Source organism: Corvus cornix, chromosome 5 (genome assembly GCF_000738735.6).
Source record: "Corvus cornix cornix isolate S_Up_H32 chromosome 5, ASM73873v5, whole genome shotgun sequence".
Taxonomy (NCBI): Eukaryota; Metazoa; Chordata; class Aves; order Passeriformes; family Corvidae; genus Corvus; species Corvus cornix.
Window position 1 is genome coordinate 14103702 of NC_046335.1, and position 221144 is coordinate 14324845.

At 40.4% G+C, this 221144-nt stretch overlaps 1 protein-coding gene, 2 long non-coding RNA genes and 1 other non-coding gene across 9 annotated transcripts; 2 read left to right on the forward strand and 2 right to left on the reverse strand.

Annotated features, from left to right (window-relative positions):
- Positions 1-33687: 33687 nt before the first annotated feature.
- On the reverse strand, positions 33688-200887 carry LOC104686311. 6 transcript variants are annotated; one of them, XR_005602020.1, is made up of 6 exons: positions 200363-200887; positions 176969-177058; positions 125054-125110; positions 102190-102308; positions 67934-68228; positions 33688-39891 (listed from the first exon to the last, which is right to left on the reverse strand). It is a non-coding gene; the product is annotated as an uncharacterized LOC104686311 (long non-coding RNA). The 6 variants fall into 6 exon arrangements; XR_005602022.1 differs by lacking the exon at positions 176969-177058 and having other exon boundaries at positions 200363-200883; XR_005602019.1 differs by lacking the exon at positions 125054-125110 and having other exon boundaries at positions 200363-200882.
- A 5218-nt stretch (positions 200888-206105) lies between these two features.
- On the reverse strand, positions 206106-212930 carry GLRX5 (glutaredoxin 5). The gene is given in 3 exon segments (XM_039552459.1): positions 206106-207505; positions 212626-212794; positions 212796-212930. Coding segments are annotated over 3 exon segments (483 nt in total). The 3' UTR covers positions 206106-207326.
- A 344-nt stretch (positions 212931-213274) lies between these two features.
- On the forward strand, positions 213275-218350 carry LOC104686292. Its single transcript, XR_751324.4, has 2 exons — positions 213275-214270; positions 215952-218350. It is a non-coding gene; the product is annotated as an uncharacterized LOC104686292 (long non-coding RNA).
- On the forward strand, positions 215376-215649 carry LOC120410175. The gene has a single exon (XR_005602133.1).
- Positions 218351-221144: the final 2794 nt, after the last annotated feature.

Sequence of the window (221144 nt, forward strand, 5' to 3'; positions counted from 1 at the left end):
ACAGAATGCTTGAGAAGAGTGTCCTTAGAATAATTTCTTTGTTTGAGATGCAAAACATTCACAGGTATCACTAAACAGGTTTTCACACTTCACAAGGAAAGGAGCTATAGCTCCTAGCAAGCATTTGAGCCAGCCCCGTCTGTGGTGGCAGCAAAACCTGCAGTGCACCAATTGTCCCAGAAACATATTTTGTGGGGAACAAGAGTTGTACCTGTAGCTGCACTGATGGAGCTGATGAAGCTACTAGAGACACAGAAGACTAAATAGGACCTGAAGAGACCATTCTGTTAATTTTCCCATGTTGGGACAGAATTCAGTGTTCTCCTGTGATGGATTTTAAAGATGAAGATGTGGTGAAGATCTGCAAACTCCCCAGGGACCTATTTCAGTGTTAACTACATTATTTGTTAGAAAGCGTTTCCTAATACCTAATTTAAGGTTTTCTTTTTGCCGTTTAAAGTGATTGCTTTCCTCTCATCCTCAGCTGAAATGAAGTATACTTCATTGCCTTCCTTTTCATAGCAAAAATTCAGAGGTATAAAGACTGCTATCATTTTTCCTTTATTTTTCCTCTTTCCTGTAGCTCAACAACAAATGTGTCAGCCTTTCTACACAGCTCACACTCTCTAGACCTCATGGGCTTTTCCTGACCTCTTTTCATTTTCCTGCATCACTCCTGAAAACAAAGTCTAGAATGGGATATTATGCATCAAGGATGGACTTACAAGTGATACCCCAAAACATTTTTGCTTTAGCTCTACTAATAATGAAAAAAATGTTTGTATTGAAAAAGAGAGTAGACTATCTGTGCCTGTACAGCATCGAGTAAGTGAAAGCTTCTCCTAAAGAGCTCACACACAAACATGGCATAGTGACATGGGCAAGAAACAGTACTAAAAGAAAATTAATAACCAAAAAGAGAAACACAGTACTATAGTTCTTAATAGGTGCTACATACTCTACTTCTTAGTAAAGCTAAACCAAAGATAATGAGGAGGACACTTTGTGTCTCCATAGTTCAGAATCTGAGGAAAAAAGCATGTTTGGTTACATATTGTAAATACACCCTATATTTATTAAAGCATGCAGCCCCTTGGTAAGAGGAATGGTACATGCCTATCCAAAGGGAACATCTCACAGAGCAGCTCACAGAAGTATCAATGTTTTTGGCTGAGCTCCAAGCCATGTCACCTGTCCAAACTGATCCATCTTTTGTAGACCCATACATAATACCCATCAAGTCAAATAAACTATGATCTAATCAAACCAGATAAAATGCCTTTATAATGAAAGAAATCACCTATGAAGTCAGGACCTGAATGAGCATAAAAATACCTACAAGAGGGACAGAAATTATTTTGCTGTGGCAAGTGTCCTACTCCAAGGTTTAGTATTTTGTTCTAACCTTAAGGAAAGTTTCCCTCGCTTTATTGAAAATTTAACAAGGTTAGGCTCAAGTGTGTGAAGAAAAATCCTTTTTTTAATCTCTCGTGCAATGAAAAATGCTTTTCATTCCTTTTGAGAAAGTCTTCCATAAAGCAAGATGGTGAGGTTTATAGTAGAAAGACAATGTTTTTCCATGAGGAGTTGTAGAGAGCAGTAAGATCCCTTCACCTTCTCTTTTCCAGGCTGAGCAACTCCAGGTTGACTCACAGTCTATTTTCATATCTTGTGCTCCATTCCCTCAAGTATCCTACAAACCCTCTGCTGGTCTTGCTCTGCTCCATAATGTTCACATCTGTCTAGCACTGGGGAGGCCCTAACTGGGTGCAGTACTCCACTACAATAAACCCTACAATAAATGTGTATATTTACAAACATGGATCGCTCAGTGTTATTTGACTCTAATCCACGCCGATGGTTCTAGTAACAAGAACCTGGATTAACCTCTCCTTCTAGGGTGGGTTGTAACAGTGAGCCTGACCTAGTTTTCATGAACCATTTTGAAACACTTGTTCAGATCTCACGTTTTTAGGCATGTTCATTTATATCCAAGGCTTTGACACTCAGCCTGTTCATTCACACTACCCATGTAATTTGCTCTAAACATGGGAAACATTTTTGCAGAAGTCAGAGTGTGTTTGCAGATTATTTCTGAAAAATAAATTGTATAGATCAATTCTTCTACTTGCTGTAACTTTGCACACCTCTCCCAGAGTCTGGCAAGTATGTATTTTGACATTTTAGAGGCTGTGGTGGTGAATGGTCAAGTATTTAAATTTAACTATTTACTGATGTAGAAACTGGAGAATGTATCTCTGCCCTCCCTATTTGGTGCTATATCTACCGAGTTTGCTCTGCATCATTTGGTTTTGCAAGGGCAGTGCAGGGACTCCATGAAAATAAAAGGAATAGTCAGGTCCCCAATAAACCAGTCATGGTGATCAGGAGACTCTCCAAGGAGAGGCATAATATGTGCTTACTTGGACACCAGAGGAAGAATGAATATTTTAGGTGGCTTTCAGGGAAAAGAAGGCATTATTGCTGTTTCATACAGTATTTTATCTAGCAGACATGGGCTGAGACGATTATGAGATTGAGCTGTGCCACTGAAAGGGATGGCCACAGAAATATCTGGCTTGTAAGCCTGTGTAGCAACTGGGCAGACATGCACATGCTGTCAAAATGAAGGTGGATCTCCACCTTCCAGAATGAGAGATTCAGGGAATCTGCCAACAGCACGGGCAGACATTGAAGCATTTGTAGAAACTAAGCAGGGTTTTAAAGGTGTAAGTATTACACATAGGATAGCATCAGATAATTCTTTATCCAAGTCTATCCCTTCCTGTCTTTTTTTAGTGTCTCCTAAATACTAAACTAGCTTATTTTGGATAGTTATTCTCTACTCTTCCTCTTGATCATGATATATGAAATAGGGTAGATATTGGTTAGCTATCAAAAATTCTTTACTGTGAGGGCGGTGAGGCACTGGAACAGGTTGCCCAGAGAAACTGGATGCCCTGTCCCTCGGAGTGTTCAAGGCCGCCTTGGATGGGGCTTTGTTATCTTCTGTTTTGTTTTGTTTCTTTTTTCTGTTCTAGTGAAAGGTGTCCCTGCCCATGGAAAGGGGTTGGAACTGGATGAACTGTAAGGTCCCTTCCAACCCAAACCATTCCAAAATTCTATGTAAAAAGAACTCAACACAGAGAGATAGAGATCCCAATAGGGTGCTTGACCATGGTCAGACAGCAGGAACACGGACTTGCCGGCCATGATTTCTGTTGTCATACTAAGGAATGCTGCTACATTTTATGGGATAGTCCCTCAGATCTGCTGAGTTGGTCACATTTGAAGTCCTCAGAGCAAGACACCAGGGCCTCAGGGCGATGGGTCTCAGGCATTCCTTAAACAGCTGGACCAAGTATTACTGAAGATGAACACTCACACCTATTTCAGGTGGAAATTGGGTTGTTATTGTTCTTAGAGTTTTTGAAGGAACAGATTACCATAAATACATTTTTATTAAAGTGACTGGGATGTTGGAATTTTGAAAGGTAGGAGCAGGCAGTCATTCATTCAATGGATATTATATGCACTTCATATTCTCACACAGGTAAAAATTAAAGTTTTGAAATACAGAACCCAAATCAGCTACACTGGAAAATGCAAATTAGATTAAATTCAGAGTTTTCAAAGTGCAAGAACATGAATATATATGCATACATAGCATATTATTTAAAATACAACATTACTATGATATGCTACACATATATATTTTATATTATTTATTTTATGTGCTACTTGGGATGGTGATAAATGATCTTGTGCATTCACCTTCCAAGAATTCAGGTCTGGTTTTGAGTGCCTCAGGCAGATATCTTTAAATCCTTGCTTTCTTTTAGAAAATAGGGCATGATAAACAAGGGGACTTGTTTAATGTGCCAGTGCAATTTTTAAAGTGGTTCTTTTCAAGAAGACCCAAAGCTGAGAGCCTTTTAACAAAAAGTGTCCTGGAGATACAGGCTTGAGATACTGTCAGATTTAACAATCCACCTTTCATCATTTGTCAGATACTGTTGTAGGAAAGCCCATTTAGAAATGTCATGTGGTAGAGCAGCTGTGTAGGTGTACACTGGATGTCAGAACCTGTTTCCATTTGCTGTCTTTCCTCAAAGTGCTCATTAAGGGACCATAGTCACCATCTTCTAGCATTGCAGTTCTGGGTATTAAAGGCATTTATGCATCCAAATAAAATATTTTTATACTGTGTCAGATGGCACAGGTTACAAACTGCAATTTAAAATGGTGGTTACTGTAACTTCATTACTGAATCACTTCATCCCAAAAAAAAGCAGTGGACACAAGAAAACTAGTATGAGTGTATATTTTTGTCAGATATGGCATGACTAAATATTCACCATGTAGTCAGTATGTGATCTGATTAAATTTCTTATTTTTCCATGAGACTTGTAGAGAAAGTGTTGTTTTCTGCACCATCAAAAGCTCAGTCTCACAACACGGTGCACTGTTCTTGCCCTCATTGATGGTGTTTTCTCTGGATGTTTCCAGTGAAGCAACAACAGCCTAGCAACATGTAAAATGAACTCTTCTACTTCCTGCAGTGGTTTTAATGTGACTGGGGAGGCTGCTCAGTATGCCCTAGTAGGTTGTTAGTAGCAGGATTTAAAGCAGCTGCCTCTCTTTCTCAGATGGCTACAAATTCTTGTGTCTTAGACAGCCTTTTCAATACCATTTCTAAAAGTCAGTGTTGGGTACTGTCAATATGCTAAAAAGTTTTGATGCTGCTTTTCTCGTCCTCCTGCACAAACCTATTTTAGCAAGCTTGGGATTGGGACTAGCATGAGTGCCTAAAGACTAGGAATATCTCACTTTTTATATTAAATTTATATTAAATTCCGTTACATTCTGCTTCCCCTTAAACAAAAAGCAAGTGGCACATACCTTTAGCTTTTCAAACACCAAAAGTTTGATCATTATTAAAACTGAGACATGAAAGATTTTCTCAATCTGCCTAAAGCTAGAGAGTCGTGATGGTTTTCCAGAATATCTCCCTCCCTCCCCTCCCAGTAACGTGGTTTCATTCCCTAATACTAACACAAATGGGAAGTGCACTACCTTCTCTTCATGGCTTGAGGGGGTCATTAGTTTATTACAGATGTTCCAAATTAACCTTCTACCCCAATACAGCCAGCTGTGGTTTCACACTGTGCAACTTCAGCATGATAATATTTGCTTTCTAAAACCCAGGATGTTTTCAAAAGTAAATTATCATCTTGTTTGCATCATCGTGTATTGAGAAGCCTTTATGAGTGTTTATGAAAGGGGCAGGAAATGAGAGGTAAAATTGTCTGTGTTTCAGAAAAGTTTATAGTTTATCTAAATTTCCTGGCCTTGAGGAATTTAGTGTCTCTAATTCAGCACTGCAGTAGAATTAATTGCCTTGGATATTCTTTTTAATGTGAATGTAATGCTCAGACAAATACAGCTATTGAGAGACCTTGTATTGTTTGGTTCACTGTACAGGCAGAGAGCCTGGAAATCCTAGGCATGGGCTGGGGCTCCACTTCACTCACCAAGGCTCACACAGGCTATGCACAGGCTGCCAGGTTGGCACTTCCCACATCACGTTCAGCACCCCTGGTTCTCTGCTGCAGATTGGGAACCCTCCCACTTTTTTCCTGTGGACCCAGACATGACAGGGTAAGGTAACAGGTAGTGGCTAGTGGAATCTGGTATGTGCCATCTTAGAGGTTTATGTGGGATGCCACAGAGGCACACCAGAACATGGGCAGCAGTAATGCTCCCCCCTCTGACATCACAACACTGCACAGAGAGCAAAATGCCTTCCCTGCTTTGCAAAGCTGACAGCCTGAGTGTCTTGAGAACAGACTTAAATATTTACTTGCTACTACACCATCCACAGATTACTCTTCTCTGGGGAGTTGTCATCAAGCCTTTAATGCAATATTCAGGCTCATTAACAGCCTGTGTTGACAGCCTAAAAGAAAGAGGTCAGAACCCAATATTCAAATGTATGATGTCTGCACCTGAGGAAAAAAGCAATAACCAGAAAATATCCACTCTCAGAAACAGTCTGTTAACAAGAGCCATGCTGACGGCGCAAACAAAACATAAATGAATATATCCTACATTTTAAAGGGCAAACCCCAAAGCCAAAAAAGCAAAAGAAAGCCAAACACTTCATGAAGTCTGATAGAAGCAGCTATTGCTATCAATTACATGCAGTAAAAACTAAACAAGAATGGTAATAGACATGGACAGCACTATAAAAGTTCCAGAGAGACAAATACATAATAGCTTACAGGTAAGGGACTATACAAGGGCAAAAGCCTAGCTTAAAGTAAGAAAGAAGGGGCCAAAAAAACCCCAGAGACATTATAACAAAATACTAAATAAGTAAATATCAGTCAACTAAAGTCACGGATCCTGGCTTTGCTGCTAAAGCAGAATTACCTTATGTGGCATCAATTAACTAATTCTTTCAACCTGACAAGATTACAGAATTAGAAGGATCTCGACCCTCTCTTCTACCCCTACTCTGCAATTTTGGTAGGAACTTTTTCATTCTGTTTTAAACTTGTCCTGTAATCAAAATTCCATATCCTTCCCATGAGATCCTTCTGTTTCACTGGCCTCACCACATGGATGGCTAATGCTTATCTTCCTTACAACAATTTAATCACATATTCCTTATCCTGTTCAAAACCCACACTGGAGCAGGCTGTTCCTGAAGAACTGCACCCCATGAGAGGGACCCACCCGGGGCTGTACCTGTGGGAAGAACCCTGAAATGGAGCAGGAAAACAAAGTGAGGATTATGGAGCAGCTCAGATGAAAGGTTATGAACTGATCACTTGCCCAATTCCCATCCCCTGTGCAGCTCAGGGGAGAGCAAGCAGAGCCAGTACTGGAGTTGAGCCCAGGCAGAGCAAGTGGGAGGGGGCAGAGGAAGGTGATTTTAGTTTGTCTTTTCTTCTTACTATCTAAATCTATTTTTAATTGGCAATAAATTGATGTAATCCTCCTCAATCAAGACTTTTTGCCCATGACAGTAATTGCTAAGCAATCTCTCTGTCTCAACTCACAAGCCCTTTCATCATATTTTCTCCTCCATCCCATTGCGAAAGGAGAGTGAGAGAATGGCTTGGTAGGCATCTGGCAGCCAGCCAAAGTCAAACCACCACACCTCCTTGCAGCCATCTCTTGAGCATTCAGAGAACATTATTATGTCATTTTATAGAGCAGATGTACAGTATCTATCCTCTTCGATCTCAAATGAAGGAAATTTTAACTAATGGTAGCTTTAGAGTATAGAAAACAATGAGCAGTAAGAATTATTGCTCACCTGAGCCTTTCCTTGGCATTATTTAGCATAAGTAAAGCTTCTCAGAAAGAGAAGAGCAGGATAAAACTCTTCTGAAATAAGAGGTGAACTGGAATTTTCTAGAAGCATAGTTCATAAAATGAGCTTAATTGCAAATAACAACGTTATTAGACCCACTTATCATACATAACTGGTATGGTAAGCAGGAAGAGCTTCCCACTGAAACAGCATTCCTTTGGGGATGAATTCATAATCAGATGACTGGCCACAAAAATTATTAGGTCTTCTCAGAAGCTTTAATGTTTGAACATCAGGGAAGCTAGCAAAATTTTCATCTCTAATGTACTAACTATCATTTAGTGATTTCTAAAATACAGTAACATTCCTTGATTTAAATTACTTTCTATCATCCTAATGGGTACACATTTGTTTATTAATTTATTGTATCATACTGTTTTTCCCTTTTTTGTATTGGAGTTTCTCATCAGAATCTTGAGGTTGATGGGGTCTTTTACATTTCACAGTAATTTTTTTACACTTCACAGTCATAAAAACCCAGTTTTGAGGGTGGGTGTCCTTGAATGCTCCTGCTTCCCTCCTTGTAGCAAGGAGTCAATATTCTTTCTTATCTTCAGTTCTTTAAACTAAGCAGATCCCATTGGTCTATTTCTTGTATGGCCACACTCAAAAGTGTATCATGTAGCTGAGCTGAATCTTTGCCACTGGAAGAAATTATTTCACATATTTTACAAGTTTTACCCTTGCCAATGGAACCTAGGATGGCATTTCCCATTTTTGTAACATGACATGGTTGACCAAAGTCCATACTTGACCAGAGCTTTTTCTTCAAAACTGTTGAAGAAAGTTGCTCCCCATCCTGTATCAACAGGGATGATTCATCCCACTCGTATAGCATGTCTTTGGATAATTTTAATTCGAGCTTCCTTTTAATTTCATCCTATTATTAATTTCATTTTCAAATTTGCCAGGAACATTTTTGAACTCTATTTTTGTCATCAAAAGAATTTCTGTCTTTAGTGACATTTGCAATTTTAATTTAAGAATTAATTACTAGAAACTAGAAACCATCATCTTTAGTGCATTGCAAGATGAATGAGTTTGAAATCCTGAAAAGAATTAAGATTTCATGTCATGCCACCTCTAAATTTTAATGAAGGTCACACAGATGTAACTCAGTCACTTTAGACTGATGAAAGCGTAAGTTATTTACTTATCTCGAGATTTTTGGTGTCTCAGGCTACGCAAGGGTCTAGCCTGTACAAGGGTTTATCTCTTAACATCAGGAGAACATGCAAATGACACCAATAGAGAGGGGTTTATTCCTGATTCTGTTCACCCTTCATGCTATTGTCTGGGGGAGGGGGGGGGGGTTTAACACTATTATATTATTAGTATTGATATTATTCAATTCCCCCTTAAATTAATTTCCCTGTTAAAAGATGGATTTCATTCAGTTAGCATGCATTACATTAAGCAAGGAATTCAGCTAAGTTCTTTAGGGGTTCTGTCTGTCCTTTTCATTAAACAATAAATGAAATTGTTTCAAAAAATGGTCACTACAAGTTTTGCTCATAATACATATTTCATCTTAGTTATTCAGTATTATGGAAAAAGATCATTGTTCAGACATCTAAAGTAAAGGCTTATTTTTTCACTGAGATGTTCTGGAACTATTTGGAGTGGCTCAGATTCTGTCCCCAGTCCAACAGAGTTTCTGCTTGCCGATGTGGGCTCATCCACACTGCTGGAACCCATCTGCCAGCAGAGCAGGGCTCATGAGAACATTTCTGTACACAGGGGGGATGTTGTGTGCCTGTCAGATCCAGAGCTGTTGGCAGGAAGGAACAGATTCAAATTTGGATTTAAGCTTTAAAACCAGAGATTTATGTAATTTGATGGAAAGAGAACAATTTCATCATGCTTCTTTGAAGTAATTAGAAACAATTTTGGAGCTAATTTCTGTGCATAGAGAGATTTCCTGGACTGGTGTTATCTGTGCATTAGGCCATAATCCCAAAATTTCTTGTATTTTTGCTTTACTGTTATGGCCTCAGTGGAATTAACAAAGATACTTACATAACTAAAGTCAAATACATAAAAACAACCTCTTGGTATCAGAACCAAAAGATGAGTAAACAAACAGTGGCAAAGGGAAGATAATGCTTTAAAGACTATTGTACCTGAAGAAATTAGCATATTTTCTTCATTTTCTCTTTTCTCGAGTGACAGAACTTGTCTTGCCACTGGGTATTAAGAGAAATGTGAGAGAGGAAGCAAGAATGCTATAAAGATCCTGAAGCCCCCTGTTCTCAAGAAAACGATCTTTCCATCAGACCATAAACAAAAATCAACCCAGGCTTGTTGGGGTTTTTTGTTTGTTTGTTTAGGACTGAGCTAATAATACATCTTGTCATAATTGCATTAAGTCATGTGCTTACATTTTTGTTCAAAGAGTATTTTATGAATTCGAATGTAAAAGAAATCCAGGGAAGGGAAAGCCACGGAGGAGCTGGAGACCTAATCTTGGGATGCTTCTGCCCTCTCGTGGCCATTGTGACACGCGTTCTGCAGCTCTTTACTGTGTAAATACATCACATTTATTCTTGTTCACACCCTCGACCCTTCTCTAAGCAGGTTCTCAGTGTGCCAGCAGGTGGCTGTGCCTACACAAGCTGAGACCCCCTCCACGCCTGAGCTCTCTGCCCAGAGGAAAGCAGAACTCTTTGGCCCTATAATTTTACTTACAGTGGAAAGAGGGGCAGGACCCAACCAAAAAAAAAAAACCAATCCACCACATAAACCAGGTTTCTGATAAATTTGTATTTCTCCAGCTGCAAAATGGAGATTTTCCATTATAATAATGAAAATCATTGTTAATGTAATATAACCATAAGTCTTGGAGGAAGGCTAAGCAGAAATTATTATGAGAAATTTTGTTATATTTTTGGGTGCATGCTTTATTTTAGGAGAATTGGCAATTGCGTCCAGTTCTTCTTATTATTATGGTTTAGTATTGGCATCTGTTGCTGGGTGTGGGTAGCTGATGAGTGCAGGTACCTCCTTTGTGTCACTGGCGCTGTTTTTAGCATATTTGGGCAGAACATTAGTGGGTTTTGTTTACTCTGTCTCTGGCAGTGGACCCTTTCCAGAAACTTGGGGAGATTTGTTGGTTATGGTGTGTGACAAGCTTTGGTTATGATTCCAGTAGTGCTGAGTTGTGGTTTGGTGTAGACACTGTTGATAGTGGAGGTATATTTTCTGTGTGATTGGATTTTATTGGTGTAGCTGTGTTCTATCCATGGGGACCAGGGTGGGTTTTGGTTGCAGGTTTGGGGTTGTTGCTAATTTTTTTTGTCTTATAACTTTTATGGGGGCTATTTGGGGAGGGATTTGTGCAGTTTAGGGTAGAGAGAAGTCAAAAAGTAGTTTAATTTAAAATAGCAACTTTGGGAGTTGGAGATAAAGGTTTTCTTTCTGAAGGGAAAGGACTCTAAGAAGAGGTATAATCTTCAATCTTCGGTTTACAAGACCAAAGTTCTTATAAACTATTAGAGTAGTTTTAGAGGTTAAGTGATTTGTTTTCTAAAGCTCCAACAACAGGAATAGGATTAAGGGAATTATGAAGTAGGTGAGGGAGGCAAATTGTCTGATGATAATGAATGGATGTTCTACTGCTTGGCTACCTACTCATCTGAGAATAAAGAAATTGTCTACTAGGGTTTAGGACAGGAGTTGTGACAGGGTTGAAAGGTTATTCTATGTTGTTTTGATTTCTGTATGTGGGGGACAAGGAAAGACTCCTACCGAGGTGGTGAGAGCTAGGACACATTGTGTCACATTACACTGCAAGAGCTGCAGAGCCACCATGGCAGAGACATTGGCTGGCTGGCTGGCTGTAAGCCATTGCCACTGCTCCAAACACCATCTCAGGCCTTGAGAGACACATTTTATGGTGACATAGCCCAGAGAGAATCAATTCAGACAAGGGGACTCATTTTAGAAGTAACCTTATAAACTCTTGGGCAACACGGTATTGAGTGGATGTATTATGTGCCTTATCTCCCCCAGCACTCTGGAAAGATGGAGAGGTATAAAGGGCTGCTGAAGACTATGGTAAAAGCATTGGGCATGGAAGCATTGGGATGCAAACTCAGCAGATGCCACTTGGCTGATTAACACTACAGGATCTGCCAACCACTTTAGTCCTGCCCAAAAATACCCCTACACAATGTGAGAGGGGACAACATTCCCATACTACACATAGGGAAGTGCCTGGGGAAGTTGATGTGGATTTTTCCTGCCATGGGAAAAGGCAAACCCATTCATGGGACTGTCTTTACCCAAGGACTCAGGTGTACTTGGTGGGTAATGCAGCAGTTGTATGTTGCAGGAATGACCTGAACTGGTGAAGAATGAATTTTGCGAGGAGCGAGGAGTGTGATGACAACCCAAGCCGGGCTGGTGACCAACAATCAAGTATGCTGTTTCTCCTGTCCTGGCCACTCATCCTGATGGAATGGAGCCCAAGTTATGGATCTGGAGGGAAGGAGAAAGGCCATTAAAGAGAATATAGTATCTCTCTGTGAAAGAACATGGGATAGTAGTTAATGAAAATGAGGATGTATGTGCAGTTTAAGCTGTATGCACGGGAATGCAACACAGTTTCACCTATATGGGGCTCTTAAAAGGTGAGCAGATCCAGCTCCTTTCCTCTCCAGTCGATGAATCTGTTCATGGATGGCACTTCAAGAGTCTCCATTGGTGTGATATTACCTCCTGAGGCAGTTGATGCCAAGGATACGAGGGGCCTCTAGGCCAGTCTCACTGGGGTGCTTTTCCCACTTGTCCCCTGTTAAACTCACCTTGGTGTCTAATACAGACAATTCCTGGCAACTCCCTGTCCCTCCAGAGGTCCAGATGGGTTCTGCACTCCTGTGTCTTGATGGCATCAGTGTGCACCAGTATCCACTAAAGCTTTGTACTTCTGTGGATCTGATGTGCCAGGCCATCAATTCCACACAGTCCAGTATGTCTGGTCCTCCCTTTCCTGCTCCTGGCCAAAGGCAGGGACCCTCTATTCCTGTTTCTGGTGGGGAATCTTTGTGATGCCAGACCTAAAGTCCCCTCACCAGCATTAAACGTGGCAAACAGTCATCCTTTTTCAACTTCTGCAGGTACCTGAACAACCTTGCTCCATGTTTTCTCCTCATGTGTGAAATTATTATAAACAGTATGAAGAATGTTTATTTGACATTGAAATACCAGCATTATTATCCTGGCTGGTCACAGAAGAATTGTGTACTAATTGTGTTTTTCGTATACATCACTCACTGCAGCTGCAGAAGATTAGGGTCTATATTTTGTCCATGACTTAAGTAAGTACAGTTATCAATTTATAATGAGTTTTCTTAATGATTAAAAATTATAGAAATTAAAATTTTAAATTCATTTCCATAACAAATTGTTATCTTGCCTCTTTGCAAACAAAGAGTATCCGAGGAGCTGATGATTGCTTCTGGCCATTCTGGCCCCTTCCCTCCTGCCCTGCATCACGGGCTCCCTCATACCCTCCACTGCATCCAGAGGGCACTCTGGCATCAGCTGGATGCTCTGCAGGATTCCTTTAGCACCACCAGGTGTCCCTGCCATTTAAGAAATCACCATCCGAACCCTGCCTTAGAAGACAAAACGCTTTTTTTTTTTAATCAACTGGAACAGTGTTTCCAGAATGGGCAAAAATGCGAGGAGCATCCATCCTCCCTGCCTCCCTCGCTCTCTCCCTCCGTCCCCGAGCACAGACTGTGACAGAACCGAGATGACTTTTGTCCATGGGGGTCCAGGCTGTGACAGCCTTCCAGCAATACTGTAGTACGCTTACTGCCTCTGCTCTTGTCGCATGTCTTCGAACAGAAATGAACACGAGAAAATACCTGACATGACCGTGAGACATTTCGCAAAGACAAGTAGCCTGGTACCATCTGCCCACCTTCCGTGGCAGCTCTGGGAGTGCGTGTAGCTGCTCCACCGGGAATTTCCACGGTTCCTGCACATCTTCCTTTGGTCCTTGACCCTGGGAACGAACATTCAAGCCCAGACGGACAGGGGCACTGCAGAGGTCCTTCCAGCCTTGTGGGCTGTCTCAGAGTCTCCGGTGGCAAATGTCTGAGGAAGGAATATAATAATAGAGAAATACAAAATGATTTTTTCTCTCTCCTATTGTCCCAGACTCCAATTCTCAGTAAAGTCCTTCCCATGCCTTCAGAGATGCCCTTTCTGTGCCTTATGTTCTTATACTGCAAAAAAACCATTTGAAACTACTGTCTTTAACTGACCTGTACAGTGCCACACCACAAGCACCAATGGATTTTATGAAATAAACTATATTCAGTACCAATTGGATCTATTAAGCTTCCTTTTCTCATCTCTGTGGTTGGACAGAGGTATGCATACAGGTCATGTAAAACTGCCAGAAAATGATGAAAATGAAACGTCAGAATCAGCCAAGAGTTTCCTCACCTGGGTCAGCTGCTGCATCAAACAGCAACCCTCTGGCAGAGGTGGATTTTTCCTCTCAGCCTAGACCCCTCTTGCTCACCTCCCTTTTCCTGCTGGAGCTCTGGGTCTCACAGTTAAAACAGCCACATTCCAATTAATAGGGCAGAAACACCAGCCTTTTCTATCATGAAGAAAAGACTCCTGAATCACTGAGATGTCTCAAGTATGAAATATTGTGCCAGTTTTTTCAACTGTTTACTTCTGTATTCCTGATTTCCATATTAATTTATTTCTATGCCTATCTCAACTCTTCTTTCAAAAGCATTGATAAAACTAATTGCTAACACACATTCTACAAATCAACAGAGATTATTTTCAAAATTTGGATGTAATTTAGCACATCATGTGGCAAATATAAACCTTGCTACTATGAAATTATTATTTTAAGAGCTTTCTGAAATGTATATACCAAAGTATTTACACTTTAAAAACCCTGGTCCAGAGTTGGTATTACCAGACCCTGTTTCAGCATTTTTAGGTGTGAAAGATGCATTAGATCACTCAATCTGGCAGTTAAAAAATAAATTTACTCATGAGAGGGCTTAAAAGGAAAATATTTTCTTAATTTAATACCACACAAGTGAGGCAGAGACATTTATAAATAAATCATAATAAAAGGTTGTCTTCTCTGAAATGATAATTTGAATTTCGTTATAATTTTCTGCCCGAGAATTTCACAGTAAAGGGTAGCTGTAGTTCTGTAGAGACTCACATCAGTGCCAACTGGAGGCATCACTTGGTATTACACAGTTTCTTTTCTTGATAAGTTAATAGCAAATACATATGCACAGGCTATTGATGCATTTACTGAAACATCACCATCTAAATTTCTACCAGCCATCCCCTCCAGTGCTTAAGCAGACAATAATCCCCTGAGTGAATTAGATGCCTCATGGTAAGTGCATCATTTCTTCTATGGACTAAGCCAGAGTTGCTGTGTTTGCAGCCTTTTACACTGCTCCAAGAGAAGAATGAGTCAAGCAGGTTCAAAAATCAGTTGGAACTCATGTCCCAATGTTAAAGGGTTAAAAAACAAGGTAGAGAAAAAAGGAAGATGTGGGATGCTTTCATTAATTCCTACTTCTCTAGGATTTAACATATTCCTTCTGTTGTTGGGTATTTAGAAGCGCTTCCAGACCACAGTATTCCTTTGGGTGCTGCAATGGCATTTATGGAAGCCAGAAGGAAGCGATAATGTATAAAACTTTCGGCAAGAGCGTTTTAAAACACAGACCAATTTTGTGCCATTTGAAAAGAGTATAATAGGAAAAATCAAGGCACTTTTCTAAAGAGGACTACATTTGTAAACCAGAAAATGTCGTCTTTATTTCTTTACATTGATGTATTGCACAGACATTGCCAGAACCAAAGTATCTGCAAACAGGCTAATTCCAAGATACTGTTGTAGTTTAGTATTACTTTTTACATGTAGCAAATCCCCGGACAGAGAAAGGCTTAGCAAGGACACACATGGAAACAAAACCCCTTAAATGTCCTCAATACTCACTCCATAAAGGAATCAGACAGGCAGAAAAATTAAAAATCATAGCAAAAAGAAAATTGGAAAACCAAGGTATTTTTTTAACTGAAGTCATTCTAGAGAAAATTTTCAGTGCGGAATTCCCCTGTCAGACACGCAGATAGCAAAATGCTCACAACTGCAGGTTAATCACAGAAGCACCATGGAGACACATCAGACAGCAGAAAAAGCCCTCTGCTCATGTCAAAGGGAATGTAGGTGTTGGAGAATCCTGCTAAGCAAGCAACAGCCCTGTACATAGCCTTTCAATTTTGGTTAAATTTTGAGTCACAGTGATTTGGATATACAGGAACAAAACTTTTTCTTAATCACAGTTAAGGACCCCAGTGAAACTCAAAGATCTATCAAAGACAAATGCAAAAATAAATTAGGACCTGGGTTTACAATAGATCATTATTATATAATGTTATGTATTATTATATCATATAGGTAAATTTTGCAATGGCTGTCTGCCAAATGAAGGTCCCCACTGTAGTAAGAGCTCAGCAACAACAGAAGCCAAGAGAATACACATGAGAGAGAGGCATTATTAATGGAACAGCTGGAGGAAACATTTCTGACAGAGCTGGCATCTTATTAGCTACTCCTAGTCCTATGAAGAAACAGGAAACTGTAATGTTCATGCAGCTCCTTGTTTTGTGTTGCTGTGGCCAAGGGAAAAGAGAACGCGTGGGTGGATTTTCCGGTGGATGCATAGTGCAAGTGAGATAAAAATTCTGATTAAATATTTAGACTCAGGGAAAACAAAGGTGATTTGGGACATAAACTGAGCTGTGTTCTTGATTAATAAGGGAATGGTAATGCTGCCTTCAGCGAGTAGAGGGCAGCAGTACCATTTGCTGCATAAATATTCTCCTGTAGACTATGCTTTTGTAATAGGTGGACAGAGAAGAATGGGAGTCCCTGTTATGGAACAGGCAGCTGGAGGAAAAGGAAAGAAGGAAAGCAAATAAGTGCAGTTCCTCTAGCAAATTCAGTTCAAGGAACTCATAGTATTGCATTTAGTATATAAACCAACATCCATGAAAAAAAACCCCTATTTTTTTTCCAAATAGGACTTAATTATATTCTGTGCATGAAAAAAATGAATTCTGCCTTGGTCTGTCAAAAATATTCTGGCCATTATGAATCTATATGGAGCCAAGAGGAAGGCACACAGTGCATGATAGAGGGAATTATCAGGCTGCATGCACACGTGTGCGTACCCTGCCTAGACCAGGGGTAAGAACAAGGCTGGCAGTCATGAGTCTGTGCACAGCACAGCAACAGCTCTGTGTGTTTATGTGGCAGAGTGATAATTAGTTATTTGATATTCAACCAGGTTTGAGAGTTTGCCCTGCCTTTTTCTCCCCAAAGTTGTCCCTGGTGTCTATGTGTGAATGCTTTTTCTGTTTTAACAGCCAGGAAATTAGAAGCCTTCAGGGGTTGGAAGCCTGATTTGTGTCTTCCTCTGAATTTGGATAAGTGAAGCTGTGACTCCTGTCCCCAGCTGTCAGCCCTGCTACACACAGCAGAGAGGAACAGATGACAGCCAAGTACTCAGAACAGCCAAATAACAACTGGAAGGATCTGCCTGTGTTAATCTGGCACAAAGCAGCGATGCTTTTGGTTGTTTAACAAGTTTGGATATCATGGTTTATACCATACTTATGTAGGTTGATAGAGTGCCAGAGGTCTATAGGTATAGATCAGATACATCTTCACCTACAAGTACAGCATTAGCCAGTAGGGGTTTATGGAGAGCCAGTGGGTTGGCTGGGTGAGCAACACCAGGACATCCACTGGGAATGGGAAGGACTCTCTACATGAACAGGGGCATGAGGCACAATGCACTCCACACTTGTTTCCTTTTACTTTTTTCTAGCAAAGAATGACTAATGTAGTTAATCAGGATTGCTCTGAGGTCTGGAAGTGGCGTTTTTCTATTTTATCCCCATGAAATTTTTCTATAATTTTTTTTGAGAAATTTCTGCAGAATAAAACTAAATCTACCAAAGGTTTAGCATATGGACAGCCCAGACATGCCAAAGGATAGAAGCAGATAATTTGTTCATAGATATGTAAGAGGATTCCCATAATTTCTTTCATAATACTTTGCTTGATTTTTTCTTCCTATGTTTATAACAGAAATGGGGAAATACCAACCATTGTTTAAATTAAATCTGACAAAAAGATTCTATCACAACTATTCAGCATCCACTGATGCTGGGCTGCTGTTTAAGACTGACCTTAGCTGACCTTAGTAGTGGGATCATCTAAGATATTAATCATTAGAAGGGCTGCACTGTCACACAGAAGGAGGGAAGCTGGTCAGCATTTTGCAGAAATCTGTGTTTTCAACCATTGTTTTACCACAGATCAGCATAATCAATTTTATCAGTTTTATATAAGCTTATCCTGGCTCACACACAAGGTAAGTGGTTGCCTCAGGACTGACATGGGACACCTCATCCAAGCTGGACAGAATTCTTTCCTAATACTAAAAGTTTCTATTGTTGATGAGGCATAGCAGTGACAACTGCAGCCATCTAAGGCTGACCTATGCCTTCTGGTAATTATTGATTAATTCACTGCTGGACTGCACTGTGATTGCTAAGTCATGGAAGTTTCAGCGATCTAGGCAAGATAATGACATTCAAAAAGGAAAAGACTCATAGCTTCCCTTTTGCTCACAAATTCAGACCACTCTGAACTCAGATCAGAAACTACAAAAGACAGAGCTTTTCATTACCTCTTTCCCACAATTTCAGTTTCTTCTTAAAAAACTTTACTTCATCATTTGTTTTATTTCATCTCAATAGAAATTACATCAACAATAAATGACATGCTTACAAACTGTAGCCATGAATTTGGTAGGCATGATGAGTTGATATTTATACTTAAAGGATATCTACCATATTTACAGAACAGCCTGAACATCACAGGCGTCACTGTGACCTAAAGAAAAACAGAGGAATACATAGAAAGTTGAGCCCAGTGAGTTTCAGATGAGGGATGCTGAGAACCAATGGGTGTAGCAAAAAAGGTTTCAGGCAGGGAGGGGTAGAGAGTTTGGTTTCTGGAGGGACTTAATTTGGTGTGCTACTTGATACTCAGAAATGCAAACTTGGAAAATTTGCTACAGTCTTCAAGTTCCTAACAGTGCACTTAACATCCACATAATAAAAACAGACCCTGCATGTCTGCCTGAAACATTACAGCATTTTGGTACCAGCCACCTCTTAATGATCAAATTTAGGTGAGGAAGACACTCATGTTCCTGTTAAGGTCTACCTTTAAAGCCCAGTTGTACTCACTCCTTCCTCCCTTCTTCCACACATTCTTTACACATTTGCATTTACTTCCTTCTGCATAAAACCATACTATTTAAGTACTATTTGCAGTACTCAGAGATTTGAAACACAATGTTGGTAAATTATTTAGCAAACAATTAGAGGAAGGAGTGCAAACAAAACCACTAATTTCCAAAAGTATCTTTAATTGCTTGGTGCAGTCTCAGAACCCCAAGCAAATATTAAGATAATTAATAGCTGTCAACTTGTCAGTCACATGAAAAAGCACCTTCAGTCAATTGTCAAACATGTCCCTCATTCTTCAGAAGGTGTGAGCACAGCTACCTGCTGTTTCTTTCAAGGTCACATTGACTTCACAGCACTATTCCCATGGTGTAGAAGTTCAAATCTATTTTGATAGTTCCTTTAGAATTTCCAAGCCTTTGTTCAGCAATCGCTATCAATGAATGAAACACTTTATATCTCCAATGAGTACTTCAAACATAACCTTTGAATAACCTCCAATAATTGCATGACAGATGACATACATATGAGTTTGGATGTAAAAATTGTTCCAACAGAGTCCAGACAAGCACAGAGATGTAGAATCTGTGATCAAAAAGGCAAAACAAGGCACCTGTCCAGAAGACAGCTGTTCCCATGCTTTGTTTTGCAGGAAAGATTTTGGCTTATCGGATTTAGACCTATCCTGTCACTAGCAATATATTCATGCCTTCAATAACTACTTAAAGGATTAAATATAACTGCAAATTGCTAGTGTTGTGGATCTTTGGGATTCTTAACATCCTGTGAGGTGTGCCTTCCCCCACCCCTTTCAAGCAATAACTACTAGTGGAGGATGTGATAGCTGCATCCACCTTACTCTGGACTTTGGGGGCAGATGGCAACATGGCAGCCAAGGGCTGTCTGGAATGGTGACCCAGACGTCTTGCTGGTATGCAAATATGACCATAAGTCACTCATCTTTCTCTATAAATAGCGGGCAGCCCAGGGCCCATGGAGCTCTCCTCTACAGCAGCGGGCTGCACGCCAGGATCTCTCCTTGAGCAGGGACACCTCTCAAGGTTGCTCCTCCAGGTCGAGAGATCCCTTCCCACAACAGATCCTCACTAAGTGATTAATAGCATGATAAACTTTGACTTCTTATGTAAGTGGTCTAAAGGATTGACCGTGCATGTATAATCCTTTCAACCTAAACTGTTGGTAAATCTGGGACTAGGAATGACCAGCTGTGCCTAGGCTGCTCTCTGAGAAGGGTTTTAGAAGGCAGGACAGTCTATTCTGAACCCCATGATTCAGTGGGAGGGTCTCTCTGATGGTGTTGTCTGACCCTGTTCTCTATGCAGTAACTAATCAAGTGTACCTTGCCACCAAATCTTGTTAAATCACTGTCGCATTTACCATTGAACATTAATGCACGTTATATTGATAGAGTATATGGTGGATTCTGTCTTATGAGTGAAGTGCATCGCACCAAGACACAAAGCTTATCAGTCTACTATCTGAACAAGAAAAAAACAGAAGGAATATTGCTGGAGGTATGCCAACACTTCCACCAAAACAGCACTCTCTGGGAGGAGTGCAACTCCAAAGACCCACCTTCATTTTGGTACATCCCCATTAACCTCCTAGGAGGCAGAAAGTACCCATACTTTTTTTTTTTTTGTTTACTATTGGTTTTGCTAACTTAAAGCTGTAAATCCCCTTCAGCTCTTTTTCTGAGTATTGTTGAGCATTACATATTTGTACTTAACCATTTCTGCTTTTAAATACAATATAAGTGTGATTTAGTGCGTTTCTGTGAGATTTCATTGCTCTGACTTCTTAGTGAAGGGAAGCAGCATTATCAAGATGGGGCTGGACAGTCTGTCTTCTGGCACAAGACTGTACACAAATCCTGGCATGGTTATTTGCATGTGGAGTGTTTCATGTATTAGTGCTAAATATAAAGACTGGCACAGAGTGCCTCACTACCTTTCTGAAGGAGAGCATGCCTGTGTGGATGCTGCATTAATCCTGTGACCTGCAAAGGGAGAGTGCAAGAATTAGGTTTCTGAAGAAATTAGGCACCCAAAAGAAGTGTTACTTCAGCTGCTTTTATCACATGAAATCTTACACCTCCAATGCTCAGGCACTGCCTAGCATGCCAATGACCACCTCTGTAAATTCAGACTCCTTGTCTCTGAGCAACTCATATCTGTCTCTGACAGAAGGAATTAAAGAAAAAAAAAGGGGGGGAGGGGGGAAGGAAAAAATGGAAAAAAGCTTAAAGTGTCTAAGTTTAAGTAGCTCAGAGCTATTTCAAAGGGCTCTGAAATGATCCTGTATTTGCCAGCCCTGTAGGAGGAGGCACTGGGAAGCAGAGTATGGCTTCCTCTCACTGCCAGCCCATTGGCCTGGGAAGAGTCAGCAGCACATCAGTGGGCTCCTGTGGCTCAGTTGCTCGGTCCTCTGAAAATGTGCTGGCTTAAGCTTCTGTTTGCTCAGGACTTCTGTATTGCACTGCATGGAAGCCCAGCCCTGGGAGTGCAACTTTGGAGACTGGCTTGTGGTGCATTTGCGTATTCTTGTGAGTCTCACTAGAATGCTTTGCACTTGCATCCTCAGAGTCTGGAGGCAGCCCAAAAGAAACCAGCATTGAACCTAAACTCATTTTTGTCTCTGGAGCTGATGCTGCATTTTGGGACCTAGCTCATGCCAAATGCAATAAATGGTGATCTTATACCCCAGAGTAGATTTACTGCAGGATCCCTTTCTCAGGGTGAGAAACAGCCTTGGCTTTAAACAAGGGGACACAGCTTTTCAGCATCTGGAAGCTTGTAACATCAAGTATGGTAAGGGCTCCCTAGAGAGAGTTTCCACTGTCCATTAACTTTTGCAGTGTGTCAGCTTTCCAGAATAGTTGGAGAAGTCACTATGGAGCTTGGGGTGTTAGGACAGAACACACCAATAAGACAATAAAATTCTCTGGACTAGCTAATATGAGCCAGAAATCTTGGTTGACTCTTCTCTGGTAAAGTCATCCTGCTTGCTTACAGCTAGCAACAACTTAAAAACAACTCACACAGACAGGAAGAAGTGCATTTTGCCCAGAGACGAGTTGGAGCTCCCTGTTGCTGGACAGCAGCAGAGGCAGCAGCTGGGACAGATGGAAAATCATGCTATGAGTGTAATGCTGATCCATGAGAAATGGTTTTGCACATTCTGCAGCATAGTCAAGTACTTTTGCAACTTTCTAAGAGACCAGGGAAAAAATCAAGAACAAAACTTGAGCTGAGGTTTGAGGCTGCCTACAACTGGTACAGTGAGGTGATCTTTTCATTTCTTAGCCTTTGCAGAAGGAAGAAGGCTGTTATCACTGTAGGACCAGGCTACAGACTTGGGCCCTCATCACAGACCTCTAGCAGATAAAGTGGGGTACTGCCTAAACATTGTCTTTGTTTAGGACAATTTAAGGGAGTGGACATTCCAAAATTAATTACCTCCCCTCTTACTTTAACCCTTCCCTTTGCACCTATAGAGACAAGTGTGGGTAGATATAAGCGGAAAAGTTACTGTTTACTAAAAAAATGAAACAGCAACAGGCAAAATAACAGTAAATAATAACTGGAAACAAAGTTGCTGAATCTCAGGGCAATGCCCCTCAATCTCTCCAGCCTTGGCAGCTTTGTTGACAAGAGCGGCTGAAAGACTCTGGTGGCTGGGAAACTCAGGCGCCGGAGAACTCGGCAAACCTGCAGAGTCAATTCCTCTGCCTCCTCCTCGGCTGGCTGGACCTGGCTGGTGCCAGCACTGCAGTTTCTGAGCCATTCATTGGTGTGTTGTAGGGCACAACTGGTCTCTCCAAGCACCGAAACCAGCACCTCCCAGCCCCGATGGCTCTGGCTCCACACTGTGGCTCTAGACAGGTATTGTGAAATTTTCTTGAAGCAGTTTAGCATTGCAAAATGCTTTCCTTGCAAGCAGACAAGGAGCTCACAGAGAACAAAAGAAGGCTTCTGCCTTGCCCTGTCTCAGCTTCCCCTAAAGAAAGAAAGGAAAAGGGCAAGAGAATTCCGCCTGAGCGACCCTGACCTTAAAAGAACCTGCCACGCTGACCTCTGTGGTTCCGTGTCCAGCTGCCGGGTCTTAGAGAGACAGTAATAATTTTGGGAACAGGTAGATAGGGAATACAATAACACTTTGGGTTGCCCAGGACAACGTTGTATAACCTGGTGCTCTGGTAGAAAGATGATCTCCAGTGAAAAGGAGTTACAGCCAGATTACTGTTCAGTAAGACCTCATTCCTCATATATGCTCATAAATGGTTTTTCTATTCACTAAGAATAGAGGGATAGATGATATGGATGAGCCCTCATAAATTGTCTTTGTCCCTATTTTCACTGTCCAGAGAAGTGGACGATTTTAAAACAAGTGGAACTCAGGAAGTGTTTATTGTAGAACACTACTCTCCAAAACTGCACATGCATCTTTATGCACTATCAAGTGACTACTTCCCACTCTTGTGCGCAGAATTCAACATTCATTTGTGTTTAGGTCTTGTACTTAAATTACATTTACATTGTCGTTTTGAAGAGAAGGGATTTTGTAAGGGCACTGAAATCACTGCACCTGCTCTTTCTTCCTTGAAGAAGCCAGAATGGTATAAGGAACATCAGTGTACACTAAGTTTCATCTGTGTTAAGATGTCCATCTTTCTCAGAGGAGAAGATAGATTGCTCTAATATGCAAGGTTTTGTAATAACAAAATGTCTCGCCTAAAATTGTAGCTTAGTTGGTAGATTAGGGAGAAAGAATTATTCCCATGTAGATTCTAACACTGTATTTTAATAAATGTTTTAAATAAAGGGAAGGCCACTTCCCATGCAGTTTTGCTTTGTTCTAATGAAATATTTACCATGCTGTAATTGCAGTCCATCCCTCAGGCAGAAGAATACTGCCAGCCATGTAATAAATATTCTACCATGCCTAAGCTAGGATTTTTGGAAAAGAAAGTTCTCTTAGTAGGTAAGAGTTGTTTGATAATGGTTTCTGAGATGACCACTAAGGAATTTGTTCATTAAATGGATTTCAGAAAGAGCAGAGGTGTAAGATTCTTCACACATCATCACAATTAGCTAATCATTTATATATTCAAAAAACTTTACTAACTATGCCTCACAGAGGAGAAACAAACTACATGAGTCAAATCACCAAGTTACTTCTCAATTCCAAAAGCACTTCATAAAATCACCTCCAAAAATACAGGAAGCTCTTTTGAAAAAAGAAAGAACAGGAAAGCTAGAGAGGGCAATGTGCAGAACCAGGTACTTCCCCACTGCCATAATTCTGCTGCTTGGCTTAAATCAGCTGAGACCCTAGATCTCCCTTCAGTCAATGCCAGAGTACATTTTTTTTCCTTCCAGAACTATTCTAGAGGCAAAAAATCTAGTTTAATCATAACAAAGGACATCAAAACAAGCCTGGATTTATTTCTGCACTACACAAAGTCTGTGGTCAATGTCCAAGGATAAGGATAGTGCCCTCATTTTTGAGTCACATCCACAGGTCTTTCTCACCTCTCTGGCCACTCCCGCCCTTTTGCACTAGTGCTGATATTGGCCCAGTATCTTCAGGCTCATGCTGATACTCAATTTCAGTTTGTGAAAGCTAACTGTAAGTACTCCTGTAAAACCAAATTACTTGGAATAGTGGAAGTTCATGCAATGCTGTAGAGAAGACAGAAAATGTCACAGGAACTCTCATACTGCTTCCTATCTCTATTACTGTTCACAGCTTCTCTCTTCAGGAAAAAAACAGGATGGGGACAGGCAGGGAGAGAGAATGCAGCAGGAGAAAGAGTGAAGCTGTTCATTTCTCTCAGTTCCCTCTCTCACTCTTTGCCTTTCTTTCCTGGGCTTTGATTTAATACCTTGATCTGAGAAATGGAAAAGAACAGAGGATCGCCAGAAGGTAGCAATAAATATGCAGCAGTACTTTTCTGCCTTTAGTTTTCACCTTCATTCATAGCAGAAAAATTGCCTCAACACATTCTTCCTTACAGAATGGGGAGGAGGACACTTTATGCCAAACAGAGATGTATTTGTTTCCTCTTAAAAGAAAAGATCAGCCTCTTACTTCTGTATTCAGAAGCATGTATTTACAGAGTTGTTATATCGCCTACAACCAGACTTTAAATATTTATTGCTTGTGTGGCTGAAAAATAGTGCAATCAGATTACAAGAAATCCTCCACAGATTCTCCCTCTGACAATATTTCAAGCCATGGGGGAACACACACTACAGCTAGCTGGCAACTTACTCCACAAGCAGCTCTGCAGGGACAGATCCTGCTTAGATGCTGGGTTCCTCCGCAGCTGGGAGGGGAACACAAGCCTAAGGAGCCCAGTGCTTCATATCTCACAGAAAAGATCCACAGACTCTCAAACCAAAACAGAAGGAAAAGATCATCAGATAGTAATGTTCAGTTTTGAATATTCTTGATGCACGACACAGAGGATCGCCCTGGGTAGGGCTTTTGGACTGCAGTCTGTACCAGTCAGTCGACAGCCTCCGTGTCTGCCCATATATCCACAGAGGAGACATCCTGACCAGCAATGAAGACAAAAGACACAACGAATGCGAAACATTCATTTGGACAGACTAATCCTACAATTCAACAAATATTTTCCTGTTCAGGAGCAGCCACCAGTGTCACTGCAATAGGGAACAATATCCCAGGAAACTGCAGCACATCTCAAAGGACCATCCAAGATTTGCACCTTATGTGCCACCAGTGCTCAACGTTCCTCTCCAGGACACCACTGATGAATTCATCTGTATTGGAAGAACCACTTCTAAATCAGGCTGTCTTAAGGATCAATCAAACCTTTCCTCAAACACACACTCACTGTACAGTGTGGGTTTCCTCCACAGTCAAGCATGATCTGGGGACTGTGGAATACTTTCTGCCAATTCTTAGGGAAGATGGAGTCAAATGCAAAATGCTCTTCAAAGGTTTCAATTAAAAATATTAATGAGATTTTAGATCAAGGCTTCTAGATTTTAGTCATCTTCATGGGAAATGGCAAAGCTTTAACTTTTCCCTGTTTATGGTGTTTCACTACACCTCAAACTTAGCTCTATAAAGGTGTCCAGTCTCTACTTAATTGTCCACAGTGCATGCTGCATTGTACAATTTTTTTCTGAAGTGGAAGCTCTGAACCACACTGTTAAACACAGGAAATTTATCTTTTTTTTTTTTCTAGAAAGACAAGAAGTACCTGCAGAAAAGTGCAGATGCATAAGTAACATCTTAATACATATGACAAGTCAGGAAACTTTTCTGCTACTTAATTGATCATTTTTCTTATGAGTATAGACAAGAGAAATTTATTTTAGTTTTGCAGTTTCCAATTTTTCTTGTCTGGTCCCTGCAGTTATGAAACTCCTGATTTACTTTCATGCAGAGTGAGAGGGATCTTTTCATGCCAGCACTTGGCTTGTTCCAGGAGAAGTGAAGTCATTCATTACCCGTGATACTCTGTAAATACAGAGACATGAGAGGAAAGCACACCATTCTTCTCACACATGGGTGGAGATGGACCAGCTGAAGTTACTACGAAGAGTATGAAGAGCTCTGTTAGCACTGATGCAGAACCCACAACTCACATCCCTAGCTGTAAGTATAGGGATTCTGAAGTAAATGACAGAATTACTCCTTGCCTCTCCTGCCCTAATATAGGACAGAAAAAATACATTTTCCAATGCATTTTCACTCTTAGAAAATATGCAAGAATGCAGTGCTATTTATGGCTTTCAAAAGGCTAGAACAAGCAAAATGTTGGCAAGGATTTTGCACAGAAAGGGTCAAACCTGTGTTATGAGGTAGCCATAAAGAAAGGAAATAAAAGCATCATGCCTTTCTTTAAAAGCACAATATCAAAATTTAATTTCCAAATACTGCAAATGAAGAAACTATATAAGAAAATTGTATGCTTCAAAGCACATAGGCTAAACACACACCAAAATTAAAAACACTGAAGAGGATGGCAAAATGTCACATCTCTTATAAATGAAAGGCTAAACTAGCCAGCAAAAAAAGGTTGATAAAAGCAGTGCAAACGTTGAAATAATGCCAGTGAGATGGTAGAGAGAGAGGACAAGGGGAGGTGGCCGGCAGTGAGCATCCTGTGCTCGGAAGACATGCTGGGAAAATGCCAGAAACAAGTGGCAGACAGGATTTTCATTCTGCTTAAACTAGCTTCATTCCTTGAGAGACTCCACTGTGCTGAACAGGGTTATTTAAGTTTTACTCCTGAGGGTAGGGGCATCCTCAAAAACTCTTTGTGCCTCTGACAGAAGGCTGGTACTCCTTAATTTCCCCAGTTTTGTCAGATGTTGTAGTGGTTTTAATGGCACTGGTATATTATCTGGGTGAGATAAGGGGGTTCACAGCCTTGGCAAGAGATACCCTCATGCCTTTGCTTCAGTGGTACCCCAGCCTGGGCAGAGAAGACCCCCTCCTATTTGTTACCCACCACATGCCCAGAGGGCAGCTGTCACAGGGGACTCTAATGGCACGTGGTTATTTAAACAAGGAAAAGCCAAAGATTTTCATGAGTTAAACTCATATGTAACAGCTATAAGTATATTAATAGCTAAAAGCAACACCGATGTTCACTGCAGGAAGGTTTCCTCTCTCCTTCTTGTCCCAGGCTCTATTACACAGGGAAGCCATGGGCTGCTTTCACCTTGCATGAGCAAATCAAATCTTCAGGGAACAGCTTTAACAACTTACTTCTCCAGAAAAATCAGAGCCCTTTTCTCATGGGTAATGGGATAAAAAAAACCCATAAAATCAACAAATGTCCAATGCCCTAAGATACAGCCTTTTTCCTGATGTCAAGGGTGAATCTACTGTCTTTTTCTTCTCTTTGGACAAAACACTTCTCTTTCTTCCTAGCCTAAACCTTTGCCTCAGGTTTATCCCTGTGCAGATGAAGGAACAGGGATAAGCAGGGAAATTGCCCTTGCCCCTTCCTCAGCTGCCTCCACAGACCTCCAGCTACCACATCACACTCGCAGCTCTCCTCCTCTGAGACCACTTCCCTGTGCTTGCACTTGGTAGAAGCTGGCTCTATACATCTTGTTTTCCCAAGCACTCCTTGCTACCTCAGCTTTGGGGTTTCATCAGTGTGTCATCTCTGCCCCAAATGTATCTGCCCTTCTCCAGGATGCCCTGCAGGGCAGGGTGCTCATGTGGCAAGTTTCTGTCTCTCTGAAGCCAGGGGAGGGCCAGGGCCAGCACAGCTGGTCCCAAAGCTGAAGCGGCTCTGCCCTGACCATGACCTTTGGCCTCAGACACAGGTGTAGGACAGAGTTGTGCAACAGAATATATAATTTTCATCACAGAATGCCTTCAGGCTGTTGTCTCAAGCTTGGACTGCTTTTGGGGGCAGCCACAATCACTGCAGTGTTCTTCAAGGGCTTCCCTCTGCCAAAGCAGTCATTGACAGTGTAACAGTATGTTGATATACCCAGCAAGGAGAATGACAAACAAATGTAGTCCCCAGTGAAACACAAAGAAAAATTAATTAAACATGTGTATAAAAATAATTACATGCTACGTAAAGACATGCAAACTGACATTCCACAGATGACTCATACTTCCCTGCTCTTTTTCCAGTGTTTCCTTGAAGCCTGCTCTTAGCCATCCTGAGCAGTGTGTGTTTGCTCACAGAATCATGCTGCCTCCATTGAGGACACTCGCCTGATCCCAAATCCTCCTCACCACCAGCATGGCCACATCTGCTGTAACAGAGCACATAAGATCTCAAGACCAACCATAGATCTGCCTTTGTCTTCTAGGGCTTTTCCAATCCCCTGAAACAAAATAAAGCTCAAAATCCATACAGAAGCACAAACAGGCAGATTTTTAGGACATCAGCTTCTTTAAAGACTGCTGCAAAGGTTCAGTTGGATTAGCTGTGACCTCGTGACCATGAAATCAGCTTGATCACCATCACTAGTTCTGTAAGACTAGCGCACCAGGAAGAATGGGACAGTACCAGACAATGAACAAAAGTGATTTCTTTTTTCTAAGCAGCTTTATCAAAAACCTCAGAGGCCTCATTATAAGAGACTCTGACATCTCCACCCCTCAGGTCTTTCTCTATTAACCAAAGTGTGTAAGGAAGGAATTTTAGACAGTCCTTGCAATGCAGCACTGTTTGCAACATTCAGTCAGTTTCCTGTATACTGATCTTCCTTTAGGGCTCAAAGTGTTCCACCACAGGCTCTGATGTTTGTACTTCAGTCCAAGAAGTTCTGGTAGATTATACCACCCTGCAGAGTCCTCTCTGTATCTGCCCTGATACTGGGTCTCACTCACCAGCCTTTTTTGCTCCCAGCCAGAAAAACTCTGTTGAGGGGTAGCTGTATTATCACTATGTGGTGGGGATGTATTTTTGGCAAGGTTTAAATGAGCAAAGGAGCAGAGCTGGTAGAAAGGGCAAAGCATGCCAGGTATACAATAGGAACACCCCACAGCTGTTCTGGCTGTGGGAAATGATGATGCTCAGCACAGCTGGTGACACTGGTGGATGAAATGGGATCAGAAAATAAAATAGAGCCTTGGGCGAAGAAGAGGTTTTCAATTTAAATCTGAGGCACATAAAGCAGAGAAAGTAGCCATTTAAGCAAGACTGTTTAGCTGTGATGTTTTGTAAGGGATGGACAAGGCCGATGTTATGAGCCAGCAAAAAAGAAGGGAGTTGCAGAAAGGAGAAAAGGGACTGAGAGGGAAGTTAATGAATGCTCTGGGACATTTGTTCCCTTCTATTTCAGAGAAATACTTCTTTTAACCAGTAATAACCTCCCTAAAAAGCGAAATGGACTGAGTGTTTCAACACAGCTGCAGGACACTGCCCTGCTCCAGTGAAGCACTTCAGCACATACTTAGTTTCAAGCTTATGGGCAGCCCAGAAAGCCAACAGGACCATGCACTTTCTTGGAGAGAATTATGAATATAAATGGTCTGCTGGATTCAGACCTGGGAGCTAGAGTCTGCCTTCAGCTCCACTCATGTAACTTCAATAAAGGCTGGACTGACAGCTGGGAAACACCACCCTGCATGTACGTGAATGTAATGAAAAAGATCTTACCAAAGGAAAAACACTGAATTGAACTAATATATTTAACTTTTACATAATAAAGTTATAATTTTCAAGGTAGTTTTCAAAGAGCCCTTGGATATATGCTGTATATCCTTCTCCTTCTACCACTCCTCAGGAAATCATGGCTTCTAAAAAGTACTTATTTCTTACAGGATTCTATATGTTTTGGTCAGTGGAGCTTGAATTGATTGATACAAACAGATATGTTTTATTTTTACAGCTGGATTATTTAATTTCTTGTCTTAAATCTACTTCTCAGCAATGGCATATCAACAATGTTATCACTCAGGACTTGATGAGTAAAAACACATACAGAAGGAGGAAACCATCTGGCTGAAAGGAAGACTATCCATCCTCTGTACAGGGGACAAGACTATAAATAAAAACTTACTGATCTGAAAGGATATTGGAAAGTACCAGCCACCTCCTGTTTTACTGTTAAGCCACACTTCAGTACTTCCTTCTGGAAACTGAGCATGGGCTGGTGGAGGAACACTCTTCATGCCTATTGATTTTTTTTTAGTTTCCAGGCAGTGGAATTGCAGCACAAAGATCACTGTTTTCAGACCTTTTACCTTATTCTGCAAAATGACAAAAAGGTATACAAAATTTCTGAGCTCATTTGACAATTGCAGAGATGTCTCAGAACTAAAAGTGGGTTTCAGCTGGTATTAATTATGATATTTTAATAACATGCAACTTTTGTCCTCTTCAGGTTTCATGGCATGAAAAGAATCCTACTTTTGCCACTAATTTTGTAAGGACCCTTTATTTTCAGACAAGCAACAATGTTTGAATAAATTCAAATTATTAACCTCTACTAATGAAGGTCAAAGACAATGTCATCCCTCTGATAAGCAATGCTGGAAAACTGGTAATGGATGAGGACAAGGCTGAGGTACTCAAAAAATTTTTCCCTCAGTTTTCAATGGCAACCTCTCTTCCCACACCTCTCGAGTGAATGGACAGCAGGATGGGGACTGGGGAGCTAAGTGCCTCCACTGAAAACTGAAAAGGGGCAAGTTTTAGATCAGATAGGAAGGAATTCAGTACTGTGAGAGTGGTGAATTTCTGGAACAGGTTGCACAGAGAAGCTATGGATGTTCCATCCCTGGATGTGCTCAAGGCCAGGTTGGATGGGGCTCTGAGCAACCTGATCTAGTGAAAGGTGTCCCTGCCCATGGCAGGGGGAGTTGGAATGAAATGACCTTACAACCCAAACCATTCTGTGATTCTATTCTGATTGTTAGTTTTGTATCTCATTTAGTGTCTGAGATGATGGGAATATCCCAGCAATTCCATGAAGGATTTGTGAACACTCCAGGCACTGTGGGTGAAACATGCCACTACTGCAATTCTTACACCACCATGTCATGGAAGTGCTCACAAGTCAAATAAGACTCATATAAGTGACTCTTAAAATCTGAGCTGCACTTAAAAATTGTCTTTAAACAATCTGAGAATTTTAAACCAAACAGAGTCAAATTTCAGGGAAGAAGAGGATCAGCCGTATACCCAGGCCTTCCTCTGTGGTCCTCCCACCCACCCTGTCGCATGGAGGTGGCAGGAGTCTGAGAAACACAGATGCAGAAAACTGCTTCCTTTTCAAACTCTATCAAGAAGTGAGGCAGCTCCTATGAGGACTGGATAAGGACTTTAGGATTGTCTAGTTTGCAGAAAAGGAAGCTGAGGGAGGATCTCTACACCTTCCTGAGGAGAGAAAGTAGGGAGGAAGGTACTGAACATTTCTCCCTGGGATCCTGTGATATATGGCCTGGGAATGGTGTCCAGCACTTCATCAGGGGAGGTCCAGAGATGGCATTGGGAAACATTTCTTTGCCAAGAAGGTGGCCTAGAATAGATCTGCAACAGGCTTCCTAGAGAGGTGGTTGATGTCCCAAATCTGTCAGTACTTAAGAGGCATTAGGACAGTGCCCTTAGTAATGTGCTCTAGCTTTTGGACAGTCCAGATGGTTGTTGTAGATGCCTTTCAACTAAAGTATTCTATTCTATTCTATTCTATTCTATTCTATTCTATTCTATTCTTTTCTATCCTATAGGAAAGTACCCATACAGGAGAATATGGAGAGTAGGGATTGCAGCATCACACAAACTTCTCTGGGCAGTTGGCATGGTCCCATTTAGGAAGATGCCTTTTCAGGTAACTTGAGTCAAAGCAGTGGTGACTTCTGGGAATGAGGACGGCACCAGGTGCTCCCAAGGGCCCTTCAAAGCTCCTGAGAGCTTTCTAAAAAGATGTATTTTGAGGAGAGACATTCAGGACCACCTTAAGAAATCACTGGCTGCTTTTCTGTTTTATGTTAGGCTACTACTCGGTGATGGTTTTTTTTCTCTGGACCAGTGAAACCAGACAGAAAATGGTGACATTTCAAATTTTGGGATGTTAATTACTTGACTATTATTTCCTTTCATCAGGTGTAGAGGGCACTGAACGCTTGGTCTGTCAGGGTACACCAAGGGCTGCTGCCCCATGGGAGAAGGTCAGCCAGGAGCTGAGCACTGGCTGTGGTCATCAGATTTTTTGCCTTGCTCTGTAAATTGCAACTATAGTGCAATGCACTGCTTCAAGGAGTTTCACAGCTGGACTCTTTTTTTTCTAAAAACAAAAGAATGTAATATTGTATGCAGCACCATATCAGGGTCACTTGGGCCATATGAAGAGTCTCAAGAAATAACACCCGTGTTTTGTGTAAATGGTCATATACTTTCAATCTAAGCTTGTAGTGAGGTTTGCATAATTGTATAGTACTTTAGGATGTGGTCTATTTCTCCTCTTGATCTTTAAAACAGGAGATGGGTATGTACTAGAAAGAGGCTTATAAAACTTAAAAAGCAACAAAGGATGCAAAATCCATTTGCTGGTGTTTGCACAGCTCAGTGAAAGTGGACATAAATATTATTATACAATCAAATAGAAATAGTGTGTTGGCTGATGATGAAATATAAAGGAAAATGTAAAACATTCAGCACTGAGATTTTTTTAAAACCCTTTTAGGGAAATGCTTAGTTTCTGATAGACAATGTAGATGTAATATTCCTCCGTGGTGTTTATTCTTTCATCGGTTAGGCAAGCTTTAGCATCATTCTCATCCATCACTCAATCTGAAACAAATCAGCTGACTTAAGGTAAGGTCAATGAGACAAAGAGAAAAAGCTCATTGTACAGGAAATTTCTTATTTTTCCCTGTTTGATTAGCTGCATTTTTGCGGCAGCTGAATTGTCAGCTAACTGTCAACTAATGCCCCAAACCTGCAAATACATATTCATATGCATATTAACTGTGAAGGAACTGAGCCCCTTAGTCTGAGTTATGTACATGAATAGTCTTAGCAGAGTGAGCTTCTAAATTATGTCCTGGTGTGCATTATACAATGTCAGTAGGGGTGTAAGAATGATAGTTGTGAGGTCTCACTTTTGAGTTTGAATCTGCTCAAAATATATGTGTCTGACATTGTTTTCTTTCAGCTAATGCAAACATTTCATATACTTCTCAGTTTGCTGACATTTGTTTGAATATACACAGCTCTAAATGATGGAACTTTGTCCCACAGAATTCCAGAAATAATGGTATCAAATTATAAAAATACTGCTAACTATGTGCACTGGATGCAAAGAAAACCACTATCTTTTCCTGCTCACAAGAACAGAATAATACAACACTGACAATATAATAATTCCTTCCTTTTTCATCCAGTACTAATGCTTTTGTATTAGCCATCATTATTACAGAAACAAGAATAGCATCTGCAAAACTAAAATTGAATTTGTCGGTAAGTGGGAAAAAAAAGCAGCACATTAAAATTTGAAAACATATATAGTAAATTTTAATCCATATTTTAAATTGACAAAGCCAGAATTCTTTATAAAGCCTTTCCCATTAATTTTGCAGGAAGGTGAGAAATCACACCCTGCTACACAAACATTTTATTACATTTACCCACCACCAATATCAATCCACCATAACACCACTGCTCCTCAGGAGGGTAAGTGCTGGGGAAAGCAGCCCCTGTGCATTACCTCTGGCTGCCCATGGCTCCCATATGGTGTCCCTTGCTAATGCTTTTCCCTTAACACCTTGTTGGCAGAGATGGACAATGCCCAAGACTTGTTACAATGACACCTTCACGATACCGAGGCCAGATTAAGGTAACACGATATTTGATATGTTCCTGCAGACCTGGCTCCAGGAGCCATTTGAGTTCAACAAAGTCTCAGCATCATGAAAGAAATCTGCCTGAGTCTAAATGGTGACTGAGCCTGTGGAGAAGAACCTGGAGTCCAGGTAATTAACTTGCATTTCCCAGACTATGAAGAATGATGGGTGGGAAAAGGGTTCCCATCAGCACTCTAGACAGGTGGCTTTGTCATTGTCAGCCAGAAATGGATGGTCCTGCTGCTATTTCTGCCGTGCAAAAGTCACTTTGTTCCCTGTTCTAGGAGATCAGGAAAGTCCAGAGCTGTTTACTTCCCTCAGGGGAAGGAAGTTCTGCAGCTGCCACCAGAGAGTCAGTGTGGTGCACGGGTCACCTTCAGCTGAACTGGGACAGGTTGCAGAAGGGTCCCGGTGGACATAGCTATGTGCCTTTCTGTGAACAAGGCAGAATGTCCTTTCACTCCACAGAGCTTGACCTGGGATCCAGGCTTTTGCACAGAACACTCTCTCTTGCACACCTTTTTGGCTATATGGGCCAGTTACAGCCCAGCCCCACGCCCTGGGTGTCACAGAGGCTGGGTCAGTGTGAGACCACACAAGGAGGATGGTGTGTGGTGTGCTATGCACGTGAACAGCCACCCTCCAGGTGACAGCTCCATTATGTACAGCTAGATCATTGGAAACAGTTGGGTGCTTTCAGCTCTACAAATTGCCTTTCACTCTCTGAGTCCCCAGGTGAAATGCAGATAAGCAAACCTAATGCCTAAGACAAGGAAAGTCTTATTGGATACCAGATGGCTCATATGTAGATAAATGCAGATGGAAGCATGTGGCATTTCAGTCTGGTGTGGAGGTTTTCACATTGAATAGGTTTTGTTTCTCTTGGATCAGTGGTGGGGAAAGAAACACTGAGTTTATAAGACCTTTTGGGATGAGCCTCCAAAACACACAGCCAGGCATAGAAGCAGTGCAGGTTCTGCAGAGTGCCTGCAGTGTATCTGCTGGAAATAAAGGTAAACAGATTTCTTCATTATTGATGTTGCATAATGTGCTATTTCATACACTTGTAAATCTCTGTAAATCTGTGCATTCTGTTCCAAAGACAAAGCCTCTAAGTAAACAAGAGGTGCTTGCATGTATGTGCACTGTGTTCCTGGGCTGCCAAACAGTACTCTTGGGAAGCAAGCCACTCACAGTTCTGGTCAGTGTTTTCTTCAGAAGATTGCTGCTGAAATGTTTTCAATGTGGTTCTTTCAATTAGACATATTTCTTCCAGAAACTTTCTAGGGAACAATAACATCTTTTCTCCAGAATACTGGCTATCCAGAAACAAAGTACTCCAGCTAAACCTCAAACTAATTAGTAAATTGTGCAGTGCTGCCTCCCTGGAGTTTTAACCCAGTTAATTTTTATCCTTTCCTTCTATGGACCAAGTTCTCTGCATATGCCGTAATTCACACAGAAATGGTAGTTCTGACTCAGAAGAGATGAGACCTCTTGACACATATTAGATCTTGGGGCATTTGGGGTGAGCTCCAGTGTACAGATTAAGTGGAAATATAAGACACATGGATTTAAGCAACGCTTCATACTGAAGTTCGGTTGTGATGTAACTGAAGCTTTCTTTCGTATTTTGATGCCTACTGAACAAATTTTTACCTGTGGGCCAGAGGTGGGATTTTTCTGGGAATTCAACAAGTGATGTATTCCCAAGATTGTCAGACAGTAACATGATGATGATTACTGACTGTCCTTAAAATAATAAATCTCAGGCCCGTAGTAGACTGTTACATCACAGTAAAGCAAAACTACTGCTTCCAGAGGCTGCCAGGCTGGGTTTGTGTTCAAACTCTCCTCAGGCACAACGAGCCACACGCTGCTGCAGAGGTGCAGGTGGAAGGAGCAGAAGGTACATAACTGAAAGGACTGCCCTGACAGCCAACACACAGGACGATATATTCCAGTATAAAGATGTGGTTCCTGAGAGTCAAGTTTTCAATATCAGTTGTAGGAACCAGAGAGGAGGGCAGTAGCTTGTTTGTCTTCTTTCTCCCCATGTTGTTGTGTGTAAAATGAATAATTTTATCTTCTCCCTTCTTGAAAGTCTTCTGTACCCACCAGCCAACACACCAGATACCAGTGGGGACAATGTCACCTTTCTGTCACCTCATGAAAATATTTTTCATTCCCATGACACAAACCATCAAACTACATATCATATGTAATCATATTCTTAGTTGACTGAAGCAAAAGGTGATGCTTTAATATCTTTTTATGATATTGGATATTAATTTCCTTCTACTCAAATGCAAAGATGGAAGTTCCTGTCACTAATGGACTAACATTCCATTTTTTAAAATTTACTTTAGAAACTATTTGCATTATGTACAAGTCAAGCCAAAAATGAGACAGTTGGATTTTTCCTTGCCAAAGTAGATTTGCAATTCAACTCTTGAAGTTTTATTCAACTGTTAATAGAGCAGCTATTGACTATAAGATATTCATGACATATATGTTACCTAGTTGAATAGTTCTTACAGGTGCATTCAAAAAAAAGCATGAGGGTAATTTGGCTCCAGCTGTCACTGAGCGAAGAGCAGGCCTGCCCACAACTTCCTGGGTAGGCACACCTTCAGGTCCCTGTATAAAATATTCCTCTTCCACTGTCATTCTCGAAAAAATACTTTTCCCCTATCAGTGTTCATGAATACCAAATAAAAGGTAAAGAAATTGCCCTCGAAGGAAACTCTTCATTTTTATTTAAATGAATACTTAATGAATCTACTTAAGAATAACTTGCCCCAGGATATTTCTAGAACTATCTGTGAACAGAAACCTGTAAAGCTAAAATATTAAGTGTTAAACTTTTTATGGAATGGGATAAACCTTTCTTCCTCTTTCAGAGGAATAAAAGTCCTGTGGCAAAGCACACTGCACAGGGCTGCTGCTGGGGTAGGATGATAGTATACCTGGACACACTGCCTACATCAAGACTAACAGGCAAAGTACAGCAGAGGAAACATGGAATCCTTAGGCTCTTGATCCACCATTTCAGCTTATTTGGGCTATTTGCAGTGCCTGTCTTGTTGAAGGTGCTGGCCCGTGTCTGAATAAGTGCAACTGCGATGAGCAGCAAAAGTTCCTACTTTAGTGGGTGAGGTATCCTATGCTGTTTTACAATGCAGAGCTTTAATTTGTAATATTAGTATAAGCCCTTAATGAGATTTGATTCATTAAGCATCTTCATGCCCACAAGAGGATGACAGGTACTACCATTTGATGCAGAGGGAGACAAAGAAGTATCTGGCATGAGAGCCCATCTTTTGACTCAGAGGCTGACCCTCTAGAAGATGAGCACGAGCCTCAGGCAGATTGCTGTGGTGTTTGCTGGAAATGGAGGGGGAGAAATTCAAGAGAAATATCTGCAGAGAAGGTCCTGGCAGGCAGGAGGTGGCCTGAAGTTAGGCTGGTGCCTGGAGCATGTGCAGGTGCTCAGAGCCACAGGCTGTGAGCAGCAATAGTTTAAACAGAAGAAAAAATGCCTAGTGGAGCAAAATATATTTTAGCCATCAGGATGATCAAAAAGTAGAGTTTTCTGATTCCTTAAAATTATCAATAAGTAACTATAAATTAAAAAACAAGATCACCTTCACTGAGCTACACTATCATGTGCCACTACTGTTTCTTGTCTTCTCTGAGACCAGCAGCTCTACCAGCACCATGCAAACACAAATGTTTCCTCAGCCATGCTGGAGTGCATGGCACTGGCTTTCTGTGCTGTTTTCTGCTTCAAATCTCTGCTCATTTTCTCACCTCTCTCATCTGTCATGTTTTCATTAACATAAGATTATTTTTGCTCTACTTTCCTTCAGTCTTCATATTGGATTTCATTGTAATTTATTTACTGACCTTTTTTCTATTCTTAATGGTTTTGTTATTGACTGTACGATACCACAAGAGACTGAACACTTCTGTTATAAGAGGTGCCCCTCAGAATTTTCCAGGCTTGGTTTTATATCCTGCAGTGAAAGTCTGTATTTTTGAGACCATTCCTAGAGCCTGGAAAATGGTGAAAAACTCATTCTTGATTCCGGAGGGACAGGTCTGATCGCTAAAATTAATGAGACTCTAGGGTCAATATTTTCACAGCTCTAGCTGACTTCAGTACCAGCTCTCCTTGTGCATCTGAGGACGCAATCCAAATCACAAGTCAGTAAACAATTAATTGACCTATTTTTAAGAGGATATATCAGAGTTAGTGGGCAATGTACTTAGGCAGCTTGAGGCAGAATTGAGGTCTCATATTTTTAATGCTTCGTATAGTTATAGGTACTGAACTCTGAAGAAAAATGATGATCATCATCATTGTACATTCCTGTCAAAAAACACAAGTCAGAGAATTTCACTGCACCAACTCAGTTAAAGCACATGTCAGAGAAGCATAAAGAGTTAACGATCCTCACATTTAAAATACACTCTGTATTTACAATCTGGATTTCACTTAAGCCCCTCACTATAGGCTCTATAAATTTCTCTTTTCAGCTGTATAGACCTCTGCTCACTTCTCTCAGCAAAAGTACTTAGAGAGCGTGACCAGATTTTGAAAGCCACAAATTCTATGAATTTTACAATATTTTGTGAGATGCCTCAATATTCCTTACATTTGCTTTTTCTTTTTTATCTATAAATAGAGCCTTCTTTCTGCAACCAGTCTCCAAAGGTCACCTTACAATGTTTTGCTATTTCCCGTATTAAGCAGCAATGCTTTTCAGCTGACATTCCAACTTCAAGTCATGCATATGAGCATGATGTGAGCTTGCTTCAGACCACAGTGAGAGGGCTGCAAACAAGACTGCTGTATAATTGCCGAGAAAAATAACATCCATTGTCAAAAGGGGCACTTCATCAAACAAAATTTAGCTGCATGAATACAAGTGTCTCCAAATATTTGGTTCATGCTAAAAATATAGCACATTTATTAAAAATATATATTTATAAACATTGGTATGAACAGACACAGATGTTAAGCAAATGAGAAAGGAAAAATAACCATGTAGTGTATTTCTCCCAACATTTTATCAGGTTTAGGCAGACCTTGCTCAATGGGATTGTTTTTTTCATGATTGCACCATATGTTCATTCTAAATAAAAAGCTTGTCAGATTCAATGTAAGTAAAAGCAAAAACCAAGAGAAAAATCCATTTGACCTAACAGACACATGATCTGTGCTATGAAGCTATCTTTGAGTTCAATCTTTGTGGGTATACAGCATACATTTCTAATTATATATAGTGTACAGTTTCTTTCTTTTCCTTTTTTTTTCCTTTCTTTTTTTTTTCTTTTTTTTTAAATTGTGTTAAAACAACATATCCCTGGTGGATTTCTTCAAAGCTACAACTTATATAACTGCAGTCATTCTCCCCCAAACTGAAAACCAAACCGAAAGGGAGAGGGCAGGAGAGAAGAATTAAGCTTATTACTGTGTGAAAAAGTCTTGTTAAATTAATTGTGCTTCAGTCTTCGTTGCCTGCAGGCAGTGCTTTTATGATGTGTTAATATAATACAGAGTCAATTCTGATTAAAGAACTTGTCAATAGTCAGCAATGTTTGTTGTCACTCTTAATGGCCATTTTATCTGGTCTATTTGCATGCCTTCTAGTTTACAACGTTGTGTAAATATACACAAAAATGATCACAATGAGGTTCAGAATTGTCCCAATAATTCCAAGCATTGCCAAGATGGTTTCTTCTTTGCTTTCCTTTTCTTGACTGCCTTTATCTTCTTCATTTCCACTAGTGATTACCATCTTGGTGGCCAGTTTCTTTATCCTTCCCTTCAGGATAACCTAGATTTAGGAACAAAAACATCAAAATCGATTATTAGTTGGAGTATCCAAACTCATATTAATAGTGGAGCCAACTGCAGAATTTATGCCCCACACCACATTATATTAAGAATTCACTTGAAAAGGATTAGTATTTTTATTAGCTTTTTTAGTAAATACTTAATTAAAATGATAGTTCAGCTAGTCTGTGGTTTACTTATAACCCTCTGTTTACGTGCCAGCAATCACTCCTAGCACACATAACTCCTCCACAACGTCATTATAAAACTGCTCAGAAAAGTACCATGAAGTGTGATTCCTCCAGCATCAGTGGGGACTTTTCCTGCACTGGGACTGCAGGAGGTCATCTTGCCATGCTGAAAACCCCAGATTTACACTCCAGTACCAGGAAATGAGTGCAGGAAATAAAACTGGGAAGACCTTGCTTCTTTTTAATAGAAAAAAATCATTAAAGACAAAGGCATTTTGTCTCCCAACAAGAAGGAAGACAGCAGTGACTTCTTAATAAATAATTCAAAATAAAAGCAAAACCAAAATAACATCCATCTTGGCTTTTATTTGCCTCGTTCTTAATGTACGATGAGAAGTTACTTGCAGTGCAGTGAGCTGAAATGTATCGATCTGCCTGCAGGGAGAATACAGCCATTTCCCAAGCAACAGCCTGAGTCTGAAAAAAAGAAGATTCTTCAAATGTGGGACAAGCCCTGACTCCCAGCACAGCTGAAGCCACAAGGAAGCTCCTTGGGTCTTCCTGCCATGGGTAAACATCTTATTGTTCAAATTAGAAATGGATAAATTCTTATCTGTGTTTATCTAACACTGCAAATTTTAATCACATGGGCAAACCAGAGTGTCCCAGAAAACTGAAAACGGTTGGCTGGTTTCCCAATGCCAACTGATCTGCCAAAATCTGGGTTCAGGCAATGCCCTGCTGCTGTATCCCAAGCTGCAGACCACATCCCATTGTGTTTCTGCAGCAGAAAGGAGTAGGAGGGTGTAGAAAAAAAATTCCTCGCCAACAGCTCCCACCTAAAAGAGGGATTTGATTTGGTCCTTTAGTGGACCCTAATTCCTTCCTCCTCTAACTCACCGAGCAAAACCAGTAGCTCCCAGGCAGTGTACATGTTCAGGGTGATGAGGGCTCCCCAGGAATGCACCACCACCTCTTTGGGCATGTCCCCTCCAGCAGGTATCATCAGAGGAGAGTCCTGACCTGCAGCTCCTCTGAGCTGCTCCTGCACTGCACAGCCACAGAGCAGCAGCCAGAGTACTGAAAGGAAGGAGGGGACTGGGAGAGGTAAGGAAACTGTGCAATAGAGAAACTGAAAGGAAAAACTGAGGATCCAGACAAAACAGCCTGTATTTTTGTCACATCTGCATGTTGTTCATATATAAGACAGCGAGTTACTGCTGGCAGCTTCCTAGGAAGTGTTTGATTCCCAGCAGGTATAAGTGATTAGTGGCAAGCAAGGCAGAAGTCAGGCTCTGCAGAAGCCTTTGTACTTATACTTGTGTTAGCAGTTATGCGTTTTGTCTTACTATAACCAGTGGATCAGAGGAAAAAATAACAAGGGAGCCAGTAACCCGAGGGTACCCACAGCAAACAGCAGCCAGCAGGGGCAGGGGGCACCAAGGAGAAGGGCATCAAGCCCCAGGGCATCAAACATCAGAGCATGATCATCCAGAAGGTTTTTGGATAACCTGTCCTGGGAAAGCAAATCTTCACAGGCATCAGGTACCTCACAGGGATATGGCTCCTGCCGTCCCTCTCCAGATTCCCTTCCAGCCCTCAGAAACTCTGTCTCCAGAGTTCCTTCAGCCACAGCCATCTCCAACTCTTCCTGCAGGACCTAACACCTTCTAGTATCGGAAAGGTTTTGTCATATTTGCCCCAGCTGGTGTCCAGAGGAGGGTTTGGCTGCACCTGGTGGCTGTCCTCCCTATCTTGTTAATTGCCACCGTGCAGTCAATGGTATCCTAACAAGCAACTTGTCTCTGGGAAGTCACAGGAGAATTTCTACCAAAGCCATTTCATTAAAGTCACAACCTAAGTTCATCCACTCCATGTGGCATCAGACCACAAACCCACATCCCAGGCTATGACATGCAGCCATTACTTCACCCAAAGAACCATGAGTCATTTGGATACTGTGTTCTTTTCCCCTTCAGTAACTGGAAGTTTTTCCCTCTGGTCAACTGTTTGCGTTTCACTGTTTATTTGAGAAATCAAGTAGGATTACAAATATAGTCTGATAAAATCCCAGGCCTGGAATGCAAGGATTTGAGGGGAGAGTGAAGTTCTTCTGGCTGGTTCCCACGAGAGCTGAACACTCTTGATTCAGCACTCTGGTTCCCACAGAAATATGATCATACTCAAGCATTTTGTGGGTCAAGCCTTTCTGGCTTGAAAAAAGCCAGAGAAGGTGTAATTTGACTCTGCATCCCGTGGTTTGGGCAGAGTTTCCCATTCACATCAAAAAACCCACAGAGAGTGGTGCAGAGCCCCAGCTGGGGTGGCTTTGCACTGCAGCCACTGGCACTCTTAACTTTGGTACAGTGACCCTGCACCACATACGCTAGGAAATCCTGATTCCAGCATCTGACCTCCTGTTATTAGCATCCCTATTCTTTTCTTAATAACCTTTGCAGCATGAAGTCAATATCAAATTCTCTCCTGCAGAACGCTAGATCCTAAAATTAACATCAATCTAAAAGGTAGCTAAATAATTCACAAACGAAGGAGACATATCAAAGGCCATTAGCTATAAAGACAAAGCCTCTGGCTTAGCAAATCCTTGAGTAGTGAATTTTTTGTAAGCTAAGAAATTATTCTGGGGAAGTACCACCACATCTTTGCCTTATTATTAAGGTCTCTCCCAGGCACCCATTACTGGCTAATGAGAAAGGCAGAGGTCCTTGGACTGCACAGTCTCTGATCTGACATTATACAATCACATTTTTCCTCTTTGCAAGTTGTATTTATTAGCAAGGAGAGAGTGAGTGGTTTCAAATCAGGTAACATGAATCAGAGTGCCAGGTTATTTCTGTCCCACTAAGGGGCCTTAACTGAGGGAGAAGTCCTCAGTGTGATGCAATGAAATATGCACAGAGAAACTGGTGTCTGGAATGTGATGAACATGAAGGAACAACAAAGGGGCATCAGCAGTTAAGAGTTTACACATGGGGTGATGCACAGTATGATTTGTTGGAGGTCATCTCTATGTCCCTATGTGCTGTATTTGGCTCATGCTATGGTGTAGCCTGGGACTGCATAAACTGCATCTTTTTTGGATGAAACTACACCCAAAAAAGTGCTGCAGGAGTTCTTCATGTGCTGTAAAAACAATGAAAGAAATTTTCAGCCCATGGCAGTAGAGTTCCAGACAAAAGCTAGTGTGAAGTAAAAACCCCAAAACACACGTGGTATGGGCACTGGCAGCACTGGTTTCCCTGGAGGGATTGCTCCAGCGGGTCGGCACTGCTCGCTATTTTATACACCACCTAAGCTACAAGAGAGAGCACACAATGGCTTGGTATTAAGAGGAATTTCACATTCAACCAGGACATGACTGGGACCAAATACAATTATATTAGTACTTTGCCAAATATAGCACTGTTGAAATCAAGGTAAGCATTGACTTTGTACAGTGGGAGACTAGAATCAAAATTACTTCTCCATATGTAAGGACTGACCTTGGGAGAAGAGTAGCACTCTCCTAATGGCAGACTCAAGCCTTCAACCTTCACAGATCTTATGCCCAGAGCGGTATTTTTGCTGGCTGGGGTTTGTGGGTGTTTTTTGCTGCTGGGGAAAGACTTGCTGTCAGTTTTAGTATAATTACCCCAATTAAGAAAATAGAAAAGTCATCTAGCTTTCTGAGTACCTTTTCTCAGTCTTTATTATTCTCTTCTAGATATTGATTTTATTTATTTGCCATTATTTAATATTTTTATGATTCTTATGACACATTTTTCCTTTTATATTTTTCTGGTGGTACTTCGTGCTTGACAGAAACATTCCTTTTCCTTACCCAGAACCGCTGCTAGAACTGCTGAGATACGAGGGATAGAGAACACTAAATTTACCATTTTTTTAAATAACTATCCTTCTTATTTAATTACTACCTCATTAGGAAAGAACTTTCTTGCCCAATCAAAATTAATTTTTCTACATAAGATTCGTCATTAACCTAACATCAGCCTTTTGAAAGTATATGTATTCTAAAAAGCTATCCATTAAAAGATAAATATTCTGTGTATTCTGCACTGCACATGGGAGACAAGGACAGTTCAGTAGTTAGGACACTCTTTGCACTATTTATCTCCTTGCACTTCTGCTGGCTTCTATATATCTACAGGAAATCCACGTAGTCTCTCTCTGCCTTAGTTTTTCATCCGTGGGATTCTTTGAAGAATAGGTTATTCAGCCTACAGCAGAAAATTGTCCATAACAAAAGTGAGGCCTCACAAATATTTCCAAAAGAGGGATATGCTAACACGAAAAGTTTCAAATCCAGCTGTGCTATGAAATAGACCCACTACCATCTCCCCAAATCTGTGGGACATGCTGCACATCACTGCCACTGCAAACAGTCTGATGAACCAAGAACAGCATTTCTGGCAAAAGATCCTTTTTGCATCTCTTCACGCAACAAGACTGATCTAAAGGTGATGGCTTGAAGGCAGGGCTTTGGAAAAGGCAGCAGCAAGTGCACGTTTGTGAATTTACTGCAGTATGTTTTTGTCACATCAAAGATACAAAGCACATCCCTCACAAAGCACCTGCCCTGACATATCTGACAGCTTTTGAATATGCTGGCACCTTGACTTGATCTTGAAAAAGTTTCATAATCTTAAATCATTTCTCCTCTAAGTCATTATTTATGAGCTCCCCAAAGAGGCTGTGAGTGGAGGGCTCAGCCAGCAGAATCTGAACTCCTGGGAACCCAGAGAAGAGGGAGATCGTCCAGGCTCTCCCAGGGCCCTCAGTGCTCCTCCTGATCAGCCCTGTGCTGTCATGTATTATCTTGAAAACCTTGAAAAACAAGAACGGAAATCTCTGCAAACCTCCCAGGGTCAGATGCTCAGCTGGTACAAAGCAGCCTTCCTTGCCCCGTTCAGCTCAGCCACCTCTGTTTACACCAGTTGAGGATCTGGCTCCTTGTTTTCGAACTACCTTGAATATCAGTGAGCACAAATTTTGTATTCTTAATCCATAATCACAGACAATCACCAGCCAAATTGTTTTGATATTTAAACTTGTTTACAGTCCCCAGGCTATTAGTTGTGATGACACATTAAGAGCTAAGAGAGCTTTAATTTTCTGAGGATAGTTCCACCCTCTGGGGATAAGAAACATGCAGCGGAAACTTGTTTTGATTAGCAAACTGAAGAGGGCACAGAAATCATACTAAGAGGAGTGTGAGTTTCCTTATCTCACAAACAAGTGCTCTAATTACCAAACAGGAAGGAGAAGCTCCTCGAGGATTTAACCCCACCTGAACATCACAGCCAAGTGCATTTTTTTTCCTTTCCTCCTTATAAGAACTTCTAATCTCCTTTTCCTCCAAGGGCAAACTTGGGAAGTTGGGTGATTGGCTCAAGTCCTGGACAGTCCCCAAGCAAGATGCTGAGCAGGGCATTAATTGCTGCTGCTTGTGATGTGCAGGAGGAAGGCACGCTTGGCACACACATTCGTGCTTGTTTGCTGTTCTTTTTCTAGGGGTTACATTGTCACATCCTCACTTCTGTGATGACTTTGTATCTGCTCTTGATCCTTGTGCTGTTTTTACTGGACAGTCCTCTCCTAAACTCCAGTAACACAGGATGCTGTCAGCTATCAAGATCCTGCTCAGAGAAGCACTGGTAGGTGCAGGGAAACACATTTGCATTTATTCTTGGAGTTGGATTTCAGGGAACTGAAAGGCATCATGTAAATGCAAGATAAGGCCAAGAAAAGCTCTGGGGTCATCAGAAGCTTGACTAAAAGCTCATTCAGACACAGCAGTGTGCACAGAATATATGAATAGCAGAGGAATTGAAATGGAATGAGCAGAAATTAATAAACAGTAGAAATCAGTATACCCAAGAGAAGCAAAGACCTGCTATAAGAGAAGGGAGAGGGGAAACTAGGAAAGGTGCCCATGGGGAGGTCTTCCATTAGAGGAAAAAAGATCAGAAAGAGCAGGAATGTGAGCCGGGTTCAATAACACTCCCCAGCAGTGAGCAGAGAGACCAGTGCCTAAAGTGAAGGGATGTCTCAGCGGAGAGAGGACACAAGCACTTGTGTAGTCCTCAAGCAGGAAAATAAACCCACATCAGACTGCTGCTATGCTGCAGGTTTTAGTCAGTGGGAAATACTTGCTATTTATAGCACTACAGTCAGGATATTTCCAAAGGTCTCAGCAATGTGAGACCCCCTCTAGAATAAAGGGAAGCACTCGGCAGCAAAGAGGTTATTCTGAGAGGGCAGAATTTAAATAAGTAATGTATTACAGGGCTCATCCTGCTCTCCACCTTGGGTCTGATCCAGTTTGTTTTGGCAGCAGTTTTTGTCCCCCAGGCAGCTTAGAACTCAGGAGTGGGAAAGGACTTGCAGCAATTTTTGCAGTTTTACCTTCCTTCTCCGCATTTATGTTTCTGGGACTACTCACAGCCCTGATATGCTCAGGATACCTAAGCTCTGTTGTAAAGAAACCAAGTATTTTCAATACAGATATCCTTATCTTAGAAACAAAGCTATGCTCCATAGCAGAAAAATAATTCTCAAGCACCAAGCTGTTACTACTGTGCAGGCAGTGCCATCCCCAGACTCGCTGACAGCCTTTGGTTCCTCCACCTACAGCAAGGCTTCCCACGTCAGGATTCATAAGGCTTCATGAGTCCTGGTTTCCTAGATTCTGAAAGGAACAAACCTGACCAAAGGGAGAGCAAGTTACCCTTTAACCCACAGCCCTTTCCCCTTTGGTATGAGATGCACTATGAAGAATGAATTGTCATAGATCAAAATTAACAGTCTATATAAAACACAACCAGAAGAAGCATTTATGATTAAACGTCCAAATTTAACAAGTCCAGAGGTTATTAATTTTCTGTTTCAACCTAAACAGTGGTGAAAATTCAATGTGTTTCTGTTTGGTTTAGACTGGCCTATTTTGTGTTCACAACCCATTTTCCTGATAGCACTTTGCTTGGTTGCTCAGTGCCACTGCTCAGAAGCAGAATTGTTTGACTCTCAGTGGTACTGCAGCACACACTTGCCATTTTCCTCCTTTTACATACTCATTATTTCTTTTCAGACCTTTAGATTTCCTCAGTAATACTTGGGTAAGCATTGCTCAGTTTTGTAAGAAAAACTCTAGTGGTCCAACTTCTACTTCTATTTGTTGCTCAGTAAAGTGAAAATTAAATCCTGGCTTGTTGGAAGTTAGTGACAATATTCTCTCACATTCACTGAAATCAGAGTTCATGGGTTGCGTTTCACTTTAGGAGGCAACAAGAAAGTCTTTAAGCTAAATAAATATAAGCATTGATTGAATAAATGAAAAGCAATCACTTTATGCCAGGAGTAGTCAGTAGTTAAATTAGTGTATGAATGCAGCTATTTTTAGTAACGTCTTATTCTTTGACTTTGGTACCTGATATTGTTGTCTTTCTGGTTTGGTATTCTGCAATCCAGACTCTTCAGTGAACCTGCCATTACAGTGTCCTCTAGCAATGAGGTCAAAAGATAACTAAGGGACTTCTGAAGAAGTATCCATTTGTTGTTTGAACTTGTTTTTCGTTCCTCATTAGGCAATTCCGGACAAAATGAGTAATTGGCTTTCTTTCTTCAGGCCACCTAGAATGCTGTAAGTCTCTTACCATATCCCTGTAGCCATCTTTTTTCAAGACTGACAAATCCCAGTCTGTCTAGTGGTATCCTCATACAGAAGCTATTCCACACTTTTGATTATTTTTCTTGCCTTTCTCGCTGGCTTTTCTATTAATATGAAGGAGTTTTAAGCAGCAGATGGCAAAACCTTTCTGTGCTTCAGGTATTCATGTCCAGCCTGTCAGCTGAAGATGTACTGTCCTTACTCCAAATATTTTTTCCTTTACACATATCAAGGTTGGCAGAAAGGACACTTTTCATTCAAAGATTAAAAAAAGAAAAGAAAAGAAAAAAAGAAAAGAAAAAAAAAAAAGAAAAGAAAAGAAAAGAAAAGAAAAGAAAAGAAAAGAAAAAAAAAAGAAAAGAAAAAAAAGAAAAGAAAGAAAAGAAAAAAAAGAAAAAAAAAGAAAAGAAAGAAAAAAAAAAAAAAAAAAAAAAAAAAAAAAAAAAAAAAAAAAAAAAAAAAAAAAAAAAAAAAAAAAGAAAAAAAAAAAAAAGAAAAGAAAAGAAAAGAAAAGAAAAGAAAAGAAAAGAAAAGAAAAGAAAAGAAAAGAAAAGAGAAAAAAGGCTAACATTTCTCCCTCCCACACAATGGAAGTTATGATAAAGAGTAGAAGTTTGAAGCCAGAGCTCTCTCTTCTAATCTTTTGCCCATCTTTCCTGAGATTAACAAAGCAGAACAATAAAAATCTATCACGAGCACATTTGGATGCTGAAAAATTCAGATATAAAAAGTAAATAAATGAATAAATAAGCAAATAAATAAATAAAAAGTGTAGAAGTCCTAAAATTTGCAACTTTTTTCTGGATTAAAGTAGTATTAGCTGAAAAATCTTTGTGAAAGAATGAGATGCTGAAGTATCACTATAATTTCAGACCTATTTTTCTGTTTCAAGGGCATCTCCAGGCTTCTCTTTTAGGAGCAAAAATGCATTGAAGCCCTGTACAAGAAAAAATGCAATATCCAAGTCTCAGAGAAAGATAGGTCTCTGTTATCTGCCAGAAGGCACATAACCTCTGTCATAAGCTATTTGAAGATCTGCCCTCACAACTGCATGTTGGAATGGAAACTGAGCTGCTTCAAAGACATTTAAGAAATATTAAGATAAGGGAAAGTGATATAAATTTATATTAATTTTTTGCTATATAATATCTCCAAGTTTAGCCAAGGCCAGGAGATAATTTGGCCTGTAACGGATCAAACTACCTTTAGCTCAGATGTGACCCCTCCTTACAAAACATATGTGCACCAGAAGAGCGTTCAGAAGCTTGAGGGATCTAGAAGAAGAGTTTCTCTAGGAAAGAGCTGTTAGTGTGTGGGTAAAACAACAATCTGTAAAGACTAAAATCTCTGCTTTTACTTCCATCTGTATTTTTATTCCAAAATTGATTAGTAATTATGGCTACGTTAAGGGACACTACAAATAAATCCAACTGACGCTTTCTGATTTAGGAAAGTTGTGTTCAGGGTTTTTTTATAATTTTAAAATTATAACTGTTTGGTTTGAAATTATACTCACCAGCCATTTATCTCAGGAAAAATATTTTTTTGGAAAAAAATTCACCCAGTTTTGCTGTTTATAAGAATGATACTTGTAAACCATTTGTTTTATCCTATAAAAACCTGACAAACATTTCTGTGAAATACTCAAGTATCTTTACTTTGAAGCAAGGACTGCATTCTCAATTTTATTGTGGCTGAGATGGTTTGATATAAGTGCTGAAGAAGGTTTTGTGAGCCTGAAAATATGTTTAAGTGATAAATTTTGTAAAAGAAATTACCTCTCTTGTAATTTCTTTTCCTATGTAATTACTCTGCTAGCTTGGTGCATCCTTGCAGCACTCCAATAGGTTGAAATGACATTGATAGTTTTCAGTAAGAAAATTTGAACAGCAGAAGGTTATCATTTTGCTTTTAAAAATAAATTCTTTGCAGGTTTTTGTAATTAACTTACAAAGACCACCCAAAAATGCCACAATTAAAGGTGATCCAGAATGAATTCAGCCTCCATCTCCATGCGTTATCAGGTAGGCTTTAGCAAAGCAGCAAATTTCAGCTTCAGTCAGAGCATCACACATTTGCCATAGAACAAGAGAAAAAAAAAGCTTTCTCTTGTAGAATGGTTCAATTTTATTTTTTTTTGGTCAGAATTAAAGGTGTCAAGAGAATCTGAGAAGAGGAACAGCAGTCTTTTGTCTGCAAATGTTAGACACTGCTCTGAGGAACAGGACAAGTTGCTCACACCATGCTTTTCAAACCTGTTCCCTGGTCTGTGTTTCTGGGAGCCTGCCTTGGGCCTGGGGGGTTGGAATACATGAAAGTGGAAACTACTGGCCAGTAGTGCAGGGGAAGGTAATAGGAGCTGCAAGATGTGCTGCCAGGTCCTCTGAAAAATTTACATTAGACACCCACAATTATGGATACTTTTAATCTTGCTCTTTTTTTTGCCTTAGGTTACCAGCTGTACTAGGGAGCCATGATACTCAGAATTGCTATTAAGATGCTATAAATGGAAATTAGTCAGTGTTTGCACGTGGCAAGGACCCGCACGGTGGAACACCCTGGAATGCCCCAGCGGGAAATAATTTTGCCTTCACAGCAGAGTCTGAACTATGCCTTGAAAAGAAAATCAAGTATTGAACTCACAAACTGAGTCATTTATTATGCACACCAAGTGAGACTCGGACCCTGTGCAAAAATAGTCTGTGACTGATGCACCTGTGCAAGGTGGCAAATTAATGGAGTAGAGACAATTTTGCTTACAGCATTTCTTAGCTTCAAGTGCTGAGCTGTGCAACCTTGATAATGTTCTTTTCACATACTGTTTAGTGTGTAATTATTACCTGTATCAGCCCAAATTTAAAAATAGAGCACTTCTCTATTGAATGCCTCTTTTAGGACACAGTTGCAGCTGACTTTTAAAGGTTCCAATACCCTGCAACTCATGCTGAAGGCTACTGGCACTGTCACAGCAACACCATCCAAACTTTGAAAATTTCAAAGCCTCTTTCAAAGCCCTTGGACGAGCACTCTAAAATGGAGGCAGCTGAGAATCCCTTGCCACTTGTAAAATATTAGATGTAATAAGATAAAATAGCAGATAATTTGAGGAAGAAGCTAGTTTCTAAAACAAAGTTATCAAAGTAGGGTAACACTCCAGGCAACCAACTCCCACACCTTTTATCATCATCATTAGTCATTTATATTGCAGCAGCATGCAGCAACCCCTGCTGACGTCTGGGCTAGAAACCAGACACAGATAGTGAGAATGATACCTAGCCCAAGCAGCTTGCAAAATTACAACAGTAAGAAGTATAAGAAAGGGAGGGAGGAAGAACAGAAGGTTGAAGTGGGTTGCTGAAGGTCGATTTGCACAAACTGGCACAGCCGGGAGAGTCAGGGCTTCAATCCATGGGAACAGCTGCCCCTCTGGCTCATCCTCTGAGTGAGCATGGCATGGGAGAGAGATGGTAGCTCAACTTGTGCAGGTCCCCTGCTCCTGGGGAAATGAGCTGGCTGTGCTGGGAGTAACACATTGGGGAAAGCACAAGGGCAAGGTGACACATGTCCTCTTCAGGTCTTGGGGTAGAACTCTGTGGTACAGTAGAGAACTGGGATTTGGGAGTGAAAAGGTCACAATTAACTCACAAAATGGTTTGGCAAGGCCATTGGGATGAGCAGTGAAGAAAATATCATGGGAAGAGCTGGTTTTCCTAACCCCTGTGCGCTGGCACATTGCTTTTGCACTGGCAGTAGGTGTTTGCTGCAGGGAGTTGTGGGTATCACAGGGTCACAGGCTGAGGTTGGGAGGAACCTCTGCAGGTCACCTGGTCCAACCCCCTGGTCAGGCAGGATCACCTACAGCCAGTTGCCCAGGACCATGTCCAGGGAGTTTTTCAATATCTCAAAGATGGAGACTCCACAACCTCTCTGTGCAACCTGTTCCCCTGCTTGGTCACCCTCAGGGTTACATGCTTCCTGAGGTGCAGAAGTTTCCATGGTTTAGCAAAAATTTCACCTCACCTATGAAGCAGAGCCACTTGGATCCATTTCTTTTTTCTTATAGCTTATTCTTACTCTCTTTAAAAAGATACTACTGACGTGGCCATGGATCTGGAGAGATTATTTGCATATGTCTTCCAACTCTGTACAGTATGCCTAACAACCCAAATCTCTGTCTGCAGTGGGTACTGTACTATATAAGGAACATATTTTGATAGCTAATGTAATGCAATGTACACATCATGTGGCCTCAAGGTCATGGTAAATTGTATCTGTTTATATGATGCATCTTAACACACTCTAATGTAGTGCTAGTAATTTAAAACAGTGACCATATAAAATGTGAATAAGACCAAGAACACAGCCACAAATTTCACTGACTTTCTGTATTAGGAGTATTCACTAGCGTATTGGTAATTCTTCATTAGGATTTAGAGTAAAGAATGTATATTTTGCCACATTTTTCTTCAATGGACACCAACTCAAATTCCATTCACAAAACCTTGAGTAAAATTACTGTTAAAAAGAAAGCTAATCCAGATTTATGACCCCAGAACAGAGAGCCAAGTTTAATCCTGATTTTTTTTAACATATAATGGATTCATTAAAAATATTGCTTGCAATAAAGAGGCTGCTAACATAAATAAAATATTCATAGTATCTGAATTATGCAAAACTGGTCATTGGAAATGATTAAGTCTCAGAATCCTTATAACACATAGGGAAAGCACTGAGTCCCACTGAACTGGTGTGATAAGTAAATAAATAGCAACTTGCCTGGAAACAGTAGATTGGATAATGTTTATTTTCAAAATAAAGTGTTTATGTGTTATGAATTGTTGCCCAAGGTGTTCTGCGTATTCGCACAGACCTGGATTTTATTCTAGCAGCTGTCATATCATCTCTGTAGGATTGATGCTTTCTCCATTAAGATACTTTGCTCACATTTGTAAAGTATCCATTTGGCTTTACTTGTATTTTTAAAGCCAGATGATCCTCTAGGGAGATTTTGATCCATTTCTTTCCCTTTCATGCTCTAAGGCAGCATCAAGGAGTGCGGGGATGAGCTGCCTTGGAGAACTGACCATACCAGTGGAAAAAAAAGCTTATGGTCATGAGCCATCTAAAACCCATGGAAAATGATAGCTCTGTTCTTCAGGCTCTGGTGAGAAAAAGGACTTTCCTCAGGAAACAAATCTGGGAAGTGAACACTTATCATAGCAGAGACATTCAGGTGTTTTCAGTTCATGACATTTGAAGAAATTCTAACAAATAGAAAAAAATCAAAGATTAAAAAAACCCCCAACCACTTAGGCCAAATTTCTCCAAAGGATATTTGAAGGCTGAACTAAATATTAATTCAGGTTAACCTGAAAATGCTGATCAGAATCATTCATACTCTAAGTGAAGGTTTGGATTCTCTTCACTATGTAGGAAAGAAATGGAAGGCTGCTTGATGGATAAAAGTCAGTGCTGCTCTGCTGCTGCTTCTGGACTGAGAAATGGCCCCTCCTAGTGAATACTCACACTGGTAAAGATGATTAACCTATTTGAGGACACCATAGTATTTCTAGACATTATGATTTTATAATCTATCTGTAACATAGATTAAGCAGGCAATCATACTGATAAATGTTAGAAAGGAAAAAGATTGCGTGACTGAAAAATTGAATGCGCAAAGTGCTTTAAAATACAGTGTCGCTCTACCACCCATCCAGAAAACCTGAGGCAGACGAAGGTGAAAAATTTTGAGAAGCAAACCCTTTTTCTTGGTTTCCAGATCAGCACCCTGTTCTTTGGACCACATTTTGTCTCTGCACCATCTGGTTTAAACTGATGCAGCTCAGCTTCGGTTTATACTGGTTGAAGACTTGCAGCATAAGCTTTTTAAGAAGTCACTTTGCAGCACCAACAATTTAATTCAGCTTAACAGAAACATAGAAATAGAAACAGTAACATGGCTTTTGACCTTTGCTGTTGGCTACAATCAAACCCATGCAACAAAGAGAGCAGAGAGAAAATGTTGGACATACACTCAAGAGGAAAATAAATGTTTGGGCATGTAACAAAGTACACTGGAGAAAACATTCAAGAACAATTCATCGTGCTGAGAATATTATTCCTATAAGGCTGAAAGGGTCAGTGTCATCTTAGACATTATGTGCTGTACAAGTGCCAGCCAGAGAAGAAGACCTACCCACAGGCCCTACACCCTTGGGCAGGTCACTAAACACTAACAATTGATCTGTGGCTCTAGAGACTCCAAGGAGGGGCACAAAAAACCACCAAATAAAATGTGCAAAATGTCTTTTTGCTATTACACAGACTACCTTGCTGAAGATGATGAATAAAGCCTTAATAATGACACTATCCTGTCAATCCAGTGTTAATCAATACCAATGATGAATGAAAATAAATTAACTCAGAAAAACATCCTTAAGTTTCCTCTCTATTTCCTCCTGATACAAGCTTCCAAAGATTTGTCTTTGTTTGAAGTAATTTTTCTCCAAAGAATTCCCAGCTGGTTAATTGCTTTCACACAAGCCTGTCTAACTTAAGAACTCAAGCTAAGTCCTACTTTGCTTGTCCTATCAGTCCTTAGTTCCAAACTTCACTGACACATATGGCACATATGGCACCGACCCTTGTGCTCCTCGCAGGGATTTTGTGTCACCCTCTAAACCACTCTTTTTTAGCCTGACACCAAAAGCCGTGTTGTGCATGCTGCGGGTCCAATGGGTGATCACTTTTGTCGCCCAGCCGCCTTTTCTGTTGAGTTTGGCATGGGCATTGCCTCAGCCAGACCACAGACCTAGCTCTGCATCTCCGTAAGCCTTTCAAGCTGCTGTCTGAGATTTGAACCATACTTCTCATTTCTTAAGAACTCCAGATGTCAAGCACACTCTAATAATTCACATGGAAACACTGCACAGTGACTGGTGACTGAAGTACAACCAGTTTTGGAGTGCAGTACAGGCAGTGACAAACCAGAGAGCCATGCCAAATGGTCCAGAGGAGAGGAAGGGATGTAGATTTTTTGTGAAGAGAGACTATGGCAAATTTGTACTGAGAAATATCTTATTTCATGAATCCAAAGACGCAACCCTTCTTTGCCAAAAACTGGGGAGCCTAAAAGCTCGTAACTCTACATTAGTGCAGCAATTATACTAGCTTTCCTGTACTTTAAAAACCAGAGACAAAAGTTCAATGTTTCTGGCTTTGCTTCTTAAACAGAAAGTGAGAGTTACACTAGACAAACTCCAATTTAAAATCTCAGCGGGGCTGACAGCTGTGTTGAAGAAGAAAGCTTTTCACAGTACTAGCTTGTGGATTGATTTTAATAATGGACATTTTCTTTCCATAGATCCAGTATTTATACTCTTGTTGTTATTTTAAAACCTGCCTGGGGACACATAAATCTGCCTGTATCATAATTACATTTACCTATATTTCATGCCTATAATCAGACTAGGACCTATGGCAGAAGCCATAGGAATATTGGGCAATCTATTCTGTATGGATAAGAAAGACTCCAGGTATTTTTCCAAAAAGATAACCTATTTTATGGATATTAAATTAACTTTGTCAGTTTTTCAGGAATGTAAGGTTTTGTCAGGAGAAGTTTTTGGCTTATTTCTGAAAGTAAACATTATGGGGACTCCTGAGTCTTTTTTCTTGAGTTCATGTGTCTTTCTTCCAGTTGCTCCCAAATTCTTGTTCCTTTCTCCAGTCCTTGCTTCCCTGGAGCTTGCAGCACTGCTGCAGTTCACTCTGTTTGGTAGCGGTGGAAAAGAAGACAGATGCAGACTGGTCAAGTGCTTCCAAGAGAAAGCTTAGGGTTGTACAGCTCATAGCTACACTGAAACCCCCAGAAATAATCCAAGAATCAGGCTTTTTATGGAAACCCACTGGCAGTGTTTTACTTTTCATACTGCTGCTTCTTGAACTACAAATGTCAGAAGCATATCTGTGGTGCTGCACTGCTGCAGGCTGGCTTTGGGAAACCCTTCATAAAAATCTGTCAGTGAGGCTGGGTAAGTTCCCTCCTCTCATGAAGTCATCCATTCTGGTCACAGCTACACTCTGCACTGTCCCTGGGGCTAAAGTAAACATTACTGAAGAGAAAATGTGCATGACTTACAAATCCACAGCACTTTGCCACATGCAGATATTTGCAAATATTTAAGAACAGAACAGCTTTCTCATAGGTACCTGCATGTACACCATGCTTAACCAACAGGTGCCACCTTCTGTACACTGCACAACCAGTTAAGAACAAGTTCTTCTACACTGCACTTGCTATTGCAATTTTGGTGGACACTGTTGCCTATCACAGGAAGGATGTTTGTGTGGCCAGAGCACCAGGTGGGAACTGAGGAATCAGGGTCTCTGGGGTCCTAAGGACACCTTTATGAGCATAGGGACACCCTTTGCTGTTGGGAAGTTGGTCAGCATGAAAAATTCTGGCTCTGAGAAATGGTGTCTTTCTCCTCCCTGCACAGCAGCACTCTCTCTCCAGTTTTATGTTGCTTGGACAATGCTGTGCAGAGCTACTAAACATTTTATTAAAGCACGTGATTGCCATCTTGTCAAAGCAGTGTATGGGCTGCTTCTTCCTCACTGTTGCCAGGAAAACAGGGATTTGCAGAAATTACTGTGCTTTATAGATGGCATATTGCCCTTTATCAAAAGCCATAATCCCTCTGTTAGCACAAATCTCTGTTGCCTTCCTTCTGTTTTCTCATTCCTGACTTCTTGTAAATGCTAATTTTGATTTTTTTCCTGTGTCATTTTACTGTCAAAATTGTAAACACTAGAATATTACTGGGCATCACATCAAAGCAAGATTTACAGATGATTGGTCTTCATTGTTCTTTAAAATTTTAGCTTTTTTTTAATAGCACAGTAAACAAGATATTTAAAGCTTCCCAAACAATGCTTATAAATTCATCCTGTTGCAACTTTTCCAACTTGCAGTCACTTATAATTGACATCAGCTATTTCTCTGCTACAGTTACAGGACTGCTGTGCACAGGACTGTGCCTGAGGTAACTCCCACCTAACCAGGTGGGAGCAGAAGTCTCCTAGAAAATAAAAGGCCTGCAACCCCATGAGGAACAGCTATCTCAAACCACAGCCACAGTCCTGCTACACCCTTTAGGTGCACTCTGAAACTCATGCCCTACCCTCTTTCCCCTGCCTGTTGCTTAATCCAACTAGATCAATGCCAGCTGGGTACATTTATACATATTGTTTAGTGCAAGTGTAAACAAAGACCTAAAATGGAGTTGTGCTGTCATTTTACAAGGAGAAAGAAGAAATCAGTTCCTTTCATTATCGATCATTTTCATGGAGTTTTGTGGCTGACAAACAGGCTGCTTGAGAGAAACAAAACAAGAGGTACGTTAAATCTTGGAGATACCTAGCTGCGGAGCAGTAATTCTCATACCAGTGGAGACATGTGTGCAAAGGCACTGTGCAGAGACACATTTGCTGAAGCCCCAGATATGTGGCAGATAAATATCTGAAACAGGAAAGGAATGGAAAGTAACTTTCAGGTGAAGACATAAAGTGCAAAGCCAAGGTATATTCGTATTTTCTACCACAGCAACTTGTATGAGTGGTGAAGATGAAACCAGCCAATGATGTGATCCAGCTGTGGAAGAAATCAATGGCACAATTCTCACTGATGACCACCAGGTATTGGACTAGGCTTTGAAATCAAAAATTGTCCAGATGAGCAACTGTGAGAGAAAAAAATGTAGTTTGTTGTAACCTAGTCACCCAAATTGCTAGTGTATGTACCCTACAGCCCTGTGTTAGTCTCTGCAAATGACCCACCTAGTAAGTTGTCAGCTCCAGTAACCTCAAAGAAGAAGACCATGCAACAATGAAGATTCACAGGAAATCCCATTCTCTTGTCAGTCCTACTCTTGTTTAGTAACAGCTTATACAGAGAACAGCCCCTGCACCATGCTGCAGCATGGCTTTCTAGCTGAAGTAGTTAAGGAAAAGCACAGATACACCCAGAGAAACATCAGTAAAGATCAGTGGCAAGCGATCCTCTCTGCAAAAGGCTTTAAAGATAATGAAAGTATGAATCATTAATTCCAAAAATCAACATAAAAATCCACATGTAATTCTGCTAACTGGGACCAAGTATGTAGTAAAGCAGACAGTGAAATCAGTTAGTATCTTTTTGGCATTCTGTGCTTGCAGAATTAGTTATGGGAGTTGCATTCACTCAGCATTTAATTCTCTAGAAGAGGCTGTTTCTCTTATCATTTCTTCAATATCTACCCCTGTCAGACCCTGATCTCAGTAACTGATATTAGCTGCAATCTATGTGATAAGCACAGGACAAAAAGGTTCCCAAATTTCAAGTGCATCCTACTCTTGGTAGGATTCACTTTCTCGGATGAGCTTGTGCCAAGCCTCGCAGCCATTCAGAGCTTCTGCAGCTCCTGCAGGTACAGCAGGGCCAAATCCTGCCAGTGGCTCACAAAAGCAGCTGCTGCTGCTGCCTTCTGCCCACAGCCGAGGACAGCACAGAGCTCTGCTCGCCTTCACTGCTTTCCATGTGTCCTTCAGGACATGAACTGCACATGTACTGTAATAGATCCAAGAAGTTTTCTTCGAGTTCATGGTCTGTACAAGCATAAATCAACATCTGTGTTGGATTCTAGGTTATGTGAAAAGCACCAGCTTTGCATATTTGTGCTTTATCACCCAATCAGTAGGCTAGAAGTAGTAAGTCCAAATCCTGAGAGGGTTAAGCCAGTCAAACTACATCAGTGAACACGGTCTGACAGGGTAGGCATTGTTTGGCATGTATCTTAAGCTGTCAGGAAGAGCAGCCAGTGAGCAATGCAGTACTTGACCTGTCAGCATGGTACAGATCATTTACATAGCTTTTCACAAACATTAACAGATTAATCCTCACCTTGGGATGCACAAGCAAGGTTCAGTAGCCCTGACAAACAGATCTGGAAGCTGTCTCCCACTGTGATTGTAACCTGATTTCCAGGAGGATCAGCATCTTTACATCTTGTAAAAGCAAAGAGGATGGGACGTCATACCTCCAGACCAGGAGAAAAAGAGGTGTGAAGCAGATAGCAGCTTTGGCCCAACCTCTTGTGTTTGTGGGGGACTGGGGCTGTGGGGACTTTCTTAAGTGCTCTATCCTGGCTCCTGTTCAGTTCACACCAGCTGTGACAATCACAAGCAGGATGGTATCTCTCACCCTGGCACTGAGGACATGGGCGCGTTCATGTGCAAAGTGCTGTGTTTCATGCCCAAATCGTAAAGCAAACCAAGCAGCTGAAGTGGAAATGTCCTACCTGGTTGCAATTTCCCTACCCAAACAGCTACCCAAATCATCTCAGCTCATCTCAGTGGGATTGTTTCATAAAAGTAGTAGTCATCATATGAGTGAAAACTGAATTCTGAGCACAGAGCTTGGGCTTTGCATTGAGGAGCAGGGAGGATCTGTGATGGATACGGCCCACAAGATCTTACTGACATGCCTCATAGACCTAGAGACAAAGTGGCCCATAAGGCCATGCTGGCTGGGTTCTTTTAATTTCCTGAGAGACCTGTGCACACATCACTTATGCAGCTGAGAGGTCTGGTCTTAGCAGTGTTACTGAGGGCTGAGGAGCTGTCTGTAAGCCACAGGGGACTGGGAGATCAGGTCCCTGGTGAGGCAGGAGAGGGTGTGATCCCACAGGTGTGTCCCCTCACAGGAGGGACATGTGCATGTATGCACTGAGGGGGTGAGAATTTTGGTTTATATCCACATGCAATGCATGGATGTACCCAGATGCACTGTCGTGGGGTTTAGACGTGTGTCCACATGGACTGGGATAGACACAAAAAGGATCAAGGGAAGATGAATCCATCCAGGCATCTGATAGAGATGTGGGCAAGGAGGACAGGACACCAAATTCTTTAGACATACAGTAATTCATGTGCTGTAACTTGGTAAAAATTTTTAGCTGATTTTAACTGAAGGTCTCTGTTTTATGAAGGAAATTGCTTATTGATCCTGTCTGTCTACATCATATTCACACTGTGCTATTCATATGCTTAACCTGGAGGGACTCGGAAAGGTTGTTTCTCTCTTCACACACAACTTGACTTCTGCAGGGAGACAATGCACCTCCACGTGAGGCTGCAGCAAAAGGTAGGAAAAGTTTGTGAGATAGGGAACATTAGTGTTCCTGATATTGAAATCCCTGTGGTGCCAATTTGGTGTGCCTTCTTCATATACTCAGAATATCTACTGAAAGCCAGATGAGCGGTCACAAATTAATTTGGAGATAGATTCAGCAAAAGCATTGTAGGATTCTCTCTGTACCATTACACATGGTCTGCTTATGGTTTTTTGGGTTTTTTTAGTGATGCTTTTGATCTCTCTCCTCTTTTGAGACATTGCAGATGTGATTTGTGGTCTTTTACTAGCTGACTGAAATTCAGTGAGGAATGGAGCAGATACTCTGGACCCTTTGGCATTAAACGTCCATTGTGTGGTTTTCAGGGTGGAGACAACAACTAGACTGAAAGAGAACAGTGATCCCTTAAAATTCCTTTTGAAAGCACATGAAGAGATGCAGAATTTGTGGGGTAACAGTTAGGAACAGAAATAATCGACAAGCCCTTCTTCAACCCCCTCTAAAGCACTTGTGATATTAAAACCATGCAGTGAGGTACATCACATTACACAGTCAGGGTGTTCCCAGTGATACGACATATTAAAACATGCTGAGCTTTACATGAAGTAATGTCAAAGATGTCATTACCCTTATGCTGACCCAGTAATACTTCAAAATTTCTCCAGAGGAGCAGGTAGAATGTAGATTGTCATACATTTCCACAGCAGTGTTTTCAGAACACATCCAGCTGTGCCAGGCTTCAAAGCATTTTGGTGCAACATAAAGCATTTGCTATGGAATGAGGCCACAGGAACCCAAACCAAATGGATATGACATCACTGAAACTCTTCCTTATAGGAAAGGTTTGTTTTCTAGCTTTTCTTAATACATATAGAGGACAAGTACTGTGTTCAGCAGCACAGAAACAATACTATCCTAAGGCCCAGTGTGTTCATCCATTAAGAGCCACTTTCAAGAATGCTTTAAAAGCCCTTCTGAAATCCTACCTTCTCCTGCTAAGTATTTTGTAGTGCTTCTGTATTCAGTGAAGAGTTACATTTACTGTGAAAACCTCGACAAACTCTCTTTTACCCAGTGTTTTGTTTAGATGCAAGCTACGGAAAGGAATTCCAACACACAGCTCTTAGACAGGCTTGTCATCAGCTTTCCCATTCAAAAAGTTACATGGTTTTGTTTTCAAACATTAGGCTTGTCTTCCTTAAAGGAAAGTTTCTTGCATTCTTAGTAGTTCAGTAATATCTCACTTTGCAGACAGTATTGCTAGGTTTTGGGATGTGTCAAAATAAAGTCCTAATTTTTTTCATCAAATGTATCACTGTTTCACATGGGGGAGAAAGTGTTGCTTTTCAGTATCTAAAGACATATGCATAAAATGATTAATCTCAAATTTTCAGAAGTTAAGAATATGGACCGCATTAATATTCTCTGGAGCTCTTACAATGAATGAAATTCATTATTTATTTTTCATTATTTATGTTGATGGGCTTAAGTTGTTCTCCAATATTTCTTAGCTGAATAAAAACCACTTTACCTGTCAAAGTTAGGTAATTACTCAACTCCAATAATTAGATTTACTTTCCTGACTCTTAATGTTGTAGAAAATAGGCATATATTATAAATCTCATGGTCAGATCCTCAAAGGTATTTGGATCCCTTACTCCCTCTGATTTTAAAAATAAGTAGAGGCCATGTGATACATTAAGTTCTTAAGCACCAGTATGTGTTTGAACTTAAACATCTTAATGTACTCTAATACCCAAGGTTCCAGGGAAAAAATTGCCAGCTTAGCTAGAAAAGACTTTCAGAACTTCTTTTATGATATTTACAGATAACATTAGGTCTAGTTTAGTATGGAAGGTTGAGGTAGGCTGGGGATGACCCTCTGCACCATCACTGTGGATGAAATTAGATTGCAGGTGATCCTTCTGGCTGCCCTGAGCTCTGTGCACTGGAGAACATTATTTTGAAGCAATTTGTGTAAATCCTTACTATAATGGAGTACGTATTGACAAAAGCATTCCTTTCTAACATTTTTCCATTATAAGCCAGTAAAAATAAAAAAATGTCAGAAAAAATAAAAGAGCATACTTGGTGCAGTAGGGTCCATTCTAAGTTCTCTTCTTAACACTTCTCAGAAATAAAACCAAAGTGAGATGAGATTTCCAGTAAAGTATTGTTTTTAATCAGACTTTCATATTCTTCTCTATTAATAGGTTGTTGAATAATTGGGTAAGTATTGTACTTGTCAGCATCCAGAGTCATGGAACACCTGGAGCTGCACAAGGTAAGGCAGATACCACTTAAGCTTCTGGGATATTCTGCTGGAATTAGGTACTGATTCCAAAACTCTGGCACATTTGCAAAAGCTATTTTTCCTTCCTGACGTACAAAATTTTTCTGACTTTGTATTAAGATGAAAAAGTCATATTTTTTTCCCCCAACTTGAAAAGTAATTTTAGCAGCTAAGTACTTTCCATACAAACCATCTTTTCCTTTTTCATAAAGAGGATACAAAACTGAAAGATTACCTTGGACAGAGGAGGCATACCAGGGTTAATAAGAATCCCTGTTAGGTCTTATATTCTCTCGTTCACCTCTTTTCCCCACAAGTGCTGGATTCATAATGACATGTGTGAATCCTAGATAGCAAATCATAGGTCTTTTTATGTTTTAACTGGATTTCTTTTCTGGGCTAAAATTTGATTAATTTACCAAGAGCCTTCAAAACCATTACATAGCCCCACAGCTGTCCCTAAACACTGACAGCATAACCAGGTACATATGTATGTCCCCCAGAACCTGTATGGCATGTTTAGGATGTTTCTATTTAGTTATTTTGTGTTTAATATAGGATCTACTTCCCCTGTGAAGAAAAGCAATTACATAATTAATGGTTACATTCAAACAGAATGGCTCAGGAGAGAAAAAAGAATTTTTAGGACAACTGTGTCAGATTGGAAAGGAAGTACGCATCAGTAATTCCCTTTCACATTTGATACTTCAGCTAGTATTAACTTAAAAGTCCAAATGCAAGTCATTAAGCAAAAAAATGAACAAAATGAAGAGCAACCTTGCAGGGACAGTGATGAACTGAGAATAAGGACATTTGGGTTCAATTCCGAACTCTTCCCTTGCCAGTATAGCTTTGGGCAGTTTCTTTGTTCCTCAGTTCCTTATCTATTTAATAAGGATATTAATACTCGATTAATTCTACTCCTTGCCTGCATGCCTTTTGAAGGCCTCTTGAAGGTTTTTGTAGTAAAAAGTACTACTTCTGGTATCTGTAAAACTCAGAAAAATAGAGGCCTGCTTTTTGTTGAAGACACAAGAAGAATTAAAGGAGGGAATCACCATCAGAGATTCTGTTCTACCATAGACCTGGTGAGAACTGCGGCTGAGTTTCAGTAACATGCGGCTATGCAATATGTAGTGCTAAAGATGACCCTTCAGAAAGCTTCTGGTTAAAGAACTGACTTGTGAGAGCCAGCAAATATTGGGACAGCTATAAAAGACCTAGTGAAAAAAATCACAACAAAACACTTCTCTGTTAAAAAAAAAAAAGTTGTAAAATTTCACTGAGAAAAACAGATAAACAGATAACTGTAGAATTTATTGTAACAAATGGAGGTCTGATTAAAATTAAAGTATTTTCAAACATATTGATTTTTAGAACTTTTCATTTTTTAAAAACATTTCAATATTTTATCCTGGTTTATGAATCTATATCATTCATATATGATCTATAGAAATTACTTCACCAAGAAATATTCTTTCTATGGACATTTACACTTAAAAACCAAAACTTTAAGATTCGTTTGAGCTTTGTTTTGGATTTTTTGCAGGCCTCTCAAAAATCAGGTTTTTGCTGGATCGTGAATCAAGAGAGCTCAAGGCATTCTGAGTACAGGAACTGCATATGTGCCACATTTTTCTTGACTAGAAATAGTTGCTGTAGGTGTGGAAAACATTTCCACTGCTCAGTATAACTTCCCTGACAATGCAGATGGTTCAAGCTTTAATTCACGTTGTTTATCTAAAGAAACCATTCAAAGGACTGAAATGAAATGCAGGTGTTCCCAGCATTAAACCTTTATTGACTAGAATCTTAAAAGAAAATGAAATTACTAATTTTCCTTGCTTTAGAATTGATGGGGAAGGCCAAATGCAGCTGTTGTGCAAGTTTTTAAATTATTTAAAATGTCACTAAAGAGTCTTAAGTCGCCGCAAATCTTTGACAGAAACGTATGCTGAAGACAATGAACACCCTGTATGATGCAAACCCTTCTCTCTCAAAATAACACACTCTTTAGAAAAGAATCCACTATTTTCACTATGTATATTGTAGGGATAAAATAAACAAATGAACCTATTACTGCATTAGTGTACTGGATACACATTAAGGTGTTATGCTTGCTTTTTTTAAAATATTCTTCTTTCTACCACAATGCATAACCTCATGGAAAAAAAATCCTATGCAAAAAGGAACTGTTCTTTACAAATGACAGTTAATTAAATATTGCTTGTTATGTAATATATATCTTAATAATACAGACATTTATAAGCATGCAAAATTGCACAGAGAAATAAAATCCAGATGATTTTATCTTTCCTATTTCAATATATATCTATATTCTTTAGGAAGTTTACTAAAATTATGATTTCATATTTTGTTTCTACCATAAAGACAAATGTTCCTGGATCAACTAAAGAGCTCAACATCACGTATTAACTAAAAAATGAACATATTTAATGCAGTAAAATGCTGGGTAAGTATCCTTAAACCTAATAATAGTGAGTATTTTGTAAGATCAGTGATGTTTCAAATGAATCAAGGATGGGTTCCTGGAAAAATTGAAAATACCTAGTAGCAATGTTAATACTGTCAGAAAAATAATAAGGCAATGAATAATTCCAATAAGAATACACTTGTTCAATTCGGAGGCCACTAATAAAGGTAAATTTTTGCATACTCTGATAATTTTTCACTAACAATGTATCTGTACAGGTCCGTGATCTTTAAGAATGCAATTAACCTATTTTTCTTTCTCTAATTACAAAGTAAAAGATTCGCATAGGTAAAAAGAAAAAATATTTTCTTTAGAAGGGAAATCCAAGTTATGCATGAAGCCTAATAAATTTGTTGCCATGACAATCAAAGAGCCTGATCTTATAAAATCTTTCAGAATTTATTCACATGAGTAGTTCTTACTCACTGTGCTAGTTTTGACCTCTCCCGTTCTGAGTGACCACTGTAAGAGGTGGAGCCCAAAGTCATGGAATAAATGAACACAATGGACATTTTGTGAACATTTCTAGACATTTTACAAGGGTGGTCCATAGACTAAGGGAATGTTATCTGCATGTTATGTGTAAATATGGGAAGGGGGGTTGATTAATGAGGATGTATTGGATAGTGTGGGACCTGAGTATGATGCAATTGGTATAGAATAAGGGATAGAGAATGTGCTGGGTTTAGCTGGGATAGAGTTCATTTTCTTTCTAGTAATTAGTTTGAGGCTATGTTTGGTGCTAGAAACAGTATTTACAATACAGAGATGTTTTAGCTCTTGCTGAGCAGAGCTTCCACAGTGCAAAGGCATTTGGTGCCTCTCATCCCACCCCACCAGAGAGTGGGCTGGGGGTGCACAAGGAATTGGGGGGGGTCACAATTGGGACAGCTGACCCCAACAGAAGGGGTCATTCTGTACTATATGGGATATTCTGTACTATATGGTGTCATATAAAACATGTAAAACAGCATATAAAACAGGGGAAAGACAAAGGAAGAGGGGAGAAGGACTATTCAGAATTATGGCATTTTCTTCCCAAGTAACCATTACACAGAATGGAGCCTGGCTTCCCCAGAGATGGGTGAACACCTGCCTGCCCATGGCAAGTGGTGAATGAATTCCTTGCTTTGCTTTGCTTGAGTGCATGTGGCTTTTGCATTACCCATTAAACAGTCTTTGTCTCACCCATGAGTTTTCCCACTTTTACTTCTCTGGTTCTCTCTCCCATCCCACCAGGGGAGGGTGAGCAATCAGCCCTGCAGTGTAAACACTGGGGTTAAACTGGGGTTAACTGGGGTTAAACAATAACATTCATGCAAGTTGTCCCACTGATTGACATAGAGCTGCTGATGTGAGGTTTGCAATGGGCAACTTGAATTCAGGATGCAGTCCTTGTTCACATAGAGAGTTGAGGGGATGGCTTCCACAAGTAAGAGGTTCTTTCTGGCAGTGAAGATGACATTCATGGGTTGTGTTGTCCTTCCTCAGTTTTGCTTATTGGTTCTTACACTAGTCACACATTTTCCATAGTAAAATACACAAAAATTCTGCTTCAATGCTCAGATATGTGTGTTTTGAACCTTTATTCCTAAAATCAACGCTGATTCCTCTGTACCCTACTGAAATATTTTCACACTACAATGTGTTTTTTCATCTGTGCTTCCACCTGCTGCAGTGATTTGAAGAAGTTGCATTACTATTTTCTCTTTAAAAACAGCCTTATGGAATCCTTCATCATACAAGAAGGAAATTTATTGGGAACTACCACAAAATTACATCTTTTGAATAGTATTTAAGCTCTGATTCTTGTTCATGAGTCCTGCTGTGGCCTGGCTTTTGTGCTTTGACTTTATTCATCCTTCCCACCCTGAAAACCTGCTGCCAGGAGCCTGTCATCTCCATACCCGGCTGCACAGCCCATGAGAGCTGCCACACAAACCTGCTCCTGATCTTTTTCCAGCTCCATCAAAAGCAGTCAGATTTCCAAGGGGTTCCCCTCAGAGTGGAGGGAGGTCCTTACCACAGTTTACTCAAGAACCACTCAACTTTTCCTCTTCCAAACTCAGTGATCCACCAGGATGTGTAAGAAAATACATATGTTTCACATTGCCAAAAACCTTTTAGTTCTACCCTAATTTCTGAAGCAGAGACCCAAATAATCCAGCCTTCCTGGAAAAGAAACCTGTTCTTCCAACTCAGTACATTCATTGTACAATTCCTGATCTGCTTGACAATTTCTTGACAATGACCCATGCATTTGTAATTCAGGTAGTTAATAACATCTCCTTGCACTCCCCTAGCACCTTTCACCCAGGAAGATGAAACCACATTACAGCTGTTAACAAAAAGTATCTTGCAATGCCCACTGAAGATATTTCTAATAATTCTCAATACTCCTCTAATACATAGCAAAAATTACTTCATATAAGAACATCCCATACTGGATTTGTTTATTTTATGACCTGGATAATAATTCACTGTGGTCATTTTCGGCTTTCTGATGTGTAAGAGAATCTGTCTCCCACTGTTTCTAAAACACAGCATCCAAGTCTGCACTTGATAGGTGTTTCCCATGGAAACAAAATAAAATAGATCTTTTGTACCTGCCAGTATTGCAGACATTCAAAACCTTTCTGCAGCTTTCATTTACTAAAATAATATAATTCAGGACCATTCTTGCATTGACATAGGATTTCTTTTACCTCCCATTTTTGCCTTCTAGTGGTCAGTGCACAACTGAGGTGCAGGGAAGGTATAGAACTATGACCCCAGAGAAACAGACAGAGCAAGAGAAAGAGGAGGCAGGAGGAGGGGAATGGAGGGAGGGAGGGAAAAAGAGAGAGAAATGTCAAAGCGAGTTCCTAAACATCCTCTTTAGCATGGAAATATGTACAATACATATTTCTGCAGATGTTCCAGCTGCAGATGTTCCAGTCCAAATGCAAAAGACAGCACAGGTGTGCACAACACACACACACACACACACACACACGGAGTCACAAAGCGAGGGAGAAAGGCAGAAATTATCTTACAAAGCTGCTGCAGTAATCAGGACACTTGCTCCTGAAAACAACCATGCAAACAAACATTCTTTGTTACCTTTCTACATTTTTTCAATATTCATTTCACTATTGATATTATTTTATACCTCTCACCATATCAGAAAGATGGTTATTATTAAAAGGAAGGAAAAAGGCCTTACCATGCAGTGCATCAGGAAGAGATGAGAAGCACAGAGCATGCTGCAGAGATTAAGCTCAGCATGGCATTCAGATATCCTTTGGAATTGAAGAAAATTGTCCAACCCATTCTTCCTAACAAAGCGGACAAGTTTTCTCTAGGCTTGAATTTTTCACCAGAAGACAGATCCTTACAGTGCATTATATTTTCTTCTTCAGGAGATATATTTCCTCCAGTTAAGTTTCAGCTCCGCAATGCCATTTCCAATCAGCTCTAAGAAGTTCTTCATTCCCAGATTCACGGTGTCATCAGAGGGACTCCAAAGAAAATCAAAGAAAGAAAGAAAAAAAGAAAATAATACCTTACCAAAGCCCTGAAATTACTATACTGAAAAGGAGAAGATATAAAAATCCCACAACACCCCCTCATTTACTCTATTATCTAGGTGTTTCACAACAATCAGTACTACCTCTTTGGTCTCATATATGCAGTGCTGATCATTTGTAACATAGGAAGAGGCAAAAACTTTCCCAATTTACACATGATGCATTTTCATTACTGCTGCTCAACTGTGTACTACCAAGCAACCCTTTTCATCCTAAGGCATCTTTAAAACCATGTGACAAAAACACCAGCTCTCCCTTTCCTTTCCCAAAGAACAAGAATATTAGAATTTCCAGAAAAATGTTGGAGAAGGTCTGACAAATAACCCAAAAATACAAATCAGATCTAAAAGCAAAACCCTTGAAGCAGGAGGCTTCTTGAGCAACGAGGTACTTTGCCTGAAGAATTTGGGGACACACGCATTAAGTACCATAGGGAAGGAGAAAGGGGGAATGAACGGTGGCTAACGGGGTGTTTGGAGAAGATGGGGTGGGACCAAATGGGTGTCAGGCAGGAGTGGGATCCTGAGTCACCCTCAGCCTCCTGCCTGCTTGCTGACAGCAGCTCGGGCTTCCCCTGCACTTTCTGCAAAGCATATTAATTGATTCTGGTTGCTGAGCAACTAACTCTGGGGAGCCACATCGAAGGCTCCGGTTCCAGCGCAGCTTCAGCAGCAGCAGCAGAGAGAGGGGATGGTCTCCCTGCCTCTCTCCTCCTCCCGGGATCAGTCACCCTACCCGGATGTCCTTAGCTGCCCTGCAGAGAAGCTTTGCAAAAAAAAGGAAGAAGCCCCCAGTAGTGCAGCAGGGAGAAGGGGTGGGATGCTCCTCCAGCCTGCACTGCACTGGCAGGACTTGGGAGAGCAGCCCCACTTCACACTGACAGCAACACCCCTCTGCCACCCTGCTTGGGGTGCCTGGGCCAGTGGGGCTGGTAGCCACGGGAAACCCAACCCGCTATGTCGACAGGTAGGTGAATCAGGGTGGTGCAGCCGCCTTCTGGAAAGCAAATATCATCTTCAAGATGTTAAAATGACAAGTCACACAGTTATCACAGAAATATAGAATATCCTGAATAGGAAGGGACCCACAGGGATCATGCAACTCCAGCTCCTGGCCATGCACAGGACATGCCCAAGAATCCCACCATGTGCCGGAGAACCTTGTTCAAATGTTTCTTGAATTCTGTCAGGCTGTGACCACTTTTCTGGGAAGCCTGTTCCAGTGCCCAACCACCCTCTGGGTTAAGGACTCCTTCCAAATATTCAATCTAAACCTCACCTGACACAGTTTCATGTCATTTGTGAGTTTCTAGTTGAACATGTGGCCACTTAAGCTCAGTCCCTGCCATAACAGTAACTATTGCTCATTCCTGAGCTCTTTATCATGTTGAACTTCAGACAGAGCAGACACTTTTCTGGCTGAAAGGGTGCATTCTAAACCAGAACCACCATGCAGAGGAATTTCCTAGGTATCTTTGACACTTTTTTTTGAGACTGAAAAATGGATCTCTCTGACAAAACCTTATAATTGCTTTAACTGATACATTTAAGTTCCATGGAAGAGTGAAGCAGCAAAGAGGCCATTTAGTTTTGGTCCACAAAAGAGATGGGGTAACTGAGTAACTGGAGCTGGCTCAAATGGGTTTCTCCTACAGTACCTCAACTGATGGCCCAGTAGGATCAACGCAGAGGATTGATGCCAAGGGGATGGACCCTGAACAGGGCCTGACCCCTGCAATTTGTGGAGGGCTTTCACTGACTTCTGTGGCTCTAGCGTCTGAAAGAACACCCCAAAACACCACGGTGTCTGAAACAGGACATTTCTCTTGTAGTGTATAAATCCTTAGTCAGATCATGGCATTTGTTCAGCACTGACTAAGCTGAACAGGTTCCACAGGTAAGATTTAAGAAATGAAAAGACCTCAAGATTTCTCTCCCTGTGACCTGGCAGTAAGTGCAACACTAGATCTTGGCCAAACTGCTCATGCATGATTACTGTCAAAGATCTGAGCTAGATCAGCTCCTTATTCTGTTATAGTGATAGGATAAGTTAAAGGGCAAGGCCATGAGAACTGCCTTAGCTTGCAGTCACACAGCATAATTATCTAATTCTCCCCTTGAAAAAATCCAACCTCTATCTAGTAAGACCTAGCTAAGTGGCAAACACCAGGTGTTTGTGAAAAGGAGAACAGTTATCTTAAGGAAGAGAGTAACATTTCTGACAGTAGCTTAGCTGCACCACACTCTGCTTTCATGCTTTATAAAGAAAGATCTACAGTTTAGCCTCATTTTCTTAGCAAAGCCAGATGCTTCACATATATTCAAAGCTCAGGAAGTATCATTAGATCCTGTTAGCAGACCTGCTGTATGAAGCAGATTACAGAACATATTCAGTTCATCCAACATGTTTATTGATATGAGCATATACTGGGAATTCCTAATCCCCCAAGTACAACACCCAGAGAAATATGGGACCATTTAGACCAAGGGAACAAAGAGAGGTGGAGAGATTTCACAAATTCTTGCAAAGAAATGATTAAGTTGATATGAATGTATTTCACCAAACACATAGTAAAGAAAGATTTCTTTCAGCATGATAACTTGTAGTCATTTTATCTTTCCACTATTACTCCTTTACATTCATGCTGATGCCTATTGTTATCCCCAACAGTACAATCTTTAAAAAGTGAGACAACAAAGTATTAATATTTTAATGTGCTTTTTTTTGTACTTTATTTTTACAAGGCAGAATACCAAACAGTGTTGAAGTTCTCTGTATTGGAGAAAGTATCATTAGAAGTTTCAGGGAAGGGCAGGTGAAGGGCAAAACAATAAAACAAAACAACCATAGAACGAAAGCAAGTCAACAACAGGTGATTTCAAAATGAAAGCAAACTAGTGTGTAAGAAGGAGCTATCAGATTATTAAAAAAATTAGTGAGGTAGGTTTGGAGATGTCGACATTTGGGCAACTTTTTACCTTTTTTTTTAGCAAATACAAAGCTGCTTAGATAAAATTCAGTTTCTTACAGAAAGCAAGTACAGTATCTCTCTTTCACTTACACAAGACTTGAATTTAATCTCATATAAATGCCTTTTATTACTCATTGAAAAGGCTGGCTAATGCATATGTTCTATTCCTATTCCATTTTCTATGTATCTTTTCTCTTTCCACTTTTATATCCTTTCAATAGTAGCATTATCCTCTTTGAGAAAATGGATGTCCTGTGAGCTGAAGGACCAGAGCAAGCTAGGACCCAGTCAGCCCTCATTCCCTGAGGGAATGGTATTGCTGATGTCCCATCAAAACCTGGCAGCACCTTCCATGGTGCCCCCTACTACAGGACCTTGGGTACCAAAATAATGGGGACATGAAACAAGCCATGGCACCAGGTTGGGCAAAAGCCCATTTCTGATCTTAGACTGTATTGCCAGCACCTGACAGTGTGAGAAAGTCCCCAGGGAGACAAACAGGAAGAAAAAAGACACTTCTGTCAATATGTTCTAGTCCAGAGTGTAGGTAAGGGCCAAGTGGAAAAATGGCATTTGAAGAAAGCAAGTGGGTGCTGCAGCAAGCACGAAGTGGTGGCCGAGGCCAGGGAAACAGGGCCTTTCTCTGGATGAGTGAATGCCTGTGCTGCAGGGACAGAGGGCAGCCAGGGTGGATGGGCTCCTTACTGTGCTGGGCAATTGCTCTCCTCTAACCTGAAGCAAAGCAAAGGCCCTTGGCATCTTGGAAGATGGGGGCACAGTCTGTCAGACATTTAAGAATTTGAAGCAGAAAAATCTCTTGGGAATCTCCCTGCAAGTCAGGAACAGGGAGACCAGAGAGCTGGAAGCAGAGGTGGACCAGCCTTGCTCCTTGTGTGCTCAGACAGCTTCTGCAGTGCCTGTCAGCAGCAGGTGCCTTCCCGCAGCACAGTGCAGAGGCCATCAAGTGACACGGGAAACCTCCTCCCCAGCTGCCCCAGCTGCCTGCCACAGCATGGCCCACACACTGAAAGCAGATGAAACACCTTGCTTCCCAAAACATTAGCCTTCATCATCAATCACAGCTTAATAATATAAAGACCATCACTTTTTTCCTTGCAAGCTGAACCTTCTCCAGTACCTGTGATTCAAGAAGTGAATTAGGTTTTTAAATGCGGTATTGTATGTAAAGGGTACGGTAATTTAATTAGAAATACAAAGGTGTGTCTGCATAATGAAAATTCTTTAACATATGAAATAAAAGTTGTAATTCAATTATTAACCAAATTTTGATTAAAAACTTGTGAAAATTATTTGCAAGTAAGTGTTCTGAGTATGTTCCTCATTTTGACCTTTCAATATCCTGTGTCGCATTTGCTATTCAGTCAATTACAGCACAAACAACTGAATTGATTTCTTGCCTTTTTAGTTTAAATGCCATAATACACGCAGGAGAGTCTGAATCTCAGTGAGTGCATTTCCAGATCATCAGCAATTAATTGAAAAATCTTACCATAAGAAATAGACCTTCATTCAAAAAAATATCCAAAGCATGACAGAGGATATACGCATAGTTTCATCTATCTGCAGAATATTTAGCATCCTTAACCTCTATCTTTAACATATTTTAAATATAATGTTATTGTAATAATTATTTTCTATATCCTATATGGCAACTGGTCTCTTTTTTTTTCCTGGATTCCATCAACGCAAATCATACGAGGATACCATAGTTGTCAAAAGCTTGCAACACTAAGAAAATAGCACATGGTAAGTAAATGGTAAGTAAAGTCAGTAAAATGAAAAACATTTAAGATTTGTTATTCTCTTTCTTTCTAAATAAATGCTGCTTTATTACAACTTAACTGCCAGCTGACTAAAGAATAATTAAAGGTTACAGCTTGTGTGTGATAATTGTTGGGTTTGTTCATACTTCCACAAGTTGGTCTGAAACAAATATTAGTGGATCTGACTTGTATTTCATTTATGGAAAAGGAAACCTCTTACATTCACTGATTTCAATGAAGTTACCCTTAATTTACATCGGTGTAGCCAGTACAATTGATTGCAGTACTAATTTTTTGTTCATTGAAGAGTTAGCTTCAGTTTACATTTGTTATGTACCAGCAATATAACACTGCTGCCTTACATCACGCTAGCACTAAAAATAGCATTTCAATACAGCTGTATCAAAAATGTATGCACAAAAATATGACTACCTGGCTAGTAGCACAGCCACTTCCACTGCAGAAAATATATACACTAAGCATCTTTTTTTCTTTAGAAAAAGAAAACCTGTTTTGAAATAAACTTCTTAGGATGCAAAAGAAATACAAATGAATTTCAACCCATTTAAAAATTGATATCTTGTCCTAGACTTACATTCTGTATATGCAATATACAGTGGCAGTTGTATTTTTGGGGGGAAGTCATTGATATTGGAAACACAAGTTAGATATCAAAATAGAGAGTTTTATCCTAGTCCTCTGCAATAGGTAGAAAAATACTTCCTTATATTTGTGGGAAGATGACTGAGCTGTGTTCTTAGGAGATTCCTCCAGTCTCAGACAGAAACTGCTTAGCCTGTTGCACCAAATAGAGGCAGACTTGCCCCTCTAATGCTGCTGAAATGGACTAGTTCTGTGCTTACATTGCCACTCCAGAAGACAAGTACTATTTTCTAAGAGGCAATGATGTGTTTGCAGTGCCCGTGTGCAAAGTGGAATCTCATTAGAAAAACAGTAATCTTGTTGTACAGCCATGTAGTAGGATAGGACATGCAATGCATGAATTCACTGAATCCCACGGGTGATCATATGCCTGAAATTCTTGTCTAGATAAGTGTGTTCACACGTGGCAAAAAAAGCTCCCAAGCAGCAATAGTTATTACTGCTGAATAAATATTCACATTATTTCTCAACAGGCAGTATACCCACTGGGCAAAAAAATAAGAGTATGCTAATGAGGGATTAGACAGACATGGGCTAAATTAGTCCTACTACAGTTCTGTTAAGCTCTTGGGTGTGTATTACATGACACTACTATTTAATACCCTAGAACAAAAATTTCTCTCTCCCCTCTTTTTTTTTTCCTTCTTTTTTCCCCTTTCTTCTCTCTTTTATTGTTTATTTGGGTTTATTCTTTTTTTCCCCTTTAGTAAAAGAGGTGGAGATTTCCTTTCCTGGGTTAACTTCCAAGCATTAAGAAAAGTAACATAACCTGAATATTTATAAGATTCACACCTAAACCTCTTAATTACTACACAGGATGGTGCTGGAATTAATATTGCATAGCAGCAGAAATAGTCCTAAATTATATTCAACTCTCCAAAATATACAGTATCGGTGTTGTCATGATAGTGCATAGTATTTGAATAAATGCACCTTGAGGAATTTGACAGAAGCCAGATTTAAGTAACTGCTGGCATTTCTATTCTGAATACAGCTGATCTCCAGAATACCAGTTTTCTGACTGGTAAAACCTCTCAAATGCCTGTTCATTCTTTGTTTCACAAAAGATGCAGAAGCCAGTTTGGTTTTCTTTTTGCCACTAGTAGAGGTGTCTTTGTAAGCATCTTTCTGGTGAAAGTCACTGGGAACAGCTCAGAAAGTCTCTCAAGTAACAGAGAATGCCCCTTAGCTAGTGGGGGAAAAATCTCCATCAGCAATCCTCTGCCAGGCTCTTTTAAGTCCTTCCAAAATAGTCACTCCATTGATTGGTATTTTGAAAACTTTACTGATTAATAAGGTCCTGGTATTCAGAAGGATTCCACAGAGCTAAATGATACCAGCAAAATACAGAAATATAGATCCACAAGGCACTCTGAGCTATCGCCTCTTAAAAAGAAAAACCAGCAAAACAAGACAAATCAAAACCAGCCTGAACATGTTAACTCTTTATGATATATCTATTTCTTAAATATCCCAATTGCTTTCAGGCTTTTCCTTGGAGCTGGTGTCTGTTTAATTAATTAATCACAGTATTTGCACATCTTGAATGCTTTGTTTTAATGTCTCACTCCCTTCTGTGGATTTCCCTGCTGTGAGATTTTAATGAGAGCCATTTCTCATGTTTTTATGCAGAATTATGATACGGAGGAGAAAGTGATAATAACTCAGTCTTCTGTTAATTACACTTCTAATTATTCTTAGAAGTTTATTTATAATTGTGTCTGCCAGCAGGATTTGTTTCAATTATCACAGCCAGATTGGAAATGGAGCTTAAGTTAATTCTTTCTGTAAACAACCATATTTTACAACAAGCAAACAAGAAGTATTAATATTTATTTTTAACTCAAAATACTTCCTTCTCTGACAGTCATTCTTGTAAACAAAAATCTTAGAGAATCGTGTAAAATTTTTGCCCTTCAATACTAATAATATATAAGGTAGAAAATGTTCTCAGAGGACACAAAAAAACTTAATTAAGACAAAACCTATTTATGGTCAAAGGTTTTTCTTTTTTTTTCTAAATGGTAATAAGGGCTTTTATGTTAAAAGTCTTCAAATGAAAAGCCTCACCTCTAGAGGCACAGCAGTGCCATTACTCAAAGAGAATAAGTGTTCTTTCAAGGGTGAAAGGGAAAGAAATATCTATTTTTGATGCTTTTAGATTCCCATTTGCAGGCTAGGAAACCCCTTGTTTACCACAGTATTTCTACAACAATGCAGACCTCATCTGAAAAGTAAGCTGCCCAAAGATCTCAGTTCAGGAAATCCTCTTTTCAGGGAAAAACTGTTCAACAAAACTCATCTTTAGAAAGCACAATCCTATACATATTATTTCATTTTTCATATGAAATAACATTGTTTTTACCAGAGCAATCAATCTAGAAGTATTTATAGGATGACTGAAAGAGATTTAGAAATGGACATTTCAGTATGCACAGATGATTGAAATACACATTCTCTTCCAACAGTATTAAGTGTGTAAAAGTTAGGGTTTAATTTGGAGTGAGATTCATATCTTGCCTATGGAAAGAATAGCTATTGTATAGGTAATGGATTTGTAACCTGACAGACAGAAAACGACAATGTGCAATACTGCATATTTAAAATCTAGAGACAAACAGTTTGCCTTCATATCGAACATGTTTCCCTTCGACACCGGTCCCCTGCAACCCCCTGCTCCCCCACCAAAATGAGCACTGGAAGAGAAGCCTGTGGGACTTACCTGTTTGCCTTCAGAAGATGAAAAAGTTTAAACCATCAAAGTTCTTGTAACAATCAGCCACTAGCACTTAGCTTATGTGGAAATAATTACATTCTTCCATCTTTTAGATTTCTCAGTAAGTGAAAGCTGGTGATGGATGCCAGCAGCCTTGTTAAAATATCACTGTAATCCGTTCTGGAGATTGCTTAGAAAACCAAGTCATAAACATGCAGTGTCTATAGCTTCACAAGCAGCTCAGCATTTTCCAAGCGTGTACACGTCTTCCTTTTCCAACACTGTACTTCACAGAGCACTCTACCTATCTTCATTTGAGTAGAAAGAGCACAGTTGTTAAAAGCAAATCCTGTGTGAACAGAAACATTCTACGTGTTTGTTTTCTCACATCAAAGAGTTATTATTTTAGGAAAGGAGACACCCGTTGCATTTTTTGGTTGCTGCTGTTTCCTCATCAAGAAAAGAAGAATAAAAAAAGCTTCAAATAGAGTAGCAAGAAGCAAAGAAGAGGATACAGCAGTTCAAGAAGCAGCAGGCAAGGTTGGGTGTCTTGTGATTGCTTTGAGTTAATACTCCTCAGGGGGAGATGAAAAAAGCACGAATACAGCAAAATCTGTCTTACAGAGTAAAAATCTGTTGTATAAGCCAGTCTCTGGAAAAGTAAAACAGCATGTGCATTTACTCCATTAATTTCTAGCATGACAGCATGCAAAGGAAATTGGTAGCTTTCTGTTTATTAACAGCAAACAGGTAGGAAGGAGGAAAGAGAATTCAGTATATGTAACTACTGAAATTGTTTCTGCTCTCCTGAGAAATGTATCAGATGTATTGAGGCTGTGTATGTGAAAGCAGTATTTATCAGTACCACAGAAAATGTTATCGTTTACCAGTATTTTCTGGAACATATGTGGAGGATGAACAATTAAGAATGCTGCATCCCCTAGATGCAAACAGCACATTCGTGACTGGTCTTTCTATAGCTTAAACATAACAGGTGTTTGGACTCTCTGGAAAATATGACTATGAAAGCCCTTACAAGAATCATAAGTGCTGAACACTTTGGAATAACTGACCCAATTACTGGCATGAAGTGATGGGATCTTCAGCCTAAAAGCCCTAATTTCAAATCTCACTGAAGTCCATGAAAATAGATTTTGAGAGGCCGTGGATGAGGACCTTTGCCAGCTGGCTCCTGTGTCCCTGGGCATCAAAATACAGCTAGATCACAAAGTCACCAAAGACAACTTGGAAGGAGCTGGTTGAAACCCTGCTCTGAAGTTGTCCTGGATGTGACAGTGTGATGCTGGGTCTGAATTTGCTCAGATAATATATGCAGCACAAACACATGCCTGTTCCCTTCAGGGCCAAAAAGAAAACAGTCCATTTATTTGTCTGATGAGTCCAGTCACAGACCAAAATGCCACTGAGCCAAATGCTATTCAAGCATAAAACAAAGAAACTCCTCAGCTGCATGAATTTACTGTCCAGCTGTCACCTTTCATACTTTCCACACATACCACCCACCTGCAGCACCACCAAATCTTGCAGAACACAGCGTTCTTGACTTTAAAGCTTTCTAGTTATTAACCCTGCCATACTTTGGGTCATCTTTCCCCTTAGCAGAGCATGATCTAGCCCTTTCCAATCAGTGGAAATACCATATTTTGGAAGAAAAAAAAAAAATTAACCCCTCTTTCCACTATCCCTGTTGTTAGAGAGGCTGGAGTCAAAGTGTATCTGCGTGATACACTGGAAACATGAAAAATGGAGAAAAGAAACAGAGCCATGTTTCATATTTTCTGGGGAACTGCACATGCCAGATACAGCAAATACCACATCCTTGGCACAGAAATCATCAATAGCTCAGGGATTTGCCTCAAAATGCTGTAGCACTTAGTTTGCATGTTCCTTTCTTTTCCATAGTCACAATTCTGCATTTTGCTGCAATCTTGAGTATTCTAGGCTTACATATTCATAGAAAACTACCTTCCATTTGAGGGAGCTTTGGCTGCTGATCCTGTAGAGGAAGAATTTGCTCTTATCTCCCTAAGCAGTAGATATGCTAACTACGCTGTTTCTATATCTGATACCCAGGTGGAAGGCATATATTCTTTCTAGATGCACAGCAACCCCACTGACCCTGGAAGAACCACAGATAGGAAGGTGAGAACAAGAGTTTTTTGAGCATTGCAGAGAAAATCCCAGCCCATGGCCCAGTCCAGCAACTTTCAGCGACATCGTGAGTTGTATCAACTCCATTCAGACCCTACTAGGTCCTTAAGAAAATTTCCCTCTTCCTTGTCAGCTTTGCAATTTTATTGGATGTTTGAGCCTTCCCACTGGCACAGGGCTGCTTTCCAGAGCACCACATGCAGCACCCTCGTGACGAAAAGGCAGTAAAGCAGCAATTGCATCATCTAACACAGCACATGCAAGCAAACAGCATTTCCACCCACAGAGAAGCTGCCACTGGTGCAGCATGCAGTGCTTTTTGCATGCCCACCATACACTGGGCTGAAACTACAGAAGAAGGGCTACGCCACTGCAATAAAGTCTCTGGTGTCATATGGCAGAAATCTCAATGCACATCCTGTTTTCAACTCACAGTTGACTTCTAAATATGCTTGCATTGTGTATTTTTAGCTTGCCCAAGGTTCCTATTTTGGGTTACCAGCCTGAGAAATCTTTGAAGAGGTTTGATGTTGAATGAACTTTTGAAAGACTGGTGCATTTTAACATTGGGCAGTAGGAGAAAAAAAATTAGAATGACAGATATAAGATATCAGTAGCTTCTTCCAGAAACAGAGGTCAGTGGCCATGAAATTTGTCACTATCTTGTTAAGCATCAAGGACTTCAGTGTTTTGACACTACAAAGTGCACCTGCCTCTGGTAATTATTTTGAATGTCTGAATTATCCCTCTTCCATCAGATACAATAATCTTTGTGCAAAGATATTTGCCTTATATTCTTTACAAAATACTTCCAGCACTCAAAAATACATTTTGGGAATAGAGGTCAACGTGTGTATGTCCCAAAGGCAGGATATTAATAACACTGGAGGATCTATAGTTTTCCATGAGACATGGCATTTCAGCTACTGACTGTAAAAAATTGAATTTGTTCCAAGGGTTGTTTTTGCATAGGAAGGTGACACTACCCTTGCAGAGGACTTATGGGTATTCCCTTCTCATCCTGGGAGAGTCTGACTGTCCCAGGAAGGACTCTGAGCATCTTCAGTGCCTTTTGAAGGTCAGAAGGGACTGAGTAAGGGTATATAAGCTCCTCAAGGAGACAGGATCCTAACAAGCATAATATAATGCTGTATTGTGTCATCTGGATTTTCTTATGTACTATTCTAGCATGATAAAAGCCTTTGACAGACTGGGATCAATTAATTTTGTGAAATACATGCACCAAAGACCTCCAAATATTCTTTTTCTTTGTATCCTGTTCAGAGAATCCTCATCAAAGCAATTCTCTCTCTCCATCTTGGCAAGTTGTTTTCACTAAATAATATATCCCACACATTTTCCTTGGTGAAATGTAATCAAATGGTAAAACAGTCCCAAGACCAAAAAGAAGATACTAAAAAATAACTACTAAAAGTTAGCACTGTCCAGGGTGCAAGGTCTTGTTAGAAGGAACAATAAACAAGAAACACAAAGATAAACAGAGGTGGAAAATGGTGTCTTTAACAATAACATTACTTTTATTTCTAGCCAGAAACATAAATCCTGATGCACTCTGTGCATATCCATATTCATATCTGGAATAAATTTGCTCAAAGAACAAGTCCCAATACAGGAGATTGAGGAAGTTGAGTCTGCAGCCCAGGGTTCAGTTGTGGCTGAAGTTCACCCATATTTTAAAATAAAAATTTGTGATCACTTCTACTCGCAGCAGCAGCAGCAAGAAATTAAGGAACTGTGTTTAATTTTGATTAAGCTCAAACAATTCTTTTATGTCAGATATTAAATCAGTTCTAACACTGCAGAGCTGGACAGGCTGCCATTGGGCTATCTGGTGTTCCCTGTAAGAGAGTAGAGCCTGTATTTAAACATATCTATGTCATGCCAACGCGTGTCAACATGAATCTAAACTAACAACTTTTTATTTACTATCCTGTGCTCAGTATAAGTACCCAAATATCTAAGTCAAGCTTGAGGAAGAGGCAGAATTTTTTTCATGGTTCAGGGACAGAAACCCTTTATCAAAGGAAAATTATTCTGGCCTTTCAGCTGCACTAAGAGAAGGTTACAACACATTCCTTTCAGACATCATGCATGTGATGAATGGGGAAATACGGCAATAAGCTGCCAGGATATATCGATATAATGCCATTTTTTTCCTCAGATTTTCATGAACTCTATAGGGTCCAAAAGTACATTACACTCTGAAGTGAGCTAAGTCCATTAACTCTTAAAAAAAAAGTTCTAAACTGCTCAATCACCCCTCAGAACCCTGAAAACAAAAGATAAATTACAAAATGGAGGTGAAACAGAAAGAGGATGATTGAAGGCCAACTCAAGGATAAAAGTAGTGGTGGAAAGCCTAAGAGCAGGGCTAAAAAATAGGCATGTCGGGGGGAAAAAAAGATCTATAGGAAGAGGGTTGGAGAGAACTGGGGTATAGGTTGAAGAGGGAAATGTATGACAGCATTGAAACTCATATAGAAAGGACAAAGGTGTGAAGCACACAGCCTGGGATCCTGAATTCAGGTAAGAAGGCAGAGGGTTCCCCAAACTGCAATTTGATTATGTCATGGAATTAGCTGCCTAGGTCAAATTCTCTTCTGATTTACTCTCCAAGATCCAATCCTTGGCAAGAATTGGAAAAAAAAAACCAGAAAGTGAGCATTATTTCAATTGTTCATATTTTTAAACAGGTTTAGCCATCTTTCTGCACTAAGATTTTACTAAGATTTCTTACTGAGGGCAATTCTTTCCATTCTTCTGTGTTTTCTACATGTTGTATAGGTGCCTGGTATCTAGATACCTAGGACCAAACTACTTTCTCACTGAGGACTGGGTTAAGTTCTTGAAATCCGAGCTGGAGGAGCTTCAGAAAATACTGCCTCACCCTTTCAATGCCATTTGCAAACTAAAAGTCACCACCAACAAGCTGTCAAAGCTCAAAAGTATGGAAAAGTTAAGCGTGGTAGCTCTTTAACTTCTTTTGACTCCCCAAACCACACCAGTTTATATTTTTCCTTGCTTCAGTTTTAATATCATGCATTATTTTCCACCAAGTGCTATTCTTTTGAGTCCTCATGAGTGTAAGTACTGTCCAGCTAGAATCCCAAAGGGATTACAACCATGGGTGTAATGGCAACAAGTATGGAACTATTATATTTTACAAATATAAGCTTATAGGTTAATTCAGGTAGGAACAAACCTCAGGAAGTCAATGTTTGACTCTGACCCAGTTTTGCCTGCTTGTCAGAAGTACCCAACTTGCTCCCAAACTTATCTGTAAGTGAAGATTTTTACTTTTGCACACCTTGAACAGATGGGAAAGAATTTGTTTTATTTCTTCTCAATTTTTCTTTGACTGCATTCCTTCAGGAAAAGACAGTGCTTAAGTATTATGAATGTATTACAATCATTCTCACTGCATGCTAGACTGTAAGGTTCATAAAACAAAAATAAATGAACCACACAATGATTCATGCATTGCATGAGGAAGATTTTTGGAGTTGTGAAGAAAAGATCACATATGGAAGATGCAGCCCAGTCATCCATTCATACAACATTTGCATTATAGAGCACCTGTGACCAGTTCTTTCTCCTGAGCACTTCAAAGAGTATGTGCAGTGACATTTTTTAAACTTTGTTTGAACAAAAAGAATGTTTGCATCTCATATGACTCATTAACTCTACAGAGCCATAATGTATCAATCGAGCTACATATAAAGAGGAATATAATAGCACAATGAGTCTGTAGTCCTATTTCTAATTAACATGGCTTAACTAGACACAATGAGCAATCTCACTGTGTAAGCACACTCTTGTGACTGTCATTTTAAAAAATAATCTGGAAAGGTTCAAAGGATTTCAGTCCAAAAACCTGGTTATTTTTTCCATCATCACAACTCAATTTCATTTCAACTTACAGCTTTTGAAGTGAACAGTCAAGAACAGTATTGGAAGATGAGGGCCAGTATCATCATTACCCATATGCAAAACATATACTTCCCACAAAAAGACACTCCAATGTTTTCATTATAATTAATAACATGCCTTGCAATCCACAGATGGAAAACACGGTCTAAAGTCAAACAGTTCTGTTCATAAGAAAGATTTTGCTTTTCAGTCCACAGACTGCCACTTATTTATTTTGCTCTTTCTTTTTCCTAGAGAATATTCTGTTGTTCAGTCTTTAGTTTGAACTTTTATCCTCATCCTTGGAATCACACTGGGTTCTGGCACAATGCTTTGCACATTCGCTATACTGAATATTAAAGAGCCCCACCATTTTACGAAGTCAGGAAGCAAAATTCCAGTTTTGGAAATTCTAGTACCATATACATTGCAAAATAGGGGGGTTTAGGTCTGCAAACTCACAATCTTCACTGAAAAGTAACACTACTTGTCTCTAGTGTACCAGATTTTTTTATAGTTATTCTATTTTTTTAATATCTCTTGTTTCTCCAAGAAAAACAAAATCAGAGACTTAAGCAAGGAGCAAATAGTACCCAGGCACTCATACCTGAACTGTACCAGCACTTTGTCAGGAGCAGATATTCTGAATCTTCTGTTCTGGGGCATTAAACCAAAGGTCACGGTAACTTGTGCTCATGAAAGATCGTGTGGTTTTTCCCATAAGCTTCAGGTGACAAATGCAGAACCTTGGACAAAATCCAACTCAGGAAATTGCCTTCTAACTACATAAAATAATTTCTACAGTTTGAATTGAGTAATGTATTTTCCTCTGCACTCCATCTTAAGCTCTTGTTGTTGGGCAGCCTTTAGTAACATGAACATTTTACACAAGAGTTGTTTTGAATTCTAAGTACTCCTAAACAGTTAAATTTCATGAAATATTTTAGCAACTGGTTTCAAAGGAGCCATAAAAGCTCAAGCTTTTCTATTGCCATTTTATGTTAAAGAATTAACTTCTTGTGCTAACACAGCATCTTCCTAAACTCTGTATTTAACTTCACAGTTGGTAGTTTCTTATTCTTTTTATATATTTTTCTCCTACATATGTTGGAAAATAACTTCTTTTATAAGCTGTCTTGTTAGAGTCTGATTGGGAATTCTTAGCATATGGAAAGAAAAAACTTGTTTCTTTGCTTTTAGCATAGCAGATCTAATGAACAGTATGTTTTTTGTTGTTTACCATTAAACTGAATTAGTTAGAGGGGGACAATGGTCAAAGGGTGGATACTTTCAGCTCCTTGAAAATGTAAGCAGAGTCCCTGAATTAGCTTGTAATGCTATTATGAGCCTGAAATTTACAGGAAACATTAGGACTAAGGTTCTTTGAATATTATGGCTGAAGGTTTTGGAAAAGCTTAACTCAGCAAAGACACCAGAGACCATGATCCAAGCTTGCTGTTCCACGGTAATTTCCCAGCTGAACATTATCTGCCTCTCTCCAACAGCAGCCTCTGGGCAGTGACCCCTTCTGAGGAGGGCCCACATCTCTGCTGGCTCTGTTCCAGTAGCTTGAACAGGGTGAGGTCTACAGTCAGTGAAGGGGGGGTTGGCTGTCTTGGTGCACAAGGAGTGTCACACTAAATCACTTTTAATAGGTTTTGTTTTGCAGACACATGCCTAGACCAGTTGGAAAACTCAAACAGTTCCATAAATGTTGAATGACTTTGTCCCAGAAGATGTGTGTTTAAAGGCTACACCTTTTTGTAAAAACATAATTCCCACACTTCACTTGTGAGTTTTCCTCTGTACTATAACACCTAATCCTGGATGAAAAATATATTTCTATTATGTGAAGAAAAATTATCTCCTGTGACACCATAGCCTGTAAAGTTCTTCTTCTCTACATAGGCTTATTTCCTTCTAACTGCACATATTTTTTCTGCAGTCAGTTTTAGATAATCATATTATTCTCTGCTAAGTTTTTCAAATTATATATCAAGTGCTTATTTTATTGAACAGCTGCCACCAAATAGTCTTAAAATGGAAGATTAAGATCCTCAAAGTCAGTCAGCGACAGCATTATAATTGCATATACAATCTTAATACAACCATGAGTGTAGCAGTTTTGAATGCGATTTGCATATACTACTTCATCAGTATGGGATTTTCTTATGATTTTAAAAATATACGTGAAACTCAGCAGAAAATAAAGACCAGGTAGTATTTTCACAGACAAATTATGGTAAATGGAAAAATTTTTGTCCATGTCTTTTGAAATCCCATCTATTTAATAAATTATAGCTTCTAATATGTGCAAGTGAAGTTGGGGAGGTGGGGAGGAAGGACGAACTGGAGGTGTCATGGGATAATAACCATATTTTAGAGAATTGATAATCTATGAGGAAGGTGCAATTTACTAGAAAACTTTAGCCCATAAATGCAACCCTAGTATGATACACAGTAAGTTGCATGCTCAACAGTCTTCTTTAAGGTTTGGGGTTTTCTTTCTTTGCAACTTTAATGGTCTTCTAATGCTCTTTTGTGTTGCTTTGTTTTGTAATTTAATATATTATACACACGCTTATGAAAATAAGAGAACCAACTAGGAATATTTTCACAAAAATATACTTTGTTTCATAGAGTGAAGAATAATTTGTATGAACACGTACCAAGAACAAATACCTAGTTCTGTAATTTATTTCATCTCTGACATGGTATTTCTCTTTTTAAAATCTGCTGTACAAACTTTTCCCAACCAAATCTCATAAAGTACAATACCATTGCATGGGTGATCATTTTATTTCTGATTTAAACTGTTTCAAGCTGAACAAAATAAACCAAATTCTTTTCTCATTTATACTGTATTGCAAAATTTTCTTAATAAGTTAGTATTTAGCAGAATTCCGCAAAGCTTTTGTGATGAAATCCAGAACAAGGAGAGAACCCTCACTCATATCAAATTTACAGAAATGTTTCCTCCAATACGCCCATTTCTTAGAATGCTGTTCATCTCACAAATCTTACACTTTCAAGTATGTAAATATCAGAAACCACAGTGGTATTCATAACAAATAAAATAGATATTTTTCCACTTTGTTTTGTTATCTTTTTTGTTTCAGCTTTGTCCTTCAGCAAGTTATTTAAAACTTCAACTTTTTCTGCTCTAAGAACTTATTTATTCGTGTCTCTCCTTGGTGAAGTTATAAGGCTAATTTATATGCAGCAAACACATAAAAATTTCACAAGAATCTGCATAAATATTTTTCTATCCTTTCATACAATATTTCATTGTTACAGTACTTGATTTCTCTACAGTTTTAGCAGAATACATGCTCTATACCTCTTAATAAATCATAAGAGAATACCTCTTAGATAAGAAGAAAGAAAAGTTTGAAATGCTGATATGAGTTTCCTATATAAAAAAAAAACCTGTTATTTTTCCTATAAAAAAAAAAAAGGAATAGCTCCTAAAAAAAACCCCTCTATCAATCTAACAGTTTTAGAGTTCATATTATGCATAGCCTAACTCAACACACAGCAGAGATGCCCTGCCCATCAACAACTGGAAAGCTCTATGGTTTTCCATCAGAAGGGCATGTTACAAAGAATAAGGCAACAAGCAAATTTCATCTTAGCAATTCTGTTGGCCTATGCTTGAGGAAATTATAGCAAATAAATCTTTTTTTTTTCCTCTAGTCTGGAATTTCCCATGCTCTCAAAAATGATTATAAAGGGTTTTCTAGGTTTTTGCATTTAAATAAAAAAATAATAATTGATCAATTTCAGGAAATCTATGAACTTCTAAATTACTGTAAAGTAGGGCAGATGCACCAAAAGCACCTTTAGAATGGTGACTTTTAGTTTTCCTGTTTCAGCATTAAAATTTAGAGACAAAATTCTGTTCTATTTCCCTCTAGTGACTACTTTCATTGTAATAGGATTTCATTCAGATTTATTGTGAAGTAGCAGAATGGGAGATGACCCCTTAAGGCAGTCACTCATTTCTCTTGTAGCAAATTATGTAATTCCTGAATTTGATATCCAGTGCACATGAGGCATAAGATATACTTCAGTTAAAAAGAACAGGGATGAGGATCTAACATAGAGAAGGGCTTTACTGAAGTGCTCTAAAATGGAATTTCTGAAGATGTTTTCAGTTGCGGTATCTGCTGCTCTGTGAACATGTTTTTTGAGATCGACTTCTGTGAATTCAAGTGAGAATTACCATTTTTCTCCAGTTAGGACAGGTTTTAAATAGTATGAATCAATTACTTCCACATAAAAAGGTAGATGCCTATTTGAGACACACTTCTGCCTATCTGGGGTGATGCTTTTGCAGGCATTGGAAATTTTGCTCCAGTTTTATGACCTTTGGGAAATTTTCCTTATTTTTTCATTCTTTGCTGTTGGGAATTTGTACTTCTGCATAGAAATGTAATAAAACACCAATTCTGAGAATAACATTGCCAGAATTTTCTGCCCCCCCCCCCATTTTTCTTCCTATTATACTCACAAGTTTTATTAAAATAAAAATTAAAATTTAAAAAAACAACAGTGCAGGGAAAAAAATTTACAAGAAAACAAAGGGTTTATTTTTTTCTTTTATGACTGCAAGAAGAAACATTTAGAAATTCCCACAAGGAGTAATACAAGGCAACACGAGTAATTATGTGTTCAGGCCTACTGTCATTACTAAAGATTATCTCTTGTATTCCTTGAGAAATATTTTTGACATCAGATCATTGAATTTAATGAAAGAATCTTCATCTATAATTCTTTGCACAAGATGCTGTGCAAACCCACAAGCCCAGACACCAGCACTGAGTCAGAATACCTTTTTCAAAGCTGTGGTAAGATGTGGCTGATTCCTGGGTCATCCTTTCCATGTGTTTCTGAGATTCCAGTCAACAGATCACTTTAAGCCATAAAATGTTCTCCCTGGCACAATGTTCTCTTTTCCAGAAAATTTATTTGAAATGGTAAAAAGTTAATATAGAACTAAACAAACCTTTGCACAACTTAGTAGACCTTTCCTGATGACATTTGAGACCCAGAAGACACAATTGATTGATCTTTCTGGGTATTATGCCTCTAATCACTATGGCTGGATAATCTTTCCCCTTTAGCCAAACGTGTTAAATTAGATCTAAAGCATTAGTAAGTCAGTTATGTAGGTTCTTCTTGGTTTCTTTTGGTTTTGTACTAACCAGGAAACAGTACTCCAGGTTGGACAAAAAATTTTCCGTCCTTCCGACCCTCACTGCATTAGGTTTGCCTACAGCCCTAATACATCTTCAGCTACCAGTGAACAAAAACATGATCTATCCACACGCATCTTTGCCTGTCTCTCATCAGGTGCTCCACTGAAAACAGAATTATAGGAAGTACTTAACAGAAGACCCTTTTGTAGTGAACCCATTATCTTCTGAAATGTCTTTATTTCAGTGCAACTGCCTTTCCATTCACTTGATTTGTATTTCCTGTCACAGTCAAAGGAATTTCTATATTATTTTCATTACATAAATCCGTCATATGAGATAGGTTTAAGAAAGTCAAAAATATTATATTTTTTTCCCCTTTCATCTTGAGAAAGAATACTTTTTTGAACTTCTACATTAATGATGAAAAATTGACTGCAGTTTTACAGAAGAACTTACTTATTGAAATCTGAATTAATCATATAAAAGGGAAATCCTCATTGCCCTATAATTTAGTAGCCACAAGATCTGAAAAGTGATTTTATTTGTACTGGGTTCTGTCTTTGCTCTCACAGTCTTGTTTATTTTTCTCTGCAATAATACTACTTCTGGTCTATGAACTCCCCTGGCTATAACATTTAAAATAATAATTACATGGGTCAGAAAACATGTCCAAATGTTTCGTGATTTCCTAAATTCAAATCAAAACTTAACTTCAGGTTTTAAGAAAATAAATGTATTTTTTGTCCATTTTCAAGGGGAAAATACAGGTCATCTTCTGCTTAAGAAACCATATTGAAGTCATGGGATTTATACCAACAAATAATTTGACTCAGAAAGTACCAGGCTTTGAACGCTTCAGTACTGCCTAATTTAATTATTTAGCAGACATAAGTCTACATATCTTGTTCAGCTCTCAATGAAAAATAAAACAAAGGACATATTCTCTGTGTATCAAAGATAACTGATATTATTCTGAATCCAGGTGATGTAGGAATAAAAACCTGCTAAAATGTTGAAGGTAAAAGGACATTGTCATGTTTTGAGTCTGGTCACAAAAATAAGGGGGATGATGCATTTTCTGGGCCACCAGCAAAAGTATGAAGAACACAGGACAGGTCTGAGGTGGACTCTTTCATCATCCAGACCACTTGGAAAGGAGGGAAACAGGAACACATTGGTAACAAAGTTTTATGGTGACATATCCATTTCTACAAAAGGCAAAGAAAGCAAGTAAAGGAAAGGGCCTCTGATTGTGTTTCTGGCCAGCCTGGAAGAACAGGTTGAGATTGTGCAGACGCAAAGCAACCTGTCAGAGTGACCATGAAATAGATGACAGAATTAACAAGCCTCAGACGGTTCGAAGGGAGAACACAAACATCATAAATCATGGAGCCTAGGACAGCAGAGTGCAATAAACACTTGGAGGTGGCAGTGCTAGATTTTTACATAATGTCAGTAAAAAGGGGAATAGGAATTGGAGAGAGCTGGTAGTGCTATTAAAACAAACAAAAGGAGCAAAAAAGAACAATTCATAGGCACAAAGTATCCTGGACTAGAGTGTCAGCAGTCTGGGAATAAAGTGAGAAAGGCGAAACATAGTGACAAGTAGGAGAAAATACTGCATATTTATGTTATTAGTATTAGAATATTTTAAAAAATGCTAGCCTGTTCCTCAACAGGAATCTTGAGAAGGTCACAGTGTTAATGTCATCTTTGCTTCCATCGTCACTAAAAATGTCAACTGTGATCTTACAGCTAAGAAAATGAGCTGCAGAGATAGAGATGAATAATAAAACCAGAACAGTGACAAACAGATTGGAAAATAGGTAAATGAGAGGTTCTAAGATAGCCTCAGTGGAAATTCTCTGTAGGTATTTTCCTTAAGCCTGCCTTTTGTCCCGTGGATGATAAATGATTATGTTTTGAAAACCTGTCAAAAATAAATTAGGCTCCACAAAACTTAGAAATGCCACTCTTACATTTAATTAAAAAAAAAAAAAAGGAAAAGAGAGGATGGACAGGCTAGAGGAGAGAAAACCACTCAGCTTACTTTCAATTTTAGAAAAATCCTGCAATGAAGAGTCAAGCAAACCATTCAAAAACACCTAAAAGACAGAAAAGTCATGACTGCCTGCATAGACCTTTGAATATCAAATCATAGTAAATTAATCTAATTCTTTGTATGAGATCAGATTTACTAAGGTGTAACAGTGAAAAATAAATAAGACAAAAACAACGGGTCACAAGAAGAGTTGTTGGTCACAAGATAACGTGAAGTTGGGTGGGAGTGTCATGCTGCTGAAGGGTAGGAAGGCTCTGGAGAGGGATCTGGACAGGCTGGATCCATGGGTCAAGGCCAATGAGGTTAACAAGGCCAAGTGCCAGCTCCTGCATTTGGGTCAACAACAACCCCCTGCAGCTCTGCAGGCTGGGGGCAGAGTGGCTGGAAAACTGCCCAGCAGAAAAGGACCTGGGGATGCTGGTTGACAGCAGCTGAACATGAACCAGCTGTGCCCAGGTGGCCAAGAAGGCCAGTGTCATCCTGGTCTGGATCAGCAATAGTGTGGCCAGCAGGCCCAGGGCAGTGATTGTCCCCCTGTACTTGGCACTGATGAGGCCACACCTTAAATCCTGTGTTCAGTTCTGGGCCCCTCACAATGAGAAAGACATTGAGGTGCTGGAGCGTGTCCAGAGAAGGGCAATGGAGCAATAGTCCTGTGAGGAGCAGCTGAAGCAGCTGGGGCTGTTTAGTCTGAAGCAAAGGAGGCTCAAGGGCAACCTTATCCCTCTACCACCACCTGAAAGGGGGTTCTAGCCAGGTGGGGGGTCAGTCTCTTCTCCCAAGTAACAAGCAACAGGATGAGAGGAAATGGCTTCAAGTTGCACTAAGGGAGGTTTAGATTGGATATTAGGAAAAGCTTCTTCACCAAAAGCGTGGTCAAGCATTAGAACAAGCTGTCCAAGGATGTGGTGTAATTACCATTCCTGGAAGTATTTAAAAGACATGTGGAGTGGTGCTATGGATATGGTTTAGGGGATGGCTTGACAGTGCTAGGTTGATGACTGGACTTAATGATCTCGGGAGCCCTTTCCATTGTAAATGATGCTCTGATTCTATAAGTCAAAATTAAACTTCACTGATTTGAGTATCCTTTCTCTGACAGAAGCCACTAGCAGTTGTCAAGGAAGAACATAAAAAAAGCATAGTAAGTATATACTTGACTTTTATGTGGTAGGCTGTCCTGATTTCAACAAATATGCAACTTTATGACTTTCAGAGCTGGAAGTTGCATCAACAACTATTTTAGGATATTCCATTCAAAATGAAAGTATATTTAAATACAATATTGCAGAATCTGATATTATAATATATTGTCATAAATCACTTATATGACATTATAGATATAATATAATAGTATATACAGAGATAATACCAAAATTGCAGAAGTTTCAAGCACTGAAAGGTCTAGGAGTAGAAGTCCAAATAATCTTAAAAGGTTAAAGAATATTCCTGTAAAACCAGGATTCATATTAGAGGGAAAAGAAAAGAAGTTCTACACTTAAATTACACTACACAGATAGAGGATAGGAAATGACAGATCTGCTCTGCTATAAGAGATCTAAAGATTAAAATGGATCAGATACGAGCACATGCCAATAACATTGCCAAAAGCAAACCTACTGCCTAAATGAAAGGCTGGCTGTAACAGCTGGTACAGCATCCACTGGAGTAGGTTCTCAGTTACAAGCACTACTCCTTGAGAATAGTCTAGGTCATCTGAAAGGAGTTAAGAGAGCAGAACGAATGACAGAATTCAATAAAATATTGTTCAAGAAGAGTTGAATGGGTCATATAATCTAAAGGAAAGAAATCTGAAAGGAACTTTAACAGTTTTCAGATGTGAAAAAAGTAGCTGTAAGGAAGACACTAAGCAATTCTCCATGAACACTTGGGATAAAGCAAGAAGTTTCACACATAAATACTAACAAGGAAAATTCAAAGCCAGGCCTTGGAAAAACTTTTGCACAACCAAAGTTGTTCACAAAACAGCTCAGTCTCCATCACTGGAGTTTATCAAGGAAAAGATAGACAAACACCTATCAAAAAATGCTTAGGCATAAATGACGCAGCTTCAGATTAAGGGAGTTGGCATCCTGGGTCTCTTCCTGTTTTATTTTCTGTGTCCTTTCAGGTTTTTCTCTCTCTATTTTGCAGAGGCAAATAACTGCTAGAACAAATCATCAATGGATGTTGTAGAGTCTCAATTACTTCTAGCTGCATTTGGAGATACAAGCCCTTCCTATGAAATATACTGTCTTGCAACAGATAATATATGTGGCTTTATGCAGAAATGACTGACAGTGTCTTTATTTTTTTTTTCTGAAGGAGATTAAACTACAGGGTTCTAATGCTTTCTTCTGGCCTTACCATCTAGACATTATAAACAGATTAATTGAATACTGTTGAATACTGCAACACATTGCCCAGAGATGTTATAGAATCTTCAGCCTTGAGCAATATGCTGCAGTTGACCCTGCTTTGAGCACCGGTTTGGACTGCACAGTCTCCAGAGGCCCCTTCTAGTTTCAGCTCTTGTGATTCTGTGAGATCCTGTGATTTCTAGATTGCAACTACATTAAGTGCATCTTATCACTGTGAATCAAGCGAAAACTCTCAAGCATTCAAGAATGAAAAGAAGAAAATTCCATGTGAAGAGCATTTTCTCTCCTGTAACAGTCCACACGGCTTTTTTTTCTGATGTATCCTAATTATTTTTGTTCCAACTGGATTGCTTTTCAAATGAAAACTAGGCTGTTTTCTGCTGTTACGAGTGTGGGAAATGAATCTGGTGAAAGTTACAGACCTTGGGAGATGCAACCTTGTATGTATGTGATAAGCAGTGATACAAAAAAGTAGAAGGTGGTTTGGTAAAATGGAGAACATGATGAGATGCTCCACGTGAATTGGAAATTATAAAGACCAATTTAGCACAATAGTTTAGAATGGATAATGTTAAATTTAAAATGAGAAAAAGAGAAGTTTCCAATGGAATATGCTAAAAAGAAAAGTAGACAAAATACTGGAAGATGTTCAATGTGCAAAGAAAGACAGGGAATGGAGGCAAAACCAGGAGGAATCAGCTTCCACAGCCCAGTGAGGCTGCTGTCAGATTCTAGGCCCTCACCATTGAAATCTGGAGTTGTGACATATATAGGTCACATCTTTGACTGATATAAACCCAACCATTCTGTGAATAAGAGTTCTTCAGTAATGGTTCTTTTTAAATGCTGAAAAAGAAGGCTTGCCTTTATCCCCCGTGTAGCAGGTTGGGTTTGTAACTGGGTGGAAACACCAATTTAGTGTAGCGGTTTGGTCCAAAATACTCATTACTGTTTACCTTCTGTGAGATAAGAATTTGGAGAAACGCAAAGCAGGCACCAAACTTGAAAGAATATAAAGTTTATTAACAGACCTAAAAGAAGGAAAAAAAATTATACCACACCTTCAGAACACTTCTCCTCCCCCCATCTTCCTCCCTTCTCCCAGTGACAATGTAAAAAGACAACCCTTGAGATGTTCAGTCTGTTCACCACTTCCATAATAACCTTGTTCAGTCCATTTAGGAAGAGGAGTCTCTCTTGCCCATGCTATGAAAACATTATCACAACGAGACAGCTGCCCGGGTTGGTTCTCTGCTCGCATGTGAGTCCCTTCCCACGATTTGCAGCTTTTCCCACAACTGCTTTCAAGGGTCCACTCTTGAAGTTTTTTGGGGTACAACTTTAAGGTTGAGCTGTTCAGAAACAAAAGTTCTCTTCACCCATCTCTGGGAGCATTTCATCTCTAAGAACAGAGGTCCTTCTCCTTCCCTGGGAGCAAAGGGTCTTCCTCATCTTCATCTTTAGGACTATCTCTGGGAGCATCTCTAGGAACTGAGGTTTTCTCCTTTCCCAGTTGGAGCAAAAGTCCTCATCGCTTCCATCTCTCCCTGTCCAAACTTCTCATGAAATTACAGCTGTGTCAGCATCTGCCTATCTCAGCGCAGGTGCTTTTGCTCACAAGTACAAGTTGAACGCTCCACCCCCCATGCCTTCATGAAATTACAACGGGTACTCTGATACATCATAGCTTTACAACAGAATTTCAGCTTTAAGCATTTCCTGTTTCTCTTCCCTCAGGTTTTCAGCTCTTCACAGCACTAAAAGGGTTAATCTCACCTAGGCCTGGCAGCTGGAATGTTGCTTATTGTTGTTGGTCACATGATCTCTGCTGGACATCGGTGCAGCTTCAGCTGAATCTTGGCTGCCCTGGAGGTGGGGGTCAGCCGAGCAGCTCTGTCTGCACAGAGCAGGGCTGGGGGGGGGGGGTGTTCCGCAGGTGGAACAGGGCCCATCGACTCCAGGATGGCCGTGGCCCAGCCCGGCCTGGCCCAAGCAGGGCCTGGGCTGGACCCGCTGGCCCCAGCATGGGGCCCACAGCCACCTGTCCCAGCACCGGAAACGAGAGAGAGTTATGGGGGGAGTTTCCTATTCTTAAGTGTGGATCACAGAGGTGGTCACAACTTTAAGTGGCTTAAAGAATTGTCCATATTCAAACTGGCCATCTGATAGGTTCTGTTAGGTCACAGAGGAAGCTGTAAGCACCCCTTTGCAAGAACATCACTTCCGGGACTATGCTTGCTAACCCATGACAGCAGAAGCAGGACAACCTAACTAACCCTCTTGTCTGTGAGAGCCTGTATTTTCAGAATAAGATTCACCTCCTTTGATTTATCTGATCCCTCAGAAGAAACCACAGACATACACAGTACAAACAAACCCTTCTCATGATGCAAGGAAGAGATAGATACTTCTAAATGGGAGTGAGAATCACAAAGCAAGCACTATATTAACCAGAGGTAATAGTAACAAGATGACATGGTGTCCCCTTATCGAAACTTTGAGCTAAAAGCTTGTGCAAGCCTGACAGTTAGAGACTCAAACCATCTCCTGGACATTGGTATTTATATCAAGTACTTTGGATATAATGTACTTGATATAAATGTTTCTGTTCTATAAATGTTCTGAAACAGAACACTCCTTAATTCACTTAAATGGCTGAAAAATGGATGTGGTGATTATAATTTATGTTATAGATTAGAAGTCAAGTGCTCTCATGCAGGTTATAGGAACTCTGAATATGAGATCTTCTCCAGCCTAGTGGCTCAAACTCAAAATTTCCATCTTCCACCAGCATGGCTTATCAATTTTAGAAGCTTTTGATGGGAATCGCTTTCCTGAAGAAGCTCTGTCATCATGCAATAAAGAATTCACTGTTCCCATAAACTAAGGAATTTGCTGCTCAAATTTACTAACAAATTGAGAATGTAATTTCATTTGAAAATGAAAAATAAAGGCAAAGTCACTGTTAAAGAGAATTCATCTGTGAATGGCAAATTGCTTCCCGAAGCAAATGCGCTCATTACGCTCAAAGAAAGGATGAGATCTCCCACAGTTAAATAAAACTAGTAGGAAAAATAATTGCTTGATAAATCAGAGTAATTAAATTTTGCACATGTGAATGCTACTGCACCTCTGTCTTCAGTACAACAAGGCCAGCCCTGTAGCAGAGAAACAGCACATAAAGCTCAGCATTTACTACCTGAAAAATCTATTACTGAAAGAAATAGCACACCTCCTCCCTTTTAACTCTTCATTAATGAGGAATGGGAAATCTTGCCCCACAAAGCTTTTGGGATCAGAGCAGCCAAAAACTGTGGTGATGTTATCTAGCTCCAGTTCACCTCTTGCAAACATCCCATCGATCATTAGTGTGTCTTCTAGCATTTAAAAACCACAAAGCGATAGACTCTGCTTTTCTTTGGGAACCTGTCTGACAGGTCATTTGTTAATTGGTCTGCCTTATATGTTAATTTTTGTATACCAGGTAAATAACTGTTTCCCCTTATAAACTGCCATAGGAAAAACACCCATGAGGCCTTTAAACTTTATAGGTACTCTGATTGCTCTGTATTGGTTCTGAAAAGAAGCTTCTGCTGCTATCCTTTCAAATTCCAAAAGTTAATTCCTGACCATTCAAACTATTTTTGTGTTTAGGCTATTTAAACACAGTTATCTATATTTAGGCAGGCACACATCTGCCTGCTGCAGTCAGCAGTAATCCAGCCAATACAACCTAGTGCACAATTCAGTTCACCCCAACCAAGGGAACCAGCAGCTGCAGAGCTGAATCATTCGCTCAGCTCCAGTGAATCCAGCCTTGATCTTTATTGACTCTAATAAGGGCTTTGATACGGAGGGCTCAATCCATTGCCCACACAGAAGGAGCCAGTGCCATTTGAGATGGACAGCATAACCTGTCTGTCCTGTTGGCAATACATCTTGCAGAGCTGTCAAGGTGCCTTGCATACTCCAGGGCATCTGAAATGGCAGCAGTTCCTGTGTGGGGGTGACTGAAGCAAGCCTTTAGGCCACAAACAGACTCCTGCAGGTAGGCATAACAAATTTAGGCAACTCGGTTGTCAGCTGAATCTCTGGAATTTAGGAATTTGAACCGCTTTCTCTGGAAAGGCCATGATACTGCCACAGTATACGTAGCACTCATAAGAAGTAGCTTATTATGGTTTCCCTCCTATTCAAGAGACTGACAAGAGAAAAGCGCAGCACAAGCTCATTCATACATGTTCCTTAGGAGTACAAGGATGCATTGCATATTCTGTCTTCAGAACCAGTCAAGCAGAAAGCACCAGCAATTACTTTCACAAGAGTTATAGAAGAGTGATTTTGGGCTTAAGGGTCATTTTAAGGCACAGCTATATAATCAGATTTAGATGGTCATAAGTTAACTCCACGTTTTATGTCATCTCAGGTTCGCAGTGCATTTAGACACATTATCACAGGAAAACATTTGAACTAAAAATTCACACCTCTCAGTTTATTCATGCAGGCTCAGTACATGGCAAGCTTGGCTATGATCCAAGCTGGAACTGGCCTGTGCTTCAGATTCTTGGGCAGACATGGCATTAGATACTAACCTTTGAGTATTTAAGTATATTCAGACCTGTGGTGAGCCCCTCACTGCAAGATCACCACAAATTTGGTACATTGAAACATCAGGCAACAAAAGACACAAGAAGCACTGAGAGAGCATATCTATGTAGAAACACATATTCACGTTTTGACAGTCCATTTTTGACAAAAGAGAAGTTGCCTTTTATTAAGAGATCTAAACAAAAAATGGTAATTTTTCCAACAGCTTAATGTTCTGTAAATATCAGTTTCCTGACCAATTTCCTTAAAAAAGTTCAGACAATCCTATTACTCAAGTGATCTCTGCATTTAGCCTCCTTTTAACTTCTCCACTGCAGCATTTTTGTAGGAATTGACCATAATAAACATGATTATGGATGCAGTTTACACAGGTATAGTTCCTGATATAACTTATCCATTTGGTGGTTAGCTATTCTTTTAGACTAGATACTGCCAGATGACTGAGCGAGTACTTTGAGCTTCTTCCCAACGTGCCTCTTGTGCGTATGCGTCATGTCTGGCAAAAACTGTAGTGTCCACTGAGAAAAGAAGACATGTAGCAGATGCTCGACTGCATTTCTTTTCCTGCTTGACTGCAGTGACTGCTCTGAGAAGTAAACAATCCACTCGGTGAAACAAACTGCTGCAAATGCTCACTAAGGGTTGTATCATTTGATTATTACCTTGCTTATTCTCTTTCCCTAAACAGGTTTATTTAAATTCCCCTACCAATCTATGTACTCCTGAATTTTTATCAGCTATATCTCATCTCTCCAGGCACAGCCCACACTTCCTATTGCTCCAAGACTGTTTTATCTATACATAGGATAGGATTTTTTGTTTGCTTTTGTAAGATACTTATTCTTGGAATTAGTTCCTGCTTTTTTACTAAGGGATGGCATGTTTTATAAAGTATTCAGTCTCTAAATCAGACAGTGAGAGAAAAAAGTATGATGTCTCCCATTTTCAGATTTGAAAGGGCAACTAATGTCAGAAAACAAGATAAAAAAGGTGACCTTAAAACAATCTGGTTCATGAAGACACTGCCTTTTAATCTCAATGTCCAATTTATGTCAGTGCACATGCAGGGTGAAGACTGCAAAGTAAGACTAATGAGTATGGCAGAAACATATGCAGTAATTCACCATCATAACAAAGCATAGCACAATTATCAAGAATTTCCTGTAGACTTGCCATGATTACATGGAAACAAATTGTTTCGTCTGCTCAGTTAGAAGTGCAAGAATGCTGAACCAAAACCCAGAACGGGATTGTTGCCACCTACATGCACAAATCATCCCTTTAGCATACAACAAATGTACAGTTCGTCTTTTGTTTTGGGTTTGAACACTGAAATTGTAGTCATTCAGTGCATGACCAAATGGGTCTCCATGTTCTGCAACAGGACACATCACAAAAACTATGAGAAGAAGAGGCAGTTGGCTGCAGGGTTAAAGGAGTTAATGGATGTAATCACGATACCTTTTTCATGCTTGCCAAAGACTTTATTGAAGCAAAAATTTCAAGTAGGAATGGAAGGAAGGGAAACCTTTAATTAGTTGGAATTTACTTACTTAAAAAAACCTCATCTCTGCTGGGTGCATCTTCCTGAGAAAACACTAACATCAGCATCACTTTGTGAGTAATTGGGTTTGGTCCTGCTCCTGGTGTTCAGCTACCTGGAGTACAGTTTAGGCTGCTGTTTATTTGACTCTCCTCCCTGAGGACCACTCTTCTGTAGGAGAATTAAAGCTATGCAATGCTTACACAGACATTTCTTGCACTTCTGCTGGAGAACAAGACCCATTCTGAGTAAGCACTAATAATAGACAACACTGCAAGTAGCTGCTTGGGGCTCACATGCCTGAGAGACATAATATTAAAGAAGAAGTAAGTCACTGCTGAAAGGAGCAGATAGATTGCATTTGCTATCACAGATCTCTACTGTGTTTCAGTGATCATGCCACTTAGGTAAAGTGGGACTCTGAGAGCTAAAGTCTAATTAAAATAAGTGGGCGTTACATAACCATGCTCAGAAGGCAAATTTTCTGCAATATTCCTTTGTGACTAGAAGCTGCCTTTCTTTAAAGCATTTATACAGCTCAAGCTCTAACAATTTAATGGTTGGAAGATAATAAGGAGATAAACTAGATTTTGGTACACAGCAGTCAAATTAATTCCAGGGGTATATGTAACTCTTAGCACTTAAGTCCCATAACCACATCATGACCCATATCAATTGTAAGGTCCTAGTTTTTCAGGGAAGGTTGGATAGCACACATCACACAACCCCTTTTTAGAAGATGACATCATGCATCATGACAAAAGTCATGTTTCAGGGAATACCTTAGCTCCACCAGGGTATCCACTATGGCCAGGGCTGCATTGCTGAGGCTCCAGGGATGCATCTGGCCCAGGGAGTGAATTTAACCTTCCTGTCCTTTCTTTTGTTTTGTTTTAAGTGGTTTTCCTCTGTTGCTTTCATGTTTTTCTTCCTCACATCATTTCCTTTATTGCTCTTGTTTTTTCTCCTTTTTCTCTCTCTCTCCTGGTTACTTCTAGATTAGCTCCAGGATGGGAGGTCTCATGGGGAGCCCCACTTGGCCCCTTTCTGCTAAATACAGCAGCCAGTCTTGGCAAAGTGAAGACATTCTTATCAGAAGCAATGGGGAACACTGCTGGGAGGGTCTGCTTTGGGTGTCACAGGTTGGTGATAGTTTATCACACTACTGCAGTCCAGGTAACAGTGCCGTCACTGTGCTCTGCCAGCACTTCTCTGAATTACACCCATGAAGGAACCACGTAAGGTACAAAGAGCTAAGTTGACTCACTGTGTCAGAGCCTGGTTTGCCAGCATTGCTTTCTTAAGGAATGCTGCACAAGACTCAGTCTCCAGTGAGGGGGAGCCTGCTGCAATCAACCTTATGGAGGAAAATATGTCAGCCTCAAATTAATTTCACTGTATGAATGAATTCTGCCAAGTTCCTGGAATTTTCACAAACCAGTTTAACCTACCCTTAATTTACTGATCTACTTTTTAAAATGTAAACAACTTTCAAATAAGATTTTATTGCATTTGAATATAATTCTTGTCATGTTCTGTACTTTTCTGCTTCATTTCCAAAGAATGTTGTGATGATTAACTCATGCATTATGTGATGCCATGTGCAATGCTCCCTTGTGACAATAACTCAAATTGTTATTTTCATGCTATCTTCCTGTCTCTCACTCTTGTTTTATTTTTACTCTATCCTTTTACTCATTTGAACAGAAATGTTTTCCAGAATATATTTCTGTCTCCTTTTGCCAACTGACTGCCAGCTCACAGTCTAGAACAACGGGTAAGTGAAAGCATCCAGCTACCACAGCTTTGTTTCCAGTTGCTACAGAGCTCACTTTCCCAGGAATTCTCCTGGACCTTCATCTGCAGACCTCAGTCACTCATCAAAACATCAGCAAGTTGTATGTGAGCTCTTTGAATGCCTGGCTAGCCAATGAGGAATACAGCAAGGGTTTAGTTCAAACAAGCAACGACCAAGCTCCTAGCTTTACAACTTTGTTATATTCAAAATAAGATGCAGCACTTCTTAACCTTCATTCTGGACATCAATAGAGAAAGAGAGCTTCTGGACATTAATTGATCACATATTGGATTGGAAATTATTTTTTAGAATATCAATTATTCTTAACCTGAATAAAGATGCAGATAGATCCATCTCATTTTACCATTTGAATAGAAGAAATAGGGCTAAAATTTTAAAGTCCCATAATTCTGACAGTGACGTAGGAACTTGTGTAACATGCATGGAGAAGCTACAGCAAGTGAAAATCCTGAAAAATCTAGGAGAGAAGAAACTGACAGCAGAAGACATGTAATCAAGGGAAATTTGAGGATTTTTTTGAAATCTAGTTGTCCTTGATCACACCAGTAGCAGCCTGTTACTATTCACAAACTCCATATCCCAAATCTATCTAGAAAATGGTAAGAAAACTGAAGATAGGAAAATTCAGCTGTCAGGAGCAGGCACAGATTAATCACCTATTTTCCACCAAGTGTTCCAACAAAGGAGTAACCAGAATAAAACCAGGAAAGTCTATGCAAATAGATGTTTGAGGTTAATAGCTCTTGTAAGCCTATCCAGGGCTGGCACTAGGAAACTCTGTCATCCCATAACAAGAAATACAGTCAAAAATGATTAATTAAGAGTATTAAGTCCCCCCCCTTGTGAGGGCAGAACTGTTCTCAAAATACTTTAAGCAGTAGTTCTAGTTTAGCTTTAAATACACGAAACAATGGCTTTACTATTCCTTGTCTTGAAATCTATCCAAGTTTAGAATTCAGTATCCAGTCCTCAGTGGCTTTTGCTGTTCTCTACTTTCAGTTGAGATATATACAACAGAAAAGTGTAATTTACATTAGGTGGCCCTATATGAGTGTGCTCAATCAGTAAAAATGTTTTCTTTTCTGCATATAGAGGCTATATGGATGCAGCCTCAACAGCTGCCAGACATTAGGATGGAAAAGGCCTTAGTCTTTCACATCACAACCTGATCACCTGTTCTTTTATCCTATTAATCCCACAGAGAGAACACCCCAAGGAACATCCCCAGTCAGACTGTTCCTCCTTGCTGTCAAGGTCACTTGTGGACGTTAGTAGATATTCATCCTTAGTCAGTAAACTGAAAGACATTTCACTTTCTTTGTACATCCTCATCTAATAATGCTTCTCTCTGAATTGCCTCCAGTTCACTGCACTGTTAATTAACTTTTATGCACTACCAGAGATGAATGCATCTCAGCAGTGACTTAAGTGATTTCCCTACAGCTTGTGTTTCAGTTTCCATTCATAAAACACTTCAACCTATATTAGTCAAATTTTTCTCCCCTTGTAATGCTTTTGCATTTCCATAGTATCTCTATGTATGTAAAGTAAAAAAAGGTCAGAGAAACAGAGGAAGTAAAAATTTAAATACCACTATTTGTCTTTGCCTGAAATACTCAGTTAGGGAAAAAAAAAATTCTCTGTTTCAGCTCTGTACTTTCTATGAGTCATTTGCATTATAAACAACAATATCTGAGCCTTGCCTTAAATAACAATATAAGAGGAGCTTAGTTGTTTAGAATATTGTTTTCAGCCAAAGATTCATGTTAAAAAAAACCAAAACAACTCAAACCATGTAAGCATTACAAAACATGTCACTGTAGCAAGGATTTCTTTAACAGCCTGCAAACAGCACACAGCTTTTCCTGCACATTTTAAGGCCATATTTAGAGTTCACAAACACTTTCAGTTTGTTCACCTTATTATTAGAGAGACCATTTGCAAGAGTAAACAGTTCATACACTGTCTGAACCTCTTAGCATTACAATGAACATGGATATAAAATTATTTAGTTATATAATAGCAGAATATGTCTGACTTACACAAATGTTGAATCATTTAGAGTTTAAAGCAGAGGTTTCCCAAACTGGTGGTCTACAGACTTCTGTCAGTGGTCTGCAGCTGAAGGTTTATGGCTGTCTGGGTACACAGTATTCATTTCCTATGGATAGTGGGGAGAGAAGAGATTAATAACAAACAAATTGAATAAGAAAAAATACATCATTTTATCAACAGCAGTAAAACATTTTTTGTTAAAGGAAGTAGCCCTACAATTTCTGTTAATAACTTTTGCATTTTATTACAATTTTGTCAAACAGGTTGTTTATACTGAAATTTTCTTTATCAGACTGTTTCCTCTTTTCCAACCAAGTCATGGGAAAAAGACTACACAAGATGCTATTTACAGGATATTTGCAACAGGCAAAACACCATGAACTCAAAAAAAGGTAAAAAAGGGAAGTGTCATCTAGCTTAGGAAGCCTGATGACACTCATGATGGCTAAAATGCAAAAAGTGAATGTACAAGAATTTAAGCAAGAAAAGGGAGGTAAACAATTACAACTTAATATTTTGGGACAAAATCAGGAAAGACATAACCATCTGGTGCTCAAAGACTTCACAAAGAGGGATACTACAGGTCCATGAGCCTGCAAAAGGAAGATCAATGAAAACATGGGTGTGCTGAAGGGCAGAGAACTTGCACTGAAAAGGTTAAATGCCTTTCTTGCCTTTGTCTTCACAGGTAAAAGCTGCTCCTGGACCTTTGTGTTTCTGCAAAGAAGAGGAGCAATCATCAGCAGGGGAGCAGTAGTCCAGGAACTGCCTACAGACTGGACATACTCAGTGTAAGGGGCTCCTTTAGTTGTCCACAGAGATCTCCAGCATGACTGTGAGGTTACTGCCCATCACCTGGGGAAAACTGCAGCAATCAGAGGAGGGCCCTAATGAGTGTAAACAAGGCTAACATATGTCCATTTTAGGGAAATGATGGCTACAACAGATACCAAGCCACAATCCAATACATAGGGACCCTAATAAACTCAGGAAACAGGACAGCAGAAACCTCATGAAGTTCATCAAAGTATCACCTTGGAGTTCTAAGCAAAATAAATTAATATCTTTTTGGCCCATTTTGGGGTAAAAACATGATTGGTTTTAGGATAGGCCCAAGTATGTTTTTTAAACAAATAAAATGTTCAATATTTATGTTTTGTCCTACTCTAGGTAAAACATGTCATATTTCAGTACACATAATTTCCATAAACAGTTGCAATGCTCAAGAATCGGTCCATATATATTTCTTTCCCATGGGCCTCCTTGTTTGACACATCATGTTACAGAATCCCCACTGTAGCAGTTGCTGAATTTGGCACAGTATTATATATAGATACAGAAAACCTTTGGCCATGGTTTTGTTAGACCTGCCTCTGTGACTGTCACAATTCCCCTTTATTCTTCTGTCATTGTCTGCTCATCTTATTTAACGTCATCATTCTAATTTCCATGCTAATAAACTCACATTAAAAGCCACAGATAAAAAGAGGAACCAACATGTACTACTACACAGAAAATATACCTTCAAACTGCTGTCTTGCTGTCTCAAAAACACATTTCAAATTATGTTTTCTTTCTTTTTTTAAACTAGTGATGGCTAAAATCAAGTTCAGGAATACATTCAAGAATATTTTTTTATTAAAACATAAAAAATTTCCACTGCCACAAAGTGGAGACTCAATTGCTCAACAATCACAACCAATTCCAAACTTTCTCAGGTCTAATGAAATCTCTGCTTTAACTGTATTAGTTATCCAAGTAGTACAACTTGCACTGCAGGATATAAAAGATTCATGTCAGTAGAGATTTAAGCTCAGAGAAGTAGAACAATACTTGATGGTTAGTGAACTGCATTGGAATATTCCTTAAAGCAATTTCTCTTTTTCTATGTCTATGTTACAATATATTTTATTTCATCCAAGCCAAGTGAAAACTTCAAATACTTAAACAAGTTAGGGGTTTACTGCTACTCCAAAACTCAAGAAGAACTTGTGGACATCCACACTTGTTTCATAGAGAAACTGCTTTCAGAAAAGCAAGAAATTTTGATATTTGCTGATTATCCCTAAACTTATAAGGAATAATGAAAAAGAACAACTCTAATGAAAGCAGTGGATTAAGTAGGAAGAACCTTTCCAGAAGGGTAATTTTGGAAGCTGAAATACACTGTAGTGAGAAGGAACCTGCATGAAAGATACACTGCAGTTCTTTCCAAAGCCTCTGTTTTAGTTTTCACCTAGTGAGACAACAGTGAACAATGGAACAATGGAAACAATAATTATATTGGTGTCCCGTATTTCTATCTTTAAATAGTTTTTCCTCTCAAATATGTAATTCTAATGCTGCATTCTCTGAATATTTTAAGCTTGATTATTGAGCTCCTGCAACCTATTTTATACTGTTTGTGCCAGGCAATAACCCAAAAGAAGGAAAACAAGCTAATACTTGGAGAGGTGCTGTGAGAATAGCTACCTACCCACATGTACATAACCAGAATTCACAGTGCCATCTATGAAATCTAATGCTTAGGAAAGTACAAAAACTTTGATTCAATCAAAGTTTTGATTGAACAGAGACAACTCAGTCCGTTGTCTGAGTTCACCACAAATTTTCAATTTACTTCAGTTACCTTAGTGTCCACAGGAAAAAAACTTGTATGCAATTGACCCCTCCCATTTTTTACACTCTTCAGATTGTTGCGCAGCTTAGGCTTACATACAGTGAGGTCAGGCAGATCAAACCTGGCAAAATTGGGGCTTTCTGCCAGATTTGATAGACAACATCATTCCTTTCAGAGCAAACAATTCTGTCTTCTCAAGCCTGTGGATTTCCTTTCATTGTCTATCATTTTGCTTTTCACACATATCATACTTACCCATGTATATTTTCACCTAACCATACTTGCTTGGGCTACAAGCACATGTCCTGCTTCAACCTCACTCTATTTTTATCCCTATTCCATGTTGTTAGCAGCTGCCTGTTGGGACTACTGTTCCCACTGTAACTCCAAACCTGTTTTGGTACGCACAGCTCCCTGTTTCTCCCACCTTCAAAAATCCAGCATGTTCCTATGATAGTTTATGCTGCCACAAGGATTTGTGCAGCCCCACACCAAACCATGTCAGGGAATCAATGTAAATCAAAGTTTAACAGGCAGAAGAGCAGTGAGACTCTTTCTTCAACAGTGATGGATTATGTCATCTTCAGCTACTTATATTACTATGGCATCAGCATTAAGAACTCTAGCTTCAGGAATTCTGACCAGCTCTGATGCATGAACAATTAATGTTCTAAATATCCCTTAACATACCAATCTTGTTCGAGATCACAATGTCTGGAGCAGGAAAGTTTAATCCTCCCCAGCTTCAGCCTATCTGCAAGCAGTCCAACTTTTTATTCCCAGGACATGTCTGGGAAGCATCACAGCATGTTAGCTCAGAGACAGCAACCTCTTCTCTGTCATTGCCTTCTCCAGTGGGGAGTGTGATGTATCCAAGACTTGGGATCCCTGGTTCAGCTTAACCTGAAACACCTCAGGAGCTTCTCCCATGGGTTCTCTTTTCTTATGCATCCCTTATGCTCTCTGTTCTTCTGTGAGCTGCAATTTTTAAACACTGTTGAAACAGACAAGAGTTACAGGCCATTTTATTTTTGAGATTGGTGTGGATGGACAGAAGAGAGACATAAATTTCAATCTTTCTCTAGACTTCATTTTTGTTCTTTAACAGTTTAGTCTCCTAGTTTAAATAGATAGATAGGCAATTTGAACTTGAAGCATCTGTTGTCTCAGGAAAAGCATGATCATCATCCCTCTAAGTATTCTGCTCATGTGTAGTGATCCATACCAGGCCTTATACTTTGGAAGGTTTGTGGTTCGAAATGTTAATTAACAGTTATAGTCCATTTCCATATGTCTTCCTCTAAAGGTTACTGCAACAACATTTCCTGAATATCCTTTAACAATTTAATGGTAGCCTGGCAGTGGTATCATGACAAATAAATTTAACTGACATACAGGTTGCAGTGGCAGAATACAAAGTATAATAAAGCAATGTACTTATTATAGAAATGTGACATGAAAAACATTGACCTGTGGTCCCAAGTAATTTTCATAAGACAAAAGCTTTCATGGTAATAAAAACAAATCAGTCAATGTTCTGAAAGACTGATATAATAAACCATCAGGAAAGCTATTCATCTGTGTTAACTCCATTTAGCAAAAGAGGAGTCATTATTATTCAAACTTTGTACTTAAAAGTTTGGTGATAACTTTAGCTGCACTATGACAAAGTAGCCTTCTTGATTAATAGGAGATACCTCCAGAAATGGCAGTGGGACTCAACATGGAAACATATGCTACCTTTCTGATCATATTGAACAAAACCAGTTTGACATTAGGAACACAGGACTGGACTTAAATGACAGAATATTAATCACAGAGAAGCTACAAATAGTGCAGTGGCCCTGCATGAAACATTGCCATATCCAAGAGTTCATATATTGACAAGCAACTAGAACATGAGGAGGATGGAAGAGGGGTCAGGAGTGCAAATAATTTTTATGGGAAGGAGAAAAAGAAAGGAAAAAAGTTCTTTCAGTCCATGAATCCCAAACTGATTCTCAACAAATGCATACTACACTGCTTTTCGAGAGAAACAAAATTGTGCTTTACAGTTTTATTTTCAAGGTGAAGAAGTTGTATTGCTATAGCCACTGAGAAAGAGAGAAATTAAGTGAATTACAAGCAGTTTGAGGTAAAGGTAGGAAAGAACCACAGGTTATCATTATAAACTGTGCTTTCTAGACGTAAGTTCATCCTTACACACACACTCAGCAGACATCATTTCTTGAGGAGCTGAAATGTCATAATGATTCTTTTCTTTATGAGCCTCACTCATTTGCAAGCATCTTTGTGGTTATACATGAGACAGTATTTGGAAATATCAGGGTACCAAATAACTAGCTGGGAGTTTCTCAGAATACCAAGAAGATCTCCTTTTTATCCACTCCTTTCCTTACCCTGCACTGAATTTTGGAGACTTTACACACTTAACAAACCAGTTTTGTCTTTATCTATACCACAAGCAATTCCACCTAAACCCAGTCAGGGTTTTTTTCCAATTGCACAAGGTCCACTCAAGTATGCATAAAAGCCAAACACAGACTGTCAGCTGGGATTCTGTGGAATATACCACAAAAAGTTGTGAACTGTTTATTTGAGAAGGGATAAATAGGCATGCAGTGCAGAATAGAAAAGCAGAAAAAAGGAGGTAAATGAAAGGAATGGATTATACAGGCAGAGCTGAAAAAGGCATTACAGATAAAGATGTGCAACATCTCTGCCTGATTAACAAAATATAAGGTAGTCAATCTATGACTGAATCTTGCAAAAAACAAGGGTGTTTGAAAGTTCTTCAGAGGACTTTTTCCTGCTGATGCAACATGAATGGTTAATTATGATGAACATAATACGGAGGGATTCCACTTGAATTCAGATCTACCAGGCAAATTGGTAGACAATTTCATGCCCTGTCATCTTAAGATATGAAATGATAGGGGTAGACAATGAAACAGATCTGAGAAAAAAAATTAGACAATACCCGTGTTATTTGATCTGTGTTTAAAACAAGATTGTCAATAAGCCTCCCAAGACTTCCAAGAACAGCAGCAGGTGCCACATTAAAATATATCATAGTAAGAAAATTAGGGACTTCACCCCCCAGAGAAGACAAAGCACTCAGGTATTCTGGACTGCAGGGAAAAATCCAGTCTCAGCAAAGATGAAAAAACTACTATCCATCTTTAACCAAGTGTAATATTTAATAGTGACTGCTCTTTAAAATCTGAATGACTTTTCAAGGGGAAATTTTAAATACTCTAGTATTTTTTCATATCATACATCTTTAAAAAATAAAATTAAACTTCCATTGCAACTGAATTTACATAATCTAGATAACAACTGTAGTTTCAATTCCCTAGAAAGAATGAATATAAAAAAGCATCGTCTGATTGCAAAAGAAGTTTCCTTTAAGAACTAGTTACTCATACTATTTATTAAAACATTTTATATACTTATATCAGTTACTACCACTTGGATACAATTAGGAAATCCTGTACTTATTTATGGCCATTATTCAACTTTTCATGAAAAAGGTAATTTATCATAAGCATTACAAGCTTTATGATAAATTAACCTTCAAAGGGACTCTTCAGACTTACGAAAATAACATATCATCCTTATTTTTAAGCCTCAAATTGTGCAGCTGATATGAAATAAAAACAAAACACAAAGAAAAACCAAACCAAACATCCCAATATGATATTTTGTCTAACCTTTATAAGAGGCTAGTTGAATGGTTTTTTCTCTTACTGTCACTCTTAGATCAGCTCCTTGTTACAGATTTGAACATGAGCAGTGAACAGAGAACAGCAGAGGGGCATCTGCCATTCCTCAGCCTACATCCCATGCTGTGCCTTTCATGTAAGTTCAGCAGAGAAGCTCCCATCAAGAAAGAGAGAATGCAATGATATTTCTGTATTTCTTTGAGGCCAATTGGCTGAGTTGCTCAGTTGCTTATAGCCTACATAAACTCCAGGGGGCTGGTTCTTGTGGTTTTCTTGCTAAAGAAAAGAGGTGGTGTGCCTTCTTCCCAAAGGTCAGCCCTGCATCCTGTTCCTGGCTCTCCAAACTCATTATCTCTCTGTGCAACATCTTGTCCCATATTCTTTCTGCTCTCTTTCTTCCCCATAACATAAGCACCCCCAAGCTCAATCTTGTGGGCAGCAGGATCTGGTTTTTTACAGTGCTAAGAAACCTTGAATCAGCTTAATTTAGAAATATTTCTCTGCAGCTTTCTCCAAAGGGAGCAAATAGGGTGTGTGATCAGACACACTCTTTCTCTATTCTCCAAAATGAAAAAAATACATAGAAGGGTGAAGTAGATCTCCTTTATCACTACTGTCACAGCAACTTAGGGAAACTGTATAGACAAACAGAATGTAGACTAACAGTGAATCACTTTGCTCTGGAAGGAATTATTCTCTCTTGATATCACCTGGAAAGAGAGGCAAAAAGGTCTCATAAAGTCAGATAATCAGAAATAAATTTAACAAGATAAAGCAGATGGATGCTTGTCTTGCCATTTTATTGTTTTAGCTTTTAACTTCTGCACAAAGACCTCTGCAAAACCTCAGAAAATTCAGCCAAGGATAGTATGGCTGTTGACCCCATTAAGGGAGTACAAAGATTGTAATGCATTGAAGAGTTTCAAATCCCCAGTCTCCTAGATGTTTTGCAGATAGGGAGAGCAGCAGTGGGACATCCTCTCTCCAGGCAGTAGCTCCTAGAAGGTGATCACAGTACCATGGCCCCAGTCACAGTCATTCTGCAGAGATGACTTTCACTGCTTTTCCAAAAACACTTCTCAAAAAAAACCACTCTTCTTTGCCATAACATAAGCCTTTGTAAGAACTCACAAGTGAGTTAGTCAAAACTACCCATGGTTACAGCATAGGCCCTCTGCACATTTGTGAAGTGCAACGGGAAAGAAGTAGCCACTGCCATAATTAATATATTTATCTAACATATGTCCCAACAGCAGGAAAGCTTTACCTTTTCCTCCACAATATTCTCCATGACTAGGACAACGATAGTCTCCTTGTGCCATATAACTTCTTCAGCCCAGCCTAATGTATGCCCAAATTCAAAAGAGACTATTTTATTTTTATTTTTTCCAGTTCAAACACTATGAAAACTTCAAACACACAAACAAACAAACCTTTTACAAATAAATCTTAGCTATTCTACTGAATAATTTGACCTAATACCAGCCTGATTGATTACCATACCAGAGTGTCTGTGACATTGATATATTTTGAATTGCCCTTATACAGGGGATAACTGTTTACAGGATATTATGTATATAAGCAGTTTTTTCTTTTAGTCTTAGCTCTGTGAACAGAGCTAACCCTAAGGCAAAGCCTAAGGCAGAAAGTGAAATACATTTTTTAAAGTCTGTTTGTTAATTGAGCCTTAAACTGCTTTCCTGTTCCTTGCCAGTTTTATCCTAACATAAGAACAAATCAATGTTAAGGCAGTCTGCCAGATGCTGGCCAACTCAGACTACTCTGAGCCTCCTCTCTTCCTTGGCAGCTGAGATCTCTCAGCACTGTTCAAATTTTGCTCAGCATCTAGCAGCATTCAGCCCTAAATGGACTGCAATCTGCACATGAATATTTTAATTACAGGCTGCTATGCAAAAAGAAAACAACCAGCTATGCACAGGCAAGTCAGCTAAGAACTTGTAAGCTCTGTGATAGCAATGGATTTATAATTTCAGTCTGTTTATTATGCTTTTGGCATCTCCCTCTAAAATGTTGTGTTTAAAGGCACTGCCAGCTAGGTGCCTTGTTTGAAAAAGAAAAGTGGAGTTGTGTTGTTGCCCTCCTGCAGTCAGTGCAGAAACTGATGAGAAAATGAAGGAATTTCTCAGACCACATACCTGAAATTCCCTGTTTTCCTGAAGGCCATCGGACTGAAGGAGGATGATCAGTAGCTTTCAGGAAAGAAAAAGACTGCATCTGGCAGCAAGAGGAGGAGGGCAAAGAAGGGTTGAGTACCAGCCAGGCTGTTTTCAGACCTGGATCAAATGTACTGGAGTGACATGAAGCACCCAACTCCCGCCTACTTTCCACAGTGAGACTGCACGAAAACAGGCTCTGCTAGGGCTGGAGTCATTGCCAAAAGCAGCAACTATCCAGGCACCCTATTTTGGCACTTCACTTCCCCTTTAGGACTCTGTGATTCACTGCCTAGGGATATGGACAACCAGAAGATAAAAGAGGAAGAGCCAGGAGTAAAATAGCAGGGAGGAGTTTTCTTGGAGAGACAAAGCCTAAAGGGATAAAGGTGAGAGACAGGCAGTTATGGGGAGTCTACACGGAGATTTGAGCTGCAGTAGGATACAGGGGGATGGTGAAGCTGTTAGGATGGATGTGAAAATGGAGTGAGGTGACCCTGGCAGAGATATCCTTATACCGTTGCCAAATGGCCTCTAAGAAAGATCTTGATTGAACAGTTACCCAAATACCTGCATTGAAAGGAAAGAAGTTAGTAATCAAAGAGGAAACAGCCTAAAAGAAGTTTTCAATATTTTCTCCTTGAGTCTCGCTCTACAAAAGTAATTTTTTCATCTCTTTACCAGCCTACCAAACAGCCAGACAAAGCTGGAAAATAAGCCTGTTTGGAACTACAACAATCAAGGTAATTTAAGAGGAGAGAGAGAACTGCTTGGCTAGTTTTTCTCATCTTTATTTTTAACTTAGCAGTGAAAGGGAGGGAAAGTTTCTTGATAACAAAAATAAAAACATTAATGCCTTTCAGAGGCATCACCATCTCTTGAAAAGGGCTCGGCCAGAGTGTAGGTAAAAGCTGTGAGACACCTCAAAAGATAACGAATCTGACACTTGCATGACATTTCCAGTTTAACACTGAACTTCTACTTTCCCACTAGACTGAAAGGTTCATCAGCTACCAGATGCTTTTAAGCGCTTGGGGGAATGAAGAGAAATATTATGTTTTCCTGTCTAGGTGCTCTACTTTAAACTGTCTATGATCACACCTTTTTCCTGTTAAAAGCCACTGTACATTGCTTTAAAAAAACTTCAGGGTTGCCAAAAAAAAAAAAAAAATCAAAATTCAGTATCATCCTGCTATCAATTCAGACCTAGTCTGCTTTTCATCAAAAAGCTTCTGTATCTCCTAAAAGCTTTGATGAACCTGATGAGAGACAAAGGTTGAGACAGAGACCAAGTGAATCTCAAGCACTTAGTAAAGTTTTGTTCTCACACTGAATAAACTGCGAGAGAATTGCATTGAAGTTTGTTGTAAGTTTGATGCTTGTTCATGTTCCTAAATCAAAGAAAATTGCAGAATGTTTGGTCACAGACTTTTAGAGGCCATTAGTTTTACTAGACTTTATTGCATGCACACAGTCTCTATAAAAATACCTAACAAGACTGAAAGAACTTCCACATCTAACATAAATGTGCTCAAATATAGGAAAACAAAATAGACCTGAATATGAGGATTTCTAATCCAATGGACAATTCATGAGCTTGGACTGCGTCTTTGTAAATGTATGCCTGATAATATTTACAACTATGAAGAATAATATCATCATCAATTCAATTTTTCCCATCTTTGGATAATACCTTCCTCCTAGCAATGTCTTGGATGTCTTTCTATAAATATACACAACACTTACTAGATCCTCTATACTGTTCAAGACAAAACTTATTAAAACATTTGGTAACAACAACCCCCTGCAGCTCTAGACTGGGGGCAGAGTGGCTGGAAAACTGCCCAGCAGAAAAGGACGGACCTGAGGTGCTGGTTGACAGCAGCTGAACATGAACCAGCTGTGCCCAGGTGGCCAAGAAGGCCAGTGCCATCCTGGAATTCTGTGTCAGCAATAGTGTGGCCAGCAGGCCCAGGGCAGTGATCGTCCCCCTGTACTTGGCACTGGTGAGGCCGCACCTCAAATCCTCTGTTCAGTTCTGGACCCCTCACAATGAGAAAGACATTGAGGTGCTGGAGCGTGTCCAGAGAAGGGCAGCAGAGCTGGGGATGGGTCTGAAGCACAAGTCTTATGAGGAGCAGCTGAGGGAACTGGGGTGTTTAGTCTGAGGAAGAAGAGGCTCAGGGGGGGACTTTATATTCTCACTACAACCACATGAAAAGACATTGTAGCAAGGTGGGTTCAGTCTCTTCTGACATGTGTCAAGTGAAGGGTCAAGAGGAAATAGCCTTAAATTGTGCTTAGATTTCTTTTTTTCTCCCCACTTAGAGGGCTTAGGCATTGAAATTAGTTGCCCAGGGAGGTGGTGAAGTCACTGTCTCTGGAAGTATTCAAAGAGGCATCTGGAAGTGGCACTTGGGGATATTGTTTAGGAGTGATTATGGTGGTGCTGTGTAGACAGTTGGACAAGATGGTCTTGAAGGTCTCTTCCAACACTGATGATTTTGTGATTTAAAGAGGTGGGGTTTTGAAGTCATAATAAATAGCAATAGATGGTTCTTACACGAGTGTATGGCTGAATTCAATCCAAAGATTCTCTTTTCAAGGTGTTAGTGTTAAGCCCCTTGAGCAAATTACCTCTTTTATCCTCACTCTATGGCCATTAGTTAAGCCCTTATATTTATCAGCACTAGTAATCAAAAAATCATCAAGTACAGTCAGAGACAAGCAGACTTAATCTCTAGATTCAGAAGTGTTTGCAGTCCTTGCCAAGTAAGGCCTGTCCCTCCTGCTTTAGAATTAAGTTGCAAAATAAACAATCCCACAAAATTGCATTTCTCAGCTTGGGAACTGCAAACAAAGCCCAAGTGAATGAGTGTTTATTAGAATAAGCTTGACAAATAATGACTTCCCACTTCCCAGACTATCCATGATATATCTATAGATTGCTATCTGTGAAACCTCCATAATAATATATTTTGTTACATGGAGATTGTTGACAGGTGATGACATGGATGTTCACTGGAAAGGACTTGAAAATTAGAATTGCGATTTATATATTTATTTTCCAAAAATTCCAAATTGTAAAGATTGAGTTAAGCACATGACTTATTTTGGTTTTGTTTGAGGGGCTTTTGGCAGAACTATCTGCCTACAGAACAGTTTCTTGAAAATTGGCTTAGACCTGAAGAAAAACAACCTAAAGCTATGTAGCAATAGGCGCGCAGGACTGAAATCCCTCTATCAGCACACACATTCATGACTTTTTGATGATACAGTCAGCATCTTCCAACGTTCGAAGTGAAGCTTGATCAAGTCTCCTCTTTGCCACAAGTTGTCAACAGCTAGTTTATTTCTTTACATTTGGTGATTATTTTGTAAATGTTATGGGTTTCCAAGGCATCCAGCATCTTGCAACGTATCATTGCATTTTCCATTAAAAATGCTGAAAATTAAAACTGCCAGCTAAAATATGTTTTAGAGTCAAGTTAACTGGTCACATCTCACTGATCAATGTCAAGGTCAATTAACTGTGAGTTCACACGGTCCACAAGGAACAAGTCCCTAAACTCAGAACATTCAGAATGCAGATGAACAGCAGATGTGGAGAAGCAAAAAAAGAAAGAATTACATGAATACTAGTTTTTCTATGATTATACTATGCTCAGAGTTTACAAGGGGGAAACTGTCCCAAACACAAACAATGTAAGAAATTAACTTCAGAAAAGAGGAATAGGTAAAACACATAAAAATCTTCCCAAAAAAAGCTGATCTAACTCCAACTGACTTAGAATGATTCATTCTCTTCACTGAACCTTTTTAGAAAAGCAAAATAGAAGACATGCAGGCTTCCAGACAGATCCTTACAAAACGGCCACTAACAAAACGCTCATTTTCTGGTTATCTCAACAGGACAACAGATTACAATTGAGTGTAATTTCTGTAAATTTTAAAAGAGAAGCCTGAGACAGAGAAGTTGAAGGAGACAGGAGCAGTGTCTATTTCTCACCCTCTATTACCTCCTTCAACGGCTTTTAGAGGTGGGAGATGAACTCTAGAGAGGGATTTATCTTATACAGGTGTCAATGATATGCATGCTTCTCTCTAGAAGTGTATCTTGAGCTAGTTACCTGAAGCTCTCTAGTGTGGAAGGTATCTTTTCAGCTTTATACCGGCTAGCGCTTGTATTTCAATGCCTTAGAAAGCCTTGAGCAGCCTAGAGAGGTAGCACGGGCGATCTAGCACTTTAGTAGCTCTAAAATCGGTACCTGAATCAGCTGCAAAGCAAATACCATCAGCAGAAGCAAAGAGGGAGAAATATAGCTCCCTGCTCACTCAATTCCCTGCAGTTAGAAGCTTTCAAATGCGACAGACAACCAGAGATGTTCACAGGAAAGTAGCTGAGCTGAGAGAGAGGGCGGAGCCTCCCCTCGACCATCTTTTATTAGGAGAAGGGGGAAGGGGAGGACTGGGGGCGGACCCAGGGTGACCGGCCAATCAGACACTGTCTGAGTTACATTTGGCTTTGCCCGCGCTTGGAACAAAGGAGCTCGGAGCACATGGGCAGGAGCACGTGTCTTTGGGAGGGGGAGGCGAAGCTCAGAACAGGCAGCAACACTCTAGAGGAAAGAAATATGTATTTTTAGGCAGGATTCACCCAACCTATTTTGCACATCTGCTTTACAATACAATTAGACTTTGCTCAAGACAGTCCTGTTCCTTATTGTCTATAAAGGGAATCTCAAAGATTCACTCAGAAGCTGAAGTTTACACTAGAGATCTCTAAGATTAGATATGCCAAAGCTTACCCCTAGGGTCTATAGAATAGCATACAAACTGGTCTGGTATAGAGGAAAGTGAAATCTTTGCCAGAGGAAGTGGCAGGAGTGTGTCGCAAAAAGAACTATGAAGTTTTCTGTCTGATGTCTGCAATCAAGGTGACGTCTGGCTCACATCGTGCAATTTGCCTGTTTGACCTGAAGAACTCAGATCTACTTCTTGCAAAGCCCAGGTATTTGTTCTCTAAGGCATAAATCTATAAAATAAATTTTTGGAAGGCTGAGAAGGGCAAATCTCACTTTCCAGACAAGTCACAACCTCTAAATAATCCTTTAAGATGGTTATGACAGGGACCGATGGTCATGTAAATGGAAAGAGCCAATACTGATCAGATTTTTTGAAAGAACAAAGCAAGGTCCTGGCCCATGAAACATATTAGGATGCTGCCATCAGAACTGAAAGAATAATTTTCAGAGTGTCCTTGCACATACTATTATTACTGGGAGCTCTCCTTTCTGTATTTCATTTTGGATTGCCCATCTCTCCCCAGGAAAGCCACCATGAATCACTCTGCAAGCCATTCATGTCACCATGTATGTTCTCTGAGACCTGAGCCTATTCATGGATGTAGCCTAAACTCCATCTCTGACTTGGACCATCCCTCCACTGAGTTCTGGAAATACATATTTCAAAATTGCATCTTTATACCCATTATGAAGTTTGGAATTTCTATCAGTAGATAAACAAAGAAATTATTATAAACAAATTTTTATTCCCATCCTCTTTACTCCCACACAGTGTATTTAAAGAGTCCCTTAAGTACATTATCAAATACACAATAAAACCATAGCCAATGATAATGATGAGTGATGAGAGAAAAGTGTCCTGGCAGGTGTCTAATAGAACAAAGTAACTCAACAGGAAGTATCTGGTACCATTTAGTATATATAGCTCTCAAACTCATTAATTTTTTTTCAGATTTCAATATCCAGAAGTCATCAATTCTATTTTTTTCCAGTGAATAAAATTTTTCTTCCTTTTGTCCACAATTATTGACAAGACTATTATCTAAATGAGTATTAGCTCTTTCTTAATTAGCAGCCAATTCAGCTGTGACTTGCACACAAAACCTTGTCTATTTTAATAAATGGTTACATTGCTTTACCACTGCTGAGCAATTAATTAACTCAGAAACTGCATTTGGTTTTTTATGCATTTTCCTGGCATTTGCATTGTGTACTAACCCATGCCACTGTCACATTGACTAAGAGTTTTATTCCCAATCTAGATTGCTTATGAATATCAAAAAAAAAAAAGAGTCAATTAATGGCTTGGAACAGGAATTCTTCTCTGACACCTATTTTTCCTACTCTTCAAGAGCAGCCAGCTGACGTCTATCTGCCTAAATGGAGTCCAGTTACCTGCTCACATGTCTGGAAACCTGTGCAACTCAAAGTATTTTGCAAAATATTTTGCTTTCCGATCATTCCCCCTGATTTCCTATGTTTATTTACTATGAATAAAGAAGGCCTGGGACCTCAGACCCGATTCCTTGCAGTCATTCACAGCAGTGAATATCACACAGATCTAAGCCTTCACAGAAGCTGCCCGTGATATTTGTCAACTTCAACAAGCTGTACTAACTTAGACCAGCTTCAAACCTTGCTTAGGGTATTTTACATCCACTTTGCCATAGCATGCACGATTACACAAGCTGCAGGGCAGAAAAGTGAATAATTCAGCCCCCTTTCCTCCTCCGCCCACATCTTTCATTTGTATGTAAAGCACCTACTCCATTCCCAGAGATATATAGCTAGGTAACATAAGCAAGCTAATGAGGTATAGCCTTGAGGCGTGTCAGCTCTATGTGCCTTAAAAGTGCCTACCTTTCCAAACATAGAATTGCTATGTAAATACTGTCCCTGGGTTTTTTTTAACTAATAATAAAACCACATGAAAGTATAGTACCATGTTACCCACTGTTTATAAGCTCCATGCAAGATGAATACATAGCTTGAGCAGGCAGCCTGCACACCCTGTCCTGCCTACTAGGGTTTTTAGGATTGGTTTTTTATCATGCATCTCAGGAAATATTTTTCTTATCTATGAGCACTGTGCATAGGCTGTCAGAGCATACTGCAGTCCCTTTTCATGTGGGGTTGTTTTGACTTAATAACTCAAGTAGAAGAATGCAAGTAATTTATATGAGCACTTTGCATTAGAGTATTGAATGCATTCTGGTTTTAATTAGAAGGAACAAGAATTGGTTGCAACAAGATCTAAATGCCTGTTGCAGCCCAAAGGATATCAAGGGTTCTCACATTAAAACCGGTGCATGGTAACTGATTCTGATTCATGTCTGTCCACTCTTCAGTGGACACTTCAGATATTTCATCTGTGAGCTTCTCTTTTATCACTGTGGCCCGTCTTTCTTGTCTCTACATCCATATGCATTCTGTTGGGCTTGAAGCTTGCTCTGAATCATTCTGTTATCTGATTCTAAGGAAATTCACACAGCACTTCAGAAGATGCAAAGTGCTTACCTTTTTCAAATTAATTTTGAAACTCTGGGCATCAAATAGTTTTGTCTAAGGTGAAAGATTTAACATGGGATGTACCCAGGCAAATGCCAGCATCATCCCACCAGTAAGGACTGTCTGTCTTGTAATGGCACCTGCTCTGTCTTTATCAACATCACACAACAAACCAGTAACAACCCTTCAAAGCATGTCTTTCCACTAAGCATTTAAGGGGCTTCATAAACCACAGTTTATACACAGGCACAAACATGCCTGTGATAGTTACCAATTTTCAGACAACAACTCTGAGTTAAGAGGTTTCATGAGATATTTAAAGTTACATAGCAAGAGAGCTGGAAATAAAGTTCATGCATTCAACTCCTAGCATGGTGTTTGCTACTTAACAATCTTGTCTTAAACCTAGAACCTGACTGGAACAGCAGCAGGATGCAACTTCAGTGTGTAGACCCAGTTTTGCTCTAATCCATGTTCCCTTTTACTTTTAAGTAAAGTGCTGAGAAATCTAGCTCAAAAAAAAGGATGGGGCTAAATCCTCAGCAGGGATAAACCACCTGAGCTCCATTACAAACAGTAGCTATCTTGGTCCTCAGCATAAGTAAAAGATTATTATTCAATTTTTCTATCAAGCAAGTAAATATAATTTACATTCTTTGTAGAATGCTCTCTTTTAGTGGGATGACAAGGACTCTATGTAGATGAAGTCTCTTTCACTAAACTGTCAGTTTATTAGTTAACAGGCATTCTTATCTGACTGTTAAAACGTTGATTAAATGTTTTTTTCACTTAACCACCCTATTTTTATTCATATGCTAAATACTCTTTCAATGATCATTTATTTTCAAAATCACAGAATCATAGAATATTTTGAGTTGGAAGGGACTCAAAGGATCATCCACGTCAAACTCCTAGTCCTGGTTCTATTTTACACACAGAGAAACCACTAGAGTACCAGAACAAGCTTTTCTCAAAGATTGATCTACCATACTTCCTGAACTGGTAGGTTTGATTGCTGATAAAGTGAATAACCTTAGAAATTTTATGGCGTTCCTCAGTAAGCCTCACTAAAGTTCTAACATTAGCATGCAGGCACATGTGTGCCTTAACCCCTCAGCTGCCACTCAAATGCAATCCTGCTGAAATAATGATAGCTGCGGTGTTTCATCAAAATGTAAATTCCATGGCAAACGACTGCTGTGATAAATGACACGAGCCAAATAGGAAAGTCCGCATGGGATCAGGCTAAGGAACCCTGACTCGTTCATTTGTAGCTATTATCAGTGCCTGAGGAGCAGTGCAGAGGTTCCTTAGCCCTATTGCTGGGATGGGCTGACAGAGACCTAGGAGTCACTTGTCTCACCCGAAGCTAGAGAGGCACTGTGGGTTTAGATTAGCATCCTCAGCTCCTGAGCCTGCATTTAAATAAACATTTCTCTTAATTCGGAGACACGACGTGAAGCCTCTCTCCCTTTCTTCCGTGCCAGCCACTATTTTGAGCCCTGATTTGCCTGCTGTTGTGAAGGTGGCCAAGAGAGGGCACCCGGCCCTTGGCTACTCCGCTCCCCCTGTGCGGGCCCAGCGGCTCCGCTGTCCGGCAAAGCTTCTCCCCGGCCGGCGGAGAGGACGGACGTGTGCCCTGATGCGCAAGAATCAGCCAGCCACCGGGCAGCGAGCGCCCGAACGCTATAGGAGAAGGGAATTTCTGGCCTGGCTGCACAGGTGTCCCTCATGAACTGGGTCCCATGCACGGATGAACGGGCGCACGAATTACTTTCTCCAGAAATACCTGGTTTTGTTGAACAGCGAGATGAATCAGAAACAGCCCTGGTGGATTTCATGTCTCAGGTGCTCCGGGAAGCAAGCATGTGTGCTGGTGCTGAGGCTGACAGGACAGGACAGGTTTATTTGCTTGCCCTTCTTGATATAGTAAGTGGCATTTGATAAATCGTTGTCAGACCACTGAAATCTAATAACATAGATCACGACAAGATGATTACAGCCCCTGAACATTACTAGCACTACACGAGTGAATAACAACCTTGCCATTTTTGACAAGGGGATACATAATCCTCAGGGTATTCAGGGACAAGGCGTGATTTCCAAAACTTGGTCAGGAAAGGCATTAAAAATTACAACGTCATTGGCTGTGAAGCCTTCCCTGTGGATTTTAAAGATTTGTGGCTATGATAAATAAAATCACTCTCTTAATCAACCCTTTCCAGCGTAATTTATGAATGCACTGTTCAAAACAGCGTATCATAACAATACGGAAGAAGGCTGGTGTAGAGACACATTGATGCATATATACATATTAAAATACAGATATTGCCAGTACAAGGATAAGATAAAAGCAAATTGACATAAATAAAATCCTCTTAAGGACATTTTAAAAATACAGTTTCTTAACACAATATACCTGCCAAAGTATTCAATGGATTTTACATCATGTCAGGTAATAGCTAACAACATTTTCAGTTGCCCAGGAAAGCTAGTGATCAATGAGTAGAAACACAATTCACCATGCTTGATAGGTGAGTTAGCAAGGCAGTAATACTTCTGAGAAAATGTCAGGAGTGATATGTGCACACTCTTTCTGTCTTGAGTGCTGAAGCCTGACCTGCTTTCAAAGGCAAACTGACACTATAATTAAAAGCTTTTTCTATTGACATCAGGCAGAAATTATCAATCACCTTCCAGAAGAAGGCAGGTAAGATTGACCAATAAATATACATTTCCTCATATTTTGCAAAAAAAAGGATATTAGACTGGTTTTCATACCTCAAAAAGCCTTTTCATCAATTGCAAAGAAGACATACACATATACAGATCTCTCCTTCAAAAGAAGCATACTGAAAGTAGCTACTAGATCCAATTTAATATCCTGTTATTTTTAAATACTCTTCATAGCAGAAGTAATGTAACCACAAAACATTTAAGTAAGACCTGGAATAATCACTAATCTGTACAAGTTCAAGTGCAGAAATCCGTGATGCAAAACCTCATCTGCGAGGCAATACCTGCCAGTAGTCCCACTGAAAACAGAGCACAGTCTCAGAAAAATGCTATTGAGGGAATGACACAGGGAAAAGAAAAGCTTGATCTTTAAAGCATCCAGTTTAAAATTCTCATAATGTCTTTCACGGATAGCCCTGACTGCTGCCCCAAGCTCCCACCACATGTGCCAGCACCTTACACCTGTGTTAGCAATGCCATTTCTCTTCCCCAGGATCGAACATCCACCCAAGTTTTTGCTCCCACCCTGAATCCTCACATTGCTCCCCCTGGAAGCAGCCTCAGCACCAGCTGCACAAGCCAAGGGCTAATTGTGCTCACAGAAGCACAGCATCAGGTCCCAGTCAGTGCTCCTTCTAGGACACTGCCTGGCTCTTCCACCATGCCCACGCAGGCTGTCTAAATTAGGAGCTCTGCTTTTGTTCTAGTTGCACTGTTAACACAAAAAAACCCATGACTACAACAAGGGAAACATCATTTTGACCCGTTCTTGTGTGTCTCAGTACCATCGCAGAGCAGCTCAATGACTAAACTGTGACTCTAGGGAGAGGTCTCACCATAATGCAAAGCCTTCGGCCTGCTGGCCTGAGAAACTCCTCAAGACACAAAGTTTTCCCCAATGCCTGAGGAAGAGGAGACAAAAATGCATTCGTCATCAGCGAGTTGTATTGTCCTCCAGGTCTGTCCTTATCCCAACCCTATCTCCTCCATGTAGAGGCCTACCAAGACGGACAGATGTCCCTGTAACAAAGTTTGGCCCCTGGATGCCTGCAGGTGGCCAGTACACCATGGTGGCCGTTCACGCAGAGAAGGGAGGGAGGCAGGCGCAGGGTGAGGCAGCGGGAGGGCAGACCAGGAGGGAGGCCTGGCAGGGCAGCACAGCAAGGAGACAGAGCCCAGGCAGTGCCCTCCCTCACAGGTACGGTCCCAGCACCTCTCCTGAGGAGAAAGAGCCAGGATGAAGGCATTCATGAGGTTCCTGTCCAGATTCAAACTGGACCTGAGGAGAAAGGCTCTGGGAACTGGTGGAGAGGCAGCAAACCCTTCCTGGCAGTGTTTTCAGGTGCTGGGAGGAGGCAGGTGGAACTCCGAGGAGCCTCTGAAGCTCCAGTGGTGCTTCTTATCAGGGAGGATGCCCTGCTGGCCTGTTGGGCATCAGCTCACTCACTGAGGCAGAAAAAAGGTTCCTGTCTGTTCAAATCAGGTGCCCCCATACTTCTCTCACTCTAATGTGGATGTATCTAAACCCCATCATATAAAAATACCTTGGGTGCTGAAAAAAACCCACCTCAGAACACCTCTATTTTCAGACAGGAGAACAAACCGAGTGACATTCAGCTGCTCAGAGTCAGACATTTATGGCAGGAGGGCAAAAAGACACTATTCTCATAACTAAGTTGAAAACCTAAAAAGAAAAAGGCAGCCACATATGGCACTTATGCAAAGTGATGTCTGAAGTGCACCTACTTTCTCTATAACTATTAACATGGGGCAATTATTACAAAGCAGTTTATCCAGAGGGGCCAAGACTGTTATGAAGACTATACAAACAAGTAAATGGTGAGATCCCCAAGGACAGGAGTGGAGGTGCTTAGGAATGTAATGGAAAAAGGTCAGAAGCTACAGCTGCAAGAGCAGGATAAACACAGCTATCTACATTTTGCTTTCACGTTTTCCTAGATAAACATATCTGTAGGTATGTGTCAAAAATTGTCTGCAAACTCGTGGCAGGTACATCCTTGTTGTACCCATGTGACATAAACAGGCTTCCTTTGTAAGGTTTTTCATTTTCACTGAGGTTGAGACAAAAGCTGCAACCTGCTTTATTGGGGAGTTGATCATACCCAGGCCTAAAGAGACACCTTCTGCATTGCCACTGACTGACAGGTAGGTATCTAATACATCAGGAAAGGGAAGGAATGCTGGCTGAGAAGTTGAATGTGACCCGACAACCTTCCCCTTCACCTCGGAACTATCAAATGTATCCTGGGCCGCTTCAAAAGAGGTGTGACCAACAGGTGGAGAGAGGTGATTCTGCCCCTCTGCTCTCTTCTTGCAAGACCCAGCCTGAGTGCTGGGACCCTGTTAGAGGCATGGACCTGTTAGAGCAAGTCTAATGGCTTCACATTGAAAGGGAACAGGTTTAGATCAGATAGGAAGAAACTCTTTATTGTTAGGATGATGAGACACTGGCACAGGTTGCCCATAGAAACTGTGGCTGCCCCGTTCCTGGAAGTGTTCAAGGCTAGGTTGGATGGGGCTTGAAGCAACGTGGTCTAGTGGAAAGTGTCCATGTCCATGGCAGGGGGGTGGACCTAGATGATCTCAAGGCTAAAAATAGCTTTTGTGTATCCAGGGGCTTTAAATTTTAAAGAGTGAAGACTGCTGCTGTATTGGCTACATCCCGCTAGTGATTTACAGTGGTAATTCTGAGTACTTTAAAGGAGAAAGAATATGAGAAAAAAGAAAAAAAAATACATTCCTACAGAAATTTTGGTTGTCTTCACAGCACAAGAGCAAATCATTTGGGTGGAAGCAATAAAAGAGCAAAGTCGTTAATGGGAAAGAGGCAACATGCATAACCATCTCAGAACTCTATCTCTGGGTTTCAAAACTGCTTCCCCCACATGCAGCTGCTTCCCTCCAGCACCTATATGGAAAACATGATGTGGCTAACTCTGCTCTTCAAAACTGCACTGCAGTTTAATGCCTAATAAAAGCAGTGTAAAATTTCCATATGGAGCTGAACAGATCCTTGCAGACTGCAGAGGATGGGGGTCTATCCACTGGGGCCACTCTAGCTGAGTTACGGAGGAACTTTTAGATTTGTTGCAACTGCTGCTCATCCTAGAGACAGCAGAATAGCGTCCTCAGGAGAAAATGATTCCATTTTCTTCCAGAGGATTTTACCTTAAAGACCTGCCGCTGTATATTCTAGGTGTGAAATGAGAGAACCCACAGTGTTCTCTGAAGTTTAATTTGAAGAGTGTAAGGGGAAAGGAGAACAGCTTTATGTCTGACTTGAAAAACATCCCCTCACAGTGTTTGTAGCCCAGGTCAGCACAGCACTGGAACATTTTATTCAGGGACTAAACTAAAGAAGTTGATTTCTTGCCCAGGGAAAGAAGAAACAGGAGAGTTTCTGGAGATAAGCGAGGAACAACAACAACAACAATTTTAAACTCCTTTTGGTTTGAGTCATAGATGAAGTACTTTTGATAACAAAGACAGATGTGTGGGGTGTGTGTCCTGATCCCTTATCGCACCCAGACTTGGCTGGTAGCAGATGGGAGCCCTACTCCAGCAGCTGGTTTGTGTCAGCCTGAGGCTGTCCCAGGGTGGGATCACCCATGTACAGATAGCTGTGCCACATCAAGTCAGAGGCTGTGAGGATCAGAGCAAGATAAAACCCTTCTACTGTGCAGTGAATCTCAAAGAAAAATCTCTCTTCCATTCACCAGACACTGGGAAATAGCAGGGGAAGTGTGTGTTTCATGTTTTTAGTCTAGCTACACCCACTTTGAAGGCTCTGAAAAAAAGGAGCGAGGAGCTGATTTGTGAACAGACTACCTAATTTCATTCAAATAATAATATAATAAATTTTCCGTTTTTGTTTGACCCAAAAGTTACTTCAGCTTAAAAAAGAGGCAGAGAGAGTTCTCATGTTATTAAATTTTATATCCATGTCAAGCAAGCCATAGTTTCTGGTTTTCCTTATATCTTTTGCTAGTTCTTGAAAGCACTTAAAAAAAAATAGGGTCATACATGTGGAAGGAGGTAATTTGCCATGAACAGGATGGAGCAGTGCTTATGCACAGTAGTGCTATTTATGATGTTCTTTGTTTTCATTGAACAATGCACAAGGACCACTTATATCTCAGTGAGTCAGAGCACACAAATGTTGCCTACCTGTTCTATCATTTCACTTTTCCTTTGTTTCCCTGCAAGCCTCATGCTTCTGGAGGTAAACCGTGGCACAGGAATCCAGACAAGGTTCAGCTCACCTCAGCAATGCAGCTGGGGTTGCACATGTCCTCGGCTGCAGTCTCTGGGTCCCCATTCTTCACATTTGACCAGAAAAAAAAAAAACACATTTCCCTTAAAGTATATTAACCATACAGGACCGACTATTATTTCTCTAAGCTTGCCTGTAGTTTAAGCATCAGCATCTAAGCTGTGTGAAGTATGAGATTTGTTTCCTCAGAGAATGGGGTTCCATCCATTGCACTGATCTCAACTCCACTTTTAAGATCCTTTTAACCAGCTTTTTGTGTCCTTTTGCACAGTTGCATAAGCAGGTCTGAGACATGACATACAAGCTAAATAAAGAGGTTTCCATTCACAAATCTGACTTTGGCACAGAAATTATGTGTTCAGGCAGGCTGTTCCATTTGTCCACAGCATTTTTTCAGAAGCTTTTGCATCTGTTTTGCAGAATAATTCATTAAATGTGAGGCTAAGCAGCAAACAGGAAAAAACCCAAACAAACTAAAAATTTAAAATATGACGGACATATTAGTTCTCAACACAATATTTTAGTTTGTGCTATGAAATCTAAATTCTACTGTGGAGATGTTATGGTGGTACCAGCCACAGATATAGCAAGCATGTTCTCTCAGTCTATTAAAATATTATGAAAGCCAGGCATATTTAAAGAAGCTTTTAACATACTAGTTGCTATACATTGCAGGCAACATTTGTAAAATATTAACTGCTTTATTGCTAATTTTGTTTTGAGCCATATATTGTTTAATTAGGATTTTACTCAGGAGCAGATGGTTGTCTTCATTAAATCATAATATATTCTACCCAAATAGAAGCAGCTGTTTTTTTGAATACACTATAATTTATTTCCTGCATGCCAGAAACCACTCTGAAGGGAATCCAGGCTATAATCATTCAGTTTGTTTTCACTGCAGCTTATTTACAATAAACTTTGAAAGTTTTTAGAAAACAGAAGTCAAATGTAGGTGACATTTGTTAGCAATAGCAATTTTCTATTATTGAACTTGGTACTAAATCTATATTCACAGAAGTACTTCCAGCTGTACATAAATGATAGTCCTAGCATGCTACGTGTTGCATACCAACACTGGTACAAGAAAACAGCGTGCAAAGAGCTCCCAAAATATATAACGAAACAGACAAAAGAAGTTTAGTCTTTAGTTTTCCCATTTGATGACAAAACCAAAAAAGAAACGTGGATGATAAGAAACATCATCAGAATCCCAAAGACTCTCTCTGGCAGCCAGAATGAATCTCTTACAATTTCACTCAACTGAGCTGCAAATGCCACATGTACCAAAATGGTTTGTAATTCTTTTCAGTGCATTTAACAAAAAGTTTTTCTTAGGAAGGCATTTTCTTAAATTACTGGGTTCCTGTCTTCTCTTTACAAAAGAGAGCAGAGTTGGAGTTCCCAGATTACATTCTTATCGCTTCACTTACCATGCACTGATATGCAGAATCATCAGAGAGCTCAATTGTACAGGTGAGGATCAAGAGCTCCTGCTCTCCTATGCTGACAGATTTCTGACAGTTTCAGTCACAGAACCTATGATCTCTCGGCACATTGAAAATTTTAGATGTTCCTCAAAGCCTCAGGAATTACTGAGGTAGAGCAGGACTCTAGATGATAACTTCCAAAAATACATTGTTTAAATATGGGTTGACTATTAGGCACTTATCTTAACATTCTTTGTAAAGTATTACTCCTTCTTCTGGATTCTTGTTTGTGCTTCTCTCTTTCCCCTACCTCTACAGGTCAGCTTTTCTGCACCCTATTTCACATCTCATGATTTTTACCCCCTCCTTCTTTTTTGACTGAGACTCTTTTGACCTTTTTGTCTGAATTCAAACAAATTCTTCTACATACCATTTCATATTAATTTATATATTATAAAGATGGAAACTAGCCACTAAACATCTAAGCAGGCACTGTGCATGTATGTGTGTGAGCACTGAATTTAAAAATTAGACAGTTACAGCACTTGTAAATATCCTGTACAACCCTTGTTAGGAGAGTGATAGAAGGTCTGGTTTTACTAATGACAAGTTCAATTTAGATTCCACATTCCTTCTTTAGATTTGAAAAGAAAGTAACAGTAGATAATCATATCATATCATATCATGTCATATAATAATTTGTCTAATTTTCCAGAAATATAACTACCTCATTCTAAAAGTCCAGTTTTATTTAGATGAAGCCAGGGCATCTATACACAAGAGCATCTCAGAAAAGTGTATGTTGTGATTCAATGCAGAGACAACCTCTGAAACTAGAGGCATATCGAGATATATTTATCCATCAGAAGTTTTCCCCAAAGCATCCACTACTGAGTTGCCTTAGTGTGCTAGTATTTTCTATTTTCAACTCAAATTCAGTTTAGAGAGAAAATATTATTTCAGCTTGTGTGCTTGTTCGCAAATTGCCTAATCCAAAAGATAGAAATTCAGTGACTGACTTCTAAGACAACATTCAGAAAAAGGCTTTCAAAAGAATTAGATTTCCTTTTGGAAACAAATTTGATTTAGAAAAAGTTATAGGACAGGAAATCCTATTAACCTAAATTAAAGGACACTAATTATTTCAAGAAAAGTGTCATTCTCAAAACACTGCATGACCATGCCAGAAGTTCACTGAGCCTTTCATCACTTTGTCACTGATTCTATTAATGTGTACATTTTACCATTCCTTTTCTAGCAAAATCTGAGAACAACATTTTTCAGACTTGAGTACCTAGCATGTTTCTGTACCAGCCCTTGTAAGGAAGAGAACAGCACAGATAGACCATGGCACCTCACTTTGGTAGGGGTGGGAATAACAGTAAGCAACAGTGAGGCCAGAGGATTATGACTGAGAAATACTTCTGGGTAAAGGAGACAAACTGAGTATTCAACAAATGAGCAAGCATCCTATTACACCCTCCTGGTTGTCTGCACCAGGTCTCTGCACAAGCCTTCTCACCCAGTAAGAAAATCATACTTTCCTCCATTGCTCTCTAAACAGCAGAATTGTCTTTCTATACCTTGCTTTTAAAACAGTTCTTAAAGGAACGGTATTACCTCAGGGAAGGTACCAGGCTCAGGAAATTTCTGTTCCCAAGATGACAGTTTTATATATTTACAAGCAATTTAAAAGCAGAGGGCTGCTCTCTGCAACCGTAACTGTAGGAACAGAGACCAGCACCTGCATTGATAGAGGACTGGGATTCCACTCTGCATAAATTACCTCAGCCAAAAAATGCTTACCTACTGAGGCCATACAATTAAATAAACATTATTCCAGTAACTCTTTACGTCAGTGATGTGGAGCAATCTCCTGCTGTCAGGGACAGAACTATAGCATCACAAACTTGTGGCTGTCAAAGCCCCAGATTTGTTTAGCTTAACAGAGAAGCCACCTCCCAACTGTTCTTCCCATTTTGTTTTCACTTGTCTTTCTCTTTTTGATGCTTTTCATCTTTTTCAGCCATTTTCTTCATACTCCCCTTTCTTGCACTTCTCCTGCTTCTCTGCAAATAATGTCGAGGAGAAACCAACCTTAAGGTCACTGATTGTGGGGAGGGGTTTTTTAAGGTGACTTCCCTGCTCAGTACTGCTGCTGTTCATGTGTCCTGTCCTCTGTTAGAAAACAAAGGATGATACACTGTGCTATATCCTGACATGTATCCCCCATACTTTAAGGTTTTCTATCTCCACTACTGGCTGAGACACCAGACTGCCAATTTTCATGACTAACAGGGAAATGGCACCACATGTCCTAAAGCTAAGGGCTCTATTGATGAGCCATATGCGTTATGTGGTGTCTGCAGCACACAGAACAACATTTTGTTCAGTAGAAAAAGTGGTTATTTTGGATTACTCTTTTTAATGTAGGATGGATGTGAAAGTAAATAAGCCCTACTCACTTCTTTCAAAGATAAATTTTCTTGTACTTCATAGTAATAAAAATGTAACTGCATTTTTGAATGCATCTGGCAAACACAGATAGAGTGATAGTAAAACTGACATGCTGAAGTAGCAGTGATATGCTAAATTTGACATCTTACTCTTGCTAATGCATCAGGACACCAGAACCAATCATTCATAAAGTCTCCTTTGAGATTTGAGGAGATCAGGTTGAAGCAACAGTCAATGGTTCTTGTTTTACATCTATTGGAATGTAAAGCCAAAAAAAATCCAAGTATGCAAATACAAAGAATCTACTAAGCAAATTGTGTTGTAGTGTTAGGCTAACAAAAGCAAAAAACAATTTAAAATATCATTCATACAATCCTATGTCCAAAAAATCAGAACATTCACAAAATATTCATATTTTGAGCTATTTTTCTTGTAGCCTGGTATAACTTCCAGACATTTGTCATGAAATGATTAGCTGATATAACTCCTTGTATTTTAGATTTCGTCTTAGTTCTTACTGCTGGAAAGTCGGAGAGGGGTAGAGAGAAATCCTGCTAAACAGCATTTACTTTCTCAAATAAAAAAATGTTCAGTCTTCAGTCTCAAGGTGCCTGATCACCTTGCTACAATTATATGAATTTACTCCAAGAGTTTCTTTTGAAGTGAACCAACTACTTCCAACCAAGACAAAACTGGAGCATAGTCTGGAGAGCGTTTCACTCCAGGGACTGCTTGCATCAGGCAGGAGGAGCAGGATTGTGCCCAGCTGGGATCTCTCCATCCTAATGAGTCATTCAGTCATTTCTCACCAGGCTTTGAAACCCCTGTACTTTCCTGCCACCTCTGAGTGTGGGCAGCACACCGTTTGGTTTTAAAACTACAGGAACGTGCCTCTGGCACACTGTGACACTCCTTGGAGTATTTAAGGAACTGCAGAAAAATTACCTCCAACACTCTTATTTCCATCTTCCCTCAAAAAAAAGAGACATTTTGGAACAACAAGGAACATAAAGAAAACTGCTGTGGAATGAACTGTAGCTATTCATACAGTGTCAGGTGCCATTCACCCCCAACACTCTTCTCTAGTTGTCAAATATGTATGTAAATAGATGTTTTGAAGTGTGTGTGTATTACTGGGAACAGGATGCAGACTGTGTGCATTATGCTTGCACAGTGCTCAGCACAACAGAGGCTCAGTTCTCCCACAATTTCTGAAAGCTGTCTTCATTAACCCATTCTTCAAGTCTCACAACAGCAACAACACACCCACTGCACAGCAGATGCCCATTCTTCTCTGTATCACGGGCAAAATCTCCCCACATTGAACACATGACACCTTTATAAAAGCTGTGCTTCCACACAGAAGCTTCAGACCTTGTGCTTTCGTAGTGGCTCTTAACAGCTCTTTATGAGAAGGTGTTTTTTAGGACTTTTTTTTTTTTGAGAGATGGTAATTTTCTAGTTACCATTGATTACCTTCTATTCTTGTGGAATGACAATTCTTAGAAAGGGATGGTGCTGATTACCCCCTAGTGTCTCCCAAAAGCTCTTGATCCAGATTTAATACAGATTCATAGAATGTTATGGTTTGGAAGGGACCTTAAAGATCATCTAGACCCAGCCTCCCCTGACATGGGCCGGCTGACCTCTCACTAGACCAGGTTGTTCAAGCACTTATCCAACCTGGCCTTGAACACTGTCAGGGTTGGGGAATCCAGAACTTCCCTGGAAAACCTGTTCCAGTGTCTCACCACCCTCTCGGTAAAGAATTTCTTCCTAATACCTAATCTAGACATCCCCTCTTTTAGTTTGTTCCCATTACTCTTGGTCCTATCACTACAGTTCCTGACAAACAACCAACCCCTCTTTGGCTTCCCTGTAGGTGCCCTTCAGATACTGGAAGGTTGCTGTGAGTTCTCCATGCAGCCTTCTCTTCTCCAGGCTGACCAGCCCAAACTTTCTCAGCCTGTCTCTGTAGGGGAGGTGCTCCAGTCCTCATATCAACTTCGTGACCTCCTCTGGACTTGCTCCAACAGTTTTGTGTCCTTCTTAGATTGGGGACACCAGAACTGTACGCAGCACTCCAGGTGGGGTCTCACAAGAGCAGAGTAAAGGGAAAAATCCCCTCCCTCAACCTGCTACCCACACTCCTTTGGATGCAACCCAGGCCATGGTTGGGTTGGCTTTTGGTGCTGCATGAGCACATTGCCAGCTCACATTGGGTTTTTCATCAACTACCACCCCCAAGTCTTTCTCCTCAGGGCTGCTCTCAGTCACTTCTCTGCCCAGCCTGTGGGTGTGCCTGGGATTGCCTCAACCCAGGCATAGGACTTTGCACTCTCTTTATTGAATTTCATGAGGTTTGCACTGACCCACCTACCCAGCCTGTCCAGGTCCCTCTGAATGCTATCCCTTCCCTCCAGCATGTCAACTGCACCACACAGCCTGGTGTTGCCAGCAAATTTGCTAAGGTTCACTCGACCCCACTTTCCGTGTCACCAACAAATATGTTAAATAGTATTGGCCCCAGTGCTAACCCCTGAGGGATACCACTCCACTGGTATTCATGTGGAAAATGACCAGTTGACCACAACTCTTTGCATGTGACCATCCAGCCAGTTCTTTACCCACTGAGTGGTCCATCCACCAAATCCATGTGTCTTCAATTTAGTGACAAGGACGTAATGAGGGACAGTGTCAAATACTTTGCATGTGAAAGACCCCATCCAGGGGCAAACAAAGCAAAAAAAAAAAAAATCAACTCTGCCTTTGTGTTCAAACACTTGCATAGTTGGAGGAAAATTACCAGAAAAAAGACTAGACCAAAAAGATCTCTGAAGCTGACACCATTCTGTTCTTTGGACACACACTGATCTAACTCATATTAAGCAAACTAAAGTAATAAGGAACGACCCGAGCGGGAGAGCGTGATCAGATCAGTAGCAAGAATTTGGGGTTTTTTTTAATTACTATATTTATTACATTGGTTGTCTGAGTTCTCTCCAAGATAATGATGCAAATGCATCGCAGTTCAGTGCAACACAGGGACTATCCCAATCGGAAGGACCTCATTTAAAATACGCTGGCTAAGATCTTGTAGCCCTTGGTTGCATTGGGAATGCACAGCTTCAAATTAGCTCCAAAAATGCTGTACAAGAAAACCAGAGTCATCATGTTTATTACACTTTGCTGAGGCTTGGAGTGACTTTGTGCTTGCTGTTGCATTTCAAAGCATACCTTGTGGTTTTAAGTCCTGTTTCCTGAACTGACTTCCAGGTATTTTCCACACTGTTGGCAAGCTCAAGGATATAAGAATTTAGGGATACTTATTACCTTGTGAAACACCTAACTTTACCTCAGGCTTTTACAGAAAGAAGTTGAGAGCTGAGTTCCTACAAAACATTTCCAAAGGCTGCTGACAATTTGTTGCATATTTCTGCATTGCCTTTTAAAAGGCAGTGCTTGAAAGTAATGTTCTATTTTCCTTGAAATCTCAGCAAAAGTTCATAAGAGCAGCAATAACAAAAGAAATGACTGAGCATGATACTGCTTGATGTCTTAACTCCCTGCATCACAAACAAATTTTTAATTAGTGCAAGTTTATTTTGGTATAGAAAGAAGCTACTGCCCTTGCTGATCAGGGTTACAGACTGAGGATCAATGGCGATATACTTTACTGCTTGAAATTAAGGGCAGTGGCCACAAGTAGTCACCTTATCACTTCCTATCCACTTCCACCACTTCCTTAATGTATCAGCTAAACCTTCGTAACTGCCCATCTGAGTGTCTCTCATTTGCCTCAGATGCAAATAAAATGTATCGTGAAGGACTAATTGCATACCACTTGTCACATGAGCTGGTATCTGACCATGTGTGTGATTTTACGTGCACATTAATTGTGAATCAAAGCATATCACTTTAACCCACCACACATCTTCTGAATGCATCAGGCCAGGGAGAGGACCTTGGGGGATTCTGTAGCTCAGCTGATGTAGGGTAAATCATCAAGCCATGGTAACACCAAGTAGTTGTTTTCCATACTCTTGGAGTCTATGAAGGCCCTGTCAGAATAATTTATTCCACATGGAGTATTACATATAATACTCAAGCTGTGCTTCAGCTCAAATTCTGCAAATGAAAATAGTTGTGTGAGAGGCATTGTCAATACAATCCACTCAAATATCATGGACCAGGCTCAAAATAAATTAAAAGATTGCCAAAAAGTTCTGAGTTTTCTTACGGGCCTCCTGGATTTGTTTTGATTGCAGTTTTTTTCTAAATCCCCCTAGAATATTTTCACTTTTTTTCCCCTAAACCCTACATACTGAAGTCATGCTCTTTAATGAAAGAACACGGAGATGCTTGAATTTTCATTCAAGAACAGGGATTAGCAAAAAGCTATTAATTATCATGAGGATTTAGGTAAAAGTGTAGAAACTATAAATGCAACAAACAAGGCAACATTTTAGCAGCATGTACTTCACCAAAGTCATATGTGAATAGGCATTAGAAATAGTAGCACTTTAGAATAACAGCAGAGGATGAAAATCCACAACTAAGCATGACATTTTCTTGCCTGGGTTTAAGGGATTAAGAAAATAAAAGCAAGGCTGGTTTTAAAAAGTTGAGATTCTAGTTCACAGAAAATCTCTGAAAAAATTTTGGGTGAACATTATCAATTTGTATTTCCACAGAAATAGATGACAAATCAGTGATAAAAGACAAACTGCAGTTAGCCAAGGAGAAAAGACAGTCTCGGACTCTGAGACACAACCTGAATTTACATCCACAGACATTCACAAAAGTCAGGTTTAGCATCATGAACTTAACTTCCCAGGCAAGAAGAAACAGAGGCAGGCTCCACCAGCATGATCTAACTTAGCAACTCTTTTCAGGCCCTTGGAAATCTTTTTCTCTCAGGAGGAAGTCTTAAATTACAAGAGAATTAATGACCATCAACTTCTGAGTGGCCTGAGATAACCCTGTTAAAAAAACACCAGCTATTTAACATTGTTGCTTTAATGGTGTCACTGGTTATATGTCAGCATAATTGATGCTCTGTCACTTTAACTTAATAAATAGTGTAATTGATGCATTATTACTTTAGTTCTTCTTCATTACAAAGGTTATTAAGGTGCACTGTAAGTTAGAGTAATTGGACATTTCAATTGCATGGCTAAGGAGTTTGGAAATAAATAGCTCTAGGATCTAGCACTGATGCTTACCTTTGAAATGTGCATCACATTTATATACGTAAAAATGGATTGGTTTTGTCAGGGGTAGAGAGGTGAAAAAATATTAAATTAAGATGGTGTTTAACTTTTTGAATTCTATTTCATATAAGTTTGCAATCCATCTCATTTGCTCTTTTTTAAAGTTCCACAAGTTTCTAAGCACTCTAGAGATCCTGAACCTCCGAAAGAGTCTGACATAGGGATGTACTTTTCCATTTTTCACAGATGGCTCTGCACTGCAAGAACTAAGTATTGCAGAGATAAGGATCTTTGTTCTGCAAGTAAAGATGACCTTGTCCTGTCCACAGTCTGCCTGACAAAAGCAGTGTGACCATAGGTGCCACACCCAAGGCACCTCACTAATGCAGTCAAAACTAGTTGTGTCCAGACCTGATCGCTTGTAACTCCACACCTACCTACACCAAACTATGGTCTCAAATATTTACCATCCTCTGCAACATGTGGGAGACCAGATCAGTCATGCATTTCAAACTGCATCCTCAAAAAGGCAGCAATCTCTGGTGGGAGAAGAACGAGTGAGTGCTGCACAAACCTGACTGAGCACCATGCGTCAGTCCAGCCATAAGGACACCAGCTGCATATTGAAGCCACCAAGTTTCCAAGACTTAGCATAACAACTTTTTTGGCAAACCAGAATGAAGCAGCAGTTGTAGTATGAGAGACTGTCAGTAACAGTACCCTTACTGAAAATTTTTATGCTTAATCCCATTTCATTTGGAAAAGGAGATTTTACAGGTTGATTCTTATTTGAAGAGACAACCCTGCCATGGGGGATTTCAGTGGCAGCATTGAAGAACTGCAAAGACAGGAAACAATGAAAGAATCTTCTTGATTGAGAGATGAAAGATTTTCAAATTAATCATCTTCTGTTGCTGACATTGAACTAGAAGGACTTTTCTGGCTTCTATGGGGAAGAAAAGCAGTGTGTTTTCTCTGCCCTCTGATTTTTTAGTGCCCCACTAAGTTCCTAGACTTTAAGACAGAACATAGAAGACAGCTTATGCAGCTATAGGGCATAGGTTATTGTGATGAGAGAAGGCTGCCTCTCAAGATGATCTCAAGAAAATGGCTTGGCACAAATAAATAATAGAGTTTGATCCCACAGGTAAGACTTTATGTAAGTTATTTTACAATACTAAGTGATCTATCTCCCTCTATTGCTCTGTGGCAGGAGAATGAAGAAGAGACACAACTATATTACCTGAGGATGCAGTGAGACTGGATGGGATAAACTAGTCTATATCATAATACTAATGAAATCACGAGTCAGGAATTAAGCTGAACAAATGATTATTTTTCATTCTTCATGCTGAAGTAATTGGCATGTTAAATCACATATGCAGAGGAAATATTGCAGACAATGTTCACAGTCATAAATGTGGATCTTGGTAATTAAACTGGCATAAACATTGCTTTTATATATGACTGGACTCACACTTTTGCAAATAGCCAGGCCATCCAACAATTTTAGAACCACCATATAAGTAAATAAGAAGAGTATCTATTGTACAGTATTGCTGTAAACTACAAGAATCAATATTCCTGGTGAAGCAATCAGTCATAGGAAGGTACAACACAATGGGCATAGCAGAGCATAAGTGCAAAAGATGGGCTTCATTTAGTATAACCGATGCCTTAAGAGGCCACCTAAAAACAGAGACTAGACAGGACTAAGGGAATAAAGGTAGGTACTGCCAAGATGGACCCCAAGATGGACCATGGGTCACGCGTTCTTCACACTTTTATAGGTTTGGTTCATTTGCATATCAGAGTTAATTCTCCAATTAAAGCTTCAGTTTAATGATGTAATTTCCCTCAGCTTGCCCCCCTCTCAAAGGCTTTTGGTTTATACTTTTTGGGCCTAGGATGGTCTGGGTGTCCTTGAAGAGCAGGCCTGGAGAGGCTTTATTATGTCTACTTAGCACGAGAGAGCAGAAATTAACAGGCTACAAGAAGCTTCAGAGTTACACATTAGGCAGTACAGGATTTGAAAAATATAAAAGTTAAAACCTAAGGCATCGTAACCAGGTCTTCCCCTGAAGCTTGCACATCATTGCTACAAAAGGCTCCATTAGTCTTTTATGTGCTTTTTACATATGATTGTTAATCCTTTACAGACTATAAATATAACTTTTCATCTGCATAGTTTACAGGAACACATCTACTTCTTTAAAATAAATTCTTTGCAAGGTCTTTCATCAGCACGTACTTCATCTTTTGCAATTGTGAGTTTACATTAACATACGCTAGTAAAATACATTTTAGCACTGATTGACACTAGTTCTTAAGCCTTTTTTTATATTTTGTCCCCTATGCCTATTTTTCTGACAGCCAAAAGAGCTTCCCCTATTCCTGCCCTCTCAGAAACTAATTCCCAAAGACCCCTTTGTGCAAGTGGGGGGGTTGAGAAACACTCCAGTTCAGTTACAAATAACTTGAATCACATCCTTGTATCACGGGTCCCTAAGATTGCCGGAATAATATTTAGTCTAATTGATAAATAGCAGAGACAACTAGTTCTCTCTGGCAATGGCTTAGTTACATGGACAAATTTATTTGAACTGCCTGAAAGAGCCTAACTCAATCTGTGCTGGATGGCCAAGCAGACTGCAACAGCTTTCAATCCCCCAATAGTCAGGGCTGAATCTGAAACCTGCTTCAACAGAAAAGATCCTTTTCCAAATTTCTTGGCTTAATATTCGGACTGCATGGTCTAGGTCTTTGCAGCCATCACAGCTGGGGATACAAAGGAACATTCCTATTGCCAAGGTGAAGAGACCCCCTTTTCCAAGGTTATCTCAGTACCTCTCATTTTATGACTTTATATGGGCAATGCACGTTGGTGACAGATATTGTTGTCCAATGATGACCCTGTAAGGCTGTATTTCAGGAAAACTGTGGGGTTTGGCTTAAAAGGGATATCTGCAGTACTACCATCAAATGACTTTCAGATGATCAAACAGACCTGAAAGTATGTGTGACTTTCTGAATATTTTGGTGCTTAATTTCTGCAAAAGTAGAACGTAAATGTTGACTGCACCCTGTCAATCTGCTAAGTAATTCAGAGAGGTTGAAATGCCTCTTCCAGCAATGCATGGAGCAATTACAGGTTATAATCATACTGGTATCAGACTGCATAAAACCAAGAATATGTTAACATTGTGAGAGTCTAAGTCAGCCCAAAAACTTATTCATTCTATTCTAGTCAAACTTGTTCCAAGGGCTTTTGAAAACAAGGACCTGGCACTACTTTTTGTTCCCCCAAGCCAAAGCACACCAAGTGGCTATGTAAGTATTTCATTTCATTCTAGAATTAACATCTCCCACTAAGCATTTTGGAAAGAGTCCTACCACAAAAACTAGCACAACAGCAAAAAGAACTGGTGGTTGATTTCAGCTTTTTGTAGTCGCATTGCTCTCCTTACTGGGTCATCTTACATCTTCTGTATGTCACTGGAATATTCAACAAGTGGGAAAAAAAAATCAACTTTCCAGGAACAGTGATTTACTATGTGCGTATATGATAGGATCTGAACCACTGGATTTATACCACCGGAAAATATCTACCCTAGAGTTACACAAAGCTGGGGTTAGGGAGCTGCCCACTTGCAAAGAGAAGAATGGAGCTGGAGGTATCCTCCCAGTAAAGGCCTCTCGACTTATTTGGATCATCCAGGAAAGATACTTTAAAGTACTGTTTCTAAAATTACTCTACAGATAGTTGTACAAGGAAAGAGAAACAGAAAGACATGAAAGCTGTTAATTGTTCATGTCTAAACCAGACTAATATAACTATTAAAGGGGAAAAAAAATCAGATGGTGATCAACAGAGTATATAACACAACAGTAAAAATATTTCCATCTGTGAAATTATAGACCTACAAGAGCTTTAACTTTTTAGTATGGTGACATTTCCCCCCAATATTTCTACAGCAAGTTTCAGATTTCCCTGAAAACTACATTTGTAAGTTAAACATAGTTTTGGTTTACAGTTAATATGCCTTGAGTTTGTCACGCTTCACGCCTCAGAGAGGCTTTGGGAACAGTGGAGTCTAAGCACAGACCCAAGCCCTCAGCAAGGCCTTGGCCAGTGTAGGAGGGAGTGGGGAGCACTGGGAGAAGCATTCTCAGAAACACACTCTGCCTTATTTTATAGGGTTGTAATTTTCTGTGTATGAGCATTTGAAACCACTTAGTTTTCCAGCATGCACATATAAGCAAAACCCTGTGATTCAAGATAAAATGTTTCAAACAGGACTTCATATCATTTCCCCTGAAGGGTAAAGGACCAGCAAAACCTTCCAGCATGAGTCAAGTCTGGTTTTATAAATGCAGCTAACAAAGGAGCGAATCCCCTCTGACAAGCGCGTGAGGTGTTTGTGCTAGACAAATTAGAGGTACAAAGCCGTGTGTTTAATTCTGACTGAAAGCAATTGAGAGGTACAAATTGTACCAGAGGAACTTTCTAAATTGAAGGTAATGCGGAAAAGAGACTCAAAAAAACAACACTAAAATGACCTCCACACAATGACAGTTGAGAGATGATAAAAGCTTAGCAATTTGGAAGAGGGAAAAGGAACAAGGCAAGGCAGGAGGACAGGCAGAGAAGTAGTCTGAAGTTTTTAATGGATAACTTGTTTTTGGGAACACAAAAGCCCTGCTGCCATGCCTTCTTGGATTATTTCCACTGTTACAGATGAACCCACAGCTTAGTGAACACAAAAGCCAGGACTTTTTTCTTTGGTTCCCCTCTTCTTTTTAGCACAAAGAAAGACAGCAGTCATGTCAGGAAAGATTTGGTGGCTTTAATTGAGCTGCGGTTGTATCCTTTTCTGTGTTTTCTATCATGTCAATTTTCCAAGTGGCCATCAAGTTTTTGTCAGCTGAAGCAACCTAAATATACAAGGGTGACATTTAGAATAGCTCCAGGATTTGCCTTCCTCCTGGCAACACTATCAAGAAGGGCTTTAAGCATGCTTAAGTTGACTTTAAATCAAGATGTCAGTTTTGAAATCAGGCTGTCTTTGGTGTTCTTGTCAATAATGCTGAATTTGACTTAAGTCCCATACACCTTCATGCATTAACCAGCCAGTATTTGAAGCTATGTTCCTCTAGTACACATCACAGACTTTTGTCCTTTACTTAGGATTTGGGACATTTACAGTTTGATAGGGTGACATTTTTTCCCCTTCTCTTTTAATGGGAAAGCCAAATGCTTGCCCTTGCAAGGGCAAGCAGTGGTAGGACAATGGGGGCTTTATGATGAAAGAGATTAGATTTAGATTTCGACTGGATATTAGGAAGAAATTCTGTACAGTGAGGGTGGTGAACAACCTGTCTGGAACAGGTTGCCCAGAAAAGGTGTGGATGCCCCATCCCTGGAATTTTTCAAGGCCAGGCTGCATGAGGCTCTGAGCAACCTTGTGTAGTGGAATGTGTCCCTGTCCATGGCAGGAGAATTTGAATGAAATGATCTCTACAGTCCTTTCCAAGCCAAATCATTCTATGATTCTATGAAACATTTTTCAGCTTGAATTTTGGGGAGAGTGGGGCAGATGTTGCATCAGAACTAAGTCATAATAAAAAGTGAAGATATATGAGTCTTTGCATAACTGTGTTTATGTATCTTTGGGTCTCTTCTGTGGCAGAGTTGAATGCAAAATGGCTTCCCATGACCAAACACCTTTGGACACTTTATGTGTCTATTGTGAGATGCTCACAATGCATAAAGGCCAAAAAAAACCAAGAGTCCAGGAGCTCTCTGTAGCAAATAGCTGCTATCTGGACAGAGAAGGCAAAGGTACAGGATTATTCCTCTTTCCTCTTTCATTAGTTCTGGGCTATTGCATTATAGAATCACCAAAGTAGTTTGTTATCACAGGAGTTTTGGGAGAAAGTCCAAAACACAACATTAAGGTTCAGCTTTCTAGGTCATAGCCATAGCCCTGACCACAACTCTCCTTCTGCTTCAACCCATAAGGAATATAGCAGCACCTGTGAAATGTGGTTTCTGACTCACATTTCAGAAGTCAGATATGTGAGGACCTCAGCTATCCAACTGAGTATTTTGGCTTGTTTCCATACCTTTTTATACCTTTTGCATTTAACACTATGAAGAAATATTTCAAAGTTTCTCAGTTGTCATAAGCTGGCACTGAAGTCAATGAAACCAAGACAATTCAGCCTGAATATACAAACTGCACTTTTGACTCGGGTATAAGAGACAATTAATCCAGATTAAGGGAGAATAAAGGGGGACAGCACAGTAGCTATTGCAGAATCTCTCCCACATGGAGACAGGAAGAGCATTTACAGGAGAGCTGTTCTACAACAGTCATCACTCAATACATTTATACTGCAACAACTTTTACAGTTAATTGCATGGTACAGACAAACTTCTAAAGCAAGAAATTAGCAATCATTGTGAACAGAACTTGGAAGCTGTTTCTGTTCTGGATTGAAAACAACGAACTCAGAATATTTGTTTTCTGTACACTTTTCTCATTCCAGAATACCCAGGAGTATTTCAGAATATATGGAACCTTAGGTACAGGCATGGACTCCGAAAAAACTTTCTTAGAAAGAAAAGAACACCCCAAAAAAAGCATCAAGAGGTAAATTTCATAGAATTAAAATCTGACTATGGAATAGATTTAGTCAAAACTATAAAAACCCATTTTACCCAATCCTGTAAGGAAGAGAAGCTTTAGTCTTTCACTAGCATAAAGCAGGTTACAAATATGAAGAATCTGTAGCCAAATGGAAGCAACTGGGTAATAATATACAAGATGAAACTTTTAAATAGCAAACTCAGCATTGCTGTGACAAAAAAAGTTCATCAAAACTTCTTGGAGATATTAGATTACTTCTCCAGTCACTTTATTTAGTGAATTCCCATTAATGTCAGTTTTCTCATCACAACTGTTTATGGCAGTTTCTTCCAAAATGACTTCTCAGTATTCTGCAGGAGTTCTAATCTAAATATAATGCCAAATGAGCCCTGAAATAAGTCATGTGACCAAAAGTGACATTATTATTAGGAAAATGCATTTTAAAAAATATTATTTTTCCAACATCCATGAGGACAAAAGCTAAGGCAAAGGAATAAAAGATTAAGCCATCAAGTAACACCACACAACACAAGTCAGCACATCAGCCTGAACTGAGTCCTCCCATACACTCATGTGTATAATAAGCAGAAGGTTAAATTATCCTACTTGTATTCCTTGCCACAGTGGGACTACCAAAACAAATAAAATAAAGATTTGTTGAACAACTATCAAAACTGGTGTTTGGAGATAGGCAAATTCAGAGTAATGATTGTATTGTGGTGCAATGCTCCACATACAGAAATAGTCTTGGGATGGAGACTTGTACCCAAGGCAGAGTCAAATGGAAAGATTAATTTTCTTGTTGCTTTACTGTGTTCTTGTAATTTGCTTAAGAACTTCAAGTTTTCTATAATGAAGTTCAGTGGAGATGGGAGCCGGGGTAAAATGATGAATGGTTGAATCTTTGGGGAGGCAGAAATGCAGCTGATGTAATCTATGCTTTTACTTGGCAACAGGTCTAAAGGAAATTCTTCTGTCTCTGTTGCTGCACAGGAAACGCTCTTTTGTAATAGAATGAAGTTTGACAGTAAGAGTAGCTTGTGCCAGGGTAGAGTTTGTGTTCTCCTTGCATCTATCACTCACATGGCAAATAGCACCACACACAAAGATTTTTTTTGTAGTAGTATAAAACCATAAAACTTCACTAAAGCAGCCCTACATTCTATATTTAAAGCAAAATATCTTTGATTTTACTGAAATGAGTTTTTTTTGGCAGTCAGATAGCTTGTTTAACATGCCACTAAATAAACTGAAATTTTAGCAAGTATACAAATCTGAAAGTTGTCTCTGGCAGTCTGAGGAGAAACAGCACAAAGTCTTCACAGAATCAGAGGCAATTATAGCCCAAAGAAGCATGCATGAAGCAGGCATTCATGTTTCATAAGATCATCAGAAAGTTTGCAGGCAAAGACCCCAAGAGATTGCCAAGCGCACATAAGGATGGGATATAAACTATCAATTATATTAAAACAGACAGAAGTTTGTTTACCTTGTACCTAGAGCTCTCCAGGGATGGAGATTCTGCTGTACTCAGCCACCTACTTCACTACCCTGTGTTAGAAGGAGGTTAGACTTAGGAGGAACTTAAATTATCTCATTGTACAATCCAAACCTCTTCCATTTCTTTTATCCCTCATACATAAAGCCTTCTGAAATCTTTAAAGCTCATTCCTATTGTGAGGCAGTCCTCTGCCCACCTTCCAAACAGAAGCCGTCTCTCCTCAGTATGAACTGATGTCCCATCTTACATTCTCTCAAGGGCAGGAGTTTGGCTTTTTTTTTGCTAATTGCAAGGTATCATGTAAGCTGGTCGCTCCTTTCCAAGTAATAATAATGCATTCTCTTCCCATTCTCTTTAGCCATTTAAATTTAACAGACTTTCAAAGTGTCTGGTGTCCTTCTGAGCCATGTCACGTACAGCAGAGTGAAAACTTTCCTGACAGAATATAAAGCTGTGTACTTTTCTATTATAAAGTATTGCTCCTGCAAACGCCTCCACATTCTGCCACACTACTGGGAAAAGTATATATATTGCTAATGTGTTTCATTTGGACCAAGTGAGTAGCACTTTTGTAATCTCTTGCATGCATATGAGTCCTTTTAAGTGCATTAACTTGATTTATAATAAGCAATAACATAATAGGGATATGAGATTCTGAAGTTAAATCAAGGTTTCTTAATAAAGTAAATATTAACTCTGATCATAGACAGGGAGAACTGAAGCACAAGATACCTCATCTGAAATGACATAATCAATGCAAGCACTAGAGAAATGTGTAATTCTCCAGACTCCTCTTTGCACATCTCCCCTGTGTAGTGTCTGTCCTTTTAAATTAAGAAAATAAGTCTTTTTTAAAAATTGGATTAGGGATTCCTAGCATGCATTTTCATGAGGTAAGAGAAAAAGTTTGGACTTTAAATTTCAAATGCACTTTAAAAATAGCTGAAGTGCTTTCATAGTTTTGCAAAAAAAAAAGTTTTAAAGCATCCATTTTCATTAGTTGAGATCCATTTTGACTGGAAATCAAATATAGCACTACTACTTGTTTCTTAAGGATTTTTATATGACCCCTCAAAATGCAAAAAGCTCCAAGATCAAGCTATCATTTAATCTCATGATTGTACAGCTGGGACAAGAATATCAGTGCTCTCCCACATAAAGATATAATAAGGAAAAAGTATAGTGCAGAATTATGTATGTCTGGGTAAATAGAAATTATGTTAGTTCTCCAAAAGGGTCAAAATATCCCAGCAACAAACACAAAAGTAAAGCAGTGCAGTCCTTAGGGCGTAATCTTATTTACTGGTTCCCACTGGAAGGTACTGCATCCCCTCCCCAGCCCCTTCCTGAGGGGTTTGCAAGGCTGATCCATGCAAAAGGATCTGAGTGGGTTTCTCCACACGTCGAGGTGAATGATTTCCCTGGACAGTAGGCAGACAGCAACCAGTATTCCTGCTAAATTAGTCCCAGAAGGGGCCAACTGGACATCATACAGCATGAATTAACCACTTCTTACTCCTCCCCTAATCCGTCTTTATTATAAGCCAGAAATACCTGAATTGAAATCTTGGTTAGAGCGAGATGAAGTGACCAATGCAGAGCAGGATTGCTAGGAGAGAAACAAGCTGATGTTTTGGAGGAGAGCTCAAATAAGTCAAACAAGCATGGCAAATTAATTCATTCAGAGCTAGAACACAGAGCAGAAGCCATTGCCAGAGGAGGGAGAAATAGTTAAAGGATGCTTACAAAAAATGCCTGGCTATAATACCATGTCTTGGAAAACGTTACTGCCCCAGGAGAATTATGAAACCAGTCTGTCGCAGGACCAGTTGACACTCAAGTCAGAGAATCCTAGAAAAAAATTAAGGAAGGCCTTGGTTGCAATTAATGGCAGAGGACAGTCTGATAGAGAGGAACTCAGCTGAAAGAATGGAGTATTAGGACTGATCATTTAACTCAAAAATACTGAAAAAAACCCAAACCAAAACCAAATATTTTCACTGTGCAAAAATAAAACTTCATTTGAGCTGAGATCATCTAGAAGACCAGATTGCTTCTGACCCACATTACAAACAGCGAAAATATGTTGGGGACCTTTCCCAAGAAACAGACAAAATCCCTGCCCAGGGACAGTTTCCCTGGCAATACCAAAAGGCATGTAACAGATATTTAGAACAAGAAACAGAAAATCTGCCAAATGCCCCCTGCCGGTAACGTGCCAGGGCTGGGGCAGACACAGGCAGATCAATGCAACTACAATGGTGTAAAGCAACTCAAGATTCCAGGAGCTGGGGAAGGAGCAGATGATCAGTGCTGTGCTCTAAAATGGAATGTGAATAAAAGCTGCTTTTTCTGCAAGATTAGATTCTGTAAATCTCAAGGTGATACTAATGAGAATCTATTTTATGCAAATAGCAAAAAAAAATTCCTCATTTGAATCCCAAGCCAGGATTCTTGTTGAAGGTGGAACTGCCACAGAGGCTCTTTGAGCTGTTGTCTGTCTGCAAACAATAATGTGAAGAAAGCTGGTTCGACTGAACACCTTGGTTGTATCCAAAGCATTCTCATCAGGAATGCAAAGGCTAGAAACACTTTGCTCCTTATACAGCCTGATGTGGGAAATAACTTCGTAAATTCTAAGTGTTAATGAGCATTAAAGGCAGGATATGGTGATCTGTATTCACAGACTTGCAGCAGCAAGTTTCTAGTGATGTATGAAATGAGAAATCCCCGCCTCATGCACAGGGAGAATTATACAGAAATTGCTATTCGGTTGGTGGTGTGCCACACTCAGGCTTGCTTCACACATACTGTTCAACTCATAGGAACGTAGAAACACACAAATACATTGTGCCCAGATGTCTTTGAACATTTAAAAAAGTGTCATTAGAAGACTGTAAAAATAATTACAAATTTTAAACCAAGCCTTGTATTCTTTAACATCCATGTGATCCTGTCAAACCATTTTGTTTCTGCTCCTCTAGGATGCCCATACTGCCTTTACAAGCTCAAGAGAGGCACTGGCTCAGGGTAGATTTGAGAAAAAAATTATACGATGGTAAGTTACTTTGAAAAGAAAACTGGTGTTAGAATTAGCTAGAATATTAGAATGTTCCAACTTCATGTTGGAAAGAAATTATTATCACTTGATGTTTCTATGTTTTCTCCAGACCCACACGGTCTTTATTAATGAGAAAACAGCCACAGATTCAACTCTGATGCCCTCAGTGTCTGGCTGCTGCACTGGAGCCCAAAAGCCACACATTCTGAGGGCACAGCAAACCTTCTTCCACAGGCAGGTTCTAAGCAGACAGCCACGTGGGAGCTCCTAGATAATTCCCGGCCAAGGTTTTAATACAGTTGTAATTCTTTTGATGAAACCTTGAAACACAGAAGGTTGCTTTGTGTGGGCATTAGAAGACTTTCTCTTGGATAAATGGGTTACCTCCAGATTCTTGTACATTACTCATATGTGCCCTACAAACAGATACGTTGGCTCTTCTATGCTTGAGGATCTGATATGCAGTTTTCAGTTAATTGTAATTCTTTACATCAGTACAAAATGGGTGAAAAAAAAAATTAGAATAACTGTTTCCCTTGGCCTTCATTTTTCACTATTAGCAGTTAGCCCACACGTGACATTACTGTTTTTTATTCAGGCTGTCTGGTCTTAATTTTTCTCTTCCTATATCTCTATCATGTACCAGAAAGATATTTGTTCCTAATGACAGTCCTTTGTAATGCCTATATTTTTCTTTCTTTTTACATTTCCAAACAGAACTGGATGATATTTTTCACGTCCATGTTTTCCCCACCAAAAGCATAAATTTATTAATGTCCCTAGAACCTTTAAATTCAAGTTGTCTCCTTAAACTCCATAAAAATAAATTACCGAGATTTCAAAAGTCAACACAGTTTATTTCGACATTTTCAAACTTCCTCGCTGCAACTACTGCTCACTTCAGCATGTCCTTCCATTTTGTACACACTAAAACCCCTTTTCCAATGTTCCCATTCAAATGCTCCATCCAGCTCATACACACACGCATACACTTTCGCACAACTCCCAGTGAACTGAAAAATCAATTACTCTGCCCCCTAGTCCTGTGCAGGACCTGGCACCATTGCACTGATACAAGAGGGGTCTAAGGAAGAGGGACTGGTGAAGGCAGGCAGGGTGACAGCAGTGCCAGGGGAGCTGGAGCAGAGGTGCCTGAGCTAGCAGTGATCTGATCACCACAGCCCCATGGTGTCCACTGAGCTACCAAGCCCTGGGTTTGAGCAAGGTTTATCAGCACAGGGAGACCCTGGCACAGCTGTGGCTGTGCCATTTCCCTTCCCTGCATGGCAAGTGCTCTGTGATGACTTTTAAATGACTAGCAAGTCCTTGGCTGAAATCACAGCTTATCAAGGCAGAACTTCGAAGCATGGTGCAGAGGTCTGGTGGCTCTGATGAAGCGAGTGCTGACGGAGCTTTGCTCGCCAGGCAGGGCTCGCTGCTCTGCATGTACCACCCCTATCTGCCTCAAGTCCTTTCCTACAGAGTCTTGTTTCAGGTGGAAATCCTGGAACACCAGACGTCGACGTTTTGAATTATACAGCCAATCTCTGCCTTCCTCAGTGAGGGGTCAGCTCCCTGCCAGCAAACTCATTTGTAACGCTGCACTTGTAAACTCCTGATAAAAGGCTCTAATGGAACCACGCTTTGCTGGGTAGTGGCAATAAAACTGCATGGCCTCCTTTACATTACGAAAAGCTTTCAAAACCCCACCATTTCAGATTGAAGCTTCAGTGAGTCAATGGATATAAACCCATAGAGGGGAAATTTACTATAAAACCTGCACTATTTTTAGGTGTTATGAGCCTAAAGGAAAAGTCTTTAGAAGTCAATCTACAGGAGAATCTCAGAGATAGAATGAAATGCTAAGTTTATGTTTCTTTCCATGTTTTTCATGGGATTTCAGTGACCACAGGGGTCAAGAATATCAAAAGAACTGTACGAGGGGAAAGAAAAAAAGTTGTCTTATTCCAGGGGCTTGCCTTAAATACATGACAGAAGTTATCACAAATAATTAGGCTGATATTTGCTTCGAGTTACAATTGCCTTTTTAAAATTTCTAGTCTTGTTGTAGACTGTTTAATGGGGTGACGTATACCACAAAAATGCCTCTGGGACATGTGAGATTGTTTACATTCAGGTGCCAATGCCACCCTGGTAACAATCAAATGTAGATAAAAACTGATTTTCTATAGAAAAGAACAAAAAATACAGAAAATCAAACTCAAACCAATAAAAGAATTCTGACAAAATTTAAAATTAATCGCTGAGAGGGTGAAGAATCAATGAGTAAATTATCTGGGAGAACTTCTCTTGAAATTAGTAGGCAGTGGCCACATTGAGTCTCTGTGCTGAGTGCCAAGGGAGACCCTTGATATGTCCTTTGAGATTGGGCACCATTGATCTGTGATCAGAACAGGCTTGGCTACCACAGGAGCAGGGCTCCTGGTCGTAGCAAGCACCACCAGAAATGCCCAGAGTTTCTAAGTCAGCTCACAGCAGGTGCCTGCCAGCAGGGCCAGCTCATGGCCAAGAGTGTACATAGTGCTTGGACTTGCACTTAGTGATCATGAAGGCAGGTCTTGGCTTAAGCTTTTGCTTCCTATTTCTCCTAAAAAATAGATTTGGTAATTGTATAGATAGAAAACATATCTCTTCCTTCTAGACACTGTCATCATTTCCCCACCAGACAGTCTGACTCTCTCTTCTGAGCAGTCAAATAATTTTCAGGCAGATCATTGTCCCCTGAGTGCAGGAAACTGGTACAACTGTACACAAAGAAGAAAAAGATAAAAAAAGCACAGCAACACAGCCAGAAGACATTTATAATGCATATATTTTGCTTCAAGAAATGTGTATTATGGAAAAGAAGGGGTAAGAGACAGGCCCTAGAGACATTATCTCCCTATTCCTTCTTTGTAAGCACATGCCCTTAAATAGACCCTGATAAATCTCAGGGTTTGACTACATGGAATTCTGCACTGCATGATCAGACCGTGTTTATCTTGTCCTCGAAGCAATATCCCAACGGGAAGACTGCTGCTCCAGCCTAACAAAAAGGTTTCCTCTCATTTCCAGAACTCTGTTAGGACCACTGGCACTCAGATCATCACACACCCGCCCAGCTGTCTGCAGGGTAACCCCAGATCCACAAGCCACATTACCACACATGCACAAAGAGAAAGTAGCTCAGCAGCACAGGTTTATCCTCTGGCTGCCCAGCTCCCATTGCAAGCCCAGGGCAGCTCCTTGTTAAGCCCTGCACACCTGTGGGTGCAATCCAGACTGTCAGCATGGCACAGGGATGCCCATCTGTCTCACCCAGGATGGCAATAAAACTCCATCGCACAAGTAGCTTTCCCATTCAGCTCCAGGTGGCACACAAAGGTCTAGTCTGTGTCAGTGCACTGAGATACATAAAACATTTATAAACACCAGCTGCCTCAAGATCTGCTAAAGATCGTTCTTTTAGGGGTGCTCCTGTGTGTCTGCGTTTACAACTTGTACGTTTTTAAAAGATCAGGGTTGGTTTGGAAGATCCCAGCAGGAGAGCAGTACTTGCACAGGGCATACTGGCACACAGCAATGGCTGTGTATTTCAGAAAGTCTTCAAAGCCCTATTTCCTGGGTGTGAACCTGCATCTTGCAGAAGGAAACTCAAGCATGGTTCTCATGGTTCTCTAGGAAAACTTTGTCATAGATGATCCATGCATGTCCAGACACAATATCACCATAGTAAGCAGTGCTTGTTGTGATGTCTATATCTCAAATGTCCTTTTGTTGAACCTGCTTTGTGGGTCTATTTGGAACATGGAAATTTCCTGATGGATATCTGCCTCAGGGTGAATTTTGGAAAATTCCCAACAAAATCATACAACTTTTTTGTTGTCTATAAAAAAACCAAACCAAACAAAAACGACAACAAAAAAAAACCCCACACACCAAAAATCAACAAAACAAAAATAAACAAAAACCCTCAAACAAACAAACAAAAAGAAACAAGAAAACAAAAACCAAACAAAAATCAACCAACCAACCAAAACCTAAAACTCTTTCATGATGACACAGTCATAAGTTTTGCTCTCTAAAAAAAATTTAAAAATAAAGCTGCCCATTTTTAAGAAGGAGTTTGGTTTGGTTTTGGAAGGGTATTGAATTTTCCTGTTTCCAGGAAAATATGCCAAAGTTTACACGATCTCTGAACAGAGAAAATTCCTGTTTTACACATGACCACTAAAGGCTTATTTGAGTTTGGCAGCTGAATGGTTTGTAGATTCCATCTGGACTGAGCATCCCCAGCCTAGAGCTGCAAAGGTTGAGCAAAGCTTCTCCCAAAATCTCTCTCACCAGCTGCTCGGGGTCACTTCTAACACTGGCAAGGATCCTGTATGCATTCAATATGCAGCCTTTTGCCTAAAAAGGGATGGTATTTGATCTAAAAAATTGGCAATATGACACACCATGCTTTGTCATGCCTCCAGCAGTGACTTTAAAGCTCTGTGGAAAAAGCTAATTTGTGCCTAGCTATTAGAACTATTTATTAACACCTCACAAGGCCTTCATGGTACTTGGATAGTAAAAATAGGAATCTATACCTAGATTAGGCATGGAAATGAAGAGGAGTTAAAGGAAATGTGGCACAACTTTAGCCTATGACATTGTTTTAATATAGAAAAACACCTGCTTAAAAGGATTACTTTAATTGAGCCAATTACTAAACTGAGTCCAAATAAAAGGCTATCCAAATAAAGGCTGAAAATCTTCCGAATGGGACAGGGATGGTAGACAGGTGGACTCCCTCAACAGTCAAGGATGGGAAACAGGGAGTGCTAGACACAGTACACCCCACCTGAGGGCAGGCATGTGAAGCAGAACATGTCAGTGTCTGTTTCCATGGACTCTTAAGAAAGCTTTGGGTGATCAGCTAAGAAATAGCTTGTGATACACACATCGGAATATAGGAAAAAATTCACCAAAGCAGACAAAAGAAAGGTGGTAAAATTAGCAGAAATTTTTAAGACAACTGATGCAGGAATATTTACTCACCTTCAATCAAAAGAAAAATACTGCATTGAATTTCTCAAACAATCAAGACTTTTCCACTTCTGTCCTCTACCTTTTAGGCTTCTTAGTTCAAGTCCTCTTGGAAACTTCTCCATCTGTGCTGCTCAGCAAGTGCTGAGAAGTTTTGACTCAGGGAAGATACTTGTGTTGATTTTTTATTTTGGGGGGGTTTTGTGTGTGCTTGTACATAAACACCTAGCTGAAAGAGCTTGCTCAGGCTCCTGTACACGTCTAGTTCCCTCAGGGTATGCTTGGAAGTTCAGCAAGGTATTAACATAATCTTTCTTCATACTGGTAATTTGATATTTTTCCCCTTCACAATTTCTTTAATTCCCTTCAAAAGCATTTGCAGCTTTACAACTTAAACTGTAATCAATCAAATGATTATTTAAAAACTTTTCAGGTTTTTTTTTTTTTTCACATTTGTGTACATGTCTGGCTTTCACCATGATTCACTACTCCATGCCTGGCTATCACCAGGTTTCAACTGACTGATTAACAGACACATCATTGTGCTGCCTGGCAGGGAGCACTCCAGCATTCAGGTTTGGCAAATGGTTGTGATGGAATCTAGGGAAAGTACCAAACCCTAAAAAAAGTATTTCTGAAATTTCTGTTCCCACCTCAGCATTTTCCAAGTTCCCTGAAGCCAATATCACCGCTCTCTCACGTAAGGGTTGAGTCTGCTAGCACACCATAGATGTAAATTAAATTCCTGTTAGTACTCTGGGAAAATTCAGAGCAGGCATCACATTTTGCAAACTGGCCTATTCTGATTTCATCAGCTGACATTCTCACCTTAGAAAAACACTTTTAGCAATCCAGCTAAGAGTAGCATAAAGATTTCTTTTAAAAAAATGTGTCAGTGTAAGTACCAACCATTCTGCCTCTCTAACTTATCCTAGTTTATAAGAGCAAACCTACTGGAGTAAATAGTCAGTGCAGCGTGTTCAATGCATCTCAAAATGTGTGAATTTGTCACTGAATTTTTTTCTCTTTAATAGTCTTTCCTTTATACACAAATGTTCTTATTGTAGGAGAACATTACATAGCTTATCACACATATTTTCTAGACTTTTTTAGAGTTTCAATAAGGATAAACTAAAAGAACAATATCTGTACAAGATTTCTCACTGAAGCCAGATAAGTGTTTCAGAGATGCCTTAGATTCATAGGACAGGAAGACTACAGACAGATCTGAAGACTGTGAACCTATTTTCTAATGACCTCTCCATCAAAATCTGATCAGAGTGATAAACAGGCAAGAGCTGGAAGTCCTATTTAACTGATATGTGCTCTGAGTTGTCAGTGTGGAAGAAAGTGTAGGACATGAAAGCAGGGGCAATATCAGAGACAGTATCTTATCAATACCCTATTAGCAGGAAAGAAAGATACATGGAGAACAGATTCCCCTTATCTATGAGGAAAAAAAAGTTACCAGGAGATAAGAAAGAGGGGTTGGGATAAGGTTCTGAAAGAAAAAGTGACTGAATGCAAAGCCTGTTTGATGTTGACCCCTTCATACTGTAAACACAGAAATGAAAAATAAGAACTTCAAGTTATTGGGGTTGCTTCATTTATGACCCTGAGAAAGAGTTACAATATCTGTGCTTTCCCTTTATAAAAGACAACAGTAATGAAGGAAATTCCTTCCTGGACAGGGATAGCATGAATATTTTAAATTTTCAATAAAGGATTTTAGAACCTTGTCTTGGTCTATATACTGATCTCCATTTTTTCTTAAATCACTGGATTGTATGTCTAAGTTTTTTAAGTCTTAGTTTTATGCATTACTTGATAGGACTAAACATAAATAACTATCTGATATCTAAATCTCTCAGGATTCATGTATTAGTATTCACAAAAATGCTTGAAAACAAAGAATTAATCTACAATATTTCCAGGTAAGTGAAAAATTATGGCATTTTTTCCTAAGAATTTTATTCTTTGAAGGGCACTGAACCACAGATTTGAAGTTAGAACCCTCCCCCCACAGTGGATATATTCTTGAAACTCCACTTACTTCTACTAGAAATCAACATACAGTGTCATAAGTGGCATAAAGCTGAGATACTTACATATCCACTGGACCTGATGAGATCAGACATGCATAAAAGCCCCAGAGCAATATTCTTTAGAAGAAAAGCAATTTCAGACATACCATATCAATTCACCCACTTATATTTGTACTCTGACAAGCTCAGCACCAGCAAAATAGTCATATCAAGAGCTGGGTGTATTCAACAGGTGACTTGATTTATTTGACTCACTGGGTCTCTTCTTACAACAAGGACTTGGATGTTAACTTTGCACTTCCTGAAAAATTCAGGAGTGTAAGACAAGCTATAACAACATGTTTACTAGCAGTAGGCTTCTGAGTAACAATAGACCCTTATTAAAGTGGAGTATAAAACAAATACCTAGAATATTATCTAGAAAATTATCTGGAATATTTCCACATTTCCTCTACAAAAGCCCTCAGAGAATATCAACAAATATAAAGAATTGTGAAATAATTTGGACATGAGGCTTGATTGCTACACAAATCTCAGAGGGATATGAAGACAAAAGTTAGAAGCAGAGATCTGCTGGAGATGAGAAAACTGTTACAAGGATAAAGAGTCACCTTGTCCTTGTCAGATCCCAGGTCCCAGACCAAGCTCAGTGTGCTGATTGGCATCCAGATAGCTATCATAACAGAAAAAAATCAGTGAGGATTTAGTATCTGTCAGGGTCTTGCTTGTTCACCATGGATATGAATGCTCCATGTAATAGGGAAGTTACCTAAAACACAGGTAAAGCATCCTGGCCCATCTACACTCACTGATACATCACAAACCAAAGAATATGGCCCTTTATTAGTCTGAAAGAAACAAGTTATGACAAAAATTTATCTTTGCAATTCAAGGTTAAGTCACTAAATAAAAATAAAAGGTTTTTTTATGAATTTGCCTACATATTTAGCTGCCACATCTTAAAAAAAAAGTGTAGATCTTATTACAGGACACAACCCATGAGGAAGAACAGGGCCAACACACACCTAAGCACAGCTTAATAGTTTAGGAAGAACAGGGAGAAGACAAAAATGCTGTCAAGCCCAATTTCTAAGTCCATTTTTCCACTTTGTAGGTGATCGTTTCCCAGCTAATAACTGGCAGCTGCTATCCTTCCTTACTTGGGTCAGCTGGATACTGGCTGTTTGGTTTTACCTGGAAAGTTTCTACAGGAACATGTGATGAGTGGAAGAAAGTATATTGCAGTCAGGAAAGCGCAAGCATAGCATTCAAGGGTTTGGGGAGTGGGAGATTCCGTGGACACACCAGCAATTTTTTTCCCAAATATGTTGCATCATGCCTCACACTCTGGCCAGAATATCATTTAATAATTCCACTGAACACTAGAAGATCCTTTCTTAGACGAAATTTTCGTGGAATTTCCTAGACTTCAAATGCCACATGATTCATTGGACTGCATATCACAAGTTAACTCAGTGGGCTCTAATGGGCACCAAAAATATTCTGCTCACACCTGAGTAAGAAGCACACAGCTTACCATTATAGCTCAGTGATTATTAACACATATCCCATCGCAATGGGTCCATCAAACTTTCTTCTATACTGACTGTACTTGTATTTATTTAAAAGTGACCTCAATTTCCACCCACCCCATACTACACATTGGTGGGTTGGAATCTGCCTACTTTGTACAGCTGAAACTGGAATTCTTCCCCAGTTACATTCAAAACAAGCCACACCAGTGTTAATATACACCTTTTCTGCTACTTGGTCCTTCAGAAGGTTGTTTTATACATATATAAACTTCATCTTTTCATTGAGATTGGAAACATATCTCTTCAGCCACCGAAATTCAGTCAGACTCATCATTGTCTTTGCAGATGCAGCATGTGTATTAAAGTAGAAAAAACCTAATAGACCAGCTGGATTCTGCCTTGCCAGATTAATTCCACTAGTGTCCACATGTGCTGCAGTCCTATTGTGGTAGATGAAGTCAATAATTGGTTTTGTAATCCATTTGTCCCAATTTATCCGACCTTTTGGGTCATTCTCCTTTCTACTGAAGTCAGTGCTGCATCTGCCTTCAAAGAGCAGAGCAAACTTAGGACCTCTGAACACCACTTGTTGAGCACAGATATTCTAGGATAATGTTTCTAAAAGAAGTTCAGTCTCTAGCTACTATTTCTAAGTGGGAATGTAAGGCAGCATGTGACTACACTTAACATACATTTAAATAAAGTGGTTTAGGCATGGAAAAGATCCCTGCAATTTTTACTTGAGTTATAGCTAGAAGAAAACCCCGGGCTGTTGCATGCATGAAGGTTATTCCCTTAGCGATTACTGAACAAGGAAATAAATACTTTAGAACACTTTATTCTTTTCCTGGCACAGGGTATGCTTCAAACAGAAATTCATTTTAACCATTTTTCTATGTGGTGCCTGTTTTTATTAGTCTGCCTTGGTTTTCAGAGAGTAAGCTCAGTAGAGATCATTGTCTGTTCTGTATTTCTGCATTGCCTAGTGTAACATCAGCCTTGAGAAAGCCCTTAGCTATATAATAACTTTAAATTATTAACTGCCATGACAATCATTTCAGGAGAAAAATATTTACTGAGAACAGAAAAAGATGACCACAAAAACTGCAAATCATTATCTGGCACTTACATTTATGGGCTTCTGTGTCTTTTTAAATTTTTTTAAGGATTGCATCTGTCAACAGGAGCAGAAGTCTTCCTTAACAGACTAGCTTGTTCTTGATAAAGCTATTTTAACAACTTTATATCGTGCTTCATTCACCTATCCCCATCCTTGAAGTTAATTTTTCATTTTTCCTCTGCTGGGATTGTCAAGATGGGTTCGTCTAGAGTTTAAGAACATAAATGAACTGTGTACTCCTTTTCTACTGGTTTTAACCACTCCTTGTTCTCTTGTGAATGAAGCCTGGAAACTTGTTTGTGTTTGGAATTGTACTCATACATAATAGATGAAGAACCGTGTCCTGGGGCATCAGGCACAGCATCACCAGCTGGGCAAGGGAAGGGATTGTCCCACTCTGCTCTGCACTGGGCAGCCTCACCTTGAGTGCTGGAGGCAGTTTTTGGGTGCCACAATATAAAAAAGACATTAAACTATTAGAGAGTGTCCAAAGGGGGGCAATGAGGACATTGAAGGGCCATGAGGGGAACCCGTATGAGGAGCAGCTGAGGTCACTTGGTCAGTTCAGCCTGGAGAAGAGGGTACTGAGGGGAGACCTCACTGCAGTTACAACTTTCTGTGAGGGGAAGAGGAGGGGCAGGCGCTGCTCTCTTCTCTCTGGTGACCAGTGACAGGACTGAGGGAATGGCCTGAAGCTGCGTCAGGGGAGGTTTAGGTTGGGTATCAGGAAAAGGATCTTCACCCAGAGGGTGGTTGGGCACTGGAACAGGCTTCCCAAGGAAATGGTCACAGCACCAAGCCTGACAAAGTTCAAGAAGAATTTGAACAATGCTCAGACACACGGTGTGATTCTTGTGGGTCCCTTCAAAATCCAGATATTTTATGATTTTTTAAAAATAAGTCCTTTGAGCTTCTGTTTTACTTGAATTTGTAATTCCAAACAGTGGTAGGTCATTAACCATTCTATTCAAAGCTTACATATGTGCAGACCAAAACAAAGGCCCTATACTTCTTAGGGGTTTAGGCATACAAAAGAAACTTTTCATTTAGCCCAGTGTTAATATGATCTCTTTTTGAACAAAACATGTATGATATTCACTGAACAGCCAAGATCTCTGTTCATTCTCCCATACCTAAAAACAACAAAGGGGTTGAGGAGACCACAGGGACCACAGTACCAGCACTACTGCTCATGAGCACAAGAATTGGTCCATTAAAAAAAACAGGAGCAGGCACTATCATCCAGAGGATCAGCCTCCTTCCTCTAGCACAACAACATCCCAGAACAACCAGCCCTAAGGGGAATTTCCAGACACAGGAGAACTTATTCAAAAATGGAAAGCACAGAAGATTAAAGATCTTTCATCCAAATTTGGTATTATGACTGTAACAAACAAACAGATAACCCCAATGCCCAACCAAACCAAAATAAAACCAACACAAAGCCTTAAAAAATAAATAGGCAACACATGTTCTGACTGAGAAAGAGTGCAGGAAGTCAAGACCCACACAGTAGAATGATGAATGACCAGAAAACACATTCTGATAAGTTTGACCCCATATCATTGTAATGCAAGATATTTTCCATATCAAAATTGAACTCTTAGGTAGAAAACAGGGGAAAAAGTAATTGGCTTTTGTGAAAGTGGCCAATTTTAGCAGACAGCAATTGTTTCTGGTATGTAAATCTGTTTCTGTCTCCAGATAATATGGAAAACAATTACTCACAGAGAGAATGCTTTTAAACATGTATCTTTGGCAGGATCTCTCTCAAGAGTAGTTTATTGCATTGAGTCTTGGTGGTGAGAGAAGCTAATTATTTCCATCAAGAATCTGTAGGATAATAAACTAACTCCTCATCTAGTAACAAGCATTAGAAATTCATTTGAGTATTAAAAATAGAAAGCAATTTATGTTTTATTCAATTTCACACAATAATCTTGAGATTTTCCCAACTTTAAGGTTATTTCAAACATAGCTTCTCTGGTTATAAAAGTTGTGCAAAGATACTTGGAGACTGACTTCCACCAGGGAAAAGCTTGGCAAGTACAGAGTAGGTTGGAGCAGAGGCAGGCTCCCCTTCAGTTCATCTTGCTGGTTACAGACAGAAAAATGCATAAGTTCATATCTCAGCTGTTCCAATACTCAAGGTATTTGGGCAAAGGAAAGTCTACCGGGCACTTAATTCAGCTGCTCTGGAAGACTGTTAAGCTCAAAGACAACTGTGAAGGAGTTGCACACAAACTCCAGAATGCAGTTCTCAAACAAGCTTCATGAGGAATAAATTTCATTGCACTAGTGCAATGTGTTTTAACAAATGGAAACCCCTTTGTTCCACCACTTACTTTAAGGATGCTGGCCACCTTTGATGCAGTGAGGTGTGCTATGTGTCCTTAACTTTCACTGCATGGTCACGTAAGGAATTTTTTTCCCCCTTGCTTTCTTTTTTTAAGCTTTACTAATAGAGAAAGAAGAAAAGGCACACCCAAAGACTACAGAGTCAAACAAACACAGGCAGCCAGTCAGGTTTTACAGCTCAAAAAGCATCACTGAAACATGGTTATACTGAGTCCCTGCAGCATTCACCACTGTTGCTGTCACTGTGTTGACCAAAGCACAATGTATTTCTTGCCTTGTGGTCCACTACCCCACATTCCATAATGCATTTATTTGCGGATCAGGACTTTTGACTATCGTAGCAGCTCAGAGGCAAAACTGTGAGATAGCTGCTACATATCAGTGTCCTCGAGTTTCCTCGTTGACTTTTCTTGACTATGTAGTTGTTTTTCATGTAGGAAAAATGCATTGAAGAGTCTGAAAACACAGCCATACCATTTGGTTTTAATGCCTTTCCTGTATTTATCCACAGTTCTTCAGCACTTATGAAAGGGCTATTGAGCCACTTCACTGCAGGAAAGGAGGGCTCATGCTGCAGCCAGACACTGTTAGATATGGGAAAACGTAGCATAAGGAACAGCTTGCTCTTTACCACAAAAAACCCAGTGTTGTTAAGTTCCTAATCTTAGGTTTTCAGTAAAAGAGAATCCCTCATGAGTGTCGTGGAAGAAAAAATCTCAGAAAAGTTTGTGTGGTGGGTTTTGGTTTTTAGTTGTTGTTATTTGTTCTGTTTAAAAAGGTGCAAATGCTGTTCCATTATGATTTGTTTTAAACAGTATTTCACTAGATAGCTGGCTGATAAAAAGCATTGCACCATCTGTGAACGCTTCTTCTTTTCTTTCCAGTACCAATTTCTTGTGTGGTTAAGAGCAAGTGGTGGTGGAGTGAAGAACATACGAGAACTTGGAGACACATTGAGACATTTCAGACACCTTCTGCCAGTGGATTCAGTCCAAGGAGAGAAGAGGGCAACTAGTTTTTCCTCACCTTTCTATTAAGAATTTCTGCTGATCTGTATGCCCCATTACAAGGCATTTAACAAAAATAAGCCTTGAGTAATTTCACAAAACTTATTCAAATTACTCTAGAAAGTATCCCTTAACACCAGGAGGCTATTAAAGCAATGCTTGATTTCAGATTCTGTCGCATTGCTGAATCCTGGCTTCAATACAGTTACACATTTAAAATGCAGTTTAAATAAACATTGAGGATTCAAAAATCCCACAGCATCCACTTAGCTCATTCAGCCCACCCTTCATACTTATCCATCAGCAATTAAAGACAAGATACCATGGTGACTGAAAGAGGTTTCACAGGTTTTATAAGCAACTGCATCTTCTTTCAGTATTTCTGTGGTTTATCAGGTATTTTCATTTCAAATGAGGGAAATTTGAGACCAAAAGTGTTTCAAGTCCATTCTACTGTACCGGAGCATTTTGTCCTGCTCCTTAAGTAGTATCAAAAACCCTGCAGTTATCACAGTTCCTGGCCATCAATTAAATAACTGCAAAAGTCCAGAATTTGTTCTACGTGCTTTGGATTGCAGCCGACACAAGATCCATTTGTTTCTGATGAGCAGCACATATTTAGATCTAGAAGAAAAATATTCTGTGATGAAAAGAGGAGCAGCATTTTCTTGCATTGCTTAGTCTGAATTCTTTTCTGTACTGCAGATAGAAATAAATCTTTGGAACTGGAGGTGAATAAATTTGGATGCAAAGAACAGCCCTCAAAGTAATTAGAAAGCAAATAACACTCCAGATGCAAATGGGGATGCGAGATGCACAGAACTAGAGGCAGGGTGATACCACACAAGACAAAGTTTAGTAAAGGATGTTAGAGCATAGCTGGAAAGATTAAATGGAAAGAAAAAAGAAAGACTTTACTAAAAACTATCCCCTGATAATGCCTCCAATCATGCATATAAACATGCTTTTAATTTGCAACACTATAGCATTTCAAATGTTTCATGAGTTGTGAAATTTAACAAGAGCTATCATGCTTTAGGCTGAATGTGTTTTGTTTTTGCCTAGATTACTGAGCCAGACACAATGAGTTTCAACTCAATGCAGCATTCATGCGCTAACATTTTCCCTGGTTAATGTTTTCTTATGTATGGACGGACAATCAATGGGAAGTGATTAAACAAACCAATTATTTATCTGCTACACTTGACTGCTTCTCCTCACCCTTCAGGAACTACACCAAGTCTGATGCCACATCTCCCTTGTGAAACATCTCGGTCATTTCTGCATGCACGCTTCTCCAGTGTGGCTCAGCCAAAGGAGAGTGAATGCCACCAAAATGCTGTCTTCATGTATGGACTTGACAACTGGTGTCTTAAAACCATTTAAAATTTTGGGAAGTGGTATCACAGGGTGCTTGGATTTTACTCAACAGAAGCAACAAGCTTTGCAACAGGAAATCACACCATGTCAAAGTATTTATATGCTTGAATATAAATCATTAAAGTTGGAAAAGACCTTTAAGATCACCAAGTCCAACCGCCAACCCAATACCATCACCATGTTCACCATTAAACCACGGCTCAGGTGCCAGATCCACACTTCTTTTGAACACTTCCAGGAAGGGTGATTCCACCACTTCCATGGGCTGCCTGTTCCAATGCTTGACAACCCTTTCTGTGAAAAAAAATTTCCTAATATCTAATGTTTCTATCAATAGAGTTTCAGAAATATCATTTCAGTCTATAAGAAAAGTAAAGACAAAAACCCTAAAATTTGCTAGTGAAAAATACATTTTAAATCTCTTTCTGTGTATTTTATCACACACTGGAACATGAAACGTATAAGAAGAGGGAGTCCTGATAAGTTCAGTTTTACAGCTGAGGCTTTGGACTAACGGCTATTATCAGGCAACTGATATGACCTTCAACTCTTACACAAGATGCTGCTAAAACAAAATATTCTTGCTTAGACAGTCAGAGGAGAAGCCTGCCTGGAAACCCAAAGAGTTCTAGAAATAAATGCTGGTAAAGCAATATTCTTAGCAGATTGGTATAAATATAGTAACCCATCACTCTTCCAAAGAGCACAGAGCAAGCTGGGGACCATAAAATTGCAGACCAGCATCCCTGCCAGAAAGATCAGAGAATGTTGTCCTGTTGGTAACTCTCACTCCCTGGCCTATTTTAAGTCATGTCTGAATATTATTCTAACATTAGTGTTACTACTAAAGCCACAAAGATTTAATTTACTGGCATTGGGGAGAAAAAAAAAAAAAAAGAAAGACAGCTAAAAATATTAAGACAACATAAGGCCAGATTCTGATTGAAGCTATACTGAGCACATGCATTAACCCCAGTGACTTCAGAGTAATTACACAAGGTTGCTAAAATTAGCATCTTGCCCACAGCACCGAGCAAATTAGAAATGCATAGACACAGATGAAAGGAGAGACAGGAACTGAGAGCAGCAAGACACTGCCCCCATGTAGTCTTTGCTGTGTTGCTGACAAGCAAAAGGAATTTGGGAGAAAAAGCCATTCCATCCCAACTTCTCCCCAGGAACCTGAGCAGGAGGGTGCTGTGGGTGGAAGGTACCTTTTAACAAAAGAGAGAGGCGTAGTGGAGAGCTCAGGAAGCCTTTCAAAAGGAAAGACAGCAAGTTTGCCTGCCAGGCAGGTTTTTGCAAGATCTCATCATTCTATTTATAACACCACATGCCATGTTACATTACATCACACCACGGCAGATGCACACCACATGCAACAAAATGCATTAGAAACACTGTGGGTTCTCTCCAGAATAAATGCCCACAGCTCGCTGTAGCAGCTTAAAGGCAAGTTTTCCAGGAAGGATTTGAAATTCCTTGGCAAAAATTTGTAACCTACGGAGTTAACTTTCACATTCTGCCAGCTCAGCGCTTGAGAACTCAGAGTATCTATCAACGCCCCCCTGTTTTACCTCCTCACCATTTTAGTTTGTTCAGGGTTTATTCCTGCCTTTTTCTCCAAGAACAAACTGCAGTGTAGTTTTTCTTACATTTAACTGAGTTTAATTCCTCTGTCTATTCAGAAGCTCGTCCAGGAATCCTGTTTACGCCATTAAAGCAAACAGTCACTGGTAACACTGCAGCAAATCTGGGATGTCCCAGATGTTCTGGGGCAAACCACAGGCTTCACTGCACTCAGGATGGTGACTGGACATAACTCTGGACAGCCTTACCTAGTCACACCTCTTTTGAAGTGAGGGTTGTATTGAAGTGGATGACCTCTGGAGGTTCCTTCCAGACTGAATTATGGGTTTATGATTCTCAATATATTTCCTAGTGATGTAGGTACTGTCTGCCACTAATATAAAAGCCACGTGTATCACTTAAATTATTTACAGTATTTGCTTTGCTTTGATTTATTGGGTTCAGCATTCTCTAAAAGTAGAACAGGCAACACTAGCTGATTGACTTGAACAAGTGCTTGCTCTTCACAGGAACACATTGATAAAAATGAGTCCAATGGTTCATTTCAACTTCTGAAACCTGAAAATAGCAATTGTAAAACAACAAGATGAGAAATTTTATGAAGGCAGGGAAAAATTGAAAAAAAAAATGCATCCCATTGCTATAGAAGTGAGATACAATCAGAATCAACAACTGAAGGAGAGAGTTGCCATCTCCTTCTAGGGCCTATCCAGATACAAACAGCTTTGCACTGGTGCCAGTTAAGTCCTTAGAAAAAATGGAAGGTAAACATGCAGTTAAAAAAACCCTATCACTTTGAAATCCCTAGGAGATTATGCATGAAAATCCTTATTAAATGCATATTACCATGTTTTGAGAAAAGGACTATGTGAACACACAATTAATTGAAGACTGCATCACAGCAAATGTGCACAGTGGCACTGAAGAAAGATTGCAAGGCACACTCTCAGTTGTTATTCCCCACATTCTGTAAGCTTGATGTTGTAAATGTGTTGCTGTTTGTTTACTACAGCACTTTTTTACAGAAATAATATTTTCTGTAGTGTCAGAGCTCATCCCTAAGCAGGGTTTCCATTTCACTTAAGAGATGGAAACATGGAAGTAGTAGTTTTGGCATGAATTTAGCAAGTGGCATAAGGTTGCTAATACTGCAACATGAAGGAAATTTTAATGAGAATTAAGTAAAAGCAAGCAAGCCAAAAGTTATGCAAGGAAAAACAAACAAAGAGGTTTTAGAGATATTTTGGAAAAAGCAGCCAGCATGATTTCTTTCTGGTATTTTCAGAACATGTGGTATTATCTGTGTTTGCTCTGGTGAGTCAGGTAGCCAACCAGCAGCCTCAGTTCTCGGTGCCTATTTAGTGTCTGAGATAAGCAGTGTTTAGTGAGCAGTGTTTGTTGATTCTAAGCATAAAAGGATCTCATCTCTCCACTCCAGTTAATAGGATTATATATGCCAGGCAATTTGTGGTGTGTCAAATGCCACATTGAAATCTTTACTGAAGTAATTGTTTAGTCTTCAGATTTTGAGTCACAATCACAGACAGTTTTTGCCCAGAGCTTGTCTTATGGAAAAATAATGTCTTAGGCTACCAGCAGAGCAAGTGAAAGTAGATCTTTAATCAGTTTTTTTTAAATTTAAACCATCTAAAGCTATACCTGCTTATATTTCATCTTGCCCAAAAGTGTATCCAAAGAAAATAAGTGGTATTCCATGACAGCAGATGGGATCATGGCAGCTTTTGTGAGGAAATGCCCTGACTCAGTGCCAATTGCCTGGACCTTTACATCATATCAGTCCTAATACTACCAGTTCACTCGAGTGGAAGAGCCTCAAGGAAGCTATGATTCATTTCTGGGTAAAGCACTAGACAATAGTGGAAATTCAGAAAAGGGTATTGGGTCAAGACTGATGCTTTCCCTTTCTCCAGTTCTCTACACCTTAAAAGTGTTTTGGAAGAAGACAGGGTGTGATCCAGACAAAAGGTTGGTGCTTGATTCTTGCTGTATGTCCCCTGTTTTTTGTGCAACAAATGTTGCAGCAATTTTCTGCCATAAAGAGGATATTCAGGATCCTAAATTGCTGCCTGTGTTTGCATTCACGTAGTTCTTAAACCTGACAAAGACTCTTTCAAAAAAATAAATCTATAATCTCCAAGCAGGGATGAAGGAGATTGCATAGGTGCCTGCTGCATTTTCAGAGCTCCACTCTTATTTCACTGACAGGTGGATGAATGCAGATGCCTCCTGCCTCTCCCAGTTTCACCCATAGCACACAGTTCACGATGTGAGCACGAACCAGTGCAGAGATTCTCAGTAAGACTTCTCATCCCTCTTGCTTTCTGTGCTCTTCTCTCTGAAACAGGGTTCTGCAGACAGAGTGCTGAGCATCCCTGACCTGCTTCCTGCAAGTTGACCCACTGTCACACTAACTCTCTGCTGAAATTTGTAACCAGCTAACAAGACCACCAGCAACACTAGAGTGCTATTTCTTGGCTCACAAAGCTGGGTTTCCTGAAGGACAGTGAAATTCACCTGTAAACAGTCGGGGGGTTCTTGGTTTCAGTATTCAAGGGAAAGGGAAGTGTCCAGCAAAACACAACAGTTCCCTACTGGCTACATTTTTACTTAGTTTAAAAAAAAAAATTAAGGAGGATTGCTTCACTTTAATCTCATTGCCATCAACGAAAACTTACTTGCAGCAAAATGCCCTACAAATTCATATGTGTTTCTCTGTTTACATTCCCCTTATTCAGCCACATGTAGTCCTTCCACTGACACTTGTCTGGGGATAAATCAGAAGTTTGTTTGCTTCTAAAACACTGGCTGAAACCTCTATCCAGAAATCCCACTTTAAAAAGATAAGTAATTTAGCTTGCCAATCACTATTAAAAAAAAGTACCACTAGCAGTGTACATAAACAAAATTAAATACAATATTTCCTTCTCAAACTATGTTAATTTCACAACCTTTTCACCTCAATAGTTAATTTTAATAGATCCACCAACTTAACTCAATTTTTTATTTTCATAACCCCTCTTAAAATAACACTGAACTCATAGTTTTAGATTGCTGAGTCTTGCAGGGTGGTGATGCCCAAAGTAGATGGCCACCAGCCTGGTGAGAGGAGCCAATTCAGCCCCAGGAGCCATTCCTGGCTCACCAGCAGCCTCTGCTCTGGCACCAAAAGCGGTACAGCCCTAAGGAATGGAAGAAATTGCTGAAGGGCCTCCACAACAAAAGATCTCTGCAGAAAGCCTCCTGTCTCCAACTCTTTTAAGGTTCTAACTATTTTTCCTGATAAAGGCCACTACTGCTGTATGTTTAAATAACAGCTGACCTCACACCATGTGAGCTCACCTAGTCTAGACTTCACATGTTCACCAGCTCCTCACTCCATAGCTCACTGCAGAGTTGCTTCTCAAGCACAATAAAACAGCATACCTAAAATGCACATTTCCAGCCTGCCACACACTCCCTGTCTTCCCTTATCCCTTCTCCATCACCTCCCTTAGACCATCTCCCACACAGGCTCCTCTGCCACTGGGGGACCTGACAGAGGGAATATTTCTCTTGCTTTTAGCCTGAATCCTCAGGTTTGAACAGGGCTCTGAGACCTTGTACTGCTTGCTTTCATAGCCTTCCTCCACACATGTGAAAGGAGGACAGCATACAGCATGCTGTCCAAATGGAGGGAGGAATTAACAAACCCAGACTCTTCAGTGAAACTCACCAGCACAGCTCTCACATCAGAGTAAGGACCTGGAAGGTGTCTCAGGTACAGGCTCCCGAAAAACATCCTTCTACTAGGCAAGCCTAAAGCAACCTCCTACTTCACTCTCACACACAGATGTGACACAAGACTGATAAATCTGTTGTTGTTGAGGTCAGTAATTTTGCCTGAGCTCTAACACTCTCACGGAATGCTTGCACAACTGGTAGAAGCCTTCTTACCATTGCCATGTCTGTCTCAGCAGAGATTATCAGGAGAAATTGGACTATTTCTTGTGATGGCAATCCAGTTTGCTAATGCTTATGTTTAACAGGTGCCAAGATTTGCTTTTCTATCAGACAGCTTTAAGTGACAATGAGTCAGAAATACACAAAAAAAGTCAAAGAATCAACACAGCCTTAATCTACATCTACAAGGTCCTGAAGTGGAGATTAAAAACTTTTGTTCATGTTGCACAACAGAATCTGCTTAGCTGATTCTCACTGGCCACAAATTAATTTATAATATATGTAAGTGAACTCCTATGCTATTTTTAATTATTGCAAATGCCCTGGAAATTTTAATGGCAATAACTGTTTGGGGAAGATGTTGAGACAAATAGGATTTTAAATTTTTTTAGATATCATCCACAGCTGGAGAAAGAATATACCAAATGTTTTAACACATCTTTGCCAGTCAATGAATAAGCTGTGACAAGGTAAGAGTGTTTGAGTTGTTGGAAGGTTTTTTCGTCTGATCAAACCCAGCTACATCTCTGTCAATGGAAATATTTTTCCCCTGCAGGTACAGATGCAATTTAATCCTGAGTCTCCCTTTCATAGTAATTCCTCTTCAGTAACTTGCTGTCTCATGTGCAGTCCAACCAGCAGAGAGTGAAGGCTGGACGTTCAGTGGGAATATCCCTGCAAAGACAGAGCTGAGGGAGAGCTTTGCCTGCCACCATCACGGCATGTTTTGCCTCTGGTCAGGGAGATGTGGCCACAGGCAGAAATCCAGTCAACTGCACAGAGCAGTGACTAATAGCAAGCTGAACTCAAGCTAGAAAACATTTCACATGACTAAGTACTACTTTAATAGGAAAATAAACCTTTATCCAGAACCACCCAAAAACACTTATCTCCAGTACAACGTGGCTCTTCTCTTCAGTATGAAGAGAGAAAGGAATATTATCCCCATTTTGGGACCCAATCAATCTATCACTACTTGACAGAGTCCTGTTTGCCAGCGAAGCTGTGTGCACTGTCAGCACTTGTCACACATGCAAAATAAAAAATACATGAAGTCTGATCTTTTTAATTGAAGCTGATACTATTAACCTCATGCAAGTGTGGAGTAAAAAACCTGCACACACTTGGTTGACAGATGGTAACCTCAGGAAGCAGCAGTTCAGCTGGAACTCCGAGCCAGCATTCGGGAAGATGAGCTACATGGAGACAGACCATTGGTCACATGGAAAATCCACAGGCAAGGAAAGGACCCAGCATAAATTTCTCACACCTTCAGTCATTATTCTAACTATATGGTCTCAGCCTCAGGTTTGAAGGCACCTTTTAAACAATTACAGCATGGGCAGGTTTTATTACATGGTTTATTACTCTGAGGGGTTTATGTTGCACATTTTACTGAATCAGTGCTTCCAATATTGTTCTTCTGGACAGCAACTAATGTTTTCATAGCCAACAATAGCTTTCAAGGTCTTTTAAAAGCATAAGTATTTATTGATACATAAATTTATAGTAACCTAGTATTTTTAAGCAGTCTTTCATGATCCAAATACTTTACAAGATTTTTCTTATTTGCTAAAATACAGAACCACAATATAAACATCAGATATATTTGTAGAATTTTGGGAAAGAAGACATTTTCATTATTTTTATGTTATCTAATTTCAGTGCATTTGTTTTAGATTTAATCCTACTGTAAACATACATGATATGTGCTTGTTCCCTGTGACAAATTATGTTTGGGACTTGGAACAGTCTAGCCCTGCAACCTCTGGCAAAACATTTCCCATTTTTTCACAAGTTCCACTCAAACCTCCTTTTATAAATTATCAACACTTGAAGGCAAAAAGGTTCATAAACTAGGGAAAAAGTATCCTGGATGATTTTCTGCCCTGAAACATTGAAGTGAACATAGCACAGAAAATACTCAGTGTGGTAAAATAAACCTCCCAGAGCAGGGTTAGAGACCCAGATTCCACACACTAAACCCGTGGGCATTTGTGTACATGGACCAAGAAGGCATATTGATAAGCATTTGTGATGGTCCATCTATTACTGGCTTTGTAAAACCTTACAATCCCTATGTGTAGAGATAACTTTCCACTCAGCAAACCTGCTTTGGCATTTTCATTGTCTGACGTCTTTCCCGCTTGAGCTTTAACCCAGGCCCCTGGGTATTCAGCCCAATGATCTACCACAGGAGGAATTCCAACTTGCAAAAGGGCAAACAGGCATTTTGGATGGTACATGTCAGGCATTTTCAGAAATGCTCAAAATCACCCTGGATGCATTTTTAATATTAAAATCACTATGTAATCCCACACTGACATTGTCCTCTCTGTTATTTTTAGATCTGGAGCTTTTCAGGTGAAAACAGAGGTTGCATAAGGGCTGGCAAAAGGGGATTCCTGCCTGAGTTTAAAGTGCAATGTAGATTTCTTTGCAAGTGCCAAGATTACCTCTAACCTCTCACACTCTACAGTCTCTGATATCATAATCCTAGCTGCAGTTTCTGCAGGTAACATCAGAGGAATGGTCAAAGGCCACATGCTGGTGTTTTCCAGACATACACACTGTCCCAAATCTTTGGATCATTAAAGCAAATAGCACCAGTTAGGCAAAAAGATGGCTAAGGACATGAAAGGGAGATCTATGTATACTGCAGCCTTTTGCTGAGGTGCCAAACACAAGGGTGGTACCCAGCAGAAAGGTGTGGAGGGAGCAATGCTGGGGGAGCACCATGCTCCCCTTGGCATGCCTTTTGTAGTTGCAATGTCCCTGGAGCTCTGGGATTTGTGGTTTTTTCAAGCCTAACTCAAAGCGGAGCAGTAAAAGCAGCCTTTTGCTGAGCTGCCCAGCACATGGGTGGTGCCAAGAAGAAAGGTGTGGAGGGAGCAATGTTGGGGCAGTGAGGTGTTGTTTCTTTGCAGTGAAATGGACCTAACCCTGCCAAAATGATACTCATTGAAATCCCAAAATCAGAGAACGAAGTGAAATGAAGAGACAGGGGAAGAAATTGATGAAATGAAATGCTAAAAAGAAAAAATTCTGAAACGAAGTGAAAACAGTAAAATGGCATGGGATGACATGAACTGCTGTGAAATGGACCAAATTTTGCCAAATTGATACTCATTGAAATCACAAGATTTCATTTCATTTCATGAAAGCAAATAAAATCTCAAAGTCAGAGAACAAAGTGAAACAAACTGACTGGGGTTTCCACAATTAGGCACTGGTATAATCCGAATACCAGTGTATTTGCATGTTCTGTTTTAACAAAAGACATTCAGCACATGGAAAACACTGATTATTGACCTTAAGCCATAGCTTCAGCATGAGATAGGTTTATCCTCCTGTCCTGGTTTTTGGGTTCATGCCTTCTTCATGCCTTACTGTTAAGTGAGGAGATACTGTCAGCTGTCCTTGGAATCATTGTGGCTCCTCCCAAGAGGAGACTCAGGTATGTGGGGAGGGAAGGAGCTCCCCCATGGCTGAGGCAGCAGGGATCGTGGGGATCATGGAGGAGAGATGTCCCAGCCACAAACCAACCCATCACGATTGCAAACCTCCTTTGGCTTTACATGGGCTGATCAAACACAGGACAACCTGATCCACCATGGCACTGAAGGAAGTCCTGTTCAGAGTGACACTTCAGGCACTCATTAATGAAGTGAACACAAGGGTTTTCAACCCAAACAGTCTCCACTTACAGCTTGCTTTTAAGTAGGCTACAAAGACTTCACTACCAGAGTGGTTATGACTGCTAATGTTTTGTTCCACAATCAGATCTTAACAAATTTGTGAAACAAAGTTCCCTGATAAAGAAAGAAACTAAAAAAAAAATTTAAGATTAGAAAAAAGCTTTGAATAATTCCTTAAGGAAGGCTCAAAAAAGATTCAGACACTGTAAAAAAAAAAACCCTGTGTCAGAGAATAAACTGCAAGGTGAATAATAACTATACTGTGTTCAGAAATTAAAGGTTGGATATCACTCTAGGGCTGTATTTGGAAGTTCAGGCAGAAAGCAAGTGCTGACAGCAAGGAGCTCTAACTCAGATGAGATGGTTTCAAATGGGCCATCTGGCCAGCAAAGCCATTGGCAATTGGAAAACCTGAAGACACCTCATTATATCACATCACAACTGAGACTATGACTCTGTTTCCAGCTCTCCTTGAGAAAGCTTGCCCAGACACACAGAACCCAGGCAACAGCTTCTCTTGGCAGTTTAAGGAAAGAGGAGGAGGGAGGGAAAAGGGAAGGAATGAAGCTTTTCTGTTGTGGAGTCACATAATAAACCATAAAGGACTATACTTAATCTCACAGCATCTAAAGGAGCCTAGAGAAGTGAAATTGTACTGTTTTCAAATATTAAATCTTAAAGAAGATGGAGATAAACTCCTTTTTGTTCAGCACTAAGAACCAGTTTGTAGCACCTGCAAGAGGATGTTTCTAACACCATTTATTCCCCATGTTTAACGAATACATTGGATCTCTGCCCCCACCCTCACTGCAGTATAAATAAGCTTTTTGAAAAGGTGGATCAGCATGCATTTTAATAATTGCCACTCCTATGTCCTCTCGCACTGGGAATAAGAAAGATGGGAAATCTGTTTCTACTGGGAGTAGCTCACCCCTCCAGCAGCCTCTTCTCTCCCACAGCAGGCAATCTGGTGCAGAGGACATCAGCATTCACGGCCCACTTTGGAAGCCACAATATATACCTTGCTGTTCATCTGTAACAGTGAGGGCTGGAATTACCAAGACACTGGCTCTGTTTCTGGTTTCCTGCAAGTTGATGATTTAGCTTTTACCTTGTGGATTAACTTCAGCCAGTGGGAAAAGTTTATGCTAAATACCTTCGTGCAATCATGTGATGAAATTCCCAGTTGTTCTTTTTTGTAAAGTTTGCTTTGTTTCTACTGTTCTTTCTTTACACGATTTAATCTCCTTGGATGCTCTTCATAATTTATTTTTAAATTCTAGGCATTTTTATGCTTCCATCAATTTTTATTATATGTAGGATTTACACTTTTTTCTGTCCAATTCAGATGCATAATGCATTACTTTGGTTGAAAACTTCTGCAAGTTCTCCAAGACTGTACAATGTTTAAAATAAAATTATTTCCCACACTAGTCAGACCAGCAAATTTAATGCCTCAAGCGCTGTAATAACATGGTTTTAAATAGACTGCTGAAATATTAATCTTAGTGTTCATTTTTCTTTCCTTCTCTATTGTTTGACTTTTCTTCTTTCTGTCTATGTTTCAATATCCTCTGGACATCATCACACCCACAGGATGATTCAGATGTTGGCAGAGCTGTGTGTTTCAAGCTGCACTGTGGAACATATTCCTTATTCTTCACATGGAGCCAGTTCTCTTTGAAACATCCCCCACCTGTCTTTCAAAAATGGCTTCTTCAAGTTTAAGAATCTATTTGTATTAAAGTTTGTAATACTGTAGGTACCTTAGGTGACCAAATTGTAGAATTATCTTTTTCTTTGGGATTGTTATTCCCCTAGCTGTTCTGCAAAGTCACAAAAAAAGTAAATGAGTCCCCTAGCAATCCCCTTGGTGCAGGAAAGGCATCAGACTGAAGTGATGTTGTGAAATTGGGTAGCAAGAACAAGCAGCAATTTTGAACCAGTAGCATTAGAAATCAAGAAAGATGCTATTTAAAGAAAGACTGTTCAGGCAATCTTCTGGAAAAGTTTTATTTTGTACCCCAAGATGGACTGGCATTCAGACTGAGCTTAAATTGGTTATTTACTTTCAATATGCAATTATTCAATGCATAGAATTTTCAAATGTTAATAGCATAAAAGCATTTCTGTAACTATGATTTTGTGTCATCTACCTGATTTAGTCAAATGGTTATAAACTGCCCATGAATGTCTTAAGGCTAGAAATTGGAAGCCTTCAAATCATCCAAGGACACAGGTTCGGGAACAAAGACACAGTTGCAGAAATGGGAAGAAAAAATTTCAATAACTAACTTCTGGGCAAAGACACTTTTGCAAGAGGAATGGCAGTTGCCTCCAGCAGCAGGACCACAGGTCTGGTGGGCAGAAAAGCCCTCCTGTGCCTGCTTTTATCCAGAATATACTCAGTCCAGCAGAGACAGAAGATGCAAGACTGCGTCCCTTTGGATGTAGTATCAGGCACACAGGTTTTTAGCATTGTTATTAGCAGAGACAAAGACTCCACTCCTGAGTGCTGAGGGCACGTGCCCTTTGGATCAGCAGCTGAGCCTCCACCAACTCATCCAGCACAGGCCCTATGCCCTGCTCCAGGCATGTTTCCTGGGTGTAAGCACACAGTGATCATCCTAGACTTCTTTGAAAGACTGGATTTTATCCAAACTAAGCGTGCAAGGCCTGACCTTGACCTGTGATTTTGATCCCCACAACAAATAAGACATTTGGTGCTATTTCTTTGGCTGTCTCTCCAGCTGTTTCTCCCTTGTAAGAACAGGCTGTTTGATGATCGCCAATTGAAGAAACACTTTTGGCTACTAAAAGGGATCCTTAAGATTATACCATGCCTTGGTGAGACACATGAAAACATTTCCTTCCTTTCCTTGGGGTTTTATGCCCTACTCTGGAGGGAGAAGATTAACACAGAGATTACTGTAGTAGAATATCACTTTTTACTCAGTTACTCTACAACGCAGTCAGATGCCTGGGAACAGAAAACAAAGATACTAGCCCGCAGACAAAAGTATCTTCTAAACTGAGCCACCAAACCTCTGGCATGGCCAGATCAAGTAAGGACAGAGAAAGACTCAGCCAAAGATATTTCCTTTTATTTTTTCTTAGAGAAAAAGGAGTAAAGTGACTGCACTGGATTATTTTGGTCAAAGGGATTCGCATTCATATTCCTCTCAAAGCAATTTTATTACCTCTGCATACAGGTTTCGTAATAACCAGCAAAGGAGAAAGGAAAGGCACCAGAAAAGTTCCAGGTCCAAAATAGCCACAACTGGACAACATAAGGGCTCTTTATGTCATTTTATAGATTCTGCTAATGGGTGGAAGGAAAAAAAGTAAAAGAGTCTTTAAAAACTGTTTTAAAAATTGGAGATAGAAGGGTACACTTAAAATTTCCAGCCACAAGCAGTTCAGTTTTACTTTCAGTCTGCAATTATCTAAGACCTTATCTCATTTATATGGTAATAACTTGTGTCGTGTCAGCTCAACAAGCAGAGAGAGCAGCTCCGCAGCGCCGGCTCCTTGAACGCTCGGGCTGCGGCTCCCGGCGTGGGCTGCCGGTCCCCGCTGGGCTCGCAGTGCCCATCAGAATTGCCAATGAGCGCGGCCTCCGGGCTCTGAGGAGCCTACAAAGGCGGGGAACTTCTCGTCGCTATGCACTTAACGCAGCTCTTCTGGCTGCTACACACACCCGGCGTGAAAACGTTCTGAGAGATAATTGTTCGCCCAAGGAAGAGGAGACTTACTGCAGCAGTTTGGAATGAGCTGCGCATCAGTAAGGAGCAACAAAACTCATGGCAAGGTTCAGAAATTATTCCTGAATGATTATTACAGCCATAAAGCTGCATTTTCTTTAAAATTCTAATTAAATCTAGACAAGGTGAGAAAAATAAATCAAAACAGATCGGGACACTAATGAGAGGTAAAGGCTTTGGTCTTTTGCAATTTCAAAGGTAATTACTAAGGGATGTCTTATCCCCTCACCACAGCAGAGGAGGAGCACAGAAACCTCTGGATTCCAACTAACCCAATGGTTCTCAGATAAAATACTTTAATGTTAGACAGGTAGCAAACTAGCAAACATCAAGACAGAACAAGGAGCTGGAATAAAAGTAGTCCATATAGATAACAAACCCCACCATCACTCTCCTTATTGACAGTTCAGCTACTCTAACAAGGTCTTTCTCAAAGAAATTTTCTACGGGTTGGCCCATAACCCATTATCCATTTTGGAGCACAACAGAACATTTCCTTTTAACAAGTAATATCCCATCACAAACTAGACAGTGAGGTGTGGTGATCATGTCACAGCAGGTTGTGTTTTAGCGACTGCAATCATCGAGTACATACTTCCAGCCGACCCAGGACAGAAAAGGTTTGGTTTAAGGTGAGGAGTTTCATCAAAGTGTATCTTTAATGAAAATCAGGCAGCACATTGTTTGCTGGCATTGCTTTCTAAAAGGGTTCTGTGCTTCTCACTAGAGGAAAGTGTATTTTGAAGGCAATTTAGGAACAAGAGGACAACTAATGTTATTTGTGGAAAAAGAAATCAGAAGGGAAGACCAGGCTTTGGCTTATGCCCCTGTAATATTATTACACATTATGCTGGTTTTTTCTGTTCCAGATGAGACAGAGGTGGATTTGAGAAGGATCAGGTCTCTGTGCACACTCTCATTCTTTGCAGGTTATAGGAAGGTGAAGCCTGCTCAGATCACACAGCTGTTGGAGCACTGGGAGTTGCTGTTTTAGAAACACTGATTTAAAATGCTTTGTATTCAGAACATTGAGTTTTATGTGGGGTTTACTTACTGTATTTAAATGCAACAAGCAATTTGTACTCAAATGCCATTATATACCTAGGATTGCCAATGTAAAACAAAAGATTTAACATCAATATGTTTGAGGACTCTGTTATCCTTTTACACAGAGAATGTTTCACACAAATGCCTTAATCCCTACCACTTCAGGGTGAGCCCTGAGCCCCATAGGCTGGAGCCTTTAAGATGCCACTTAAAGTTTCTGACCACCAGGAAGGGTTAGGTCTGCACCACCTAATCTCTAAAAGCATCCCTTTAGCCACAGGTGCTCCAAATGCATGTTAAGAATGTAAAATTAAGGTCAGCAGTTCAGAAAGGCTCTGAAAGGGATCTGGAAGTTTTCCTGGAATGGAAGCTGTGCCCACCATCACAGCAATAACAAAACCCATCTATTTCCACCCCAGCAAAATCATAATACCCCTAATCCCAGTCATATCACAAGCTACTGGAAGTGCTGGATCATGGAGTACTGTACTGGGGCATAAGGAAGTAAATGGCAGAGGCATAATCAGAGGGATGGAGGTACTTCTGTGAAACATTGGTATCAAGATGCATGCCATCAAAAGAGAAGTCAGTTCTGGACAATCAGAAGCAGCCTCAAGAGAAGTGTGTGAATAGCAGACTACATAAATTGTTTTGCCTTAGCTGATACAAACAGATCTTAGTTAATAGGCACGGGTCAGGAGATTCAGCTGTTAACCATAAACACAGAGGATTCAGTCTTCTGCCAGCTCAGGAGCCAGAGAAAGATTTTTGATAATGAGCAGTTGCGAGCTATGCCACCTCTTAAAAAGTAAAAATAAAACATACAGAAGCATAAAACCTCTTATCAGTTGAGAACAACAGCATCAGTAATGAATTTTCACTATTAATAAATCCTGCCTCCAGAGCTTCTCCAGAAAGCTTAAAAATATTTCATTGTGTTCCATTCTGAGAAGTAATCCAAAAGAAGACTCCAAAAATCTTGAGGAAATGTGAAAGAACTGTTCGAAGTGTAAGATTTTTAAATACTAATAGCTTTGAGGAAGAATTAGCACTGTTTATCTCTGATTGCATCAGGAGTGGAATATCTATGAGAGGGATTTAATGAGCAAAACATCCAGTGTAGTGCTATTAAATGCTTCTCAATCACAGTAGGGTAATATTCCAAAGCCACTGCAATCACAACACTGCAGCCTTAAGCAGAGAGAGCATTGGAATTTCCTCCCCCATCAGTGGAATGCAGTGGAACTCCCCCCCACCCCCACCCACCATCATCCAACATGGACAAATTCAACCCTAAAATATCACACACCATGTCCACATAAAGTAATCTCATGTCACAGAAAACATCTTGCTTCTGGTACCTTCAGCACAAAACAAAAAGCCACGCACTCAGGGCAGAACAAAAAGCCAAGACAAGCATCTGGAAAGTTAAAAAAGTTAGGGCAAACCTCATTTGAAGTTGTAATGAACAACCTAGTCTCTAAAGGCTTTAAATGAATATCCTCAAACACACTAGTAAACATTTTAAATATGTATTCACAGTCCTGTTGGATTCTAATGCTCCTCTGATGAATAAAGCTGATTCTCCTCCTCAGTAAATAATTCAGTGGCAAAGAATTGCTTGGCCTGGAAAAGAGATGAACAATGGGCCAAGACTTAAGTCTTTTGCTCTTTTGTTGAGTTGCTCTTTTCTAAGAGATTTTGGTCTCAATTTTGACTTTGTGGGTAGAGGTTTCTGCAAAAGAGGAAGTCACAGAAATAAAGTTAGAGTTGTTTGTATTCACAACTGCAGTTTAGTATCCCTTTTTTCTGACCTTTATTCTGTTAGTGGAAGAAGAAAGTGTTGATGGCATGAAAAGAGAATCAAGAAACATTATTTATGTAAGCTCCTGCCACAGGAGAGTAATTTTCATATTCAAGGACAAAGTGCAGTTTTGCTCTACCTGTGGTCAGGGACATTCATCTTGTGATACAGTGTTGCTGGTATTAGATACTTGCGAGTGCAAGACACCCAGAAACTTCACCTAGAGTAGAATCCAGAAAGCAAAATACTGTTCTGTGTTTCCAAGTGGGGGTTTATGTTTATTCAATGCTAGCACAAAGATGCAGCTAAGTACTGAAGAGCAATCTGATTAGGATTGAGGCTAATCGTAATAAAGCTCTCCTAAAAAATCAGGCAACTCCAGTTTCCTCCCTGCTAGAAGAAGTATTCTTAAACCAGGGACTTTAAAGCAGACTAAAACCTTTCCCAGGTTAATTCCATTAGCCCTATGGGTCAGAACACGCTTAGTCCTGAAACACCACCAGGGCTGATCCAAACCCCATGGGAACCTTTTGGGTCAGATCATAATAAGGAACATAAGGGACAAGAAAAATGTATTCATTCTTGATAGTAAGAAAATGAAGGAATTTGAGCCACACGTATTCTCAATATTGCTTTTGTGAGATGGTTATATAGATCAAGGAAAGACACCAGCGAGTCTGAAACAGTCACAAGGCAGAAACCTCTTGATATGCACCTGAGCCTTCCTTTCCAAGCAGCAAAATTGCAACCCAACGAGCTTCTTTGAAAATTTGAGGTATTCACAGGCATTTGCAGACTATTAGCAGAAGATCCTGCAAAGTACTAAAGCCACAAAGTACTAACCCACTGCTTAGATACAAACACAGTCAAAAAGAGGAGAGTTCCAACAGAAATGAGATGTACAGAGGCATGTTAAAAGACTGGTAACTTTTAGCAGCCAGGTTGGAGCTCTGCTTAAAATCTTCTGAAAAAAGGAAGTTTTGCGAACCCCTAAAGTTAAGAGGAAACAAAAAGACTAGATATCCCAGAGCCTCACCTCATTCGTCTCACTTTTTTTTCAAGTTTAAGTGTGTTTGGATCCAGCTTGTTTCTAGACAACTTTAGGAAAAACCTTATTCCTATACAGTATTCTCCACAAATAACTCTTAAAAAAAAGCAAACAAAACATTTCTTTTTGCATTAATTCACAAAGAATTTTCCTCGTAAGTCAGAAAACTACACATATACAAAACTACATATGTACAACTGACCTTTTTTGTTTAGGACTTTATCCATGAAAGTTTGCTTAGCTGCATGAACAAATCTTCATGGGTGACTCCCTTCTGACTGTGATCTTGGCACTAGAAACAAGGAGTGACACAACAAAATGCTTCAGTCTGGAGACATAATGCTAGCATCTTGAAGTCTAAACCAGATCAGTTCACAAACTGTAAGTGGAAAATAAACTTTAGAAAATAAGTAGATCAAAGCAGCTATCACTAGACAGTCTTCCAATGAAACAGTTATAGCTGTTGCATTTTGTAAATAGAGGCCATCCTCAGTTAAATCCCAGAAGTATCAGCCACATGTAAACCCCCCATCTGACAGCTTCTGTCCTTAACATTTCCCCTTTATCCCAGCCCCATATCACTCCAGCAGCAAGGGGGGTCATGCCTGTCTCTTGGGGACTAGAGTTTGCTCCAGACCAGAACTATCAAATACTGCCCCACTCCTTTTGTGCTGGCCCTTGTGACTGCCAGGACGCCATGAAGGGCTGCTCCTTCCAGCCCTAGGAACCTAGGGTGGTCTAGTTTTGCCTCTGCTGAGCGTGTTCCTGCAGCCAGCAGCTGCAGAATATGGACAGGTGAACAAGGGCAGAGGGGAGAGCAATACAAAGAAGGTGTCCTATGCTCAACCCACAAAGTGGTTTCAAGCATTTTCTTGCTTAACACTCTTATTAAACAATAGCTATACAGCAACTCACACACATTTTTGGCTTGGTTTTGGGTTTTTTGTTTTGTTTTGGTTTTTTCCATATTGTTTGATTTTGTATTTTATTTAGACAGGGTGTGCCCCAAGAAATGCTGACTGTTCAGCTGGACTTTCCTTGTGTGCTGGGGGTAAAGGACAGAGTGACAAACATGGTGCTGGGATACCACAAGCACATGTCCCTGTCCTATGTATTTTTATAAGTGAACAGGCTCAGAAAGATTCCCTTATTTTTGAGGGGACAAACATTTATTCAAAATTTCTTACTGGAACTTCTTATACAAAACAGAGAGAAATCCCATCTGGATACTGCACACAAGAGCTCACATCAAAAGAGAGGCATGGAGGGGCTTATGGAGGTGATCAGAGGAGCATTTTCTCATGACAGAAGGCTGGAATTCTTGTCTTGCACAGTAAAACAGACTGAAAGAGGAGACAATTGCAGTCTGTAAGGCATCCAGGAACTAACTACCATGAGAGGAAAATAACTATTTAATTTTGTAGAGATATTTAGATAAGGATACTATGTGAAAACTTGCCACAATCACATCCATCCTGTAAACTAGAAGAAGAATTCCAGTTATTAGGAGGATGAAGCTGGGGAACTCTCTTCCCAAAAATCATATTTTACAAAAAGGAAAATGAGCCCCAAAAAATTAAGCCCTCATTTTCATACATAAGTTTTGTGTCAGAGAAGGGAATCAGATACTGTAGACTTAAATGCCAGGCCAGGTTCCCTAAAACAAAATCAATATTCTTATTATTGAGGGTCAAATGTGTTGAAAAGATGGTTTGCTGGGCCAAATTTTGCAATCCAATGTAGGTGAAGTGAGAAAAGAAAACTAATGTGAGAAAACAGACTAGATTTTTATAATATTAATAAACAGTTAATAAATAATAAATAAATTGTTAGTGGTAAATCAGTACCACTAACCTTTGGAGTGATTAAAAAAATACTTTCCTTTGAGGAAAATATTTACATTTCTGACACAGAGCAATACCTTAGGATGCTACAGAATTAATCAAGATTTTTTGGCCAGTCTTTTCCTTCTTTTGCATGGCAAGAAAAACAATTTATTGATAACTTAGTGTATATGTTCTTCTGGGTTGGTTTTTTTTTCCTATTAATTTTTGGAATTATCAATACAGTCACGTCCTCAGGGAAAAACATCCATGATTGTAAAGTTCAGTTATAAACAAACAGACTTAGGCACTTCTCTTTCTTCTGAACTCCTTTTGATTTGGGATTATCACCTGAGTGTAATTTTTTCCCTCACAGAGTGCTTGTCCATATGTAGACCTGCATTTTTACTTCTCAGTGCCAGAAGAGATCAATGAGGATTTCTATTCTAGGATTCCCGAGGGTGTTTCCCTTATCAGTTTCATTGCCATGCCTATTTTATGTCAAGCCCTATACACTACTTGTTTAGTCAGATTTCTCTAAACCCTAATTCCAATACCAAACTCCCACATTTATCCTTTTCCAGTTAATCCTCAGATGTTCAGTGTATGCAAATAGAGAGATGCATTTGCTATTCAGAAGTAAAAGTGGTGTTTGTTTGGTTCCTCAGGTCCCCATTGCCTCTCCCCACCCTGGGAACAGGGACTGTGTTCCTGCTGTGAACATGTTGTCACCATCTCCAGCAGGGAAACGGTGACACAGGGTCACGCACTCTCCTCACTGTTCCCTCGTGCTCACAAGGATGTGCATCGCCTGTCTTGGGACCCTGGATTCCCAAACAGTATTAAAAATGCAGTCCCAATCTTCTTTTCCCCTTGGCCTTACATGAGGCAGAATCTCCCACAGTTTTGCGTAGCCCTACTTTGTAAAATGTCACCGTTCTTCTTAGTTTCTGATCCACACTCGAGTTAGAAAGTCACTTTTGGTAAGAGCAAGTGACTCAGTGCTCTCATCTTGAGCTCCTACAAATGGAACCAGGGGGTGCACTCAATTTATCCACTCAACAACATGGTGCACAATACTTGAAAGAGAAGCAGGAGGACATGCAGGAATCTTCTACAGGAAAGGCTGAACACACCCACACTATTTACATTCCTGCTTCTCTGCAGGCATTCCTCTTCTCTGGCAATTTCTTTCAGCAACATTTCCTTCTTTTCACAGTAGCTTGGCCTGAATTATGCCATCTTACCACCATTTCTCTGTTGTTTCAAACAACAAAACACTTCATTTTCCCCTTTTCCAGGAAAATTGAAAGACCAGTTGCTCACATTCTGTCAGTGGGATTGGAATGGAAATTCCCCAACACAATGCAGTCTTAAGGAAAGATATGCAGGGATGCAGAGGTAAGAGTTATTCCTTTCTTGAGAGTTGATGTGTTCTCCTGTCTCCCTAGGGAGAGACATGTTACAACTGCTCTCTCTCTCTACTTGTCTATTAAAGTGCTGCCATTAACACCCAAATATTTTGCCTCATCACCTGTGAACTCCAAAGAGTTAATAACCACAGCAGCTTAGCAGAGAAAAGCAGCTGAGAAGAAATACATCAGTAAAATTTAAAGGCTCATTTAATTGGTGTTGGCCATGGAAACATTCCTGTATGACTTTCACAGCACCTCCCTGCATCACTGTAAGTGTACATAATTTACGTACATTTCTGCCTAAATATCTTTGGAGAGCTGGGGCAGAAAGGTTTAAGTATGTCTTGCAGTAAGTTCTTAGGTGATTTGGGGCATTTCCTGACACAACAATGCTGAACTTGAACTTTCCAAATCAACACGTGGCACTGTCAGAGCATCTTTGCACGCTGTGTGTCCCAGCACATGACAGAAGCCACTGGGAACTGCTTAGGGCCTCCCATGCAGAATCTGGAGCATCTTCTAGAGAAACAGACTGCACTGGGAGGTACAGTACTTGTGTGCATGTGATGGCAGGAGGGACAGCCGGAGCCTCTTGCCAAGGCACAGAGGTGAGGGAGAGCCCCACAGCCCCTGCTGGCCCCTGGGTCCCACAAGCTGTGAAGGCACCAGGGTGTTGTTCTCACAAGTGCACTGTGCAGGTGTGGAGGCAAATTTCACCTCTCTGCCTGCAAAACCCAGTGTGATGCTGGTGCAGTGCCACAGAGGTAGAGCTCCACTTCTCAGCTTGAACTGAGAATTAAATGCTGTGCTGGGAGTTGCCACTGGGCTTGCTGAGCTGTCACTCTTCAAAGGGCTTGGTTGTGTAAGCGGACCAAGGGAATCACTAAACCACAGACAATGAAAACAATTTTAAATGAGAGACTAAATGAAAAGAAAAAAGTTGTCAAAATGTCAAGGTTAATGTTTTCATAAAACTAACCTGGGAATGGCTAGACAGTATGAGTGTAAACCTTAATTAAAAGTTTTGAAGTGTGAATACAAAACTAACTTCAGTCTAGACAGTCGATAAATCTATCTTCCTTAATGAAATACTGCTCCTTTTGGTATTTCTGGTCAATTTTCATCCTTGCAACTATGAGTAACATTAACACTCGGATCCCTGTCTATCAAAACCAGAGGAGCCATGCAGAACAGGACCACAGCCTTCTACATGGATCCAGCTCCACGTCCTGCTGCACCCCTGGCTGGGCCAGTGGTTCTGCCCCCAGCCTGGCTGCAGCTCTGGGATGGGCAGCAGCCTCTGAACACACACGGCAAGCCGGGGAGTGATACATCTCTGTCCCCACCCCTTCACTGGACCACGATGGTTTCTGCAGAGGATGTCAGAAGCAGTTTCCTCTGTCTGCAGAGCATCCAGCTCTGCCTGGGATCTTGAGACAGCCTGGAGGAAAAGCACTTCCATGTCTTACAGCCTGGCACTGCTATTTGGACAGCCAGAGAGGGCAGAAATGGAGTCTGCAGTGCCGCGAGAAAGCCTGACCCCAGCATGTCTCCAGCAGATTTTAAGAGATCATTCTGAAGAGCTCTGGCATCTTTTTTCTTGCATTTTGTTAGTGGGCATCATCATCCAGAGGTAGAATTCCCTATAAATTATCTTTCAGTGTTCTTGGAATAAAATTGATTTTTAATTGATTTTAAGAAAGGAAAGAAAAATGGTGAAACTCCCCATGATCTCAAATTGTTTGGTTATTACTGGCTTAGTGCATACCAAAATTTTATATACTGTACCTCCTGGTGAATTTTATATGGAATGTATGTGCTATCTGAAGACACACAGGGCAGTTGTTCTTTCTTTCTTCTTTCCTTTCAATTGTTCATATTACTTTTGTGCACAAGCAGAGTTTGGTTAAATTATCAAGACTTTAGTGGAATCACCACACTTTTTCTTAGACACTCAAACCTCTCTTAGCCCATTTTTCTTCATCTTTCTATCATTCATCAATTTTATCATTGCTTTCTTTAAACAAAAATTCATATTTTGTGACCAATGAGTTATCTTTTTTAAAAATACACCTTATTCAGACACAGTTTGCAGCCTGTGCTGCCAGTGCACTGCAGCTTCCCTCAGGGCAGGATCTGGCCTTGCACTGTGATAAAAAACAACAGAAAAAGGTGCAGGGACAATCAGCATGTTGATAACAAAGATCAAAATCACTAGCCCTGCCATCTGCTCCACCTTACAGTCTTAAACTTGCACTGAAATTTGCCTTCGTTTGTTGGACTCTACCCCAGCATGAACTCCATAGCTGGACTCCTAGTAAGTCCATTAACATCATCTTAGCACATGAATAACAGAATGCTAAACAAGTATTATGGCTCTGTAACAAGATAAGGATATTGGAATCTTACATCAAAACAATTTTGTTAGGGGGCCATAATATTAATTCAGCATTCTGTTATTCATAGTGCTGAAACAAGGCTGTTTCACATGGTCCAATCCACAGGGAGCAAACACAACCAGTACTTCAGCTACCCATGAGCAAATATGGTTCTGGATATTTAGTGAGAATAAGTATAACAAGGAAGGCAGCACTTTTCTTCAGGAAGGTCTCCAATCAAACAGATTAGATCAGAAGCTCCTGTCTTTTCTATACACAAAAGACAATCTGAAGTTTAATTTCATTTTTGTAAGACAAAACAAGAAAATTATCATAGCATATAAAGCCATGAGCATATTGCAAATATTCCAACAGAAGAAAAGCAAAAGCTAAGAGTCAGATACTCCAGATGAATGTCAAAATCTTTTTACTTACGTGTAGATCGCAAATTGCCAAAGCTACTCCAATTAAAACAATGTAAGATCTTACTTTCTTCCCAAAGAGATTTCAACACAAGCCTTTTTTTTCTCCAGTACATAAAATAATGGATTTAATGCGAGTAAATCCTTTCTGCCTTTTCTCAGTTACTAGCGAGGAATCTCAGACATGAAACAATGTGTGACAGAAGAGTAGAGAAAAATAATAATCTAAGTCTACAGGAGATATGTCCTAGTAAATCAGCACTGAATGCTCCCAGGGCTGCTGCCTGCATTCATGGTTTTCTTTTATTTATGGTATTTTGTTAAACTGAAACCTGATGATGTTTTTTAATGAAAACCTTTCCTCAAAAAGCTTTTTTTCTTCCTTCTGGCATTATGGATTTTTTTTTCTAATAAAGGTAACTATATGCTTTTCTTAGCTCTGATGGCAAATCTTTAACTATATAATCTGCCTGGATCTGCAGAGTTCAAAATTTTACCTCTGCCATTGAGACAAATTTCTGAAGAAAGAGGTTTAGAAATTCAGAGGTGTCTGTGAAGGTGACCTACTCTAGTCTAAGTACACTGGTTCAGGCAAGAGCAGTCTCAGAACTATAGAAATATCAGTAGTTCTTAGAAATTTTGGTCTGGTCAGAAGAAAACAAGATGGAGAGCCTGTACTCCAGTGTGGGACAAGCAACTAAATGTACATGCATGTACAGTTTTGGGCAGGAGACAACCTGGAGGGATACAGTCACTGCTTAGTTGCCCTTGGCATGGGGTTGTAGCTCATCCTAGAGAGGAGACTCAAGCACTGATAAGGAAGATCACCACTCCAGGCGTCGGAAGCAGAGGAGATCCCCAGTGCCTGACAGTGCTATTGCAGTGGATGCTCTGCCACCATGTGCAGCAGGACAGATTTCAGGCCCTGCCCCAGCACCCCCATCCCCAAGGCTGTCAGTTTAACAATGGGCTTCAGCCGCTGAAGGCAACTGCAGCTTCCTCAGGAGCTGCTGCTGCAGTAGCACCAGAAAGCAGCACTTTGGACCCAACCTAGTGGGAGCTTGGCTCCCTTGCCAGGAGTGGGAGTGGCAGAGCACTAAAAGACCACTGACACCTGGGGTACTGGAAGCTCCTGACTCCCCATCATTGACACCCCCGCCCCGCAGGACCTGGACACAGAGGTGTCATCAGCTCAGCTTCTGGGAATCGAACATACACAAAGCCATCTCCAGACCTGCCCTGGGGTGTGGGCAGGAACCAGTGTCACCCTCCTGAGGCGGTGGCAAGCCAGCAAGCGAGGGAAAGTGCTGGGGAGCTGCCCCTGGTGCAGCCTGACGCAGGGCAAGGCTCACAAGAGATGCCCCAGCCCACCTGTGCCTCCTGGCACAGCTGAGGCAAGCAGGGCTGTTTCACCATGTTCAGCTTCCTGCCATCCAAAAACCTCCTGTGCTGAGACCCGGCCTGGGATACGTGATCACTTGTTGGACAGAGTTTTGCATTTGGTTTTACTAAGAATCGCTTGGCTTGGGAGAATTTATACTTGGATATTAGAGAGACATAAACAGCCATAAAAATTCGAGCTCTGCTTGTACAAATGATCCACTGATGTGTGTTAAATGCACTCCATTGCTGCACTGAAGTCAATTTGCAATTGATCATATTGCATTTCTAGTGTCAGCAGATATGAAAACATGTCATTTACCAATGCTTAATGAACCTCTATGCTGACAAGACATAAATAACAATAAGCAGCTCTCCAGTTAAGGAGGTTAACCAGCAAAGTACTCAGTGAAAACATTAAAGAGGTAATCATCTGGCAATTGCTGTATACTTGGAGCAGCTGCCCTCAAGGATGAATAAACCTATGCAAAGGACCATTACAAGAAAAAAAGAGGAAAAAAAAAAGGGGGGGCAATTAACTCCATGTTAGAAGCTGAAAAATTCTATCTGAATGAAAAAAAAACAAGTAATTGCCTTTCTGGATTGCACTTGTAATCTTTTCCACAAGTAGTTGAAGTAATCTGCTTAACGGGGCTCTTTGACCAACTTTTTCCTTTGGAAAGGAAAAGGCAAAACAGCAAGTTGCTCCATCATTGTTCTTTTTTATTCTTCCTGGTAATGCTGCTCCCTTCTTCTTTCTTTTTTGAACCTTTGCATTTCTTTCATAGGTATTTTGATCCTATTTCTTTTTTTTTTTTAGGACAAAGCTTTCAGTTTCCTATAAAGTTAAAAGAACACAATAAAAAGGAACATTAGCAGTGCTTAGAAACCTTTTATGAAAGTAAAACACAGCAGATTAAACTTTGCTTTGTAGTTAATGGAGCAATTTAACAGTAGCTACATTCACCACTGGACTGAACAGAAATTTCAAGTTCAATTCAGATTTTAAGTAGATGCAAATGGTGTTTATATTTCATCTACGAAGTCCAAGGCAGCAAGAATTTTCTGAGCAACCAAAGGAGTCCCAAAGGTTTTAACCTCTCATGGCTCAGATATACCCACTGCTCACAGGTCAAGGTACACACAATACCGAACAAACAAACAAAAAAAAGCAGTCATATATTGCTATTAAATGCAGCTCTGAAGGCCAACCACACCCCCCCTGCCAGGGGGGATGGAGTTGGATGACCTTTAAGGTCCCTTCCAACCCTACCCATTCTATGACCCTTAACAGCAGCAGGTCAGCTGGCTTTGGCAGTGCATCATTCTGAACCTGCACCTCACAACCTGCTTTAGAAAACCGCCCGGTGGTCACGTTATAAACAATTACCCGAGGCAAAAGGAACGCTCTAGTGGAGATGAACGGAGAAAGGGAATCTTCCCTTCCTGAAGAGGTGTTCAGAGATGGCAGAGACAGTAAGGAAGGTGATGCTTTTTGCATATTCAGTAATGACTGACTATCCTAGTGACAAAAATTCCCTGATATTTCAGTGCTAATGTAATTCTAGCTGTGCAAAATCACCACATGTATGAGACAGGAAAAGGGGGTTGTACATCAGAAGAAAAGCAATTAGCAGGAAATTGCCTGTGCTCTTGTATGGCCTTTGTCATAAATGCTATCAGGTACCACACAAATCCTTCTCATTTCAGGCGTAGTCTCCAGCAAAAACAGCCATCACACAGTCCCAATCCTCCTCTCTCCTGCATGCATCCTATCCTATTTCAATGCAAATATGTTGCCCTTGTTGTCATCCACTCTCATGTCACATTTTTCATCAGTAAATGTAAAAGTAAGTGTCAGGCCAAAGGAGGTCACTTCATTAACTCCATTTTGCATCTTCAGAAAGTGGGGAATGGGAGATGTACCTTCTGACATATAGGCCCTAGTACTCCCAAGTGTGCTCAGAGGAGCTTGTCTGCTTTTCCCTGTAGTTACTGACAGTGTCCACAAAAAGTTGCATTGGTTTGCATCTAGTTGCATCTTTCAACATGCAGATGCCAGTTTTTCACACACAATTAAAGTGAAAATCTTCAAAAATTGAGTAGAAACTCAAACCATTAGCATGGCTATTTTTAAACTTCCTCCTTTTTTTTTAAGCATTCTGATCACTCCTTGATGGCCAAGTTCCAAACCCCAAGTGCCAAACACAAGATATTAGGGACACCAAACAGAGATTTCAAACACCATGTACACATTAACTGTTGGTGATGAAAATCAGGAAGGGTATTTGCAGAAACTTTTCTCAAAGGGTGTCAAAACGTGCTGAAGAAGGCAGTATGCAATAAAGCAAGATGTCACAGAAGTCTTGATTTCCACTGCCAACAGTTAAATGGAACCCAGCTGCTGTTTGGCCAACTACAGTTTGAACCAAATGTGAAGGAAAATGGAATTGCAATCAATAACACAATCTTAATACTAAATTAAATATATCCTTCACATCAAGCACAGTTATACACAAATAACTCAGGAGCATTCTGTGTCACACAGCAATACTCTAAAAATACATTTGCTTTCAGATGGGATTATGGATGGCCGAGCCGTTTCTTCATAACTCACACCTGAACTTAGAGGCTTCACCCAGTACTGTAAGCTCTAATCAAATTAAAAATTTGCTCCCAGGTGTGATTATATCTCAACCTCATAGAGATATGTTACTATTCTTGCTGCTTTGTGGAGAGAGAGAGAGACAAAAAAAAGCTTTATGTAACTCTGTGTTTGATTTTTCAGAAATTAAATAAAAGAGGAGGTTTCGTTTGCACTGAAGGATGAGATTTCCCTCTGGATTTGCTGCCCTCTAGATATCTTTCAGTATAAAACTGCTGTGTTTTTTAAATGGATTTTGCAATAATCTGCTTTAGCTGAGGATGCAGTGGGGAGGGGGTGAATGAGTACAAATGCAGGGAAGAAGCGGTGTTTGAAGAGTTTATCAAGATGTTTTTTACAAAGATAAGGTGTTTTCAGATGATGACAGTTGTCCAAAGGAAGGGGGCAGTTATATGTGTCCTTGGGGAAGGCAAACCAGTGCTAAAGCGCTGAGTGGTGGCTGTTATGGGACAATGTGCTCCATTTGCTCTGCAGAGGGAGCAGCGAGATTATCACACACCGTTCCCACATACTGCTCCACCAATGAGTGTTAGTGCTGGTGTGAGAAAACCGATGTGGGGGAGGATTTCTTCCCCCAAACTCCCTCGCTATGTGTCTCTTGGATAATACAGCACTGCAAAGCTTTCCTCGGAGATGCCAAGCTCTGGGTTGGGAGTGCCACTTCACACATTCCAAATCTGTTTGATTTTCTCTGCAGCAGAGAATAAAAATATTTCAGAGACTTTAGCAGAACCTTTTTTGCTAGATTCTGTGTTTCTAGGCCTGCAGTAGTTCTGATCCTTCTGTTAGGGATCTCAGCAGAGGGATATGTGCAAGGAAAAAGACACATAGTACAGCAGGAGTCTAAGAAAAAAATGTCATACAAAACGAGAGCAGTACTGTTGACTCATTATCAGATAATACTAGTAAAATGAGGATTAGGTAAGCAGGGAAGCCTATTAGTAAAAGATAACCATAAATAAATTCTTCAGTTTGTTCAAGGTAATTAGGGAAAAGATGCTGTTCATATTACCTAGAGCAAAAAGATTTCTAAATGTCTCTCCAAATGAGATGAGACAAATAAATTGCTTCAATTATCTCTCTATGTCTTAACCAGGGTGTTTACTTTGGGAGAGGATTTTTTGGGAAAAACAGAAACGCTTTATCATTAGATGGAGAAAAGAACCACTTAATTACTTGATAGAGAAAATAAGGCTAGACTTTTGGAAACCCAAACCTTTGTGCAGGTATCCTACTACAGCTTTCAAGTAGTTCGGTTCATATACAAATATTTGTATAGGCTTCCACCCAGGCAAAATCCTGTAAAAATAAAAAAGTACTTCTTTTTCTCAGCCTAGACATAAATATTCTTATTGGTCCCAAAGAAACAACCATTGCAGAAAGCACTGTTTGCATTTCAGTGTCTGCAGGATCAGACCCTGTGATCTGACACCTTGACAAAATTATAAGTTGGCATGTACAAAGCACCATTCATCAAGGGAAACTAAGGGAAAAACCAGTTATTAACTCTCAAGGTCAGTGTAGGGTGATCAATATTATTAATTGCATGTGGGTAAGTTGAGACAGCAGTTCAGCACTTCAGCAACTATCTGAGATACAAGTATTAAATACTAACAGTATTCAATTATGGGTGGTTAAGAAAAGAAGCTCCCTATTCTACTCACCTTTTGCAGGTGAAAGTAGAGTTCCTGCAGACTACAGTACAGCTGGATACCTTCAACCCTGTGCTCAGACCAAGTGTGTGTGGGTGTCACACAGGTGACATTTTGTTTGTCTTGTCTTTCTTTATACTGGAAACACAATCCTCCAACTAGCACAGAAAGCCCTGCCTTGGTGACATTTCCGACTTTACCATAGGGTAAAAATTCCCAAGTCCACCCAGACAGCCTGTTACCAAGAGATTGCAGCATGGCTTTATCTGTGTTGGAACAGGAATCAGCACACACATATAAGAATATGAATTTGGGGAAGAGCAGAGTGCTGCAAGCAGATGTGCTTGCTTACACAGCACACAGTACCACAGATATTTCCGCCCACAGTCCTACCAATTAGTCAGAAAAAATCCCTGCTGATTTACCTGACTTTATCATATACAAAATCCTAAATCCGGGTTTCATTTAACTGTTCAATGTCGTTTCTAAATCCTATTCAAGATGGCAAGAAAACATAAATTCCTATTTTTTAAATGCATGAATATTTTAACTTCTACAATTTCACCATAACTGAAGTGTTATTCCTATCCCGTTGTCACCGCTTCAGCTGATTTATCATTCCAATTTATCTTATTTGATCACTCTGTTCCCAGGCACTGACTTCTGTGGCTAAATACCTGTTATGGACACTCACTCACCCCATGGTTTTGGGGAATGGGAAGGATCCTGAACCTGTTCCCTATACTTGGTTAACCTGGGCCAGCCAAGAGCAGACAAACTCCCAAACAAAAATAATTTGTATTAACATTTGTAAGAGTCCTCAAAAATATCAAACACTTTTTTAAGTCCTTGGCCAGAATGGCCAGACCTTGGCTGTTCTCATTGAAACTGCTGGGAAGAAAGAATAAGCACTACAAGGTTGTTAGTCATACCACTTGCTGCTTGCCTGAAAAGGCCTAATTTACTATGGTGATAAGCAGAGATGAAGAACCTGAACAGAATAAAAGTCTTGCTCTTGCTTTGGACCAGAATCTCAGGTGGATATTAGTATTTATAAATTCGAAGACTGCCACTGGTTCAGAGCTAAATTTCAGGCATTCATCCAAATTAAACCCAAAGCTTAAACCTTTTGACATGAGCATTGCTCTCCACCAAGCATTTGTGTAATTAATATATCTTTTTTTTAAAAACCTTAAAAAACCCCAACAACCCACAATTCAAAACTGTATCAAATGAGCTGTAAAAGTACAGAGAAAAGGAGGCATCCAGTGAGAGCCCAGAAGCCATAGCTCTGACTTACATAAGCAAAGGACAAGAAGTGTCTTCTATACAGGAGAGTTTCTTTTCCTGTCATGATCCGAACTAATAGTGAAGGTGGTTTTGCTAGTCAGATGAATTCCAAAAGAGGGACATTTTCTATGACAGCATTAGCCAACCCCAATGTGCACGGGACCATCATTTTCCTCCAATCCCACTGCCAACATCAGCTGTTCTTCCCATCATCCTAACCCAAGTGAAATCTCTCCTTCCAGCAAATAACACCTGCTGAGGCACCTGCTGCCCCGAGGCAGGATGACTGATTGGTGAGGTTGCCTAAGCTTTGTACTGATGTAGTAAAACTGTGACAGCATCTGGAGGAGCAAAGAGAGGGCAAAAATCAACTCAAATGATTACAAGAAGCATTAAAAGAGGATGTGAAGATAGAGGTCCTCGATTTCTGGTTATTTCAATAAAACTCTGCCTATGAAAATTTGCAAGTAAGAGATACTGGTGCTGGTTCAAAGAAAGAAAGAAGTATAGAGGGCTGAGCTGAGGGAGGCACACTCATGGAGGAATTCACTTGAAGTATCACACTTTCAATTACATTGCAAAACCTGCTTAAGTTATCTCCCACTTCAGTTTGTCAAAACTATCCCTGTTGCCTTCCTCTGGGCATTTGCCATCAGCAGCTTCTCTGGAATGCAATACCCTCCCAGGTGGTCCCCCAAAGAACACTGGATACTATTCATCCAGCAAAATAATCTCTGCTCTGTTCCAAGCTCCAGGTCATGACAATTAGAGACAGGGAACACAGCTGGGTCCATCACTAGGTGTGGCTGACCACGGAGTGCCAGGGCCTCTCCCAAGAGCACATGGCATCCAACAGGAGACGATTCCTCAAATGGACACGAGCTCAGCAACTTGCTGGCCCCATTGGAGTGGCACTCACTTCTGGGCTCATGCTGCAGTCATACCCTATCAACCTAGCAGATCAAGCACTGATGGCGTTGCAGTTTGTTTGCACAAAGCAAACCTTGGTAATGGGTTTGGGCAGCACTCCTGACTGCAGCACCCAGCATGGGTGAAGAGAAAACTGGAGTGTGTAGGTGACTGCTACAGAGAGCCTTGTCTTTGTGGAGAGACGAGACCCAGGAATCTCAGCTCTGTTCCTGTTTTGCCACCAGGCTCCTGTGCAAATCCCCTGCCCATGCTGGACTGCAGCAGCCTGGTACTGTTCCTGGCATCACATGTGTTTTGACCCTCTCTTCATTATGCATTTTAAGGTCATTAAGGATCTTTAGGAACAAGGCATCACATGAAACAGACATCAAATTGTCAGTGTCCTTTTTTTGCTTGATCTTAGAAGTCCAAACAAATACACATGCCCCTCTGCAGGGATCTAAGCATAGAGTAGTGACCATGAGGAAACTGCTCACTGCCAAGATCTGCTTAGCTCTGTCATCCCAATACCTCTATGGACTCTACTTGATATATAAATGTGCACTTTTCCATATATATATATATATATATATATATATATATATATATATATACATGGAAATCAAGAATAAAGAAGTGGGCTCTTTTCAAAGTTTCAGTCATTCACACCACCTAGATACAGATAAAAAGCTAAATCTAATCAAAACAGCTGCAAAATATTAGATTTTGGACAATTACAGAGGCAAAGTAATATTGTTTAATGATATATCAAGTTGACACTATTACCTTCTCACCAGAGCCATCAGCCCACACTGGTGAGAGTTGGATTCTCATTGATGCAAGTAAAATTAATCCCACTGGAATTAACTTAGTCTACACCCTTTGAAGACTTACCTTTTACTTTTCTACAATTACTTCCACTTTCAAATGTCCCCAGGGTGATGAATTGTGGATTTATACAGTCTCTACTGCACTTCTCAGACATTCACTGTTGCTGCACTTTTTTAGTTGTCCCAGTTTTTCCTCTCACATCTCCTTTTAAAACTTTGACCATATAATTCACTTAAGCTTCTAAATGAGATACCTCTATAAAGAGCATCTGGGTCAGCCAGCCTTAATTTGAGAATGTCATTACTCCCACACTAAACTTCTCCCATCAATCCCACAGCAGCCATCATGGTTTGTATGCCTCCCAGAACAACCCAAGTGAAAGTGTGGTCTTTTCATCTTTCAGAAAGAATGCAGATAGGAGGAAGGGGTAAGAAAATGCCACCCAGGTGGTGAAGACTGAAATTGTCCAGGGAAATAGAGTGAGAAACTATGCTCATTTCCACAGATCTTTTGGGCTGAAAGGTGCAAAGTATTATCTGGTGAAGGGAAAAAACAGTAAGCTTTTAGCTTGTGCACAGCTCAGTTCCAACTATCTTTAAGTCAACATCATTTTGCAAAGTTGAGAAACATTCAAGATGCTCCTGAGGTTCAGAATATCATTACTGTGTCTCCCGTAAGGCCTTTCCTGCAGGTAACTGGAGAAAACAGTTTCTGGGTCAGTGGTGTTAAGAGGATTGCATCTGAACTAAAGGTGGGATGCTTTTCACTTTCTAAACCTGAAAGTTAAATAGCTACATGCCCAGTGTCTCTCTGAAGCCAGTTTGATGAAAGGCATTTTCAGAGGGCACTTCTTTTGCTCCTACAGTAGCCATTAAAAATAGGCCAGATACCTTGCTCTCTGGAGTTGCTTACCTACATAGTTAACTCTAAATGTCTCTGGAAGCCAGACCTGTATCTTCAGCCATAAGGGACTGGATGCAGATGGAGGTGAAGGTGCTTCCATCCAGGTGTCTACATGTGAGTGCTGTGTCCAGGCTGCAATCACTGAGAGAGTTTGCTGATACAGTGAGCAGACCCTAGAGAACATTTCAGGCTACCCTCAAGCAGACAACTAGGTTTGACTGTATAAACTGACTGCTGGAGGTGTCTGGTGTGGCCTATAGCTTCCAGGACAGCAAAAGTCCTGTGGTAAATCTTCAGCTCTCTGGGGATGTCCCACTTACTCCAGGCCATCTCAAATGACACCAGACAAGTCAGTTTAAGTAACTGAGCCCCTGATGCTTGGACACCTCTCTGGACAACTCTGGCAGGACTGACCGACCACCATTGACTACAAACCAAGCGCAGACAGCTGTTTCACATGTAGACAACTCCGTGCAGATGCCAGTGTTTGCCTAACTCACATTTAAACCTACCCAGGTTTTACACACTGGTTGGGACACAGCAGCACCATAGCAAAGTGCTTTTCAGCATGTGTGTCCCACTGCTTACTCCCCATTTTCCCAAGGAGGACACGCAGACAGCACAAACAAACCTAGTGTCTCTGGTCACTTTTCACTGGCACTGCAGAAACAGGCTCAAGGACAAACCCTACTCTGGGGGTTCATCAGTGATACTCCATTGATTAAAAAAATTAGGTTAAGTCATTGATATAAAGGAAACAGAACCCGAGCCCTGGACTCCAGCAGAGTCATTAACAAAGCTTAAAGAGTCTCATGATTCCTGCTCTGGCATCATGAGCACAGCCCCCTACAAACTACTGTAAAAGGTCAGGGTCTCCTCCCGAACTGTCTGCTCTGCCCTAATTATAAGCAGAAGAGAAATGTAAGTGTCTCTTCAAATTTCATCAGAAACCATATGGACTTGTATTATCATGGTAATAAAAATAATACATATTTGCTGAGCTCCAGTGGGGCATATAAGCAAAAGCAGCACATTTGGAACAGCATATTTTCTTAACAGCTACACCAGACTGGATGCTCTCAGCTGTGTATCACTGTGGTAAAGCAAATAAGTACTTTGGGTTCAAACTTAGTATCATTCAACTGCCTGTTTATAAAGAAATGATAGGAGATATTTAAAATATGAGTGCAAGGACGGGCTCTTCAATCTCATGAGCCAATCTAGAGTTAAGTGAGTGAATCACTCATCTGCTCTGTGAACTAATAGGAGGAGAAAATCAACTCTGAGAAACCAATTATAGTTCAATACCACCATCCTCCAGGATGTGATCTCAAAGTCAAGTAAGTCTCCAGAAATCAATCTCCGGGACTCGCTGGGAAAGTTCTGCATGCCAGAATAGAGTAAACTTGTTTTCAGAAGATCTAAGTGACATCCAAACAAAAAAGCAAGATGGCAACATAGAATGGTCAACTAGAAGCAGACATATAAAAACCAGGAGGTAAAATTACACTGGTCAGATTAGATTTAGCATTTGAAATTCCAATCAAAGCAGGATAGTGAACAGAATGCAGTATTAACCCCACTACACTACAGTGAAACATGGATTTGGCTACCTACTAAACCTCAAACTGAGAGATTCCTGTCATATTCTCAGGATACCAGTACTCTTTAGAAAAGATGTTGTTGGGCTCCATCATGCACTCTTTATGATCTCCACAAGAAAAAATAATAGTGTCAGATAATAATCTAGAGTGGGCTCAGATGCAGTGTCCTATTTGTGACTGCATCATTTTGTGCTGAACTTGGAGACTGCACTCCCTGGTGGAACACCTCAAAGCAGAAGGGACTTTTAACAGCAAGATTTCAGTACTTATAGTCCCTGAGGTCCTTGAAGTAAGAAGGTCCCTCTGAAAGAGAGAGGCTCTATTTCATCCTCTGTGCCAGAGTTACTATATAAACCACCATGGCCCTTTGCCTGGATTTGAAAGCCCTGGGCATGATTTTCAAAGAGACCAGGCACCTAAAGTTCCAGCTGAACTCAGCAGTTCAGGAAAAACAAACTCACAATAGCTGACCAGACAAAATGATGTGCCTCTTCTGAGAAAAATTTGATTTAATTTTCTTTTAACTTTGGCTTCTCCAAACAAAAAACTATATAATAAATTCTCCTCAACATGAGATTTGAAGTCTCACTCTCCCTTTACAGCTTTTTTGTGAGGAAAAACAACTTGCCCACCAACCTAAGGACCCTTTAGCCATGGGGGAAGGGGACAGGAAGGAAAAAAGTAATCACAAACTGCACAGTTACAATTTGCCTTACTCTGGTAGGATGAGCAGAAAACAGATGTATTTTTCTGCTAGGTGTAGCCCAGCTGAACAGTTACAACTTAGACATCTTAGAGGAGCTCACAAGACATTAATGATAATTAACACAAAGCTTTTCCCCCAGACTGTATCTATAATCTCTATTTCATACTCCATAGTCCTGCAACTGAGAACAATTTTCTTTGTCTTAATGATGAATAAAGTGGTTTTGAGAACTGCCCTGGGCAACCATCACCAAGATCTTATTGTTTTTTCTAGCCCAAAGTACTTTTCGATAAGGGAAGAGATGTCAGAGCTGTCTGCTCTTCTGCTGATGTAGAAATAACAAGATCACTGCATGTTGGTCCAGGTCTCAGACATGAAAACCAGCTCAAAGAAACATTTGCTGATGGCATTGATGTGCAAGTGGTTCAGGTTTTTTGTAGGGTCTTGGTTCTCTTGAGCTTTGACAGTTATGGGTGTTTTCATAAATGGAAAGAAAGGACCCAAACCTACTGACCCTGAAGCGTTAGCGATTCAACTCTGCTGAGGATCTTGCATCTGGAAAAGCCCACAAGCCTGTATATCAGCAAACTGTCACATCAAGCAGCTGAATTACTGTGTGATGACATGAACCACAGCATCCCATGGCATCAGAGAGGGGAGACTTTTCTTGCAGAAAAGAGCATTGGAAAAGCTGAGCAGTGGGACCCTCAGGACTGTTGGGGAGCTGAGTGAATCAGCCATGCTGCTCTGCTCCATGCTGCCACGGCAAAACTGACTTTGCATCTAAATTAGCTAATTTAAAAGTGTCCTGGGCACCTCTGCACCATCCTTTCCTCCCTTATGTGACTGCATAAGAAAACTTAAAGGAAAAGGCAAAATACAGTCTTTCTAAAATCTACAGCCTAGTTTATCATCCATAAATACAGCACTTCTCCAGGCATTTCCTGTCTCATGCTGTTCCCCACAAAATACCCAGTGAAACCCTAGAAGTGTTGTATACTAGAACTTATTACTATGAAAATAATTACACAGAACAGAGAAAAGATAAAACCAGCAGGGTTATTCCAGAAGTCTTTAAACTATTTTTTTGTTATAATTTTTGTTACTATAAATCAGTATTTCCTAATCAGCAGAGCATACTGAGATGGTGAGCTGTACAAGTCTCAAGAATGAGGCGCAGCATCTTGTGCCTTCTAATTAGCTCGGCTGGCATAATTGACTCTGGCTGGGCACCAGAGTTGGTACAGCTGTGAGCTGACAAGGCTGTGAGGAGGCAGGAGCAGGTATAGAAGAAGACGAGCAACAGCAGCATTATACACCTGTGAGAGGGAGGCAGGGAAGGGAAGAGCCTAGGACTGAGGGAAGAATACATAGAAAAAGAGATGAGAAGAAATGGAGACAGGCAAAAACAAATGAGAAAGAAGAAGGTGGTAGTTCTGTTGCCTAAGTGAGCAAAAACCTCTGGTTGAAGTTGATGAAAACCATACATTTGTATTAGTAAGGGTTCTGAACATGAAATACTTGTTAAAGATTTGGTGGTTGGTTGTTTGGGTTTTTTTAAGCTCTTCCACAGAATCCTACTGAAATTTTTTTTCCAGTGATGTTGTCAGTTTGTCAACCTTCACTGACAGCACAGAAGCAGGGAGGTACCTCTGAAGCAGGATGGGGGAACAAAGAACACAATAAGGAGTCCACAAATAGTCCCAATCTGCATAAAATTAAGATAGGAAAAAGCTACATTGTTAAGGGTAAAATTATGGATACTTATGGATCCCCTCTAAGGGAAAAGGTATGGATTTTCCTCTCAGCTCATCCAGAGTATTCATTATAAACATACAGGGTTGTTAAACAATGTTGACATTGACATTGTATTTAATTAATTCATGCATAGCACTGGGAGGGAAAATTAATACATTCCCTCTTGTTTCTTCTTCTGAAATTAGATGCTTTGTCATATTCATTTTCTATTTCGCTATAACCAAATTCATTTTTTTCTTTAAGTAGTACTAGACATGCTTTTAGTGAGTGACAGTGGTAAAAAGCATTCTGCCAGTCAGCTCCTGCCTTTACCTAACAAGTTGGAGGGTCTTAACTTTTTTGTCATATTTTTCTTTCCCCATGAATGACTTCACCACAAAGCTGCTACCTTGGTGCTACCCAAGGAAGAGCTTCCTACCACAGCTGCCACTGATGCTCCTCAGCTCCTAGTTTCTGCCTTCCTGCAGTTCCCCAGAGCAATCTCTCCATCCTCTCTGGGACTTAAAATTTAAAAGCAGTGTGTAAGCTTTCTCAACAGTTGTTCATCTTTTCAGACTCATGAGCCTGACAGACGCACTGAAACTACCTCTGCTAAGCTTTCTCAGAGGCTGGAAACAGGTCACTCATCCCCTCATTGGTTCCTCACCTCCCAGGGCAGCTGAGAGCAGGGCTTGGCATCACGTGGGTGTGATAACACCATTACAGAGCAGGAACAAGTCACAGGCCTGATGCAGCACGGACATGTTAAGGATGGCCAGAGCTCTTTGGACATGCAGCCCCGGCACAGTCTCATCAGCCAAGACATTCCCAGCAGGCTCCCCTCTCTTTGTTTCACAGTATCCTGTATGGCCAAAGGTCCTCTGAGGTTTTTCTAAATTACAGTGGTTCCTTCTTGTTTGCCCATGACAAGCCTGCCCTGGTTGGAGTTAAAACAGATCAATGATGAGGCATGACTCTTTCCTGCAGAAACTTGCTCTCTTTAGCTACTATAATTTTTCTTTTTTTCTTTTCCTACTTTATATTCTGTCTTCAACCAGCTTATAAAACAGAAGTGTATATCTGGGTATAGAGAGTGTGTGCTTCCTCAAATTATCTCAGTCCTGCTTTTAACTCTGGGTACAACTGTTACCTTCCACTTCTCCAGAGAAATAGCTGGTTTTAATTAAAGAAGGCATATTTTTGCTGCAGATCAGCTATTTCATACTAAGCTCCTTCAAACTTTTCAATGTACCATCTGGAGCTGATGATTTGCTGCTTTTAAATTATCGATTTGTTCCAGCTCTTCCTTCTGACATATCTTGATTACCAGAAAAGAGCAAGTCCCAGTAGGTATCGCTCTGATATTCTCTGTGCTGAAGAGTGCTGCAAACAAATCATTCAGATTCTCAGCAATGTCTTTATCTTCTTTAATTTCTGCCTTTAATCTTTGGTGATCTCGTTTCTGAACTACTAGTTAATTATTCTTGCTCTTCTGACTGACAAACCTGAAGCGTTTTTATTTTACAATTTTAGTGTTTTGCAGTCCACCATACTTACTTTTTATTTCCCTTTCATCTCATCTTTACACTAATTAATAAACAACTGTATTGGAAAATTAAGGTTAGATTTTCAGATTTGGAAGGGTTTCCTGACACTCAGTTGTACTGACTTCCTCTTTGCTTGCCCAGTATTACTGTTGTTGGCAACATACATGCCCTCCAGACTCTATTATTGTTCTTAAGTGGAATTCATGGCATCTTCTTCTACTCTTCCCTCAGGAGCTTTCTTGACAAATCCTCTCAACACAGCCAGAACCCAGATGCTCTGAAATTTCAGTCACTTTTTTGTACTTTATTTCTCACTAAGCTACAGGATTATATTACATTAATATGTCTGCTAGAAGTCTCAGATGCAGTCTTGTCTTGAATTCCTTCCTGAATATCGATTAAGAACCAAAAATCAGGTTATCAGGATGTAGGCATCTAGAAAAAACAGCATTTTGATCTGAAATTTCATACTGACTTTTGTCTCTGGCCCAAGCTGGTAAAAAAGGCACCTACCCCCTGTTTTAATACTTTCTAGAGGCAGTAATCGGACAGTAGCTGGCAAACCTGGGGTGTGTAATCCATACCAGTGGTGTTGGAAACTGCTTGTCTGCAATAGTGCAGTGACTAGAGCACTTTCCTCCAGACATGGAAAGGCTGCATGGGAGGGAGGTCAAACCATCATTGCCCATCTCAAACAAAGCACTCGGCCACCTGGAAGGGAACTAGGAGGGAAGAGGACACACTCTTCCACTTGTTGGGATGGGGTTCCTGTCTCAGAAAGAACTGCAAAGCTTCTGGGGTGAAAGGAGGCCAGACGCTATTGCTTGGTTTGGGGCCTCAGAGCAGAGAGGTTTCCTAGGTTTGAGTCAGTGTGCTGATCCTAAGTGCTTTATTTGATCCATAAGCTCAGTGCAAAATGGTCCCTAAAACAAAGCATGTAACTTCCTGTCTGGTGCCTGCTGAGACTCCACTATGTAGGAAGAGCTTATCTTTCTGAGACAGAGATGTGCAGGACCACATTAAAGTTGTGGCCTGAGCCCTGAGCCATTTCCTGCTCACAGTACACTCCTCAGGCCCAAGGAACATCCAGCTCCTGCCTGAAAACTTGACACTTGTTCAGCAGAGTGAGCTGAACTGTACCTCAAGTTCACATGAAAAGCAAAGGAATTTGAACAGGCTTGCTTTGGGCTGGTTATACTTCTTCCTGAATTGCTGTTCTTTAGTATTTTCTTCTGGTTTCCTTCTGCTGACATACCTAAGCATGGCTGGACAGCAGAGTTTCTCCATTGCTTCCCTACCCAGCTTATGCCAAATCATTGCTCATGTACCAAAAGCCCCCACAAAGTGTCAGCTGATCTTTAAATCATTTATTGTTAAGAAAAAAAAAATTAGAATCCTACCACTGGCCACTGAATTGCTGTTCATGATTTTAAAAGACAGGAGAATAAATGCAGCACAACAGACATAATTCTCAAATCCTTATGCCACTGGCCTCCCCAGGGGATCTACTCCAAGGGAGGCTTGGCCATCCTCTCTGTGATGGCTCTTTCCTCACCAGCCACTTCACCTCCACCACTGGCCATGCTCACTTCAGTCACAGAGAGATGGGTTCAATAAACTCAAAATGGCTCATAGCATGATGGTGGCTGCAATTAGGGAGGCCTTGTAACCCACCCAGATACCTGCAGGAAGTTTGCTTTTGGCGTCTCTGCCTGCATGTAGAAAGATCTTATTTTGGTTATACCCATTCAGATAGAAAAGACCTCAGGCTGAAGAATTGGGGAATTAGATTTATATCACGTATAAAAGCCTGGTCACTGCCTGGTTACACATGCAGAAATACTCAGAGACAGAAGCCCTCCTGCAACTTGGGAAAGGCCTTTGATGTTCCCTTCCATTAAATATTCTTCAAGTACCCAGTCTGGTGACTTGATGTTGCTACAGTCGCTCCCAGGGCATCCTCTAACCTGTTCCAGTTCTTGCTGATCTTTTCTGGCCAAATTTGAAGCCTCTGAACCAAATGAGATGAGAGGATGCTACTAAAACAGCAAATCGACAGAAAACGTCACCACAACCATTTGACCTCTTGCTCTGCTGAGACACTCTGGACCGAAAGAAACCCAAATTCCCCTTCGCCACCTCAGATCTTCCCACCCTGAACTACTCGCAGATCTTCGCACTCGCAGGGCCCACAGGTGCCCAGGTGCCGGCGGGAGGCGAGTGCCCGTGTGCCGAGACACGGAGAGGGTGCCCGGGAGCTGCGCCCCGCACTCGCCCCGCACTCGCCCCGCACTCGCCCTCGCCGTGCGGCCGCAGAGCCGCCCCTGCGCTTACCTTTGCCAGGCACGTGTGCGCGGGACGGGCCGCCCCGAGGATGGCGCAGGGAAGCTGGCAGGAAGCTGGCAGGAAGCTGGCAGGGAAGCTGGCAGGGAAGCTGGCAGGGAAGCTGGCAGGGAAGCTGGCGGGTCGCCGAGGAGCCCCCGGAGCGGGCGTGCTGCTCCCCACGCGAGGCAGCGGGCGCCCGGCGAGCGCCTGGCTGGGGCACAGCGCTGCTCAGGCGGTGGCTCCGGTGAGGGCAGTGAGCTGTGAAGCTGCTCCCCGCCTCGGCGTTACCATCTCGCCAGCCACGCAGTCCCGGCGAAAAACATCGCCTTCAAGCACTGCCGTCATCTCCACCGAGGGCGCAGGGCTGGCTGGCTGGGAATGGCATCGCACACCGGACCGCGATGCGCGCCTGGTTAGCACCGACACCTTCTTCTCCCAAAAGAATACGAGGACCCCAAAGAGTAACATGCAACACAGATGGAAAACAGGGAGGACCGCATTGAAAGATGCTTCTGGGTCAGGGCTGTGCCGCTTCCCGGTCCAACAGCACCATCTCCTGGGTAACCTCAGCCGCTCGCTCGGCTGCCGGCGGCCCATCCCCGAGCATCTCCCGGAGAAGAGCCCCCACTGCTTTCTTCTGCCATCAACGAAAGGGTTCAGTTTATTTGCTTTCCTTTCAGGCACTATCAATATTTTTGCAATTTTTTTCTTTCACATCCTATTGCTTGCCTCTCATGAAGTATTACAGATGGATGAGTAAATAAATGATATACCGAATAATTCTAGAATCTGTGTATTTTTTAAATCAGCAGTACAAGACACTCATGAATACCAGCCCTAAATCTGCTCTCTTCCTGAGCTGTGAAGGTTTAAATATGTACCCAGTCTTCATGGAGCACATCCTCTTTGAAGTATTTAAAAAGTGCTTCTTCTCAGAGACTACCTATATCTCCTTCACCAAAAAAAAAAAAAAAAAAAAAAAAAAAATCTACTTGAAGAGCTTTTTAGGGTTTAGACAAGAGAAATTATGGGAAAGAGCAGAAACGGTAGATTTCATAGTATTACCATTCAAAGGGGAAATACCGTCTGACAAGTAGTATTTCAAAGATACTCCTTGTAGTGTGTATTTGAAAGCTCTAAAATGCTTGTTGAGATACCCCCCATAAAAGCACGTGGTTTTCACTCACTCGATTATAGGCTTAAGACTAAAGGCTCCAAAACTTTATTCTCTCTATAGCTATTACCATACAAGTAACAAATCACTTCTGTATTTCACTTTCCATTAGTTTGCAAAGTGAAGATTTGTTCCACTGCTTTGAGGCTAAATTGTACATAAAGTCCTTCAGGCTTTGAAAGCTGTACTTATATAACAAGCAAAAAAAGTGTAAGTCAATGATATTTTCTTCGAATTCAACACTCCTCCAAAGCTCCTTTTAACTTAGTTTACCGTTAAATGCCTGGCAAAATTTTACGGAAGCTCATCTTTAAAAAATGCCGAGTAGGTCCCTCGTGCATCCTTTAAGTTAGGAGGGACGACACGTAACTATAAATACAGACACATGCACCTGCACCTGTGCAGGAGTAGTCTCATGGCTTTTTATGTAAAACTACTGCAACAGTGAAAAGAAAAATAGAATTGTCCCTGTTGTTTGCTAAATTAACATCTTTCAGTGGTAAAGTTGTTTCAAAATTCATATTGAACTTGGCCTTTAGATTCTTCTTAGGTAATTATAAACCGTCACCACCTGCACATACTTAAGGTAAACAAGCTCCTTTGGAAATTACAACATGTATTTCTACAGCTAGGAAAAAGTTTCTAGAGACTCCCTCCATCCTCAAGGATGTTTAGTTTGTTTATTTACTTTGATTCTAAAGGTCTTAAAAAATTAATGTCATTTGAGAAGAAAAGTCACCCTTAAAGGGTTTTGTTTCTTCTTGAAAATGGAGTATAAGCCAGCAGCCTGCTGTTCTCTCAGCATTTCTGTTGTCCAATTGAGACATGATCCTCAGAACTGGGAAGATACAAATGCTTGTTGATTGCATGCAGCACTGCGAATTCATCTCAGTTACACCCTATGACAACCATGGATTTTATGGAGTACCAAGGTCTTTCTAACTAAAACCCTTTGCTCCTGGCCTGCTCCCTTACTTCTAGAGAAACAAGGCATAACAAGAAGCCAGATGATAAAAAATAAATAAATTTGGAAATAAAACTTGAATCCACTTAGCTATTTTAGTCCTATTTTCTGTGTAATTAAAGCGTGCTTTCCCTAGGAGATTCCAGGAAAAACTTCAAGTAGTTAAATCAGTGAGGACTTACTATAGCCATGATCAGGTCACATCAGAGACAGCACTGCTTTGACCAAGCTATGAAACAAAACAAGCAGCATTCCAAAGAGAAAGCCAGAACCAGAAAATGAACCACAGCCCTTTACAGACCAGTGTGTTCCTCTCAACTCTTCAGCCAAAAAGCAAGCTCACCCTGCCACCCAGAACCATTAACACCTTAACACTATAACACCTTAACACCTAACACCATAAACCCTTCCCACTCTCTTAACCTTTGCTTATTGTCTTTCCACCTTTGCTCGCAGACTCCTTACAGGTAACACGTATCTTGTAACTAATGAGTGGTTTTCTCCTACACAGTCCTGTAATATGGATATTGAACACCCCTGTGTAAGAAGATCTCGTTTCTGCAGAAGGGACATGCAAATCAGATTAGACAGGATTTATTGATCAGGCTGCCAGCTCTGCTTTTTAATATTGCCCTTCTTAGATGCAGGCACTGCCAGGGTCTTACTGGGATTCTTGGTGACAGCTCAGAGATTTTCCTTGGTACAATTCTTTGATTCCATGTTCCCAAGCTTGATTGTTTTCTATGCACATTGACAGGCTCCCAGAAAAGTCCTGTCAAAGATTTCTAGCCCACTTTTTAAAGAGAACTAGAGAACTCAGCGAGAGCACGAAAATAAACCTACATGTTGTCAGACCTAAAATAAAGACACTAAAGTATTTCAGGGCATTTAGATGGTATAAAATTTTTTTTTTGGAGCAGACAAGCAATGGAGAATATTGACCGTGTCCAAACATTCACTAGCAATATTAAGGCAAGGAACTCATTAGGGCTGAGAAACACATTTAATGTGTAACCCATTAATATGCCCTGAGTTGTTAACTGCTGTTTTCTCAGGGAAACAACCTTCGTGTTAATTGATTTCAATGCTCCCAAATCAAAATTAACAGAACAATAGCAAGTGTTTGTAACCTGCCTCCTTCTGCTCCTCACCAGAACCAGTTCAAGAGGAGCAAAGAAACCTTATCCCACTCCACCCCACCCCCCACTTCGGTGAAGGTTTAACACAGTAGATCAGCTTTGGAATACAAACTATCTCATTTGCTTAAACCAAAGCACCTTGTTTTATATCTAAGAGGTGTGAAGTGCTAGCAAATGCAAAAGATTAGTTTAATTTATGATCTGGTGAATAGGTTGGTTCACTCAGTTCAGCCTTTTAGCACAGCAGCAACACCAAGGGCATCCTCAGAATGTAAATAATTAGGGTACTGGTTTCCAGTTTGGCAAATACTCATACTACAACCTGATAATAGAGTAATAATCCTACATAAGTTTACATGCATTCACAAGTATCTTATTGTAAGCTCTCAGCAGGGCAATCCAACTAAGATGGATCCAGCAGCATCTCACCAGAGGAGCAGCCAGCCGGAATTCCTGCCCGGCACCACACACAAGAACACAAAGAGCAGGAAAGGGACTGGCAGCTCCACACACCCAACCTTGATCCATAGACGCCCTGCAGGTGGCAACGCTCCTGCACAGCCCTGCCGCCTGCCCCGTCCTTACCACAGCAGACCCAACTCCAGACCAGGCAGTTTTGCCTCTCTCTTCACCAAAGATGGCAAGGGCACGTCCCCATCTTTGCTCTTGGCTGTCCCCAGCAGCTTCAGCCGGCCTTCCCATGGTGTGCTCTTGACCACTACTACCTCTTTGGTCTTCATTTTATGGCAGAGGAATCAGGGAAGAACTAGCAGCAGTACCAGCTACCCCCATCCTCTCCCTCACCTCCCATGACAAGCTGCTCCTCCTGGGGAGAAAAAAAGTCACCCTTTCCTCCACAGAATCTGTCACATCCTCCTGACCAAGGACTCCTCATGGATCCTTCCAGCTGGCACCAGCCCCCCACTATTAGCTCAGCTCGCTCATTGATTGCCATCCCACACTCCAGTACTATCAGTTGCTTTCTCTCACTGCCTAAGAGCATGAGAAAAGCAGGTGTAAATCTCTCAAGAGGCATGGGTTTCTTCCTCAAAAAAATCAGTTTACCTGTGCCATCCCTTTGGGATTGGAAGCACATGCTCCCTCTTGCCTCTAGTTTGAGGGACAGCAGAGGATGTTGAGCAGAGCACACAATACTGCCCACCTTCTAAAATGATCCCCTACAACTAGTTTCTGGGGGAAAATACTCCCACTCAACAAAATAAAGCTCTTTGTGAGCATCTGAAGCTTTACAATTTAAGTAGATGGTCATTTTTTTATTGCAGCTGGATTAAAATGATCATTTTTATAAAGGTAGAACAACTGCTCATGCACAGAGGAAATGTATGGCTTGCAGGGGAATGCAGGCAAAAGCCCCAATTTCATTCCCCACTCTGTGGCTTTGTCACACACACTTTACAGAATCACCGTTGCTTTTACCTGCTCAATAACATGTTTCAGTCATGCAGAGATTGATATAAACACTACTATATATGTTATGCAAAGGTTTAATCAAGTAATTAAAATCTAAAGAGGGGTAGAAAGCAGAGAAAGTAGAAAAACTTCCATGTTTTGTTAAAAGCAGGAACCCATACTGGGAGAAAAATTTTGCTGCATAAAGACTACCTGACAATGCTGAAGTTCCCTTTATCTAAAATTACTAGCAGGTACTACTTAAAATATTCAGCTTGTGCAGAAGACTAAAGATCTATGACACACCAAGTTTGGGGGATTGTTTTTTTAATAGATTTATTTGGTAGCCAGACTAAGAGTTAGCCAGTGAAGCAGAAAATAATTTTCTTCATTACCTTTTTGTTTACTGTGTACATTCATTTCAATAGGTCAACATAAATAACCAAAGACTTTTGAAATTTACTTCTTTTTCTGAACATTGTTTTACATTCAGAATGGCAAAAACTACCTGTGACTAGCCATAAGAAAGTTCATTTAATTTGAATTCAAATGCTCAGAACAAACCTTCATCAATACCTTAAGCTTTGCATGAATGTGATGTGGCACATGAACAGAAGAAAATCTTGCACTCACACCTCCATGCCTTACAGCCACAAGTGACTGCCCCGAGTGGAACTTCCTCCTACACCATGGTCACTCAGGGACCTCCTGTGGTGACCAGTGAATACACACAACACACACACACTGTATCTAATCCTGCTGATACTGACTGCGTTACAACTATACAGCAACTTTACTGTTAACAGTTTGGCAAATCCTGTGCAGAATGTTCTAGTAAAGTTTCTCCACTGCTTGCTCAAGTGAGCAGGAGAGATTTAGAACCAGAACTTGCATCAAATCTATGTTGTCTACAGGTTCCAGTCCTGTTCTCTTTCACTGACCATTCATAATTTCTTCTTTCTCCAGAACACATTTTCCATCCTATGCAGTGGAAAACATGTTAGGCTTCAAATCAAAAGCAGTATCAGTTGCATTAGTCATTTAAAATAACGAGCAACTACTGTAGACAATCAACATAAAACACAGTTTATTTCCAACCATTTGCCTAATTCACATGCAAACTGGTTTATATTAATTCAACTGCATTTAGAAATAGCTTAGTTAGCTTTTAACCTTAGCAGTATTGCTATAGAGCTGAAGCTACACTGGTTAATAGAATTAGTTTTCATTTAGAGAAATGTGCTTAGGTAGGTACTGAACACTTCAGAGACTTTCCACAAAGAAATATTTATCTATTCAGTAACCTCTGTGCTGCACTCATCTTACCCACACGAACATTTCATCTGTAAATCCCATGTTTAAAGACTATATTCTCCTGAGCACATCAGCCAGGAGAAAACACTTGGAAACACAACAAATACAAAAAGATAACAAGCAAATAATACAAGATTACAGTAATAACTGAAGTGTTCTCCTGTACTATTTCAAGCTAGAATACTGAGGCCTTAAACAATTCCCACATTTTAGCACTGACACAGAACTGCCACACACAAAGTATAGAAGCAGGGGGAAAAGCTGTTTTGCAAGAGGTAGAAAAGGTTTTATAAAATATTTAGGCACAATTCTTAGCAGTTTTAAAAGCCATCAGAAAGTTACAAAGTAATAATGACCATTATAAATGTATTTGTACAAGTTCTGTTTATTTTTATCCTTTGGAATAAAAGTATATTTCATGCACTCTCACATAATCTTTTTTCTCCTATATTGTTGGAAAACTGTTTTTCTCCTACATTGTATGTGATTACACAGGTTTTACAGGCTCTCAGAAGTCTTATCACCAGGAGTTAAACAGAAAAACAGATGCACTATTACCTAACGCTTTTTCAGGAGAAGCAAGGGAATGCAAATGCTGTTTGTATATGTTCATGTATCAAAGAACAGAGAATCACATACGTAAAATCCATAAAAATATTATTAGTTCTTTTGGTTTACTCCCACCTCAATGAAGAAGAGTGCTTTTAGAAGTGAACTTTTTCTTTTTTAAAACACAAATTTTCACAAACGTTTGCTTTACAGTGCAGTGGTTATACTCAAATTTTCACAATACCCATAAATCGAAATACCAAGATCACTACATTTTACATTTACCATGAGCTAAGAGACATTCACTTAGTGTCAGTTCAAACAGATGCCTTCTTCAACCTAGAGTACGTAAGGCTTTATGGGTAACAAGTTCTTATCAAAGATTTGCTTTATTCCTGTCACAGCATTTTTTTTTTGCTCATTTTACTTTTTCTCTTGGTCTTTTTCTGCATCCAGAAGCGCTGAACGGATTCCTAGTTTCTTCAGCTCTTCTACAAGATCTCCATTCTGATGCATCTGGAGGAGTATATCACAGCCGCCAACAAATTCACCATTGAGGTACACTTGTGGGATGGTAGGCCAGTTGGAGTAGTTTTTTATTCCTGAATAAGAAAAAAAAAAATTATTAAAGGTTCCCCCCCCCCTCCTAACAGAATAGTATTTTAAAAGGAATGCATTGCTCCCACCTGACTCTACCATTGATATTGGAATTTCTTTCCCATTAAGGCAAAAAGTTATCTATGTTACATGAGCACTATCAGGAAAAAATTATGTTAGAGTTAGGTTTGGTTCTCACTCCAACTCAAAGATGTGGTTGAAAGATATGGAGTCAGCTCCTGTACTGACTTCAAGCAGGAACTGGAAAAACACAGCATCTTTTTTCACTCCCAACAATAAATGACTCTTTCAATCAATTACAGAAATGAGAAGTACTGAAAAATACTGAGAACTGTTTACTTTCTGTTATATTTCCCAGAGGGACTTTAAAATATTTTATGTTCTTACTGAACTCATACAGTTACACTTATTCCTGCAATTTCCATTGCAAGATACATTTGCCCCTGCAGTGCCCTTATGAATTTTAAATTGCTTTATCTTTCACTGCCAGACCTTACAGCACATGGGAGGGGCACAAAGACTGAAGTCTCTTTAAAAGTACTCATTTAACAAAACACAGCTCAAGTCAATTACTAAGTACAGAATTCAAGTTTAAAACTGTATTTCACAGAAGGCAAATGTAAGACCACCCAAAAATATAAACTGATCAGCTGATACACACTGCAACCAGCTTGCACTTAGATATCACACAAAAAATTACACAGAAGAATCATTGTATCTAACTTGCCACTTTTTAAATGACCCTTCACACAAAGCCGTTATTTCTGTAGCAGAGGAAATAGCTAAAACCTACTGCTACCTATTTTTATAACACAACCACGAGCATTTGATTGGATGACAAGTTTTGAATTCAACATTTTTATGTATTTTCAAAATGCAGTGCCTGGAATTTTTCTGCCAAAGGCACGAAAGCCCATATAGCAAACTTAAGCCTACAGAGGTACCTTTTCAGAACATCAGAGCCCACTCACCTTGGAAGCCAACCCTCCATCAACAAATATTAGACCTGAATAGCTGACAGCACAAGAAAACTTGTTTTCCTCTTAGAAAACATTTTAGTCTCTAGAGACTATAAAGGCAAAACCCAGAATACTCAAGCTAAAAAAATAACCATGTAAGGAAATTATGCTTACTTCATTAGAACTTAAACTACTTTCTTTTTTAATAAATATGTCTAAGTGCAAAAATATACAATGGGATTATTACTTTAATGTATAAAAGATGCAATATAGCTAATAACTCCCCTTAGCAAAATATAACATGCTTTAAAAATCCACTAAAGTAATAGTAAACTAGAAAAAAAGATTGTTGTGACAAAGTGTTCCTAACCACAAAGTACATCACCTAAGAGATTTTATTCTGATGTCAGATTTTGTGCATGGGCAACCAATGTTTTGTAAGACCAAAACAGCAAGTTTAGCACATAAATCAAGGTCAAAGGGAACCCATAACCACCCATCCTCCATCATCACCACCTGTAACTTCTTCCTTAGTTTGCAGAACTTTTAAGCTTTGATGTCAACTTGATTTAACAATAATTTTTCTTAAATGCTTTTTGGCCTTTGAGTACCCAAAACTGCTTAAACTGTCCTACGTATCTTTTAAGCCATCAAAGTTTCAATGAAAACCTATGTTCCATGATTAAGACATGCCTAAGGATGACCGTGGTCAAAGAGCCACTGCAGATATGAAATAGTGCCTTTTTTTCTTAAGATACTGCAATGCTAAACATGAATTGAGAACTAAGGGCTCTGCATAATAAACCTATCGCTAACAAGCATTCCAAGGTAACATTTACACCAGTAATTCTTCCACAGAAATATTTTCTTCAAGGACCCAACTGCACACACATACAAGCACTGATAGTACTTTTAATGACCTATCCACCTTCAGATAAAAGTAAGAATACAATCAAGCTCAGTTGCTCTGTGTGCTGCATTTCATGTGCTGGACAAGCTGCTTTAAATGCCTCCATGCTGGGGCTCAAACTGAACACTCCCTCCACTGGCCACCCAAGCCTTACTCGGGGCAGCAGTTACTGACACTGCTGCAGTGGTGTTAAAGCAAGTTAGCCTGGCTACACCTGCTGCACTTGGGATGCACATTTGTGATGATTCTTTTGGTACACAACATCCAAAGGGATCTCCATCTCCCTCTCTGCAGATTGGTTCCTTGCTGTGCTTCAGAAGCTGCACGCTGTGCTCTGAACTACTGTTTGCTTTGGAAAACCACACTCCACAGGTCAGGGGATCAGTCTGACAGCTGTGCTAGCTCACTTAAAGGTAACTATGAAACCAGGATCAGTGCAAAGAGCTACTGAAACGGGTGCCCAGCACACTCCCACCCCTCTCCCCAGCTCCAGCTACCAATTCTCAGCCTCTCTTGCCAGCATTAGCACTAATGAAGGATGGGCACATGCGTCTCTCCAACAGCCTGCCCTTACTACAAATGCATAAGCACATATATATTCAACCATTTAAGTCAGGTTCAGGTGAACACAAAGCTGGTGGCCAGCTCACATACAGCAATCTCCTTGCAGGTCAGTCTTTTGTTCATGTACTTGGTATTTTCACAGCTAAAGGTTCCACACCCCACCCCCCCCCCGATACATGCAGTGCAGATTATGCTCACAGAGAGGGCCTAAGAAAGGCTCACATGCTGCATATCTAACTTTTTGGCACCTGAGGCCAGATCTGGCCTTCAGTCAGTCACTGCTGAAATACAGTTGGCAACTTAGAGAAATACAATTTCAAGCAGCCCTGTCCTCTCCTCTGTCAGAGATTGCCACCCACAGAAGCATGCACCTCCTGGCTTTTTAGCGTGCAGTAGGTAATACAGCTGAAGCAGTACAAGAATACAAGAATTCTGCTGCCCTTGAGAACACCTGTGTCACTCCCCAAGCCTTCAAGGCTCTGTTCTTCATGCTGGCTCTGGCACTCAGCTCACAGTACAAACTGCTACTTCAACTTGCAGGCCCAGTGACCCAGTTAATAAATTGAGCTAGCCCTCTGCACAGTTGGACAGGTGCCAAAGCTGGTGCATGGAAAGGAACAGAACAACTTCTTTAAGCACCTGAGAACCAGCAGAATATTGTGCAAGGGTACACTCTGTAACTTCATGCTATGTAGCTTAGACACTGGAGGGCTGGATCAAAACACTAATTTCAATTTAAAGCTCTGGTAGCCAGGAGGGCAATAACCTCTATGATCACCTAGCACAAGCCCAAGTTCATATGGAGGAAAAATTTAAGTGACACAGGAAGAAAACACTACCTATTCACATGGTCAAGTCCTCAGAGACTCTAACTTATAAATGAACTGCCCATTCACAGGCTCACAAAAGCCCCTCAACCAAAAGTGTAATGCTGATGGTTTGATTTCAGGGTTTTGTTTCCTCCTTTTTAGTTTATGAGTTTGTTCTAGTAAACTGTACAATTAATACATTCAGATATGTAAACAGACTTTAGAAAATTACCATGATTTGTTCACTTGCCAAAGGCAGAGGAAGATTTATTTGAACAAAACCAGCCTCCATTAACAAAAGATGTCATTACATAGAAATTCAAGTATCTAAGCTTTTATACCATACCAACTGTAGCTGTGAATTGAAAAGCAAACAAGGACTGGAAAAATCAGGCTTTTAGCTAAGAGCTAATGAAAAACAGAATCAGTCAGATGACACCAAAAACAAAGGAGAACAAAGTCACCTGATACATGCCAGCATGTGCCTTTACAGCACATTTTAGTACATTCTGGGCAAGAACTGTTAATGCCATGCACCTGCAAGACTAAATATTATGTACTTGTATATATTTTTTTTGGTTTTAAAACTTTCTCAAATAACTACATAGAACCTCAACAGTCAGATGTGCACGTTGAAGAGGGAAAGATGAAAAGCATTACCAGAACAGATTACTAGCTTTCCACAGCTGGCAAAAGAATCTAATATAGAATAGCTACTACCACTTGAGCCGCAATGGTGAAACTATTACTAAATATTTCTTATGCAAATGACTAGCATAATTTTGTACTTTATCAAGAGAATCCCAGCAGGCAGTACCAGCTGGGAATGAAGTAGTACAAGTCCAAGCCATACATGAAATTTCACCATACTGTTCACAGGAAAGACAAAACTTGATAACAAAGAATTTCAGGGGTCTTTAATGCAGCTCTCTATCTCTGAACCAGGCAAGGCAGTGTGGCACAAAGAGCCTGATCTCCAAGCATCACCCTGCACACACAGCTGCGCTCTGCTGATAACAGACCTCTTGGACACAGGGAGGGTCACAAAAACCAAACCAGGGCGTTCGGGCAGCAACAAACTGATAGCAACCTCAATGGCACATCTCTGCAATAAACTTCCAGTTCGACTAATACCCAAACAGAATCATAGAATTAATTAGGTTAGGAAAGACCTCTGAGATCATCGAGTCCAACCTATGACTGAACACTACCTTGTCAACTGGACCCTCGCACTACATGCCATGTCCAGTCCTTCCTTAAACATCTCCAAGGGTGGTGACTCCAACACCTCCGTGGGCAGCCCATCCCTATGTCTAATCACCCTTTCTGTGAAGAAACTCCTCCTAGCATCGAACCTAAAGCTCCCCTAGCACAACTTAAGACTGTCTTCTCATCCTATCGCTTGTTGCCTTGGAGAAGAGGCCCATCCCCACCTGGCTACAACCTCCTTTCATGTAATTGTAAAAAGTGATAAGGTCACCCGTGAGCCTCCTCTTCTCCAGGTTAAACACCGCCAAACTCCCTCAGCCGCTCCTCACAGAACATGCGCCGCAGACCCTTCCCCAGCTCCGCTGCTCTTCTCCCCACGATGTTGGCCTCCTTAAAAAAACCCAGAGCCCAACCCAGCCCACCCGATAAAGCAAGAAGCAAGTTACAGGTGGGACAAGCAGGCAGGGGCCGCTCCCACAGTGGTCGAGGTCAGCGGCGTTAAGGCGAGCCCGACCTCCCGGCAGCTCCCGAGGGCCCTTCCCACCGGGGAACCGGCCCCGGCTCCGTCCCCACCAGGAGCAGCCCAGGGCTGCACAGGCCCCGGGGAGGCGGCACCCAGAGGTGACGCCGGCCCGGCCCGGCCCGGCGCTGACCTTGGCGGAGGTCGGGGTCCTGTAGCACATCGTGGGCGCGATAATCCTCCACGCCGTGCAGCCGCAGGATCTGCACCACGGCGTTGCTGAAGCCGCAGAGCGGCTGCGCCGGGCTGCCCTTCATGAACACCACCACCGGGTGCTCCCGCACCAACCGCTCCACCGCCTCCCCGCGATCCCGAGCCACCGCCGCCCTCAGCCCCGCCGCCCTCCCCGCTCGCCTGGCTGAGCGGGCGCCCGGCCCGGCCCCGCAGAGCGGCGGCGGCGGCCCCGATCCGCCACCCCGCCCGCACCGCCGCGCTCATCGCCCCGCCGCCAGCACCGCCGCACCGCGCCCGCACCGCCCGCCGATTGGCGCACGGCGGAACGGGCCGCCGGGGAGCTTCCCTCGCATAGGTGCAGGCACCCGCCAGTCAGAACCGACAGCCAATAGCGCTGAGATACAGCCAGACTTGTCCCGCCCAGCAACCCTGAGGTGCTTCGCCTTCCTAGTGGAGGGAACAGAGCTGCTGCGGTCGCACTGGAAGAGGGACCTGTCAATCTAACGCGGATCTGTTAATCCCGCCCCCCGGGATGCGATTGGCCAGGCTGCCGCGGGGCGGGGCTTGCCGCTGGATGTCCGGGCGGGGGGGCCGGCGATTGGCCCGGGCTTCCTTTCGCTTCCGGGTAGCGGCCGCGCTCGTGGGGCTGCTGCTCCTCCTCCCGCCTGGGCCCTGCGCCGTCCCCGGGATGGACGGGCCGCGCTTCCCCTCCCGCACCCCCACCGCCGGCTCCGCGGGGCCGTGGGGAGGGCTGCACAGCATGGCGGGGGGGGCCCTGCCGGGTGGCCGCTACTGTGCTCAGGCTCTCCCTTCGGGCCTGGGGGACCCGAACACCCCCGGGCCCTGCCGGCGCTGCCGGCCCTCGGGCGGGATCTGGGTTTTATTCCGCTGGCCCTTTGGTGGTGCAGGCGGTGGTGGAGCTCCCTCGGGCCGGGGCTGTTTAAGAGCCAAGGGAAATCCGTGGAGAAGGGACTGAGGGAGCCGGGCTGCGCTGGAGTGTCGGGCGGCTGTGCGGGGTGAAGCCGCGGTGCTAAAGCGTTTTCAGGTGGCAGCGGGAAGCTGCTCTCAGAAGAGGAGCGCCGTTCAGTCGGCGCTTTTTGTCTCCGTAGGCAGCGGAGCTGTATGTGGGCAGCTGGTAAAGGGCTGCATGGGTCTGTCTTCCTTCGTGGCTTTGGCTGTGTTCAGGGACCGATTTGTCTGCGTTCAATTGTCCGGGTTTGGTTGGTTTTTGACGGGATAAAGCAGGCGGTTTAACTCACTGAGAAAGTAGCGGTGCTTTGCATGCTCGGGTTTAGTGCTGGGAGGGGAGACCCGAGTAGCTTTGCACAGCTTGACCTGCCAGCTTGAGCTGGGTAAGGGTGGCAGCGGGATGCAAAGATGGGAGCAAGATTGGGCTGGCTGCCTGCGCAAAAGGATGGTTTAGTCGGTGCTGGAACAAGGGCAGAAGTGCCTGATGTTAGCTAGAGAAGCGCTGGATTTGGAACGTGTCCTGCAGACGGCCGTGCGTGCAGCCAGCTTTGCTTGATCTCCTGGGCAGATGCCGTATGCTTTCCAAGAACCTGGCGCAGAGCGTGGCGGTCTCCTAAAGCAGCAGGGCCTGTCCTGTAAGTAGAAGAAAATGTTGAAGAGTTTTCCTCTGTGCTAAAATGCAGTCTCACAAATAACAAGTCACAGTGTATTTTGAGTGCTAATTTATATTGCGGCTGTAGCATCTGGACTTCTGGTATATTAATGACCATTTGTCTTACTTATATTTGTAATGAAAAGGGCTTTTACCATCCAGTTCCGTTCTTGTGAGAACTTTGCAAACAAGACCAGCTTGTTTTCAGCATTCAGAAGAGTGCTTGCCTAATTCTTATTTTATGTGGAATCCAGCTGATGCTTGAGAGAGCTTTGTTTTAATTTTTTTGAAGCCACCCTCAGGATAATTTCTGTTGCCTTTTATTTAAATTTATTAACAATTGTTGCAAACTTACCCCTTGCCATCCCGTGTGCATAGGTTATGAATAAGTACAATGTTGCTGCAGTTTTTAAAAGTAGATGTATTTATGAGGAAATACTTTCCATGTTTAATCTGAAGGCAAAGTTCATAGTTGTGTTGCTGATGAACACCCTGTATTTTGTGAGTTGGTATGTTTTGCTTTCAACAGAACATCACAAGTCAGGCTCAGCCATGGTGATCAAGACACAGAGAAGTGTTTGCTTTCTGTGGTTGATATGTTGTGATTAACATGGTGAAGGTTGTGCAGTATGAAAAAAAAAAAAATGTCCTGTTCATGCTAGATGGAACTGCAGTAACTTATGCAGAGCAAAAGTATGTTTTCCTATTTGTTGAACTGTTTCAATATACAAAGACAAAACAAGTGTTAACTGTAATAGCCCAAGTGGTTCTTTTGTCATTTTAATCAAGTATAAAGACTCCTGCCACTTTTAGGTCCTGGGTGGTCAAAGTGGAATTTAATAAAAATTGATTAGCAAGAAAGATACCTTTTTAGTCTTAAAGACAACTAAGTGCGTTTTTTTTCAACAAAATATTGGGCTATGAACAGAACACAGTGGTATTTGCCTTCCTGAATTTTGTTCTAGCTATTTCTGCAAAGGGATGGTTCACTAGAAATAAGTAACATAAAGACATCAGACTCAAGTGTAATAAACCCTTGTGAGGATAATGTTCTTTAAGAAATTGTGTAACCACATTGGTAGTTTAATCCTCTGTAGTCCAAGAGGTGCCCTTGGTTGTTGGTACTCTGGGCATACCAGGCTTGCAGAGAGAGCACCAGTGTGAGGAAGCCGAGGCATGACTGTCAGAGGTGCAGCAGCAACATGCGCAATATTCCTCCAACAGCTGCCATTCTGTTGCCACGGAGATAATGACTTTTCCCGTGTCATTATTGATCTATCAACAGTAAGAGCAATTCTGCAGTCTGATATTGTTTAGCAAATAGAGTAATGTCTGCTGAACACTGAAAAAGCTGCTATAAAATGCTGGAAAATTTCTCAGAAGTCTGTGTACTAGGTTAAGTAGAAGTACTGAATTTGTAGTTACTGTGGTTTTATGAGATTGGCCTATGACATCTAAAGCTTAACAGAATGCTCTTTAATAAAATATTTAGTATGGTCAAATGCTTTTGGATTATGCAATATACAGCACTAAATTAGTGGATAAACACTTTTACCTACTGATTAGACTTAGAACAACTTGTCCATGTACGCTGTAGAAACAGATAATTCTGTCACCAGGTCTTGTCTTCCATTAGTCTAAGTGAAACTTCTTGTGTTTTCCAGATAATGATTTAAATCATCTGTTCAGAAGAAGTATTAATGGGATTCCCATAAGATTCCTGACATTTTGCTGATGTTCCTGTTAGAAGACCTATCACCTCATTTTGAAAACATTAATAAAAGCACCAGTGTTCAAGCTGCGGGGCTTAAATGCTCACAGTTAGTCATAAATTGGGTTACCTTCAGGCATTCTGCTGCAGAACAGAATTATTATTTATAAATTTGTGGTTTATTCTCATATGGTGTACAAGAATGATACTGTCAGCAGAAAGGTTTTTACTTGTTTTTAAAAGGGGGAGGGTTAAGGTAGTGAGAAAGAAAGCCTCGTTTCAGCTTATCGGAACAGAACACTTCTTTATGTTCAAGTCCGATATCTCTGTGTCATTCTGGGTTGTGATAGTGACTGGAAATGAAGTCCTTTATTGTGCCCTAACAATTGAGCTCTGTTTAGGTGGGGATTTTTTGTTTATTGAAGTTTTTAGGTGGGATGGCTTGAGGTCCAGCTGTTCTGCATGCCAGGTAAATCATCTCAGTGCACCATTAGGGTAACATCTGGAGGCACCAACATATCCTCAGTTCTGAGAGCATTACAAATGCTTAACATGTACCTACAGTTCTGGGCTGCCTAAATTGTGAACACTGAAAACACATCTGTGAAAAGTTCGTGGTTATTTTGGAAATGTACTAGTTTGAAAAAGTTGTGCAACAAACAGCAGAAATGTAAAAATGCTGTGGGAGTTTTACTGGGTTTTACTGGGAAATTGACATTTTGGAATCTGAACAGTATCTAACTTCCTGTCCTGGATCTAACCTGGAGATCTGTAAGTGAGTTTGTTTCTGAACTGGATAGGTAATGAAATAATATCTATGGATTTATGGCATATTCCCAAGATGGTGTTTGTGTTAGCCTTAAAGTACAACAGTCCATTTCATAAATGAGAGAGGTGAAAAATATTTACACAATTACCTGTGTCAGTTTAACTGATGGGGATAAACATGACCTAAGGCACTTTTTGGACTTAAATTATCTAAGGATGCCTTTGGCAGAGGGGGGTCATACTAATCGTCAAAGGGAAAATGTCCAAGCCCCACATTTAACAAAAAGAATGTAAGATCACATTCAAGCTTGATTGTAGACCTTTAAATGAGGCACTCTTTAGACTTGAAGCTCACTTCTTAATGACACTGATATCACTGTGTACCTCTTTTCACTCTGCTTTGTTGGTTGTGACACTGTCGTGAAGCAAGGACAAGTAGTACGACCTCTGTAATAGAGAAGCAGAATTATTCTTTGGGATAAGCAAGTTGCTTGCAACTGTTCTGAATGATGAAAATCTTTTAGATCCTTGTTTCTGATTTGCAGGTGGTAGTGGTTCTTGAGTCTTTCAGTATAACGGAGGAAGCATAATTTTATAGGCATCTATTTCCATGCAGAACTGAGAAATACTACCTCTAATGAGAACACCTCTTGCCTCTTTTTACCCAGGAGTTAGGAATGCTAAAGTCTTTCATGGGCCTTAGAAAAAGACTGGCCAAACTCAAGAAAAAAATTGATCTGCTAAATAAAAAGACATCATTATGGTATCAATTCCTGAGCCACAGAAGGCTAGGGAGTGGGGTTGTAACTAAACACATGTCCTGTTCTTTGCTTCCTATGCACTCACTTGTCCAGTGTCACAGAAACAGAGTCTCAAGCTCTGAGTATGGTAATTTGGACAATTGTAATTTATTTAAAGTGCTGGAAGTGTCTCGGCCTTTAGTAAGTCTGGGAGAACCCCAGGGCACTCACTGCCTGTAGGAAAGATTCTTGTGCCCCAGTTAAGGTCTGCCGGCACACTGTCACAGTAGCTTTCATTGGCTTAGTTTGTTTTCAAAACGTGCAGGTGCCGTGAGGCAGCCGAGCGTCTGCGATTATCGTGTATGTCGTGACCACGAGGGGGCCCTGGCAGCTCCGGTCTGGGCGAGCCCGGAGTTACACACAGCGCTGGAAGGGCAGGGCTGATACCTTGCTGCCTCAGAGAGTGGTTACATCCCTTCTTGTTCAGCACTTCTGAATTACCTTACCTCTTCTATATATTTTTTTTTTCTAATTACAGTGTTTTGCTGTGTAATTTTGAGACATGCACCACTTTACCAAAACTCACCTCAGCTTTAATAAATAGCACTGGCCGTTTGATCTCTTCTTGTGGCAGGAGACAGATAGTACCAAGTGTGTCATCACATGTGAGTTTCATCTGTATGAGCTATTATTTCCACAAGTAAAAATTCAAGACTTTTGCACACATCGCTGTATTTGTAAAACAGATGGAATTGCTATGAAGAATCTTAATGATAAGGTGTTTTGTAAAGAGTTTTTAAGCTTGGTACTACAATATTTCAATAAAGATTTTTTTCTCTACACACCCTTTAGTCTTTCTTTTTTTCTAGGAATGTGTGTATACATTTTAGCATATTTTTAAGTTCCTGCAATGTTCCTTTGGAAAGGCACTACACTCTAGCCAATGTTATGACCCTAAATCACATGAATTGCTGTTGCTTACCCTTTACTTGACAAATCTAAAAGTCATTCAGGGAGCCTAGAAACTTTTAATCGAAACCCAGGTCTTTGGTGCAACTGTTCTCAATGTGGTTTTACATTAGATTTGATATAAATAAGCTTTCATTACTGTAAAAATGTTGAGGGTAATTCTTAGCTATGTACTGCATGCTTGTGGAAGTGCAGAGGGGATATTTGAAAGCAGGGATGAAGAAAAGTGAGTAGCTAAACTAAAAGTAGTCTTTGCAACCCATGATACTTGTAAAAGAATGTTCCTCTGGTGTACAAAGTGTTGTGCAAAATAAAATGATCCTCATCTCCCTTGCTTAAATCTTTTTGTGTATACTGAAACTTTCCAGTTTTTATGCCCACTGGAGTTGTTTTGACTAAAATTTCCCACAGGAGGTAGGCAATGGTTTATGCTCTGATAAAGAGAACTGGAATTTGGATGAGGCAGATGTAAAGTGTATTGCCTCTCAGAAGACAGCTGTGGTGTGGAATTTGAGGGCTTGAAACTTTACTGAGAACTGATCTTTGACAGGAATTGTGTATGGAAATCTGCCCATGTTTGGCTGCAGTATGAGCTTCTGCAAAATTATTTGTATATATACAAACAAAATTGAGCTGAAAGTATCTAGGGGTTTTGGGGGGGGGGTTGTTTGTTTTTATTTTTGGGGGGTATATTTGTTTTGTTAGGGTTTTTTTGTTTGGTTTGGTTTTTTTTTCCCCCAAGTGTATGTGATATTGTCCCTGTTTTTCTGATTTTGTGTGGGCTGGGCTAAATTCTGTTTCCAGTAGCAAAAGTCGGGGGAGAATGTGCAAAGGTATGGGAGGCTGGGACTCAGGTAGAAGGGAACTGTATTTCGTAGACAGCTGCAGTGGTTACTCCTACAGGTGGATGGGGCAGTGTCTTCTTTCCCAGCCTACTCCAGTCATCGTTTCTGTCCCTTCAGAGCAGGGGCTTTTCAGACCAGATGTGTAATCTTAGATGGGACACTTGAGACAGAGTACAGAGACAGGAGCAGGAGTCAGGCTGACCAGGAGTGTGGATAAGGCTGTAGCAAGTAGGTCTGATTGCACAGATAGCAGAAACCACTAGAGAAAAAACTGGGAGTACAAGTGTTTGGGGTAAAAAAAAATAGTGTACCATGAAGAAAATGGAGGGAATAGGAATGAAAGGGCTAAGGTTTAGTGGCACATGCAAAACAGGCTTTCCTAAGAGCATAGAAACAAGTCCTTAAAGCTTTTAGGGGAGAGTTTAGTGGGAGCATGTCTCGGCCTTGTATGTCACCTTGGTGATCACAGTGTGGTGAAGGGCAACAAGCTTGTGATCTTACATTCACGCCCTGCACAAGTTACCGGAGTCGCATTCTGATCTGAGGTGGTTTGTGCAAGGATCAATGTGAACTTGAGTTGTGAAGTTTTGTGTTGATTGATTTCTAAGGAACAAGTGTGGATCTAAGTTGTTTAATGAATGTTCTTAGAGTTGCAACACAGGACACTCAAGAAATGTTAGTTTTAGGCTGAACAGCTTTCAAAATTGTGTGCATTGCAGGTCAAATCAAAGTTTTCATTATGACATGAGATTTTTTTTTTTTCCCCCCAGAAGCCCTACATGTTCAATGCACAGGCATTAATTCTGGTGAGCCCTGAGATTCAAAAGGAAACTGCTTGCAGGAAGAGAGCATCAAGCCTTTTATATGCCTTCCTTAGATGCATTTTTAGTCTCTACTGTGGAAGGAAACCTGGAAAATTAAAGTACAGTCCTCAACAATGCTCACTGCTGGCGTTTCTCTCTGAGTGTTCATCTTAATGTAGTTAGAAGGCAGACTAGGAAAAGCTCTTGGCTGGCCCTTGCAGTTGTAATTAGAACCAATGAAGCAAAGAGTATGTGAAATTGGAAAATACAAAGTACTGCAAAAATTATTCTGGAAAGTTAGGTGTCTTAAACTGAGTTTGTGAAATCAGCAGGTGCTTTGAACTTGCTGTGGTTTAAATCCCTGCCTGCTGACCACAGACACTGATGTCACAGGTAAACTGTGTATGTTAAAAGTGTCCATGAGTACAGTAGGATCAATTTGATCACTTGGTCTGCAGAGGAGTTTTTATGTGATGTGAAGAAAATTAGACCCAAACACGTAGCAGAAACTTAAAATGGGAGAGGAGGAGTGGGTGTGTTGGGCATACTTGTATTCCTGATGTGTGGACTCAAAGATCAAGAACAGAGTCAAAGTATCTCTTGTGGGAGGTAAAAATGCAAATTCTTAAAGGGGAGCCCAGAAACTTGAATTTTTAGATTGCTGCAGTTAATTAAAAACTTGTAAAACTGGAAATAATAATATACAGATGAGGGAGGTGTGGGGTTTTTTTGATATTCTAAAATGTTTTTACTCTCTATTTTTGAAGTATGAAAATGTGTATGTTTTGAAAATCTGAGTTTTCAAAGAGTACTTCCAAATGCTCCATATAGATACAGTGATTTTCATTAGTCTCACTGTGCACATGCAGTGGTTTTATTGCTCATAACTGCATCACACAAACAGGTTTTTTTGGAGATGGTTATTAACTATGCACTTTAGAGGGCAAGCAGTTCTTTCGCAGAACAGGCAGCTTCTCCACAAATGCAAGCATATGCATCTTTCTTAAATTTCCTTTAAAAT